This window comes from Aotus nancymaae, unplaced genomic scaffold (genome assembly GCF_030222135.1).
Source record: "Aotus nancymaae isolate 86718 unplaced genomic scaffold, 86718_ANA_hifiasm-v0.15.2.pri h1tg000029l, whole genome shotgun sequence".
NCBI classification, from domain to species: Eukaryota; Metazoa; Chordata; class Mammalia; order Primates; family Aotidae; genus Aotus; species Aotus nancymaae.
The window spans coordinates 13,315,824-13,556,910 of record NW_026988442.1 but is presented as its reverse complement, the minus strand read 5'-3'; the positions used below and the strand labels follow the sequence as shown (position 1 = coordinate 13,556,910).

Here is a 241,087-nt window from a genome sequence, read left to right as displayed (position 1 = left end):
ATTCTTTGTTGGTTTGTTTACAACACCAAAGCCTGCAAAGTATGCCTAGTCTTTGTTTCTGTTTTATTTATTGATTTATTATTTATTGTTTTTTGAGACAGAGTCATGCTGTGTCACCAGGCTGGAGTACAATGGCCCATCTCTGCTCACTGCAACCTCCGCCTCCCAGGTTCAAGAGATTTTTGCGCCCACCACCACACCTGGCTAATTTTTGTATTTTTAGTAGAGACAGGATTTCACCATGTTGGCCAGGCCAGTCTCAAACTCCTGAGCTCAAACAATCTGCCTATCTCAGGTTCCCAGAGTACTGAGATTACAGGCATGAGCCACCATGCCTGGCCTGATTTTGTTTCATTATTCAAATAAGAAATGAATACATTCACATATATTTGATTACTTTCAAAATATTTGTTGAGCACCTACTGTGTGCTAGACACCGTTCTAGATGCTGGGGATGTAGGTATGAACCAAAAGACAAAAATCCTTGCCTTCATGGAGTCTCAGTCTAGCTAGGTGAGATGGGCTGTAAACAAGGATAAAAGAGAGAGAGAGAAGGAGAGAAATTTTCTATGATTTTAAATACCTTTTTTCTGGAATGAGGGGTAGCTACTTTAGACAGAGTGGTCGGGGGAGCCTGTCTGAGGAGGTGGACCTAAGAAAAGAGCTGGAGTTAGCGATGTGGAAAGAGAACACAAAAGGCAGAGAGATCAGCAAGTGCAAAGGCCCTGAGGCCAAAATGAAAGGAAACCAAGAACCATAAAGGGGCAGCCGAGGGTCATAAGTGATGTATGGGTAGAGGGAGATGAGGATGGACAGAGGGACTGGACCACAGGAGGGTGGAGGTTTTATTCTGAGGTGATGAGAGGCTCTGGACAGTAAAAGATTAACCAACACAAGCCTTGGCAGCTTTCCATATATTTCCATATCACCACGTGCATATGCACTCGAGTAGACTTTCATCTGCTCTGCGGCCTTTGCACATGCTGTTCTCTGCTGCTGAAATGCCTGGAACAACAGGAGCCTGGCCAGGCGTGGTGGCTCAAGTCTGTAATCCCAGCACTTTGGGAGGCCAAGGTGGGTGGATAACCTGAGGTCAGGAGTTGGAGACCAGCCTGGCCAACATGGTGAAACCCGTCTCTACTAAAAATACAAAAATTAGCCAGGCGTGGTGGTGCATGCCTATAATTCCAGCTACTCAGGAGGCTGAGACAGGAGAATCGCTTGAACCCAGGAGGCAGAGGTTGCAGCGAGCTGAGATATGGACTACATATGCCTGTAGCCTTCCTGTAGTCCCAGCTACTTGTAGCTGAGCTCTGGGCTACAGAGCAAGACTTGGTCTCAAAACAACAACAACAACACACACACACACACACACACATTGGACCCCCAGGACTTGGCACAGAGGCAACCTGGGAGATGCTTGACTGAAGGCTTGGCCTATGGAACAACTATGAATGAGTTTCAGGGAGGTAGCGCCCACCTCCAGCAGGATCCCCAGTCGGGCTGTCCCTGCTACAAACTTCCCCCTCCTTACTGCCACCTCTTCATCCACCAAACACTTACCAGTCCCATGTCCCATTCCCTTGGGGCTACCTAGTTGGCACCAAACAGAATCCAATCACAGCGTAGAGACTCCTGGGGGTAATGTAGCAATTCCAGGCAAAGAGTCAAGCAGGGAAGAGGGAGAGTGGGAACTGTCCAATGTTCCCCTCCACAGTGAGTGTTCGAGCCACCCCGGAAAAGTTAACTTCTCTATGGGGAGGGGATAATCTCATGCTTCAGTCAGACTCCCAGCTGCAAGCAGAAGAACGTGCCAACACACAAGGCAATGCTGGCTCCTGACGTCTTGTTGGGTTGGTTGGTTGGTGTTGGTAGAAAGCAGAAAGGATGCAGTTGTCATGGATTGAATTGTGTCTCCCCTACTAAATTCATATGTTGACGTCCTAGCCCCTAGTACCTCAGAATGTAACTGTCTTCAGAGATAGGGTCTTTAAAGAGCTGATTAAGGGGTTGGGCGCGGTGGCTCGTGCCTGTAATCCCAGCACTTTGGGAGGCTAAGGTGGGCAGATCACCTAAGGTCAGGAGTTCAAGACTACCCTGGCCAACATGGCAAAACCTCATCTCTACTAAAAATACAAAAATTAGCCAGGCGTGGTGATGGGTGCCTGTAATCCCAGTTACTTAGGAGGCTGAGGCAGGAGAATGGCTTGAACCTGGGAGGGGGAGGTTGCAGTGAGCCAAGATCATGCCACACTGCACCTCCATCCTGGGAAACAGAGCAAGACTCCATCTCAAAAAAAAAAAAAAAAGCACTCAGGAAACAATCCCTGGCACACAGGCAGTGCTCAGTACCCTACTCTCTGTAAGTGCTCGCTGGGCAAAGGTAAACAAACAGGCTCTGGCCTGAGGAGCTCAGAGTTACCTAAAATTAAAAAGGCCGCCAGGTGTCTCCATTTTCGCAACTGCTTACCCTTAGCATGCTGTTCTTGAGGGCAGAGATTTATTTATCTGTGTGAGAAAGGGCTTAGCAAAAGAGAGCACCCAGGAAGAAGGCGCCAAACCAAATAGTTTCCCAACACCTGCTCCTGATGCTGGCCACGTGTCAGGACTTACTGACTGACTCTTCATGGGAGCAGTAGTAATAGTTCTAGAAGTTCTGTTTGGTTCCTTTTCAAATCTGCCATTAAATAGTTTTCTGCTCCCAATAGTGACGTTTTAAGTTTTCTTTTTTTTTTTTGATGTTTTAAGTTTTAAATTTTGGGGGTAGAATTTTTAAAAAGAATTCACTTCTGTGAATTACAGTACCTGAAATCTGCATTCATCTTGATTTTTTTTTTTTTTTTTTTGAGATGGAGTCTCGCAGTCTCGCTCTGTGGCCCAGGCTGGAGTGCAGTGGCATGATCTTGGTTTACTTGGTGGTTTCCTGAAGCCGAAGATATATGTGCCTTTCTCAAGAGAGGTTTTTGTTTTGTTTGGGTTTGGAAGCTTTTTATTTTTTTTTTGAGACTAAGTCTCTCTCTGTCACCCAGGCTGGAGTGCAATGTCATAATCTTGGCTCACCACAACCTCCACCTCCCGGGTTCAAGTGATTCTCCTGCCTCAGCCTCCTGAGTAGCTAGAATTACAGGCACACGTCACCATGCCCAGCTAATTTTTGTATTTTAGTAGAGATGAAGTTTCACCATGTTGGCCAGGATGGTCTCAATCTCCTGACCTCGTGATCTGCCCACCTCAACCTGCCAAAGGGTGGGGATTACAGGCGTGAGCCACTTTGCCCAGCCTGAGCTTTCTTGATCTATTATACCATGCTCTATTCCCTAGGGTACAAAAACACTCATCAATAATCACGACTTCCTAAGGAAGAGCTTTAAAAAAGAAATCCTCTTTCCTGCTCCTTCAACTGTTCTGCTCAGTACTAAGGCAGCTTTTTCCGTAGTTCCATGGGGCCAATGGTGTGGGTTGCAAAGTGGATTCATTTCACTTTAGACTTGAGGGCGACACCCCTTAGGGGCTCAGCCTACTGTGAGGAGATCTGGTATATGGCTCACCACCTTGGGAGGCCCTGGATTTTCACTTGTGTTCTTGCTCTGTGTGGTTGACAAACTGAAACTCACAGGTTTAATATTGGTAAATACCCTCATGTCACATGTGGCCTTGGTGTGCCAATATCCTAATCCTGTTAACCACCTGGTTACCAGCTTTCTCTCCATAATTGGCCTGAGCATTCCTTATACTTTTAAGCACTTCAGTTTATTTGTTTGTTTGATACAGGGTCTCACTCTAGCCCAGGCTGGAGTGCAGTGGCGTGATCACTGCTTACCACAGACTTGACCTCCCCAGGCTCAGGTGATCCTCCCAGACTTGTAGTTGGGACTACAAATGTGTGCCACCATGCCTGACTAATTTTTGTATTTTTAGTAGAGACAGGTTTTCACCATGTTTCTCAGGCTTGTCTCGAACTCCTGGGCTCAAGAGATGCATCTACCTTGGCTTCCCAAAGTGCAGGGATTACAGACATGAGCCACTGCACCTGGCAGAACTTCAGTGTTTTGTTTTGTTTTTTATAATTTTTTAGAGACAGGGTTTCATCGGCCGGGCGCGGTGGCTCACGCCTATAATCCCAGCACTTTGGGAGGCTGAGGCGGGTGGATCTCGAGGTCAAGAGATCGAGACCATTCTGGTCAACATGGTGAAACTCTGTCTCTACTAAAAATACCAAAAAAATTAGCTGGGCATGGTGGCGCAGCCTGTAGTCCCAGCTACTCGGGAGGCTGAGGTCGGAGAATTGCTTGAACCCAGGAGGCGGAGGTTGCGGTGAGCCGATATTGCGCCATTGCACTCCAGCCTGGGTAACAAGAGCGAAACTCTGTCGTCTCAAAAAAAAAAAAAAAAAAAAAAGAGACAGGGTTTCATCATGCTAGCCAGGCTGGTCTCGAACTCCTGGCCTCAAGTGATCCGCCTGCCTTCGCCTCTCAAAGTGCTGGGATTACAGGTGTGAGCCCCCACGCCCGGCCAGAACTTCAGTGTTTTTAAGAGGATATTTTAATATATTGTCTAACATAGTCATTATCTTCAAGGAAGGATTAACCGAAGAAAGTAGTCTATCATTGCAAAAGAAGAACCCAGAAAACCCAGTTTCAGAGATAAAATAGGCCCAGCACAACTCCCTCCTTCATTGACCTCTGAAATTGTCCCCTGACACCAAGGCAATAATATCACAGGTAAATATCATATGGCCCAAGTACCAGGGGACACCCTCACAAGTCACAGCCACCCCTCAACGTGTAGCTGTTATTCAGTGACAACTCCACACAGTGACATCATGCTAATGTTACCCATCAATGCTCTGGAAGATGACAACTCAAAACTGTATATTGTTTCGACAAGCAAGTGTTGAGTACCCAGCCTGTGCCCAGTGCTGGGGTTACAGCAGAAAACAAGACAAACAAGATTTCTTCCTTCATAGAATTTATAGTTCAGCAAGAGCAATGGACAATTAACACATACCAAACAAATAAGTCCAAAGGGTAAAAAGTACTATGAAAGAAAAAACGCTTAAGAACATGGTGGTCAAGTGTGGTGGCTCACACCTGTAATCTCAGCACTTTGGAAGGCCAAGATGGGCAGATCACGAGGTCAGGAGTTCAAGACCAGCCTGGCCAATATGGTGAAACCCTGTCTCTACTAAAAATACAAAAATTAGCTGAGTGTGGTGGCATGCGACTGTAGTCCCAGCTACTCAGGTGGCTGAGGCAGAAGAATTGCTTGAACCCAGGAGGGGGAGGTCGCAGTGAGCTGAGATCATGCCACTGCACTCCAGCCTGGGCAACAGAGTGAGACTCTGTCTCAAAAAAATAGTAATAATAAAGAACCAGGGTAATGAGTCAGAGTGGATAGTGCTACTTCAGATTGGATGCCTTGGAAAGCCTCTCTGATGAGGTGGCATTTGAGCTGAAACCTGAAGGATGAGAAGAAGCCTGTCACGTGAAGAACCCAGGATGGTGAATACCAGGAAGGGAAAAAGCAAGTGCAAAGACCCTGAGATAGAAGGGTTCTTGGCCCAAGGAACAGAAAGGAAGCCGTTTTGGCTGGGGCAGAGTGAGGTGGCAAGTGGTGAAACATGGGGTCAGAGAGGGAGACGGGACCAGATTACAGGAGGTCTTCTCTCTTGGGCCTTGGGGAGGAGTTTGGATTCTAATAAATTGAAGCCAGCTGCCAGCACTTTGGGAGGCCGAGGCGGGTGGATCACCTGAGGTCAGGAGTTCGAGACTAGCCTGGCCAACATGGTGAAACCCCATCTCTACTAAAACAAAAATTAGCCGGGCATAGTGGTGGAGGCCTGTAGTCCCAGCTACTTGGGAGGCTGAAGCAGGAGAATCACTTGAACCCGGGGGGCGGAGGTTGCACTTAGCCGAGATCATGCCACTGCACTCCAGTCTCGGGGACAGAGTGAGGCTGTGTCTCAAAACATACATACATACATACATACATGGAAGCCATTGAGGGACCATGTGACTGACACTCTGAGAAGATCGCTGTGGTCAAGGCTACCCCAGTCAGAACTGTCTCGCGTAAAGATGGGGCCCTGCTCCTCCCTGTATCACCACCTGTCGCTCATCCCAGATCTAAGCAGGGCGACTCCTCCTTCAGGAGTCCGCCTTCCAAGTACACGTCTCCTTTCAAACCTACTCGGGAACCGAACAGGGCCCAAGAGAAAATGCCTTCTGATTCGACAAATAGTGTGAGTGACCTTCTCGGAATCGGGCGGAGCCCACTGTGATTGGTTATAAGCTTTTGTTCTCGTCCAGTCAGACAACTATTTCGATGAGTGCTATTGTCCCCTGAGACGCGCACACTCTCTGATTGGCTCTCCGTGCATGAGTGACGGCAGGCACAGCCTGTAGACACCAGGACGCGGCGGCGCAGCCGGGGGCTGTGGGCGCTGCAGCTGGAACCCCGGGCTGTCAGCGAACCTCCAGCTCCGCACCCTGACACCGCGCGCAGCCCGCGCTATGGCAGCCCCGCCGCAGCTGCGGGCTCTACTCGTGGCCGTTAACGCACTGCTGCGCAAGCGCCGCTACCACGCTGCATTGGCCATGCTTAAGGGCTTCCGGAACGGGGCCGTGTGAGTGGGGCCGTCGGGCAGGGCTGGGGCTGAGGGAATGTCCTGGCTGGGGTCGAAGGCGCGAGTTCGAAGTCTGACGACGCGGTGCTGTGTGCCTCTGAGTCTCGGAGGTCACTATCTGTGCAACGGGGGCTGGATTTTGGGTTCCGCGCGCCTTCCCAGCTCTGACTGGGGCTCCCACTGCACATTTTCTGGGTCTTCCATGCTTTGCAACCTGGCCCTCTTGCTTTGACCTCCTCCCATGCCAGCTCCTGTATCTCCTCTTTTGGTTCCAGCTCACCTCGCCTCGCTGTGTGCCTTTGGGCCTGTCTGGCCTCAGCGGCCCCATCTGCACAATGGGTAACTGGACCCTGGCCTCTAGCCGGCAGGTGGATGCCTCCTGTCTATGCTGTCCCCAGGAAGCTGCCCATGGGCTCGCATCCTGCTTCTCACTCCTCAACTGTAGGACTCCATTGCTAAGTCCCATTTGGCTCAGGGGGCTCCGGGCGTGACAATGAATGTAAAAGAAGTTGCAACTATCCTGGCATCTTACCTGCAAGAGAGGAGGTCTTGGGGTCATTGCCCTGGCTGGTGCCTGGAGGGGAACTCAGCCTCCTTTAAACCTACTGCATAACAGCCACCATTTATTGAGGGCCTGTAGTGCCAAAACCAGGGACAAAGCAAAGAACAAGCCAGAGAAAGTGGTTTGTGTCCCCCTGGAACTGGCATCCTAGTGGCAACATGGCATGGTGGGGAGGATGTGGATGCCTTGGTTTGAACCCTGGTCCCACCTACCTGTGTGATCTTGAGGAAGTCATTTAGCCTCCCTAAGCCTCAATTTCTGTAAAATGGGCATGGTAGTAGTACTCATAGTATCAAGATTGAGTCAATAGATGTGAAATGCTTAGCACAGGCCAAGCATGGTGGCTCCTGCCTGTAATCCCAGCACTTTAGGAGGCCAAGGTGGGTGCATCACCTGAGGTCAGAAGTTCGAGACCAGTCTGGCCAACATGGCTAAACCCTATCTCTACTAAAAATAAAAAAATTAGCCGGGCATAGTGGCCTGTGCCTGTTGTCCCAACTACATGGGAAGCTGAGGCAGGAGATTTGCTTGAACCCAGGAGTGGAGGTTGCAGTGAGCTGAGATTGCGCCACTGCACTCTAGCCTGGGTGACAGAGTGAAATTCTGTCTCAAAAAAAAAAAAAAAGAAAGAAAAAGAAAGTAAGCTTCATGAGGCCAGAACTTTATCTATTTTGTTCCTTGGTGTATTACTAGCACCTAGTATGTAGTAGTTTTTCAAATGTTGAATGAATGAATAAGTGTGCAAGATAAGAATTGCCATTGTCCCCATTTTCCAGATGAAAAGGCTGTAGCTCAGAGGTAGACACATTGCTCATGGTCACAGCACTTTGTCAGCGTTGGAGCCAGGATTCAAACTCAAGGATGCCTGGCCCCAGTGCCAGGCTCTTGACTTCCAAGGGCACTCAGAGTCAGGTAGAAGGTGGTTCCCACTGGGCCTGGCCAGATGATATCAGCTACTTCTTGATGTGCCCTGAGATAGCATCAGTGGCCCTTTTGCCAAGCTTTTTACAGGCAAAGCAAGAATAAAGAGGAGTGACACAGGCTGTGGTGCTAGCAGGCATTGCCCAATGCTAGCTTTGTATACCTGCCCCAACTCTAACCCTCCCTGTGACCTCCAGGGACCTTCCCAACCAGGGCAGGTACTTTTTGGGATTGTGCTGTAATTGTAGTTCCTTTATTTTATTTTATTTATTATTATTATTTTTTAAGATGGAGTCTCATTCTGTCACCCAGGCTGGAGTGCAGTGGCACCATCTGGGCTCACTGCAACCTCCACCTTCTGGGTTCAAGTGATTCTCCTGCCTCAGCCTCCCAAGTAGCTGGGATTACAGGCACCCACCACCACGCCTGGCTAACTTTTATATTTTTAGTAGAGTCAGGGTTTCACCATGTTGTCCAGGCTGCTCTCAAACTCCTGACTCAGTTGATCCACCCGCCTGGGTCTCCCAAAGTGCTAGGATTATAGGAGTGAGCCACCATGCTTAGCCTAGTTCCTTCATTTTAAAAGTTGAGTAACCCTTCATCTTTTCTGGTCTCAGCTGAGAAATGAAATGGAAGCAATAAACTCACCCATATAGGAGTGCTCTAAGGCAATGATTCCATTAATGCTTAGTGCTAAGATACTGGGTCTGTCTGTAAGGAACTTGAGTCCAAGGGGGAACTGACAGTTACACCTCCACTGCTGTACCAGATGATCAGGAATGCTTTACAGAAGAGGTGATGGTGATATTTTGGAAGTTGAGTTGGGGTTTGTCAGGGAGAGAAGGGCATCCAGGCAGAGGGAATGTCTTCAACAATGGCCTGGAGGTGAAAAAGAATATTCTGTTTGTGAAGAGAGCCATCAATTAAGGGGTACCAACTTAGATGACCAACATATTTGAACTATGTAAAATTTATCTCACTTTAATGTTCTGCCCCTAAATATTTTTCAGTGTGCATCTCTAAAAATAAGGGCATGTCCCATATGGCTAAATTATCATGATTACACTGATTTTATTAATTTATTTGTTTTTAAGACAGAGCCTTGCTCTGTTGCTCAGGCTGGAGTGCAGTGGCGCAATCTCAGCTCACTGCAACCTCTATCTCCCAGGTTCAAGCGATTCTCCTGCCTCAGCCTCCCCAGTAGCTGGGATTACAAGCACCTACCACCACACTCAGCTAATTTTTTGTATTTTCAGTAGAGACGGGATTTTGCCATGTTGGCCAGGCTGTTCTCAAACTCCTAACCTCAAGTGTATTGCCCACCTCAGCCTCCCAAAGTGCTGGGATTACAGGCATGAGCCACCTCACCCGGCCTCATGATTATATTTTCTTTTTTTATTTTTTATTTTTATTTTTTTTATAGACAGAGTTTCACCATGTTGGTCAGGCTGGTCTTGAACTCCCCACCTCAGGTGATCCGCCTGCCTTGGCCTCCAAAGTGCTTGGATTACAGGCGTGAGCCACCGCACCCGGCCGATTATATTTTCTTTTAAGAGATGGGTTTCATCTTGTTGGTCAGGCTCGTCTCGAACTCCTGACCTCTAGTGATCCACCCACCTCAGCCTCCCAAAGTGCTGGGATTACAGGCATGAGCCACCATGCCCAGCCTCATGATTACATTTAATAAACTAATAACAATTCTATAATATTGATTATTAGCCAGTTAACAGTCCCATTGTCCCAGTCGTCCTGCAAATGTCCTCCATAGCTAGTTTGTCCAGGCCAGAACTCTCCAGGAGATCACATTGTACCGGTCGTTTAAGTCCTTTAAGTCCTTTTTATTTCAGGGTAGTAATCAACTCCTATCTGAGTTCGAGCACTTTGAGAGGGAGCTTGACAGATGCAGGGAGTTGGGGGCACTGTGTCTGGAGTATAAGAAAGGACTCTTTAGCCATGGCTAGCCAGAGGAGGCTGAGGGCCTCTTCAGGAGAAAGAGCCGTGTCTTTGGAGGGAGCTGGGGGAGGAGAGCTTGCTGGGGCTAGGATGGGGGCCCTGGCCCTCCTGCCCACTTCTAGGCAGGGGAGAAGAGGAGGGAGTCAGCATGGCCTCTACAACAATAACACTGGCTTTAAATTAACATTTTTTTGCTTTTATTTTTTGAGACAGAGTCTCGCTCTGTCACCTAGGCTTGAGTGCAGTGGCGTAATCTCAGCTAACTGCAACCTCTGCCTCTGGGGATCTAAGCGATTCTCCTGCCTCAGCCTCCCAAGTAGCTTGGATTACAGGCATGCACTGCCATGCCGGGCTAATTTTTGTATTTTTAGTAGAGGGGGGTTTCACCATGTTGGGCAAGCTGGTCTTGAACTCGTCGCTTCAGGTGATCTGCACACCTTGGCCTCCCAAAGTGCTGGGATTACAGGCATGAGCCATCACGCCCAGCCTGGCCAACATAGTGAAACCCTGTCTCTACTAAAAATACAAAAATTAGCTGGTGTGGTACCTGTAATCCCAACTATGGTGGGTTGGGGGGGCCTGGGGGGGAGGGCTGAGGCAGGAGAATTGCTTGAACCCAGGAGGTGGAGATTACAGTGAGCCGAGATTGAATCTGGCCTGGGCTACAGAGCAAGACTCCATCTCAATAAAATATATAAAATAAAAATAAATTAATTAATTAATTTTATAAAAAATTAGGTAACACATGCACAAAAGGCATAAAAAGTTAGATGCTACCATCCCACCCACATTATCCTTCTGTCACCCAGTCCCCCTCCCTGGAGGCAACCCCTGTGTCCAGTCTTACATCTTCCTCCAGAAATATTGTATGCCTATGCAAACACAGACTCGTGTTCTCCCCATACACCTTTTTAAAAAGTTTTATGTTGAAATAATCTTAGATTTATAATTTCCTCATTTTATACAATTATTGCTGTGCTACACACACATCTGTACACCTTGTTCTAATCGTACCTCCATATCAGTGTGCATAAAGCTGGCTCTTTTTTTTTTTTTTTTTTTCAAAATTTAAAGATGAGATCTTGCTCTGTTGCCCAGGCTAGAGTGCAGTAGTGCAATCATAGTTCACTGTAGCCTGGAACTCCTGGGATCAAGCAGTCCTTGCACCTGAGCCTCCCAAGTAGCTAGGACTACAGGCACACAACACCACACCTGGATAATTTTTCATACTTTTTGTAGAGACAGGGTATCACCATGTTGCCCAGGCTCTCAAACTCCTGGTCTCAAGCGATCCACCCACCTCAGCCTCTCAAAGTGTTGGGATTACAGGCATGAGCCATTGAACCTGGCCAGATTTTTTATTTTTTGTAGAGATGGGATCTTACCATGTTGCCCAGGCTGGTCTTGAACTCCTGGCCTTAAGCAGTCCTTCCACCTTGGTCTCCCAGAGCACTAGAATTACAGGCATGAGCCACTGCACCCTGTCTTGGACACAAGTTTGATTCCAGTCTTTTGTTTCAAGCAAGCCTGCAGTGAACGTTCATGTGTATTTGGGAGAAAACAGCATATGGCTCATGACCGTTGTCCCAAGAAGACTTTTTCAGCATTTTTAGACCTTGTAGCCTGGTAAGACCAGGGTCAGGTACCTAGAGAACTTAGGCATAAGGGTAAGGGTGGAGGTGTTCAATAAAGAAGAATAAGAAAAGAAGAGACACTAATATTGATTGAGCTAGGAACTTTTACATGTGCGTAACTGCCAAAAGCCACTCTGAAATGGAGATTGGGAAAAGGGAGGCTCAGAGAGATTAAATGATTTATCCAAGTTTACACAGCAAAATGTGGCAGGGCTTTGGCACTAAATACTGCTGTCTTTCTACTATTCATTTAAGTATAGTTAAAACAGCGAAAGTAAGCATGGTCTTATTCATATCATCCCCAGATCCCTAAATGAGGAAGGGAAAGGAGGGATGGGGGAAGAGGTGTGAATCTTGAAAAGAGGGAATTATGTAACATTTGAAATATTTAGGGGCCGGGCGCGGTGGCTCAAGCCTGTAATCCCAGCACTTTGGGAGGCCGAGGCGGGTGGATCACGAGGTCGAGAGATCGAGACCATCCTGGTCAACATTGTGAAACCCCGTCTCTACTCATACAAAAAAATTAGCTGGGCATGGTGGCGCGTGCCTGTAATCCCAGCTACTCAGGAGGCTGAGGCAGGAGAATTGCCTGAACCCAGGAGGCGGAGGTTGCGGTGAACCGAGATCGCGCCATTGCACTCCAGCCTGGGTAACAAGAGCGAGACTCCGTCTCAAAAAAAAAAAAAAAAAAAAAAAAAAAAAGAAATATTTAATAATTGTGGGCCAAGCGCAGTGGCTCATGCCTGTAACTCAGCACTTTGGGAGGCCGAGGAGGGTGGATCACCTGAGGTCAGGAGTTCAAGACCAGTCTGGCCAACATGGTGAAACCCCGTTTCTACTAAAAACAAAAAATGAACAGGGCCTGGTGGCGCATGCCTGTAATCCCAGCTACTCGGGAGGCTGAGACAGGAGAATTGCTCGAACCCAGGAGGTGGAGGTTGTAGTGAACCGAGATTGTGCCACTGCACTCCAGCCTGGGTGACACAGCAAGACTCCATCTCAAAAAAAAAAAAAATTTAATAATTGCTAAAGCAGGGGGCGGGACCTAAAAAAAATAATAATTGTTAAAGCAATGCTTAATCATTACAGATAATTCTGGAAGTCTAGAAAAGTTTAAAAAGCAAGCAGAAATAAATTTTATATTCCTCCAGTGCAGTGGACATTGCTAATAACATAGTAACATATTTCCTTCCAACTTTTTTTCCTTTTCTTTTTTTTTTTTTGAGACAGAATCTCGTTCTGTTGCCCAGGCTGGAGTGCAGTGGCACGATCTGCAACCTCTGCCTCCCAGGTACAAGTGATTCTCCTGCCTCAACCTCCCAAGTAGCTGGGACTATAGGCTCAAACCACCACACCCAGCTAATTTTTCTATTTTTAGTAGAGTTGGGATTTTACCATGTTAGCCAGGATGATCTCGATCTGTTGGCCTCTTGATCTGCCCACCTTGGCCTCCCAAAGTGCTGAGATTACAGGTGTGAGCCACCATGCCCGGCCTACCTTCCAGCTTTTTAAATTTAATTTTATTTATTTTATTTTTTTATGATACCGAGTCTTGCTCTGTAGCCAGGCTGGAGTGCAATGGTGCAATCTCAGCTCACTGCAACCTCCGCCTCCTGGGTTGAAGCGATTCTTCCACCTCAACCTCCCGAGTAGCTGGGACCACAGGCACATGCCACCACTCCCGGCTAGTTTTTGTATTTTTAGTAGAGACGGGGTTTCACCATGTTGGCCAGGATGGTCTCGATCTCTTGACCTCGCCTACCTCGGCCTCCCAAAGTGCTGGGATTACAGGCGTGAGCCACTGCGCCCAACCTAAATTTTATTTTTATTTTTGTTTTGAGAGAGTCTTAATCTGTTGTCCTGAAGTGTGGTGGCGGGATCTTGACTCCCTGCAGCCTTCACCTCCCAGGTTTAAGAGATTCTCCTTCCTCAGCTTCCCGAGTAGCTGGGATTACAGGTGCTCACCACCATGCCCAGCTAATTTTTATAGTATTTTTAGTAGAGACGGGGTTTCACCATGTTGTCTAGGCTGATCTCAAGCTCTTGATCTCAAGTGATCCGCATGCTTCAGCCTCCCAAAGTGCCAGCCTTTTTATCAATGCATTTTTACAAAGTTGAGATCCTCCTTTGTATAACAGTTAGAAAGAAGTACATTTTGAATAGGTACAGTGTTACCTAACAACTGTTTTAGGAAATTTGTTAACTTTAAGATGAACCAGGCTAAATATAGAACCTTCTAGAAATGACATTGTCATGGGTAAGGGCTGTTCTAACATCAGTCAGTCAACAGTTATTTATCAAGCACATATTATATGTCAGGTGCCATGCGGGGTGCTAGGGACTATGCGGATGACAAGCCAGATGCATTCCCTGTCTTCACGGAGTCCACAGTCTAGCACAGGAACGAGATCATTATCATAGAATAAATACTTAATAACTGAGTCATTAAATTGGGAAGAAGAAGTGCTGGAGAGATGTTTTGGGATCTGTGGGAATGAAAAATTGCTCAAACCTAGGCTGGAGCATCTGAGGCCTTTGCCCAGCTGAGACTGGAAGGCTGAGGGAAGGTGGCTGGGGAGCACACCAGGCAGTGGGAACCACCAGGACAAAGCCTGGAGCAGAGAAAAACCTGATGTGTCAGAAGCAGTCCAGGAAGGACAGTGTGGCTGGAGCAGCGGAGGAGGGCCCTGGGATGAGGTGTGAGAAATAAGCAGGGCCCTGGCTGCAGCACTTTCAAGGCTGCAGGGAGGAGCCTGGAACGTGTTACGTGAGTAGTGGAAAGATGTTAGAGGATTTTAAGCTGGGAGTGATGTGATGAGATTTATGTGTTTTTGTTGTTGTTTGTTACTTTTGACAGAGTCTCTCTCTGTTGCCCAGGCTGGAATGCATTGGTGTGATCTCAGCTCACTGCAACCTCCGCCTCCTGGGTTTAAGCAATTCTCCTGCCTCAGTAGCTGGGACTACAGGTGCATGCAACCACGGCCAGCTAATTTTTTGTATTTTTAGTAGAGACGGGGTTTCACCATGTTAGCCAGGATGGTCTCAATTTCTTGACCTTGTGATCCACCCGTCTTGGCCTTCCAAAGTGCTGGAATTACAGGTGTGAGGTGTGACCCACCACGCCCAGCCAAGATTGATGTTTTTAAAAGATGAGAGTGTCTGCAACGAGAACGCCAGGATGGAGCAGAGGGAGCAATTCCACAAAGCCAGTTGAGCAAGGATGGTGAACATTTTACATGCACCGTCTCCTTCATTAAAATTATAGGGCCAGGCACAGTGGCTCACACCTGTAACACACCTGTAATCCTGGCACTTTGGGAGGCCAAGGTGGGCAGGGCAGATCATCAGAGGTCAGGAGTTTGAGACCAGCCTGGCCAACATGGAGGAACCTTGTCTCTACTAAAAATACAAAAATTAGGCAGGCATGGTGGCATGTGCCTGTAATTCCAGCTACTTAGGAGGCTGAGGCAGGAGAATCACTTGAACCCAGGAGGTAGAGGTTGCAGTGAGCTGAGATCGCACCACTGCACTCCTGCCTGGGCAACAAAGTGAGACTCTATTTCAAAAAAAAAGAAAGAAATTATAACCAGCTCTCTGAGATTTAACATCCCTTTTTATGCTGAGCATGATTGATGGCGCACACCTGTAGTCTCAGCTACTCAGGGGGCTGAGGCTGGAGGATCGCTAGAGCCCAGGATTTCAAGTCTGCAGTGAGCTATGATTGCACTCACTGGGTTACACTGTGAGGCTCTGTCTCTAAATAATTAAAAATAAACATCCCTTTTATGGGGAAACTGAGGCTCAGAGAAGTTAAAGGACATGCCTGAGGCCATACTACCAGGAAGTGTCAGAGCCAGGATTTGCATCCAGCATGATTTCCCCTCCCAAAGTGATGTTAGAATTTGGAATGGGGAGAGAGAACAAGGAGTCAAAAGGAGAGCCCAAAAAGAAAGTGTGACACAGTGACATTGCAGTAACTGTTTTCTTCTGTTTCTACAGCTATGGAGCCAAAATCCGGGCCCCTCACGCACTGGTCATGACCTTTCTCTTCCGGAATGGCAGGTACACATCCCTCAAAATGGAAGAGAATGTGGTCAGCCCTCAGTGCCAGGACAGACGTAATAGCTTCCTAGCTGGGTCTACCCTGCCCCCCAATCACACCTCCTAAAGTCCAACTCTTTTGTTGTTGTTGTTGAGATGGAGTCTCGCTCTGTCATCCAGGCTGGAGTGCAGTGGTGATCTTGGTTCACTGCAACCTCCACCTCCCGGGTTCAAGTGATTCTCCTGCTTCAGTCTCCTGAGTAGCAGGGATGACAGGCACCCACCACCACGCCCCGCTAATTTTTGTATTTTTAGTAGAAATGGAGTTTCACCATATTGGCCAGGCTGGTCTTGAACTCCTGACCTCAGGTAATCACCTGCCTGGGGCTCCCAAAGTGCTGGGATTACAGGTGTGAAACACTGTGCCCGGCCCTGAAGTCCAACTCTGATCCCCTTATCCCTGCTTGAAAATTCCCTGTGCCCTCCAAAGTAGCCCAGCTTCTTGGCCTGGCCTTCAGGTCTTTCTGTAGTCCGACCTCACCTGACCCCCCCCGTTGTGTCTACCCTGGGGTGCCCTTGGCACACAGAACTCACTGCCATTTTATGGAAATGCCATGTGTAGCTCCACCTGCAGACATCTACTCATGCAACATCCCCTGCCAGGAGTGCCTTGCCTGTCATTCCATCTTTACTTCCCTCCTGGCAATCCAGACCAGTTCTCTGAGGATCACTTCTGCTGCAAAGCTCCATGATCTCTTGTCTCTCGCTCAAGTGTCTTCACCTTATTCTCATCTCCCATAGCTTTTCCCTTGAGGCACTCCTTAGAAAATGGGTTTCAGATGGGCGCGGTGGCTCACGCCTGTAATCCCAGCATTTTGGGAGGCCGAGGCGGGCAGATCACGAGGTCAAGAGATCGAGACCATCCTGGCCAACATGATGAAACCCCATCTCTACTAAAATACAAAAATTAGCTGGGCGTGGTGGCGCACACCTGTAGTCCCAGCTACTCAGGAGGCTGAGGCAGGAGAACTGCTTGAACCCAGGAGGCGGATGTTGCAGTGAGCCGAGATTGCGCCCCTGCACTCCAGCCTGGCACCTGGTGATAAAGCAAGACTCTGTCTCAAAAAAAAAAAAAAGAATAAAAATGGGTTTCGGTCTAGTGTTTAATGCATATAGGTTCATGTGAATGTATAGGAATCATGCACTGGCAGCCTCCAGTAGTCTCAGCTACCTATAAGATGTGCTCATTTTGTATTTTTATTGATTTATTTATGTTTGTTTTTGTTGTTGCTGTTGTCCTCCAAGTCTTTTTTTTTTTTTTTTTTTTTTTTTGAGATGAAGTCTTGTTCTGTCACCCATGCTAGAGTGCAATGGCAAGATTTCGGCTCACTGCAACCTCCACTTCCCAGGTTGAAGCGATTCTTCTGCCTTAGCCTCCCAGAGTAGCTGGGACTACAGGTGCGTGCCACCACGTCTGGCTAATTTTTGTATTTTTAGTAGAGATGGGGTTTCACCATGTTGGCCAGGCTGGTCTCAAACTCCTGACCTCGTGATGCACCCGCCTCGGCCTCCCAAAGTGCTGGGATTATAGGCATGAGCCACCCCGCCCGGCCTCCAAGTCATTTTTTAAAAACTGAATTCATTTGTTTGTTCAGCAGATATTTATTGAGCATCTGCTATGTGCCAGACACTGTTCTAGGTACTAGGGATACAACAGTGAACAAAACAGACAATGACTCCTGCTGACATTCTAGCAGGGTGTGGCAGAAAATAAACAGGATAAGGAAAGTCTACGGTATGTTAGAAGGTGATATGGTTATGGAAAAGCAAAATTAGAGCAGGGAAAAAGGGAAAGGGGATCAGAAGGGCTGAGGGGACAGGCAGAATTAACTAGGGGAGGCCTCTATAAGACCACGGGCATAGCCAGTGTAAAGGTCTTGAGGAAGGAGCATGCCTGATAAGTGTGAGAAGGCTGGAGCAGAAGAACTGAAGGGGAGAGAGGATGGAGAGGCAGGTCACAGTTTGACCTTGGTTGGTCCTCTCCAGCTTTTGGTCATAGAGAGGAATTTGGCTTTTTCTTTAAGTCCAATGGGAAATTGTTGTAAGATTTTGAGCAGGGCTGTACCATTATCCGACTTACATGTTAACAGTGTGAGGGTTAAGAATTTGCTACCAGGACAGGTACGGTGGCCCAGCACTTTGGGATGCCGAGGTGAGTGGTACACTTGAGGTCAGGATTTCGAGACCAGCCTGGGCAACATGTTGAAACCGTGCCTCTACTAAAAATACAAAGATTAGGTCAGGTACAGTGGCTCATGCCTGTAATCCCAGCACTTTGGGAGGCCGAGGGACAGTGAGAGCAGCTGGCTCTCACCCCATGTAAACACAGGCCCCAGTGTTGCCAGTTCTAAGGCAGGAAAACTGGATTTCCATGTTGTTCCCAACTAATCTTTTTTTTTTTTTTTTTTTTATGATACAGAGTCTGGCTCTGTCACTCAGGCTGGAGTGCAGTGGTGCGATCTCGGCTCACTGCAACCTTCATCTTCCAGTTCAAGCAGTTCTCCTGCCTCAGATTTCTGAGTAGCTGGGATTACAGGCACACGCCTCCATGCCCAGCTAATTTTTTGTATTTTTAGTAGAGATGGGGTTTTACCATGTTAGCCAGGATGGTCTTGATCTCCTGACCTCATGATCCGCCTGCCTCAGCCTCCCAAAGTGCTGGGATTACAGGCGTGAGCCACCACACTCGGGGATTTTTTTTTTTTTTTTTTTTTTTTGAGACAGAGCTTTGCTCTGTTGCCAGGCGCCAGGCTGGAGTGCAGTGGTGCGATCTCGGCTCACTGCAACCTTCGCCTCCCGGGTTCAAGCAATTCTCCTGCCTTAGCCTCCTGAGTATCAGGGACTACAGGCACACGCCACCACACCCAGCTAATTTTTGTATTTTTTAGTAGAGACAGGCTTTCACCATGTTGGCCAAGATGGTCTCGAGCTCTTGACCTCATGATCCGCCCACCTTGGATTTCCAAAGTGTTGGAATTACAGGCGTGACCCACTGCTCCCGGCTTATTTTTTATTTTATTTATTTTTTTAAGGCAGAGTCTCTCTCTGTTGCTCAAGCTGGAGTGCAGTGGCACGATCTTGGCTCAGCCTCCCAAAGTGTTGGGGTTACAGGTCTGAGTCACTGCATTCAGCCTCTAGTGATTTTTTTTTTTCATTCAGAGTCTGGCTCTTTTGCTCAGGCTGGAGTGCAATAGCAGGATCTTGACTCATTGGAATCCACCTCCCAGATTCAAGCAATTCTGCTGCCTCAGCCTCCCAAGTAGCTGGGACTACAGATGCCCACCATCATGCCCAGCTAATTTTTGTATTTTTAGTAGGGACAAGGTTTCACGGTGTTAGCCAGGATGGTCTTTATGTGCTGACTTCGTGATCTGCCTGCCTTGGCTCCCAAAGTGCTGGGATCACAGGCATGAGCCACCGTGCCCAGATGAGGCAATTATTTTTATCTCTTAAAAATTAGCCGGGTGTGGTGGCGGGTACCTGTAGTCCCATTTACTCAGGAGACTGAGGCAGAAGAATTGCTTGAAGCTGGGATGCGGAGGTTGCCGTGAGCCGAGATTGTACCACTGCACTCCAGCCTGGGTGACAAGAGTGAGAAAAAAAAAAAAATGACCTCTTCCACTTAAATGTTCACTTCTCACGATAAAGACCAAGTTCAGCAGGGCCCCACTGCCTCTGCCCTGCACCCTCCCTACAAGTTCTCTGGTTTTCTGCCCATGGCTACAGTGGCTTCTCTCTGCTCCTTTCCTCATACTCCCTGCCCCCCCTCAGGGCCTGGCATGGGCTGAGCCCTCTGCCTGGGATGCAGCTCTCCTCCCCTCTTGACCTCCTTGACTCTTTCTCATCAGGAAGATCCCAGCACCATCTCTTGTCAAGGTCAATGTTCTTTTTGTGATTATTTATTTCACATTTTCCTCTCCCAGTAGATCATAAGCCCCCTGAGGGCAGTGAGCAGATCTGTTTCTTCTCAGAATCATATTCCCAGATCCAGCACATGGCAGACACTCATTCCTTCACGTTTACTCAAGAAAACATTTATTGAGCAACTACTATGTCCCAGGCCCTGCAGATGAACAAGCCAGATCCAGACACCACCCTCCTGTAGCTGCTACTGGGGTGGGGGAAGGTAATAAACAAGCATATAAATATCAGGTGGTGACCACAGCTAGGAAGGAAAAGAAAATTTGGATCAGGACAGGATGTGATGGGTATTCTGTTATGTAGGGTGATCAGGGAAGGTCTCCTTGGGGAGGTGGCACTGAGTTAAGGCCTGAATCAAGGATGAGAACAGCCCCAAAGACTTGAAGGGTGGAGGCCAGGGACTGAATAAGCATTACCCCCGACCTCCTTGGCTGGTTGTTTTGCATGGCCAGTGCGTAAAGGCCCTTGGGGCTACTGTGTTTGTGCAGCCTCCGGGAGAAGCTTCGGGCCATCCTGCAGGCCACGTACATCCACTCCCGGAACCTGGCGTACTTTGTGTTCACCTACAAGGGTCTCTGTGCCCTGCAGTCCCGCATCCAAGGCAAGACCTACCAGGTGCACTCATTCCTGGCCGCCTTCCTTGGGGGTTTCCTGGTGTTTGGAGAAAACAATAACATCAACAGCCAGGTAAAGATCTTTCCAAGGTGAAGGTAGTGAGGGGGTGTGGTTCAGTAGATAGGTGGGGGTGACTAAACTGGGTGTGGTTCTATATAGAGGTGGGAGTTGGGAAAGGGGGCATGATTCTATATAGCGGTGGGGGTGGGGGAAGGGGCATGGTTCAGTGTAGAGGTGGGAGTAGGGGAAGAAGGCGTGGGTTCTGTATAGAGGTGGGATGGGGGAAGGGGCATGGTTCTGTATAGAGGTAGGGATGGGGGAAGGGCTGTGGTTCAGTGTAGAGGTAGGGGTGGGGGTGGGGGTGGGGGAAGAGGCATGGTTCAGTGTAGAGGCAGGAGTGGGGGTAGGGGTGTGGTTCAGTGTAGAGGTAAGAGTGGGGAAAGGGGATGTTGTCCAGTATAGAGGCAGGGCAAGGGGGCATGGTTCTGTATAGAGTTGGGGCTAGAGGAGGGGGCCCTGGTTCAGTTTAGAGGTTGGGGTGTAGGTGATGAAGATGGTAAGCTCTTGGCTTTTTTTTTTTGAAACGGAGTTTTTCTCTAGTTGCCTAGGCTGGAGCTGGAGTGTAATGGCCCGATCTTGGCCCATTGCAACCTGCACTTTCCAGGTTCAAGCGATTCTCCTGTCTCAGCCTCCCAAGTAGCTGGGATTACAGGCATGCACCACCATGCTGGGCTAATTTTGTATTTTTAGTAGAGATGAGGTTTCTCCCTGTTTGTCAGACTGGTCTCAAACTCCCAACCTCAGATGATCCTCCCACGTTGTCCTCCCAAAGTGCTGGGATTACAGGCATGAGCCACTGCGTCCTGCCTTTTTTTTTTTTGAGACAGAGTCTAGCTCTGTCGCTTAGGGTGGAGTGCAGTGGTGCTATCTTGGCTCACTGCAATCTTCGCCTACCAGGTTCAAGCGATTCTCCTGCTTCAGCTTTCTGTATTTACAGGCACCTGCCACCATGACCAGCTAATTTTTGTATTTTTGGCTGGTCTCGAACTCCTGACTTCGAGATCTGCCCACCTCGGCCACCCAAAGTGCTGGGATTACCAGCATGAGTCACTGCGCCCGGCAGCTCTTGGCTCTTTTACACGTCTGAGGTCTGTGACTCAATAATCCCTGTGTGACCTCAGGAAGGTCACTTCCCTCTCAGTTTTTCCATCTGTAATTTCATGGTTCCCAAAATCAATGTATCTACTGCTCTCTGGGGCAAAGATTGTTTTTAAAAACCACTCTGTAGTGAAATTAGGGGAAAAAAATGACCCCGAAGTAAGGTTTTCATAAAACAAAACAATACACTCTAAAAAGTGTCTCTCATTCTGTGACTTGTCATTTTTCTGGGTTAAAATTCCCTTTTGTTATGAAATGATGATGAATAAGAGACTAAATGCTAGTTGTTGGGGTTTTCTTTTCTTTTTTTTTTTTTTTGAGTTGGAGGCTCGCTCTGTTGCCCAGGCTGGAGTGCAGTGGTGTGATCTTGGCTCACTACAACCTCCACTTCCTGGGTTCAAGCAATTCTCCTATTTGAGGCTCCCGAGTAGCTGGGACTACAGGCGCATGCCACCACATCTGGCTAATTTTTGTATTTTTAGTAGAGATGGGGTTTCACCATATTGGTCAGGCTGGTCTCAAACTCCTGACTTCAGATGATGCACCTGCCTCGGCATCCCAAAGTGCTGGGATTACAGGCGTGAGCGACCTCGACTGGTGGAATGCTAGTTGTTTTTTAATGTTCTTTGGCATCATGAAAAGTTGGCACCCTCTCCACTTGCCTCCCTCAAATTTCTTAAATATTTTTAAATTGTAAAAATAATTTTTAGGTCAGGCATAGTGGCCCATCTCCATTAAAAATGCAAAAAAAAAAAAAAAAAATGAGGCATGATGGTGCAAGCCTGTGGTCGCAGCTGCTTGGGAGGCTGAGGCAGGAGAATCTCTTGAACATGGGAGGTGGAGGTTGCAGTGAACCAAGGTAGTGCTGCTGCACCCCAACCTGGGTGACAGAGCGAGACTCCATCTCAAAAAAAAGAAAATAATTTTTAACCATTTTTTAGCGGCTCACATATAATCCCAGCACTTTGGGAGGCTGAGGGAGGAAGATTGCTTGAGGCCAGGAGTTTGGGCAACACAGCAAGACCCCATGATTTTTTAAATTTTATACACACACACACACACACACACACACACACGCATATATTTTTAAATAGAGATGGGGTTTCTCCGTGTTGGTCAGGCTGGTCTCCAACTTCAGACCTCAGGTGATCCACCCGCCTTGGCCTCCCAAAGTGCTGGGATTACAGGCATGAGCCACCATGCCTGGCCTATTTTTTTTTTAAGCTAAATCCAAAGTAAGCTGAAGAAAAGAAGTAATAAAAATTAGTGCAGAAATCAATGAAATTGAAAAACAAACTCAATAGAAAAAAGGAACTAAACGAAAAGTTGATTCTTTGAAGAGATGAATAAAATAAACTCCTAGCCAGGCTCCCTAAGAAAAAAAGAAAGGAAACAAATATTAATATCAAAAACAAACGAGGGGGCATCACTACTGATCTCACTGACCTTAAAACACTGTGAACAATTCTGTGGTCACAAATTTGTTAACCAAGCTAAAATGAACCAATTCCTTGAAAGACACAATCTGCCAAAATAACACAAGAAGAACTAGACTATATGGATAGGACTATATCTATTTAAAATGCAGACAAGGCAGCCTTATGTGCCTGACACATGTGCTTGGAGGACATCATGATAAAATCAGAAAATAAGTTGAGTGCTGGGTCCAGTGACTTATGCCTGTAATCTCAGCACTTTGCGAGGCTGAGGCCCGTGGATCATTTGAGGTTAGGAGATCAAGACCAGCCTGGCCAACATGGTAAAACCCCTACCTCTATATTGAACCACACGCCTTCCCCCACTCCTACCTATACACTGAACCCCGCCCCTTCCCCCACTCCTACCTCTACATGGAACCACGCCCCTTCCCCCGCTCCTACTTCTACACAGCACGTCCCTTCCCCCCACTCCTATGCTGAACCACGTCCCTTACCCCACTACTACTACACTGAACCCCGCCCCTTCCCCCACTCCTATTTCTACACTGAACCCGGCCCCTTCCCCCACTGCCCCTTCCCCCACTGCCCCTTCCCCCACTCCTACCTCTACATGGAACCCCGCCCCTTCCCCCACTCCTATTTCTACACTGAACCCACCCCTTCACCCGCTCCTACTTCTACGCAGCACGTCCCTTCCCCCCACTCCTATACTGAACCACGTCCCTTACCCAACTACTACTACACTGAACCCCGCCCCTTCCCCCACTCCTATTTCTACACTGAACCCTGCCCCTTCCCCCACTCCTATTTCTACACTGAACCCCGCCCCTTCCCCCACTCCTATTTCTACATTGAACCGCGCCCCTTCCCCCACACCTACCTCTACACTGAACCGCGCCCCTTCCTCCACTCCTACTTCTACACTGAACCATGCCCCTTCCCCCACTCCTACCTACCTCTATACCGAACCCATCCCTTCCCCCACTCCTACCTCTACTTTGAACCGCGCCCCTTCCCCCACTCCTACCTCTACACCGAACCCACCCCTTCCCCCACTCCTACCTCTACACCGAACCGCGCCCCTTCCCCCACTCCTACCTCTACACCGAACCCACCCCTTCCCCCACTCCTACCTCTACACCGAACCCACCCCTTCCCCCACTCCTACCTCTACACCGAACCCACCCCTTCCCCCACTCCTACCTCTACACCGAACCCACCCCTTCCCCAACTCCTACCTCTACACTGAACCCACCCCTTCCCCCATTCCTACCTCTACACTGAACCCTCCCCTTCCCCCACTCCTACCTCTACACTGAACCACCCCCCTTCCCCCACTCCTACCTCTACACTGAACCGCGCCCCTTCCCCCACTCCTACCTCTACACTGAACCACGCCCCTTCCCCCACTCCTACCTCTACACTGAACCGCCCCCCTTTCCCCACTCCTACCTCTACACTGAACCGCCCCCCTTTCCCCACTCCTACCTCTATACCGAACCCACCCCTTCCCCCACTCCTACCTCTACACCGAACCCACCCCTTCCCCCACTCCTACCTCTACACTGAACAGCGCCCCTTCCCCCACTCCTACCTCTATACCGAACCCACCCCTTCCCCCACCCCTTCCCCCACTCCTACCTCTACACCGAACCCACCCCTTCCCCCCCTCCTACCTCTACACTGAACCACCCCCTTCCCCCACTCCTACCTCTACACTGAACCCACCCCTTCCCCCACTCCTACCTCTACACTGAACCACCCCCCTTCCCCCACTCCTACCTCTACACTGAAACGCGCCCCTTCCCCCACTCCTACCTCTACACTGAACCGCGCCCCTTCCCCCACTCCTACCTCTATACTGAACCCACCCCTTCCCCCACTCCTACCTCTACACTGAACCGCGCCCCTTCCCCCACTCCTACCTCTATACTGAACCCACCCCTTCCCCCACTCCTACCTCTACACTGAACCGCGCCCCTTCCCCTACTCCTACCTCTACATTGAACCACCCCCCTTTCCCCACTCCTACCTCTATACCGAACCTGCCCCTCCCCTACTCCTACCTCTACATTGAACCACCCCCCTTCCCCCACTCCTACCTCTACACTGAACCCACCTCTTTCCCCACTCCTACGTCTACACTGAACCCACCCCTTCCCCCACTCCTACCTCTACACTGAACCACCCCCCTTTCCCCACTCCTACCTCTACACTGAACCCACCCCTTCCCCCACTCCTACCTCTACACTGAACCCACCTCTTCCCCACTCCTACCTCTACACTGAACCATGCCCCTTCCCCCACTCCTACCTCTACACTGAACCCACCTCTTCCCCCACTCCTACCTCTACACTGAACCCACCTCTTCCCCACTCCTACCTCTACACTGAACCATGCCCCTTCCCCCACTCCTACCTCTACACTGAACCCACCCCTTCCCCCATTCCTACCTCTACACTGAACCCACCCCTTCCCCCACTCCTACCTCTACACTGAACCCACCCCTTCCCCCACGCCTACCTCTACTTTGAACCATGCCCCTTCCCCCACTCCTACTTCTATACTGAACCCGCCCCTTCCCCCACTCCTACCTCTATGCTGAACCCACCCCTTCCCCCACTCCTACCTTTATGCTGAACCCACCCCTTCCCCCACCCCTACCTCTACTTTGAACCATGCCTCTTCCCCCACTCCTACTTCTATACTGAACCACCCCTTCCCCAACTCTACCTGTACATTGAACCACCCCTCTTCCCTCACTCCTACCTCTACAGTGAACCACACCCCTTCCCCCACTCCTACCTCTACACTGAACCACACCCCTTCCCCCACCTCTACCTCTAAAAAGAACCACATCTCCTTTCCCCACCCCTACCTCTACACAGAACCACACTCCCTTCGCCCATTCCCACCTCTACACCGAACCACGCACCGTCTCCCACCCTTACCTCTATAGAGAATCATGCCCCCTTCCCCCACCTCTATATAGAGCCATGCTCTCTTCCCCCCACCTCTACGCTGAACCATGCCCCCTTCCCTCACTTCCACCTTTATTCAGAACCATATCCCCTTTAGCCACCTCTGTACTGAACCACACCCCTGCTGCATTTTTTTTTTTTTTTGAGATGCAGTTTTGCTCTCGTCACCCAGGCTGGAATTCGAAGGCAAGATTTTGGCTCCCTGCAACCTCTGCCTCCCCGGTTCAAGCGATTCTCCTGCCTTAGCCTCCTGAGTAGCTGAGATTACAGGCACACGCCACCATGCCCAGCTAATTTTTGTATTTTTAGTAAAGACGGGGTTTCACCATGTTGGCCAGGCTGGTCTCAAACGCCTCAGGTCATCTGGCCTCCTCAACCTCTCAAAGTGTTGAGATTACAGGCATTTTTAATTTTAGCCATTTTGATTGGTATATAATATTATTTCATTGTGCTTTTAATTTGCTTTTTCCTAGTGGCTAACGATGTTGAACATCTTTTCATGTGCATACTTGCCATCTGTATAATCTCTCTGGTGAAATATCTGTTTATTATGTCTTTTGCCCGTTTTCTGTTTTTTTTTTTTTTTTTTTTTTAACTGTTGAGTTTTAAGTATTTTAAAAATATATTCCAGGCTAGGCTAATGCTTATAATCCCAGCACTTTGGGAGGCCAGGACAGAAGAATTGCTTGAGCCCAGGAGTTTTAGACCACCCTGGCCAACATAGTGGGACCCCAATCACCATAAAAATTAAAAATTAGCTGAGTGTGGTGGTGAATGCCTGTAGTCCAGCTATTAGGGAGCCTGAGGTGAGACGATGAAAGTGTGCCCAGGAAGTGTGGTTGCGGTGAGCCGTGATTGTGCCACTGTACTCTAGCCTGGGCAATATAGTGAGACTCTGTCTCAAAAGGAAACAAACAAATCAAAAAAACCCCAAATAGGGCCGGGTGCGGTGGCTCACACCTGTAATCCCAGCACTTTGGGAGGCCGAGGCAGGCGGATCACAAGGTCAGGAGTTCGAGACCAGCCTGGCCTATATGGTGAAACCCAGTCTCCACTAAAAATACAAAAAATTAGCCAGGTGTGGTGGTGCGTAGTCCCAGCTACTCGGGAGGCTGAGGCAGAAGAATCGCTTGAACCCCGGAGGCGGAGGTTGCAGTGAGCTGAGATTGCACCACTCTCCAGCCTGGGCAACAGAGTGAGATTCTGTCTTAAAAAAAATATATATATATATATATATATATATATATATATATACACACACATCTTGAATATATATACATATTTAGGCACTTTGTCACATACATGTTTATAAATATCTTCTCCTAGTCTTGTAGCTTTTCTTTTCATTCTCTTCTCAAGGGTTTTCAAAAGAAAAAGTTTAAGTTTTGATGTGATCTGATTTATCAATTTTTCCTTTTATGGATCATGTTTTTGGTGTCAAGTTACCTTTTGGTCTTGAACCATGTAAATGTATTTCATTTTCTAATAAAAAAGCATAATAAATAAAAGACACAGATCGCAGTATTAAAATGTCTACTGCATGCCACCTCAAATCCTCTGGCACATCAACTTTGAAAAAAACTGATTCAGTGCCCAGAAGGCTCCCCAGTGCATGGGGGTGGGCAGGAAGAAGGCTCCCAGCAGCTGCACTCACCAGTAATTCCCACCATTGGCTCTTTGCAGATAAACATGTACGTGTTGTCACGTGTCCTGTTTGCCCTGAGCCGCCTGGCCGTGGAGAAGGGCTACATCCCTGAACCCAGGTGGGACCCGTTCCCAGTGTTCACTGCGGTATTGTGGGGGCTGGTGCTGTGGCTCTTTGAGTATCACCGGCCCACGCTGCAGCCCTCGCTTCAGTCCTCCATGACCTACCTCTATGAGGACAGCAATGTGTGGCACGACATCTCAGACTTCCTCATCTATAACAAGAGCCGCCCCTCCAAGTAATTCGGCCCTGAGGCTTCCGGCTGTGGCTCAAGATTTGTCTCCTCGCAAACCCTCCCAAAGGATCCTGCCTTCTCAAGATCATGGGCCTCAGACTCCAGCTGGTGTTATCCCAGGGTTCCATTTGCCAAAGTAAAAGCACCAATTTTCAATCCCAGTGGGTACTCTTAAATGGTGGCACAAGTGGCCGAATCAGGCCAAGGAATCTAGGGCTTGGTTCCAGCTATAAAGCTGACTTCTGTGAGACTGGGGCCAGCCATACCCGTCTCTAGGCCTCAGAGGTCATGGAGCTCAGAGGAGGTCCCTGAGGTCTCTTTCTGGTGGGTATGTTCATTCTTCAACTGTTCTTATGTCACAGAGGGCTCCCTGCTGGTGGGCAGTGGATTGTAAATACTTTAAAAAAAAACACTAAGTTCCTCATCTCAGATGTTCTATTGGAGAAGTTCTAGAGTCCCACTGTCCAGTAGAAACAGTTGAGCCATAGATGTAATTAAAATGTTTCTAGTAGCCACATTACAAAAAAGTAGAAGGCTGGGCGTTGTGGCTCATTCCTGTAATCCCAGCACTTTGGGAGGCTGAGGCTGGTGGATCACTTGAGCTCAGGAGCTTGAGACCAGCCTGGGCAACATGGTGAAACCCAGTCTCCACAAAAAATTAGCTGGGTGTGGTAGCACGCACCTGTGGTCCCAGCTGAGGTGGGAGGATCGCTTGAGCCTGGGAGGTCGAGGCTGCAGTGAGCTGAGATCACGCCACTGCACTCCAGCCTGGGTGACAGTGAGACCCTGTCTCACCAAAAAAAAAAAAAAAAAAAAGGTGACATTAATCTTAATTATAGAATTGAACACAAATTTCTAAAAGTTATTTCAACGTATAATTAACATAATTAATTATATATTTTGCACTCTTTTTTAGTATTAAGTCTTCAAAAATTGGGTATATGTTTTGACACCCATATTTTCAGGGCTCAGTAGCCATTTGTGGCTAGTGGCTGCTGTGACAGGCAACACAGATATAGAAAAACACTTGTATCCTCACCGAAGATTTTAGTGGACAGTGCAGATCTAGAGCTAGAGGACATGGGTTTGGCTCTCCACTCTCCTCTCCCACTGTGTAACCTTGGGGAAGGTTCTGGACCTCTCAGAGCCTCAGTTTATCATAAAATGAGGATAATTAGACTCCCCTGGTCCTCATTGGACTTATGCAACTACCACTGCTGCACTCATTCATTTAGTGCCTTCATCCTCCCTCTTTGGTGGTGGTATTATTATTAATTATTATTATTATTATTATTATTATTTGAGACGGAGTCTCACTCCATCACCCAGGCTGGAGTGCAGTATCTCGGCTCACTGCAACCTCCGCCTCCCGGGTTCAAGGGATTCTCCTGTTTCAGCTTCCCGAGTAGTTGGGATTCCACGCACATGCCACCTTGCCTGGCTAATTTTTTGTATTTTTAGTAGACACAGGGTTTCACCGTGTTCCCCAGGCTGATTGCGAACTCCTGAGTTCAGGTGATCCACTTGCCTTGGCCTCCCAAAGTGCTAGGATTACAGGCGTGAGCAGCCGCGCCCAGCCTTATTATTATTATTATTTTAAATAGCAGCAGAGTCTCACTCTGTCACTAGGGCTAGTCTCAACTTCCTGGCTTCAAGCTGTCTTCCTGCTTCAGCCTCCCAAAGTGCTATGATTACAGGCATGAGCCACTGTGCGCAGCCTGCACATATTATTTTTAAACCATACAATGGCGTTGCAAAGATGCGTTTTGATCCCCATTTTACAGATTTAGAAACTGAGGGTCAGGCCAGGCACAGTGGCTCACACTATAATCCCAGTACTTTGGGAGGCCAAGGCAGGCAGATCACCTGAGGTCAGGAGTTCTTGACCAGCCTGGCCAATGTAGCGAAACCCCATCTATACTAAAAATATAAAAATTAGCTGGGCATGGTGGCACACCCCTGTAATCCCAGCTACTAGGGAGGCTGAGGCAAGATAATTGCTTGAACCCAGGAAGTGGAAGTTGCAGTGAGCCGAGATCGAACCACTGCACTCCAGCCTGGGCCACAGAGCGAGACTATGTCTCAAAAAAAAAAAAAAAGAAAGAAGCTGAGGATCAGAGAGGGGAGTAACTTGCCCAAGGTAATACAAATAGTGTAATAGCCAAATCAGGATTTGAACTCAGATCTTTCTGATTTCAAAGCCCATGTTTTCTTCAGTGCCTTGCTTCAAATTTAGAAACTTAAGCCATGCTATGCAAACATTAGCTCATTATAGGATATGGACTAGAAAGGGGTACAAATTAAATGCCCACAGGAGCCTACAATGACATAAATTGAAACATTCAGGGTGCTATGCAGTGGGGAGGGATGGGTACATGGGGAACTGAAGACTTGTGTGCCAGTCTGATTTTTGCAAAACCACGATCCGGGACCGGGCGCACTGGCTGACACTTGTAATCCCAGCACTTTGGGGAGGCCCAGGCGGGCAGATCACCTGAGGTCAGGAGTTTGAGACCAGCCTGGCCAACAAGGTGATGCCCTGTCTCTACTAAAAATGCAAAAATTAGCTGGATGTGGTGGTGGGCACCTGTAATTGCAGCTACTTGGGAGCCTGAGGTGGGAGAATCTCTTGAACCTAGGAGGCTGCAGGGAGCTGAGATTGTGTCATTGCACTCCAGCCTGAGTGACAGAGCAAGACTCAGTCTCGGCCAGGCGCTGTGGCTCACACCTTGGGAGGCCAAGGCGGGCAGATCAAAAAAGACTCAGTCTCAAAAAAAAAAAAAAAAAAAATACAATCTTGGACAAATCAAACAAGTCTCCAGGAAAATTTGGTCCATGGGCTACCAATTTGAAAGCATTGGTCTGGTAGATATGCTTTCATTAATATACTTACTCCATCAGTCTCTATTTTTTAGACATTACTAGTAGAAATGTACACATGAGTCACTGGAGATCTTATTAAAATGCAGTTTCTGATCCAGTGAACTGGGGTGGGGCCTGAGAGTCTGCATTTCTCCCAGGTTCCCAGGTGCTGCCAGTCATGCTGGTCTGAGTAACAAGGGGGTGGGGAATGATATGGAGCCATCCATTGTTATCCCATCTGACAGATGAGTCACAGAGCCTTAGGTGACTGAGGTGGGATCACTCTGATTCTGTAAGCTGTGTTTTTAGCCACAGTATTTACTGCAAACTTGGAGTAGGTGATGTTGAAGCTCTTTTAACTTGCTGTGGAGGCTGAATGAGCTCTAGGGCAAGGGGTCTGCAACCCCAGTGTCCATCCATGGCCTGTTAGGGACGGGGCTGCACAGCAGGAGTTAAAAGGCATGAGCCAGGGAAGCTTCATCTGTATTTACAGCCACTCCGCATTGCTCACATTCCCACCTGAGCTCTGTCTCCTGTCAGATCAGCAGCGGAGTTAGATGCTCATAGGAGTGCAAACCCTATTGTGAACTGCACATGTGAGGGATCTGGGTTGCGTGCGTCTTATAAGAGTCTAATGCCTGATGATCTGTCACTGTCTCCCATCGCCCCCAGATGGGACCATCTAGTTGCTGGAAAACACACTCAGGGCTCCCATTGATTCTCCATTATGGTGAGTTGTATAATTATTTCATTATATATTACAAAGTAATAATAATTGAAATAAATTTCACAGTAAATGTAATGTGCTTGAATCATCCTGAAACCATGCCCCCTCCCCACCGGTCCGTGAAAAAAGTGTCTTCCATGAAACTGGTTCCTGGTGCCAGAAAGGTTGGAGACCGCTGCTCTAGAGGTTGGGGAGGGCAGAGGGCTTCGGCCATCAACAAGCAGGTTTTATAGCAGATGGTGGGGGTGCCCTGCCTATAGCCCCTCTAACTAATCACTCTCGTGCACACGAGCCAGCTTTGCCAGTGGCCGCCCCTCTGTCTCTCTGCCCAAGGACTCTAGCTTGTCACTGGTGCCTCCTCTGCCAGCCTGTGGCAGGCCTGAAGGGCTGGGGAATGAACACATCCCTGGAGCAACCCTCAACCAATGACTGATAAATACCCCCACTACCACAGCCCGCAGCCCTCACCCCTCGGGTGGGATAACTCAGAGGTACATGCTCCACACTGACTCCCAGAGCTCCCCAGTAGGGCTGAACCTCAAATACCCTCCCCGTCTCCCTTCCTCATGCCCCTAGCAGTGCTTCCTGGGACCACTTCCCATATGAACCACTTGCACTCAAATCCGTGTCTTAAAGTCTGCTATTGGGGAAACCCAAACTAAAATTGGCCTCTGTACAGCAGGTTGAGAGGCAGTATAGCACGATGGTCAGGGACGTAGGCTTTGGAGCCAGAGCACCTGGGCTCAAGCCCTGGCTCTACAATTTCCCTGGGCAAGTGACTGAGTAACAGCACACACCTCGAGTGGTCTGGAGGGTTGAAGAATATGACATTGTTAAAGTGAGCCCTCAATAAATGCTGTTATTTCTAATAGAGCATCCAAATGTAGAGGAAGTATGGGTCCTGGGGACTGAGCACACCCTGCTTTTAGCCTGTCCTGCCTTCAGCTGAAGGTGAAACCTTGGCCACCTGCCCTCCTGAAGTCCCCCCACTGCTGCTGGGGGTTGGTCAGCTCTGCTACTGACTGTCTCTGCTCTCTAAGAATAGGTTTCCCTCACAGATGGCATCTCTCTGGATGCTGCTAGAGCATCTGGTGCCTCCAACTGCAAACTCCAGGGAGGAAGGCAGTGTGGTCCTCGCCGGGGAGCAGGGCTCTGGCTTCCAGCAGATCTAAGAGGAGCTCCTTCTTAGCTGTATCCTCTAAGACCTGAAAAACAGGGATGGCCGGGGGCTCTTGTTGCACAGTAAGCACCATGCTTCCTAAGTGCAAGTTCCGGAAATAGCAGAATGGTTTAACCTGTACTTATTAGGCATCTGCTACAATCCTGTTAATTCTTTTGACATGTAAGATTAAAAAATTTTTTTAAATCTATACTATACATAGTACAAAACTCAAAGTTATAAATAGTCTATAGCCAGGCGTAGTGGCTCACACTTGTAATCCTAACACTTTGGGAGCCTGAAGTGGGTGGATTGCTAGAGCCCAGGAGTTAGAGACCAGCCTGGGCAACACAGGGAGACCTGTCTCTATAATAATTACAAATATTAGCCTGGTGTGGTGGCATACGCTTATAGTCCCAGCTACTGGGGAGGCTAGGGTGGGAGGATCACCTGAACCTGGGAGGTTGAGGCTGTAGTGAGCTGTGATCGTGCCAGTGCACTCCAGCCTGGGTGACAGAGCAAGACCCTATGCTCCCCCTCCCTCCCGCAAAACAAAAGTCTGGGCATGGTGGCTTTCGCCTGTAATGCCAGCATTTGGGAGGCCAAGGCTGGAGGATCTCTTGAGGTCAAGAGTTCAAGACCAGCCTGACCAACATGGTGAAACCCTGTGTCCACTAAAAATACAAAGATTAACTGGGTATGGTGACATGCGCCTGTAATCCCAGCTACTTAGGAAGCTGAGGCGGGAGGATTGCTTGAACCCAGGAGGTGGAGGTTGTCATGAGCCTAGACCACACCACTGCACTGCAGTGGGTGACAGAGAGAGACTGTCTCAAAAAAAAAAAAAAAGTATAAAAGGGAAAAGTCAGGTTCCTTCCTACACCTGTGCTGCACCCCCAGGTCCTTCCTTTGCTGGGGCACTCACTGTTAGCATTTTCTCATACAGCCTTCCTGGAATAGTCTATGCACAGCCACCTATCTTTGTCTTAAAAGGAACTTTTACGTTGCAATATCATCTCAACTCTGACACGTCTTCCTTGTCCTCTGTGCGTCTGGTTTCTCTTTGATCAATAATCCCATACAAAAGTGAGTCTTTTCTTTGAGGCTGTTTTCTCCCCACATCCCTGACAGCTTCCCCCTCCCTCCCCCCAATATCTTGGGCAGATCCTTGCTGTGATCGGTGCAAAGATGATGACCCCAGGTATCCTGAGCCTTACAGTAGAGGACACCAAGCATTCAGGCCCAGGGAACTCCCACTGAAAGGGGAAGGACAAAACCCAAGTTAATTTGGGCCTCTTCTGCTGCTCCGCTCCCAAATTAGAGATGTTAAGTGAACCCATGTGAGCGCGGTGACTCACAGGCCCAGACGCCAAGAAGCTGCCTTGTTTGATGCTGGCCGCTGCAGCTTCCACATTGAGGCTCCAGAAGAGATTCTGGTGACAGTGTTTCCTTTCACATTGTTCACTTTTACCTCCCGATGAGTGCATTTGGGGTGTATAAGAATCATGCTTTGAACCTGGCTCTCTCCTAAACCAGAACACCATGCTGTGCTCTACCTCTCAAAACGAAGCCCACATCACCATAATCTGTGACTTCAGATGGGTTGCTTTCTATGACAAATTTGAGGATCTTTATAAAAAGAAATTTTTTTTCCCTCCCCTTGTCTTGTTCCAGATTCACAGGGTGAGAGTTTGTCTTAGTTCAGCCTCGAAGGGCATTTGGGGTGAGCAGTTTTGATTTTCAGCAGAGGGTGCCCTGTAGAGTGGGACCCACTCTTGTGAGCTGGAGGGCTTGGCTGCCCAGGTAGAAGACAGAGAGAGATGATGATCATGTAGTCCTTCAGGTAAAAAAAAAAAAATTAATTAATTAATTAAAAAATAGATGACAGAGAGAGAGAGCTGAGCTCTCATCTGAGTGTTGTTCTGAGAAAGGGCTTCTGAACGGAGGGCCCCTGTTTTCTGTGCCGGGACTCTGCTCAAAGCTGCTGCAGATGTCTTGATTTAATAAACAAGACAGAAACCAGGCAGAATGGAAGTGTGGGTCCCAGTGTCTGTGTCATAAACCTCATTCTCATTGCTCTTCCGGCCTCTCCCTCCAGCTTCTCCTCATGGGCTGGATATCAGCCGGTAGAAGGATCAGAGCCAGACCACATCACTCCTTTAGGACACTCCTTTTAATTTTATTTTATTTTTAAGACGGAGTCTCACTCTTTTGCCAGGCTGGAGTGCAGTGGCGCAGTCTTGGCTCACTGAAACCTCCACCTCCTGGGTTCAAGTGATTCTCCTGCCTCAGCCTCCCAAGTAGCTGGGATTACAGGTGTGTGCCACCATGCCCAGCTACTTTTTGTATTTTTAGTAGAGATGGGGTTTCACCATATTGCCCAGGATGGTCTCAATCTCTTGACCTGTGATCCACCCGCCTCAGCCTCCCAAAGTGCTGGGATTATAGGCATGACCCACTGCGCCCGACCGAAGCTGGCATGGTTTACTGAGTTCTGAGCACAGGAATCATACAAATACTAGCTAATGTTGGTTGAGTTTTTAGAAAGTGCCAGGTGATGGTGGTGGCCAGGATTCACTGATGAAAGAAGCCAGTTCCTGCCCACGTGGGCTCACAGCCTAGGGAGGGAAGTCCAACCAATGATGACCACATTCGAGAACTTCGGAGAGTGGTGGGTGCCATGAAGTCATACAGAGCCGTGTGATAGAAGGGCATGGGAGGAGAGAACGGAATGCTGTTTTCCGGGGCAGGCCTCTCTGAGGAGGTCATGTTTGCTCTGAGCCCTGAGTACTGAGGAGGGAGCGCTGCAAGGCTGGAGGAAGGACGTTTGTTCCAGTCAAGGGTTCTGCAAGTGCACAGGCCCGGAGGCGGGAGCACCCCAAGGCATTCCAAGACCTGGAAAGAGCCAGTCTGGCTGAACCAGTGCATGGGTGGGGCTCACAGATGAAGCTGGGAGACCAGCTGGCTCCACCAGGCAGCTTTCATGGGCCAGGGCAAGGGGTCTGGGTTTTCATCAAAGTGTGGCCGGCAGCCTGTGGCAGGTTTAGGCAGGGGAGTGATGTGGTATGGGTTACATTTGGGGAAGATCCTTTTAGCTGCTTGTATAGAACAGAGTGTAGGGGCCAGGCTGGCTGCATACATCCCAGTGAGGAAGACACACAGTAGTCCTGGAGGGAGACCAGGATGGGTGATGACAAAGGTAGAGAAGAGTGGGTACATCTGGGGTGCACTTTGGAGAGAAACACAGTCGCCCAGGGCTTTAGGGGTTGAGGAAGAGGGGTATAGTGAAGGACGCCCATGTTTCCCCTTGCCTCCCAGCTCAGAAACAGACCCTGACCTTCCTTCCCCCATACCCCGCCTCCTCAGTCCCCGCAATGCCCTCCATGGCCCCTCGGGGGCCTGCCTCCTGCCCACTGGGCCCCTGGCATGCCAGGGCTTCCCAGCTGGCCCAATTGTTGTTACTCCCCAGGGAGTCATGGGAACACACTCCCCCTGCCCCCGCCACCCCCCCTCTTCCCAGACAGGGCCAGGCCCTAACAATACCCCTCCGCCAGCCAGTGGCCTGGACACAATACCCCTGTTTCTGTTCGCTGCCAGCTCCAGGAGGCCTGCTGGGTTTCCTGGCCTGTGTGGCATATATATAACTCTGGCTTCCAGTGGGGACTTTTTTGTTTGTTTGTTTTTTTTTAAAAAAAGAATCTCTGGATCCTCCTCTTTGAATATCTTAATATACTATAAAAAGTCTTTCTCTTCCCATCCTGAGCCCTCCCCACACGCCTCCCTGGCTGTATTTGCCATGTGCCTGTCAAGCTGGGGACCAAATGCAGGTCAGCAGGTGTCAGCGAGAAAATGACAAAAAAAAAGAAAAGCTGATCACTCCACTGTGGCCAGCCTCGAATGTGCTGGGGATGCTGAAGGTCATGAGGACAACCTGAGGGCCTGTGATGTGGTGGGCCCTGAGCCTGGCACTTTTTGTCCACCACAGCTTGTCGCTTCTAAGATGCCATCCAAGATGAGATTTGCCATTTTGAGCCCCTAAGAAAAAGAGTTACTGACTACAAATGGATATTCCACTGATCTCAGGATGTACCTCAATTTCAGAGAGGTTAAAATATGAAAGAAAAGGTCTCCGAATCTATGGAATATGGAATTATTTCATCTACATGCTTCATTGCCCTCCAAACATAGTTTTTTTTTTCTTCCTTGTGGCTAGTAGAATGTGGGAGGCAGTGCAGGGATTGCTTCATGAAAACTCTCCTATTCTGTAGGCTAACAATAAGTTTTTATTTTTCTTTCTTTTTTTTTTTTGAAACAGAGTCTTGTTCTGTTGCTCAGGCTGGAGTGCAGTGGCGTGATCTTGGCTCACTACAACCTCCACTTCTTGGGTTCAAGCAACTCTCCTGCCTCAGCCTCCCAAGTAGCTGGGATTACAGGTGTGTGCCACCATGCCCAGCTAATTTTTTTGTTGTTTTGGGTTTGTTTTTTGAGACAGAGTCTTGCTCTGTCCCCCAGGCTGGAGTGCAATGGTGTGATTTCAGCTCACTGCGACCTCCGCCTCCCAGGCTCAAGCGATTCTCCTGCTTCAGTCTCCCAAGTAGCTGTGATTACTGACATACCACCATGCCCAGCTAATTTTTTTTTTTTTTTGAGACAGAGTCTCCCTCTTGTTACCCAGGCTGGAGTGCAGTGGCGCGATCCTGGCTCACTGCAACCTCCGCCTCCCGGGTTCAAGCTATTCTCCTGCCTCAGCCTCCTGAGTAGCTGGGATTACAGGCACCCACCACCATTCCCTGCTAATTTTTGTACTTTTAGTAGAGATGAGGTTTTGCCATGTTGGTGAGGCTGATCTCAAACTCTTGACCTCAGGTGTTCTGCCCGCCTCGACCCCCCCAATAAGTTGTGTATTTTTAATAGAGATGGGGTTTCACTGTGTTGGCCAGGCTGGTCTTGAACTCCTGATCACAGATGATCTGCCTGCCTCGACCTCCAGAAGTGCTGGAATTACAGGTGTGAGCCACTGTGCCCAGCAAGAAGCATTTCTTCTGAGGAAAAACCAAGAGTGGATTTTAGGCAAGCCGCTTCAGGGAGTCATTCTGCACTCTTCACAACAGCTGACATTTACTGAGCACTCCTTATATACCAGGCATGTTAATAACTCAATGTCCCAACAACTATGGGTAAACACTATGATTATTATCACCATTTTACAGATGAAAAAACTCAGTCCCTCAACTGTAAGGGACTCCTACTCCCACCCTCGCTGTGGCCCCGGTCAGGGGAGGCATAGTCATATGTCTGGTTTTGCCCCTCTCCTTGGAAAAGCATGACCCCTCCTGAGAGCCTTGGGTGACACAGAGAAAGGAAGTTGCGCTGGGTGAGGCTTGGAGAGAAGAGAGGTCCTCAGAGCATGCACTCAGGGAGGGACCAGGGCTGGGGGGAGACTTGAGAATCCACCTGAGACCTATGCAGTCACCTTGGACCTCAGACGCTTGGCCCAAACCCATGGAACATATGGACCAACTGATGGTCAAGGACTTGGCCAAGACCACACAGTCAGGCTGTAGGCTGGCACCAAGCCCCTGTCTCCTGTTTGATATTGAATATCCATTTTCCCTCTCTTTTTTTTTTTTCTTTTTTTTTTTTTGAGACAGAGTCTCGCCCTGTCACCCAGGCTGGAGTGCAGTGGCACAATCTCGGCTCACTGCAACCTCCACCTCCCAGGTTCAAGCGATTCTTCTGCCTCAGCCTCCCGAGTAACTGGGACTACAGGTGCATGCCACCATGCCTGGCTAATTTTTGTATTTTTAGTAGAGCTAGGGTTTCACCATGCTGGCCAGGGTGATCTTGAACTCCTGACCTTGTGATCTGCTTGCCTCGGCCTCCCAAAGTGCTAGGATTACAGGCGTGAGCCACTGAGCCTGGCCTTTTCCCTCTCTTCTATGTTAATTTTTTTTTTTTTAATTTTTTTGAGGCAGAGTTTTGCCCTTGCCCAGGCTGGAGTGCAACGGCACAGTCTTGGCTCACTGCAGCCTCCTAGGTTCAAGTGATTTCTCCTGCCTCAGCCTCCTATGTTGCTGGGATTACAGGTGCATGCTACCACGCCCGGCTAGTTTTTGTATTTTTAGTAGAGATGGTGTTTCACCATGTTGGCCAGGCTGGTCTTGAACTCCTGACGTCAGGTGATCCACCTACCCCCGCCTCCCAAAGTGCTGGGATTACAGGCATGAGCCACCACCCTGGCCTGTCCATATTTTATCTTCAGTTACTTGCAAGGCAGAGAAGCTCTACTGGTACCAGTCAGTTCCTTGGCAGTAGTAAGACTCATAGCAGCTCACATTTTTTTTGGGTGCTGCTCACTTTGTGCCAGGCGCTGTACATGAGGGGTGGCTGCTCATCCCTGGAATGGCAGGGCAAGGACTGAGTGAGGCATGCCAGGGAAGGACTCGACCTGAAGGGTCAAGGCTCTGGCCAACCCAGCGTCCTCAACCCTCCAGGCCAGAGCCTTGACCAGAGCAGTTGCTGGAGAACAACAACTCCTTAGCACCGTGATGGCCTGGCCAGTATTGCCAGATACTGCTGTTTGAAAAGAAAGCTAGAGGCTGAGTGTGGTGGCTCATGCTTGTAATTCCAACACTTTGGGAGGCCGAGGAGGGTGGATCACCTCCTCGGTCAGGAGTTCGAGACTAGCCTGGCCAGCATGGTGAAACCCCGTCTCTACTAAAAATACAAAGATTAGTTGGGTGTGGTGTCACGTGCCTGTAATCCCAGCTACTTGGGAGGCTGAGGCAGAAGAATTGCTTGAACGTGGGAGACGGAGGTCGCAGTGAGCAGAGATGGTCCCACTGCACTCCAGCCTGGGTGATAGAGCAAGGCTCCATTTCAAAGAAAACCAGATAATTTTATTTTTATGTGGCATTTTCAATTTCCTCAAATCTTAAAACAAATTTGTAATTTAAGAAAGATCTGTTGGACGTGGTGGCTTATGCCTGTAATCCCAGCACGTTGGGAGGCTGAGGTGGGCAGATCACCTGAGGTCAGGAGTTCAAGACCAGCCTGGCTAACATGGAGAAACCCTGTCTCTACTAAAGTTACAAAAAAATTAGCCAGGTGTGGTGGTGCATGCCTGTAATCCCAACTACTCGGGAAGCTGAGGCAGGAGAATTGCTTTAACTTGGGAGGCAGAGGTTATAGTGAGCCTAGATCACGCCATTGCACTCCAGCCTGGGCAACAAGAGCAAAACTCCATCTCAAAAAAGAAAGAAAGAAAGAAAGAAAGATCTTCTATGGGCAAATTGAGTTAAATCTGGGGGCCAGTTTGCAAACTCTGCTTGTTTTGTTTTCTTAAACTTTGACATGCATCTTGTAAAGAAGCTGCTACCCGTTGTTCTGCAGATGAGACAAACGAAGCTCTTCAAGAGGGTGAATCACTTCCCAAAGATCACACAGGCGGGAAGCCATAGGGTTGGGGGCCACCCGACTCCAAAGGCTTGCTTCTATGTTAGACCGCCTTTTGGATGGGCCAGAGGTCTGTTCAGACACAGCCAGAACTGGCACAGTGACAGAACATCTCCAGGGACAGTAAACTGTCAGTCAGGGTAGCTACGAGGGATCGTTACAGATGCAAAACTCCCCACCTCCCTCTGCCAGAATTCAACAATGGACATCTCTGTGCCCCTTCATAACATTAAGTCATCACAGAATCATTTCTCCCAATTATGCCCTCCTTATCATGATTGGATATTCATGTTTGGAGACTTTTTTTCTTTTCTTTTTCTTTTTTTTTGGTAAGCTAAGAATGTATGCTTACCATTCTTAAGGGGGAGGTGCTGTTGGTGGAATAAATAGGTTTAAATTATTTGTGTCACTTGTCAAACTTCTTAACAAGCATATTGTACAGGGTCATAGGAATAATTCCTAACTTTCTCACTGGACTGTGAGCTCCAGGGGTCTGTTTTGCTTATAGCTGTCACCTGAGCACATAGCACAATGTCTGACACATAATAGTTGCTCAGTAAATATCTGTGGATTGAATGAAGTGAATTGACTTGTCCAAGGTCATGTTGACCAAGATTTTTGATTACATCCACCTGATTTAGAAGCCCATGCTATCACCTCTACACCACTGTGCCTCTTGGAAAGAACCAAGGGAAAGATGTCTCCAGGCGCAGGATTGTGGGCCCAGGAGATTGCATCCCCTTGAACGCCTCTAGTTTGGTTGGTGGAGGTGGTGACAAGGATAAGTACCTATGAACCAAGCCACTATCCACCATAATACCCTTTGGAAACTACACATTATAATCTTGACAGCTCTGAGCCTGGCTTTTGGGATATTTACAGAGGGTGGCAAGGGGAGGCCCTGGGTTTTGCTGTGGGACAGTTGAAGTTCCCATCTCCGTTCTACTGTGTGACCTTGAGCTATGAGTGCCCCTCTCTGAGCCTCCTCCTTCCTGCACCATGTAGATAAACAAGCTTACTTATGGGATTATGGGGTTGAGAGGAGATCATCAATGGAAGTGGCTGCCCAGTGACTGTGGATTTTTTGGAAGCCTACAAGCCTGAGAACTGTTGGCATTGAGAACAGCCTTATCGTGAGCTGCCAGGATGAGGGCCAAGGGGCCTCATCTATCAGGCTGTTTTGCTTTCAAGTAGGTATTAATAGATACAGAAGGCCTTTATCTCTTCCTCAGTTTCATTCTGGGAATGCTGGTCTTCACTCCTTTCTGCTACAGGGGGACCTGAGGGATTGTGGGAAGGAGGGCACCTGCTTCTACCTGGATGTGTACTTGAATACTTTTTAGGAGGGCAGGGCTTTGGAAAACCCCCAGCCTCAGCCTCACCAAGCCTAAAAAATAACCTTTTCATCTACTTGGTAAACTCAGGCCCTTCAGGCCTCAATTTCCTCATTATAAAGTAGAGCAATAATAATAGACATCTCTCTTTGCTAGCCATCACAGTTATACCAGCACAATGCTTGTTATATAACAGGTACCAAATAAGTGTTTGTTGAATGACTTGGGTTTGAGAGGGCTTAACACAAATGAATGTTAGTGTTACTGGGACCCTGTGGAAAGGTGTGGGGAAAGGACGTTCCATCTGGAATAGGAATGTGCTGGTTTCTCTCGCCCTCTGCCAGTGCCTGTCTTGGTTGTTTAGAATGAGACCTACCCCTCAGCTTCTTTATGAAGAGGGGAGGGAGAAGGGGGACAGGCAGACCTCAGGGCTGGGGATGCACTGTAGGCTGAATTTGGTCACTGATCGGCTTCACAGATACCTTCTCTTGAAAAGGCCTCAGCCGGGCGCGGTGGCTCAAGCCTGTAATCCCAGCACTTTGGGAGGCCGAGGCGGGTGGATCACGAGGTCAAGAGATCGAGACCATCCTGGTCAACACGGTGAAACCCCGTCTCTACTAATACAAAAAATTAGCTGGGCATGGTGGCGCGTGCCTGTAATCCCAGCTACTCAGGAGGCTGAGGCAGGAGAATTGCCTGAACCCAGGAGGCGGAGGTTGCGGTGAGCCGAGATCGCACCATTGCACTCCAGCCTGGGTAACGAGCAAAACTCCGTCTCAAAAAAAAAAAAAAGAAAAGGCCTCAGTTTTCCCATCTGTACAGCAAGAGGCTTATGTGGTTTCTGTGGTCTCTTCTAGTTATGGTACATGCTAGGATTTGCAATGAGTAATTTCAGAAACTACTCACTGGAGGGGGAAAACAACTCCTGATTTCCTAAACCACCTCGTAGTTTGTAAAACACTTTCCAATCCCTTATGCTTTTCATTCTACTGGCAACCCTGGAAGGAGCCACGGCAAGGTCTAAGTGCCCATTTTACAGATGAGGAAACAGGCTGAGAAGCATCCTCAGGAGCTGTGATTTGAGGCTGGACCACTCATTTTGATTATACTGGTACACCAATTTGTTTTCAAATGTGAGTATGCATAAAAATAACCTGGAAGCTGGGAGAGGTGGCACACACCTGGAGTACCAGCTATGCTGAAGGCTGAGGCGGGAGGATCTCTTGAGCCCAGGGGTTTCAGACTAGCCTGGGAAAGATAGTGAGATCTCATCCCTATAAAATAAATAGAAAAAAAAATAAGATATTGGCTTTTCTAATTCCATAAGTGTCAAAAAAAAAAAAAAAAGTCATTCACTATGACTCATAAAAAAAAAAAAGAAAAAGTAAAAGAAAAACAAACATCACCTGGAATGAGGACAGGGCATTGTTAAATTGCAGACTCCTGGCTCCTGGGCACTTAGAGATTCTAAATTGGCAAGGCTGGGATGGGCCCAAAATTAACAAGTGACCACATGGTTCTGAAGCCAGCAGCCTAAAGACTACCCTTGCAGAACCGTGGTCTCCTTGTTGCAGTCTAGGCAGGCTCTGGTTCTTTTTTTTTAATTTGAGACAGCGTTTCCCTCTTGTTGCCCAGGCTGGAGTGTAATGGCACGATCTTGGCTCACCGCAACCTCTGCCTCCTGGGTTCAAGCAATTCTCCTGCCTCAGCCTCCCAAGTTGCTGGGATTACAGGCATGTGCCACCATGAGGGGCTAATTTTGTATTTTTAGTAGAGATAGGGTTTCTCCATGTTGGTTAGGCTGGTCTTGAACTCCCGACCTCAGGTGATCCGCCCTCCTCGGCCTCCCAAAGTGCTGGGATTACAGGCGTGAGTCACCGTGCCCGGCTGTGCTTCTGGTTCTTTTATAACCTTTCTCAGTGCCTGCTCTGGGCCAGGCCAGTGTTGGGAAGAGGCGCTACTGAGCTCCTAGATTGGCAGGGGAGGCAGAGGGAGAAATGTGTGGTCAGCGTTGGAACAGAGGCAGCATTGGGCAATAGAGGAAGTGAGTAAATCCTTGGGAGGGGTCCCTAGAAGAAGTGATGTGTTTTGTTTTTGTTTTGTTTTAGAGATAGGATCTTGCTCTGTTGCCCAGGCTGGAGTGCAGTGGCATGATCATAGCTCACTGCAGCCTCCATTTCTCGGACTCAAGCAATCCTCTCACCTCAGCCTCCCAAGTAGCTGGAACTACAGGTGGGCGCCACCGCGCCTGGCTAATTTTTCTATTTTTTGTAGAGAAGGGTTTCACCATGTTGCTCAGGCTGGTCTCAAACTCCTGGGCTCAAGAGATCCACCCTGCCCGTTGATTATAGTGATTCCAGGCATGAGCCACCTTGCTGGGCCAATGCTTCATCCTATTGTAAACGTCTGTTACCTCTCTGTTACCCTATCCAGTAGACTGTGAGCTCCTTAGGGCCACGAATTAAGGATGGGGCACAGAGTTAAGGATGGGGCACAGAGCAGGCTCTCCAAACGTTTGTTGAATGAGTGAGGGAGTGAATTAGTTCAAGCAGACACTTTACTTGGCCATTGGAGATTTTGGCTAAAATGGGACTTGCAGGAAAGCTCCAGGCTAATATCTGGCCGGACGTCCCTCCTCATTTCCTGGTATCGCTCTTCAGCTTGGGCTTTGGGTGAGTGGGATAGGGCTGGGTGCAGGGTTAGGATAATGTCATGGGTGTGGTAAGTTGAGGATAGGAGAGTTGGCTGATGGCTGGGCTGTGGAACTGATGATCCCGAAAAGAAGAGGGGGCAGTTTCTGGAGATGTCAGCTGAGGCTGTGGGAGCTACAGGTTGAGGGTCACGTGCAGAACAGAGGCTCTGTCCTGAACCTGCACTATAGAAAGGTCAGTGGGATGCGAGAGCATCGGGGCGGGGCCCATGTTCCCGTGTCCCCACGCCTCCGGCAGGGGACGCCCGAGCTGGGGGCGGGGAGTCCCACCGCGCCTGGCACCGTCTGGACAAAGCCTGCGCGCGCCCCGCCCCACCATTGGCCGTGCCGCCCCGCGCCGCCGCCCCATCCCGCCCCTCGCCGCCGGTCCGGCGCGCTACAGCCAATGGGAGTCGCCGCCGTCGACTTCGTCACGGCCCGGGCCGCCAATCGTGGCGGCGCTCGGCGGCTCGTGGCTCTTTCGCGGCAAAAAGGATTTGGCGCGTAAAAGTGGCCGGGACTTTGCAGGCAGCGGCGGCCGGGGGCGGAGCGGGATCGAGCCCTTGCCGGGGCCTGCCGCCATGGGCCCGCGCCGCCGCCGCCGCCTGTCACCCGGGCCGGGCGGGCCGTGAGCGCCATGGCCTTGGCCGGGGCCCCTGCGGGCGGCCCATGCGCGCCGGCGCTGGAGGCCCTGCTCGGGGCCGGCGCGCTGCGGCTGCTCGACTCCTCGCAGATCGTCATCATCTCCGCCGCACAGGACGCCAGCGCCCAGCCGGCCCAAGCTGGCCCCGCGGCGCCCGCCGCCGGCCCGTGCGACCCCGACCTGCTGCTCTTCGCCACTCCACAGGCGCCCCGGCCCACACCCAGCGCGCCGCGCCCCGCGCTCGGCCGCCCGCCGGTACGGACCCCAGGGACGCCGCGCTGACAGCGCTGCCTGTGCCCCTTGAGCAGACCCAGGCGGGTGCTGTGTTTGGCCTGGAGGCGGCAGGGGGCGGGGGAGGGGTGGACTGAGGCGCCCAGGCTGGGCGGTGCAGAGCCTGGGTTGTGCTTCCAGGCTCCGCCCTGGGGTGCGGGGTGACCTCGGGCCGGTCCCTGTTTTGCTCCTCTGCTCTTAGCCTCAGCTTCCTCACTGGAGCCTCCCCAGCGTCGGACTCAATGATAATAATGGCCCACGTGTATTCAACTGGCGTTTATTGCACGCCAGGCCTTTGGCCGACTTCAAGCCAGCTAAAACTCACAACCCCGCTGTGAGCCGTGTTGTCACTGTGCCCATCTGACGGAGGAGGACTGAGGCCCAGAGAGGGAAAGTGACTTGCCCCTGGTCACACAGCTGCAGGTGGCGGGGCTGGGATTTGAACTGCGGCCTGCTGGCTTCAGATCAGAATTTGCATCTCGGTAGTGAGCACAGCTGCTAGGGGAAGTGAAGGCGGGGCAGAGGAAGGTCCTGGGGCTTAACCGTTGGTGAGCCACTCAGGAGACCCTCCTTCCTGCCTCGATGCTGACTGCCAGGTGCAGGACTGGCCGGCCAGGCCTCTGGGGACAGCCCTCCTGGCTGGGAGGCCTTCTCTGCAGGGGCGGGGCAGCTGGACCAGCTGCTGATCTCCTCCTTCTGCCTGTCCTTCCATCTGCCACCCTCCACCCTCCCAGGCCCTGGTTGCCATGGAACCTCATTAATCAGGCAGGCAGACCCCTGAGTCTCTGTAGAAGGACTGGGTGGGCTGGGCCTCTGGGAGCTGGAGAGGAGGCCCCCAGTGCCAGGAGAGAAAATGTCCCAGGGAGATCCTTTTATAAAGCCGTCCCTGAGTGCTGAGCTCAAGACCAGTTCAGACTGGGGGTGCCCAGAAGAGGTGGCTGAATTACAGTGGGAGAAGGGATTGGAGGCGTAGAAGCCTGGAGCTGGGACCTGTGAGCTGCAGGACAGGGTGTGGAGACCAGTTTGACTGGTGCAGCCTATGGGTGAAGGTGGGGCTCTGATGTGCAGGCGGGGGCTGGCCAAGCAGGATGGGGTCTCAGCAGGGAGCTTGGAGCAAGTGGGAGGGGTGAGGCAGGGCTTAGGACAAGGAGGTGGAAGCTGCCTAACTGCTGATGGGGGTGTGAGTGGCAGCTGGTCCCTGAGGCATCTAAAGGGGCTCCCCCAACCTCCTTGGCCTCATGCCCAGTGCTGCCTTCCGGAATCACCACGATGCTAATAATAATAACAATAGCAGCCACCATTGTTTTGAGGATGTCTTATGTGTCAGGCTCTGCCAAGGGCTTTACCTAATTAACTCATTTAACCCCGTCAGCCGCAATCCCTTTTTACAGATTGGGAAGCTGAGGCCTAGAAATACTAGTATCTTCCCATGTCATTCTGCTATTCAGTGGGGAGTCGAGTCTGCATTCCTGTGAGGTTGACCTCTGGGATGCATTGCTTTCTAGGGATGCTGATAGAGGCTGAAGAAAGGGCAGGAAGGGCTTTTGGGGGCCCTTCCTCTTAATGAGTGGGTGGGAGGGGCTATACCAGGGGTGGGCCAGGTGGCTTGTCTCCTGTACTCTGGGGGCTTGTCCCTGTGGGTAGTGCTTGGGACCTGGGCAAGCATCCTCCGTTCAGCTGTGTGACAAGCATATAGCAGGCTTGGGTCTGTGGAAACCTAACAGAACCTGAGGGTCTTGTCCTCAAGGAACTAAACAGGATTATGGGTTCTAGGATCAGAAGGAGAGACGGGGCAAAGAAGAATGCCCTCCGCTCCACCTGTCAGGGGCAGGTTCATTGGCCTGGGCATTCCATTCATTCAACGGTTGTTGAGTTAGTGAATGCCCAGGAGGCACTAGGGTCAGAGACAAGGGGCCCCGCCCTCAGAGTCCTTCAGGGCCAGGAGGTGTTTTCTGTACTTGAGGGGCAGGAGGCTGGCCATTCTGGAGCTGAAGTCCAGAAGGTCCACAGGTTTGGCTTTTGGCCTCTCTGCACTGGCATTTGCCTGGCACAGTCCTTGAAATAAGCTACAGGCTTAGCTTCTGTACCAGCAGGCATTTGTTGAACACTGTCTGTATACAAGGCTCTGTGCAGTTCAGCCATTTCTCTTGGTCCTGCCTGTCCACTTCCACAAACTCAAATATTTTAAACATAATACATGTTTACTGTAGAAAACTTAACTGGTTTTTTTTTTTTTTTGGAGACAGAGTCTCATTCTGTTATGCAGGCTGGAGTACAGTGGTGTGATCGGGGCTCACTGCAGCCTCCACCTCTGGGGTTCAAGATATTCTGTGCCTTAGCCTCCCAAGTAGGTGGGATTGCAGGCACGTACCACCACGCCTAGCTAATTTTTCTGTTTTTAGTAGAGACAGGGTCTTGCCATGTTGCCTAGGCTGGTCTTGAACTCTTGAGCTCAGGCAATCTGACTGTCTCAGCCCCTCAGAGTGCTGGGATTACAGGTGTGTGCCATCACGCCCAACTGAAAACTTAACTTTTTTTGTTTTGTTTTGTTGCAGCAGGGTCTTGCTCTGTCGCCCAGGCTGGAGTGCAGTGGCATGATCTCCGCTCATTGCAACCTACCAGGTTCAAGCGATTCTCCTGCCTCAGCCTCCCCAGTAGCTGGGATTACAGGTGCATGCCACCATGCGGCTAATTTTTGTATTTTTGGTAGAGACAGGGTTTCACCATGTTGCCAGGTTGGTCTTGAAGTCTTGACCTCAAGTGATTGGCCAGCCTTGGCCTCCCAAAGTGTTGGGGTTTCAGGTGTGAGCCACTGCACCAGGCCTAAAATTTAACTCTTAAGAAACTAGAAAGTTGATGGCAGTATCCCAGCCCTATTCATTTTTTTTTCCTCCTAAGGCTATTTTTGTTTGTGGTGGTTGTGACAGTTTTTGTTTTTTAAAGGTTTAAAAATTGTAGTTTTTCCTGTCTCATTCACACCGTTCAGATATGGCACCAGTCTCCCACCGTCTTTCCAGAGGCTGCCCCAAAATGTATTCTATAATCATAGAAACTGAATCAGAGAAAAGTTTCATGAGCTTTTTAATCCAAAAGGGATCATATAAGTATATTGCCCTAGGCTGGGCACGGTGGCTCATGCCTGTAATCCCAGCACTTTGGGAGGCCGAGGCGGGTGGATCACGAGGTCAAGAGATCGAGACCATCCTGGTCAACATGGTGAAACCCCGTCTCTACTAAAAATACAAAAAATTAGCTGGGCATGGTGGCACACGCCTGTAGTCCCAGCTACTCGGGAGGCTGAGGCAGGAGAATTGCTTGAACCCAGGAGGCGGAGGTTGCGGTGAGCCGAGATCGCGCCATTGCACTCCAGCCTGGGTAACAAGAGCGAAACTCCGTCTCAAAAAAAAAAAAATAAATAAGTATATTGCCCTATAACACTGTTTTGCTTGTCTGTATGTGTGATGGGATTCTTGTTAACCTGCCTCGGTCCTTGACAGCTGCATGGTGTTCTAGGGGCTAAACAACCTGCAGCTTTCATGACCCCCTTCGTGGATGCGTATCCGAGTCATCCACTAAGATTTTTTCACCAGTGAATGTCTTCATCCCCCAGTGCCAGTGTTTATCTAGGGAGAAGTGGCAGAAATGGCATCCACTTCAGCCTTTGTTTTAGGGCGTGGCACTGACCTGCCTTCAGGGGTGGACAAGGGCAGGGATCCCAGGGAGAAGGCAAGGAGCAGATGGCAGGAGCTTGCTAGGGTTCGGGCCCCAGGGGCGTCCATGGAGAGGGGGTACATTCTGGCTGGGCTCTGGGGAGGGCGGCCCATGGTGGTTATGAGTGTGGGCTCTGTACCAGCCCGCTAGAGTACAAGTCCTGGCTCCACCTCTCACTGTGTGGCCTCTCTGAGGTGGAGGCCATCATAGCCCCTGCCAAAAGGTGGCTGGAGGGTTGCAGGGGAAGCGGTTGAGTGTGCAGTGCCCAGAGCACAGTCACTCTTCTTTCCCCTTGGCGCCTTCGAAAGTCAGTGAATGTGCGCAAGAGGGAGTGGTTCATCAGCATGGGAGGGTTTCATTCAGTAAACATTTGTTAATACCAGGCTCCATGGCAGATGCTGTGGATGCAGTGATTGTTTAGACCCATTACCTGCCTCTGAGGGTGAGACAAATACATCTACAGAAATGTGTAGGGAGTGACAATGTGGCAAAAGGTCGGGTTTGAGGCAGTTCAGAGGGAGAAGAGGTAACATCATCTAGCTGATGGGGAAGGTTTCTGCCCACAGAGGTGGAGGCAGCAGGTGTGAAGTGGGGAGGGTTGGAGGGATGCAAGGGTAGTATAGATGTCTGGAAAAACATGACTCAAGTTCCCCTGGAGAAGCAGTGGCAGATGAGAGTCTGAAGGCCATGGGGAGCTGGAGGAAGGCCTTAAGCAGGGGCGGCAACATAAGATTTGGAGGAGGCAGGGAGACCAGCGTGGAGACTGCTCAACAGCCCACAGGGGAGGTGGCAGTCGCCGTGGTGATGAGATGTTCTTGGCAGCTGCATGTGAAGAGGGCGACAGGTGGGGCTGGAATATGACTCTAGCTCAGGAAACCTGTGGATGGTGGAGGGGAAGGTCAGTCTGGTTTTGGTCTGGGTGCTTCTGAGCAGCCTGTGGGACCTCCAAGACAGTCTTGATCCTGGAGTGTCTGAACTAAGCCAGAGTGCTTAGAGCTTGGGTTCTTCCTCAAACTGTCTTAGGTACAAATCCTGACTCTACCACTTCCCGGGCCTCCCTGGGCTTTAGTTGTCTTATCTGGAAAAGGGCCATTATTATACTGCCAGTCTATTGAATGGAATGAACTAATGTATGCAAGGAACCTGATGAGTACCAGCTGCTACCATGTGTATAAATTAGTCAAAAACTAGAGGGAAGGTGATTTGCCCAAGGGACTTACGTAGTCAGTGGCTTAGCTGGGCACAGTGGCTCATGCCTATAGTCCTAGCACTGACTATGGTGAAGGCGGAGGTGGGAGAATTGCTCAAGCCCAGTAGTTTGAGGCCAGTCTGGGCAACATAGGAAGACCCCATCTCTACAAAAAATATAAACATTAGCTGGTCATGGCAGCGTGCGCCTGTGGTCCCAGCTACTGGGAAGGCTGAGGTGGGAGGATTGCTTGAGCTCAGGATGTTTGGCTGCAGTGGGTCATGATCGCACCACTGCACTCCAGCATAGGCAACAAACTGAGACCCTGTCTAAAAAAGAAAAAAGTAGTGGCATAAAACAAAAATCTTTTATTATATAGTTTTTGTGGGTCAGGAATTAAGGGAAGACTTAGCTAGATGCTCTGGCTTGGGGTCCCTTTGGAGATTCAGCCAGTGTTTGGGTCCTGGCTGCTAACAGAAGGCGTGACTCTGTTGCTGTTGGGAGGAGCCGCCGTTTCTTGCCCATCATTAGGGCTACTTGAGTGTTCATATGACATGGCAGAGTCAGTGACCCAATACAGAGCAAGGAGGAAGCTCCAGTTCCTCTGACTCAGTCTCAAAAGTGACATGCCATCTCTGTCTCATAAGGGGAGGATTATTAGGCTTCATCTTTTGAAGGAGAAGGATCAAAAAGTTTGCAGATGTGTTTTAAATCCACCATGAGACCCCAGAGAAGTAGTGATGAAGCTGGGACTTGAGCTCAGGTCTTCTGCCTTCTGCGGTTGAGTGTCCTATGTGGAAGGACTGTGACTCTCAGGCTGTGTCCCCTCTGATCTCCCTCAGTCACACAGTCAGGCATCCTGCTAGAGAAACTGAGGTAGGGGTAACCCAGAGGCGCCCAGCCCTCAGCCAGGTCTCTTCTGGTGTCACTCCTGGTTACTGGGCATCCTCCCATTGTTTTCACTACAGGTGAAGCGGAGGCTGGACCTGGAAACTGACCATCAGTACCTGGCTGAAAGCAGTGGGCCAGCTCGGGGCAGAGGCCGCCATCAAGGAAAAGGTACCCATAGAGCTTGGGCTGGGCAGGCCCCCTGTGACCAGGCCCAGGTTGGGGGTGTGAACAAACAAATATGCTTTCAGGCTAACGTCTGGCTCGTTGGGCTTGAGCCAGGCCTCTGGGGACCCTGATGGGCAGCTGGAGTGGCTGCCTGGCTTGGTTTACCCCAGCCCTGAGGGGTGAGGAGTTCCCCAGTCAGAATAAGAATGCTGTGGTTGGCCTCGCCAATGGGAAGGGGCTGGCTGTCCCCCGGCCCCCATCATCCTGCCGCCCTGCACTCCCACAGAGGCAGGCCTGGTTGGAGGTGGGGTGGATGCTGGAGGGCCCTATCTTGCTTGACCACACCCTTACAGGTGTGAAATCCCCGGGGGAGAAGTCACGCTATGAGACTTCACTGAATCTGACCACCAAGCGCTTCCTGGAGCTGCTGAGCCACTCTGCTGACGGTGTTGTCGACCTGAACTGGGCTGCCGAGGTGCTCAAAGTGCAGAAGCGGCGCATCTATGACATCACCAATGTCCTCGAGGGCATCCAGCTCATTGCCAAGAAGTCCAAGAACCACATCCAGTGGCTGTAGGTACCGGCCACACAGGAGGGCAGAGACACCTGCCCATGCCAGCCTGGAGGAGCTGTAGCAGTACCCACTGTGGGCTGCCTGCATCCACATGTTACAGCCGGGGAAACGGGCTCAGGGAGGAGAGGTAGCTTCCCTGAGATGATAGATGCTAAAAAGCACACAAATCTTACATATCCAGCTCAGTTACAGCTTTATTTATTTATTTAATTTTTTAAGATGGAGTTTCACTCTGTCGCCCAGGCTGGAGTGCAGTGGCATCATCTCAGCTCACTACAACCACCACTTCCCAGGTTCAAGTGATTCTCCTGCCTCAGCCTCCCAAGTAGCTGAGGTTATAGGTGCCTACCACTACACCCGGCTAATTTTTGTATTTTTAGTAGAGACGGGGTTTCACCATGTTGGCCAGGCTGGTCTCGAACTCCTGATCTCAGGTAATCTGCCTGCCTCGGCCTTCCAAAGTGCTGGGATTACAGGTGTGAGCCACTGTGCCCGGCACAGCTTTACATATTTATTCATCCGGGTTACCACCATTCAGATCAAGATAGAAGCATTTCCAACACCCCAGAAGGTTCTCTTGTGCCCCTTTCCAGTCACTGCCAACCCCTCACACCACCAGGTGACCACTCTTCTGGTGTCTCATGCCCTTGGTGAGATTTGTCTGGCACAGATGTTTTCTTTTTGTACTCGTTTTATTTTCCCTTTCTCGCCTTCGCCCCAGTCATCCTGCTACCCTCTCTTTGATACACCTGCCTTTTCATTTTTTGGTAGATAGTTCCATTCTACATCTTTTGTGTGTTTTTGGGGGGATGAGGGGGCAGTTTGAGACAGGGTATTGCTCTGTCACCCAAGCTGGAGTCTGGAGGCACAAATATAGCTCACTGCAGCCTCAACCTCCTGGGCTCAAGCCTTGTACCTGTAGCTAGGACTACAAGTACTTGCCACTACGCCTGGCTAATTTCTTTAATTTTGTGTAGGTGTGGGGTCTCACAGTATTGCCCAGGCTGGTTTAAACTCCTGAGGCTCAAAACAGTCCATCCTCTGACCTCAGCTTCCCAAAGTGCTGGGATTATAGGTGTGAGCCACCAAGCCCAGCCCATTTTTTTTTTTTTTAATTTGACAGCATGTCTTGGAAATGCTTGTATGTATGTGTCTAAAGCATGCTCATCCTTTTATACAACTGTAATGTTCCATGGCATGTTGGTGCCGTCATTTATCCTGCCCTGGTTAAGAGACATGTAGGTGTTTATAAATATTCAGGCCAGACTTCAAGCCCATGACACACTGATTTGGATCCCAGCTGAGAAGCCAGACCCAGAGAGAAGCAAGGGCTTGCCTCGGCCTCGCAGAACAGAGGCAGCAGCAGACTGGGTCCTGAGGGCCAGAGGGGCCAGACGATGCTAACCCCACCCTCCCTGGTGCCTCCCCACAGGGGCAGCCACACCACAGTGGGTGTCGGTGGGCGGCTTGAGGGGCTGACCCAGGACCTCCGGCAGCTGCAGGAGAGCGAGCAGCAACTGGACCACCTGATGAATATCTGTACTACGCAGCTGCGCCTGCTCTCTGAGGACACTGACAGCCAGCGATATCCTTGGACTGGCCAGAGGGTGTGGAAAGCAGGCTTAGCAGGCAGGGGTCCCACCCAAGTGGGACTAGAGAGGCTACCCTGGGCCCTGGATTCAGGAGAGGACGCTGGTTTTGGTTGCAAGTCCTGGCTCAGCATTTTCTTACTGTGTGACACTGGATAAATTGCTTAACCTCTCTGGGCCTCAGTTTTATCTATAAAAGGGGGATAATAATATCCAATTCTGAAACTGTACAGATTAAAGCAGAAAAGTGGCTAGGTGCGGTGGCTCATGCCTGTAATCCTAGTGCTTCGGGAGGCTGAGGTGGGAGGATCACTTGAGCCCAGGAGTTTGAGGCTGCAGTGAGCTCTGGTTGAGCTACATAGCACTCCATCCTGGGTGACATAGTGAGACCCTGCTTCTAAAAACTAAATAATGAATTCCCAGCACCAGGCCTGGAGTTGTGTTGAACATTTTACATGGAATCTTTCCTGGTAGCCATCATCATTACTTTGGGATTCAGTGGGTAGAATGGTTCCATTGTATAGATGTGGAACTTGAAACTTGGGAATGAGGTGGGTTTTGAGCGGGTGGGGGGTTGATAGGACAGGAGTGACTAGGGAAGTGTGAGCCCTGCCTTGTGAAGGTCCTTTGTGAGTTGTTGGAGTGAGTGACCCCCAGAAGTCAAAGTTCCTGTGGTCCTTGACTCTGCCAACCCTGGCCTATGTGACGTGTCAGGATCTTCGTAGCATTGCAGACCCTGCAGAGCAGATGGTTATGGTGATCAAGGCTCCTCCTGAGACCCAGCTCCAAGCAGTGGACTCTTCGGAGGTGAGATCTGGAAACTCTAGGCCCAACTGGGCTGGGCTGGGCTGGGCTGGTCTGGGGGTCACCTGGGCCTCAGTTTACCCTGCCTGCTGCTTCCACCCAGACATTTCAGATCTCTCTTAAGAGCGAACAAGGCCCCATCGATGTTTTCCTGTGCCCTGAGGAGACTGTGGGTGGGATCAGCCCTGGGAAGACCCCGTCCCCGTCCCAGGAGGCTACTTCTGTGGAGGAGAACAGGGCCACTGACTCTGCCACCATAGTGCCGCCACCATCATCATCTCCCCCCTCATCCTTCGCCACAGATCCCAGCCAGTCTCTACTCAGCCTGGAGCAAGGTGGGTGATGGGTAGGTGGGTAGGGTGGGGCAGGGCCACTCTTCTGGGGGGCGGGCAGGCACGACAGCCCCTGCCTTCCTCCCTGCTGGGGCATCCCTGGCCTGTGATGCTCCCCGTCTCCCCAGAACCGCTGTTGTCCCGGATGGGCAGCCTCCGGGCTCCCATGGACGAGGACCGCCTGTCCCCGCTGGTGGCAGCCGACTCGCTCCTGGAGCATGTGCGGGAGGACTTCTCCGGCCTCCTCCCTGAGGAGTTCATCAGCCTTTCCCCACCCCACGAGGGCCTCGACTACCACTTCGGCCTCGAGGAGGGCGAGGGCATCAGAGACCTCTTCGACTGTGACTTTGGGGACTTAACCCCCCTCGATTTCTGATGGGGCTTGGAGGGACCAGGGTTTCCAGAGATGCTCACTGTATCTCTGCAGCCCTGGAGCCCCCTGTCCCTGGCCATCCTCCCAGCCTGATTGGAAACATTTAATTTATACCCCTCTCTCCTGTCTCCAGTAGCTTCTAGCTCTGGGGTCTGGCTACCGCTAGGAGGCTGAGCAAGCCAGGAAGGGAAGGAGTCTGTTTGTGGTGTGTATGTGCATGCAGCCTACACCCACACGTGTGTACCTGGGGTGAATGTGGTGTGTGAGCATGTGTGTGTGCATGTACCGGGGAATGAAGGTGAATATACACCTCTGTGTGTGCACTGCAGACACGCCCCAGTGTGTCCACATGTGTGTGCATGAGTCCATGTGTGCGCGTGGGGGGCTCTAACTGCACTTTCGGCCCTTTTGCTCTGGGGGTCCCACAAGGCCCAGCATAGTGCCTACTCCCAGAATCCGGTGCTCTGACCAGGCCAGGTGGGGAGGCTTTGGCTGGCTGGGCTTGTAGGACGGCGAGAGCACTTCTGTCTTAAAGGTTTTTTCTGATTGAAGCTTTAATGGAGCGTTATTTATTTATCGAGGCCTCTTTGGCGAGCCTGGGGAATCAGCAAAGGGGAGGAGGGGTGTGGGGTTGATACCCCGACTCCCTCTACCCTTGAGCAAGGGCAGGGGTCCCTGAGCTGTTCTGCCCCACACTGAAGGAGCTGAGGCCTGGGTGATTTATTTATTGGGAAAGTGAGGGAGGGAGACAGACTGACTGACAGCCATGGGTGGACGGATGGTGGGGCGGGCCCTCTCCAGGGGGCCAGTTCAGGGCCCCAGCTGCCCCCCAGGATGGATTTGAGATGGGAGAGGTGAGTGGGGGACCTTCACTGATGTAGTGGGCAGGAGGGGTGGTGATGGCCTCCCGCAGCCCAGACCTGTGGTTCCTCCTGTGGTGTCTGAAGCGCCTGCCTCCCCACTGCTCTGCCCCACCCTCCAATCTGCACTTTGATTTGCTTCCTAACAGCTGTTCCCTCCTGCTTTGGTTTTAATAAATATTTTGATGACGTTTGGGCTGGGTTTTGGGACTCTGTTGGGAACAGTTCGGGGCGGGAAAGGCCAAGGTTGCTGGGGAAATGCTCATTCTCCACTGCCCTTCTCCCGGATTTGATTTGAGCCTCATAATTCTAAGAAAGGTCAGCTTTATCGCTATTTTGGTCCTAACTCAAAAGCCAATCAGTAAAGGTTTTTGTTGTAGAAAGCCAAGAATGCTACTCAGTGCTGCCCGAAGTGCAGAGTAATGAGTGACCTCTCCTCCCCAGCCCCAGAGGCCACTGTGCTGTTTGCTGTCTTCCTTCCAGACGTTTCTGGGCATTAGTAAACATGCAACAAATACCATGGACTGGTTTTGTGTCAGGTATTTAACATTTCTGGGGACATAGGTGTTACCTCCCTTCATGGTGCTCTCAGGGTCCAAAGGAGATTTGCACAAATGAGAAAATCAGGATAGGCTTCCTGGAAAGGGTGGTGCTTGAGCTGAGCGCTGTAGAATAAGGAGTTAGAGTAAGAAAACACCAAGCACGCCCAGCAGAGAACACGATGGGCAAAGGCCCTGAGCAGGAGGGAGCGGGACAAGACGGAGAGAAAACAGAGTGGCTGCAGTCCTGAGGTAAGGGTCAAAGTGGCGCTGGAGCTGGGCGTTCAGTCTTGAGCTTTATTCAGGGGCGAAGGAGTCACTAGTGACACCTCCTCTCTCGCATCTTAAAAGCTCCCCCTGGCTGCTGTGTGGAGAATGAGTTGAAGGGAGGGCCAGAGTCGCCAAGGAGAGGGGAAAGGACCGCGCTGAGTGCCAGAGGGGGCGGGCGTCTGGATGCCTGGGAGTTGGCCACACGGATCTGTGGGCTTCCTCTGAGCCAGCCTCCGTTGTAAACACTTGACATTGAATGAGTCCCAACAATCCCATAGGGTGACTGCCAGAACCATTTTTGCAGATGAGGATACAGACGCCCTGAGAGGTGAAGTCCTGGTGGGTTTTACCCACTCGTGTCACCCTGACTCCGGCACTGACTTGGTCACTCTTCCCCTCCGGGTGGGCGCATAGCCCCTTGGTTCTGCTCCCGGCAGGTCGCCGCGGGACCCGAGCCCTCGGGCACCTCCTCTTCGCCGTGGCCGCTGTAGCGCGGAGGCCCGCGGGGCTGGAGTTGGACCTTGTGGTGAGGGAACCCGGCGTCCGCGGGGGCGGGGCGGGGCGGGGGCGGGGCCTGAGCCCGCGCGTCGGCGCCGGCGCCAAGGGGCGGCCCCCATCCCCACCGAGTCCGCGGCGGCGTCCAGGGCCGGGAGCGACCGCAGCCGAGCCCCAGCGAGAGGGCGGCGGCGGCATGGCGTGCGCGGGGCTGCTCACCGTGTGCCTGCTCCGACCGCCCGCGCCCCAGCCCCAGCCCCTGCGGCGCCCCCAGCTCGCGCCCGACGCGGAGCCCGCCGGACACGCGCTCTTCCAGGACGTGAGTGGGCGCGGGCTCTGCTCGCGGTGTCTCCAGCCCAAGGCTCTGTCAGTCTCCCCCTCCGGGGCTGTTCGGGCCCCTCTGCTGTCTTTGGGTCTCTGCGTCTCTGCCCCTGATGTCTCTGTCTCCGGACCCCTCTGCCTTTGTGTCCCCTGTTGTCTCTCTCTGTCTCTCCATGTCTCCCCTTGTCCCTGCTCCAGTGTCGCTGCCCCTGCTGCCCCCCACACCCCGCAGCCCACCCCATCTGTGTATCTGGTGTTGTGGGGGCGCTGTCGGCAGTCACAGCAGCGGTCACCCCACTCTGTGGCAGCCCTAGGCTGGGCTGACTGGGGAAGGGGAGGCTGGAAGCACGAGGGGCCCCTCACTCCTGACTCTAGTGCCGCCTCTCCTCCCCGAGTCCCTCAGACCCCACTCCAGGACAGCTGAGTTCTACAGTTGGTAAGGGCTGCTCAGAGTCACCCTCCCATGAAGTCATGGGTGGACTCGTAGCCCTCATGGGCACCAGTCAGGGCCCTGAGCCCTTTCTCCACCATTTACCCCTGTGCTGGCTCTGTCCTGGCCCCCTCATGCCTCAACTCCAGAGGGGGGCAAGGCTGTCTCCCGCCCCCTCCCCATTTCCCCTAGTGACTCAGCACCTTGACCACAGCCCTGGCTGGAAGGGACTGGACCCTCCCTCTTCCCCGGTAGAAAAACCAAGGCCTGAGGGGGTATGTCCCAGGTCAGTCATGGAGGCAGGAGTGCAATGAGGTGACCTCAGTTGTCTCCATTCCCAGCCTAGCACCCCTTCCTGCTCCCAGTATCTCCATCTACCCCACCCGGGCCTCCCTGGCTTGCTGTGTGCCCCTCAGCCAGGGACAGACCTTCTCTGAGTTAGACTAGAGGTTAGAGTCTTTCCTGAGCCCTGCTGACCCTGAGAAAACAGGACCGTGGAGGGGGTTGGCATTCAGGACCCGGAGTTCATGGGGGCTCTCGGTCCAGGCTTGGCCCACCCTGCTTGCCAGGCCTGCCAGTCTCCCCTTTGCTGGGCTGCTTGGGGTGACCAAGCAGTTCACTGAGAGGGGTGGGGACCTGTCATGACTCTGCTCCTCTCTGCCTCTGTTGCTCTTCTTCTCCACTTCTAAGTGAAATCTGACGACCTCATCTTTTGCCACCCCCACTCCCACTTGCACGTGTGTGTACACAACACGCCTGCCGAAGGTCCTCACAGTCAGCCCCATAGGAGGCCCCAGCCCTGAAAGGGTTAACCCCAGCTGCCAGTGAAAACTCAGGCACCTGCAGAGACAGAGTAGCTACTGTCTGCTGTGGGTCTTCAACAGCATGCAAGGAAACAGCTCAGAGAGGGCAACTGGGATAGACCATGGCCACACAGCAGAGCTCGGGGCTTAGTTCTAGAATGGCTGTGCAGGATTCCTGGGCTGCAACCTGGCCCATCCCCTCAACCTTCCTCAAGCTGGGACTGTGCCAGGGCTGATGCATCAGATAGAGCTTGGGCTGCACTGGGTGTGGGAGGTGGGGATGCAGGGAGCTGGCCAGGAGCACCCCCCACAAGGCCAGGCCCTGCAGGAGAAGTGAGCGGGGGTGGCACCCACTGTGTGCTCTTCCTGTGCCCTGCTTGCAGGAAAAGCTCCTGCAGGGCTGAGCTGGGCAGGGGTTTGGGACCAGGCTGAGCAGGAGGAAAGGTGAGGCAGGGGGTAGGCCGGCCAGCTGGGCCCCTGTCGGGTTAGGTGGGGGCCTCTGGCTTCCCAGATGGCACTCACAGCTCCCCCCATGTCCCTTTACCTCTAGGTTTTCCGCAGAGCAGACAAGAATGGTGAGTGTGGCTCCCCTTGGGTCCCATGGTGGGGGGCAGGGTGGGAGGCATCCAGGAGGCCCGGGGAGAGTTGGGAAATCTAGAGTCGCAACAAATCTTGGGGGCCCAAAACAGGAGAATCAATCAAGGCATCCTTCCCAGAGGAAGTGCTGTTCTCAGCCAAGTTTGGCAGGATGGAGAGTGGAGGGAATGTGGTTTGGCCAGAGGCTGGAGGTAGAGGCTGACTTTCACACAGCACCCTGGCACGGTGGTGCACATTTCCCATACATGGCCTCGTGTTGCCCTCCCAACCACCAACTAGATTGGAATTCACCCTATTTTACAAAGGAGCAGAGGCCCAGAGAGATGAAGCAGGTTGCCTACGGTCACACAGCCTTTAACTGATAGGCTCGAACTTGGGTCTCTGCAGTGTTTAGTCCCAGGCTCTTTTGTGAGGCACTTGGAAGAGTGAAGTAATGGAGATGAGGTCTTTTTGGAGATTATACTCAGGTTTTTAGAGGGCTTAGTAACTTGTCATGTGACCAATCGTCTGGACCAGGGAAGTCGTGGAGGACCAACTGAACCCACGCCTTGGGCAAGGATAAAGCTGGGTCCAGGAGTCAGCTCCTCCTGCCTTGGGTCCTGGTCAGGAAGCTATAGCAGGAGCCCTACGTGACCCAGCCAGCAGCAGCCTGCTCTCCCAAGTGACTTGGAGCAGCCCACTGTGCCCTGTGTGGCCAGTGGAGGGTCTGAGCTTCACAGTCAGCCTGGGACTCCTTTCATCTGGGTCTTCACGTCTTCTTGTGTTTCATCCTCCTAGGGACGGGGTCCTGTCCCCACTCCTTGCCCCTTCTCCTTGGGTTTCTTCAAATTGATGGGATTTGTTTGTCCCACCCCATTGATCAGGACACTTGCTGTCACTTGGACCAGGTCATTCTGTCTGGGGAGATTCAGACCGTCCCCTGGCTTAGCTCCTCCCACCCATCTGCCCAGAGACCTCACACATCATTCAGGCCAAATCCCATGTCTCTCTGTCCCACATAAATGCTCCCAGCCTCTGCTCACATGCCCCTGTGATGGGGAGCTCATTCCCTTCTAAGCCAGCCTGCTGCTGCCTGCAGAGCCTCCAACTAGTAGGAAGATTCCATCTGCCTCCCCCTGGCTTCTCTGCGAAGGTCCTGGGTCCAAAGCATGGAGGTTCCTTGTGTCTTGCAGCGAGGCTGGTCCCTAAGTCCTTTCAGGTGACATCTAGGCCCTGCCACACTCTGGCCAGGTCCTAGCCTGTTGCTTGTTTTTTCATTTGGCAACCATTTACTGAGTTCTTACCCAGTGCTGTGCACATACTGCCCTGTTCCTTGGGTGCCTGCAAAGTAGATTCTGTTGCCTTCAGCGGTCACCTTTGAGGACCCTAGTCCTTTTGTCCTCAACAGTCAGGTCCCCCACGGAGCTCAGATTCCCATCCCATCTGGCTAGGTGGCAGTCAGATGCTACGAGGCCCTCGGGGCCCTGGACCTGGTGCCAGGGTGCAGTCAGGGTCAGGGATACCTCTGCTCCTTGTCCTCCCCTTGCCACCAGATGATGGGAAGCTCTCATTTGAGGAATTCCAGAATTACTTTGCCGATGGGGTTCTTAGCCCGGGGGAGCTGCGGGAACTGTTCAGCGGCATTGATGGGCATCTCACCGAGTGAGTACAAGAGGGGGCTGTGGGTAGATGTGAGGTCAGGTTGTCTTTACCCCACTGTGTCCTCTGCTGCCTTGGTTCCTTTTGTAGGATGAGGAAGAGGGGGCAGGGAGAAAGGTACCAGGGCTCGGTTCCAACTTTCCCCACTCGCCTACCCCTCTCCAGCTCCAGTCTTGCCCACTGCACTGCTTCCAGCTGGGACCCCAAAATAGCCAAGCCTGAGTCACCACCCATGGCTCAGCTCCCCATTCCCGCTTCCCGCAGGGACCAGAGGATGCCTGGGGACAGCTGGGCCCCGCCTGCTTCCACCCGAGAATGCAGTGCATGAACACACACACCTCCCCTTGTATGCTCCCACATCTACACGTCTCAACAGGAGTGTGCACGCGCTTCTCCGTGCATGCTCCCAGGGGTGTGCAAGCATGAACCGCTGTTCCTCCCTCCACTTCCCTTCTCCCATTTCCTGAGGGTCCGTCTTAGGCTCCCAAGACTTGGGCTGGAACCTTCATCTGCACTGCTCCCCCTCCCCTACTGGCCAGACACCCCAGACAGTTCCTTGTCCTTCAGGGCCTCACTTAGGCAGCTCCTCCTCTAGGAAGCCCTCCCTGACCTACCAACTAAATACCCCGTGCCATCCCTGGACTTCCCTGCACCTGGCTTCCCCTCTGCAGCTGTGACCACTTCTCACTGGCCTGTGTCCATATCTGTCTTCCCCTGGCCTGAGATCCTCTTGGAGGCCAAGAATGGGTCTGAATCTTTGCCCTTAGAGTGTTTGGTGGGGGCAGTAGAACCCATTCTCCCACCCTGCCAGGACCGTCCACAGGAGCAACTTAATCTGGGGCAGAGCAGAAGCGGCCTCCTTGTTAGGCTGAGCTGGGAGTTGGTGGGGTGGGAGGTGGAGCATTGGCCCCATCAGTCCCAGTTTACCAGGCCCAAGTCTAAAGGTCTGAAGGGCGCCTTCTCTTTTCCCTGCAGCAATTTAGAAACGGAAAAACTGTGTGGTAAGTAGGCCCACGGGAGCTCTTGTCTTCCAGGGCCCCTGGGTCCCAGGGTAGGTGTGGCAAGGGGCCATTGCTGGTCTCCTGATGGGACAGGTTGGGCTGGGCTCAGTATACAAGACCTGCTTGACTGCTGAGGATTTCCAGGGGGCCAGAATCCCAGGTAGATGGGTGGGGGTCCAGGAACCCTTGAGTACCTCTTCTGTCCACAGACTACTTCTCAGAGCACCTGGGTGTCTACCGGCCGGTGCTGGCTGCATTGGAATCGCTGAACCGTGCAGTGCTCGCTGCCATGGACGCCACCAAGCTGGTGAGTGGGGTGGCTGATAGTGGGGGGCCACCGTGAGGCAGCAGATGTCTGCTATGCTGTGGGATCCTCCACAGTCTTGACTCAGGGTTATGGAGCTAGGGACTTGGGTTCAAATCCTGGGTCTCCCACATTGTAGCTGTGCCCCTTGACCTCTCTGGGCCTGTTTTTTCATCTATAAGCTATCATAACAATAGAGCTGCCCTCCATACATCATTGTGACGAGTGAGAATGAAGGCAGGGGCTTTTGTCTGTGTTGTTCTGTTTCCAGCACCCAGAATAATGTCTGGCACACAGTAGGTGCTTCATACTATGGGCTGCTGTTGCTTTTGTTACTGGCCCGTCACAGCTGTGATGGGTATCATGCAGGGCTGGGCTAGGCGTGGGAGACTGTGCTCACATGTTCACAGGGCAGTGCCTGGCTGAGGACATACGTGAGTAGGCAGGTATGTGACGTGTTTGTATGCACACGTGGACATGTGTCTGCACAAGCACAAACAGTGCTGACATCCGAGGCTTGAGCCCCTTAAGTGGTGACTTCAGAAAATAAGCCGCCCTTCCCTTTGTGTGTTCAAGAAATATCACCACCTCCCTTTGCTCCATAGCTCTTGTAAGGGGGAGGGAGCAGACTGGGTATGGTGGCTCACGCCTGTAATCCCAGCACTTTGGGAAGATGAAGCAGGCGAATCACAAGGTCAGGAGTTCAAGAACAGCCTGGCCAACGTGCCAAAACCCCATCTCTACTAAAAATACAAAAAAATTAGCCAGGCATGGTGGTGTGCGTCTGTAATCTCAGCTACTTGAGAGGCTGAGGCAGGACAATCACTTGAACCTGGGAGGTGGAGGCTGCAGTAGCTGAGATTGCACCACTGTACTGCATGCAGCCTGGGTGACAGAGTGAGACTCCATCTCAAAAAATAGGGGGGTGAGGAAGGAACAGTGAGCAGGCCCGGGATTGTGCCTCACCCCACTTTTTACACAAGGGGAAACCGAGGCACTCATAGTCAACAATCACCTGAGCACACAGCCAGGCACAGGGCCCCTCCTGGTGACTTTCACGAGATTTAGTAGCTTTTCAAAGGATTGCCCCTTGGGGCCTGGCATGGGATATGTGTCCAAATGGTACATGACGACAGGTTGGAGGAACTCCCATATCTGTCATGGAGACAGGTGGGGGCATCACCTTTATTGCCATGAAGTAGGGCTTGGGGGTAGGCAGCTGGCCTGGCATTCTCTGAACTGGCAGTGGTTGGGGAAGATTCAAACTGCAGTTCAAAATGAGGGTCCCAAGGGTCCCAAACACCACCTCCTGGCCCGGAAAGGGTATGGGGGTGACCCGTCCAGTCAGCGCCAACCTTCAGGAGGACCCTGCAAGCTTCAAACACTTGAAACTCTTTAGATAGAGAGCTGTCCTCCACCGCAGTGCCCCCCCTCCCCGCCCCCAGTCCAGCCTGACTCAGTTGAACACATCGTACAGCAGCCTGGAGCCACACTCCTGGTACGTGGCCCGGGTTATCCAGCGGCGCTGGAAGGAGTGCAGCGAGGCCACCATGGAGCCGCCGGTCCACGCAGCCATGCCAGGCCCATGCTTGGCCACCAGGTGGGGCCGCAGGGCCGCGTAGCCGTGTCGCCGGCACTGCGCCTCCAGCTCCTTGTCCAGGCGTTCGGCGAAGCCAGGAAATAGCGTGGAGCCACCGGCCAGCACCACGGTGTCTGCCAGCCGTGTCCGCAGCATTTTGGGCATTTTCTGCAGCGCCCGGAAGGCCAGCTCAGGCAGCCCCGTCTCATCCTGGCCCAGCAGGCCCGGCTGGAAGATGGGTTCGGGGCAGCGGAAGCGCTCACTGCTGAGGCAGACGCAGCACCCGTTACCCATGCTGAAACTGGCCGGATAGTGGCGGGCGGGGTCGTGGAGGTCGCCCTCGAAGTCCAGGGATACATAGCAGCTGCGCTTCTTGAGATGTGTGATGGCCTTGCGGGGCAGGGCCTGCTGCGAGAGGTCAGGGTCCGCCGCCACCAGCAGGTCCCGTAGATAGCGTGACAGGGTGCTGCCCGCCACGTTCAACCGGAAAGTGGCCTGGTGCCACGAGTGACCTGCGTAGATGGGCGTGGCATGGCACACGCCCGCGCCCGCCTCCACAGCCAGCCCACTGAACGTGCCAGTGGAGCAGAGCGCCAGCAACGCGGTGCTGGCCATGTGGCACGCGGGCACTGCCAGGGTCTCGAACAGCAGCTCCGCTACCCTTTCGCGGCCCGCGGGCGGTGCCGACGGCGAGTCGCTCACCAGCACGGGCCACTGCTCCGGGCACACCCGCAGGCCGCCCACCAGCAGGCGCTCCCACAGCCCTTCCAGCGCCTCCCAGTCCACCACCACACCGTGCTTGATGGGGTGCGCCCACGCCACGCCGCCCGCCAGCTCGCAGCCCGGCGCGCCGGGCAGCACCGGCCGATCCAACCTGGGCACAAGGCTGGAGCTCTTCAGCACTATGCGCGGCTGGTTCTCGCCCGCAAAGCCCGCCTTGGTGAAGCCTGAGCCCTGGTCCACCACCACCGCGACACGACCCATTGGGGACAGCCGGTGCACACGAAGGCCCCCAGACACAGACGACACCTTCGGGCTCAGCCTCACCCTTCCATGCCACTCGGCTTGGTCGGCCGGAGACCTCCCGGACTCTGTGCTAGAGAGTGGTCCCCTTCAGCCCCTGGCTCTGCCTCGGGGCCTAAGTTCCTCCTCTCCTGGGTCAGATCACTACCCCTCTCAGCTCTTGGCTCCGCCCTCTGGTCGGAAAGCCCCCGCCTCTTCTGTCCTTGCCGTCGGCCTCCTTTTCAGCTCGTGGCACTTGCCTACGCCTGAGGCCCTGCCACTAGTTCAGGCCTCAGTCTTGGCTCTGGCTGGGCTCCAGCTGCATGTCTCCATCTTCGTCTTCCTCTGGCGCCGGGCTCCAGGCTCCACACCTGGCACTGGGCCCCACACTCTTAGGACTCGCCTCTGCTTTGCTGTTCCACCCAGTCAGCCCTTGCTGAGATGGCTGACAAGATGGCTAGGACTGATCTTTTAGAGTCTAAGAAGCCTCCAGGAGGAGCAGAGCTTTGAGGGTAAAGAGTCCTTGTGGCAAGGCCATTTGGACATATATCCCCGTTGGGGACCCAGGCAGCCTCCTGACACCTCTCACCTGGGCTTGACGGAAGTTCCTGGTTGTGGAGTGGGTAGGGCAGGTCAGAAGGCTGAAAGGAACTTGGATTGTGCTCATTGTGACCTCACTCCTCAGCAGCCCCCTACCCCATGACAACTCCCTGGACCCATCTTCTCTCCTGGGCAGGGCCAGGGGCAGTGATTTTGGCATCCAGGGGCCTGGCTTCAGCAGCCCAGTACAATAAGTCTGATTCCTTTCCCACGCCACTTAGAATTATCTGATGTACTCTGGCCAGATGTGTGGCCCCTACCCTCCCAGCACCAAAGAAAAAGCTTTTAGTCACAGATCTACAGCCGCTCTGAAAAGCCGGAAGAGACTCTGGCCCTACCATTAGGGGCTTCCGCAGATGGAGTCATGTGGACCTGAGTTTGAGACTCAGTTCTTTTTTTTTCTTTTGAGACGGAGTCCGCCCAGGCTGGGAATGCAGTGGTGCAAACTTGGCTCAGTGCAACCCCTGCCTCCCGGGTTCAAGTGATTCTCCTGCCTCAGCCTCCTAAGTAGCTGGGATTACAGGCGTGAGCCACCTAGATGGGGTTTCACCATGTTGGCCAGGCTGATGACGAACTTAGGACCTCAGGTGACCCACCTGCCTCAGCCTCCCAAAGTGCTGGGATTACAGGTGTGAGCCACTGCACTCAGTGAGACTCGGTTCTGAGGCTGACTCACTATGCAGTCCTAAGCAAGTCTTGATATTTCTCTGGGCTTGGTTTTCTCCTCCAAAAGGTAGTAATAATCCCCACACACAGGAAAGAGGCCACGTCTTGTTTCTGCAAAGTGTCATTATTCTCTTCACGACCAATTTGTTTGCAAGTAGAAGACTCAGGTGAATGTAAGCCAAAATAGGGACTTTATTACAAGGATCTTGTATGTTTTGGATACCAAGGGCAACAGGAAGTCAGGTTTCAGAAATAGGCTTTGACCTCAGGGCTGTTGGAAACTCAGGATGTTGTGCACTGTCTTTGTATTGTGTTTTTATTCTGAAGATTGGCTTTATTCTGTGCATGTTCAAGTAGAGAACACAGTCTCTTACAGCTCCTGAATGACAGTCCTAGGGGGAGGGGCTGACAGGGCCAGCTTGGGCCAATTACTGTATGGGCAGGAGATGCGGCTCCATGGAAGAATATGGTTACCCTGATTGTAACCATGTGGGTGGTAGGGAAGAGTCGGTTCTCACAATTGGCAGGAGTGATGCTATAGTCTTCAGCCTAGTGCAGGCAAGGTGGAGATGTTCATCAAAGTGACGGTGACAGCAGAAACTGGGCTGGTGGCTCTAGTGAGCTGGGACCTCCAGTCCTGCTGCATCTGCCCCCACAAGAAGGCATCCTGAGGTTGGTTGCCAGTGTGTGGCAGGAAGGCAGGCTGCAAGTTCGGCAGGCTGGGGATGGCACTGAGGTGTGAAGCTGGATTTGGGACCCAGAGGAGTGAGAAGTAGCAGGATCCAGCCCACAGAAAGTGGCAGGGCCTCTTCTAAGTGATTTGGGGTGTGAGGCTGAGGCTGGGGGCTTTTTCCCTATAGGTAATAGAGACCTGTTGAAAGCTGATGAGCAGGGGAGTGGGCTGCCCTAGACAGATAAGTGGTTTGGAAGAAGGCTTTGTCATGTGGGGAAAGAGATGGGACAGGGTAGGTTGGGAGACAGAGGTGTCTTAGGAAAGACTAGGGGGCTGAGTGTTTTGGGGTTACCAAACACAATGTGTAGGCATGAGGGGCCAGAGGCCCAGGGTTTCCAGCCTCCCCTGGGTGCGTCCACAGCAGAATCCACGTCTCAGGCCTTGCCCCAGCTGACTGGTGTCCTGGCTAGCCTTCCTAGGATGGTGCCTGTTGGTCTGGGACCCTCCCTCTGCCTAAGAGGGATTTCTGGATGCTGGGGGAGATGGCAGGCTTTGCTGGAAGCAGGTCCCCCTCACTAGCGTGGCCACGCCTGGGTTTGCCCAAACCCACCTCGAGCCTGCAGACTGGGCGAGATGTGACTGGGTTTGGAGTATTGGGGGAAGGAAACAGCCTCTTACCACTGTAGCAAGGTGTGGGGTTCTGTTCTGACTCTTGGCACAAGGAAGGAGAAAGCAAAAGACAGCCTTGGCTCCAGACCGTGGCGGTGGCTCTGCCCTCAATAAGCCTGCCTCGTTCACCCCGTGCAACTCGGCGCCCGGACTCCTCCAACAGGGGTCACAGGCGCCAGGGTTGCCACAAGCTCTTTATTGGAGGACCAGGCGCTTAGAGCAGTGAGCGAGTGCAGTGTTACCGTTTGCGCGCCTGCTCTTGGGCGGGGCCGGCCTTGCAGGGTGCCTTGCCCGGGGACCGCAGGCGCGGGAGCAGCCGCGGCCAGCTCAGCGCGGCCCGGCCCCTGGCCCCACCCCCGCCTGACGGCAGGCCACGCCCTCTTCCGGCCGCCGCGCCCCCCGCCGTAGCAGCAGCAGCAGCACTGGCATCTTCAGTTCGCCCTCGCCGCCTTCTCCCGCTCCGCGCAGCCTGGCCGCCGCCGGGAAGCCCAGCCCGCTGCCTGATGCGTCGTCACCCAGTCGCCCAGCCTCGGCCAGCGGCTGCCGCTTGTCTAAGGGGAGAAGCAGCACGAGCCTGGTCTGGGGGTGAAGCAGGGGTGTGAGGAGGGAGAGCGCACCGGGGCTGCCCCGCCCTCCTCCTGAGACCCTCATCCACTCGGGTGCTGTTATCCTCCCATGCACAGGGCTGGAGGGGAAACCCTGTCCAATTCAGGTCCCGGGGAAGCCCGCCTTTCCCTGCTAGGCACCCCGGACTCCGCCTCCCTCTGGAAACCATCATCCATCCCAGGCTGACTTCCTGAGGCCAGGTTTATGAGATTCCTTCTAAGCTCTATGTCAGGGGCTCTCAGCACCCACTACCCGCGCCTGGTCCAGGGTCTCTGCTAATTTGAGAGGGAGGACTGATTCTCCTTGTTGGGACCTCCGCCTGTTTGTCCAGGGTTGGGAGGGAATCCCACTCACACCCTCTTGGGCTCTCAAGTCTCATCCACCTTCTAGTTCTGGCATCTCTGCCCTCCTTTTTTTAAAAGACTGAGTCAAACAGGGTCTTGCTGTGTTCTCCAGGCTGGAGTGCAGTGGTGGTGTCATGGCTCACTGCATCCCCGACCTCCTGGGCTCAAGCAGTCTACCTCAATCTTCTAAGTTGCTGGGACTGTGGGCATTCGCTACCACACCCAGCTAATTTTTTAATTTGTGTAGAGATGGGGCCTCCCTATGTCACCTAGGCTAGTCTCAAACTCCTGGGCTCAAGTGATTCACCCACCTTGCCCTCCCAAAGTGTCGAGATAACAGGCGTGAGCCACCTTTAAAGGACTCCTATCTAAACCTATGTGGGCTCCTGGGATCCTCATCCTTGGGAGAGATTTTACAGTTTCTCTCTCACCCCCTAGAACTTCACACAAGGCCTAGACTCTCAGCATCCCTTCCCACCCACTTTTCCAGCTTCCCCTGACTCCCATGGGCCTCCCTGGCCCTGCTCCCCATCCCCCACACTCAGAGCTGGCTTCTTCCGAGTGAGGTGGCTGAGGAACTGTCTCCACCAGGCCTTGTCCACGTCACTTGGCTTCTCCTTGTGGGCCTGCTTGGGTGCTTTGGTCCTTTTGTGGGATCTGTTGTTTCCCATGGTGGGGCTGGTCACCACTGGGGTCCATGGCCCACACTCCATCTGCTCTGCCCCCTGAGTCTTGGCCACATTGTGACCTCATGGGTCGACCTCACCAATTGCAGGCTCTGAGCACAGCTTCCCAGGGCCCACAGGTGGATCTGGTCTCTATTCACTCTGTTACTTCTAGCCTTGGTGTCTCAGCTTTAAAAAGGCTAATGATCGTAAATGAGGCAATGCATGTAAGGTGCTGAGTGGCGAGTAGAGGGGGATTTCTGTGGTTTAGGTATGAATTTTGGCCCTGCCACTAAGTTGCTGTGTGACCTTAGCCCAGGTAATCAACCTGTCTGGGCCTTAGTTTTCTCATCTGCAAAATGGGGTCAATTATGGTTCCTGTAAATTGTTACAAAGGTTAAATGAGGACCAGCATGGTGGCTCACGCCTGTAGTCCCAGCACATTAGGAGGCCAAAGCAGGTGGATCACCTGAGGTCAGGAGTTCAAGACCAGGCTGGACAACATAGTGAAATCCCGTCTCTACTGAAAATACAAACATTAGCCAGGTGTGGTGGCACAGGCCTGTAATCTCAGCTACTCGAGAGGCTGAGGCAGGAGAATTGCTTGAACCTGGGAGGCAGAGGTTGTAGTGAGCCAAGATCACGCCACTGTACTCCAGCCTGGGTGACAGTGAGACTCTGTCTCAAAAAAACAAAAGACTAGGCTGGGCATGGTGGCTCATGCCTATAATCTCAGCACTTTGGGAGGCTGAGGCAGAAGGATCACCTGAGGTCAGGAGTTTGAGACCAGCCTGACCAACATGGAGAAACCCCATCTCTACTGAAAATACAAAATTAGCCGGGTGTGGTGGTGCACGCCTGTAGTCCCAGCTACTTGGGAGGTTGAGGCAGGAGAATCGCTTGCACCCAGGAGGAGGAGGTTGCGGTGAGCCGAGATGGTGCCATTGCACTCCAGTCTGGGCAACAAGAGTGAAATTCCATCTCAAAAAACAAAAAAGACTAAGTGAAATTCTTAGAATAATACCTGGCTCTGAGTGGGTGCTTCTGTCAGTTCTCTGGTTGCAAGCAACAGAAACTAATCATTTCAAATACTTGAAAGGGATCTTTTTTTTTTGAAGGATTTCATGGAGATAGAAACCTTGGCCTGAGAATGAAAAGGCCCAGCCTCTTCTCTGTCCCTGTCTCCCAGCTCATAAGCCTGGCCTGGGAGGTCCCATCTGACAGCTGAGCTGAGGCAGATCGTGACAGATGAAGTCTCTGATGGATAGGCCTGTGGAGTCCCCTTGGAGAGGGCAAGCACCTGGACCACAGCTCCCCAGGACTCCCACCCTGGCCTCATGCATGTGCATGGGGAGGAGGGGGTTAGGCAGTTCTTAGGTGTCTGTGACTCCTGGCTGTACAAGTGGGCAGGCTCCTTAGTGTATTACACTTGACCGTAGATGGCTGGCAGGTCTGGCATCGAGAGCTTGCGGGCCAGACCCTGGGCTGAGTTCTGTGCAGGAATTCACTCCTGGGAGCTTCTTGCAGCTCCATGTGCTGAGTTTCATCCTTCCTGTTTGATAGATGAGGAATTGTAAGCTCCAGCAAGTGCAGGTAGTGGAGGAGCCTTGGAATCCCATGATGGGCCATGCAGGGCCTAGCATGTGGGCAGCCTCCCTGCCTCTGTGTCACCCTGGGAGGGGCTGGGAGGAGGCTGACGTTGTTGGTTGGGGTCAGTGCTGGTGTGTGTGTGTGTGTGTGTGTGTGTGTGTGAGTGAGGATGGCGACCTGATTGTCTTTTATCGGCAGCTCCTAGTAGAGCGCTCAGTGTTTGTTGTGTGCATGAGTGAATTAATGAATGAGTGAATACATAGATTATGAGTCTGGGGCTGTACCAGGCCATCATTTTGCCTCATGTGTCAAAATTGGCCCTTGGATACCCTGTGACAACCCCCACCCAGCCTAGCTGTGGAACTTCACTGGCTATGACAGTGCTAAAGTTGGTAGCCCTGACAGAGAAGGGGCCATAAGCCAGGCATGCCGGCGGGCAGATGCCTCCTGTGTTGGCCTCACACCCCCCTGGAGGAGGCTAGGCCCGGACGAGGAGGGATCTAGGCCTCCCTACCCATCGGGTCTCAGAGCCCTCCTCTTGCCTGTGCTGGGTTTGCATGCCCCTGGTCTGATGGGCAAGAGGCAGAGGACCCACTCAGAAATCAATGCCCGGGCTGGGAGATGCTGACCGTGCCCCCTTGGCCCGCAGGAGTATGAGCAGGCCTCCAAGGTGGACCAGTTTGTGACGCGATTCCTGCTTCGGGAGACAGTGAGCCAGCTGCAAGCCCTGCAGAGCTCGCTGGAGGGGGCGTCAGATACCCTGGAGGCCCAGGCCTGTGGCTGGCGGTATGTAAGGGCCCTGCTGACCCATGGGGCCAGTGCACAAGTGCCCACTGTGACCCCCATTCCAAATCCCCAGTCCTGGCATCCTGGCAGGGAAGCCGTAACGGGATGAGATGAGACTGGTTTTGGGGCTGGGCCTTGGAGTCCCAGGAGGCCTGTCTACCCCACCCAGGCCCAGCCCGTCCTGGGGCCCCAGTCCTCAGCCCTGTGAGCCTTACTTCCTCTAGGTCAGATGCAGAGAGTGTGGAGGCACAGAGCTGGCCCCACAGCAGCCGGCGGGCGGGGCGCCGGGCCCTGAAGAGCGTCAGCCGGTCATCCACCTGGTCCCCCGGCTCTTCTGACACAGGTGCACCTGGGTTGGGGTGGGAGGCCTGGGCGAGGCAAGTACCACATCCCTGACTCCACCAGGGTCTGCTCCTCTGCTGCCCCTCACTTCATCCCAAGAACATCCTGGGCCTGAGAGGCCCCTGCCTGACCCTGCATGGGTCCCACCCACAGGGCTCAGCTCAGAGGCCGAGATGCAGTGGCAGCTCCAGGTGAACCGCCTCCAGGAGCTCATTGACCAGCTCGAATGCAAGGTGAGAGCTGCGGGGCCAGGGCCCCACGAGGGAGGACCCTCCTGGCATCTGCCTGAGCCAGGGCCACTCTGGAGGCCTGGCCCACACTCTGTGCCCTCACAGGCCCCCCGGCTGGAACCGCTGCATGAAGAGGACCTGGCCAAGGGACCTGACTCGGTGAGCCCAGGAGAGGGGCCGGCAGCTGAATGGCAGGGTCTCGGGGTGCTCATGAAGTGGGGGTTCATGGAGCCATCTGCCCGCCCACCCTCTGCAGTGCGCACATGCCCCTCCCCCACACCTGGCAGGCAGGTGCCAGGTTCTGAGATCCTGCAGAAACTGCTGCCCATCTCTGGGCTTTGGTTCCCCATCAGCATTTCTGAAAGCCAGGTCTGTGGCCGTGAAGCTGGAGGGCGGAAGGAAGTGGTAGCATACTGCAGGAGGGAGGGACGGCGACTGGGTCAAGCAGCACCCTTGGAGACAGAGGAGGATGGAGTCAGGGAGGCTGGGGGGCAGGTTGGTGGCTCATGCCTGTAATTCCAGCACCTTGGGAGGCCAAGGTGGGAGGACTGCTTGAGCCTGGGAGGTAGAGTCTGCAGTGAGCCATGATCCCACACACCACTGCACTCCAGCCTGGGTGACAGCTGCAGGGGACCTCCTGGAGGCCACAGTCAGTCCCTCCCCTGCACCCGGCCCTGCCCCAGCCCCAGCTGACCGGCTGCCTCTCCCACCAGCACATCCTTGTGGCCCAGAGGCAGGTCCAGGTGGCAGAGGAAGCCCTGCAGGACTTCCACCGAGCCCTGTGCTGCTATGTGGACTTCACAGGGTCCCAGAGCCATTGTCTGCAGTGAGTGCCCAGCTGGAGGTGGGAGGGGGTGAGGAGAGGGGTGCTGGGGCTGGCCGTCTTGGGCCAGGGCTCCCATGAGACCCCTGGTGGGGGAGGCAGAGGTGGTGGCAGCCCTGCCCTGGCCATCTCTTTGGCCCCACAGTGTGTCCGCCCAGAGGATGCCAGACGGTGCCTCCTTCACCCTGTATGAGTTCTGGCAGGATGAGGCCTCCTGGAGAAGGTATGAGTGCCGGTCTGGCCAGTAACACTGTGGAGTGTGACCCTGGAGTGAGTCAGGCCAGGGTTCCAATTCTGCTCACCTGCTCACTGGCTCTGTGACCTCAGATGAATGACCCTACCTGCCCGAGCCCCCAAGTCCTTTCCAAAATGGAGGTGGTAACAGTTCCACCTCCTGTGGGCTAAAGGAGGTGACTGGGAAGACCTGAATACAGTACAGGTACTCAGTGAGTACACAGTTGTCACCATGGGCCACATCCTATGCCAAGCACCTTGTGCAGTGTCCTTCATTCCACCCACACAGTGTCCCCATGTAACAGAGGAGAGGACTGAGGCTACAGAGGCAGCGTGAGGAGGGCCGGGGTCTGATCCTGGCAGCAGGGCAGGGTGGGAGTGGGGAGACCGAGGTCGAGGCAGCCTGGGTCCCTCCACAGGCACCAGCAGTCGCCCTGCAGCAAGGCCTTCCAGCGCGTCCTCATTGACCACCTGCGGGCCCCAGACACCCTCACCACTGTGTTCTTCCCAGGTGTGCGGTGGCCCCCCACTCCCTGTGGCCGGGAGGGGCAGTGGGCTCCTGAGGCCTCCTGACCCCCGCCTCTGTCCCCCAGCCTCCTGGTGGATAATGAATAACTGAGCCAGACCCGCACACGCTGAGGACCCCCGGGCCCTGCCTGCCTCCCTCTGGAGTCTTCTGGACTGGCCAGCCCAGCGCAAGGACCAGGCCTGCCTCCTCCTGGACCTGAGCCTGGTGGAGGGGCTCAGCCCAGGGATCAGGGACTGGGCTGCTTGCTTTTTATTTATCAATTTATTTATCCGTATATTTTATTGTTTGTCACTTCAGCCTCCAAACTGCTTGGGCTTCCACCTGGCTCAGGAGGCCTGGATTCTGGTCCCTGCTGTCCCTGCCTGGCCGAGCGACCCAGGGTGGGTCCCATCCCTCTCTGGGTGGGCCTTGGGCCATCTGGCTGCCTAGTGAGGATCCTGCTTTCCTCCTGCTGTCTTGGGGCCAGGCTTCTGCTCCTCCCCAGGCAGGAGCAGAAGCAAGGCTGATGCTCAGGGACTCCTCAACCCCTCAAACCTTGCCTCCTGAGGCTGGACCAGACCTGGTGCCCCATCACCCTCCCAGGCCACCAGGCTCTTGACTCTTCCAGCACCCATGGATATGCCAGAGGCCTCTGGGTTGATTTGCATGCTATTTGCATATCATTTGCATGCCCTCACCCACCCATTCTCAGGGCACTATGGGAAGCCCGAAGGTGACCTTGCCAAGTAGCAATAATTTGGGCCCAGGGTCACCTATTGCCCCCAGAGGCCTCTGAACCCTAGGCTGGGAGCCCTGCACGGAGGCAATAAAGGCATTAGTCCCTTCCAGCGTCGCCTCCTGTCTCTCACAGGGCTGGGCCGTAGGACTGTGCGCCTCCCAGGCCAGAAGCTCCAGGTGAGACACCTCTCTCTCTGGAAGTCCCCGGTTCCCACTTCCTGCCCTCACGCTCGCAGAGTGGATGCTCACAGGAGCTGACGCAGGTTTCTCACTTGAGTCCCCAGCCCCGACACATCTGGTGGTGGGTCCTGCCTGAGTGACATGGGCCCTGCGGGGTTTGCAGGGGTTCTAGCTTCACCCAGAGCTGCCTCTGGGCCCAGATCGCTTGGCCACACTCCTATGGGAACACCTGTCCTTCTACCAAGCTGGACTTGTCACTGCCACTTACATAGAGTGGTTCTGGGCGGACAGTGGCCGAGTCAGTCCTACCAGCCCCTGAGGGTATCCTCCTGCCCCTCTCCATTACTGGGGGCATGGAAGGGAGGTGACTGACAGGGACATCTAACCAGCTGCTCTGAAGAGAAGACTTGGCACCGCAGGAGCACAGGATGGCATTTGACCTGGCCTGGGAGCGTTGGTGTCAGTTTTCCAGACAGAAGAGATGGCACATGGGCCCCGAGGAGGAGAGCTTGCCTGGGTGATTTTTTTGTATTTTTACACTGGGCTAATTTTTTTGTATTTTTAGTAGAGATGGCGTTTCACCGTATTGGTTAGGCTGGTCTTGAACTCCTCCTACCCTCAAATGATCTCCCCACCTTGGCTTCCCAAATTACTGGGATTACAGGCATGAGCCTCCACACCCAGCCCACTGCCTTCTTTAAACAGATGCCCAAGCCCTCAGGCTCTCCTTTGCAGTGGGTGCCTCCTTATTTTTTTGTGCCCTGGGCACCCTGCCTGCCTCCTGTAGTGAAGTTCTGAAGGTTGACACCTCTTTATTAGGATTTTTAGTAAGAAAGCCTTTGTTCTTCCTCCTTCCTGAAGGCTGGAGCTGCAGGGGAGGGCACTGCGGGCGGGGATATCCAGCAGGGTCAGGGGCCTCTTAGGGACAGTGTTTGGTTTGAGCTGTGAAAGGTGAGCAGAGGTCCCAGGGCAAGTGCAAGGGCAGAAGGGAACCTTGGAGTGTGAGGGCTAGGGTGAGCTGAGGAGGCCAGGTGCGTGGGAGTGGAATGTCGTCTTGCAGGTGACAGGAAGACAGGAGGGTGCCAGACAGTGGTGATGGACATGGTTGGGGGTGGAGCTGAGCGTGGACAGGGCTAGAGCTGCAGCCACAGAACAGATGTCTCATCTGGGCTGGGGCTGTGGGGACCGGAGGAAACCCTCAAGCCTCTACGTGGTCTGTCAAGCTCACAAACCCACCTCATCTGCAGCCTGTCATCCCCACCGCTGCGCCTTGCCACACACACTCCAGGTCAGGGCCACTGTCCTCTCAGGCCTGGAAGACTGCAGCAACTTCTTCACCTGGCTCCCATCCACTATCCATTCCCTGTAGACACAGCCAGAGGGGGCTTTCAGAACTTTGCCATTTTGAAAAACGCACCTCTCTGGCCAAGACCCTTCAATGGCCAGAGAGGTGCATTCAGCATCAAGGTCATAATTTCATGTCCTGGCATTTGAGGCCCTTAGCAATAGAACCCACTCCCAATTTGTGCAGCCTCCTCTCTCCAAATTACACTCCAGCTGCACTGGGCCATTTGCAATCCAGTCACCCTGTCTGTGGCCTTTGTCCCAAGCCACCCCTGTCCACTGTAGAAATGCTTCTGCTGTGAGGAGCAGGTGTGTGCCATTGCACTGGGGTGCCTTTCCCAATCCTGCTCTTGGTGGCTCTTCCGCTCCTTTCAACAGCCACTGGGCACCTGATGATCAAATGTCCGGGGCTGGTGATAGCACCCAGTCAAAGGCAGGCAGATCCCTGAAGCCAGGAGAGTTCTGGGCTCCTGGGCCAGCTGCCGCCCCCTATCCTTCCACCCACTCCCTGCACCTGCCTTCTCCCCTCCCTCACACCTGCACCTGTGACTCACCTGTACATATTGAAACCTGTCCCAGGGACTGGCCCAGTGCCAGGCCAGGCTGGAGACAGCAACAGTCTAGATGGTGGCCAGTGCCCTGCGGCTCTCCTAACAAGTCCCCTTAACACAGCCTCTGATGGGCTGAAAGGAAGGGATTGAGAATTAGGTGGTCTTAAAAAGTTTTTCTTGAAACATATGACTTGAGCAGGACACCAGGCTCCACACAGAGTGCTGGGTACAATGTAGTTTCAAGGAAACCACATTGCACATTGGTGAGGAGAGAAACAGGTTATGGCAGCAACCAGTTTACAGGCACGCCATGGGTGTTTACAGGCCCCGTGCTAGGGGCTACACCCATGTTGTTGATTGCATTTTACGCTCGCAACACCCCAGAGGTACAGGCATCGTTTGCATCCCCAGCTTACAGAAGAACAAGCTCGGTGAGTAGGTGCCTTGCTCTGGGTCACACAGGAGGGATCCACTCCCTGGCACCAACCGCTGCTAGCCGTTGCTGGGAGTGAACGGTGCTGGGAGAGGGCAACTTCTGGGAGCAGAAGCCAGCCCCGGCTGGAGGAGGCAGAGGCAGCTACACCATTAAGAAGGAATGATAGATGCCAGGCCTCGGGGCCTGCAAAACGGCAGACGGGGCAGCAAGGATGAGCCCGGTGTGAGGGACTGGGTGAGCCAGCCCTCGGAAGGCGGGGAGGCTGAGCCCTGATCACTTCTGGATTTCCCTAGGAGGAACCCAGAGAATGTTAACTCGTGGGGTGGAAAAGCAGCCTGAGAAAAGGCTAATGCGAAGGGGAAGGAAAAGCAGCTGGTGTGTAGTCTGGAAAGGAATCTGGCTCAGGGATGGAGGCAGCCCGGGGGAAAGTCCAGCTCTGTCCACAAGAGGGCTCCTGGCAGCAGGCAGTAAAGCCCAACTGAGGAGTGGAGTGGGGCTGGTCGCTGGTTCCCCCAAGCCTCTTGGGAGGAAGGCTAAGAAGGGAACATGCCTAATCATGACTCTGACCGTGGAATACCAGCAGTCAGAAGCAGAGATGGGCAAGAGGTACGTTTGCTTCCCAAGATCCTATTCCCACCTCAGGACAGTCCCCTTTCTGCTGAGAAATGCCAGTCAGCAGGCTCCTGGAGGCTGCCCTTGGTAACATGAAAAGGTTTTTCCCAATTAACCTTCCAGAGGGATGGCTCCTTCACAGGTCCCAATTCTTTGTCTCTTTCTGACAAAGGTAACTCGACAGTAATTTTTTTCTTCAGATTGATGTACTCTATTGTTGAGTAATGCACTACTTCAATGATTGTCATTTCCAGAATTCTGTTTTCAAATCTGCCTAGTCATTTTCAGACTTTTTGCTCATTGTTTTCCAGTGCCACCTTTAGAGGTTTCATATTTTATATTCTGTATCTGGTAATTCCAGTATCTGAAGCCCCAGGGGTCTCAATCAATTATTGTTTCTGATGACTTCGCTCACGATGGCTTATGTCCTTGGAGGTTCAGTAGTGTTTTTGGACAGCTTATAATTTGTTGACACACGGTATTGATCCTGAAGGTCCTTAGATAATTATCTTAATTTCTCAGCTCCAGGATTCCTTGACCTTCCTTCAGTATAAATCTGAACCCCAGCCCCAAGAGAGAGAAGACCTAAAATTACAGCCTCTGGTGAGATTTTTTTTTTTTTTTTTTTTTGAGACTGGGTCTTGCTCTGTTGTCCAGGCTGGAGTACAGTGGCACAATCATGGCTCACTGCAGCCTCAACTTTCTGGGCTCAGGTGGCCCTCCCACCTCAACCTCCCAAGTAGCTGGGACACAGATGCGTGACACCATGCCCAGCTTTTTAATTTTTGTAGAGATGGGGGTCTCACTATGTTGACCAGGTTAGTCTCAAATTCCTGGGCTTCAGCGATTTCAGCCTCCCAAAGTGCTGGGATTACAGGTGTGAGCCACTATACGCAGCCCAATTCTTTTTTTTCTCAAGCAGGGACAGAGATGTTTCTAATTCAGTCTCCATTGTAGATGGGCAGATTTTCCCTGCCGCGTTTTCATGGTGCCAAAGGTGCTGAGCTACCTGCCTTCGTAGAAAGGCGCCGATTTTGTTTCTGCACGTTGTATGCTCAAAACCAAGTCTCACGTTGCCCCTGGAGGCAGTCAATCCCTCTAGCTCTTGAGTTCGTGGAATGTCCTATCTACGACCTCAGCAATGCAGTTGAAAAAGTACATTCATGGCCGGGCGCAGTGGCTCACGCCTGTAATCCCAGTACTTTGGGAGGCTGAGGTGGGTGGATCACAAGGTCAGGAGTTCGAGACCAGCCTGACCAGCATGGTGAAACCTCATCTCTACTAAAAATACAAAAAAAGCCGGGTGTGGTGGCACGCACCTGTAATCCCAGCTACTTGGGAGGCTGAGGCAGAAGAATCATCTGAACCTGGGAGGCAAAGGTTGCAGTGAGTGGAGATCACATCACTGCACTCCAGCCTGGGCGACAGAGTGAGACTCCATCTCAAAAAAAAAAAGTACATTCATTATAACTTATCTAGCATCTGGGTGTTTTGCAGTCATGAAAAGATTTTCAGTCTTTTTTTTGTTTGAGACAGTCTCACTCTGTCGCCCAGTCTGGAGTGCAGTGTTGTGATAGCTCACTGCAACCACCGCCTCCCGGGTTCAAGAGGTTCTCCTGCCTCAGCCTCCCGAGTAGCTGGAACTACAGGTGTGTGCCACCACCCCTGGCTAATTTTTTGTATTTTTAGTAGAGACAAGGTTTCACCGTTTTAGCCAGGCTGGTCTTGATCTTCTGACCTCCTGATCCGCCTGCCTCGGCCTCCCAGTGCTGGGATTACAGGTGTAAGCCACTGTGCCCGGCACCCGCCTGCCATGTCTATGGCACATAGCTTTCCACCAACTTAGTGCAGGGCTGACAGTCCCATGACTGAGATCTTGTCATTGTTCTAGGTGGGCAGATTGTAGTGCGGCCCAGAAAGGTTTGCAGTTGGCACCACCTGCATCAAAGATCATAGAGCCAAGCCCCAGGCCACAGGCCAGCCCCTCTCCCTTTGCATTCGAGAGGACTGCCAAGCTGGTGCTGCCAATCAGCCTCTTGGGCAAGGCTGCTCAGGAGAGGTGGGCCTCAGGCAGGGAGCACAGATGGGTATTGGAGTGACAGAAGTGAGGCCTCAGCTCACCAGCTGGTAAACTGGCCTGGCAGCCTGAGATTCCACACACAGGTGTGCCTGTACCAGCCTTAGGGCCATGGAAAGTACCACCCAAGGGCTGCTGGAAGTAACGGTGGGCTTTTAGGGAGAGTAATTTGAACACTTCAAGGATCCAAGAAATGTTCAGTATCAAAAATTCCACTTTGGGAAATTATCCTAAGGAAATAAATCATGCAAAGGAAGAGTATGCATAGGAGATGTATGTTGTACTGGAAAACTCGAACGCAATCCAATTGCCCAACAGGAGGTGAAGAGTTAAAAAATCGTACCACTGCACTCCAGGCTGGGCAGTAGACACCGTCCCCTCCACCAAAAAAAATCACTTGAGGAGTAACGAGGAGTGTCTGGAAGTTGTTGGCCCTAACCACAGGCCCACTGGTGGGCTCCAACATCCAGCCTGGTTGGGCCTGGTCCCCACAGGGCAGTGATGAGCTGCTGCAGCTGGCTTCCCAGAGAGGACAGCTCCAGGCCCGTGGGGTGCAGGGACCTCCTGCTTCATTTCCTTGGGTGCTCTTCAGGCCACGACTAGAACCAGTTGGGGCCGCTCTCTCCCACTTCCTCAAGAATTTGGGAATTAGGGCAAGGGGTCATATCCCAGTGTAGGGACCACCTTCCCTCCCAGTTCCATTCCATCTTGAGGCAGGAAAGGAATATAGCCTTTTTATTGACTACTTTAAGTAGAACAAACTAAATACATATTTAACAGTTTTGGTTCGTTTATACAGTACATTAAATAAGTTATGCACAGAGTTAAGTAACAAAAGTTCCTATCAGAGTAAAATGACAAAGCACAGAAAAACCAGACTCTAACGCATTCTGTGGGTGGTTTCACATTCATCATCCCCCTTTAAAAACCACGCGTGGAGGCTTCGTTTTCCATTTATTTACATTGACTTTCTTTTATGAGTGGAGCCTTTGTAGCCTCGTCAGGAACTTGGAAAGCCACGTACGGGTACTGAAGGCCTCTCAGCCCAGCAGCCCTTTCAATCATTTGCCTAATACTTATTGCTGCTTCTCTGCCGACTCCAAGGTAGGGACAGGCTGTCTCTGACAGACACCAGCGCACATGCCCTATTTGGTATAAGCATCACTGAGTGTACACTGGGCAGCCATAGGCCCTACCAGATGGGGTCTGTGAGGGAAGTTCCACATCGGGGGCTGTGGAGGGGGAGGAGGGGACCTAAGGCCCACCCCTCAGGCCTCCTAACCTTCTCCTGGCTCAAGATGGAAAAGGTCACCTGCACCATCATCTTTGGAAATGAGCATGTCAATGCCCGAGGGCGAAGAGGCAGGTAGTCAATGTTTTGGTTTCACAAGAACTACAGACACTCCAGAGTTGGAAGGGCCCTGTGAAGCCGCTGGCGCAGCCCCTGCCAGAATCTGGGCAGGGCTGCTCTCGACAGCTGGCCATCTGGCCTGTGCTCAAAAGTCCATGCTCCGCTCGCTCTTTTTCCATTTGGTTCAGACTTGCTACCACCCAGTTCTCTGCAAACAAACAGCTTAAAAAAAAAAAAAGAATCTAAGGAGGTTGGTTTGGTCTTCTGACCTGGGAGCCTGGAAACCTTGTTTCTAATTCAGTTCTGAAGAAAGCCTCCATGAAGTGTTCTATTTTCAGTGATTTATTCAATTCATAATCCCTTCTATGATTTCCAGGACAGATGGCCGTCCGGTCTTTCTGAAAAGCTCACTGCCATACGATTCCAGCTGTGTTGAACCTTCAAACGCATTTGCTAAGATATCCTCTAGAACTACCCAGAATGTCTATACCCTTTGCAAGCAGGTGATGAGGCTGAGGCTCGCTAAGTCTGGGACAGGGCTGTACAAAGCAGAGTGGATTTTCTGTCTGGAAGCTGGAGCTGTCAAGTTGACACCAGTAAGAACTCCTGATGACCTTCTGGTCCAAATGGGCAAAGGAAGTCCACGCTGCAGAGAGCGGGCAGCAGCTGAGGCCAGGTGTGGACTTGTGGTGGGAAGATGTGTCCCGTTTCCAGACTCAGACCCACTGACAGACTAACCCAGTACCGCCCTAGAAATAATCCACCCGATCTGTGACCACATGGTCACCCAACTGGGCCTGAGCGGATCTGCTAGAGCACCAGCCCCGGAGCTGCAGGGCCCAACGTGGAGTGTCCCCACCTCCTGAGGTGGACTGCCTAGGCCTGGGCTTAAACAACTTCTTGAGTCACCTTTACCACCGGATAGTCAGACATGATGCAGGCAAGTGGGGATCAAAAAAAAAAAAAAAAAAAAAACAAAGATGTGAAACCCGGCCCTCAAAAAACTTGGGACATTTGGCATCTTTGGTCTTCTCTGGTTCTTGCAGTCATTCCTCACTTGGCAGGAGACCACGATGTCCCAGAACACATCAGTGCCGTTGGCGGGAGGCGCTGTGCACTGGTCTTATCCTAGACATGTCTGGCTGATGGCCATTCACATGTTGCATTTGCTTTTTGGTTTCTAGGTTTCTGTACCACCATGCCAGCCCCTCTCTGCCTTTTGTCACTGCAAATATTAACCATGGAGGTCAGTTCTCTAAGCAGCCTGAACTTCCACTCCCAACCTGGTAGCTGAGGTGCTGTCAGCAGAGGTTGGAAACCATGCAAGGAACCTGGACTCGCTCCTGCACCACTCCACTGGTGCTCCTCCTCCTGACCAGAGTTGAAGAATTTCAGAAAGGGATTCCTAAAATGTGAACAGGGAGTCCTGGACAGAGGCCCTCATGACTTCTGTGTGAAACTGACCAGAATTAACACAGCTAAAGGTTAATCAATGGAGCTTCAGTGTTGAATACTGCCCAGGGTTGCAGATCAGCCTCTGGGCAGCACAGGAGCAAGGTGGAAAACCAAACTGTCACAGGAACCACAGCCCACTAAAGTAGGCCAGGCTCTGTACACCAAACCTAAGCCTTAGCTGTAGAAATGGGCACTGGGGTTGCTAAATATTATTTTGTTGGCTTTTGGCTTCTTATTCCAACCAGTAAAAGCATGAGCTACCCTGAGTGGGTTTACGGCCACTGGAAATTTTTAAAACCTGCTTAAGGTGTTCAGCCAATGAATCCATGAAAAACCAGTAAGCTGGTGTAGAGGCCCTGCGACCTCCTTGTCAGACAGCCAAGTCTTATGGAAATATAGCCCTGTCCAGGGTACTGACTCCATTCTCTAGTCAGGGTTCCCCACCAAGGGCTTGAGGCTTAATGAGGAAGGTGGGGATGGGAGAATACCAGTGTATTAGGACTGGAAAACTGTGGGTCCTATGTGTTCCACAGCAAAGTAACATGATCCTCTGCTGTTCTTTCCCTGGTCATACCTCACTTTAGGCAATGGAAATCTAGGCATTTTAAAGGTGTCATGTACTAGGTTTCTTTGTAAGACTGAAAATGCTTGGTTACGGTAAATTAGGGACTTGACATTCTTAAAGTAAGATGTAGCTGTATGCAACAAGACTGTGTGGATCCCTTGTCCTCTATGGTACTGACAGTTTTTATTTTAGACTCTGGTCAGTGCATAGAAAGTGGAGATTCAACCTGTGTTTCAAAGGCCAGCTGGAAAAGGGCCAATCAAACTTAATCCAACTGATTCTTGGGTGTGAGAGGATGCTGGAGGCTTGAAGGTGGAGAGCAGGAGGGTCAGGGTCCTCAAGACTCCCATCAAAACCCCAAAAGACAGGCCAGGAGACCAGCCTGGCCAACATGATGAAACCCTGTCTCTACTAAAAATACAAAAATTAGCTGGGCGTGGTGGCGGGCACCTGTAATCCCAGCTACTCGGGAGGCTGAGGCAGGAGAATGGCTTGAACCTGGGAGGTGGAGGTTGCAGTTAGCCAAGGTCGTGCCACTGCACTGTGACAGAGCGAGACTTGGTCGGAAAACAACAACAACAACAACAACAAAAAGCAAAAGAGAAGAAATGTGGGAGGCAGTTCCAAACATTCTGAAAAGGGTATAGGTGATGTCCCGTTTGAAAAATTGGTGAGCTTTTCCCAAAATGGTTCTCCTATTTCATGAAACCTTTCTGATGAGCTGTCGGATAATACAAGAGAAGGAAACAGAAATTGTGTGCCTGATAATAAATCCACTTAGTAGGTGTAATGACCTGAAATGATGAGGTTTGAAGAATTCTTTCAGGTCCAGAAGGGCTGCTTAGATGAGACCAGGCCTTGACAGCAGGGGCAAGTCCTACCAACCTGCCACAGCACGTCCGGCAGGACAACTGTGTCTCAGCAGTTGCCAAATAGAGCCCATGGGCAGAAGATGCCCACAGCAATCCAGATGTGTGTGGTCTGAGATAAAAGGACACAGAACAAGATGACTGTGCAAACAGCCAAGTGGTGGGAGAAGGTCTGTATTTCCATGAGATGATCCACTCAGTAATTTGACGATACTAGTTTGGCCAACATGCTCAGAGAGAACAGACTATCCACAACTGAGTCTCATTCTCTCTCAGACCAATCCATGCGTTGGAAACTATTTTCTGCACAAGCAAAATCAAGAGAAAAAAACAGGTCCCAAACTAAAGTAGCCAGCAAGGTTGGAAGATCTTGTCCAAAATCATGTGATGTGCGGGAAGTTTTATTTGTTTATGTTTTTGCTACTATGGGTGCTTTTATTGCAACAGTGACTTCTTTCCTGTGGACTCTGAGATCTGAACAAGTCTGAACAGCAGGGTTGAGAAGGGAGTCCTGAGTGCCGCCTGTTGCTTACCCAAGTCCCCATGAGGCCAACCAGTGTCATCTGCTGAGGGTGGAGATAGGGCCGAAGGAGCTGTTCAGGGTGAGGGGGCTGCTCCTTATCCGAGGGGCTTCCTCCACCAGCCTGCTGCCTGCCACCTCCAGCCTAGCCGGGCACATTCAAAAGTCTGCTGACTCAAGGAGATGGGGAGGGGAGCTGGTGGTCTACACTGAGAAGGAACTGGCTAAGCCAGCTTCAATGGGGAGAGGAACAACTAGGAAAGCCATGGAGGTGGCAGTGGGGCCGGGCCGGCTGCCCATGTGTAGAGACTGGCACACTGGCTCCACAGACGGCAAGTGCCCAGAGAGGCTGTGGGTGCTATTATTCAGGCTTGGACTCTTCCTGACTCCAATTCTTGCTGATGACCCAGCAGCTACATGTATGGGTTCCTACAGCCAGTCCCTTGGTCCAAACGTTCTGTGGTACTGAGCGGCCATCAGGGTAACTAGAGTCTGGGGCTCAGAGGCCGTTGGTGTCGATGGCTGTCACGGAGGCAGGTGTTGAGGAACGCGAGGTGGTTGCAGAGGTCTTGTCCAGGGCTGGGCTGGGCACGCTGCAGTCGGCGGACCTGGCAGAGGAGCCCCTGCCTACAGGAAGCAGCGGCCGGCCCTGGCCGTGGGGGCTCTGGCCATGCAGGTTCTGACCACAGAGACGGTGGTGCCGCTCCCAGTCCTTGTGCTGGCAGAAAGAGCCGCAGTATCGTGCGATATTACAGCCACTGCATGTCTCGCTGGCTTTGCGGCCACAGTTCCAGCAGTTCTGCAAGACACAGGCACCAGTTAGTGGTTGCTGGGATTGAGGGGCAGGCTTGGCATTCATCCCCTGCACAGTAAAGCAAGGGGCTGCAGGTAGAGAACCCCAGCTTTGGAGCTACATACAGCTGTGGTCAAGTCCTCCCTCTACTGCTGTTTATGAGAAATACACACCACCTTTCTGAGTTTCCTTCATTTGTAAAACAAGAAAACTATTTACCTGCAGGATGACAGGAACAATGAAACGAAGGATGCCTAGGACAGGTAGTCCATCTCTTCTGCTTAAGGCATAGACTCATCTTTTGACTCAGATTTTAATAGTCAGAAACCAAACAAAACTCTGTGCCAGGGTCTCCCCCAATAGCCATCTATCCTAAGACCACGTGTTAAGACGAACATTTATCCTGCTCCTTTCTGCATGTGCCACCACGCCTGGCTAATTTTTGTATTTATATATATATAAAATATATATTCACTAGAGACGGGGTTTTGCCATGTTGGCCATGCTGGTCTTGAACTCCTGGGCCTAAGTATCTGCCCGTCTGCCCGTCTCAGCCTCCCAAAGTACTGGGATTATAGGCACCTGGCTGATACTGCACCTCTCACTAGAGAAATAATCTTATTTTTACTGATAATCTTAACCAAAGCTACTGCTGTTGTTTTTTTTTTTTTTTCCTTTCTTTTGGAGAAACGGTCTTGCTATTGTTGCCCGGGCTGGACTTGACTTCCTGGGCTCTAGAGGTCCTCCCACACTCCCACCTTAGCCTCCTGAGTAGCTGGGACTATAGGCGTGTGCCACCATGCCTACCTAATTGTTTAATTTTTTGTAGAGACAGGGACTCCTTATGTTGCCCAGGCTGGTCTTGAACTCCTGGCCTCCAAGGACCCTCCCACTTTGGCCTCTTAAAGAGCTGAAATTACAGGCAAGGGCTACTGTGCCTGTTCCTAGTAATTATCAGACCAATAGGATGGCAGCGGCTATACTCATTAAACAGAGATGGAGACTGACTCTTTTAAGAGTGTACTGCCAGTGTGAGAGGGAAGTGGGACCAGAAGTCAGGGCTCCTAACCTCCAGTCCTGGCCTCCTCCTTCCCCCATACCAAACCATCTTTCACAAGATGAACAAGAAACTCCAGGGATACCTGCTAAATTTCAACTAGAATATTCTGGATGAATATTCTTGATGGACGAGAATCAGCCCTTTTAGTCCAATGCAAACTCATCCAAAGGACAGGCTCTCTGTCTCTTCCCTGCTTTGAAAAGTGATTTTGCAGGGATAGGTGCTGGTGTGCACCTCACCTGGAGGCCATTTTGAGGCTTGTTTAAAAGCACAATTCTGAAAATGGAGAGCTGGGATTTAAACCTACGCAGTCCAGATCCAGGATGTATGCTCTTGGCCAAAAGCTGTACTTTTCCTTTGGAGACAGATATAGTTAAACACAGAGATAAAAGTAGATAAATACAGACAAATACAGATACTGATATGGATGGCTATAGATACATAATTAAACATGCAGAACAGATATATCACTCTCAAAAACGATTCACTTTTTTTATCTGAGGCAGTTTCATTCTTGTTGCCCATGATGGAATGCAATGGTGTGATCTTGGCTCACTGCAACCTCCACCTCCTGGGTTCAAATGGTTGTCCTACCTCAGCCTCCCGAGTAGCTGGGATTATAGGCACGTGCCACTACACATGGCTAATTTTTTACTTTTAGTAGAGATGGGGGACTAGGCTGGTCTCAAACTCCTGACCTCAGGTGGTCCGGCCGCCTCAGCCTCTCAAAGTGCTGGGATTACAGGCGTGAGCCACCGTGCCTGGCACAATTCTCTTTTCTTTTCCCCTCATCTTGCCATCGTCATCATTTTTTTTTTCTTTTTAAGGAGATAGAGTCTTGCTCTCTCACCCAGGCTGGAGTGCAGTGTTACGATCATGGTAGCCTTGAGCCTCTTGGGCTCAAGCAATCCTCCTGTCTCAGCCTCCAAAGTAGCTCTACTATAGATGTGTGACACCATGCCTGGCCAACTGCAGAAATGGAGTCTCGCCATCTAGCCCAGGCTGGTCTTTAACTCCTGAGCTCAAGTGTTCCTACTACCTTGGCTTCCCAAAGTGCTGGGATTACAGGTATCGGCCACTGCACCCAGCCTCAAAAACAATTCTAAAGAAAAAGGAGGAGGAGAGAAGGAAAAGGGAGGGGGGTTAAATAGACTGTTTTCTCTCTTTTTTTTAATTCATATTTTCTATAAGCAAGAGACTGTTTTCTCACAACCCACAGTATCTATATTGAAGAGCTATACTAAGTTATTTCACCACATCCTTGGTGATCCCCACATGGTATTTAGGCATTTTCATCTGCACACTGCTATGCCTGACAGTATGATACTGAAATGGACAATATAAATGACAAGAAAATAACATTTCTATGGTTTAAAAGAAAAAGTGCTTCTATAATCCCAGCACTTTGGGAGTCCAAGGTGGGTGGATCACTTCAGGGCAGGAGTTCGAGACCAGCCTGGCCAACATGGCAAAAACCTGTCTCTACTAAAAATATGAAAATGAGCTGGGCATGGTGGCACACACCTGTAGTCCCAGCTACTCAGGAGGCTGAGGTGGGAAAATCACTTGAACCCAGAGGTGGAGGCTGCAGTGAGCTGAGACTGCACCATAGCACTCCACCCTGGGTAAGAGTGAGTTCTTTTTTTTTTTTGAGATGGAGTTTCGCTCTTCTTACCCAGGCTGGAGTGCAATGGCGCGATTTCGGCTCACCGCAACCTCCGCCTCCTGGGTTCAGGCAATTCTCCTGCCTCAGTCTCCTGAGTAGCTGGGATTACAGGCACGCACCACCATGCCCAGCTAATTTTTTTGTATTAGTAGAGACGGGGTTTCACCATGTTGACCAGGATGGTCTCGATCTCTTGACCTCGTGATCCACCCGCCTTGGCCTCCCAAAGTGCTGGGATTATAGGCTTGAGCCACCGCGCCTAGCCCAAGAGTGAGTTCTTAACTTCAAGAGAATGTCCCAAAGACAGCCGGTCTCCCATCCAGTAGATAAGATCTACTTACTTACAGAAAGAAACTTGTTTCTCGTTTTAAAGCTAAAAAATGACTAAAATGAAAGTTACAGAAAAACGGCATTGAATTTGAAAGGGCTGCTCGAATGCTTTGGTACAGGTTGTTTTCGTTTCAGTTTGTGCATTTTTCTCCTCACTGTAGTATCCAAGTGTCCTGTACAGAACCATCACCAAGTCCTGGGCCCTGAGTCCTGGGCAATCAGGCAGATATACCCAACCTGTTACTTCAGTCCACAAGCCAGCTATCCTATTTCTAAAAATTCTAGATGCTAAAGGACCCTGCACTTTCTTACTCCTCTACCCTGACTTCAGCACTGAGGGAGTATATCAGTTACATTCCCTGAGCCACAGTCTCCTCATCTGTGAATCAGAGATTCAACATAGTATCTACCTCATAGGGCCAATGTGAGACTCAAAAAGAAAATATGCAACTTCGCTGTGTGTCTGGCACACAGTAAGCTAACTTTGTCAATGCTGGTCATCATCATCATCATGCAATTACACAAACTCTGTCTTTAGGGTGAATTCCCAAAATTTTAACCAATACACTGAGCCTCTCTCTCTCTATATATGTGTATGTGTGTAAAAATACGATGTAATAATTTATTATCTTGGCATGTAAAATAGTCTTAGTGTGAGAACCAAAACTCTTCTGGTACTGGATAAAAATTATCATCGTCGAGCTCAAGAGCAGACTGCCTGTGTCTTCCTGCTCAGCGTACAGGGCAGCGGGCATGGTCACTCCAGCTGCCTGCCCCGGCCCCTAGGGCTAACAGAGCTCTGACCTCTGTGGACTCCTCTTGCTCGTTGATGACGAGGAAAGCGTCCTCCGCGGCCTGCCGCTTGACGTCTGCTATGGTTTGCTCCATTCGTGCTCTCTCTGTTGCAATCACTTCAAAGGCTTTCTGCTCTGCTTCAGCAACAGCCTTCTGTACTTCTGACATGGCCTGAATTTTCACCTTATTCACAGCTTCTTCTAGAAGAAAGTGACAGTAAAATTAACTGGCCGAGAAATCTTTTCCCTCCCACCCCATAGCATTTCTAAGAAAGGACAGAGCTGACATAAAATGATCTTTTCTAAAACTACACAGGGAGGAATACATGATATTCATACTCATGCATCCATCCATGTAGGTGCTGGCTGGGTACTTAGATGGAGGTGGCCACTGAGCTAGGACTGTGGACATGGGTCACTAGACACAGGCCACACTCTCATGACATGTTATGTCACTATAAGAGAATAGAGTTCCAAGGAGAAAAGTGATCAGCTCTTCAGTGGGCAGGGGAGAATCAAGACAATGTGTTTTGGTTGAGATGGTGGATGGAAATGAGTTTGCAAAGTCTTGCGTGCCAGACTAAGAAATTTGACTTTTGTTTTTCTTTTATCTTTTTTTTTTTTGAAAACAGGGCCTTGCTCTGTTGCCCAGGCTGGAGTGCACTGCCGTGATCACAGCAAACTACAGCCTTAACCTCTGAATCATGATCCTCCCACCTCAGCCTTCTGAGTAGCTAGGGCTACAGGTATGTCCCACCATACTCCGCTAATTTTTAAATTTTTTGTAGAGATGAGGTCTCACTATGTTGCTCAGGCTGGTCTAGAACTCCTGGGCTCAAGTGATCCTCCTACTTGAGCCTCCCAAAGTGCTGGTGTTAAAAGTGTTATAGGAGTGAGGCACCCTGCCCAGCTTGACCTTATTTTCTAAAGGAAACTTCACAAAGGATTCTATGCAAGGGAAGATTAAAGACAGAGATAGCAACTGGGAGGCTAGTGCAATGATTAAGCTGATAGAAAAGGCTGCATTTAGGCAGGAGTCAGTGGCACTGAGGAAGGGATGAGGCAGAAAAAGGTTGGGAGTACTGAAGAGCCTGGATGCGGAGGTGAAAGAGAATGGCAGTGCTAGGCAAATGAACTGGACAGTCCACACAAAGCTAGTGTGGAGGCAAGTGAGAAGGCAGAGGTGCCTCCAGGGCATCTAGGTGAAAATGGCTGGGAGGAAATTAAATAAATAAGGCTAAGAGGCCCCCAGCCACCACTCCACGATCCCTGCCAAAAAATAAAAAGGAAAAGACTAGGTGGAGAAACAAGGGCTAAAACATAGATTTGAGCAGACTGCCAGGAGCCCTGGACTTTTAAATCCTGTCCACTTAACCATCATCCTACCTGGTTCCTGATCACTTCCTTCCATCACCAATGCCCTGCTTGATTTCTCTAGTGTAGATACTGCAAATAACACATTCATGTGTTTGAGTCTCAGCCCAGTGAGAATGTGAATGTTTAGTCCTAATATAATAGCTCCCGACATGAGTCCACAAGACCAGACTATAAAGAAGCCTAAGGAAACTCCCTCACGGTTTACCTCTTGCACATGGCACAGGCTCAATGGAGGTTCAAACACAGAATTCTAGGCTGCCATGAAACAACTTTCCATCTGATGGCTCTGGCCTTAAGAAAAGAAGTCTTCACCCCAAAGGCCAAGAAACTTCCTCAGGTCTCTTATTAGATCCCTCTTATTGAGCCAGCATTAACAGTGCTCTCAGGTACATTTTAACTCCTCAGCTTAAGCATGAATTAGTAATCATCTCAGTTTGGCTAGCTATCATGCTGGAGGTCATCTAAGGTCATAGATGGCACTGAAGCAGAGCAAGGACTCAAATTTAGCTGGCCAGCACCAAAGTTGGGCTCTTAACCATAGTTAACCAAAGGTATCTCCCAATTAATCAAAGTCACTAGTTTTTTTTTTTTTTTTTTTTCCCCCCAGTGCTTTTCCAACATGAATAAAGTCACTAGTTTTAAAGAGATCTTGTGGCTGGGCACGGTGGCTCATGCCTGTAATCCTAGCACTTTGGGAGGCCAAGGCAGGTGGATCATCTGAGGTTAGGAGTTCGAAATTAGCCTAACATGGTGAAACCCCATCTCTACTAAAAATACAAAAATCAGCTGGGCATAGTGGTGGGTGCCTATAATCCCAGCTACTTGGGAGGCTAAGGCAGGGCAGTCACTTGAACCTGGGATATTGTGAAACTGTACTCCCGCCTGGGTGGTGAAGCAGAACTACATCTCAAAAAAAAAAAAAATAATAAAGAGAGAGAGAGATTTTGTGTATAGTAATTGTTCTCTTCACCTTATGATGATCTTCATTTCCCAAAATTTTATTCCACTTCTTGTTAACATAATATACATTTTCCCATTTTCAACTGCAAGGATTTTTACAAGTTACATGCAGTTTTCCAAATTGTTTTAAATGGTGAAATAATACTTTGTTGTGCAGCAACACAGGGGCTCATTGCAGCCTTGACTTCCTGTGCTCAAGCGATCCTTCTGCCTCAGCCCCCCAAGTAGCTAGGTCTGCCAACCTTGGCCTCCCACAGTGCTGGGATTACAAGTGTGAGCCACCACACCCCACCGACACTGTTGCTTCTTTAATACTTTGTGTTTAAGTCTGCTCCATTTTTGAAAGGGAACATTCAAAGGCATGAAAGTGAGGAAAGATTCCAAGAATTTGCATGTACTCCGTTAATTTCTTACATAAGCCTCTGACCAATTATTGAGTGTCATCAACAAGGTCTTCTAAAATTGTCAATAACTGAGGGCTAATTTATCAGAGATGCTTTATCTTACATTATCTTGACTACTAGTAAGGAAAAATAATTTGCAATGTTTATTTGTATTTCTCATAATGTGTCTGTTCATATCTTTATTTACTACTGTCTTGATGCTATTAAAACAGTCTTTATGAATGTAGGTATTACATTTTTATAGAAATAAATTTTATCTTAGTAAAAAAACCAAAAATTGTATTGGACTTAAAAAATGAAATTAGGATGGGGAGGCAAGAAGGAAAAGAATCCTAGTATTTGGTCTTGAACTTCCGATCTCAGGTGATCCACACACCTTGGCCTCCAAAGTGCTTGGATTACAAGCGTGAGCCACCACGCCCAGCCAAGAATCCTAGTATTTGGATAAGGTTGACGTTAGAGATATGACGTTCATCCCTGAACTTACAGAATAGGCTGTCCTCACCCTTCTTATTCTTGTAAAAAGGAGGCCTACCAAGAACAGCTGTGACTATAGTGGCATGGTGAAGGTGAAAGAAAGCACAGGGGGGTTACAGAGCTGTGCCCAGAGCAGAATTTGGGCACAAATGTGGTAGCAGTGTGAACACAGTGTATTATAGATGCCAGTGAAGAGATCAGGCAAAATGAACTCTGCCACTGGCCCCGAAACAGGGCATGTCGACAGGTACTTATTACCTCAGCATGACCCAGTGGAAGAGTGTGAAAGGGACTAGAGGGAGCTATTCCAAACTCCTGACCTGCAAAGTAACAAGACAGGAAGTCGGGGAGACATGCAGGACAAGCCAGGGTGGGACAGGCAGGAGCCTAGAGCCCTGAGGAGCAGGTTATTACACAACCAAAAGACTCAGTTACCAACCATCCGCCCAGTTATCTGTTCCCTGCTCCCACAAATTAGTGAGTACACATGACCTACGAGCAGTAAGACACATACCTGTTTTTTTCCAAAACTCCACAGGTACGTATCCTGTACCTGGCCTGCTGTTGAATTCTCTCTGAGAATCTGCAGAAGAGACATAAAAAGCATAGGGTCAGAAGCTGTCTATGATCAGTAGTTTTATTTTTGATCAGATTTCTCATTAACCACTTAGATTCAAACATATATTTCATTTATTATTAAAAAAACTCTCATATAAGGGCTAAAAATTAGATTATAGCATAGTACAGTAAATATTTAGTTTTAAAACACAACCCCCCATCAAATTAACAGCATTTCAAAGTGGTGAGATTAAAAGTGATCTTCATTTTCTTCTTTTTATTTACCTATTATGTCCTAATTTTCCCCCCATAAAACATGTATGTGTTTTTAAGGTACAGTATTTCCTAAAATATAAATGTATAAACATTAAGTGCACACGGATTTTTTGTTTTGTTTTTTGAGACAGAGTCTTGCTCTGTTGCCCAAGCTGGAGTGCAGTGGTGCGATCTCGGCTCACTGCAACTTTTGCCTCCTGGGTTCAAGTGATTCTCCTGCCTCAGTCTCCCAGGTAGCTGGGACTACAGGTGCACACCACCATGCCTGGCTAATTTTTGTACTTTTAGTACTTTTAGTAGAGATGTGGTTTCATCATGTTGGCCAGGCTGGTCTTGACCTCTTGACTCTTGACCTCAAGTGATCCACTGTGCCTGGCCTGTGCACACAGATATTTATATGCATGTGTGTGTATGTCCATATCTAATTCAATAGTCCCCACCATGCACAGGTTTCTGGCACTGCCCTGTATATGTGTCAGGGAATATAGCTTTTGTTTTTGGCAATTCTGAATCCTTACATGTGATTTAAGGAAGTTTCTATTAAAGTGTCTTAGCTTATGAACTGAATTAAGAAGAAAAAAAAAAGTAGTTAAAAAAAAAAAAAAAAACCAACAGCCTGGGCGTGGTGACTCACGCCTGTAATCCCAGCACTTTGGGAGGTGGGTGGATTGATTGCCTGAGCTCAGAAGTTCAAGACCACCCAGGGAACATGGTGAAACCCCATCTCTACTAAAAATACAATACAAAAAAATTAACTGGTGTGGTAGCACATGCCTCTAGTCCCAGCTACTTGGGAGGCTGAGACAAGAGAATCGCTTGATCCCCGGTGGCGAAGGCTGCAGTGAGCCAAAACTGTACCACTACACTCCAGCTTGGGCTATGGAGTAAGGCTCTATCTCAAATAAATAAATAAATAATAAATTTTAAAAACTCCAACACAACTATGATCTGAAATGCTGCATTCAAAATATGTGTTTTTCCCCAAAGAAACATATCAGTGGTTTGCTGGGAAGGACACGGGGTGGAGAGTGACTTGTCATGTATGCTTACTGTGATTTTGAAATACAATTAAAAAACCCTATGGGGTATTACTGCCTGTCACCCAGGCTGGAGTGCAGTGGTGCAATCATAGCTCACTACTGTAGCCTTGAACTCTTGGGTTCCAGCAGTTCTCTCACTTCAGTGTCAAGAATAACTGGGATTATATGAGCCACCGTGCCTGGTGTTATACAACATATTTTATGGAAAATGGTTCTATTCCTTATGAAGTGTGAAAACTGAAGTAATTTAATGTTGTCAGTATCTGGGTACTACTTTCTTTGAGCTTTAAAAAAAAAACTGTAAAACACATAAAATTTACCATTTTAAACTGTATAATTCAGTGACATTTAGTACATTCACAATGTTGTGCAGCCATAACTACTATCTAATCCAGAAGATCTTCATTGCCCCAAAAGGGTACCTCGTACAGGCTAGTAAACTTAAAATTTTGATAGTATTAATACTTCCTGTGAGACAGGGCTCTCTGGAGTGCCATCACCATGGCTAATAAAAGGAAAACAAAAGAGCTCTCTCTAACATATAGATCAGGTTCCTGATTCATGTCATTTGTGAAACACCTAGAAACTGAGATCCATGAAATAAACACAGGGAGAAGTCTACGACAGAAACAGCCACACAAACATAAGTGAAGGAACAAGTAGTACATCGCTATCAACTTAAATAAGAAAAACTGGTAGGAGAAAGGGTCTGAATGTAGATAACACTTATAAAATAAGAAAACAACGTAAGAAACACTTATTTACTTGTGGGGCCTTGGGGAAACCTGACAACCAAGGAAAAGCCACCTTGCTTCAGTTATCAGTATGACCTTGGTCATATCCTGTGCATCTGCCTAGTCCTCAGCATTTTATTTCTCTGACAAAAGTAAAAGGTGAGAAGCACTTGACACTAAAGGAATCTCTCAGTTTACTCAGGACAGCCTGGAAGCTAGGGATATTTTCACTCTATGTTCAGAAGCCAGAGCAATGGTTCTTATATCTCTAAACCTGAAAGAGACAAAAGTTATGATCTTCAATTGGTTCACTAAGAAAACTAGAGTCTCAGCTGGAAGCGGTGGGTCACATCATAATCCCAGCACTTTGGGAGGCCGAGGCAGATGGGTGGATCACCATAGCTCATGAGTTCAAGACGACCAGCCTGGCCAACATGGTGAAACCCTGTTTCTACTAAAAATACAAAAACTTAGCCAGGTGTGGTGGTGGGCGCCTGTAATCCCAGCTACTCGGGAGGATGAGGCAGAAGAATTGCTTGAATCTGGGAGGTGGAGGTTGCAGTGAGCAGAGATTGCACCACTGCATGCCAGCCTGGGCAACAAGAGTGAAACTGTCCAAAAAAAAACAAAAGAAAAAAAAAAAAGAAAAAAAAAAAAAGAAAAGGAAACTAGAGTCTCAGAAGCTTTTTCTCCTGAGAACTGATCCTTCTCCTTCATAACCACATCCCATTAATATCCACAGTGATCTCGGCTCACTGCAACCTCTGCCTTCTGGGTTCAAGTGATTGTCCTGCCTCAGCCTCCTGGGTGGTAGCTGGGACTACAGGTGTGTGCCACCATGCCTGGCTATTATTTTTGTATTTTTAGTAGAGATGAGGTTTCACTATGTTAGCCAGGCTGGTCTCTTTCAGTATTTCTATGTGTTTCAAAAATTTCAAAATAAAACATTAGAAAACGTTATCTTGCTTTCTCCGCTACGAGCTTCCAAAATGACAAAGAAAAGAAGGAACAACGGTCGTGCCAAAAAGGGCCGCGGCCATGTTCAGCTGCACGAACTGTGCCCAATGCGTACCCAAGGACAAGGCCATTAAGAAATTCGTCATTCAAAACATAGCGGAGGCCGCAGCTGTCAGGGATATTTCTGAAGCGAGCGTCTTTGATGCCTATGTACTTCCCAAGCTCTATGTGAAGCTACGTTACTGTGTGAGTTGTGCAATTCACAGCAAAGTAGTCAGGAATCGATCTCGTGAAGCCCGCAAGGACCGAACACCCCCACTCCGATTTAGACCTGCGGGAGCTGCCCCACGACCCCCACCAAAACCCATGTAAGGAGCTGAGTAAAAGATTGAAGACAACTATTCTCTGGAGAAAAATAAAATGGAAATTGTACTTGAAAAAAAAAAAAAAAAAGAAAATGTTATCTTTAAATATGTATATAGAAAATTCTACAAGAATACATTGTTAACCGTTAAGCCTATGGAAAAATGTGGGGGGAGGAGAGGCAGCATTTTTACAAATTACTTTGTGTGTGACAGGGTCTTCTTCTGTCACCCAGAGTGCAGTGATGCAAATGATCATAGCTCACTGCAGCCTCCTGGGCTCAGGTCATCCTGCCTCAGCCTCTCGAGTAGCTAGGACTTTAGGCATGTACGACCATGACCACCTAATTTCCTTTCTAAATTTTTTGCACAGACAGGGTTTCACTGTCTAAGGCTTTCCAGGCAAGTCTTGGATTCCTGGCCTCAAACAATTTTCCTGTCTCAGTCTCCCCAAGGGCTAGGATTATAGGTGTAAGCCATTGTTCCAGGCCGCTATATAATTACCTCTGTAAGAATCTACTTCTATGAGAATTAGAATCTTAAATTCTCCTCCTGTGTGAAAACATTTTATACATTTCATTTCTTAAGGAAATCTCCAGCAAGCTTCTGGGCTGTTCCAGTTTGAACTGGGTGCTTTCTAGGCTTGCATTGCCACTAATGCTCAGGGCTCTCCCTCACCGGCCTAGGGAATCCTTTCCTTCCTTTCTTGTGTTGTATCCTGTTTGAGCAATTCAGTGTCTCCCGTTTTCTGATTTACTTTCAAAGAGTGAAAGTATCCTATAGTAGATACTGTGAGAAAGGGCAGGCAGGAGGTGCATTTTTTAAAAATTATAGGCTATTGGCCAGGCCCAGTGGCTCATGTCTGTAATCTCAGCACTTTGGGAGTCCGAGGCAGGCGGATCACGAGGTTGGGAGATCGAGACCATCCTGGCTAATGCCATCTCTACTAAAAATACAAAAAAATATTAGCCGGGCGTGGTGGCACGCGCCAGTGGTCCTAGCTACTAGGAACACTGAGGCAGGAAAATTGTTTGGATCCAGGAGGCGGAAGTTGTGGTGAGCTGAGATCGTGCCACTGCACTCTAGCCTGGGCGACAGTGAGACTTCATCTCAAAATACAAAAATTAAAAAAAAAAATTGCCAGATGCAGTGGCTCATGCCTGTAATCCTAGCACTTTGGGAGGCCGAGGTGGGTGGATCACCTGAGGTCAAGAGTTCGACACCAGCCTGGCCAACATGGTGAAACCTTATCTCTTAAAAAAAATAAAATAAAAATTTAAAAATTGTAGGCTATTAATCTAACAATTGTTTTGGTTAGGTATAGAATTCTAAATTAAAATAATTCTCCTTCAGAATCATCTTATTTCAATGATGCTAAATGACTAAGTCTATTTTCCTGTGTTGTCTACTTGTGATTCAACCTGGAACTGTCTTGCAGGTCTTGGTAATTTTTTGGAATTATTTCAATATTCCATCCTCTCTACTTGTTCTGTTCACTCTTTTTGAAATTCATGATTTGGATATATGAGTTGGGTAGATTTCTAATGTTCTCTTTTTCTTGCCAGAGGTATTAACAATGCTACATTTTTGGTAGTTTTCTTTGCCCTGAAAAGCTACTATTAATTCCGATTTCTGTTTATTTCAGTCTCCAATAGTAGAGACCTACCTCCAGAGAGTGGTCACCCTTAATCGTGCACACACGCCACTAAAAAGTTTCCTGGAAGCCCTGTGACAGTGGATGAGGTCCATCTGCTGTGGGCTTAACTAGATGCAGTTTTCCCAAACTTGCTTGCTTACTGAACTCGTTCAACATATATATTCAGATTCTTTTTTTTTTTTAAGATAGGGTCTTGCTCTATTGCCCAGGCTGGAATGCAGTGGCATAATATCAGCTCACTGCAAGTTCTGCCTCCTGCGCTCAAGCTATCCTCCCAACTCAGTCTCCCATGTAGCTGGGACTAGAGGCACATACCACCACACTCAGCATATTTTCCTATTTTTTGTAGAGATGGGGTTTTACTAAATTGCCCAGGCTGTTCTCGAACTCCTGAATTTAAGCAATCTGCCAGCCTCTGCCTCTCAAAGTGCTGGGATAACAGGCGTCAGCCACCACAGCCGGACTATATTCAGATTTTGAGCCTCAGAATTATGATGTCCAGAGAATGGCCCAGAATGTGAGGTCAACTCTCATTCTGAGAAAAAATTGATAGCCGAGTAAGCATTTTTTCCCTATTTAAAAATTTTCGGCTGGGTATGGCGGCTCATGCCTATAATCCCAGAACTTTGGGAAGCAGAAGTGGGTGGATCACTTGAAGTCAGGAGTTTGAGACCAGCCTGGGCAACACAGCAAAACCCTGTCTCTACAAATAATACAAAAATTAGCAAGGCATGGTAGCTTGCATGCCTGTAATCCCAACTACTCATGAGCATGAGGTATGAGAATTGTTTGAACCCAGGAGGCGAAGGCTGCAGTGAGGCGAGACCATGCCACTGCACTCCAGCCTGGACGACAGAGTGAAGCCTCGTATCAGAAAGAAAAAAAAAGGAATATGGAAATTAGCTGGGCATGGTGGCATGGGCCTGTAATCCTAGCTTCTCAGGAGACTGAGGCAGGAGAACTGCTTGAACCCGGGAGGTAGAGGTTACAGTGAGCTGAGATTGTACCACTGTACTCTAGTCTAGGTGACAGAGCATGACTCGGTCTCAAAATAAATAAATAAATAAATAAATAAATTTTTTTACTTGAAAAATATTACATGGCTGACAAGTTCATAAAATATTAACATGCAATTTAATGAAAATATTAATATACAATTTAATATCATAAGCCCCAGTTCAGGAAAGAGAACAGTACCAGCAACCACAAATCCCTAAGAGGTAAGTAATGGCAAACCATAGTAATATTTAAATAATGCTAGCCAGACTGACAATACTGTCCTAAGAACAGTCCAAAGACATAGCCAGAACTCACTAACTCTGCACCTTCTGCCCACACAGCCAGAGGAAACTCTTCTCCTGATCTCTGTGATAAGCATTTTCTTCTTTTCCTTATGGTTTTTGCACTTATTTATGCATCCTTTAATAAACACTTAAATACATGCCTTGCTGTCTGAGCAAAATCTGTTCATGAAAACACTGTGAATCATAAATTTTCAGGTAGAGGAACCTACATTGCATTAATTTAAATGGGAAAAGTAATAATGCCATACAAAGCCTCTCATCGATTTCTCTCTAAAACACCAAACCACTTTACTTAAATAACTATCCACACCATGGATTTCTGCATAACCCAAGACTTTCATTTATTTATATAATTTTTTTTTTTTTTTTTTGGCAACAGAGTCTCGCTCTGTTGCCTGGGCTTGAGTGCAGTGGCGTGATCTCGGCTCACTGCAACCTCTACCTCCCAGGTTTGAGCAATTCTTGTGCCTGCCTCAGCCTCCCGAGTAGTTTGGAGTACAGGCATGTGCTACCATGTATTTTGTATTTTTAGCAGAGACAGGGTTTTGCCATGTAGGGTTTTGCCATGTTGGCCAGGCTGGTCTTGAACTCCTGGCCTCAAGTGGTCCACCTGCCTCGGCCTCCCAAAGTGCTGGGATTACAGGCATGAGACACTGCGCCCAGCGAACACAAGACTTTTTTTTTTTTTGAGACGGAGTCTTGCTGTTGCCCAGGCTGGAGTTCAGTGGTGCAATTTTGGCTCACTGCAGCTGCCACCCCCCCGGGTTCCAGTGATTCTCCTGCCTCAGCCTCCCGGGTAGCTAGGATTACAGGTGCCTGCCATCATGCCCGGCTAATTTTTGTATTTTTAGTAGATATGGGGTTTCGCCATGTTGGCCAGGCTGGTCTCAAACTCCTGACCTCAGGTGATCCGCCCACCTTGGCCTCCCAAAGTGCTGAGTTTTCCTTAACAGTTTTTGAGACACTAATAGCTGCCTTTAAGGGAACATGCTAGGTCTGTCATAAGAGACTTATTCTCTGTGGTGAACATTTGGGAACTCAGAGTAGGTGGGAAAAGAGTCTGATCACAGATGGCCTGTCACTCAGCTGTGCCTTTGGATAGGGTACCTACTCAGTTATTGGGTGAGTGTGCTGGAACATTTTGAGAGGAGTAACTGAGGCTTGCTAGATGTACTCTGGATTGCTTCTGCTTCAGACTCGGAAAGGCAAGAGGGGACAACCCAGCGTAGTACAGTAAACACTTTTGTAGGAGGCCACCAGGCCATGGTAGACTGAGTGGTATTTTCCTGGACAGTGGGCCGGGGACAGGAGGAGGGAAGGTATGTAAACACTTTTAGGGCTACTGTGAGAAATAAAAGTGATGACAGAAGAGTGCCTAGTATATCTGATACCCAGGCTGAATTTGACAACCAAACATTCTTTGACCAATACCTAGCACACATATATGTAGAGAGAGTTAAAGACAGAACAAAATCACAAATACTCTCCATGAAGAAGAATTACCATTTTTTGAACATGCCAGGTACCAGGCTGGGCATAGTGGCTCAGGCCTATAATCCTGACACTCTGGGAGGCTGAGGCAGGAGGATCATTTGAGGCCAGGAGTCCAAGGCCAGCCTGGGCAACACAGCAAGACCCTGTCTCTACAAAACAAACACCCCCCACCCCAACCACCACACACCAAAACATGCCAGGGGCTTCATATATTTTCTCATTTACTCTTCATAATTACCTGAGTCTCCCTAAATTCACAATTGAGTACCACTCTCCTTTAAAGTAGAAAAAGCCTTCCGTGACATATTGGTGGGCTCTAAAGGCTGACATTTATTCTGGGTTCCCCGCAGACTCTCCCCTTACCATTGTTCAGAGAATCTGCACTCCCAGGGCTGTGTTGCCTGGAGACCAACTCAGTCCCCGTTTTCCTCAGCTCTGTGTTTTCATTGTACCGTCTTTTCCAGTAGTTGAGTTCTTCACGATCTGATTCCTGACAGCGCCGCAGAACTGCCATGGAGCGCCTTGTTTTCTCTACCATTTCCATAATGCAATTCAGTGCCTGAGTCAGAAAGGAGGGCAGGCAGAGATGAGATGAAAGCATTCAAACAACCAACAGTGAAAATCAAGGACAGGCCAACCCAATATAAGGAATTCAGGTTCCTGATAGGTTTAGGAATATCAAGTTTACATTTGAAACCCTTTATTACGTCTGTTTCTCCATCAGCAGGAAGGACACTGGTGTTGAGGCTGACATACCTATCGAGGACAATAACTGCCAGGGCTTCCAGTGTTTGGACAAAACCTGAGATGCATGGCCTTCTGACCAACTGTCTATGATTTCATGTTGTTGCAGCATTTGTTGTATCCCTGGGGGTTGCCGCTCTCTGTAAGTTTGCTGTGGCTGAACCATAAAATAAGGCATACACAGATATCTATAGAAATTATAAATTTTGATGAGATGAGGAAGGCTGGTATCTTTCAGAGTACAAAATAATTTTGGAATATAAACAATTTTAGGGGGTTGAATTACCTAGATGTTTGTTACTAACCTGTGTTACAAAACTAGGAAACATGAATATGTGGGCTAAAAAACAATTCTCTTTACTGCAGAAGGAGCAGAATTGAAAAAATTAGAAAGAAAGTTTCTTTTGATAAACAATTAACAAATGCAAAATAAATCCCATCTTGCTATGTTGCCTAGACTAGACTTGAAGTCTTGGCTACTGGGCTTAAGAGATCCTCCTGCCTTAGCTTCCCAAGTAGCTGGGACTACAGGCATGTGCCAATATGCCTGGCTACAGACCTTTGTTTTTAACCCTTATATATTACATAACTTTATTTGTTTTCTGACCTGACGTGATCATCCCATCATAAAGATGTGGGAGTGACTTTGTAATTCCTTAGCTGGGGGAGTACTAGCTAAACCAGCTTTTATTAAAAGCAAAGGATGTCATGGCTATGGTTATGTTCACTTCAAGCATACATGTTACATTAATTATTGGTAGGATTAAGAATCAAAAGTAGGCTGGATGCGGTTACTCAGACCTATAATCCCAGCACTTTGGGAGGCGAGGGTGGGCAGATCGTTTGAGGTCAGGAGTTTGAGACCAGCCTGGCTAACATGGTTAAAACCCCATCTTTACTAAAAATACAAAAATTAGCTGGGCATGGTGGCATACACCTGTAATCTCAACTACTCTGGAGACTGAGGCAGGAGACTTGCTCGAACCTGGGAGGTGGAGGTTGCAGTGAGCCGAGATCGTACCACTGCACTCCATCCTGGGTGACAGAGAGAGACTCCATCTAAAAAAAAAAAAAAAAAAAAAAAAAAAAAAAAAAAAGTAATAAAGAGTTAGGGAAATTAAACACTATAAGATTCTTACATGGTCAAGATGTTTCCATTCATCAGCCCATTCCCTTTCTGTTAAACGATGATCTACCAACTCATCTTGGTAGCCTCCATTCAGACCTATAAGAAATCAGAGATTAAATTAGAAGATAGCAGGGAAAGCACAGTAGAATCAAATTCTACCAAGTAAATACACACACATTCATAATAACTTTAAACGCACTACTAAGGCAACGATTCACAATAGGGTGGGGGGGGGCCCACAAAATGACATTATAACCAACAAAGGATCACTATTCAGATTATATAAATAACTCCAACAAATCAATTGTAAAACACAAAATAGCCCTGCAGAAAAACAGGTAAAAGAAATAAACAGGTATGTCATACATGGCATTTCATATCTAATATATTGAAAAAATGAAAATGTCACATACTACTAAGTATTGGCAAGGATGTGGTGCAATGTGAATAATTAACCACCCAAACTAGAGTGTGTACTGGTACAACCACTTGGAAACAGCTTAATATTATCAATAGTTCAAAAAACTTATTTTTAGGGGGGAAGGTTTTGATATATACTGAAATTTCTAGGAATGGAACAACTGTGTGAATTAAGCGTATACCAATAGAATTGTCTATTATTTTGAATAACTCATGTCACATACAGCAACAGTGCTCAGTCCTTGAGTCATTAACACAACACACTTATTACCAGTCTGAATTTATAGGTGACTAGAATTCATAGTGACTACGTATTAGTGTTAGAATCTGTTAATTTCAGTATACACTGAGTTCTTTGTGATCCTTACAATCTGTCAAAACATGTAGTAATAAAAGCCAGGTGCAGTGGGGCATGCCTATAGTCCCAGCCACTGAGGAGGCTGATGCAGGTGGATAATCTTGAGCCCAGGAGTCCAGCTTGGGCAATATAGTGAGACCCCCATCTCTAAAAAACCCACAAATTTGAAAAAATGCAGTTTTTAGCATACTTCTTTCTCAAGTCAAACTGGCAAAAAAAAATGTACAGAAGAAACCATTAGCAAGCCAGTTTTCCCCCCCCACTGTGTTGTTTTCAACCAAAGCAAGCCAGTTTTTAATAGATAAGAGAGAGGCATAAGAGTGACAGGGGTTAAACACTAGGATAGGTATCGTAAGATACTGCCAGTGCATCCTAGCCTTGGGCATAAGACAACTGAGGTATGAATTTTGTCTCTGCCAATTATTAGCTATTGATTTTGGCCACATTTCCTTCATCTTACATCTGTAAAAAGGGACAACAATTGCCTGGGACTCCTGTGAGGATAAAATCAGACAATGTAAGTACAACACAATCTAAGTGGTAGCTACGACTCAGTAAACATTGGTGCTGAGAACACCATGGGCTACGGCCTTCCCTATTCAGCTACCACCCCACTATGTGACACCAGGGGTCCCACTGTGGCCAAGTGTCTGAAAGATGCTAGTGAGCCTAAGTCAGAGGAAGTGAGGGCAAATATGTTACAATTTCTTACTCCACAAGGTACCCCATAAATGGAAATGTAGGGAAACCCTGGAAGCTGGTAGCCCTTTGGTTCTCTGCCCTGACAGATGCTCAGCAGTTATATTCCAAAGAGCCTTATGCAGAAAATGTGTATGAGTACATGACAAAACACTGTCCAAAACCAGAAGAGGTTTGTTAAGGTTTCTTTTGTTTCTTCCTAAATTTAATGGTTTCTGAGGGCCCATGTGCCAGGTATTCCAAATGGAACAACAACCCAGCCCAAGGGGTAGTGTTATCTCCATTTAGAATACTCTTCAGAGGCTCAGAGAGCCCAAGCAACTTGCATGAGATCACATAGCTAGTTAGGATGCAGAGCCAAGATTTTATGCTCACCTCCTAACCTAAACGCCCATGGACTTTCACCTACAAGGTAAAATCTTACATCTTTCTTGCCTAATTTTAAAACCTTTTGAAAAATTTTTTTGAGGCAGGGTCTCACTCTGTCACCCAGGAGGGAGTGCAGTGGCACCATCATGGCTTATTGCAGTCTTGACCTCTTGGGCTCAAGCAACTCTCCTGGCCTTTTTTTTTTTGAGATGGAGTCTCGCTCTGTTGCCAGACTGGAGGGCAGTGGCGTGATTTCAGCTCACTACAACCCTTGCATCTTGGGTTGAAGCACTTCTCTTGCCTCAGCCTCCCAAGTAGCTGAGATACAGGTGCGTGCTACCACACCCGGCTAATTTTTGTATTTTGAGTAGAGAAGGGGTTTCACCACGTTGGCCAGGATAGTCTCGAACTCCTGACCTCAAGTGATCCACCCTCTTCAGCCTCCCAAAGTTTTTTTTATTTTTTGAGACAGTCTTGCTCTGTTGTCCAGACTGGAGTGCAGTGGCTCAATCTCTGCTCACTGCAACCTCCACCTCCCAGGTTCAAGTGATTCTCCTGCCTCAGCCTCCCGAGTAGCTAGGACTGCAGGTACATGCCACCATGACTGGCTAATTTCTTGCATTTTTAGTAGAGATGAAGTTTCACTGTGTTAGCCAAGATGGTCTTGATCTCTTGACCTCGTGATCCGCCCGCCTCGGCCTCCCAAAGTGCTGGAATTACAGGTGTGAGCCACTGCGCCCAGCCAGCCTCCCAAAGTTTTTATCCAATCAGTGGAAAAAAGCAATCATGGTATTATTTGACTTTATCACTGAGTTGGTAAGAAATCCAATAATCCAATCTGAATTTACCATGCTGCTTAGAGAGAGCTTACCAAGACTGTGGTGTCTATCACGAACTTCTCGGTGCTCTAGCATCTTGTTGGGTTCCCGATACAGGTGAGAAGTTGCAATATCCTCTAAGGTGTAATGCTGAAGAGGCGGAGGGGTAGGATGGAACTGTCCCCCAGGATTCATGAGGGGCACAGTGAGGGCAGGACTGTGCCGAGGAGCAGGGCTGATGGTACATACTCTCTTGGCAGGAGGCTCAGGAGCAATTGTATCTCTATCAAAATTATTTTCTTCTCTCCTGTAGAAGAAGCAGAAGTGCATTATCTGAGCCTGTCAACAAGTGTTCATGCAGACATTTCCAGAGCACCTACTACGCATTAGGTATTGTGATATGCACTGGGATAAACAGGAAGACTCTAAGGAAGGTATGACATGAGGCATGAACTGAATTGTCTTCAGGGGCCAGGGATATCATGTAAACTGCCGACTGATACCAGCCTGAAAAGAGAGGTCAAATCCATCTATAACCAGACAGAAACACTAACCCTCATGAAGCAAAGGAATGACTAAGGAGATGACAGCATTTTCCTGAGTTATGGGTTCAACCATACTTAGGAAAGTATTAAGGTCAAACTTGTTACTATGAAGATGAGTTACTGGAAAGAAACTACATGGGAGGAAAAAGGCTCATATAACAAATCCAATTGGGTCTTTTATTTTTTTAAAGCCAGTCAAATTAACAGTGGGTCCAATTGTGTACTGGCAGGGTTTTTAGTCACTCAGATTCAACTGTAATAAATTTTCTACTATTCTTTTTTAAACTTTCTAAAAAGTATCATTAAAGCCTATCTACTATTGTTAAATTATTGCCACCTTTGATAACTCATAGAATACTTTGATAGCCACTCATAGGGGGCTTTCTAAAATAAATTCATATTAATTTTAGTCTCAGTAAAAATGAGTCACTGGCAAGTATTAATAATTGCTATACTTTTTCAAGACTTCTCACATCAGAAAAAAATGAGTTTGTCATAAAAATAATAATTCTCTCAAAAAAAAATTTTTTTCAAAAAGAGAAAAATGCATTTGGCAGATTGTATTTCTTTCTTTTTTTATTTTTTAATTCTTTCTATGAACAGCATCCAAGAAAAGGTAGAACTGTATTTCTGAGGCTTCTCGAACCAGAGACCCATAAATTCTCTAAAGTAGAGTTTCTCACTGGGTATGCAGGCATCTGAAGAGTTTCTGGAAAATGCTCATGCCTGGAAGCTACTCCCATAGATTTTAGATGTATCCTGCAGCTTGGTATTGGAAAAAAGCAAAAATAACCATAGAAAGCCTGAGACATTGGGCTGGGTATGGTAGCTCACACCTGTAATCCCAGCACTTTGGGAGGTCAAGGCAGGTGGATCTCTTAAGCTCGCAAGTTCGAGACCAGGCTGGGCAACACGGTAAAAGCTCATCTCCCCAACAACAACAACTACAACAAAACCAATAGAAAAACCCCACAAATATTAGCTGGGCATGGTGGCACGTGCCTGCAGTCCCAGATACTCAGGAGGCTGAGGTGGGAAGAACACTTGTGCCCAGGAGGCAGAGGCTGCAGTGAGCAAAGATTGTGCCACTGTGCTCCAGTCAGGGCGATAGAGCCAGACCTTGTCTCAATAGAAGTCTGAGACATTATAACCACAGCAATCAGATTCTCTTTATTTTATAAGCAAAAGGAAAGGACATTGTGGTTCCAGAAAGGAAAGGACAGCAAATCTCATGTGCTCACCTCTCCGGACTGGGCCTCTTCCCGTTTCCGTGTACTTCCATGAGCAGCTCTGAAGAGTCAGCAGGCGATGCAATGCTTGTATTGAGCAGAAGGTGTTCGTGCTGAGCCAGGTACTGGGATGGGGTCTGCTTGGCTGCCCGAGCGCAGTGCAGCAGTTCTCGCTGCAGCAGGGGCAGATTGGCCTTGAAAGGAAGAGGCAGTTTTCCCAGTGTTGGGCCCTATACAATAGGGCTCAGCACCTCAAACGCTTTCACAAAGTAGATGATACAAGATAAAAGCCCTCTTTTCCTTGGCAGTCTGATTTTCACATGCTTCTGTGAGTATGACATCTCTTATACTACACTTGAATTACTGTTTCAGTTATTTTTCGCCCCAACCAGATGTAAATCTGCTTAAGGAAGACACTGTACCTTATTTACCTTTACAGCCTAGTATAGAGTCAAAGTTCAATAAAGGGTTGTTGAACATAATAATTTTAAAACATACACTTCTGAGACTTCAGTGAGTGATAGAAATACTACTGCCTATGTGGGTGTCATTCCAAGCCCTGGTTTCTCTCTTCTGAATCCCAACCCATCTCTGATAGCACTACTCAGCCTTCCTTCATGTTCTGCATGAGAGCTGCCATGGAATTCTGGAAACTGTGATTATTATGAAACATGAGAGTTTGAAAAGGAGCATGGGAGTGATGTAAAATGTAAAAAGATAATTCATTAGATATTTTTCTGTCTCTCATATTTAGAAAACCTATTATAGGAACAAATCACATTTTAAAACCCATACATCTTTTAAATTTTAAAGCTCAGAACTTGACTTCCTTCATATACAGAATTTACTTTTCCCATATATCTTTTATTAAAAAAACCATAAAGTAGAAATTATATTTTTCTCACCAAATTTAAAAGCAATGCAGGTTGAGCTCATAAGCAAAGGCTTAAACCCAAGGGACAAATGAATAAGTGAAAGGAGAGTTTTAATACATGCAAGTAGCTATCCCTTCACTGAGGGTTAATTTAGCAGGCACCATAATTAGTGACTGTTTTAAAGCAGAAATAAATTGACAAAACCCCAAATGCTAGCCAAAAAGCTGCCATAACAACCTACCTCATGCTGTTTTCCAAAATAACAGAGTTAAGAATAGGGAATTTGACTATATAAAATTCTTTTAAAGTCTGTTCTATAACCTCAATCTTGTTGCAACTGTAAAAACTTAATTAAAAAAAAACACCACCATGTCAGATCTTTACACTTGTGACATGTCCCATGATGAATAAAAAACATGCTATTTATTTCCTATTTACACAAATTTCACAAATCTTTCTTAATTCTAGTCTTGGGGAAATAATTGTCTACCAGATCTGACATACAGAAAGGAGACCAAGATAGAACCAGTACAGCTGTTTCAGGGCTCAGGAAGGCGCCACAGACTTCTCAGAGTAGCCAGGGCTTCAATGCCATGAGAACAGAGCCGTGATACAGGCTGTGCACCTTAGACCTATGCATCTTGTTGTGTATCTGCTGTGCTCCAATATAAAGGTTTTAAAACCTGGTATTAGTACTTTAGTAAGATGACCTATCTGTCTGATGCTATTACATTTTCTTAGGAAATGAAAGTAAGGTAAAATAAAGTAAAAGGGGCATATTTATTTGGCCAGACTAAATTTTTTAGGCTTTGTTAAGAGGTAAAATTAAAGATATTATACAGATACTCATAAAAGAGAGAAAACAAATTTCCATAAATATTGATAAAATTCAACTATACTACAGTAACAACTGAGTATAGTTTTTTTGTTTTGTTTTGTTTGTTTTGTTTTTGAGATGGAGTCTCGCTCTGTCACCCAGGCTAAAGTGCAGTGGTGCAACCTCGGCTTACTCTAACCTCTGCCTCCCGGGTTCAAGCGATTCTCCTGCTTCAGCCTCCTGAGTAGCTGGGACTACAAGTGGTGCATGCCACCATGCCCGGCTAATTTTTAGTAGAGATGGGGTTTCACCATATTGGTCAGGCTGGTCTCTTGATGATCCGCCCACCTTGGCCTCTCAAAGTGCTGGGATTATAGGTGTGAGTCACTGAGCCCAGCCGAGTACAGTTTTTTGGAAAATGATTCTGATCATATTAACACATCAGAGAAAACCAAATCCAGGTAACTATACTGTATTCTGTAAAAATGTCAAGATCACAAACAGCTGAGTGAGTGTGCCAGACTAAAGTGAACTAAAGACACATGACAAATAATGCAACGAGTGGTCCTGAATTAGATCTAGAACTAAGCTCCCTCCCAAGTTTTCTTTGTGGTAAAAGACATTAGTGGCACACGTGGTGAAGTACAAATACAGTCTATAGATACGATAACAGTGCTGTATGAATGTTACTTTCCTGATTTGATAACTGTATTCAAGTATTTAAAAGCATGTCTGCAGCTTACTTTTCTTTGTTTAGACAGTTTTGTTCTGTCACCCAGGCTGGAGTGCTGTGACATGATTTTGGCTCACTGCAACCTCTGCCTCCCAGGTTCAAGCAATTCTCCTGTCTCAACCTTACAAGTAGCTAGGACTACAGGCAAGTGCTAATTTTTTTGTATTTTTAGTAAAGACAGGGTTTCACCATATTTGTCAGGCTGTTCTCTTAACTCCTGACCTCAAGTGATCTGGCTGCCTTGCCTTCCCAAAGTGCTGGGATTATGGGCACTAGCCACCATACCTGGTCTTGCAGCTTACTCTTAAATAATTTTTTTTTTTAAAGAGAGTCTCGCTCTGTCACCCAGGCTGGGGTGCAGTGGCACAATGCAGCTCACTGCATCCTCCACCTCCCAGGTTCAAGTAATTCTCCTGCCTCAGACTCCCAAGTAGCTGGGACTATAGGTGTGTGCCACTGCCCGGCTAATTTTTCTTGTATTTTTTGGTAGAGACGGGGTTTTGCCATGTTGGACAGGTGGTCTCAAACTCCTGAGCTCAAGCAATCCACCTGCGTTGGCCTCCCAAAGTGCTGGAATTACAGGTGTGGGCCACCTGCACCCGGCCAAAAGCTTTTTAAAAGGATTATATTCCATGTAAAGAAAACACTGCCTCATTTCATTTATCATTTAAGCATGATAATGCAGAATAATCTCTCCAAAAGCTATGGTCCAGAAAACATTATTGCAGAAGACATCTTTAGAAACTACAGTAACTGGGTTTGGGGAGACACAAACACTGTCTTCCTACATCTTCTCCTGACCTTAGAGTAAGTCTAAACTGCAAAGGCCTTGCCTTTTGTTTGACAGCCCTCTTCTCAGATACCACACTCTTCACACTCTGACTATACCCAAAAGATTAGTGTGCAGTTATTTCTTCTGTTAGGAGCTCTACCTCCCTTCTACCCTCACACTTCCAGCCCAAGCACCTCCTATTCTCTCCTATGCTAGCTACTTCTGTGTGTTACCAGCAGTGTCTGCACACAGACCACAACATAAGACTTCTGCAATTCTCATTTCATGAAACCTGAGGTTTATCTGTTGACTGCACTCAGACCTCTCTAGCAGCCCAAAATAAAGATCTAAAAATGTGGCAAACTGCTCTGATTTAAATCACGTAACAGGGATTAGCAGAACACTGAGGAAATACTGAAGATAAAATATATTCGGTAATTATTTTATTGAATTACCTTGAGAAATGGAATCACAAAAGGACGAAGGGGGAAGTTTGTGGCTTCTTGGAGCTTACAGTGGAACTCCTCAATTGTCACTGTTGAGTTCTGAAAAGATAAATAATCTGGTTCAACTTCCAAAACTTACAACGCCAAGCTTTTTATTTTTTTAACTTATTTCTTTTTTCTGAGACAAAGTCTCACTCTGTTGCCCAGGATGGAGTGCAGTGACACAGTCTCAGCTCACTGGAACCTCTGCCTCCCAGGTTCAAGTGATTCTCCTGCCTCAGCCTTCTGAGCAGCTGGGATTACAGGTGCCTGACACCACGCCTGGTTAATTTTTTGTATTTTTAGTAGAGACAGGGTTTCACCACGTTGGCCAGGCTGGTCTCAAACTCCTGATCTCATGATCTGCCTGCCTCGGTCTCCCAAAGTGCTGGGATTACAAGGGTGAGCCAACACACATGGCCTTTTTATTTTTTAAATTTTTAGTAGAGATGAAGTCTTGCTAAGTTATGCAGGCTGGTCTTGAGCTCCTGAGATCAAGTTATCCTCCTGCCTCAGCCTCCCAGGTCGGTATTACAGGTGTCCACTCTTTTAAATCATAAGGAAAAGGATAATTGCAGGAACATTATCATGAACTCTGAGCCTGGCAAAGGTAAACCATACTGGTTTCTTATGACAGAAATTCACACTCCTTGATTCCCTTCACCAACACCTCAAATCCAAATTCTCCCCTTTGCCCAGCAGCCTAGGCTGCAGAATAGGGCACTGACTTTATTATTACTCATGAAGAGAGACACTCAGGTCCCCTGATATTGAGCAGTTCATTGCAAGTCACTTCAGGCACAGGGAATCAAGTGTACAACATTTCCTGTTACAGAGATCCTGACTCAACCTTGGATGTCAACTTCAAGACATTTTGGACTCAATAACCCAGAGTCACATTTTTTCAAAAGCTCATTTCTTTTTCAAGTTCTGCCCCCCACCTCCTGGCATAATGTTCCCAAATCTTCCAAATAGGGAGTCCAAAAAAAAAAAAAAAGCAAAAGAACAAAGAACAATAGTTTGCCTTCTACCTTCGAGTGGTCAGTATGCATTTTACGTATTAGAGTAGCCCCCAACAGGCAAACCCCTAGCTTTTACTGTTCTCTGGAAGGGTGCACGTCGTCTGTGTTTTCTCAAAAGTCTAGGCCTTAAACTAGGAATGGGACTCAGCAACTCTGCTAAAGGGAATGAACAAATAAAAATATTTTCTTCAAAGTTCTTAAAACTATGTAGGATAACCAATTAAAACAAACAAAACAAAACAAAATGTGGGGATTATTCTGAATCCCTAAATGCTCCCCTGAAAGAGCAATTACCATTTCTAGAAATTTACTTTCAGAAACTTTCCAAGCGTTCAAAAACATAGCATGTAACATGCAACTTACAATTACAATATATTTTCCTAACCAAAAAAAAAAAAGGGAGGGGATTATGTAGATCTACCAACAGGAAACTACATTAAAATTACAAGAGTCATGTATCTGTTCTGATACATGGGGGGAGGTGGTAGAGTAGATTTGTATGCATTAATGTGGAAAAGGTATCTACAATACCGTAAAGTGGAAAACCAGAAACAGAAGATTATATTTTCTAAGAATCCACTTATAAAAATAACACACGTGCATATCATGTCATATATTTAATGCCTGGAAGAATAATCATAATAACAGTTATTTCTGAGTATGCAATTATGTTGGATTTTCCAAATGTATCATATTTATTATTCAGTAAACGTTAAGATATTTTCCTTCAGGGAAAAGGGGTATGTCCCATGTAACCACGTTAGAGGAAAATGTTTAAACACTTTTCCACATTTCATACCAAAAAAATTATTTTAAAGTGAACTGTGTATCTGTTCTAAGTATATGACATTTGCACAATACAGCCAAAGAAACCTGTAATTCTGGCAATCAGGAATAAAAACTAAGTGTAAGAGAATGATACTCTTTTATACCTACTGCAAGGGAAGCAATCAAGTCTCATAAAGCAAACACAAATAGATTAAATGTATGGAAAGACTACTTCCTGGGTATCTGGGACTACAGGCACACTCCACTGTGCCAGTTAAGGAAAGTTTATTTATTTACCTATGTTTTTACGCTTACTCTTAACATTTTCATTTTCTGCACATCCTGGTCTGGGATATATCAGGAAAACACAAAACCTAGGGAACTCACTGCTTATGTAGTCCCGTGGGTCCCACGAGTGAATCTGCCCTTTTCTCTCTACCTTTAAGAGTGGTCATCGCCGTCTTCTTTTTCTTTTTAAAGAGATGGGGTCTTGCTCTGTCCCCCAGGCTCACAATCCACCTGCCTCAGCCTCCTAAGTAGCTGGGACTACAGGCGCACTCCACCATGCCTGGCAAAGGGTCTAATTATTTTTATTTTATATGTAATGTCCAAGGGTTTTTACTATTTATCAAGAGGAATAGGGAGAAGTATGCCTTTCTATCTTGCCGCTGAACCAGAATGAGACTTGATTTTTAACAACATCATATTCCAAAACAGATATATTATACTTTACTCAGGGTTTTATAGACTTTTTAGTTAGTTTCAATGAGGGAGGGGGTACTTAATGTTGAACTGGTTATCTTGGTGCACACTGTTTATCATTTTCTTAGGACGAATGGTACCAGAAACATTGCCAAACATTCTCCAAATAAGAAAGTGAAGCACAAAACATTTACCGTTACCTTAAAGTGGAAAATGCCCATGCTTGCCCTTCCGGGTATAGTTAGGGACTCTCAGTACCTTACTTCTTATACATCACAGACACAGAATGCAGACAGGTGAAGTCCACCTACTAAATTATGTGGCCATTATTTTTAGAGACGGGGGTCTGGCTATGTTACCCAGGCTGGCCTCAAACTTTTGGGCCCAAATAATCCTCCTGCCTCAGACTTCTGAGTAGCTGTGACTACAGGCACATACTACCACACCAACTACGTGGCCTTTCTTTGACTTGGCTAAATAAAGTTTCTGACACCTGAAAGACTGTTCCACTTACGTATGCCCACCAAAATCTTGGCCATACTTTTCATAATAAAGGACTAGACATGATGAAGATGCTTTCTTGAATAGGCAAATTTAATGCTATAAACATGTTAACTCTCCTTGAAATAGCAGTTTCATTTATGTCTCTCCAATCTTTATATCTTATTTCCTAGGTTAGAACTTTCAGAATTACACTGAATAGAAGACAGATATCCTTAGGTGCTTCCTAATCTCACAGGAAAAGCTTTCAAAATTTCACCATTAAACATGAGGCTTGCTGGGCGCGGTGGCTCATGCCTGTAATCCCAGCACTTCGGGAGGCTGAGGCGGGTGGATCACGAGGTCAACAGATCGAGACCATCCTGGTCAACATGGTGAAACCCCGTCTCTACTAAAAATACAAAAAATTAGCTGGGCATGGTGGCACGTGCCTGCAATCCCAGCTACTCAGGAGACTGAGGCAGGAGAATTGCCTGAACCCAGGAGGCGGAGGTTGCGGTGAGCCGAGATTGCGCCATTGCACTCCAGCCTGAGTAACAAGAGCGAAACTCCATCTCCCCAAAAGAAAAAAACAACAACAACAACAAAAAAAAACCATGAGGCTTGCTGTAGAGTTTTGGTTACATGTAAAGCCATCATCAGATGAAGGTAGTGCCTGCTAAGTTTTAAATTTGCTAAGTTTTAAATTTTTCTTGCAATAATAAGCACTGTATTTAACAAACACATTTTCTCCCTCAATCCTCGCCCAAATCTATATATACTTTTAATATCAATCTTAAAGAAAACATCAGCAGGCTAGAGGCATAACACTTGGGAACACTATATGGCACTCAACACTAAATTTGCATATATGTACAACATATGAAACCACAATTCCACTGTGTGTGTGATGCTTCCACACATGTATAAGAATGTTCACAGGGTCTACGGCCATATCACCCTGAACACACCCGATCGTGTCAGATCTCAGAAGCAAAGCAGGGTCGGGCCTGGTTAGTACTTGGATAGGAGACCGCCTGGGAATACCGGGTGCCGTAGGCTTTTTAAAAATAAAAAATAATAATAATAAAAAAAGAATGTTCACAGGAGCATTATTTGTAATGGCCCTGTGCAAAAAAGAGTTAACATAGTAGGCCTAAAACTGCTAGCCTTAGAAAGGCCTGCTTGTAAGGCTGGGCCATTGGCTGGCATCTAGGACGCTGGATGATAAAGTTTCCTACAGTGTTAAAACGTTTCTTAACTGAAAAGGTGGCAGCACCCACGTGTCCACTGAGGGATTAACAGATCAATAAATGTGATACAGACATCATAAAATGAAATATTATTCAGCCTTAAAAAGGAAAGAAATTCTGACATATGCTACAACATGGATAAACCCTGAGGACATTGAGCTAAGGAAAATAGTCTAGTCACAATATGATTCTACTTATATAAGGTACCTAGAGTAGTAAAAAGAGACAGAAAGTAGAATGGTTAATTGCCAGGGTCTAGGGAGAGTGGGGGAATGGGGTGTTATTGTTTAATTGGTAAAATTTTGCAAGATGAAAAGAGTTTTGGAGATGGATGGTGATGATGGCTGTATGATAATGTGAATATATTTATCATCACTAAACTGTAAACCTAAAAATAGTTAACACAGTAAATTTCATCATAATTCAAAAAAAGCAACTGCATAAACTCTGTAACCCTGTGATGCTCATAGGCTCTAGGTATACAATGGTTGAACAGGGACACAACGGTGAACAGGACAAACAATATGAATGTATTTCAGACCACTGAACTGTATACTTAAAATACAGTTAAAATGTTATTTTCTGTAATGTATATTTTACTACGGGAAAAAAAAGTCAACCCAAGTGTGGCCATTTAAAAGAAATAATTGAACATACCTACATATACTTTTCATAACTAAAAAAAGATTCACATTTTTTGCAAATGAATTTTTGACATTTTTACTTTTAATCTTGAAATTATCTTTAAGAATAGATAATACTTGAAGTAATTTGCTGCTGGAATCATCGTAACGTTTTGATGCCTGCTTTGTTTCCAATTATGTTCAAGCTCATTTTGACATTTAAGGCCAATGACCTTACTCTAGATCCAGTAAGATTTTTCTATAGTAGTCTAAAATTTGAGGAATAAACAGGTTTAAAATAAAAAAGAACTATACTTTCCCTAACCGATAAGGGTGACTGTGTGTAGAGTGATTCTGTGAACAAGATGGTTCATGCTAGACACAGGTTTTCCTGCTAAGAGGGTAAAATTTGGCAGGTGCTAGGCAAAGAGTGCCTATGTGACCAGGTTCCAACAAAAACTTTGGGCACTGAGTCTTTAATAGGCTTCCTTGACAGAAGCATATACGTTGTTGTGTTTTTGTTGCTGGGGAAAGGGCACTTTGTGTTACCATTCAGACGAGGGAGAGAGCATAAGGACTCCACCTGTGTCTCTCTCTCTTTTATGATCTAACTATGTCTCTTCATTATGCCTCTGTAATCTTTCTTAGCTGTGAGCACAACTGTATGTCGAGTCCTGTGACTCCTTCTGGCAAACCTCAAAACATAGGGGTGATGCTGGAGATGCCAAAACTGTCCCAAATTGCAAATGACTTAAATGTCACATAGTCCAAAAGTATAAACTGTAGTGTATTCCTACAATAAAACACTATAGCAATGAAAACAAACAACCTATACTCATAGGCAATAAGGATGAAACCTCACAAATGATAAAGTCATTTATTGCATTTTGCCTTGTATGCAAGTTCTTTCATGATAGACTGAAAGATTTTTTAAATTTATGTTTTGAGATAAGGTCTCACTCTGTCACCTAGCCTGGAAGTACAGTGGTGCAAACACAGCTTTCCCAGGCCCAAGGAATCCTCCCACCTCAGCCTCCTGAGTAGCGAGGACCACAGGCATGTGCCACCACACTCAGCTAACTTTTGAAAAATTGTTTTGTAGAGACAGAGTCTCACTATATAGCCAGGCTGATCTTGAATTCCTGCATTCAAGCAATCCTCTCACCTTGGCTTCCCAAAGTGCTAGAATTACAGGCGTGAGACACCACACCTGGACTTACAGATTGAGAAATTTTTTAAGGCTGTTTTGTCTCAGAATTCCTCTAATTTATATGGATTGCATTTATTTACATTACCATATCAGAAATTAAAGCTGAGAATTTAAATAAAATATAAAATAACTGTATTGGTTCAGACTGAGGTGTGATTTTTAAAATCTGTATTTTCTAAAAGTAAGAAGAGTGGCACTGTTTTATAATTTATAAGTCTCTTTAATATCTAGCATAATAGAAACCAGTTGGATTCTATCTACGTTTGCCTTTAATCTACTGCTATCTCCAGAAAGGATCCTGGGGAATCTTTGGGGTCCCTGGATCACACTTGGAGAACTGCAACTTTAAGGATTAGTGCCATGATTCATCTTTCTATCCCACACAAAGGGGTTAACATACACAAAGGAGCACAGAATGCTTTCACTGGAGGTAAATCTTAAAGAATTCAATTAGAAACATTGGGAACTGGTAGTACTTCCCTTATAAACACTGAGAATAAAACCCCACCCCGTTGTCAATGTCAGAAAATTACTCCTTTATACCACAGGTTCACCAAGCACAGTATAGAAAGAAAAATTATGTGTCTCTTGCAAATTCTTAAGCAAGTTTATATGCACAAGGAGCTGAACAATTCAATCCGTTTGATACTATTTATTTATTCCATGAAACTTGTAATTTTACAAATTATTGTTTTAAAAATTAAACTTGCTACTTCCCTACTCTCCTTGGTTTGGAAACAATGCACTAGGCACTGAATATATGAAATTGCAAAATCTTGCATTAACTTGGTTGGACACCAGTGGGCCTGTTGAGACCAGTTTTAAGAAAAATCCAAAGTTGCTTATGGGAATTAAGAAAATATCATTGACTGTTTTTTTGATAAGCATTGATATGAAATCTACAATTAAACATCATGCCTGTAATCCCAGCACTTTGAGAAGCTGGGGCAGGCAGATTGCTTGAAGCTAGGAGTTTGAGACCAGCCTAAACAAGATAAGGAGATCCCGTCTCTACAAAAACAAAAAAATTAGCTGGGCATGGTGGCACGCCCATGTAGTCCCAACTACTCGGGAGGCTAAGCAAGAGAACTGCTTAAACCTGGAAGATCAAGGTTGAAGTGAGCTGTGTTTGCACCACTGTACTCCAGCCTGGGCGACAGAGTGAGATCCTGTCTCAAAAGAAAAATCCTACAATTAAACAGTTTTATACAAGTTATTCAATAACTAGTCTAGTCTGTAGCATCTGCCATATTACTATGGGTTTGAAAATGAGCAGAAATATCTAGAACTTCTCTGCTGGCTTTGGATCTAAGCCACATACTCAGGTAGCTGACAACAGTGAGGCTGTACTTACCACCAGTGCAAGAACAAGAGTCCGCACCTTCTCCCCAATCTCAGGGGAGATGTCATTGCCAAACTGTTGCAGAGTGGTAAGAAAGCGTTTCAACTTGCTGAGCTGTCGAGCACCACAAGTGGCTGGCAACTGCTGATTTGTGAGTGCAGATGATGTGGAAGAGGCAGGACCATTGCTGAATCTCTGTGGTGGTGATGGGGCGCCATTGAGGGTAGGAGGAGAATGGTTGATTCCATTGCTTACTAAAAGAAAGCCAAAATGAAAAACTCAGGTTACGTGCAAAACAACAGGACCTTTGTTCATTTTTTGTTTGTGTTCTCCTTCATTTGTTCATTTGAATTTTGTAAAGCACATGTCTTATAAAAGTATGCAAAACTTGTTCTGTCCTTAATGAGATTGCTGTCAGATAAAAGTGATAACAGAGTAACACTGGAGTTTTAAAAAGAAAGCAGAGTGCTCCAAGAGCAATAAGGGACATCTAACTCTACAGGTGCCATGGACAGGGGTGCACAGTTTTAAGAAAGACTTCCTGCAACAGGTAGTACTTGAGATGGGTCTGGTCCAATAGCTCTTTCCAGTGATGGGATACTCATATCCATCTTTTACATCACATCTTCTTCCCAATTTCAAGATCCCAAAAACACCAGGCAGTTAATCAGAAGGTAGCATGTGAGCAAGACACCAGAAAAAGTAGTTATGATAATGTGAGGGATATTTTTTAGGCCTACTGATTTAATGATTTATTCCTACAATAAGATACCCATCTCTTTGGCCATCCAGAATACTCATGTCCATTAAAGCAAGTAACTCTCTAACTTAACGGTGCTAGATTAATACGTCAAATCCTTGGTCATTCAATAAGGCATCTTCCTGATTCCATGCAGGACACTCCCATCCTACATTTTTGCTCGAATTATAATACATTGATTAATTAGTTTTCCTATTTTTATTCTTAATAGTCATTTCCTGATAATCTTAATTTGGAAAACAACCCTAGAGCTATGGTTTTGTTTTTTGAGGTAGGGTCTCATTCTGTCATCCAGGCTGGAGTGCAACAGCACCATCTTGGCACATGGTAGCCTCGACCTCCTGCACTCAAGCGTCCCTCCATCTCAGTCTCCTGAGTAGCTGGGACTACAAGAATGTGCCACCATGTCTGGCTAATTTTTTTTTTTTTTTGTAGATAAAGGGGTCTGACTATACTGCCCAGGCTGGTCTCGAACTCCTGGGCTCAAGCAATCCTCATGCCTTGGCCTCCCAAAGGCTGTGATTACAGGCATGAGCCACTGTGCCTGGCACTGAGCTGTTCTTGTTGGCACTGAGTAAAAACCTAATTGATCTAGTACCTAAGTGTCATTCTGTTATCACTTAATCATATTCAGCTTTTAAAAACTAAGAAAGTGATGCCGGGCGCGGTAGCTCACACCTATAATCCCAGCACTTTGGGAGCCGAGGCGGGTGGATCACAAGGTCAAGAGATCGAGACCATCCTGGTCAACATGGTGAAACCCCGTCTCTACTAAAAATACAAAAAATTAGCTGGGCATGGTGGCACGTGCCTGTAATCCCAGCTACTCAGGAGGCTGAGGCAGGAGAATTGCCTGAACCCAGGAGGCGGAGGTTGTGGTGAGCCGAGATCGCGCCATTGCACTCCAGCCTGGGTAACAAGAGCGAAACTCCGTCTCAAAAAAACAAAACAAAACAAAAAACAAAAAAAACTAAGAAAGTGAAACTGGGCCGGGCGCGGTGGCTCAAGCCTGTAATCCCAGCACTTTGGGAGGCCGAGGCGGGTGGATCACGAGGTCAAGAGATCGAGACCATCCTGGTCAACATGGTGAAACCCCGTCTCTACTAATACAAAAAATTAGCTGGGCATGGTGGCGCGTGCCTGTAATCCCAGCTACTCAGGAGGCTGAGGCAGGAGAATTGCCTGAACCCAGGAGGCGGAGGTTGCGGTGAGCCGAGATCGCGCCATTGCACTCCAGCCTGGGTAACGAGCGAAACTCCGTCTCAAAAAAAAAAAAAAAAAAAAAGAAAGTGAAACTGCATCTAAAAACATAAGAAACAATATAGGACTTAAGCAATATTTAAAGAGTCAATCATTTAATCTTTACCTAGCTTAGAAAAATGACATTTAATCATATTTTGCCAAAAACAAACTTACTAATCATAAAAATTCGTCTACTTCCTTTCTACTTCCTCTAAGCCAGTCACAGTTAACCATCTCTGTTCCCTTTTCTTGCACTGAACCTTATTCACATTTGACCTGGCAAGCTCTTTTTCATTCCATATAGTTCAGGTATCATCTCTATTAAGGAGCATTCTTTGACACATGCTGCTGCTGCTCCACTTGAAGGTCAGCCTTAGTGGATTCACTATATCCCTGTCCTGCCTATGTGCACGCTTCCACCATTTTACTTCCCAAATTATGCTTGTTTCTTTCCTTTTTTTTTTTTTTTTTGAGATAAGAGTCTTGCTCTGTTGCCCAGGCTGGAGTGCAGTGGTGTGATCTCGGCTCACCGTAACCTCCGCCTCCAGGGTTCAAGTGATTCTCCTGCCTCAACCTCCCAAGCAGGTGGGATTACAAGCTCGCACCACCACACCCAGCTAATTTTTTGTACTTTTAGTAGACATAGAGTTTCACCATGTTGGCCAGGCTGGTCTCAAACTCCTGACCTCAAGTGATCTGCTCTTCTCAGCCTACCGGAGTGCTGGGATTACAGGCATGAGCCACCACGCCCAACCTATGCTTATTTCTATATTTTTGTTGCCTTATTGACTAATACACTACACAACACACATGTGCATACTGTAATTAAGTTTTATAAACTGTGTATACTGTGTATATTTTTGCTTTGTTCATTTTCTAGCAAAGGGTAAGTGTTCAGGAAAATGCTGCTCAATGATTCACTGTATAAAAGGCTAACAGGCTGAGAAAAGGGGTGAATTTTTTTCTGTGTCTTCCATTAAAGGAAATTACTAAAGGTACTAAAAGGAAGGTTCAACACTCAATCTCAGCAATCCCAAAAATTAGTTGCAATGGTCTGCCATTTCTTTGTTTTTACAGAAAGGTCAATTGTTATTGGCAAGTTGTTCCCTTTTGAAGGAACCCATAAAAATAACACATTACCATGCTTTTAGCTACTCTGATGCACAGGAAGGCTTTTTCATAGTCTCTTTAGTAAAAACTGTATGATCACATTTTCTGAAATGAAACATCCACCTCCAAGCAGCCAAATATGGAAGTGAAAAGGGCTGCATTTATATATACATGTACCTATGTGTGTATCTTGAAATCTGATTGATGGCCAAGATTTAAATCTGTTTCTTTTCAAGATAGTATATATGTCTAGGTCTGTTTAACTTTGAGACAGAAATTAGAATTTAAAAAAAGGGATATTGTACTTCTTTTCATTCACTCTGGCTCAAACTGAATGCTGCAGTTGCCAGCTACTCAATTTCAAATGTTTTGGGAAAATAATAAACTTCCAATTAACGCAGTACATCTTACATTCTCTTACACACAAAACACAAAGTTTTGAGCAAGGACAGTGTGCAAGCTTGTGTAATAACATTTAAATAAAACAATACACATAGCATCTAGCTCAGTCCTCTGACACTTTTTGGGCATTCCACAAATAGCAGTACATTCTGGTTTAGAGGCAAAAGCTCTGCAGAGTGTCAACGTGAACTGGGGGCGGCAGCATGTGTATGGAAAGGCATAACTCAAATGAAGATCAAGACACGTATGTGCGGCTGGGTGTGGTGGCTCATGCCTGTAATCCCAGCACTTTGGGAGGCCAAGGTGGGTGGATCACGAGGTCAGTAGTTCAAGACCAGCCTGGCCAAGATGGTGAAACCCTGTCTCTACTAAAAATACAAAATTTAGCCGATGCCTGTAATCCCAGCTACTCAGGAGGCTGAGGCGGAAGAATTGCTTGAACCTGGGAGGCTAAGGTTGCAGTGAGCCAAGATTGCGCCATTGCACTCCAGTCTGGGTGACAGAGCAAGACTTCATCTCAAAAAGAAGAAAAGACAAGACAAGACAAGACAAGACAAGACAAGACAAGACAAGACATATATGTGCCTATATGTATACCAGATTTTAAGGTGAAGTTTATTTGGGGTTATTTTGGTGATTATCGATATATAGGACTGAAATTGTTCAGTTACAGGGTTCATGGAAATTCAGCATTAGTGCACACTGCCAAACAATTTCCAAAAGTGGATGTACTAAATTACACTCCAATCAGCATTGTATGAGTGTTCAAGTTGCTCCATACATCACTGACATCATTTTGTACATCCTGGTGCATGTATAATAGTATTGTATTGGGTGTTAGTTTGCATTTCCTTGATGGTTAGTGAAGTTGAATATCTTGTTACATATATTATTAGCTAACATAATAGTTATGGACTGAATTCTGCCCGAGTCTTGGCCAAATTCACACACTGAAGTCTTAACTCCTTGTACATCAGAATATGACTATATTTGGAGATAGGGACTTTGAAGAGTTTATTAAGTTTAAAAGAGGTATTATGAGTAGTCCCTAATCCAATACGATTATTGTCCTTATAAGCAGGGGAAGAGACACCAGGGACGCATGCAAATGGAAGAAAGGCCATGTGGGGATATGGTGAGAAGGTAACCTCTGCAAGGCCAAGGTAAAACCAAATCTGCCAATACCTTGATCATTACATTCTTCCTCCAGAACTGTGAGAAAATTAATAAAAATAAATTGTTTAAACCACCAGTCTGTGGTATTTCATTATGGTAGCCCTAGTAAACTAATACAACAATATCCTCTTTTGTAAAGAGCCTTACCATGACAGCACTAGAACGTTTTTAGAATTAATTCTGTAATTCTGGAAAACTTACTTTGAATCCCAGAAGTCAATATAATAATTTAAATTCATTATTGTTAGAGTCAAGGAAATAAAAATAGTTACCAGTCAAAGAGCATGAAAACAAAATATTTAAACAACTAAATATCCAAATAACTAAGCTAAGTATTATTTGCAGAGGGTGTAATTTATAAAAGAAACAACCAGAAATAATATATGTGTCTATGTTTTCTATAGCACTTTGAAAATACTGAATAATATATACGAAAGGCTTCATGCAAGTCAATCACTTAGATCCAAATGTCACTCTGAACTACAAACACCAGTAACTAAGAGGTCTCACATGCTGTAGGAGTGAAGGACACTGGCCTCGGTCCTCCAGGATTTATTGGTGGAAGGGGTGGCATAGTGGGAGGTGAGGATCTGGACTGTATCTTCACTTCTACAGGCGATCCAGGCATTGCTGGCACCCTTTTCTCAGGACCAACTGCAAAGAATCAGAGAAATTGAGGTTAGAGTTTTCTATAAGGTTGCAAAAACAGTCAACAATTTGAAATATCAACTTATTTTCCTAGAGGACTGTGAATACACTTAGTGTAATGGGCTGAATAGTGACTCCCTAAAAGATATGTCCAAGTCCTAACATCTGAAACTGTGAATGTTACCTGATTTGGCAAAAGGGTCTCTGAAGATGTCATTAAGTTAAAAATCTTGAGAGGAGGAGATCATCCTAGATTATGTGGGTGGGCTCTAAATCCAATCTGAATGGTGTCCTTAAAGAAGAGACGAAACACAGACACAGACACATATACAGAGGGAAGCCGATGTGAGGACAGTCACACTAAGTGGTCACAGAGGCAGGGACTGGAGTGATGCATCTACATGCTGTGAAGTACCAAGGAGTGCCAGCAACCAGCAAGCCAGGAGGGTGCAAGGGACACATTGGTCCTCTGAAGTCCTGGGAAGGAATCAACCTTGCTGATGACTCAATTTTGGGCTTCTGGCTTTCTGAACTGTGAGAGAATAAATTCCTATTGTCTTAAGCCACTCAGTTTGTGGTACTTTGTTACTTCAACCCTGGCAACTAAAATGAGCAAACAGGGTCAAGGGGTGGCGTGAACTGAAAGTTAGTAGTCTCTAGATAGTGGCTGAGAAAGGAAGAAACCAGGTTACAAACGTAGCTTACCTCAAATGCATTTTTTTTTTTTTTACTTCTCCTTATAAATGAATTAAATTAGTAAGGGGAAAAACTAACATGGGAACTATCTAGACATAGGCCTCAACTGCATGACACGAAAATAAAATCATAATCAGCTGTATATAAATCACCATTAATAGGCTGGGCGCAGTGGCTAACTCCTGTAATCCCAGCACTTTCAGAGGCCGTGGTGGGTGGATCACCTAAGGTCAGGAGTTTGAGATCAGCCTGGCCAACATGGTGAAACCCAGCCTCTACTAAAAATACAATAATTAGCCAGGCGTAGTGGTGGGCCCCTGTAATACCAGTTACTTGGGAGGCTGAGGCAGGAGAATTGCTTGAACCTAGGAGGCGGAGGTCATAGTGAGCCGAGATGCGCCACTGCACTCCAGCCTGGACAACAGAACAAAACTCCATCTTAAAAAAAAAAACAAAAAAAACTCACCATTATGTGTGTGTGTGTGTGTGTGTGTGTGTGTGTGTGCGCGCGTGTATATATATACACACACACACACACACACACACATACACATATCAACTACATCAAGTAGGAAAAAAGAGGTGGAGCCAACCTCTGACCTCAAGCATGTAAATGTCATTCATGCTATATATTGTTCAAAAAGATGAAAAGTAGAGCTGATTCTACATTAAGCAGATGCTACTTCATCCATGGGAACAATTAATAATAGGCAGCTGTTGGATAACACTAAATGTCAACAAAATTCCAGAAAGATAAATTAGATAAACTTCATGATGTTACAATTTGGTAGGTCTGAGCCAACAGGAATCAGACTTGATACCAACGAGTAATATTCTAATATATCTAAGAAGTTATTTTTCCCTATCAAAGAGAATTCTTTACATACTTGGTTAATAATAGGACAAGGGCTACCATAATCACTTTTAAATTGTGCTATCCTCCTCACAGTTAATTCTAAGCTTTTCACTTAAGTACCCGACATTCATTCTCCAAAAACTACTGAATTCAAATTAAAGTGCAAAAAATGGGCAGCAAAGGCTCAAATGAGAATGTTAAGTCCCGTTTTCTTTCTGTGAGAACACAGCTATAAAGACAACACATAGAAGAGTATTCACAATCCTGGCAACAATCTTTGTGCATTGATAAGATGCTTTTTAATAAAAAAAGTATTTCCAAATACTATTTTTCTGTTTCAGTTTGCAGTGGCCATACTTTGTAAAGGGATATAATAAATAAAGTCAATCAAGAAAGCAATGCCTCCAAGTTACAAATCCACTGACAAAAATGTGCAGTTCTCAGAACCATGTGGGCAACACTCTGCCAGCCCTTCCCATCTCTCTGTTGAGGACATTTTCTTTGTGAAATTGATGGTCGTCCTGTCTGATTAGTGGACTAATGAGCTGTTGCGCTTGCCTTTTCTTCCTGGCAGTATTTTCTCAATGTCCTTCAGAGAACAGTTGACACATTTCCAGCTCTTCCATCTGGGGCTCAGCTTTCTGGAGGGGTTGGGGAGAAGGAAAGGAACTGATGGTTGTCTCGCACTGTAATGTGTTGTGTACAGTGTGCAACAACCTAGAGGGAGCCTTTCTTCAGACCACCTGGCTCTACAGCAAGGGTGCCAAAGGCTTGAGGAGGTCTTAGCAGTGAGATGAGTTTTAACATTCAGCACTTGGGAGAATAAAAAAGTTGGAACAGCCCAACTGCAGAACACTGAATTCTATGCTCTTAACAACCAAAAGCTTTGATAGTGGGCAAAATCCACCAGCTAGAGAACTGTTTACACCCTGATACTTTTCGTTTCACCACCCAAAACCTACAACAGTAGTGTTTTCTTTATGTTTCAAGCAAATAAAGCAGAAAAAGCACAGGTATGAAGACTGAGAGATTTGGTGTGAATTCTCGTTCTGTTATAATGCATGTGAATTTTACCAATTCATTTCACCTTTCCAGGCCTCATTTTCAATGTATGTAAAATGAGTGACAGTACAATCTACCTGTTAGGAAACATGTAATGATTAAAGATGATGCCTAAATCAGTGCAAGGCATAAAGAAGGTGCTTAATAAACAGGAATGATGATTAGAATACAAAATTCCTGGTGTCAAATTCTGGACATACTATTAACTAGGTATGTGACCACGACCAAGTTAATAGTAACATCTGTTTACTGTGTAAAATGGGTATACTATCAACAATGTATCCATGTAACCTCAGAGATATTGTATGGAACGACCCAAGAATTAATTGCTGCAAAATCACCAAGTACAATGTAAAGTCGTATTTTTGTTGGAGACTAGGTGCCATGAATGCCCTTCATGGAGTGAGATCTAGCCAAGTGGTCTCTAAGATGATATATTCAGCAGCTGCTCAGATGATGGGAAAAGGATATGTTCCAAAGTAGGCATTTTAACGCTCTGCTTGGGGTCACAGTAGGATTACAGTAAGTCCCCACAGGAAGAAAGCTATGACATGTCTTTATGTCATCCTAGTCACGGTGACTTCCTTTCTGAATTTTTATGAAACTGATAGTTATGTGTTATATTCTAGCTGGATCCCATGAAAGAACCAATCATATATTGAAGTCTTTTCAATCTCAGAGAAGAAGAAATTCCTTTCCTTCAATTGCGGCTTGAGTCCATAAACACTACTGCTTAGGATATCAAACAGCCATAAAGATTTAGTCCCTGCTTTGAAAGGGTTTTATAATTTGACCAAAAAAAAAAAAAAGCTTTAGTCCCAGGAAGCCAAAATAACCCTTAGTTTTGTCATAAGTGTCCAATTCATATCTAAATTCAAAGTAACTGACAATGTAGTCACCCCATGATTTTGTGTTTTGATTATTCTGAATATATTTGTGTATGTGTATTACAAATACATGTGTGCATATATGTGTATATATTAAAAAATAAAACACAGATATGACCACATGTATTACCAAAATCACTGACAGTTCAACACCTAAACCATGGGAAGCCAAAGAACTTGAGTCAAAATGGAAAAGTATGTCTGAATCATTTCTTCACTGTGTGCAATTTGCTAAGGATGTCATGAAAAAGAAAACAGATGAAAGAATAAAGTAATAAACAGTTCTCTGTGTGACAGCAGTGATATTTTTTCCTACATAGGAATTTAAAGAATCAAAGATGAAACTAAAGAGAACTATTTTGTAGCTTCACAGGAAAGTTACATTGAACAACCAGCAGTCTCCCTCTCATCTGCAGTTTCAGTTACCTACTGTCACCCAAGGTCCAAAAATATTAAATGGAAAATTTCAGAAATAAACAATTCATAAGTTTTATATTGAGCACCATACTGAATAGTGTGATGAAATCTCATGCCATCCCACCTAGGATGTGAATCATCCCTTTGTCTGGAGTATACACCATCCGCCTATAAGTCACTTAGTAGCTGTCTTGGTTACCATCAGATGAACTGTCATGGTGTTGCAGTGCTTGTGGTCAAGTAACCCTGATATTACTTAATAATGGCCCCAAAGTAAAACAGCAGTGATGCTAGCAATACGGACACACCAAAGTGAAGCTGTAAAGTACTAAGTAAAAAGGTGGAAGTTCTGGACTTCATAAGGAAAGAGGAAAAAAAAAATCGTATGCTGCAGTTGCTGACATCTAAGAAGGAAAAAGAAATTTGTGCTTGTTTGCTGTTGCATCTCAAACAGCAAATGTTACAGCCATAGTGCGTGATATGGGCTCAGTTATGGTGCAAAAGGAATGTATGTAGGGTTTGATACTTCCCATGGTTTCAGTGATCCACTGGGGGTCTTGAGACATATTCCTTGGGGCTAAGGGGGAACCACTGTATTAGACATCCCAGAAACATGCTACTTGAGAAGAATCATCTATGATAAACTGCCCACAAACAAGGGCATTTACAAATCATTACAAATTGCTTTTGAGGGTTTTTTAAAAATTAGAGACTGGCAAAGAGCAGAGGTGTAAATACATGATAAAAAATAATGCCGTTATCTGAAGGGAAAGGCTACTCCTAAGCAACTGGAAAGAAGAAAAACTTATAGGTCTCAAGGAGAAAGCATGTTGAGGCAAAAGGTGAGCCTGGCCGGGCACGGTAGCTCACGCCTGTAATCCCAGCACTTTGGGAGGCCGAGGCGGGTGGATCACGAGGTCAAGAGATCCAGACTATCCTGGTCAACATGGTGAAACCCTGTCTCTACTAAAAAATACAAAAATTAGCTGGGCATGGTGGCGCATGCCTGTAGTCCCAGCTACTCAGGAGGCTGAGGCAGGAGAATTGCCTGAACCCAGGAGGCGGAGGTTGCGGTGAGCCGAGATCGCGCCATTGCACTCCAGCCTGGGTAACAAGAGCGAAACTCCATCTCAAAAAACAAAACAAAACAAAACAACAAAAAAAAGGTGAGCCTAATGTGAAGAATGCTCCATCACTCAGTAGTTGTGTGACAGTGGTTTTCTTTATCTGTCCCTGGGGATAATTCAACACAGGGTTATATGAAGGGTACCATAATGGATATAACAATGGCATGTATTCTCCCATGTTTTACTTGAATCAGATTTAAAAATATATTAGAACTATGGCTGGGAACGGTGGCTCATGCCTGTAATCCCAAGCACCTTGAGACAGGAGGATTGCTAGACATGAGAATTGCTTGAGCCCAGGAGTTTGAGAAGAGGCTGGGCAACACAGGGAAACTCCATCTCTACAAAAAAGAAAATTAGCTGGATGTGGTATCACATGCCTGTGGTCCCAGCTACTCATGAGGCTGTAGTGGGAGGATCACCTGAGTCCAGGAGGTTGAGGCTGCAGTGAGCTGTGATCACACCACTGCACTCCAGCCCAGTTGACAGGGCAAGACCCTAACGCCAAAAAAAGAAAGAAAAAAAAAATTAGAATAACAGTTTACCCCACTTTTGAGATGTTTATGCTGTGTGGGGTAGAAGGAGATTTGGCCAAGTGTTCCTGTTTATCATCACTGAGAAAATGTGCAGAATATAGATCTTTCTATATTAGAGCTATCTATAAAGATCCATATTAGAGATCTTTCCTGTAATGACAGGAACACTGATCATTCCAAAAAGGTTGGCCAAGGAAGCCATTAAATCCATTTCTTTACAAAAAATCAGACTTCCAGGCCAGGTGTGGTAGCTCGCACCTGTAATCCCAACACTTTGGGATGCTGAGGTGGGCTGATGAGACTAATAGAAGGTAAGGGGAGGCTTATCATTTTAGGCCATGAAGTTTTGACATGGTTTGTTATGCAGGAATAGATAACTGATCTATACCACATACAAATTATCATGTTCCTTATTTTTTTGATTCTTTATTTGTGTTTTCTAATATCACAATATGTCCTGGAATTCTTAATTCCACAATTTTAAAAAACAAAGTATGATATTACATTTTGAAGTGGTACCACAGTTCATTTAAATAATCCCTTATCAATGAACAACTGGATTATTTCCAATAATTTGGTCTTGAATTTTGAGGTTCTCCAGATTCCAATCTACTTGAGCATCCTGGATTTTCCAGGCCTTAGGGAAGTTCAGAGATAAAGGTAGGGAGGGACCCACTTATGGGAAAGATAGACATATACTATTAGGAAAATAAAGAAACAAAAACATTACCATGTATGACAGCCAGGCAAGTCACACTGTTAAGGTGTTAGCTGGAAAAGCTACATGGGCTTTCCAGGTAGCAAATGGGATATAGTTTGAATAGTGCCCCCAAAGGTGGTATCACAGCTGGACCACAGGCTGTCTTCAACCACTGCCGAGGATATATAAATGTTTTGAATATGTAATTGTCATATGATAAGAATTTCCAGTCCAGGTATTGTGGCTCACACCTGTAATCCCAGCATACTGGGAGGCCGAGGCAGGCAGATCACCTGAGGTCAGGAGTTTGAGACCAACATGGCCAACACAGTGAAACCTCATCTCTACTAAACAAAAATTAGGCTGGGCACAGTGGTTCATGCCTGTAATCCCAGCACTTTGGGAGGCCAAGGTGGGCGGATGATGAGGTCAGGAGATCAAGACCATCCTGGCCAACATGGTGAAATCCCATCTCTACTAAAAATACAAAAATTAGCTGGGCATGGCGGCACACGCCTGTAGTCCTAGCTACTTGGGAGGTTGAGGGTGCAGTGAGCCAATATCGCGCCACTGCACTCCAGCCTGGCAACAGAGCAAGACTCTGCCCCCCCAAAAAAAAAAATTAGCTGGGCATGGTGGTTGGCACCTGTAATCCAGCTACTTGGGAGGCTGAGGCAAAATAATGGCTTGAACACAGGAGGTAGAGGTTGCAGTGAGCCGAGATTGTGCTACTGCACTCCAGCCTGAGCAACAGCAAGACTCTATCACAAAAAAAAAAAAAAAAAAAAAAAAAAAAAAAAATCCATAACTGGTAATTCTAACCTGCTAAAGATAGAGGAAAATTACTGTTGCATTTATAGCCTTATAAAGTTGGCCAAAGTGATTATAGACATAGTACATGCTTAAGGATGAGCATTTACTCTTTGTAACTCTGCCACAAAACTGACAACACATCCAACTTCCTAATAACATGCAGGCTTTATATGCCAAGATGGCCAGGAACAACTGTTTATAATGACAAACAATTTTCATTCAAAAAAATGGAGACATAAGGACTCAAGTAAAGAAATTACCAAGGCTGGGCGCGGTGGCTCAAGCCTGTAATCCCAGCACTTTGGGAGGCCAAGGTGGGTGGATCACGAGGTCAAGAGATCGAGACCATCCTGGCCAACAAGGTGAAACCCCGACTCTACTAAAAATACAAAAAATTAGCTGGGCATGGTGGCGCATGCCTGTAATCCCAGCTACTCAGGAGGCTGAGGCAGGAGAATTGCCTGAACCCAGGAGGCAGAGGTTGCGGTGAGCCGAGATCGCGCCATTGCACTCCAGCCTGGGTAACAAGAGCGAAACTCCATCTCAAAACAACAACAACAAAAAAAAAACAACAAAAAAAACAAATTACCAGCCAGGTGCAGTGGCTCACATCTGTAATCCCAGCACTTTGGGAGAATGAGGCAGACAGATCATGAAGTCAGGAGTTTGAGACCAGCCTGGCCAACATGGCGAAACCCCATCTCTACTAAAATACAATAAAACTAGCTGGGTGTGGTGGTGTGTGCCTGTAGTCCCAGCTACTTGGGAGGCTGAGGCAGGAGAATCTCTTGAACCCAGGAGGTAGAGGTTGCAGTGAGCTGAAATCGTGCCATTGTACTCCAGCCTGGGTGATAAAGACTCCATCTCCCCCACCAAAAAAAAAGAAATTACCAGAGGCCAGGTGTGGTGGTTTATGTCTGTAATCCCAGCACTTTGGGAAGCTGAGGTGGGTGAATCACCTGAGGTCAGGAGTTCGAGACTAGCTTGGCCAAGATGGTGAAACCCTGTCTCTAGTAAAAAAAAAAGAAAAAAATTAGCCGGGCATGGTGGTGGGCACCTGTAATCTCAGGAGGCTGTGGCAGGAGAATCACTTGAACCTGGGAGGCAGAGGTTGCAGTGAGCCAAGATTGCGCCATTTCACTCCAGCCTGGGCAGCAAAGCGAAACTCCATCTCAAAAAAAAAAAAAAAACAAAAGAAAAGAAAACAAAACAAAACAAAAGCAAAGCCAAGCCAGAAAGTGTAAGGGCCTTTGAAGATATCACACAATTGAAATAAAATTAATACTTTAACACGTACTAACACTAATGATAGAAAAAATTTTTTGCATTCCATGTTTATACATATACTAGAAAAACAATTTATAATTCTTATAGCTCAGGAATCAGGAAACTTTTTCTGCCTAGGGCAAGACAGTAAGTATGTTTTTGCTCTGTTGTAGCACACTATAGACAATACACAAATAAATGGGCTTGCCTGTGTTCTGATCGGTCTTTATTTACAAAAAATGGACAGTGGGCCACAGTTTACTGACTTCTGCTATAACCGATTTAAAAAGCTAGAAAACCAGTCTGGGCAATGGAGCGAGACCATGTCTTTACAAAAAAATTAATTAGCTGGGTATAGTGGCATGCACCTGTGGTCCCAGCTACTTGGGAGTCTAAGTACCTACTGAAGAACTATAAAAAGAGGTTGCAGTAAGCTGCGATCATGCCATTGTACTCCAGCCTGGGAGACAAAAGTGAAACTCCATCTCAAAACAAACAAAATAAAACAAAAAACTGACATCTATGACTTTCACCATGTCCTTCGCTTTTCCAACAGTCTCAACTCTTGGTTAGTCTTATTTTCATCCAATCCAGTTCAGTAAAATTAAAGTAGGGTCCCAATTACATAAAGGAACTATAGAATAACCACACACACACACACACACACACACACACACACACACACACACGTAGAAGCTAGAAAGGATATACGACAAATTGGCAGAAGTACTTGTCTTGGGAGGCAGGACTAAGAGTTGCAGGCTTGTTTAGTTTCTAATTAAAATTACTTCTATATTGATCAGGGTGCTTTTTTTCCCTTCCTTTTACAACAACAAAAAAAGCTATCTTCATATTTTTTGAGGGGAAAGCATATAACACTTGTAAAAGTCAGGAAGAGTACCTAAACCAAATTAGGGACATGCTGATTACAGAAACAAAATAAATATCAGAACGAAACGAAGAATAGAGAGAGAGAATACTGTAATTCTACCTTCATTTAAAAAGGGGCAGATAATTAAGTGTCTGGAGAAGAAAGGATTCTTTTACTCAGCTTTCTAAACGTAAAATCAATCTCTCTCTCCCAATGTCGTAACTAGTGATCTCATCTATACAAGCATAAAACTCCTGGAAACCTACAAAGCTTGTGGCACATCTCTTAGGTCTACCTGGTTTTTGGAAGAACCTCAAAGATGACTAACATATCTACGAAGGATCACTTGGTTTATGAATATACTAACAGAACCTCAAAGATGACTAACATAGGATCACTTGGTTTATGAATATACTAACTTCCTCCCTATGACCTCTCTCTCTGTCTTCTATCACTGCCATGAGACTTCAGACACAGAAAATACACAGTATAAACATCTCTTACAACTTGATAATAACAAACAACCGAATTTTAAGAATGAGCAAAAAAAAAGACTTGAAGAGATAATTCCCAAAACATTATTTACAAATGGCTAATAGCACATAAGATGATCAATGTACTAGTCATCAACAAACCACAAATTAAAACACATCAACAAATGAACAGACTACTGATAGATAAACCAGACAACACAGATAAAATGACAAAAGTATTAGGGTAAATAAAAGATGCCAGATCAAAAAAGAAAAAACAAAACTACATACTGTATTATTCCATGCATGTGAAACTTTAGACATGAAAAAACTAGTTACAGAAAGCAGATCAGTGGTTATCTCGAACTGATGGGAAAAAAACTGAATATAAAAAGGCAGGGATGTTAGACGGCATGGTTACCTTCCTTTTTTTCCCTTGGGACCAGGTCTCATCCTGTTGCCCAGGATGGAGTGCAGTGATGCAATCATGGCTCACTATAACCTTGAGTTCCTGGTCTCAAATGATCCTCCATCTTAGCCTCTCAAGTAGCTGGGACTACAGGCATGTACCATCACACCCAGCAAATTTTCTTTTAAATTTTTTTCTTTTTTTGGTAGAGACAAGGTCTTACCATGTTGCCCAAATCACATTTTTTATAGTGATAGAAATGTTCTATATACTGGAACCAACCCAAATGCCCACCGATGATAGACTGGACAGGGAAAATGTGGCATGTATACACCATGGAATATTATGCAGTCATCAAAAACGATGAGTTTGCATCCTTTGTAGGGACTGACACAAGAACACAAAATCAAACACTGCATGTTCTCACTCATAGGTGGATGTTGAACAATGAGAACATATGGACACAGGGAAGGGAGCACTACACACTGGGGTCTGTTGGGGGGAAATAGGGAAGGGACAGCCGGGGTTGGGGAGTTGGGGAGAGACAGCATGGGGAGAAATGCCAGATATAGGTGAAGGGGAGGAAGGCAGCAAATCACACTGCCATGTATGCACCTATGCAACAATCTTGCATGTTCTTCACATGTACCCCAAAACCTAAAATTCAATAAAAATTTAAAAAAAAAAGAAATGTTCTATATATAATGATTCTAATGTTGTTGAAATACAACAGCGAAAACTCAAACTATATACACTGAAATGGGTAGATTTTATTGTACATAAATTATACCACAATGAAGCTGAGAAGAAATAAGGAAATCAAATCCAGCTATGTATTCCTTAGAAAATCACAATCAATCAAGTTTATAAAAAAAAAAAAACAGAAAACAAGGATAATTTAATATCAGAAAATCTCATACAGGCTGGGCATACTGGCTCATACCTGCAATCCCAGCATTCTCTGAAGCCAAGGCGGGAGGATTTCTTGAGCTTGGCATTTTTTTTTTCCCAGACGGTCTCACTTTGTCACTCAGGTTGGAGCGCAGTGGCACAATCTTGGCTCGCTGCAACCTCTGCCTCCCAGGTTCAAGTGATTCTCCTGCCTCCCAAGTAGCTGAGATTACAGGCATGTGCCACCACGCCTGGCTAATTTGTGTATTCTTGGTAGAGACCCTCCACCTCCCAGGTTCAAGCGATTCTCCTGCCTCCCAAGTAGCTGAGATTACAGGCATGTGCCACCACGGCTAGCTAATTTGTGTATTCTTAGTAGAGACCCTTAGTGAAACCCTGTTTCACCATGTTGGACAGGCTGCTCTCGAACCCCTGACCTCAGGTGATCTCAGCCTCTCAAAGTGCTACGATACAGGCGTGAGCCACCTCGCCTGGCTCCAAAAAATTTTTTTTAATTAGCTGGGCATGATTTCAGAATTACCTTTGAAATGCCCAGTAGATGGTCTAATAGAAATGCTGGATAAGTAGCTGGATATAAAAGTGTGGCACTGAGGCCTGGGTGTGAAACTCTTGAGTTTGTGATTAAATGTGTTCAAATAATGGCATATAGATTCTACATGAAGCCTGAGAACAGGTATCTTAGAGGAAGTGGGTACAGCTCTCCAGGTATTCCAATTCTTAGAAATCATGAAAGACAAGACACTAAACAAGGAGAGAGAAAAAGAAAAGTCAAAGAAATAAGGGGAAAAACCAGAGGCCAAGTAAAGAGTATAACCTGCTGGGCTGTAAGCACTGTGAATTTCATTTTTTTTTAATTTATTTTTTAAGCCCATACTGGCTAAAGCATTGTGAATTTCAAGACTAAATATACAAATAATATAGGAATACAAGCTAGCTGTTTAGGTTATTATGCTGATTAGATTCATGATTAATAAAATGCCATTTTAAACCTACTATTTGAAAACTTGTTTTTATCGAATTATCAGAAAGAATACAGGAACAAAGAAGGTAAGAACAAGTATATTATTTGTAACAAAGGATTTATTAACATTTAAGCGACTGCACACAGATCTTGCAGCAGAACTTAATTGGGACAAATACAGTGGCTATAGTACCTTAAGCCAGGAAAGAGTTAATACAGAATTTTCCTTACTCCCTAGATTTAAGACCATCTCTTAGCTGAAACAGAAAAAACAGTAAATATAAAAAGCTTGTATGCAGCAAAAGATGAGATGAAAAGGTTAGTTTGGCAAAAGAGCTAAATTTCAGACCAGCCAGAGATTTATATTCTTGCATACTCAAAGGTAGGCTATTGTGGAAGAAAGAAAACTGGGCATGAAACTGTAACTGTGAATCCTGATTTTTCTGCCAATTTATCAACTACTGTGGAACCGTAGACAAGTCACGCCAGAGCCTTGGTTTCTTCTGTAAAATGGAGGAAAGGAGGTGTTAAAAAGCAAATAAAGTAACAGATTAAAAAGTGCTGTAGGCCAGAAATGGTTGCTCACGCCTGTAATCCCAGCACTTTGGGAGGCTGAAGTGGGTGGATCAAGTGAGCTCAGGAGTACGAGATCCGCCTGGTCAACATGGTGAAAGCTGGTCTCTACAAAAAAAAAATACAAAAATTTAGCTGGGTGTGGTGGTGTATGCCTATAGTCCCAGCTCCTTGAGAAGACTGCCTGAGCCTGGGAGGCAGAGGCTGTACTGAGTCAAGATTGTGCCATTGCATTCAAGCCTGGGCAACAGAGCAAGACCCCCTCTCTCTCAAAAAAAAAAAAAAAAAAGTTCTGTATAAGATTTTTCAAGTATAAGATATTATTAGACAACTATCTACCAGGAATGCATTAAGAATCATTACACCACTATATGCTGAGGGTCTCTTCCAATGCTAATGATTTTAACATTTAAAGATATATTGTAATTGCCTGCCAACATCAAAACTGTTGATAACCTTAATGCAAGTTAAAAGCAGTAGCAACACAGCTGACTGATACTGTAAATAGGAAAAAGTAAAATATGGATTGTTGCTTCCCAGCTCCAGCAAATGTTTACTTAGAATAATATATCTACTCCAACTGCACACCATCTGTTTCAGGTCTCCACCAACTTATTATTTCTCACACAAACAGTAAAGACTTATATTAAATTTGATTAGGATCTTGCCTTTGTATGGAAGCTACCCCTACCACAATAGAAATCAACTGAATCCCAATCTCTTGACACTATGTCACATTACTGCCCTGGCCACATATAAGCAGCCCAAGTCAGAGATCTCAAGAATCAGCTAACTTTAGTCTTCTTGGCCAAATATAACCCTCACATGTTTTTCTGGAGACAGGGAAAAACACTATCAATTTCTCACACAGCTAGTTAATGGCTTTCCTAGGATTCAAAAAGCCAGGTCTCTCGGGTTCCAACATTTGATACCTCTTGTGATAAATGTCTCTGGAACACAGAACCTTCTAGAATAAATATAGCAGTAAATCCTGACAGTCCAGCTCTTAAATATATCACAATATTTCATGTCTCCCATCTCTACTGCTAAACTTTTGCCACTGTCATCTCTCACCTTGACTGCTGCATCTGCCTCCTATTCTTTCTGCTTCTGCCTTTAACTCCTTCAGTCCATTCTTCATTTATTATCCAAAATGCTGATTTAAAAGCCTAAAACAGATCACGCCACAGACCTATTTAAACTCTTCTAATGGCTTCCTATTGCTCTTACAATAAAACATAAAATCTTGGCTTGAATGCCATGATCTACTCAGCAGTTCTCTAAATATAGTCTTGAGACTGTTGGGGGTCCCGGAGATTCTTTGGGATATGTGTGAGGAGGAGAAGAGGAAAGGTCAAAACAATTTTCATAATTGTGGTAACATGAGGTCATGCATACTTTTTACTCTCACTCTTTGAGTGAATAGTAGCTTTTTACAGAGATTACACGATCAATGCAGAAGCAGATAAAAGAATCCAGCTATCCTGTTTTAAAAACCAGTCAGAAGGCCAGGCGCAGTGGCTCACACCTGTAATTCTAGTACTTTGGGAGGCCAAGGCAGGTGGATCACCTGAGGTCAGGAGTTTGAGACCAGTATGGCCAACACGGTGAAACACCATCTCTACTAAAAATACAAAAATCAGCTGGACATCGTGGTGGGTGCCTATAATCCCAGCTACTTGATAGGCTGAGGCTAGAGAATCACTTGAATCTGGAAGGCGAAGGTTATAGTGAGGTGAGATTGTGCTACTGTACTCCAGGCTCAAAAACAAAGTGAGACTCCATCTCCAAGGGAAAACAAAAAAAAACAAAAAACAACTAGTCAGAAAACTGAAAAACAGTGTCACTCCTATTAAATGTTTGCTTTGGAAAATATTTATCATAAAAGTGTTATATTTATCAGTTTATTATGTAATAGATTTATTTTATTTTATTTTTTAAAGACAGATTCCTGCTCTATCACCCAGGCTGGATGATAGTAGCACGATCTCAGCTCACTGCAACCTTCATCTCCTGGGTTCAAGAGAGTCTCCTGCCTCAGCCTCCTGAGTAGCTGAACTACAGCCGTGTGCCACCAAGCTTGGCTACTTTTTGTATTTTTAGTAGAGTCGGAGTTTCCCCTTGTTGGCCAGGCTGGTCTCAAATTCCTGGTCTCAAGTAATCTGCCTGCCTGGCCTCCCAAAGTGTTGGGATTACAGGCATGAGCCAGTGTGCCTGGCCATATTTTTCAATTTGAAAGACTAACAGCTCTGTGTGTATGTGGGGAGTGGGTGGATCTGGATAAATATAGCATCTTTACAATGGAAAAGCCTACATAGAGAGTTAATATGAACAAATGATATAATATCTGCATTAGTATACAATTAAAAAATGTAGATATTCAGCTTCTTTATAGTTAGCACAGTTAATGGAGTCATGATGTATATGACATTATTCTGTCTTCCTTATATGCATAATAATGCATTAATAGTACATGTATTTTTGAGGGTTTTAAGTAGCAGTGACCTATTCATATAACTCCATCTTCATACTTACTTTGTCTCCCTAGTGTCAAGTAATGTTGCATAATTTTTCCCCCCTCAAAGATACAAGGTCTGGCTTTGTTACCCAGGCTGACAAACTCCTGGGCTCAAGTGATCCTCAGCCTCCCAAGTAACTAGGATTACAAGCATGTGTTACAGTGCCTGGCTATGTTGGATGACTGAATAGTCTGTGGCCTAGAATTAGAGTAAATATAACCTTTTTACAACTGTGCTTTTATAACATCATGCATTAACAGAACTACACAGCATAATTCTACATATATGTATATATATGTAATGTATTTTTTTTTCTGAGATGGAGTTTCACTCTTGTTGCCCAGGCTCGGAATGTAGTTGCGTGATCTTGGTTCACTGCAACCTCGACCTCCCGGGTTCAAGCAATTCTCCTGCCTCAGTCTCCAGAGTAGCTGGGATTACAGGCATGCGCCACCACACCCAGCTAATTTTGTATTTTTAATAGAGATGGGTTTCATCATGTTGGTCAGGCTGGTCTCAAACTCCTGCCGTCAGGTGATCTGCCTGCTGCCTGCCTCGGCCTCCCAAAGTGCTGGGGCTGCAGATGTGAGCAACTGTGTCCAGCCTATGTCACTTTTTTTCATGTTCATCAACCAACACTTGTTATCAATCCACTACTTGCTGTGCCCTAGGCATGGTGACAATGAAAACAGAAGCAACATCTTGGACCAAGTGTGTTGGGGAAGATTTAAATGTATCTAGAGATTTTGGGGAGCTTTTGGAAATGGAGATACTATAAGCACAGAATTAACATGACTTACAAGAAGACTCTCCCCTAATTGAAATGTAGAAATGTTTGTGAGAATGGATGTGGGAGAGTATCAGATTGTAGCAACCTGAAGATCATGAAGACCAGTTTGAGAAGCAAAAGAAAGCAGAGTGTCTCTGTCTCAAAGAAAACTATTACATTTTAAAATGCTGTTAATGTTTGCATTTTAATTATATTCTATTGAGTAAAAATAAGTTTGTCCAATGCAAAGGTATACGTGCCCAGTCCCGTAAGGTAACCACAACGCTAACTGTGACTTCAAAAAATTGTTTTTAATCATATTACCATCCTCAGTTAACTTGGATGAGATAAATATTTTTCTTTTCTGTCAGTACATATTTAATCATCAATTTTTGTGTGTGTGTTAGACTTATCAGTCACCCAGGCTAGAGTGCAGCAGTGGAATCTCAGCTCACTTCAGCCTCCACCTCCCCGGTTCAAGCAATTCAGCCTCCCCAGCAGCTGGGACTACAGGCATGCGTCAAAACACCCGGCTAACTTTTTTGTATTTTTAGTAGAGATGGGTTTTCACCATGTTGGCCAGGCTGGTCTTGAACTCCTGGCCTCAAGTGATCCACCTGTCTAGGCCTCCCAAAGTGCTGGAATTATAGGTGTGAGCCACTGTGCCCAACTATTCATCAATTTTTTTTTTAAAGAAAGAGTTTTACTCATTTCCCAGGCTGGAGTGCAATGGTGTGATCTCGGCTCACTGCAATCTCTGCCTCCTGTGTTCAAGCGATTCTCCTGCCTCAGCCTCCCAAGTAGCTGGGATTAACAGGTGCCTGCCACCACGCCTGGCTAATTTTTAATTATTATTTAGTTTTAGTAGAGACGGGGTTTCACCATGTTGGCCAGGCTGGTCTTGAACTCGTGGCCTCAAGTGATCCACCTGCCTCAGTCTCCCAAAGTGCTGGGATTACAAGCATGAGCCACTACACCCGGCCTCATCAATCTTTAAAAGAGCCTGGGGTCCAGTTGGCTCCAAGTACCTTAATATTTGAAAAACTGAGTTCTTATGTTCCCCTAGCCTAAAGAACAGCCCACTCAGCCCATCAGCTTCTGCTTTGAGATGGAGAACCACAAAAACCAAAACTTCATGCTCAGAAGTAGTAGGAACCAAAGATCTAGCTTTCTTCCATTATGAGAAGCCACAGGACAACATCCGTGGCTGGCTGACACCTAGGTTCTGTGAAGGAACTTCTGGTACCCGGGGCTTTGCCTTGCTGCAGATATGGAACACACCATTGCCAGGTAACTAAGAAGATCTTGGCAATGGCCATCAACTGGAAAGAGTTCTTCTAGGGTCCTACCACTGTCAAATATTTAAAGAAAATTACTGTGCCTAATTAAAGGACAAGTACATTCCTGGGACATGCACATAGCCTTTGGGGGGCTAAGTAAAAAACAAAGCTAGATGTGTTTAACTCAATCTGGTTTCTAAGAGTTAAGCCCTGTGTTTGGGCCAAACGGTACTTAAAACAAATTACCTTAGGGTTTGATTTTTTTTTTTTAAACTACTTTCTGGAAGCTTTTTGTGTACAGGAAAAAAGGATTACAGACTTTTTTTTTTTATTTAAACCTCCTGGGTTCAAGCAATCCTCCCACCTCAGCCTACCAAGTAGCTGGAACTACAGGTGCACGCCACTATGTCCAGCTAATTTTTTTTTCTTTTTTTTTTTTTCTCCTCTGTCTTGCTCTGTCACCCAGGTTGGAGTGCAGTGGCACGATCTTGGATCACTGCAACCTCTGCCTCCCAGGTTCAAGCAATTCTCCTGCCTAAGCCTCTGAGTAGCTGGGATTACAGGTGCCCACCACCACGCCTGGCTAATTTTTTGTTTTAGTAGAGATGGGGTTTCACTGTGTTAGCCAGGATGGTCTCGATCTCCGGACCTTGTGATCCGCCCACCTCGGCCTCCTAAAGTGCTGGGATTACAGGTGTGAGCCACCGCGCCTGGCCCTCTTTCCTTTTTTGAGATGAAGTTTTGCTCTTGTTGCTCAAGCTGGAGTGCAGTGGCGCGATCTCAGCTCACTGCAACCTTGGCCTCCCGGGTTCAAGCAATTCTCCTGCCTCAGCCTCCTGAGTAGCTGGGATTACAGGTGCCCACCACCAAGCCTGGCTAATTCTGTATTTTTAGTAGAGATGGATAGGGTTTTTCCATGTTGGTCAGGATGGTCTCAAACTCTTGACCTCAGGTGATCTGCCCACCTCGGCTTCCCAAAGTGCTGGGATTATAGGTATGAGCCACAGTGACGGGCCAATTTTTCTAATTTTTGATAGAGATAGGGTCTCACTATGTTGCCCAGGCTGGTCTTGAACTCCTGGATTCAAGTGATCCTCCCACCTCGGCCTTCCAAAGCACTGAGATTACAGGCATGAGCCACCATGCCAGACGCCAAGTTTCAACAACTTAACACTTTAAAAAAAAAAAAAGTAAACTATCTCATTAATAATTTTATGATGATTATATATTGAAATTTCTTAGATATATTAAACATAACATCAAGGAAATTTCACCTGTTTCTTTTTTTAAAAAAATAAGGTTACAAGAATATTTAAAATTACATATGTGGCCTCTATTTGTTGCTTACAATATATGGGTATAATGCAATAGTAGAAAAAACATGGGCTCTGGATTCACACAGATCAGGATTCAAATTGAGGCTCTGTTAGCTCTTTGATAGTGGGGATACTTCCTCCTCAAAGTCTGCTTCCTTGTTTACAACAATCATTCAATATTGTCCAGCTGCCAGGGTTGTTGTTTACAATCACGTGAAATAAAAACAGAACAACCTATAGCACAGGCCCATGACAAAGAAACAAATTCATCTTTACTTGTTTCCATAGAAATCTGGTCAACTATGACCTTACACTGTTCAGGCTGAGAAATCAAGAATCAAGTTTGGGATTATTCTTCCTTTCTTGAAAGTAAACAAAATAAAGGTAATTTGCTTAACTGATGATTTTTTTGGGCCTAAATCATTGAGGACTATAAGATGCATATAAAGTGTTTTATTACAATACACTGGGGGTGTGGGACTGTCAAACATCTCCACAACAGATAAAGACAAAGAGAGATGTTCCCTCAGTAACTGGCTGCTCTTTGTGCCTGGCTGGGCTTCTAGTGTTTGATTTCCAACCCTGAAGCTCCATGCTAGAGGTATGCATTTGTGCATTTCCCACAATTCCAACTGTCCTCTGCTGTTCATCACTACCTTTATGTTGCAGCTCTAGTTTAAGCCACATTTTGCATGTATAACCTTGAAGTTTCTACTTACTACAAACTTGTTTTTCACTTGTTTTTATTAGAAATAGGTCTTCAGCTTAATCAAATGCTTTTTTTTTTTGAGGGGAAGGGATGTATTAATGGAAATGGGGTGGGGTTTTTTTTTTTCCCCTCCTTTCAGTTTCTTGGTTTTTTGGGTTTTTTTTGAGACGGAGTCTCACTGTGTCCTCCAGGCTGGAGAGCAATGGCACAATCTCGGCTCACTGCAACGTCTGCCTCCTGGGTTCAAGTGATTCTCCTGCCTCAGCCTCCTGAGTAGCTGGGATTTCAGGTGTGCGCCACCATGCCTGGCTAATTTTTGCATTTTATGCAAAATTTATGGGGTTTTGCCATATTAGCCAGGTTGGTCTCAAACTCCTGACCTCAAGTGATCCACTCAGCTCAGCCTCCCAAAGTTCTGGGATTACAGGCATGAGCCACCACGCCGGCCCTTTCCAGCTTTTTAATGTTGAACTATCCTTGTGTTGTGTGATCAACCTTACTTGGTTAGCCTGTACTAATCTTAAGTATAGTGGTGGTGTTCTTTACAGTAATTTAAGGAATAAAGGAAAATATAATGTAGCATACATCTTTCAAAAAAGCCAAAAATGAATGTAAAATAAAGAAATATTATGAACTGGTCATGTTACTTTTTTGGTTGACATATATATGATATTAATATATGTTACATTAACATATGTATTTGCTCATTATTCATTTGCTTATCTATATATATTTTCTCTCTCTATATATATTTGTTCATCTGCACTTAAGTTTCTACTCTATTTATAAAAAATACTTTAAAATGTTCACTTTTTCTTCAGCAAGTTTATCACTTTAATGAACACTTGAGCAAAGTTAAAACAAAGACTAACAAGGCATACTTTAAAACAGCAAGATACCATACACAAAAAATAATGATAATAATAATAAAGGGGTCAAGAGGAAACTTTGGTGGTGATGGTTTCACAGGGGTGTACTTATTCCCAAGTGCATGGAATTGTGTATGTTACATATGTAAGCTTTTTAACATGTCAGTCATACTTTGGTAATGTTGTTCAAGAAAAATCAACAAAAAATAATAGTTCTCTCAGTCTATAGTTCTACATTAAGTTGGAGGTTTTGATCTTCCCTTTCAATGAGAGCATTCAACAATTCACTCTAAATTCTTTACTTCATCAATATCAAAATTTTCTAATGCAATTTCAACTATTTGAATGAAACAATGTTTGGAACAAATGGTCCAGATGTGAACATCTGACTCTCATTTTCCTTGGGACAGAAATCATGAGTTGAGATTAATGGCTTTAAATGGCAAAACAGTCCAGACATAATGTTAAAATGAAATGCATGTAAAATAATTCAATTTTTGTCTTGGACACAAACAACCTATTTTCCACCCAGGTCCAGTTAAGAAAATGTAATTAAAGCTGGGTGCAGGGCCATGTGTGGTGGCTCATGCCTATAATCCCAGCACTTTGGGAGGCCAAAGTGGGTGGATCACGAGGTCAGGAGGCTAAGACCATCCTGGCCAACATGGTGAAACCCCTTATCTACTAAAAGTACAAAAATTAGCAGGGCGTGGTGGTGTGCGCCTGTAGTCCCAGCTACTTGGGAGACTGAGGCAGGAGAATCGCTTGAACCAGAGAGGCACAGGTTGTGGTGAGCTGAGGTCGCTCCACTGCACTCAAGCCTGGCAACAGAGCAAGACTCCATCTCAAAAAAAACAGAACAAAACAAAACAAAAAAACTTGGTTGCAGTAGCTCATGCCTGTAATCCCAGCACTTTCAGAGGCCAAGGCAGGAGGATCGCGTGAGCTCAGAAGTTTGAGACCAGCCTGGACAACACAGGGAGATTCCATCTCTATAAAAGATACCAACAAATAAGCCAGGCCTGGTGGTGCGTGCCTGTAGTCCCAGCTACTCGGGAAGCTGAGGTGGCAGAATCACAGGAGCTTGGGTGGTTGAGGCTGCAGTGAGCCATGACTGTACCACTGCACTCCAGCCTGGGAGACAGAGTAAGATCCCGTCTCAAAAATAAAATAAAATAAATAGTGAGCTTCAAAGTTAGGTAGAGACAATTCTATAAAACTCTCCAATATACTTTGAGAAAGCTATCATTCAAGTTCATAGCTTCCAAACTGATAATTCTGAATTTCTTTGGCCTAATTATGAACCTTCAAGGAAAAGAGAAATTAAGGGTCAAAATACATACCTCTGTAGAATTACAGGACTTTTTCCTAATTCAGAGCCTTCTATCTATACTTTCCAAACACGTCACCTTGGCCCTTTATGCTTTAATCAAAAAGCATTTTTGATTATTTAGAATCTCTTGACTTTGAAGAGATCTTAAAATTTTTATTTATTTTGAACTCATAGCCAATGCAAAAATCTGCTATAGAATATAAATGGTTCATTATATATCCAGGTTCTGCTTAAAACCTCAGAGAAACATAGAATGAGATCAAGAGCAGGTTCCACTGTTTTGGTAGAATAATATCAACGGGAACCTCAGTTTTCCTATGTCTCTGTTAGAGATAATTATAATAATCACAATGTTGATTAGATCACATGAGCATATACTGGCAGTCCTTTCACAAACTGTAAATTACCATAACTCATTAATTAGCTACCTTTTTAGAGAGAGATATGCAAAGAAGGACAAAAGAATAAACCTATAATTTAGCAACAACCATATGAAATAATCATATTTTTCTTCTACAGTTAAGCTTTGCTTCAAAAGTTAACTTTCAATCTACCACGGCTAAGGTTTTAATATCAATTTCCCCACATTTCCTCAACCATCACTCTGCCACAGTTCTAGATTGCTCTGCGAAAGCATAACAAAATGGGACGGTGACTTTCAAGAGAAAATAATTATGTATTTCCAGTTAAGACTATAAGGCTTTCTAGATTATCTATATGCTTGTTCACTTCCATTAGTTCCAGTATCCAATTACTAATGTACTAGGGACAAAAAAAGCACAGAAATAAATGTATTTCAAAGTACCAACATTCAATTAATGAGGTTAAAAAATCATTTCTCTGCTAGAAAAATGTTTATAATGTTTGACTGTGTGACCTCACTCCAAGAAATTTGTTCTTTAGAAAATAACTCAAGGGGAAAACAATTTATACCACAGGGGAATGGTTAATTAAATGGTGGAACAGCATGTCAATGTGAACTGTGAAGGCATTAAAAATTATAATTATGAAGGATCAGTCAACACTTGGAGAAATGCATATAATACAACGCTATATGGGGGAACTTCCTACATATATGCAGTATGATTACAATTATTTATAAAAAAATAGACACATATGCTCACAGTATTCAAAGAACATGAAAATAGAACTGATGACATGGTGGGGATTCAATTTCCTTGAATCATTTTGAAACACTGATTATAAAATATTTTCATTTGCTTTTTGACTAAATTTGCTTTTCTCCAGAATTATTAGACACCTACTGGATTGCCAAGCATTCCTAACCTGTTATAGTCTTTCTTCATACATAGGCAATATGATCTAGCTATAGTGACCTCATTTTCAAAACCAAAATTTTGACAGGTAGTTTGGGTTGAGGGAACAATGGGACCAGGTATTTAAAATACCCTGCAAGTGTGACAGAAAAAAAAACAAGGTTTGAGGTCAGAAGCCCTAGACCCCAGTCCTCCATCTGAGCAGCACAAGCAGAAACATGCTCTCAAATTAGACCAAATGCCCTGGGCTATAATCCCAGCAACTTGGTAGTATGATTAAAGGCATCTCAGTTACCCTGTCAAAATCCCACTGGAAGTTTAAAGGATATCATGTTTTAGTATATAGTAAACATTTAAACAAACCCACCAAAACAGTGGCTCAATCTCTATAAAATAAGCAATTAAGTCTGCCTCTCTCTCCAACCTGTTCTGTCATCAGGAAATGATGCTAGTAACCCTGTTCTAAACTGCACACCATTTTACAAAATATTTTATTATAATCGTCATCACCACCATCATCATCTATATTATTGTTTTATTACTTCTATTACTTCTACTAAGAAGCCAGCTAAAGAAGCTGATTAGAATTTATAGTGGCTCACACCTATAATCCCAGCACTTTTTTGAGACCAGCCTGCCCAACATAGCAAAACCCTGTCTCTACTAAAAATACAAAAAAATTAGCTGGGCATGGTGGTAGGTGCCTGTAATCCCAGCTACTTGGGAAACTGAGGCAGGAGAACTGCTTGAACCCAGGAGAACCCAGGAGATGGAGGTTTGCAGTGAGCCAAGATCATGCCACTGTACTCCAGCCATGTAAAGGGAAAAAAGCCCCTAAACATCACATATTATATTAAAATTACTGGTTCATAAAAAACATTTCATCTCCCCAAGTAAGGTTAACAACTAGTTGAAGAACTTTAAACTAGAAAGCCATATACTCAGTCTACCCAGATAAAGAAAATGAAACCCAGACAAGGTTATGGCTTGGGACTTGGCCTTTGACCCTAGGGGAAAGGTCAATTATTATGTACCTACAACTTTCTAGTAATGACTAAACTAAAACAACTAATTTTTCAAATTAATACAATAGTGTTCTTGTATAAAGGATAGTTAGACGGTAACACAATCTAATGAAAACAATGGTCTGTAATATTAATGAAAATAATGCATATTCTGGGTCTACTTCTCCACTGAAATGACGACAGATAAATGCACAGAAAACACAGAATAGCAACACAGAAAAGGCCTTGATATGATGCAAAAGAGCCAGATATAATGGATATTCACGAAAATAAAATGAAAAGAGTATGCATATGTATAAGCAAAAACTAGAAGGTAGTATGGGGAAAGTAAGACATTGGCCTTAATAAAAAGTAATGCTGTCTTTCCTGCTTTTTGTTTTTTTAAAGACAGTCTTGCTCTGTCATCTACACTGGAGTACAGTGGTGCAATCTTGGTTCACTGCAATATCTGCCTCCTGGATTCAAGCGATTCTCCTGTCTTAGCCTCCCAAGTAACTGGTATTACAGGCGTGCAATACCATGCCTGGCTAATGTTTGTATTTTTAGTAGAGACAGGGTTTTGCAATGTTGGCTAGGCTGGTCTCGAACTCCTGACCTCAAGTGATCTGCCTGCCTTGCCTTCCACAGTGCTGGTATTACAGGCATTAGCCACCCTGCCCAGTCTGTGCTGTCACTCCTAATGCAAGAAGTTACCGTGCTGATTCATTTTCTCAGCATCATCGAAAGGCTAACATGACCCAAGCACTGTACTAAGTGTTTGGGATACAAACATGAAGCTGATATTCCAACCTGCAAGGAGTTCATGATGTAGCTGGTTGACAAGAGTTCAAGGAGGGTATACCTCAAGCAGACTCGGACAAAAAAGGGAAAATTTAGCTGAATCATCTCAGATTCTGTTTGGGGTCATGTCCACCACTGAAAATCAGCTGAAAACTAAGATTTCTTTCCACTAATGAAGAGTATATCCACATAAACTTATGTTTCTGCCATCAGTGCCCACATACAGGTCCTAACCTACCCCCAGAGACTTCAGTCAACCCATCTTCCTATTAAAACACACTCTTAGTTCACTGACTTGCAAATTCTAGGGCTAACTTTTCATTCTGGGTTTGAGAATAGGGAACAGATGGCCTACACAGCACACAATCTCACAAGAACTAATTTTTACCAATCAAATGTGGTTAAAATCCAGATTTATACCTACAGATTAGTGAGCAACAGAAACCCTTATAATGACATGACAATTATTCAGTGTGACAGCTGTTGATACCACTACCAAATGTGAGTTTTAAAACATAGGCTAACACCTCTGGTTTCCCAGGATTCAAACAAAATAAAACAACCAAGACGACCAAAAAAAAAAGGAAAAAGAAAAAAAAAACCCTTGAGTTACAGTAAAAATCACAGGTATCAAACAAGTTGTTGCAAAGAATATTTTAAAAGATGAGTAATCTTTAGAAATTAGGTAACAAAGAAAATGACAGACATGCACGATGGCTCACGCCGGTAATCCTAGCACTTTGGGAGGCTGAGGTGGGCGAATCACAAGGTTAGGAGCTTGAGACCAGTCTGAGCAACATGGTGAAACCCCGTCTCTACTAAAAATACAAAAATTAGCCAGGCATGGTGGTGCACACCTGTAAACCCCACTACTCAGGAGGCTGAGGCAGGAGAATCGCTTGAACCCTGGAGGCAGAGTTTGCAGTGAACTGAAATCTCAATGAACTGAGATCGTGCCACTGTACTGCAGCCCGGGCAACAGAGCAAGACTCTTATCTCCCCACTGCTCCCGAAAAAAAAAGAAAGAAAATGACAGACTTAGATACTCATTCCAATATTCATGCTCTTTGCTATGGCTTCAGGAAACATTTTCATTAAAAAAACAAAAAACAGCAATGTTATCTTTATACTGCACATACATCCTACCCAAATGGAATCTATCACTTTTTTTTTTTTAAGACAGGGACTGGTTCCATTACCCAGGCTGGAATACAGTGGTGTGATCTTGGCTCACTGCAGCCTCAACCTCTTGGGCTCACGGTGATTCTCCCACTTTGGTCTCCTAGGTAGCTTGGAACTACAGGCGCATACCACCATGCCTGGCTAATTTTTTGTGTATTTTGTAGAGATAGGGTTGTGCCACAATGCCCAGGCTGGTCTCGAACTGCTGGGTCCAAGTGATCTGCCCACCTTGGCCTCCCAAAGTGCTGGGATTACAGGCGTGAGCCACCGTGCCTAGCCTCTATCAAACTTTGATGCTGCTATCAGCTGCTGCATAATGAAGAATATTAAAAAATTTCTGTTCACATCACAAGGCCTGAAATGCATCATTTGTCCATTTTTGTTTCTAAACAGGCCAACCTTGGCCTCTTTAGTTGTAACCCTTTTGAGAGTTGGGGCCATGTTCATCTTGATCACTGCCATATTCCAAGTGCCAAGTCCAGCGGTCAGAACATAGTACATACTGGCTTATTTGTTTATTAAGTAAAACCAACCATTAGATATTTCTTACTGAGTTACATAGAATGCCCACATTTTCATAATAATAGGCTGCCAAAGTTAAAATATAATTAGGACTTAAAATTTAAAAATTTATATGCCTAAAATGTGTAAGATAAGGAGTTCGAGACCAGCCTCATCAACATGGTGAAACCCCATCTCTACTAAAAACACAAAAATTAGTTGGTTGTGGTGGCACACGCCTGTAATTCCAACTACTCGTGAGGCTAAGGCAGGAGAATCACTTGAACTCGGGAGGCGGAGGTTGCAGTGAGATTGTGCCACTGCATTTCAGCCTGGGCGACAGAGCAAGACTCCATCTAAAGGGGAAAAAAAAAACCCAGAATAGAAGAATATCCCTATGACCTGGTGGGTAAGCAAAAAAGCACAAACCATAACCTTTTTAAGACTGCTAAGTTAGAGCTTTATGAAAATTAAAGTTTTTGCTCATCAAAAGACACCATTAAGGAAATGAACATGCTGGGTGCAGTGGCTTATTCCCAATGCTTTGGGAGGTTGACATGGGAGGACTGCTTGAGGAGAGGAGTTTCAGACCAGCCTGGGCAATACAGTGAGACCTTGTCTCTTAAAAAAAAAATTTAATTAAAAAAAAAAGTTAACAGACCTGGCATGGTGGTTTATGCCTGTAATCATAGCACTCCAGCCTGGGCGACAGAGGGAGACTCTGTCTCAAAAACTAAACAAAACAACACTCATTGGGTTAACAGTATCTGTGCATGTTTATTATATATTTTAAAAATCATTGCAAAAGGATTCCACCACCCATTCCACTACTTCCCTCTAAGAATAGATCCTACATGTAGATGTTATGGTATCTTCTTAACATGCAGACATCACTCAGGCTATTTCTACACACCAGGTCTTTGTACAATAGCTTATGAAAGAGTCTTTTAAAAGACTTTGTGTAGAGCCAGTTTATGCCATCCTTCAGATTTCCTACAGTATTTCACCCTGAAGGCTGAGCTTGATAACTGGACCAGCACTCTTGCATCCTGACTGACCAGCATTCACTTCTAATCAATAACAGATGTGGGAATGGTGCCAGAGTGGGCCTTATGCCAAAGTAACAGTTTTTCTCCTATTCAAGAGAAAATACCCTTCTTAAGCTCCCAAGTCATCCAAACAGAGAGAATAACATCTGGAAATACACTGCAATGTCATGTGGTTATCCCCTTTGGATGATAGCTGTAGGCACCACAAGCAGAGGGCTATTGTGCTAGCTTTGTGGGACATCGCAGAGTATCCCAACTCCACAACCTTACGACAGGGAGAAAGCACTAAAAGCTCTAAGAGAAAAATAGTAGCGAATGCATACAAGCAGAAGTTTACTTAAGAAAATTTCCTTGATTATGGTTCTTTCTACAAATAAATCAAAATAATTTTCTCATTTCCATATTAAACTTTAGGCCCAAATTCTCTATTTGCTCACAGCTTTGACTGCTCAACTCCTTACCATTTTGGGGGATCTATTTTTAAAAACTTATTAGTTTCCCAAGGAAACTAATACTCAATGTAAATTAATCTAATCATATATAAATTGCCCCAGAAAAAATTTTAGAAGTGGAAAAATTTTAATTAGGTATACAAATAGTAAAGTAGCCAGCTGTAAAGGAAAAAAAGAAATACTATTGATATTTTGATGTTATTTGTGACCAACTGACCATAAAGGAAAACTGATTTAAAAGCCTTTCTTCAGCTGCCCATGAACCCAATATATATGTTCTCAATCCACATTGATAATGAAGCAAGTTTCATATTTACCCAAGATTTGAATAGGACAAAACTTTCTTGCTGGGAAGGATAATAGAAGTCAGGAAAGAGCTATAACAGTAATAGCTACCATTATTCTCCATCTTCATGTATTCATTTAGAAATAACAAAGTATTTATTACATGCAAAGAATGGTGCTAAAATATTTTCTTATTTAAATGACACTAAGACAATGGAAGGTACCTTCCCCACTACAACTTTACTCAACCAGAAGCTAAGGCTCAGTGAAGTCAAAAATTACGTCCCAAGTCATATGTGGCTAAGAAATGGCAGCTCTGCTGAGCTCCAGAGACGATACTATATATAGCAAAATAAATAATGCCAAAAGAATAAATTATTGTAGGACTCAATGAAGTTTGCATATTGTGACCAAGAATTTAATAAGACACACTGATTACAGTTCAAAGGGACTTCACATTCTACTATATTGTTCCTGTCTTTCTTCACAAACATATAAACATAAATACAAAGTCTGTAGCTGAAGCACACCATGGAGAAGTTAGAAAACTGAAACATAGAAGCTGTTATGTAGGAGCCCATTTATGTCCCCAATCGACAATCACAGAGGATTCTGACAAAAAGCCCCACTGTCAAATGAATGGGCTTAAGGAGTGGCAATGGGGTACCTTAAGGAGTAAGAACAAGCCACAATTTCAGAAACGTTAGCTCCACACCAAGATCACCCTTCTCTTCTTGGTATACCTCCTCACAATCACCAATCCAGAAAGTTTATTCCATTGCTATTTCAAAAAATCCAGTTATATTAGAAAATCGGATAAATACTTAGTATAGGCACAAGTATAAAATGGTCAACAGCCGTTCATGCTTACTGAAATGATTATGACACTCTAAAACATAACCAGGTACTCTGTGTTTTCCAAATAGACTGAAAGATAGAGGCAGAACAAAATCAGCTAGAAAAACAATGTTTTGGGTAAACATTTCAGTGACACAATTAGCACCCACTCAAGTCATCTATTATGGAGTACTCCAACTTTTTTTGGCATTAGATTAAAATTGGGATAGGGAAGATGGACTAAACATGGCAAAGTAAACAGAGAAAAGTAGAAGCTATAAGATCTCACAGCCACTCCACCTAGTACAGAATAAAACTCCCAGAGATGGAGCACACTTATACGCTTGGAACGGTTTAACTCATATTCTTCCAAACTCTGTGATTCTTCACAAGTGTGAGCAGAAATACGGATGTGCTGTAGCAAAAATCTACAGCTGCAGCCTGCAGATGTCAAGCTGTTAGCTCTGTGATCAGCAGCCATGATGTCTGCCTTGCCGGCGCCCTCCTGGTGGCTGCCTCAGTCAGCACTCTGGGCTGTGCCCAGAAAATTGGGGGAGGTTCTTCCTGTTGGACAGCACCCTTTGCAATCAGGAGATGAAAAAAAAAACCTTCTTATCTGGTAACTGAAATGCTGATATGATGGTGATGTCTCAGTTTTCTCCTCTATAAAAATAAAAATACTACCAGCTGGCTTCTATTTCCTATCCCTGAGGGGCTGTTATTTGGATAAAAAGCTTTGAAAATTAAAGGCACTATGCAAGTATCAGGTTATAGTATAGTGGAGACTGAATCCAAACAACATAAATGGAAGGTAGATAGGCACTTTGGCAGGGCAAGTAACCATGTCTGCCATCAGAGCAAACTCCTAAGTTCCAATACCTACTTTTATATTAAGAAGAGACCTCTGCTAGACATTAAGCAGGCAGAAAGCCTATAAAACAGGCTGTGCTCTCCACCTGCAATGCCCTGCTTTCCCTGTCTCTGGCATTTAGAAACTCCTAGTTTAAGGTCTAACTCCAACTCCTCCCTGATACTCCTCAAGTACACCTTGACAGAATTAAATCCTCCCACATTTGGACTCTTCAGGCTCCTACACCTCTGTGATGTCATTTGTCATATTGTGCCACAGGTGATTTGTTTCTGTGTCTATCTCTGTATGAATTCCTTGAGCTCTTAACTCATAACTATAGCTCCCAGTATAACACCTGGTAATTTAGTGAGATTTAGGGCCAGACACGGTGGCTCATGCCTGTAATCTCAGCACTTTGGGAGGCTGAGGCAGGTGGATCACCTGAGGTTGGGAGTTCGAGACCAGCCTGACCAACATGGAGAAACCACCGTCTCTACTAAAAATACAAAAAATTAGCTGGGCGTGGTGGTGCATGCCTGTCATCCCAGCTACTTGAGAGGCTGAGGTAGGAGAATTGCTTGAACCTGGGAGGCAGAGGTTGTGGTGAGCCAAGATCACACCATTGCAATCCAGCCTGAGCAACAAGAGTCAAACTCCGTCTCAAAAGAAAAAAAAAATTTTTTTTTAGTGAGATTTAGGCTTTTAGTGAAAAAGAAAGAAACAAAGAAAAAAAAAACAACCCTGGTAAGACTCTATAACTCTTTCCTAATTCCACTTAACTAACTACAATACAGTATAGAACTTCCCAAACTGTGTGCCAGGGACCAACACCAGAGAGTTGTGAAGAACGATTATGAGTTTACTCAGATACTGATTTCCTCAGACTGGGACAGCCAATTAGAACTTACCACTTTCTATGTATGCTATGATGTGAAAAGAGGTTAGGAAGCGTTAAACAAATGTGAAGATTTAATCTTTTAACATATTAAACTAATTTTAAAAAGGAGGGTAAAGCACTTCACAAATTGTGACATTAATTAAGGCATCAAGAAAAAAACATAAAGACTAGAAATAATTGCTTCACCTACTGCTGACTAGAAAATAAGTGTTTTAGAACATTGGCATCAGGTAAAACAGCATATCCTGAAAGAGAAAAATAACACGGCTACCTCACATAGCAATGAGTCTGTGCAAACACCATATGGTCTGCTAATTTAATCAACAATCCCAAAATTTACTTTTCTATCCTGCAGATAAAATGAAACAAAGTTGCTAAAAATATTTTAGAAATTACTTTGCCACTTCAAATGTCTAATAAAATATATACAGTACCCAAGCTTATTCATCCAGGCTCCCTTTGAAAGCACAAAAACACACTATCAGCCACATTTGTTAAAAGCCCAAAAAACATTGATCAGTTTAATCTTTTCATTTTAAATCTGTATTTTAAGACCAATCATTCTTCACATCACACAACCCAAATTCAAACCCTTTGTCTCTTTCCATTTCACCTACAAGAGACAAAGCTTAGACCTTCCCCATCTCTTGACTAGACTGATCATAATCATCTCAAAACAGTCTTCCTGACTCTAAGATTACCCCCCATGAAATCCTTTTGCCCAGAAGCCTCCATCTCAAAATGCCAATGAAGTCACACTTCCCTGCTTAAAAAGAAAACAACTCTATATAAGAGTTTTAACCTACAGGATAAAGTCTATGCTTCTGTACATAGGCGGAGAAGGCATCTATAACCTAGACATCAGTTACCTCTCCCGTCTTACTTTCCTCCGCTTTTGACCTCATACTTTACTTAGACTTTTCTCTTTCCAGGCTAACTTTCATTCATACACGAACTGACCCAGGTATCATCTCTTTAGGGGACACCTTTCCTGATTCACGATGACAGATGAAAGCCTCTCCTAGGTAGGTGTTTTTTAACCAGATAACAGGAACGAGGTAACCGGTTTGTTTCAGTTGAAAAGAAAGTAGGTTAGTGCAAGCTTGAACAGCAACAGCTTCATTCCACCTCTCAAATTTGTTACCTCTTGATCCTCCACTGGGTTTAAGGACTGTTTTTAATGTCTTTTATTGTATCTACCTCAAAACCTCTGCATACAGATGAATGTGAAAGCAAATTGTTTCTATGGAAGAGTATATTTCTCTGTTATTAAATTAGTCCTCTATTAGAAATGAATGTTTCACATGCATCTTTCCATTGCCTTGCCAGGACCTGTATTTCTTTCAACCTTATTCCATATTCTTTAGACATTCACCTGGTGATCTGCTTATGCTCCAAAAGATGAATGCAACATCACGGGCAGAGTCAGGATTGTGCTCCACAAAAACTATCATCCTCAATCTTCATCATAATATCTAGACAGGGCCCAGCATGGTGACTCTGGCCTGGAATCCCAGCACTTTGGGTGGCCAACGCAGGAGTTTGAGACCAGCCTGGGCAACATGGCAAAACCCCATCTCTACAAAAAAATGAGAAAAAGTAGCCAGGTAGGGTGGCAAACGCCTCTAGTTCCAGCTATTTGGGAGGCTGAGATGGGACAATCACCTGAGCCCATGAAGTCGAGGCTGCAGTAAGCCATGATGGCGCCACTGCACTCCAGCCTGGGTGACAGAGTAAGACCCTGTCTCAAAATAATAACAAGTACTCAAAAAGTGAGAAATAATGTGTCACATACAGTGCTGAATGCTTATATCCATCATCTCTTTGCATTCTTAAAATAATCACCTTTCAGTGAGGACCCTCCTTACCCTCCTCAAACTAACCTGGATCTCCTTAAACCCTTTCTCTTTCTCTTTAGCACTTTCATTTTTTTGTAACTATATTATAAAACATCTTAAATATACATAAACATACATTTTAGGCTACATACATATTACTTATTAATCATCTTTACTGCCTGTCTCTTCTACTAGAATTTAATCTCCACAAGGGGAGAGGCTTTGCTTTACTCACTGATGTAACTCCAGTACCTAGAATAATGATTGGCACACTGTAGGCACCTAAATATTTAAATGAATGGATGAATAACAAGGAGGACAGATTTGCCAATTATTTGAAAACACTCCTCCCCCTCTCAACAGTCAATCCATCAACAAGTTCAGAAAACTCAACTTCCTCTAAAATACACCAAATCATCTATCCTCTACTATCTTCCCTGCCATAAAGCTGGTCCAAACTTGCCATTTTTCACTTCTGGTCTTGCTGTTTCCAACCATGCCCTATAAAATTCTTTCTCCATACCACACAGGAAGAATGATCTTTATAAAATGTAAATCAGATCACATTACTACCCCAACCATTCAATTGTTACCCACCACTCAGAATGAAATCTAAATTCATTGGATTACAAAGCTCTACATGAGTTTCTGTCTCCTGTCTCTCTACCCTCTTCTCTTCATTCACTACATTATACCTACCTTGGCCATTTTTCTATTCTTTGAACATATTGAGTTCATTCCCATCATTGAGCCTTTGCACTGGAATATTCTTATCTCTGATATCTACTAAGCTACTTCATTATTGTTTTTTAGCACACAGCTCAATTTACTTCTTCAGACAGTCCTAAATTAACCACTTAACTTCATACCCATTTTTTTTTTTTGTTAATGGGCTTCTATGGCTCAGTACTTTCTTTTATTTGAATTTAGAAAATTTTTACTTTGAAATAATCTCAATCTTGCAAGAATAATTCAAATAATTCTCTTAATATCATTTGGCTAAATTCACCAATTAATTCATCCATTTGTAAAAATCACTCTTTTTCTCCATCTACCTGTATTTTTATCTAAACCACTTGAGAGTAAGCTGAAAATACTACACTCCTTATGCTTAAATATTTCAGTGTGTAATTGCCAAGAGTTAGGATATTTACTTACATAGGCATAGTACAATTATCAAAACAATTAACATTAATACCCTATCACTACCTAATTTATAGATATTATTCTAAAATTATGAGATGTTTCCTCATATAAACTTTTTTTTTTTTTTTTAAGACAGGGTCTCACTCTGTCACCTAGGCTGGAGTACAGTGGCACAATCTTGGCTCACTGCATCCTCTGCCTCTTGGGTTCAGGCAAATTTCTTTTGTCTTAGCATCTGAGTAGCTGGGATTATAAATGTGCACCACCATGCCCTGCTAATTTTTATATTTTTAGTAGAGACAACTTTCGCCATGTTGGCCAGGCTCAAGTGATCCATCCGTCTCAAGCCTCCCAAAGTGCTGGGATTACAGACATGAGCCACTGTGAGCCACCATGACCAGCTCCTCATATAAGCTTTTTTTGTTGTTGCTATTGTTTTTAAGACGGGGTCTCGCTCTGTTGTCCAAGTTAGAGTGCAGTGGCGTGATCGCAGCTCACTGCATCCCTGACCTTCCAGGCTCAAGTGGTCCTTCTACCTCAGCCTCCCAAGTACCTAGGAGCACAGGTGCATGCCACCATGCCCAGCTAATTTTTATATTTTTTGTAGAGACAGGGTTTTGTCATGTTATCCAGGCTGGTCTCCAAAACCTGTGCTCAAGGGATCCACTCACCTTGGCCTCCCAAAGTGTGGAGATTACAGGCATGAGCCACTGTGCCCGGCCTCTTATATAATTTTAACTGAGGGGTTAAAATTTAGCTAAGGGCTTCCTAGGACCAGGGAATACTACTCAGTCATAAGAAGGAACAAACTACTGATCAACACAACAACATGGATGAATCTCAAACGTGTTATGCTAAGTGAAAGGAGCCAGACACAAAAGACTACATACTGTATGAGTCCACAGGAAAATAACTGAAAAAGGAACAAAAAACAACTTCAAATCTCCAAAACAACAGAAATCACCACTCCTGGCCAGGCACTGTGGCTCACATCTGTAATCCCAGCACTTTGGGAGGCTGAGGTGGGCAGATCACCTGAGGTCAGGAGTTTGAGACCAGCCTGGCCAACATGGCAAAACCCCGTCTCTACTAAAAACGCAAAAATTAGCCAGGTGTGGTGGTGGGTGCCTGTAGTCCCAGCTACTCTGGAGGCTGAAGCGGGAGAATCACTTGAATCTGGGAGGCGCAGTTTGCAGTAAGCAGAGATTATGCCACTGCACTCCAGCCTGGGCCACAAAGTAAGACTCCAACTCAAAAACAAAGAAAAGAATATGATGTTTGTTGCAGGCTTGTAAAAACAAACAAACAACAACAACAAAAAACACAAAAGAAAAGAAATCACCACTCCCAAGTGCTGCTGGAAAATAACTGTCAACCTTTATACTCTAACCTCATTTAACTATCATTCAAGTAAAGGTGAAATAAAGATATCTTCAGATCAACAAAAAATGTACTACTTACAGATTCTCCAAGAATTATTAACAGATACATTTGGTAGAAAGGAAAATTAACCTAGAAGGAAAAATTGTGATAAATATACAATGTGAACAGATAAATATATTGGTAAACCTAAATTAATATCAACTTTAAAAATAATAGCAATTATTATTTTGGCTTGGAGTGTAACACATAAAATGGAAACAAAATCTTCGACAGTAGTAATATGTTGAAAAAGGAAGTAGCTGAATTTGAAGTATTCTAAGACCTCTGTACTTAAAGAAAAAGATGGATATATGAATTGACATTTTAGACTTTATGTCAAGTACATATTAAAAATTTAAAAGTTATCATCAAAATAAGAAAAATGAAACACCTGTCTTTAAACTTACCCACTATTTTCACTTATCCAATTAAGAGTATATATTCTTTTGTGCATACAAAATGTGAGAAAACAGAATATAGTAGTGCATTAAAATGAAACAAACCAAAAAAGTCAAAGGGCCTTAAACATTTTTACTGAAGTGTTTGAAACTGACTCCAAAAAAACAACAAAATTCCCAAGACAAATCACCAATTCTCTGTCCCTCCTCCAGACCCACTTTAAAAGATTTGTTGTTAGGCTAAATGGTTCCCTTGGATGGAAAGGCAGGGAAACACTTTAATTCATTCTCCAAGATAAAGATGGAAATGAACATGTCTAGGTCAATCACAAACCAAGTCTGTTGTCTTCCCCTACCTTAAACATCAACAACAAACAGCCAGTACTAGGGAAAGACAAGTGAGGAGCCTAGGGCCCAGACAAAGCACATGTGGCTATTTGCCATGCTTCTGTACTTAGGGAGACAGAAGTACGATTTGCTTATGAAAACCTAAGTTCACATTCACGGGCAAGAAAATTTACTGCCACTTTCACTGTGGCATCAGCCCTAGGAATGATAGAGGACAACTCAGTAAAATTAAAAGAGATGAAAACAAAATGAGTCTCACATTAGACCACAAACTCCTTTTACTATTCAACTATGTTTCCCAGTGTGTACAATAACAGAATGAAAGAATCAGTAAGTCCAGTGAAGAAAACCCCCACTCTTCCTAAGTACCAAAAAGAAGGCCAACAGCATATGTACTCACCTCAAGACAATAATATCTATAGCAATTCTGATCAACAGTCCCAACTTGTACTAGCTCCAAACTTCAAATCAAAGTACACTTTATTTGGAGTCAAAGAAGGCTGTTGCAAATCTCAACTCTTCACCTTTACTGACTTCTCTACCTTTCCATTTCTCCACTGCTTAAAATGAAGGAGCAGATTACAAACCTCTGAAAAAAACTTGTCAAATACTACAAATCCTAACCTATTCTAAATATAATCACATTGCTCTACCTGGAGGCTTGCCTTCATAGGAGCTGTAAGGTAAAATGCTGGCTGCCAGAGGCTTTTTAAATCTAGTACCTTTTTTTGTTTGTTTTTGAGATGGAGTCTCCCTCTTGTTGCCCAGGCTGCAGTGCAGTGGCACAATCTCAGCTCACTGTAACCTCTACCTCCTGGATTCAAGCGATTCTCCTGCCTCAGCCTTCCCAGTAGCTGAGACTACAGATGTGCACCACCACATCTGGCTAAATTTTTTGTATTTTTAGTGGCTCATACCTAGAGGCATGGCTTCACCATTTTGGCCAGGCTAGTCTTGAACTAGTGGCTCATGCCTAGAGGCACGGTTTCACCATTTTGGCCAGGCTACTTTCGAACTCCTGACCTCAGGTGATCCACCTGCTGTGGCTGGGATTACAGGTGTGAGCCACTGTGCCCGGCCGTTTGTTTGTTTTTGAGATGAGATTTGGCCATGTTGCCCAGGCTTGTCTTGAATGACTGGGCTCAAGTAATTCTCTTGCCTCACCCTTCTGAGTACCTCAGCTGACAGGCACACACCACAGGGCCAGGCTCTAGTACCTTCTTAAACTACAAAAGAAATAGAACATAAAGAAAGAAAAAAGAAAAGAAAGAAGAAAGCCAAAAAAAGACATTTATTTATTCCAACAGAAATGGCCCTATATTTCAGAGTCATGAGAAAAGCTCTATGCAGCTAAGTTTAAAACATTGAAATTGTTACTTTAAATGTCCTAAATATCAAATAATTTAATTTAAAATGCTGTAAACTCAAGATTTTACTTTAAAACTGGGTTATACTGCTGAACTGTCAGCAGGCAAACATCAATGACCTCCCTCTTGACTTCCTGGGCTATTGACTTGTGAAGGCTATCAGAATACCCTTCACTGATGGGGTAGTGACTTTGTTACGGTCACAACACGAGTCATCCAAGTCAGTAACAACTTTGGATTGTCCTTAAACTTCTATCTAGGGTTTTAAGACAGTAATATCTATAGCAATACCAATCAACATTCCAAACTTGTACTAGCTCCAAACTTCCAATCAAAGTACACTTCATTTGGAGTCAGAGAAGGCTGTTGCAAATCTCAACTCTTCCCCTTTACTTACTTCTCTACCTTTCCATTTCTCCACTGCTTAAAACGAAGAAGCATTTATTACCTGTGAATAACCAAAATGGAACACTTAAATTTGTTTACTGATGAAGGAAGAAAGAAGTCTAAAACATCGATCTTCTCATTGTGGTAGTTATTCTAATGACTAAACTAGAACAACTATTTGTGTAAATACAGAGGACAAGCAACAAAATCATGCAAAATTAAAGCATTTAATAATGACTGCATATTGTTTTCTCCCAAAAAACATATTATCCTTTTAAACTAGGTCCCTTTCCTAACATACTGCCCACTGGGTTAAATTTAATAAACCAAAAAGCAAGTGATGAAAATTTGTGTGCCCTACCCCCACCCTAGGGGCCTACTGAGACACAATTTGCTTGAATATTATGGGTGTGGCATGAAATATTAAAGCAGTGACTAAAATTTTCCATAAAATCCCATCCAAAGTCTAAAAGCTTTACTACTCAGAAACAGATTCATTTCCAGACATTTAAAAGATTTACTATTTGACTTTTGACACTCTGGTGTTTCTACATTTAGTATTTAGGGAGGAGGTGATGGGGGTGGGGAAAAGGGTGTAATTAGTTTTGCTTGTAAAACGTTCATCACAGTTGTAGCGCCAACTGAGCTATACAGCCTATTGGAGGTCTAATAGATTTCAGGGTATTATAGTTTGAGTAATAGAGGTTGGGGTTGTGGTGGAAATCAATAAATGGCTACTACTTCTTTGCATAGACCCATATGGAAGTAATCAAGCGCAAGGGTGGCAGCTGGGGCCAATAACAGTCACCTGCAGTTGAGGGACATGGGGGTTTCAGATGGGTTTTTAATGCTAATTTCCTACAGAAACAATGAGCTAGAAAGAGCAGAGTAACAGACGAGGCCGGATGAAGAGAGACCAGCCAGAACAATGGCTGCACCTGGTGCTGGGAGCAGAGGGACAGAGCCGGCACGCGCCCGCCAACAGCAGAGGACACATCTGTCACCCTCAAAGCAGCCCATCCCCCAGCTCTTCCAGCAGGGTAAGTGATGCAAGGTCCCTAAACGTTAACAGCTTGCCACACGGCAACAGGTTTGAGTTTTTAAGGCTGCTGTATTCTCTACACGCACCCTTCTCCCATGACTAAGAATTAGTTAAGGAAGTGGGTTCTCTGTCAGTCTCAAGTGAGACAGTAAAAATATCCAAGACACCCATTTTAAGTTAAGTCTTTTAGTTATTGTGATTCCAATGTCTTAGGGGGACTAGGAAAAATCACATGGAAAGAGAAATCTTCATGCTAGCTTCTAATTAAATCCATAGAACTCATTTTTATTCCCATTTTACAGTTGAGAAAATGGAAGGTTAGAGTTGAAGGTTAAATTAGCTACGGTTACACAGCCTAATGTCAAAGCCCACACACAATCTTTCACCATCTTCTCTCCATCTATCCTAACTACCACAATCAATTGAAAATACAGTAGTCCCCACCTTGTCTGCAGGGGATGTGTTCTAAGACCCCCAATAGATGCCTGAAACCCTAGACAGTACCAAACCCTATATATACTATGTTTTTTCCTATACATACATTCCTATGATAAAGTTTAATTTACAAATTAGGCACAGTAAGAGATTAACAGCAATTTTAAAAATTATAACAATATACTGCAATAAAAGTTATGTGAATGTGGTCTCTTTCTCTCAGAATGTCTTACTGCATTGTACCACAGGTAACTGAAACCCTGGATGGTGAAACTTCGACTAAGGGGAGACTACTGTACATACTCAATTTGCTGCAGAGCTCCAGCTATGAGAGACAACTGTAGATAATATGTATACACATACACAGAATTGTATCCCACCTTGCCAGGCATCTCTAACAAGCTGCTGAGGATTGAATGATAACAGGATTTCCACTAGCTGTTGCTTTAAACAAAACACAAAGCGTTGCTTTTGCAGGTTTTGGCATGCTTTAGGAAAATTAAATCCATATGCATTTTAAATTTCCCAGAATCAGTCTGTGTCATCATATAGTTCTCAAAAGTCTGTTTGGAAAGTCCAACAGCCAGTGAAAATACAACCACCAGTTATAAGAGGTTGTTTTTCTGCAAGATATAACCATCACTTATTCCTTTATTCGCTGACTTAAACTTGGAGGGAAAATTGAACAATCCAGAGTCCATCAAGGTAGAAATCTTTTAAATCACAGCTTCCTGGTATATAAACCACACATATAAAAGAGAAGATGGCTATGTATGCATAAAGATAAGTATCTCATAAGTAAACAACTGATCTTGGATTTGGAAAGACAGCAACAGCTAGACATACTTCAAAACATGGTAGAAATGAATACTATGTAACTATGCATTTAATAAATAATTTAAGGCACTGAGCTCCAGAAGAAAGGGAACTTTTCCATCCTGCCACTATGCTCCTTCCACACATAAGAAGTCCAAATCCTTCCCGTCCTTTTTAAAATCTGACCAAATGCTACCTCCTTTAGGAAAGTTCTCTGATTCCCTCAGTTGGTACTAATTTTCAAGACTCACTACGTTTTGCACTTTTTTCTTTTTTTTGAAAGAGTCTCACTCTTTCACCCAAGCTGGAGTGCAATGGCACGATCTTGGCTCACCGCAACCTCCAATTCCCAGGTTCAAGTGATTCTCTTGCCTCGGCCCCCAAGGTAGCTGGGATTACAGGTGCATGTCACCACAGCCGGCTAATTTTTGTATTTTTTAGTAGAGACTAGGTTTCAACATGTTGGCCAGGTTGGTCTCTAACTCCTGACTTGATCCTTCCGCCTTGGCCTCCCAAAGTGTTGGGATTACAGCTATGAGCCACTGCGCCCAGCCACTTTTTGTACATTTTATCTCCTCTATGAGATACCATCTTTTTAAAAAATCCCTTACCATATTATCACATATAACAGGCAAATGTTAAGAATGTTTCAAAGAAACATTCTTAAAATGAGTGTCCTGGGCCGGGCGCAGTGGCTTACACCCGTAGTTCCAGCACTTTGAGAGGCCGAGGCGGGTGGATAGCAAGGTCAGGAGATCGAAACCACTTTGGCCAACATAGTGAAACCCCGTCTCTACTAAAAATACAAAAAAAAAAAAAAAAGCTGGGCGTGGTGGCGTATGCTTCAGGTTTCATTCAGCTACTCGGGAGGCTGAGGTAGGAGAATCACTTAAACCTGGGAGGTGGAAGTTGCAGTGAGCTGAGATTGTGCCACTGCACTCCAGCCTGGTGACAGAGGGAGACTCTGTCCCCCACCCTCCACCCCCTGCCAAAAAAAAAAAAAAAAAAAGGTGCCCTAGAAACTCAACAAAATTCTAGTCTAAGCTCAGCCAGTAACCAGGGTATTGAACTCTGGGCCAGGGAGACTATTTTCCATTCCATTATCCTTCCTCAACTTTCCTTATCTATAAAATACTGTGTTTGACTAGGTTATTCTAAGGATCATTTCCAATCCTAATACTGTCCATAAGTCATCTCTGGGGACTTATGAGTACTTCTAACATTGAGTACCCTTAAAACAACCATTAATGAACCAACCTTTCAGATCTACTTGAATTTTTCCAGTTGTGTATTGAATAGATTTCTTCACTCGGAAGTCTTTTTTGATGTTCCAGCAAAGCCACTTAAACGTCATTATCCCCATCTCCAGTTGATTGGCATTATTGCATTATGTGCCTCCAGTCCAACAAGGACCCTCACTATGAAAATATCCTTGGGTCACTACTGGAAGCCAATTTAGGAGAATTTCCTCATTTCATAGCAGTAAGCTTCTCAGGATGCTTTCATGATCTTCAGAAAGAACCATTATTTTCTCCAGTATTCAACTCAAAAATATCTTGGTTATAACCTGTGTAGCAAGCAGTACTCTCCTGAACTGTCTGGTCCTGGCAGGACTTTTAATCACCCAACTTTATTTACAGTGAGTGAATCTTCACATATTAAAATGCATATTATTTCTTATTTGTTTCTTGAAACTCTAGCACCAGAAATATTCCTGGCATGGACACACAGTCATATGAAATCCCCTTTAGGCCCTCTGTAGTAGAGCCGACCCTACAATACACTAGCATTAAGTCCTTTTCTTCCCACTCAGGTCTCCTGGGCTACAATGGAAAGTGCTTTCTCACTGAAGGAGTCTCATGTGAATTCAGTATAAACACTATGTCCTCTCAAGTATACAGAAAAGTCCCAAAGATGCTTGCTGAACAATGCACCTACCAAAAGAGATGCCCCCAAATTTTTATGAAATCATTTTAGTCAATTTGGTATAAAAGAAAACTTGGGAAAAGTTCCATTTTAAAAGTCTCCTCTGGCCGGGTGAAGTGACTCACACCTGTAATCCTAGCACTTTGGGAGGCCAAGGTGGGTAGATCACCTAAGGTCAAGAGTTCAAGACCAGCCTGGCCATCATGATGAAACCCTATCTTAAAAAAAAAAAAAAGTATCCTCCAAGTCGGGTGTGGTGGCTCACGCCTATAATCCCATCACTTGGGAGGTTGAGGAGCCTAGGAGTTTGAAACAAGCCTGCTTGAGCCCAGGAGTTTGAAACAAGCCTGAGAAACATGGCAAAACCCCAGCTGTATAAAAAAATACCAAAATTAGCTGGGCGTGATGGTGCATGCTGTGGTCCCAGCTACTCAGGAGGCTGAGGTGGGAGGATCACCGGATCTTGAAAGGGTCAAAGCTGCAGTGAGCCATGATCATGCTTCTGCATGCCAGCATGAGCAACAGAGTGAGACACTGTCTCCAGAAAAAAAAAGAAAAGAGGCCGGGCGTGGTGGCTCACGCCTGTAATCCCAGCACTTTGGGAGGCCGAAGCGGGTGGATCACGAGGTCAAGAGATCGAGACCATCCTGGTCAACATGGTAAAACCCCGTCTCTACTAAAAATACAAAAAATTAGCTGGGCATGGTGGCGCGTGCCTGTAATCCCAGCTGCTCAGGAGGCTGAGGCAGGAGAATTGCCTGAACCCAGGAGGCGGAGGTTGCGGTGAGCCGAGATAGCGCCATTGTACTCCACCCTGGGTAACAAGCGTGAAACTCCGTCTCAAAAAAAAAAAAAAAAAAAAAAAGAAAGAGGAAAAGAGGGCCAGGCACAGTGATTCACGCCTGTAATCCCAGCACTTTGGGAGGCTGAGGTGGGTGGATCACGAGGTCAGGAGTTCAAGACCAGCCTGACCAACATGGTGAAACCCTGTTTCTACTAAAAATACAAAAACTTAGCCAGACGTGGTGGCACGCGCCTGTAACCCCAGCTCCTCAGGAGGCTGAGCCAGAATAATCGCTTGAACTCGGGAGGCGGAGGTTGCAGTGAGCTGAGTTCACACCACTGCACTCCAGCCTGGGCAACAGAGCAAGACTCTGTCTCAAAAAAAAAAAAAAAAAAAAGTAAAAGAAAAAGAAAAAAGTCCCCTCCACCTCAAGAAATCTAAATATAAAACTGAAGGTAGAAATTGAATACTACTATACTGCCCACTTAATTACCCAATTAACATAAATAAAGGCTGAAGAACTTTAAGGAATAAAAATATTTTTTAAAGTTCCTATTTCAGAAATGGTAAAATTTTTGCATGACTTGTAATATAGGGGGGAAAAACACAGAATTTTCCAGCAGGGGGTCATGGGGTGGGGGGAACAATTTAAACAGTGTTGTCACAAAGCAGTACAATTCAATACCTCACTCCTGCTTGTTGACTTTTTCAAAATTCTTCTGTTCTGGTATAGTTTGGTGAAGATAACACAGAACATTTAGAATAGATGCAGACAATCTGGGAGAAGAGTACAGCAAGAGGAAGGGTGCCTTGAAAACTAGAACCACAGACCAGACCCATTCTTGACCAAGAGTTGAAGTTAAAAATGCAAGGGGATTAGGAACCCATCACAGCAAAAAGAGTGAACATCTAGAACTCTTGAAACTAACTTGTATGCTATGTGCCAGACAAATTTCCCCAATAACAACATGAATCAGGAATTAGATAAAATAGAGATTCAAAGAGAATAGTGGCTTGCTTGAGATGAAGAATGAGTGAATAATGGTTATACAGTTTGTGTAACTCCCAACCTTACGTTCTTGCCATAGAACATGAAAAGGAGGCCTGGATTCAGAGGCAAAACATGAGTATGATGTATGGAAAAGGCAAAAAGTGGCTAGGCACAGTGGCTCATGCCTTTAATTCCAACACTTTGGGAGGCTGAGGCAGAAGGATCACCTGAGTCTAGGAGTTTGAGAGACTAGTCTCGGCAACACAGTGAGACCCATCTCTAAAATATATAAATATTAAAGAAATAACAAAAATCTAAAATAGGCATCACAAACTAACATGGACTACAGAACACAGTACATAGTGATATGCACATGAACTTACTAAATCACAAGATTACCCCAAACTCACAAATCAAGTCAGATTTGTTCATGTTATTTATTTTATACGTAGGAAGTAAACAGAAGAAAACAGCATAGGAGCAAAACATAAATTACAAAGAGATATATCTAAAATGAAGAGATGCTGTTAGTTTTGCTTCAATCTCTTTTAGTTGTAATTTGCCTGCATATAGTGAAATGAAATCTGACAATAGAGTGTTTTATGAGCCATCTTTTTAACACGGCCTATTTGTATTATGCATACTAAAGGGAAAAAAAATTCCCTCTAAACAACACAGAACAATCCAACATGGAAAGCCTTACAGAAATATTTGTGGGACTACTTTTCTAGCTGTAGAATTCATAGATTACATCTGATTATTAGCTAAATCTTTTTCAAAAAAGCATGACATTCAAATATAAAGGTGGTAACAGAAAAATGAGATAGAAACACAAATAAAATGAAGTATTAAAATAAAACTGAGAAAGGCTGAACTTGTATCAAATATCAAGAAACATTCATATCATCGTAATTTGAAAGAAGTAAAAAGCTTTGAAAGGCAGAGAATTGTGCACTTTAACCCCCAAAACTAAATTAAAATGTACTTACCCCAAATGCCCAGATTATAAACAATCCAGATTCTTAAATATACCAAATTTATTTGAAATAGATATTTAAAAGCTCCCTTTTCTCCTCCTAATCTTCAAAGCTCAATCGGAGACCAGCCTTCCTCCTCCTTTCATTAGCTGGACATGTGTCAGCTCTCTCACATCTGCGATTTCTCACTGACTAGAGCTGCCTGTCCCATTCCAGGGAAACACAGATGGATCCCAGATGGGAAGGTCCTGCCAAACAGACCAGCTCTTCACCTTGCCAGAATCCCCAGATACAGTCAGTCTCTCTCTGTCTCTCTCTTTTTCTTCCTCCCTCTTGCTTCCTCTCTCTTCACTACCCTTCCAACCCTCCCTGTTACCAGGGCTCTTTGCCAGCTGATGTCACTAAGTACACACCTCCCAGTGGCTCCTGGCCAATCTGACATTAACTTGTTAAATACGCGTAATTTGTTTATGGCTGACAATAACAGCAAGGATATTGTGCAAAACCTATCTGTGCAAGTCCCTAGTGGAACAACATGTAGAGACACACACAGACACACAGACTCACATTTTTGGGAACATTCAAATGTTTAGCAATTACCATTTAAAGTCCTATATACTGTTTGATTTCTGCTATTGTTTAATAGCTTCTGCTTTTTGAGCCAGTTTTTAAATCCTACATACGACAAATTCCTTCTTAAATTATTAAAAATCTGTTTTGAACAGGTAATTGGAAGAAAAATATAAAGTTGCAAATTAATTTGGGGAATATAAACAGAAATGCATGTAAATGATTCACACAAGCTGCCTCTCAGACCCAGACTTGGTAGCACTGCAAAACTGGCACGTGATTAAAATAAGACAATGCAGGCAACATGGTTCTGATACTGTGAAGATTATAAATGGAAGATGGGAACACAATGAAAAATTGTTTTAAAACAGAGCAAATATAAATGTGAGAAATAATATAATGTTTGACATTAAAATAACTGCTTATATAAGTGTCAACGATAAGTAGCCAAAACAAAACATATTTTTAGAACAATAACAGTGAAAATCCAGAGAGATGACAGAAACCCATAAGGTCAGAGTTTAATCCTTTATACCTTAAAGAGCTAGCATATAATAGCTGCTCAGTCAATTTCTGCTAAATGAAAATCGATGGTTGACAACTGATATCATACTATAGTTACAGAAAATGTTCCCACTGGGGCAAACTGGGTGAAGGGTCCAATGGACCACCCTGTACATTTCTCATTATAACTTCCTGTAAATCTATATTTTAAAATAAAAAGTTAAAAGATTGGGGGTGGTGGCAGTCAGGTGCAGTGACTCACACCTGTAATCCTAACACTTTGGGAGGTCAAGGCAGGCAGATCGCTTGAGCTTAGGAGTTTAAGACCAGCCTGGGCAACATAGTGAGACCCCATCATTAAAAAATAAAAGAAAAAGAAAGGCTGGGCACCGTGGCTTATGCCTGTAATCCCAACAATTTGAGAGACCAAGGCAGGCAAATCATGAGGTCAAGAGATCCAGACCATCCTGGCCAAAATGGTGAAACTCTGCCTCTACTAAAAATACAAAAATTAGCTGGGCATGGTGGTGCACACCTGTAATCCTAACTACTCGGGAGGCTGAGGCAGAAGAATCGCTTGAACCTGGAAGGCACAGGTTGCAGCGAGCCGATCACGCCACTGCACTCCAGCCTGGTGACAGAGCGAGACGTCTCAAAACAAAAACAAAAACAAAAAAAAAGCAAAAGCAGAAAAAAGATGGCGGCAAGGGGGTGGTGGTGTCTTGGCTTCTTCCAGGGTTATATTACATGACACATACACTAACTAAAACCTACATGAACACAGATTCGGCATGAAAGATCCTCTTCATATATATATATATATATATATATATATATATATATATAATATCAAACAGATGTGGTTGTAATTCTCTAACCTTCAACCTTCTACCATACTTGGGATATATCTGCAATCTGTGACCAATTTTTCTGTCATGGCAATTTTTGGCAAATAAGAAGGAAGACTATTTCTGTCAAGGGCAACTTAATGGCTAGGTTTTAGGGCTTCAGTTCATACCAGGGATGGTGATAATAATAGTAACAGCAGCAGGTTCAGTGTTTGCCATGTGTACTCACTAAGAGTAAGACTATTCTAATTCCCTGCATTGCCACAAAGGTCTTATATTAAAGGACCTATAAGGTAGGTATTATTATCTCAAAGTTATACCTAAGGAAAGTAATGTTCAAACAAGTTAATGCCACATAGCTAGTGTCAGCATCAGGTTGTTTGGATCCACAGCCAGAGCACTATAACCCACCGTTGATGAGAAAATGAATCCAAAGATATTGCTGGCTGTCTTGGATCACTTGTTTTCAAGGAAGCCAGCTACCATGTCATGAAGACACTTAAGCAGTCCTAAGAGCCTTCCACATGGAAGACCTCTTGCCAACAGCCAATATCAAATTGCCTGCAATGTAAGTAAGCCATCTTGACAGCAGACACCAAGTCACTACCATCCAGCTAAGGCATCTCAGAGTTACGACCCACAGAAACCACAAGAAGATAAATATTTATTGTTATTTTATTTTATTTTTTAGGTGAGAGTCGAGGCTCAAATTTATTGTTACTTTAAAAGAAAAAGATGGCCGGGCGCGGTGGCTCACGCCTATAATTCCAGCACTTTGGGAGGCCAAGGCGGGTGGATCACGAGATCGAGACCATCCTGGTCAATATGGTGAAACCCCGTCTCTATTTAAAAATACAAAAAAATTAGCTGGGCAGGGTGGCGCGTGCCTGTAATCCCAGCTACTCAGGAGGCTGAGGCAAGAGAATTGCCTGAACCCAGGAGGCGGAGGTTGCGGTGAGCCGAGATCGCGCCATTGCACTCCAGCCTGCATAACAAGAGCGAAACTCCGTCTCAAAAAAAAAAAAAAAAGAAAAGAAAAAGATGGGTCTTTCACATCTAGCACCCGGACTATGGATCCTAAATAGCATTTCCCAATAATAGGAAGTAGGGTTCTTCGGGAAAACAGTCGACTCCAGGTACATGGGTAAAAATGTACAAAACTTGTCATAACAGAAAGCAACTAGACTATCAAGCACTTCAGGACTTATGCCCCAAGGACACAGAGAGAGTCAATGTGAAGAGGCTCCCACTAAAAAAGATGGGATAATTTCAGGAGCAATAAAAAATAACTGCAATTGGGATAGGCATGGTGGGTCACACCTGTAATCCCAGCACTTTGTGAGGCTGAGGTGGGCAGATCACCTCAGGTCAGGAGTTCAAGACCAGCCTGGCCAACATGGTGAAACTCTATCTCTACTAAAAATGCAAAAATTAGCCAGCTATGGTGGCACGTGCCTGTGGTTCCAGCTACTCAGGCAACTGAGGCAGGAGAATCACTTGAATCTGGGAGGCGAAGGCTGGAGTGAGCCAAAATCACACCATTACACTCCAGTCTGGGTGACAGAGTGAGACTCCATCTCAAAAAAAAAAAAGAAAACAAAGAACTGAAATTGATTGAAATACAACAAAATGTTTAAATCACAAGTTCAGAATAGCACCTATAAAAAAAACTGATTGATTACTTATCTTTTGGAGAATACTTGAGAACCAAACTCATTATTCTAAAATCTGGTAAATCAAGCATTTCATCTGTCTTTCCTATATGAACTGTACCTCCAGTTAAGTTGAAGAAAATTGTTGGGTACAATGTTAGTTATTTGGATGATGGGCTCACTAGGAGCACAAACCTCACCATTATGAAACACAACCATGTAACAAAGATGCACATGTACCCCTGAATCTAAAATAAAAGATGCAAGAATTCTCCCCAAAAGAGCTGGTGAAAACTAATCTCTATTGAGATAATCCAACTAATAAATGACAAAATAATATACCTGGAATATCATCATTTTGCATATCCCTAATGAAAAAAACGAATCTAGCTAATCATCATCAGTTGCCACTATTATAAAATGAGAGACATCTGGAAATTAATATGCCTCCTAATGAAGCATTCTTGACCCAAAAAACAAGGAAAACTGAATCTGACTGAGTCAATTTATAAAACATTGAGGGGATGTAGGAACATGTTAATGGCAAGATGACGATGCAATTAGCAAAGTCTAGAATGTGGAAAACTTTATAGTCCAAGCAACCCAGATTCTTAGGAAAAGAAAGGGAGATGGAAGGAGTTAGAGGAGAACCTACATTAAAAGAGAAATAACTGCCTGGTGCAGTGGCTCAAATCTGCAATCCCAGCACTTTGGGAGATTGAGGAAGGTTTCTCACTTGAGGCCAGGAGTTTGAGACCAGCCTGGCCAACATGACGAAACCCTGACTACTAAAACCACAAAAATTAGCTAGGCAAAATGGCACACACCTGTAATCCCAGCTACTCAGGTGGCTGAGGCAGGAGAATCACTTCAATTCAGGAGGCAGAGGTTGCAGTGAGCTGTGATCATGCCACTGCACTCCAGCCTGAGTGACAGAGTGAGACAGAGTCTCAAATTAAAAAAAAGAGAGGGGTGGCTCAAGCCTGTAATCCCAGCACTTTGGGAGGCCGAGGCGGGTGGATCACGAGGTCGAGAGATCGAGACCATCCTGGTCAACATTGTGAAACCCCGTCTCTATTAATACAAAAAAATTAGCTGGGCACGGTGGTGCGTGCCTGTAATCCCAGCTACTCAGGAGGCTGAGGCAGGAGAATTGCCTGAACCCAGGAGGCGGAGGTTGCGGTGAGCCGAGATCGCGCCATTGCACTCCAGCCTGGGTAACAAGAGCGAGACTCCGTCTCAAAAAAAAAAAAAAGAGAGGGAAATAAAAGACCTAAATGCGGCAGGGCACAGTGTTTCATGCCCGTAATCCCAACACTTTGAGAGACCAACACTTGAGGGCAGGAGTTTGAGACCAGCTTGGGCTGCATACCAAGATCCCATCTCTACAAAAAAATTACAACATTAGCCAGTTGTGTTGGGGCATGCCTGCAGTCCTAACTACCTGAGAGGCTAAGGTGGGAGTATTGCTTGAGACCAGGAGTTTGAGGCTGCAGTGAACTATCCCACCACTGCACTTCAGCCTGGGTTACAGGGTGAGACCCTGTCTCTCAAAAAATATAGACATAGAAATACACATGCACATACACTTTCATATACACACTTCCTAGCTGTTTGCTGAGAGGTTCTAGAAGAAATGACCCCTTGTAAAAATGAACATCCACAGCTTGATTTCCAAACTACATTTTCTACTAAAACCAAGGATCCTTGGAGAAATTGCTGTTCTCGAGTAGGGCAGGGAAAGCAAAACAAGCATGCAACACCTTGTGCAAGAAAGTAACAGACTGCTCAAAAATGACAGAGATATGTCAAAAGAACACTAAAGCCAGTTAGAAAGCACTACCACTGGAATTGTGCAACAATTTAAGGATCAAAATAAATAATGATAGCAACTGATTAGAGCATAATCCAAAATTTTTCTGATCAATCAACAAGGACGAAAGGAAAACATTCCTTCATTAGAATGCAACATGTAAATATAGAAAGAATGATGGAATTAGAAAATGACCACTAGTTGGGTGCAGTTGCTCATGCCTACAATGCCAGCACTTTGGGAGGCCAAGGTGGAAGAATCACCTGAGACCAGGAGTTCAAAATCTGTTTCGGCAATATAGTGAGACCTTGTCTCCAGAAAAAAAAATTAAAAATTAAAAACAAGAAAAATCACCACTTGGATGCTGAGACTACTAGTAAACAGGAAATTAATTAAAAAAAAAAAGTCAACATCATCTCAAAATACATCCAACAAATTACGAATTAATCACAAAGAGAAAATCAGTAATTTTGCACTGTAGTAACCTGGCAGACATGACCTTTAAATGACTAACCAATCACTAATATTGAGACACACTGATAATGTGCCTCCCTAAATGAAGCATTAAGGAGAATACATCCCTTCTATAGTATTCCAGCCCAAAATTCATAACATTAATATAATCAAAATGAAACAGCAATGAAACCCAAATTAAGTACAAAACAAATGGCCTGTATTGAAAATTGTGATGGTCAAGGAAAGGCAAGTAGGAGGAGGGGAGGGTCAGGCAGGCTGAGGAACTGTTTTAGAATAAGAAAGATTAAAGAGCCACGGTGGCTCACACTTGTAATCCCAAAACTTTGGGAGACCGAGGATGGTGGCTTGAGCTAAGGAGTTAGAGACTAGCCAGAGCAGCATAGTGAGACTCCATCTCTACCAAAAGTAAAAAGATTAGCCAGGTATGGTGGCATGTACCTATAGTCCCAGCTATTTAGGAGACTGAGGTGGGGGGATCACCTGAGGCCAGGAGGTCAAGGCTGCAGTGAACCATTATCGTACAACTGCACTCTAGCCTCAGAAACAGAGTGAGACCCTGTCTCTAAGAGACAAGAAAAAAGAAAGGGGAAAGACAAGGAATAAAGAGACATGCCAGTTAAATTCAGTGCGTGATCACAGATCGAATTGGATTAAAGTATAAAGGCGATAAAAGACATTATTGAAATACTTTATAAAATCTAAATATAGGCCGGGCGCGGTGGCTCAAGCCTGTAATCCCAGCACTTTGGGAGGCCGAGGCAGGTGGATCACGAGGTCAAGAGATCGAGACCATCCTGGTCAACATGGTGAAACCCCGTCTCTACTAATACAAAAAAATTAGCTGGGCATGGTGGCGCGTGCCTGTAATCCCAGCTACTCAGGAGGCTGAGGCAGGAGAATTGCCTGAACCCAGGAGGCGGAGGTTGCGGTGAGCCGAGATAGCGCCATTGCACTCCAGCCTGGGTAACAAGAGCGAAACTCCGTCTCAAAAAAAAAAAAAAAAAAAAAAAACTAAATATAATCTGTGAATTAGGTTAATAGTATGGTATTATTATATTTTCTGATTTTGATAATTGTACTGTGGTTATGTAAGAGAATGCCTTTCATTTCAGTATTTACATATTTCAGTATTTATGAATAGAAGAGCGTATTTCCATTTTCAGAGTGGTTCAGGAAAAAAGGTATACATACAAAATACACACAATGACAAAGCAATTGGAGCAAAATGTAAACAACTTATAAAAAGTTGCAAGAACCCATCAGTATTTTACTGTATCCCCCCCAAAAAAAAAAAATCAGAAAGAAAAATAGTCCCCATCCATGACAAAAAGTATGAAGACACTCAGACACTCTTGTGGGTATTAAGTGGGTATTAAGTGAACATGTGTGTTAGTTCATGATCTAATGATCACATTCACAACAGTCTCTTCTTTGGTTTCTTACTCTAATAATGACAACTATATGCCATTATAATTTTTTTTTTTAATTTAATTGGGCAGCCATTAGTCTTAGATAGCTGGCTCCAGTGCCTAGTAAGCAAACTGAAGCCCAAGGTAAATATAAAACAAAACTTAAGCTTAACCAATCAGAAACAAACCTCTAAGTAGGGACTTTCCACTGGATCACATCCAAATAAGGCAAATCCCTAGCGGTAGCCAATCAAGTAATTCCTTTACTTTGCTGCGTTCAGTCTATAAAAGCCTGCTGCTAAAGCACAGCTCTCTGAACTTCTTCCAGTTTTGAATGCTGCCTGAATCCTTTAATGCTCACCTAAATTCTGCTAATTTTCTGTCTAAAGTTTTTATTTAAGCAATTCTGAACATTAAGTTATTTTTCTTATTCATTTAAGAACCTATAATGGGTCACTGCTTAAAGATAAATATTATTTTAAGTTATTTTTTTATTCATTTCATACCCATAATGGGTTACTGCTTCAAGATAAATATAAAAAACTCTGACATTCAATCTAAATAGAAAACATAAAAATAATTCTATAAATACACTTGAGATGAAGACATTTGAGTTTGATTCATCACATCAAATTTCTCATCTAGCATATAAAAAGGATTCTAGACTTTCAAACAACATTATTAAAAAAGAAAAACAGTCAGGTGGGGTAGCTGATGCCTGTAATCCCAACACTTTGGGAGGCCTAAGTGGGCAGATCACCTGAGGTCAGGAGTTCAAGACCAGCCTGACCAACATGGAAAAACCCTGTCTCTACTAAAAATACAAAATTAGCCATGTATGGTGGCGCATGCCTATAATCCCAGCTACTCGGGAGGCTAAGGCAGGAGAATCACTTGAACGTGGAAGGCAGAGGTTGCAGTAATCCAGGATAGCACCATTACACTCCAGCCTGGGCAACAAGAGCAAAACTCCACCTCAAAAAAAAAAAAAGAAAGAAAGAAAAAAAGAAAAACAGGCTGGACGTGGTGGCTCACCCCTGTAACCCCAGCAATTTGGGAGGCCAATGTGGGCAGATCACTTGAGGTCAGGGGTTTGAGACCAGCCTGGTCAACATGATGAAACCCTGTCTCTACTAAAAATACAAAACCTAGCTGGGCCAGGTAGTACAAGCCTGTAATCTTACTAAGGAGGCTGAGGCAGGAGAATCACTTGAACCCAGGAGGCGGAGGTTGCAGTGAGCTGAGATCGTGCCACTGTACTCCAGCTTGGGTGACAGAGCAAGACTCTGTCTCAAAAGAAAGAAAAACAACCACTGATGCTCATGGTGAATTTGCTTTTCATTGTAATAACTCCTTACTTGCACAGAAGTCCTGCAAAGAGCAACTGGAATGTTTCTTAATTTGTCACTTAAGAACAAAATAATAATATATGGTATTTTAAGCATCAGGTTACAAAAACAGGTCTTTTTTGAAAATGAAACACATTGTAAAATTGCAATCTACATTTTAATCTATTCTAAAACCAAATCAATCTTTTTATTTTAAAATCAGTATCAAGAATCATGTTTTACTTAAATAGAAATGTAAAGTTAACAAAAGTATATGACTAGTTAACTGAAGAAAGTAAAAATATACAATTATTATATTTAAGATTATATTTTAAATTACTTCAAGATTAGACTTTTCAAAAATCACCTCTTTAACATCTACCATACAAATATAAAATCATCTTTCAAAAAACCCTTAGGGAGGATCTGCAAGACTGCATAACAAAGGCTTTCAAGTCCAACAAAATTAAGGGATGATAATTTCTAGGAAAAGTCAGCAAACTATAGCCTGCTTACCGTTTTGGTGAACAAAGTTTCACTGGAAAAGGACCATGCCCATTGCTTTACATATTATCTATCTATGGCTGTTTTCCTGCTGCAATAGCAGGACTGGGACAAAGATCGTGTGGCCCACAAAGCCAAAAATGGTTATTACATGACCCTTTACAAAAAAACTAAACTCTGGCTGGGTGTGGTGGCTCAGCACTTTGAGAGGCTGAGGCTGGTGGATCACTTGAGGTCAGGCGTTGGAGACCAACCTTATCAATATGGTGAAACCCCATCTCTACTAAACACACACACACACACACACACACACACACACACACAATTAGCTGGGTGTGATGGCAGATGCCTATAGTCCCAGCTACTCGGGAGGCTGAGACAGAATTTCCTGAACCCAGGAGGTGGAGGTTGCAGTGAGCCAAGATTATGCCACTGCACTCCTGCCTGGGTGACAGAGTGAGACTTCCTCTAACAAAAAAGAAGGAAAGGAAAGGAAAGGAAAAAAGAAAGGAAAAAGGAAAGGAAAGGAAAGGAAAGGACCAAAAAACTAAACTCTGAATAGCAACAAAGTAGCTTTACAAAGGAAAAGTTCTAATACTCAAACACCTACTGAGGTTACACTAAGTGCAGCAGACATAGTAAAGAAAAATAGTCTCTGCTCCCAGGGAGCTTGCAGTCAATTGAGAAAAGTAATGTAATTATCATACAAATAAATATAGTAATATATAATAAGTGCTATAAATAAAAAAACCCCACAACTATGGGCTCCACAGCAGGGGCTAGAGTAAGGGCTGTGTTACACCGACATAATCTCTGATGAAATGAAATTTAAAAGAGGAGAAGTAGATCAGGTTTAAAAAGGAGGTAGGGTGGAGATGAAGAGTCATTTAAAAGTATTTCAGGCAGAGGGAACAGAATAATATAGGAACCATGAGATGGGAAAAGGTATGACTAGCATAAAGAACCAGGAGGAAGTCAGCATGTCTAGACAGTATTAAACCTGCAAAAGGAAGATGAAATGGAGTGACAAGCAAGGGGACATTTCACACAGAACTTTGCTGGGGTGCAGGGGACAGCATGAGCCCATTTGTCTCACTTCCTAAATGTTAGATAATCTTGCAAACTCCTATGACAACAAAGGCTTTCTTATTGACTGTTCTGTCTTATTCACTTTCACATCCACAGGGCTTGACAGTGTTTAACACTGTTGGAAAAAATGTTTAGAATCTGAAATGTTGTTTCTCTTCTATCTAGCACATGTTTAAACAGCTCAAGATCCAGTTATTCTTCCATGTAGTCTCATAACATCAAGCCAAATTCAACTGAAAATAAAAGTTTTGGGACTCTCCACAAACAAGATATTCTAATTTTCCAATTTATATAATATACAGATTCCTATTTTATTACTTATTAAATACTTCATAAATGCCTGAGTATTTGTTTTATACACTGAGCATTACGAAGCTTAGAAAAAAATTTGTCAACTTAAAAAACAAACAGGGAAGCAATCAAACTCAAAAGTGATCTTGAAAACTGAAAACTGAACAATTCTGATGTTTGAGTCATTAGCCCTCATGGGACACAAGTCAGGATACAGCAGCTGTGGACCATCATTTAAATGAATTTTACGTAAGCAGAAAAAAAAGGGTGGGGAGGGCAAGAAGAGAAAAAGAAAAAGGACAATCAAGAATTCAACTTAATTGTAACAGAAGATTTTAAAAAGTTGATGGAACAGACCAGGCGAGGTGTCCCACCTGTAATCCCAGCACTTTGGGAGGCCAAGGTGGGTGGGTTTCTTGAGGCCAGGAATTTAAGACCAGCCTGGCCAACATAGCAAAACCGTCTCTACTAAAAATACAAAGATTGGCAGGGCGTGGTGGCACATGCCTGTAATCCCAGCTACGACGAGAGACTGAGGCACAAGAATTGCTTGAATCCTGGAGACAGAGGTTGTAATGAGCTGAGATCACACCACTGCACTCCTACCTGGGCGGCAGAGCGAGACTTCAGTCAACAACAACAACAAAACTGATGAAACAAAAGTACAGAAAAGAAATGGAAGTCAAAATTTTCACTTGCTGGAATGAACCAATGGTTAATCCTAAGTAAGGGATGTGCCATTATTCTACTCAAATCAGACCACCAACTGATTTCCTTCTTTCACTGTGAACACTTCTGTCACATGAGCTCTTCACCTGAAAAACTAATCATACTTGAAGAATTATTGTTCCCCTTCGGGAGCAATGATTCCTCACAGAGTTGACAACTCTCCACCTCAACCCATGTAGCTTCCAACCCATGTAGCTTGACAGCAGATAAGAAGACCACATTAAAGCGGAGTGTGGTGGCTCATTCCTGTAATGCCAGCCCTTTGGCAGGCCAAGAGGGAGCGGATCACCTGAAGTCAGGAGTTCAAGACCAGCCTGGCCAACATGGTGAAACCCTGTCTCTACTAAAAATACAAATATTAGCCAGGCATGATGGCATGAACCTATAATCCCAGCTACTAGAGAGGTTGAGGCAGGAGAACTGCTTGAATCCGGGGGGCGAGAGGTTGCAGTGAGCCGAGATCTTGCCACTTCACTCCAGCCTGGGCAAAGGAGCAAAACTCCGTCTCACATACATATACGCACGCATGCATGCATACACATACATACATACATACACACACACACACACACACACACACACACACTAGTACTTAAGGCTTTCAGTTTTTTGTTAACCAAATATACCCATTACTGTTCTCTGAGGACAGGTAGTATGTCTTGATTAACATATTTAATGTTTAGTTGTTGGGTAAATAAATTAAAATATGGTGTTTGTTTAAAAAATAAATATAACAGGATCAAACCACAAAGCATTAGCTTAGAAAGTATTTAGGCCAGGTGCAGTGGCTCATGCCTATAATCCCAGCACTTTCACAGGCCAAGGGTGGGGATCATGAGGTCAGCTTGGACAAGATGGTGAAACCGCGTCTCTACTAACAACACAAAAATAGCGAGGCATGGTGGTGCACGGCTGTAGTTTCAGCTACCCGGGAGGCTGGGGCAGGAGAATCACTTAAATTCTGAAGACAGAGGTTGCAGTGAGCTGAGACTGTGCCACTGCACTCCAGCCTGGGCGACGGAGCAAGTCTCCAAAAAAAAAAAAACAAACAAAAAACAAAACACATACACACACACACATACACACACACACACAGAAAGAATCTAAGCCAATCCCCCCATTTAATTAAAATAGGGGGAGGAAAGTTAAGGTCTGAAAGGCTGAATTAAATTCCTATTAAATGTGATGTATTCAAATCAAATTACGCTTTCTTCAATAATTTTTTAATGGGAGGATTTTGGCAAAAAAAATAATAATTTCAAGACTACTTTGCTAATAAGTATGAAAAATTACTGCCCCAGAACTGGTTTTCCCAAACATTGTGGCCATTTTCACTATCCTGTCCCATCCGAAATAAAGTATCATTCATACTTGGGGTATATACCTGTTTGCAAGAACAATGTAGAACATTATTGCATTTGTTATTAAAATCTATAGCTCTTAACATACTCCAGAAGGCTTTATGTGCAAAACAAAACTGACTGTCCAAAATCTTGTAAAATAAGACAGGTATTCATTGAACCCTATTTTATAAATTTACAAACAAAGAAGGACATTGTCTTTGATGTGCCTGAAATCCTAACATAAACCCCAACTTCCAGTGTTCTAAATCCCCCTGTTGGCCCCAATCTCTCAGGATACCTGAAAACAAAACAAAACAAAACAAAACAAAACAACCCCAAAGCAGCAGTCATCTATTATACATAAGTGCCATCTGCAGGCATGTGCCGTACTTGGACTACTCCTTTGCAGCAGGGGAAAAATCCTGTTGTCCCCCTGGCCCCTACAAACATTTAAATAAGTTTTATTGAGGTATAATATACAGATAATAAAATCTGCTATTTTCAATGTATAAGACAAAGAGTTTTAGTAAATTTATAGAGTTGTACAATCATCACAAATCCATTTCAGAACATTTTCATCACCCCCAAAAGATCCCTCATGTCCCTTTACAGCCCTAGATAACAACTAATGTTGTTTTCCCTGTCCCTATAAATTTGCTATTCCTGGACATTTCACATAAATGAAGGGATATGTCATCTTTTGTGAATTCTTTAATTTAGCAAAATATTTCTGAGCTTCATGCTATAGCATGTATCAAGATTCATTCCTTTTTACTGCTGAGTAGTATTCTACTGATGAATATACCACATTATGTTTACCTATCCACCAATTACAGGGCATTTGGATTGTTTCCAATTTTTGGCTATTGAGTAATGCTGCTGCGAACAATGCTATACAAGTTCAAAATGGTTGGTTTTTTTTTGTTTTTTTTTTTACAAATTTGTCCAGTTTTATCTGCTTTATGGAGGGAGGATGTCCAAGCACCTTAATCCACCATTGCAGAAATTCTGCCCTAACCAAATAGTTTTTAATGATTTCTTGATTATTCTGACATTATGCTCTCATCATTACTTTGTCAACTAATATTAATGTCAGGTTTAGAAAGATTTTCCCTGTCCCAGATTATAAGACTATACACCTGTATGTTCTTCTAGAGAATATACACTCTCGTGGTTTCACTTTTATATAGTTCATTCTTTTTTTAAAATTAATTAATTAATTAATTAATTTTTAAGGCAAGTCACATGAAGCAGTGGGAGTGGAGAAGGAACAAAGAAATATGTAACTGGTTGTGATCAATTAGTTGTCAACACCACTGCACTTGGACCAGCCATGTAGTTCATTCTTAAGTAGAATGAATGAATATGGATGGATGGATGGATGGACAAGGTCTTGCTCTGTCACCAAGCATGGGGCTGAAGTGCAATGGAGGAAATCATAGCTCACTGAGGTCTCAAACTAATGGGCTGAAGTGATCTTCCTGCTTCAGCCTCCTGAGTGGCAGCAACTAAGATGAGTGCCACCATGCCTGGCTTTTTGAGGGGGAAGGGTAGATAGACACAGGGTCTCACTATGTTGCCAACACTGGTCTTGAACTCCTGGCCTCAAGCAATCTTCCCATTCTGGCCCAGGCACAGTGGCTCACATCTGTAATCCCAGGACTTTGGAAGGCCAAAGCAGGCAGATCACCTGAGGTCAAGAGTTCGAGACCAGCCTGGCCAACGTGGTGAAACCCTGTCTCTAATAAAAATACAACAATTAGCCAGGTGTGGTGGTTGGCACCTGTACTCCTAGCTACTTGGGAGGCTGAGGCAGGAGAATCGCTTGAATCTGCGAGGTAGAGGTTGTAGTGAGCCAAGATTATGCAACTGCACTCTAGCCTGGGTGACAGAGCAAGGCTCCCTATCAAACAACAACAACAAAAAAATCAAATCTTACAGTACTCAAAATAAAAAGAAACCGACAGGTGCATACTAAAACTCATGAGAGGCCCAGCACGTAAAAGACAAGCAGAATAATCCAGAGATCCTGCCTTCTTTGTACAATTTCCAACTTTATATACCGCGATGAAATATTCTTCCTATACCTCAGGCCACATACAGTCAGTGGCTCACGCCTGTAATCCCAGCACTTAAACAGGCAGAGGTGGATCACTTGAGCCCAGGAGTTCGAAACCTGCATTATAGCAAGACCCCATTCTCCACAAAAAGAAAAAAAGACAAAAAAACAAAACACAACAAAAAACAAGTGTAACTCTCCTACACCTCAGTAAAGTATTTCTGGTTTTATACATAAAAATTAGTCAAAAAAAATAATGATCACTTCACAGAGAGGTTTTTACAACTAGTTTTGTTGACATGCCTTCATTCAAAATAATGGGAATGCCTGGCACACACACACACGTTTTTTGAAGCAGGATCTCGCTCTGTTGCCCAGGCTGGAGTACAGTGGTGCAGTCATGGCTCACTACAGCCTTGACCTCCTCAGCTCAAGTGATCGTCCCACCTCAGCCACCTGAGTAGGAGGAACTACAGGTGCATGCCACCATGCCTGGTTAACTTTCTGTATAGACGAGGTCTCAAACTCCAAGACTCAAGCTATCTGCCTGCCTCAGACTCCCAAAGTGCTGGGATTATAGGCAAGAGCAACAGCACCTGGCTATTTTATTATATTTTTACTTTTAAATTTTTTTATTTCTTAGAGATATATCACTCAGGCGGGAGTGCAGTGACATCATTATAGTTCACTGCAGCCTTGAATTCCTGAGCTCAAGTCATCCTCCTGCCTCAGCTTCAAAGGTATAGATGGGATTACAGGCATAATCTATGATGCCTGGCCCCAAACAGATTCTTTATTTCCAGTTTTGTTTTGTTTTGTTTTTTGAGACACAGTCTCACCCTGTTGCCTAGGCTGGAGTGCAATGGCATGATCTCAGCTCACTACAACCTCCGCCTCCGGGGTTCAAGTGATTCTCCTGCCTCAGCCTCCTGGGTAGTTGGGATTACAGGCAACCACCACCACGCTCAACTAATTTTTGGTATCTTTAGTAGAGATGGAGTTTTACCATGTTGGCCAGGCTGGTCTCGAACTCGTGACCTCAGGTGATCCACCCCCTCTTGGCCTCCCAAAGTGCTGAGATTATAGGTGTGAGCCACCACACCTGGCCTTTATTTCCAGTCTTTCAACAAAATAAGAAATACAGGAAGTAACAAAAATTAAACCATTCAGTACTCCAAGAACAGTCAACATCTCTGTTGGAAACACAAGATATTAAGGTTAATAACGGGTCTTCCACTTTTCTAAAACAACTATAGAATCTATAGATAAATGTATCTTTAATATATCCTGTTGGAAAATCCTATGAATTCTTCAATTAATTATAATTATTCTTCTGTATTTTAACAGAAAATTTTACTTTTACCATATTCCCTTAATAAGGACTGCTTTTTCAGACTTTTTTTTTTTGAGATGGAGTTTCGCTCTTGTTGCCCAGGCTGGAGTGCAATGGCACCATCTTGGCTTACTGTAACCTCCGCCTCCTGGGTTCAAGCAATTCTCCTGCCTCAGCCTCCTAAGTAGCTGGGACTACAGGCGTACACCACCATGCCTGGCTAATCTTTGTATTTTTAGTAGAGATGGGTTTTCACCATGTTGGTGAGGCTGGGCTCAAACTCCTGACCTGAGATGATCCACCCACTTTTACATCCCAAGGTGCTGAGATTACAGGCGTGAGCCACTACGTCCAGCACAATATTTCACACTTTTAATAAACTCTGGCTCTGAAATGAAACTAAACAGAGAGGTAATGTGTAGTTATTTTTCTTTGCTGCTACAAATGGTAAACTTTTAATTGCAAACAAAACATATCCAGGCCAGGTACAGTGACTCACACCTGTAATCTCAACACTTTAGGAGGCTGAGACAGGAGGATCACTTGAGCCCAGGAGCTCAAGACCAGCCTGGGCAACAAAGGGAGACCTCTACAAGAAATACAAAAAAATAAAAAATAAAAATAAAAATAAAAATTTTATTCACTATAAAAAAATTTAAAAATTAGCCAGACATGGTGGCAGGTACCTGTGAAGCATATGCCTACGGAGTACTTGAGAGGCTGAGGTGGGAGGATTGCTCGAGCCAAGGAGGTAAAGGCTGCAGTGAGCCAAGATCCTGGCTGCCACTACACTCCCTCCTGGGTGACAGAATGAGATGATCTCCAAACCAAAAAAAGAAAGAAAAGAAAATATATCCAGATAGGCCATGCTGAACTAAATTAATTTTTCAGACCGAAAAAAGAATTTACACCAAACGAACAAACTTTACACCAACTGAAAATTTCTTTTTCTTTAGTCTTTAGAATGTGGCTGCTAAAGCCTGGCTTTATAAGCTTCATTAAATATCTTATGTAAAAACAATCACAAAAATGTTGATTCTATTATGAAATAATTGCAAATCTTCAGAAAAAAGTAAAGAAAAACATCAGTTACTAACAGATAAATTAGCCATTTATTATCTGCTAATAAGTTTTTACTTATTAAGTACCTCTTCACTCAGATAAACAAACTTAAGAGGCAGATAATTCAGCATTATTATTATCAACTATTATTGCCTACCACGTGGTAGGCTTGCACAGAAAGCTACAGGCCTTGTAAGACATTTAAAACATCCTCCTACAGTAATGCTTTCATTATTTAAACTGGCACATGACAGATTATGTTAACAGCTTTATTTATTGACTAAGTCTAATCATATTTCCTCAGTTGGCATCAATGTAATATCTACTATTTACATTTGCTTCAACGCTGTATATTTGTTCAAAGGTCTTCCATATTTGATTTTCTATCACAGAATTTTAAATGAACGGAAATGAAATTCTGTGTTTTTCTATGGTAGATTGCAAAAAGATAAAGTCTGGGTTCATTGGTTCATGCCTGTAATCTCAGCACTTTGGGAGGCTGAGAGGGGTTGGATCACCTCAGGTCAGGAGTTCAAGACCAGAATGGCCAACATGGTGAAACCCCATCTCTACTAAAATACAAAAAATTAGCTGGGCATGGTAGCATGTGCCTGTAATCCCAACTGGGGAGATTGAGGCAGGAGAATACCTTTAACCCGGGAGGTGGAGGTTGCAGTGAGCCGAGATCGTGTCACTGTACTCTGGCCTAGGCAACAGAGCAAAACTGTCTCAAAAAAAAAAAACCCTTAATGAAAGCTAAAATTCATTTCATTTGGGAACCCACTAACAGGCCAAATAATTTGCTTTTTATTTCAAGGAAATAGAACATATTGTAATTAAGTGTTCTACAGGAATGATTAAGATCCAAAATGATCTAGCGGCATTTTTCAAAAACTGATCAAGCTATCACCTTTCCTGGCGTGCAGCTTTTCTATTTAATGTTTCATAGTTTTCACTTGATTCAAAACATACCCCAAGATCACATTCTTTTTAAGAAACACTGCTTTCCAAAGTTTCAATGCTTGTTATTTCACAAAGGTTTTGAATTACATATACCAAAAAAATGTGAAAAACAGGTTAACTTCATTTGAAGAAAAGAAACCACCAACTGTAAGCTTTGTGAGAGTCAGGACTACTTGTCTACCTTGTTTACTATTCTATTCTATTCATCCATGCATGCAACGAACATTTATTATGCATCTACCAGATGTCTGACCATGTTTGAGGCAATGGAGATACATCAATAATAAACCAAACAGACGAAACTCTGTCTTCTCTGGAACTAGCAAGGGGAGACAAATGAACAAAATTAGTAAGTAACATATACAGTGTATCAGAAGGTAGTAAGCTAGTAAAGTGGGATGGGGCATGCAGGGCACAATTTTAAATAAGGTAGCCTGGTTGGCCTTACAGAGAAGAGAAGAAATGAGCTGTAGGACAGATGAAAAAAGTAATTGTCTAGATAAAGGTCCGGAGGCAAGACTAGGCCTACAGTAGTCAAGGAACTGCAAAAAGTTAAGTGTGGCGAAAGCTGAAATGTAGTAGGATATGAGTTGAGAGGTTAAGTGGCAGGCAGGGAGACGGAAACAGATCACAGATAGCTTCTAGCCACTGAAAAAACTTTGGTCTCACTTTCAGGAAAATGGAAGTCATTAACAGGGTTCTGGGCAGAGAACTGACATGACCTGACTAAACTGAATCACTCTGGCTGCTATGTTGAAAACAGATGGTGGAGCAAGCATGGAAACAGGGAAAACAACTAGCAAGCAACTCCAAAATTCCAGGCCAGAGATGCTGGTGGTTTGTTACCAGAAGGGAAGGAGTAAAGGTAAGATGTTATTTGGATTCTGTGTTCTGGATATATTCTCAAGGCAGAGCGTACATGATTGCACTCTAGCCTGGGAGACAAAGTGAAACTCCATCTCAAAATAAATAAATAAATAAATAAATAAATAAATAAATAAATAAATAAATAATCAGTGCTTTGAAATATGGCTATCATAAAGTTGCCTGTCTTCTACTTGGCAACAATTAAAAACCTCCAAATACTGCACAAAGCAGAGCAGTGGTCAGGAGACTAGGACCTCATCACACACTAACTTTCCCTTTCTAAGCCTCCATTTTTTTCAACTGTAAAATGAATCTTTGTAGTTCTTCCCTCTAAAAATGCTCTTTTCCTCTGCCTGAAAGCTAAAACACCTTCAAGTTCAGCTCCTGTTGACTTCTCCTTGGAGGTTTTCCAGGTGCTCTAGTTCGTGTTCACCTCCCCGGCTTCTTTGAACTCTAATAACTACTTATTGATGCAGGGTATTCATTTGGTCCTATGTTGCATACTGCCTAAGTGTTCTCTTAACCATTTTATATGTTTGTCTTCAGCACTCCATTGTACCAGAAAAATTTTAAGTATATACTTATTCTGGTTTTCCCTACAATATCTAATACAAAAATGTATCACTATAAAATAATAATTTTTCACGGGGCGCAGTGGCTCACGCCTGTAATCCCAGCACTTTGGGAGGCCGAGGCAAGCAGATCACAAGGTCAGGAGTTAAGACCAGCCTGACCAACATGGAAAAACCTGGTCTCTACTAAAAATACAAAAATTAGCTGTGTGTGGTGGCAGGCGCCTGTAACCCCAGCTACTCAGGAGGCTGAGGCAAGAGAACTGCTTGAACCTGGGAGGTAGAGGTTGCAGTGAGCCAAGACCACACCACTGCACTTCAGCCTGGGCAATAGAGCGAGACTGTCTCAAAAAACAAAATAATAATTTTTCTTACTAATTCTTCTTACTAATACTTAGAACAAATAAAGTATCAGTAAGAAATAGGTGGGCATGGTGGCTCAGGTCTGTAATCCCAGCCACTTTGGGAGGCCGAGGCGGGCAGACTACTTGAGTTTGAGACCAGCCTGAGCAACATGGGAAGACCCCTGTCTCTACCAAAACTATATAAAATTAGCCAGGTGTGGCCACGTACCCCTGTAGTCCCAGCTACCCAGGAGGTTGAGGTGGGAAGATCACTTGAACCTGGGAGGAGGAGGTTGCAGTGAGCCAAGATTGCATCACCACACTCCAGCCTGGATGGCAGAGCGAGACCCTGTACCTTAGACCACCGAAAAAAAGACTTAAAAGAAAGATCTCTTCTGTTAGTTCCTATGAAGACTGAAGATAGCAATTTCTGTAGAGTTTATTTTAATAAGACATATAGGTTTAAAGCAAAAAAAAAAAAACCAACAAAACTCAAATGTGTATATGCACAATATGTATAGATTGATAATTGAGAAAGTATTCAGAAGCTTTAAAATTAAAATCATCCTAAAATGGAAGAGGCTTAATAAAAAAGAATTATAGTAATAAAAAATAAAAACTAAAATCAAAGGGCATCTTAAACCTAGGGTACAAAAAGTTCACGTAAACACAAAAACCTATAGAGAACTAGGTAACCAGGACCAAAATAAATCTAGTTCTTGACAGGTGTTAAGATTGCTTCTTCTAGCAGACTTACTAAAGATTATTGGTTTTAAATGATCACTGACTTAATCACTCAGGCAACAGAAAGAAGATGCAGTAAACTACACATTCCTCTAGCCCACATACTTAAGCTCATCTCAGGAGCTTGTTAAAATATAGGTTCCCAGGCCTGTATCAGAACCAAGTAATAAGAATGGGGGTTCCAGGAATCCAAACTTTAATAAGTTCTTCAGGTGACTCCTCTATACACTGAAATTTGAGAAAATTGCTAGGTGTGGTGGCTTATGCCTATTTTCCCAGCACTTTGGGAGGCTCAGGTGGGAGGATCACTTGAGTCTAGGAGATACAGGCTGCAGTGAGCTATGATCATGCCACTGCACTCTAGCCTGGGCAACAGAGTGAGACCCTAACTCAAATTTAAAAAACAAGAATAAACAAAACTGTAGCACTAAAACAAAGTCTATGCTTTCAGTAATATAGTAGGGGATAAATGTACACATGGCACAAGATATAATAAAGAGTACCAAAAATTATAGAAAAAGTCTCTTCTAGCTAGGCAAAGAAGAATAAAGGCGTCATAGAAAAGTCAGGAGAGTTTTGAGTTCGGGAAAGTGCACCTGTAACTGACAGAAATAAAAAGAACTTTAAAAAAACAAACAAACAAACCAGGAACATAACTGTGGTGAGGCATTAACCTAGGCTAAAATATATAGGTCTTAACTGTCTACCACAATCAAGCCACTGCCTGAGCAACAGGGCAGGAATAAGAACTCATCTTAAGCACTAGGAAGGCCTAGACATAACGGAAGAACAGAGCCCTGCTTCTCCTTCCTTACTCAGTTATGTGACTTCTCAATTTCAAATCCCTTCCATACACCCATATACAATTTTTTTTTTGAGACGTAGTTTTGCTTTTGTTGCCCACTCTGGAGTGCAATAGCATGATCTTGGCTCACCCCAACCTCTGCTGCCTCCTGGGTTCAAGTAATTCTCCTACCTCAGCCTACCAAGTACCTGGAATTACAGGCATGTGCCACCATGCCTGGCTAATTTTGTATTTTTAGTAGAGACAGGGTTTCTCCATGTTGGTCAGGCTAGTCTTGAACTCTTGACCTCAGGTGATCCACCTGCCTTGGCTTCCCAAAGTGCTGGTATTACAGGCGTGAGCACCTTACCTGGCCATATCCATATACAATTTAAGAAAGATGACCAGATAGTCTCCAACCAATGGAGATGGGCAGGTATATGGATTTCCATTCACATTCCTTGCTAAAATCATGAGTCTAACTTTGGTTTAACCTGCTTCTAATCACTTGACCTCTGAACAAACTGCTTCTAATCACTTGACCCTTGACCTCTGGACTACATGACAACCACCTTTCACTACGCTCAACGCTAGATTTAGTCCTTGACTTCAATCCATCACCCAAATGCAAAATATTAGCAATAGAAGAAACATCTAATCAAAGTTTCCCTGGTACCAAGGGGAAAGTGAGGTGCCAGTTGACTGGTTCCAGAACCCAGATTTCCTGGCTGCCTGCAAATTACTTTCTAGAGTTCCACAGTGTATCTTAGACGTTACCTCTCCAGCAATGTTCAAATTACTTTATTAACTTAATAGAGCCAAAAGCATTAAGCAAATACCTTCTACTTGCACAACTCTAGGGTTACCTTACACATTATAATCTATATGAATAGCACCACTGTAGAGCACAACTCCAGCATACAATGAGAATGGTGATTCATGAGTTATAGGCCATATGACAGTTAGGGTTTCAACAACTACCCTAGATATCAGATTTACTAACATACTTTATACACAAAGTACTTCAGGAAAGGTCCAACAGCTTAGAATGATTACTACGGCTTCTACTATGGCTTTTTAACAGAACGAATAAAAGTGACCTTGCATCATCTTCAGGTTTCCATTTCCTTTACTTCAAAATGTTAGGCCAGGTGCAGTGGCTCCTGCCTGTAATCCAACACTTCGTGGGAGGCCGAGGCCAGCAGATCACCTGAGGTCTGGAATTCGAGACTAGCCTGGCCAACATGGTGAAACCCCGTCTCTATGAAAAATATAAGAATTAGCTGGACGTGGTGGCGTGCACCTGAAATCCCAGCTACTCAGGAGGCTGAGGCAAAAGAATCGCTTGAACCTGGGAGGTGGAGGTTTCAGTGAGCCAAGATCACACACACCATTGCACTCCAGCCTGGGCAAAAAGAGTGAAACTCAAAAAAAAAGACATTAACTAGCCCAATAAATCATTCTCTAGTCAGCATGATGTTACCATATTAACGTTTTAATGAAATCTGAAAAGTCTTAAGCTGTTTTTGAAAAAGCAGGTTATGAGGGCTGTACTGGATACTAATCAGATTAATCATCTTTAGTTGACATTTCAGTCAATAAAGGTGGTATCCTAAGACTCTATTACTGGCCAGGCTCACTGGCTCACATCTGCAATTCCAGCACTTTGGGAGGGAGAGGTGGGCGGATCACATGAAATTGGGAGTTAGAGACCAGCCTGACCAACATGGAAAAACCCCTTCTCTATTGAAAATACAAAAATTAGCCAGGCATGGTGGCACTTGCCTGTAATCCCAGCTACTTGGGAGACTGAGGCAGGAGAATACTTAAACCCGGGAGGGAGAGGTTGTGGTGAGCCGAGATCATGCTATTGCACTCCAGCCTGGACAACAAGACCAAAACTCCGTCTCAAAAGAAAAAAAAAAGAAAAAAAAAAGATTCTATTACTGTATTTTCACTGTACCGTTTCTATGTTTAGATATATAAACACCATTGTTACAACTGCCTACAGTATTCAGTACAGTAGTATGCTGTTAGCTATTATAGCTTTATGTATATCCTAGGAGAGTAGTAGGCTATACTATGTAGGTTTGTGTAAGTACATGCTATAATGTTAGTAATCACCTAATGATGCATTTCTCAGAACATATTCCTGTTGTTAAAAGACATATGACTATACATGCAACCCTAAAGGGAATATTGAATGTTCTACCACAGCTGAAACAATGTGATTTTTAAAAAACTTTTAAGAAATGGTTTAGTTACCAAACTCCCTTTCTGTTGCATAAGTGACCCTCCCTGTTTGATGGCCAAAATTAAAATTAAAAAGTTAATTACCATTCTCAGACAAAATTATTTCTGCCACTTCTCTTGTAGCATATAAAATTCAACTTATTTGACCCCTAAAACCTAAATCTGACCAAAACACAAACAGGCCAGACAATTATATGGATCACACCAATTCCAGTACTTACTTGGGGAGACCTTTGGGAAACCAGCCCGGGCAACATAGCAAGACTGCATCTCTACAATAAATAAAAATAAAATAAAATAATTATCCGGGCATGGTGGTACACATGTATAGTCCCAGCTACTCAGGAGGCTGAGGTGGGAGGATTGCTTGAGCCCAAGAGTTTGAGGATGCAATAAGCTGTGATCATGTCACTGCACTCTAGCCTGAGTGACAGACTAAGACTGTCCTCTCCCAAAAAAAAACCTTATTTGGCTGTCACCCTACAAAGTATTTTGATGCACTACTTCCAATTTAACTGTACAGTAAACCAATTATTTTAGGGACCTATGATACATCTATGCTAGGCATTTTGAGGAATACAAATATTTTCAAAAGATATACTCCCAGTCCCTAAGTTTAGTAAGATATCAACTCAACAGGCATGTAAACAATCATAGGAAATGAGTAATAAAGACGGGCTTCATTGATCTTGAAACATGAGGAAGATGCAGAGGGCCTGAAAAGAGATGGGAGAATAGCATAAGCAACAGTACAGAAATAGGATGCAAACAAGCATTCACTTCTTCATTCCCAGACTAAATATTTACAGACTACCCACAGTGTTGCAGGCACATGCCTATGATTCCTATGTTCTCTCTTTCAATTCACATGATATATTGTAAAGATCTTCTTGCATTACTCTCTTCCTACAGATGAGTAAACAGGTCTAACAGTTAAGAAACTTGCCCAAGATTATACAGACACTAAGCAGCAAAATGGGAATTCAAACCAATTTCCCAACCTCAACTATGATGCTCTCTCCCTTTTTTTTCTGAAAGGTCTCACATATTTATTACTGAACCCAGCCAACCAATACCTTCGTAACAGATCCAGAGAGGAAACTCTGTTCAAAATTCTCCAGATAGCGGTGACATTTTCAACTTGATTTGGTAACATGATTGTGACCTTCAGACAGCATAAATATGTGTGCCATCTCATGTGTAATTTCTTATAGACCCAGCTTGGTTCTGCTCCAATGCCTCCTTTTGGAGTTGTACCTGATTTTATTACCAGTTTTCATCCGAATCCACTGGGGAATGGGACAATTTTGCTTTTGTTTCTTGGCCAGGAATCGCTTAACCCTGAAAGTCTTGTGAGAAGACATGGCAAGAAATGGAGTAAAGCACACATCACGATGGCAGAGAAAGCAAGAGAGGAGCCTCCTCATCTATTATTTTAAGCGAACCTAGGCTAGAGTAAGTTGCACTGGTGAACAGAGATGCCAATTATTAACAGGATGTGGAGGAATAAATAAGTTCAAACTTCAGGTAACTGGTAGCTGGGAATTATGATATAGCCATAAACAAAATGAAGACAGTGTTTGCTGAAGACAGCATAGACAGAGAGAAGAATACCTCATAGAAAGCCATTAACTAATTGAAAAACAAAACAAAACAAAAAGCAATATGATAACCTCTAAGACCAAGAAGATAACAAAAGAAAATTGAAAAGGACAGAATCTCTGAAGCAGTGACAACACAGAAAATACTGATAATAATTAAATATGTAAAATAAGTGATAATAGGAAAGAAGTAAAATTGTCCTTATTTGCAAATAATGTGTAAAAAAATCCAATGGAGGCCAGGCACAGGTTCGTACCTGTAATCCCAGCACTTTGGGAGGCCAAGGTGGGGTAGATCACCTGAGGTCAGGAGTTCAAGACTAGCCTGGGCAATACGGTGAAACATCGTCTTTAGTAAAAATACAAAATCAGCCGGGCCTGGGGGCAGGCACTTGTAATCCCAGCTACTTGGGAGGCTGAGGCAGGAGACTCGCTTGAACCCAGGAGGTGGAGATTGCAGTGAGCCGATATTGTGCCATTGCACTCCAGCCTGGGTGACAGAGCGAGACTGTCTCAAAAAAAAAAAAAAAGAAAAGAAAAAGAAAGAAAGAAAATCCAATGGAATCTCTCCAAAAAGCTATTAAAATGAGTGAATTTAGCCAAACTGCAGGATACAAGATCAAAATTTAAAAATCAACTGCATGTCTACATAGTAGCAATGACCAAATATTTCAATTTTGAAACAGTATCAAAAATTGTGAAATACTAAGAGATAAATTTGACAAAAGACATAAAAGCTGTACAGGAAAAACACAAAAATACTATTGAGAAAAATTAATTAAAACCATGGCCAGACATGGTGGCTCACGCTTGTATTTCCAGCACTTTGGGATGCTGAGGTGGGTGGATGACTGGAGGTTGGGAGTTTGAGACCAGCGACCAGCCTGACCAACAGGGAGAAACCCCATCTCTACTAAAAATACAAAAAAATTAGCTGAGTATGGTGGTGGGCACCTGTAATCTCATCTACTCAGGAGGCTGAGGCAGGAGAATCACTTGAACCCAGCAGGCGGAGTTGTGGTGAGCTGAGATTGTGCCACTGTACTCCAGCCTGGACAAAAAAAGCAAAACTCCATCTCAAATAAATAAATAAATTCACTAAATTAATTTGTTAATTTGCATCTTTCCTCAATAAACTGTTAAGATGTCAGCTCTTCTCCAAACAGATTCAATGTAGTCCCAATCAAAATCCCAACATGCTATTTTTTTTCTTTAAGAAACTGAGGCCCAGCGCAGTGGCTCACGCCTGTAATACCAGCACTTTGGGAGGCTGAGGCAGGCAGATCACGAGGTCAGGAGTTCAAAATCAGCCTGACCAATACGGTGAAACCCTGTCTCTACTAAAAAAAAAAATACAAAAATTAGATGGGTGTGGTGGTATGCACCTGTAATCCCAGCTACTCAGGAAGCTGAGGCAGAATTGCTTTAACCTGGGAGGCGGAGGTTGCAGTGAGCCAAGATCGCACCACTGCACTCCAGCCTGGGCGACAGAATGAGACTCCATCTCAAAAAAAAAAACCTGAGAAGCTAATTCTATAATTTATTCGGAAATGCAAAGAACCTAGATTACCCAAAATAACTGAAAACGAATATAGTTGGAGGACTAACACTACCTCGTTTCAAGTTACAGTAAAACAGTATGGTATAGGCATAAAGATAAGGTAAACATATCAATGGAACAAGTCCAGAAACAGACCCACAGATATACAAGCAACTGATTTTTGACAAAGGTACAAGGGCAATCCAGTAGAGAAAGGACAGTCCTTTCAACAACTGGTACTAAAACAGCTGGATATTCCTATGCAAAAAAATGAACTTTGATCCTTAATATCTTATACCATGTATTAAAATATTAGATCTACACGTAAAGCTAAAAACTATAGAAATCCCAGAAAAGCCGGGAGAGGTGGTGCATGCCTGTAGTCCCAGCTACTTGGAAGGCCCAGGAGTTCTGGGCTGTAGCGCACTATGCCTATTGGGTGTCCACACTAAGTTCAGCATCAATATGGAGACCTCCCAGGGCGGGGGACCACCGGGTTGCCTAAGGAGGGGTGAATCAGCCCAGGTCAGAAATGGAGCAGGTCAAAACTCCTGTCCTGATCAGTAGTGGGATCGCACCTGTGAATAGCCACTGCACTCCAGCCTGGGTGACATAGCAAGACCTTGTCTCAAAAAAAAAAAAAAGAAATTCCAGAAAAAAGCATACAAGTAAATCTTTGTAAACTTGGGTTAGGCAAAGATTCCTTAGATACAACAAAAGCATAGCACAGTCCATAAAAGAAAAAACTGATAAACTGTACTTCAAAAAAATCTTAACTCTATTCTTTGAAAGACACTGTTAAGAAAATAGAAAGACAACACACTGAGAGAATATATTTGCAAAGCATATACCTAATTAAAAAAAAAAAACCTCAAAGGGCCACGTGGGGTGGCTCACGCCTATAATCTCAGCACTTTGGGAGGCCGAAGTGATCGCTTGAGGCCAAGAATTTAAGACCAGCCTGTCCAACATGGTGAAACCCCATCTCTACTAAAAATACAAAAATTAGCTAGGTGTGGTGGTGCATGCCTGTAGTCCTAGCTACTCAGGAAGCTGAAAATCACTTGAACCCAGGAGGCGGAGGTTGCAGTGAGCCGGGATTGCACAACTGTACTCTAGCCTGGGCAAGAGTAAGACTGTCTCAAAAAGAAAAAAAAAAAAAGTCTGGGCGCGGTGGCTCACACCTGTAATCCTTGCACTTTGGGAGGCTGAGGTGGGTGGATCACCTGAGGTCAGGAGTTCAAGACGAGCCTGGCCATGATGGTGAAACCCCATCTTTAAAAAAATAAAAATCAAAAAAACCTCAACAGCAAGAAAATAATCTAATTTTTTTAATGGGTAAAAGATTTAAACAGACATTTTGCCAAAGAAGATGTATAGATAAGTACTTGAAAATATTTTAGAAAAAGTTTGGCAATAGTTAAAACATACGATGCAACCACACCATGCCTATGTATTTATAAAGAAAAAAGAGGCTGGGTACAGTGGTTTATACCTGTAATCCCAACACTTTGGAAGGCCAAAGTGGGAAGATCACTCGAGCCCAGGAGCTCAGAGTTCGAGACCAGCCTGGGCTCAGACTCCATCTCTATGTGTTGTTGTTGTTATTGTTGAGAAGGAGTCTCACTCTGTTGCCCAGGCTGGAGTGCAGTGACGTGATCTTGGCTCAGTGCAACCTTAGCTCAATGCAACCTCTGCCTCCAGGGTTCAAGCGATCCTCCAGCCTCAGCCTCACAAGTAGCTGGGATTACAGGCATGTACTACCACATCTGGCTAATTTTTGTATTTTTAGTAGAGATGAGGTTTCATCATGTTGGACAGGGTGGTCTTGAACTCCTGACATGCAGGTGACCCGCCTGCCTTGGCCTCTCAAAGTGCTGGGATTATAGGCATGAGCCACCGCACCTGGCCCCCATCTCTATTTTTTTTAAAAAAGAAAAGACAAAAGCAAGCATATGTCTATGTAAACGAAGACTGGAAACAACTCAAACATCTATTTACAGGCAAATAAACAAATGTGATATATCCATACAACAGAATGCTACTCAACAATAAAATGGAATAAACTACTGATACATACATCTTAAAATAATTATGCTGGATGAAAGAAATCAGACCAAAAAAGGAAGAAAGGATGGAAGGAAAGGAGTGTATACTGTATTATTTCATCTACATGAAATATATATATATGTAAAATTCTATAAAATGCACACTAATTTATAGTGGCTGAAAGCAGATCAGTGTTTGCTTAGAGACAGCGCCGGGAGAGCATGGGAGGGAGAGATTGCCAAGGGGCATTAGGATACTTTATGGAGTGAATGATGCGTTGACTATCTTGATTGTAGTGATCATTTCACAGGTATACCTGCCAAAACTGAGCAAACTGTACACTTTACATACGTGTAGTTTATTGCAAGTCAATCAAACCTCTTTTTTTTTTTTAAGTGAAAGAGCAAAACAAAAGTATATGTAAGGGGGGAAATGTGACAAAAGTTTAAGAAGAAAATGCAGGAAGAAGGGCTGTTTGTTCAGGAAGGGGAGTGTAGTTCTCTGAGGATTCCATGCAGTTTGAAACAGCTGTGTATGAGCTGACAGTGAAATAAGCCAAATGGACATCATCTGTAGGCAGTGAGAAACATGGTTCTAAAACACAAAGAGGAATCACTCCTTGAGAAACAGCAGAAGAAAGCACAAGGCAGAAGACGGTGCCAGGCAGCACAATAGCTCATTAATCTGTAACACCATGCCATATACAAAATATACTATTTTGTGGAGCATTCCCCTTGGCCTGTCAGCTTTTTAAACTGCAAAGTCAGACTACTCCCCTGGCTTGTTTCACTGATAAATACAAGTGAAACACAAGATGCAGACAAGATACATCCTCTCACAATGTTAAACCAGATAATCCAACTTGGTTTAGGTTGCTCTGAAATGTTATTTTTCAAAAGGATCTAACACACCTTGTATAATTTATCTTGATAATGAACATTCAAAGAGACACACAGTTTAGCAGAAAATTTCTGAAATTGACTTACATGTCTCAGTTGCTTAAAGCAAAAAGGAAAACCACACTGAAAATATACCTTGTTATAAAAATAACATAAATGTCAAGTTCTAAATAGCCTGGTGAAAAAGAGCTAGTAGATTGCTTATGCTGCTATCTCAGAGATCACTCCCTACCCCTTGCCCATCCTTCCCGCTGTAAACTGAAATGCCAACTTCTCAACAATGCCTTCCTAAGTCTCCTCTTCATTGTACACTTTTGACAGAATTAATTACACTTTTCTGCTCTCAAAACCAAAGTTGAACAGTAACATTTATTTCCTTAATCTATTAGCAGTTAAGTACTGCCATACTCATCACAAAGCCTAAATGCAGTATTCTACACACACTAGGTGCTAAAAATAGGGAAAAGAGGTGTTTGATGGCATAAGGCCAAAGGTGACAAGGGCTAGCAAGGTCTGGAAACCAAACCTAAGCTTCACCAGAGTTCTGGTTTCCCTTTATTAAGTCTAGTTACCACAGCTTATTGGGACTGGGGGGATAGGTTCATGGGAGGTCACTACATTATCCCATCTAACTTTGTGTATGTTCAGAATTCCCCACAATAAACTGTTAAAAACTAAATAAAGCGTAGGTGAAGATATGATTAAACCCTTCTTGTTCTTATTTTCCTACCTTTGAACTTTTCTTTTTCCTTTTAACTTGATCTTTGTCAGCTCTCCCACCTTTGTTGTCAACATGTCCACTGGGTCATTAGCCAGTTAACAAATGGTGGTTTGGAGGATAAAAGACAGACCCTTTGCACAGGCAGTGGAATTCCAAATGCTAGACTCTTGGCTCCACAATGTCTGATTCAAAAGAACTGCTGGGAGCTATTAGTTTAGCTCGCCCACCCAGGCATATTAAGGCTCTTCAAGTTCCTTTTACACCACTCCCATATGCCTCTCATTTATGCTTACACAGTTTTGTGATTGTGTGCTTTCGTTTAGCACAGGAACAGATCAGGCCCAGTGTGACCACAGAAATTATTAGGAAGGTCCAAGGATAAGGACTCCAGAATGAAAGTAGTTTCAAATGTGAAATTGCAACAGATCTGAACTGTTTTTTCCAGTGGGGCAATAATCCAACAAAAACGCATTTCAAAATCCTACACTCAGATGAAGAGGATATACAGTAACAGTGTGTGAGACAGATTCTGGCCTAAATGACAGCACTTGCCATTTTTTAAGCACCCTGTGCTATCCCCACTCTGAGCTGTAGTTAACGCTCCCCTCTATACCTGAAACTGTGGTCTAGATCAATCTCATTTCAGTTTCCTTCATTCTTTCACCTTGCGCTGAAAAAGCATACTCCTCCCCTTCAACAAATATTTCCGAGCACTGCATACTAACACTGTACTTAACCCTGCCATTTAGCCCTTAAACCCTTGCTCTCAATTTGTCCCTGCTAATGCAACTAGAAGCCATCTTTATTTTCATGGAACACTCACCACACTTTGTTCATGTGCTTTTACAGTGCTTCCCACAAGTAGGTCAAGAATGGGCATGTGGCTGGGCACAGTGGCTCACGCTTGTAATCTTAGCACTTTGGGAGGCCGAGGCAGGTGGATCACTTGAGGTCAGGAGTTTGAGACCAGCCTCACCAACATGGTGAAACCTGTCTTCACTAAAAATACAAAAATTGGGCCGGGTGCAGTGGCTCACACATGTAATCCCACCACTTTAGGAGGCCAAGGTGGGTGGAGATCAAGAGGTCAAAAGATCAAGACCATCCTGGCCAACATGGTGAAACCCTGTCTCTACTAAAAATACAAAAATTAGCCGGGTGTGGTGGTGCGCACCTGTAGTCCCAACTACCCAGGAGGCTGAGGAAGGAGAATCAGTTGAACCCAGGAAGCGGAGGCTGCAGTGAGCTCAGATTATGCCACTGCACTCCAGCCTGGTGACAGAGCAAGACTCCGTCTCAAAAAAATAAAAAACACAAAAAACAAAAATTACCTGGCATGGTTGCGCGTGTCTGTAATCCCAGCTACTCAGGGAATTGAGACAGAAGAATTGCTTGAACCCGGGAGGCAGAGGTTACAGTGAGCAGAGATCACACCACTGCACTCCAGCCTGGATGACAGACCAAGACTTCGTATGCAAAAAAAAAAAAAAAAAAAAAAAAATTAACTTATCATACTGAATTTGGGTCTTTGACAAACTTTTAGTTTTGCCATAAAATAAATGTATTCATCAAACCGATGTTTTGGTGTCTTTAAAAGCTATCTCCATGGCAAATAACTTGAATAGACATTTCCCCAAAGATACACAAATGGCCAATAAGCACATGGAAAGATGTTCAACGACATTAGCCATTAGGCAAATACAAACCAAAATTACCACGAGATACCACTTCACACTTACTAGATGGCAATAATCAAAAGACAGAGCTGGCAGGGCTATCTCAGCCCTTTGGGAGGCTGAGGTGGGTGGATCTCTTGAGCTGAGGAGTTCAAGACCAGCCTCTACTAAAAACCAAAAGCATTAGCTGGGTGTGGTAGTATGCGCCTGTAGTCCCAGCTACTCAGGAAGCTTGCCTGCAGTGAGCTGAGATCCCTCCTGCACTCCACCCTGGGTGACAGAGTGAGACCTTGTCTCAAAAAGAATAAAAAGGATTGGCAGAGGGTGTGAAAAAACTGGAACTCTTATACAATGCTGGTGAGAATATAAAATGGTGTGATCACTATGAGAAACAGTCTAGCCATTACTCAAAAGGTTAAATTTAGAATTACCATTTGACCTAACCAATTCCACTCCCAGGTATATACCCAGAGAAATGAAAACATGTGTCCACATAAAAACTACTAAACAAATGTTTATAGTAGCTTTATTTATAATAACCAAAAGTGAAAACAGGACACAAATCCATCAACTGATGAATGAATAAACAAAAGGTGGTACAGTAGATTCTTTTTATTGCTACAAACGTTGAATTAGCAAATCCTGAACCTTTGCTCCCAGAGGAAAACACAGGGTTAGGTTCCTGGGAGCTTTTAGTCACATTCTTGTCAATCGATCGGTACATACCTTCTCTTCTGTGTATTTCTGATTAAAGACACCTTATGTATTTATTTTTAATTTCAATAGCCTTAGGGATACAACAGTTTTGGGTTACACAGATGAATTATATAGTGTAACACCTTATTTAATAAATATTTAAGGCCAGTACAATGGCTAACGCCTGTAATCCCAACACTTTGGGAGGCTTAAGTAGGCAGATCACCTGAGGTCAGGAGTTCGAGACCAGTCTGATCAACATGGAGAAACCCTGTCTCTACTAAACATACAAAATTAGCTGGGCATGGTAGCGCATGCCTGTAATCCCAGCTACTCGGGAAGTGGAGGTTTTAGTGAGCCGAGATTATGCCATTGCACTTCCAGCCTGGGCAACAAAAGTGAAAGTCTATCTATCGAAATGAATTAGCTTATTCATTAACATGTCAAACAGCCTAAACAAAGCTTATTTAATGTATTTTTCTTTAAAATACAGAACAGATTTCTAGCTCTTGGAAATGAAGACAGCACTTCAGCATTATAGTTGGAGGCCAATCACCAATAAAAATCACCAATAAAAAATACAAAGGCAAACCCATAGACAGAAAGTACATTACGGGGCTGGGTGCAGTGACTCACACCTGTAATCCCAAGACTTTGGGAGGCCAAGGCAGGAGGATCGCTTGAGCCCAGGAGCTCGAGCCCAGTCTGGGCAACAAAGTGAGACTTCATCTCTACAAATAATTTAAAAAACTGGCCACAGGCATGGTGGCATGTGCTGGTGTCCCAACTACTTGGGAGGTTGTGGTGGGAGAACTGCTTGAGCCCAGGTGGTAGAGGCTGCAATGAGCTATGACTGTATCACTGTGCTCCAGTCTGGGTAACAAAGTAAGACTCCATCTCAAGGAAAAAAATAAAAAGTAGATTAGGGATTTGGAAAAGGAAAAATAGGCAGTAATTGTTAATGGGTATAGGGTTTCTTTTCAGAGCAATATAAATATTCTGGTATTGTGTGTAGTGATGGTTATAAAACCTTGTCAACATACTAAAAACTATTAAATTGTATACCTTAAAGAAGTAGGGTATGTGAATTATATCTCAACAAAGCCATTTACAAAAAAAGCGTTCTGTAATCCCAGCACTTTGAGAGGCCAAGACAGGTGGATCACTTGAGGTCTGGAGTTCAAGACCAGCCTGGACAACATGGTGAAATTCCTTCTCTACTAAAAAATGTAAAAATTAGGCCAGGAAAGGTGGCTCACACCTATAATCCCAGCACTTTGGGAGGCCGAGGTGGGTGGATCACAAGGTCAAGAGATCAAGACCATCCTGATCAACAAGGTGAAACCCCATCTCTATTAAAAATACAAAAATTAGCTGGGCATGGTGGTGCGCACCTGTAGTCCTAGCTACTCGGGAGGCTGAGGCAGCAGAATTGCTTGAACCCAGGAGGCGGAGGTTGCAGTGAGCCAAGATCGTGCCATTGCATTCCAGTCTGGGTGACAACAGTGAAACTCCGTCTCAAAAAAAAAAAAAAAATATATATATATATATATATATATATAAATTAGCCAGGTGTGGTGACACACACCTGTAATCCCAGCTACCTGGGAGGCTGAGGCAGGAGAATTGCTTGAACTCAGCAGGCAGGGGGTTGCAGTGAGCTGAGACAGCATCACTGTTCTCCAGCCTGGTTGACAGAGCAAGACTCCGTATCAAAAAAAAAAAAAAAAAAAAGTATCTGTCACATTTTCTGACATGTATGGCAGTAATACATATACACATTTACTTTCTTTTCCAATTTACCAAAAAATGTACCTTACACATACTATTACCTGAGTGTGACTCAACCAGTTCATTTCTAGCATAGCAAGCATAACGCTAACTCCCCTCTACATGTATACCTCTCTCCTATTAAGATTGATCCTGGTTTTTCTTCTTTTTTTTTTTAGACAAGAGTTTCGCTCTTGTTACCCAGGCTGGAGTACAATGGCGTGATCTCGGCTCACCGCAACCTCCACCTCCTGGGTTCAGGCAATTCTCCTGCCTCAGCCTCCTGAGTAGCTGGGATTACAGGCACGCGCCACTATGCCCAGCTAATTTTTTGTATTTTTAGTAGAGACAGGGTTTCACCACGTTGACCAGGATGGTCTCGATCTCTTGACCTTGTGATCCACCTGCCTTGGCCTCCCAAAATGCTGGGATTACAGGCTTGAGCCACCGCGCCCGGCCTGGTTTTTCTTCTTATGCATGTAAGTGAACATCTGGATTTTAAAAAAGCCCTAAAAATAAACTGCAACAAAATTATTTTATTTGAAAATGAGAATGTGGCCAGGCGCAGCGACTCATGCCTGTAATCCCAGCACTTTGGGAGGCCGAGGCAGGTGGATCACGAGGTCAAGAGATTGAGACTATCCTGGTCAACATGGTGAAACCCTGTCTCTACTAAAAATACAAAAAATATTAGCTGGGCATAGTGGCGTGCGCCTGTAGTCCCAGCTACTCAGGAGGCTGAGGCAGGAGAATTGCTTGAACCCAGGAGGCGGAGGTTGCAGTGAGCTGAGATCGTGCCATTGCACTCTAGCCTGGGTAACAAGAGTGAAACTCCGACTCAAAAAAAAAAAAGAAAGAAAAGAAAATGAGAATGTTTGCCAGTTTATGGCATATATCTAGGCAAGTTCCAAGAAAAACAACTACAAAGGGGAGAAATGTTATAAATCACTCAAGAACCCACAGTCTGAAAGCCCCTTCATTATTCCAAAACCATACCCACCTGGTATGCAACCAAGTGTGGAAACCACTTCTCTCTTCAAACTTTCAGATTCTGGAATCCACAGAATCCAAAAATCATAATAATATGAAAAAGAGAACAAAAGAATGAACTTTAAGTTCCACATCTTTCTTTCCTGCCTAGCCAGAAATCTCAGCCCACGTGACTTGTGACAGGTAACAATCAGTACTGATTTTCTTAAGATCTTACTTAAGATTATTAGGAAACATTCCTAGTTAAATTTCAACTATGTACCAGGCACCGAGTTACAGGTAATTCTTTTAATAATAATTGTAAAACCTGTACATATTTTTGTCCTGAAAATTGAAGTCCAAAAACAAAAAAGAAGAAAAAAAAAAAAGTCTGCTCTAAAACCTACCTATGACAAGTGATAAGTATTAAAAACACACACACACACACCACATAGGGAATAAATTAGCTCTTAAACTGAAAGACTCTCCAATCTTAGCTTGTTTTAGTTTTCTTCAAAGTATCCCCACCTGGGGTTTTAGTACACATTTGTTTGCTTACTGGCTACCTGCTCACTAGGATTGTGATCCCTATTGAGTAAAACCTCTCTCACCCAGATAAGAACCCCATTTTAAAAAATGCTTTTGGGGGCCGGGCGTGGTGGCTCACACCTGTAATCCCAGCACTTTGGGAGGTCGAAGCGGGTGGATCACGAGGTCAAGAGATTGAGACCATCCCGGTCAATATGGTGAAACCCCGTCTCTACTAAAAATACAAAAAATTAGCTGGGCATAGTGGCACGTGCCCGTAATCCCAGCTACTCAGGAGGCTGAGGCAGGAGAATTGCCTGAACCCAGGAGGCGGAGGTTGCGGTGAGCCGAGATCGTGCCATTGTACTCCAGCCTGGGTAACAAGAGCGAAACTCCATCTCCAAAAAAAAAGGTTTTGAAAAATCAGAATGATCTTAATTATTACTTAAGATAGACTTTATGATTAAATCATAATTTAGGAAAGCTGCAAATATATATAGAAGGCTGAGGCAGCTAAATCACTTGAACCTGGGAGGCAGAGGTTGCAGTGAGCTGAGAAGGCACCACTGCACTCCAGCCTGGGCAATAGAGCAAGACTCTGTCTCAAAAAATAAAAAATAAAGTCTACGGTTTACCCAATAGATCTCAAATTTTAATGTTCATATGAATCACCTAGGAAATCTTACTAAAATGCAAATTCAGTAGGTCTGGGCCAGATCCCAGATTCTGCATTTTTAACAAGTTCCCAGGTGGCACTGCTGCTACTCATACACAAAATCTACAATGTGTATCTCTATTCCCCATGGCTATTCCTTCCTGTCTAGTTCTAAAGGGAGAAGTATACAACTAGCCAACTGCTACAAAACAATCCTTAAAGGCTTATCAAATCTCTGTGTTTTCTCCATCAGACAGTTTTTTGAACCTTTCCATTGGATTTTTTTTTTTTAGGGATCTTTTAAATCCTCTCAAAAGCTGCCCTTTTACATAACTCCTAAGCTGAAGAAGTTCAACCTTAAGTATGATAGGCAAAACTAACTAGCTCTCTTCACACATTCCAATGGTATTCTGTTTCTGAAATAACACTGTAATACAGGTTCTGTTTTACCTATTTACTTATATATTAGTTCTGTGAGACAGGGTCTCACTCAGTTGCCTAGGCTGGAGTACAGTGGTGCAATCATGGCTCACTGCAGCCTTGAACTTCTGGGCTCAAATGATCCTCCCGCCTCAACCTCCCAAGTAGGTTGGGACTATGGGCACGTCACCAAGCTTGGCAAAATTTTTATTTAAAAAAATTTTTTTAACAAACAGGGTCTCGCTTTGTTGACCAGGATGTTATCAAATTCCTTGCCTCAAACTATCCTCCTGCCTTGGCCTCCCAAAGTGCTGAGAGTACAGGCCTAAGCCACTGTGCCTGGCTCAGGTTCATTTTTACTTCGTAGTACCAGTTGAGCTGAGATCATGTACACTAGTGGTTGCTCCCTATATTAAATTAGCCTACTTACCTATGCTGCTGTTTCTCTGTTAACTATCACTGAATTTGATCCACTGGCTTTCACTACTTGTTTCTGAAAGAATTTCTGAGGAGGTTATTTTGAATTTTAACCCAATTCTCCCAGGAACCAGGCCCTGGAACTGAGGAAATAACTTATTTTCTCTAGCTCTTGGTTTTCTTGCCTGTGAAGTACTTAAGGATAAGTGAGGGTCATAAATGCACTCTAGTCTTCCTTCCAAGAGTCTAAGACTCTGGAGTCTCTATTTTCATTCCATTCTTCAGTGCATGGAAACTGTGACCTTTATTTTGCTCTATGTTGCCTAATTAAAGGCTCTTTTTGCTTACTTCCCAGATCTGCAGAGAGAAGAGATATAGATAGATAGACAGATAGATAGATAGACAGACAGACAGACAGACAGACACTACCATTTATAAGTAGCCTTACAAGGAACTCTCTCAGAGAAGTTAATGAGCTGGAACTATCCTCAAGGAACTCAAAACAAAATAAATTTAAAAACCCTTAATTATCTTTCTCAATGCCAACCAAGAAAACACATATACATAAGCAGCCAAATTTACATCTTTTTTTGCTCAATTTTGCTGTTTTTATCCAGACCAAAGGCAACACCTGTGCCAAGGTAAACGGCTATGCTTAGGTATATATGACTGGAGAGAACTAGAAAAGCAATCAATTAGCTCCTCTCCTTAGTCTCACCAGCTGTGTTTTCCTGATGACACAGAATCTGTCCACCTGCTCCCATAGATGGTACAGCTGCAGTTAAAGTAAAACACCTGGTTCCGTACATCCACTCCACGCAGTTTATCAGAAGAATGCTAGCTGTAGATCAGGCAAGCCCAGGTCAGCATTTCCATCTTATCACCCACACTAAATAAAACCAAAGTCATTTTAAACTATAGGACGTGAAAATATGCCTTTTAACCCCAAAATACATATACCACAATTTGAAGTTACAATAATAAAGCTGAAGACTTATTATATCAAGTTAAATGTCAGGAAGAAATTTAAAAAGAATTGTTATTAAAGTGTAATAATCCTAGATTACAAATTTGGTTGTCATTAACCACTTCCCCACCTACTTGATTTAGAACATTTATAGGAAGATAACACTAGCAAAATAATCTCATACTCCCTAGCTGTCACACTTCATAAGCATGACGGTGTCAACATCACTAAATGTGCTAAATGAATGGCTAATGCTAAATAAACAGAATGAGAAATAAGAATTTCTTCCTAGTTGTATACTTTGTAATTAAAAAATGTTTTCTTCTCCCCGTAGATCCTTAAATCGACTTAACCTATAAGCTTAAATTGACTTAACCTATATATACATAAATCTTCAGAGAAATTTCTTCCCATTAATAAAGACTCTACTATTGTACTGACCTAGTAGCAGAGAGGAAAAAAACAAAACAAAAAAAGAAAGACTCATCAATAAACCATCTGGGATAGAGAGATGAAAGTGTGTGTGTGTGTGTGTGTGTGTGTGTGTGTGTGTGTGTGTGTAAAGTAAAAACAGCGATTATTTCCTGAACAAGTAAACAAAAACACTCATGAGATAATAAATGATTTTATGCCACAGTCCACAAGTTAGTTTCAATGTTGAAAAGTTATTTAGGATATTTCTTTTTCTTTTTTTTTTCTTGAGATGGAGTCTTGCTTTGTGGCCAAGCCTGGAGTACAGTGGCACAATCTCAGCTCACTGCAAACTCTGCCTCCCAGGTTCAAGCAATTCTTCTGGCTCAGCCTCCCAAGTAGCTTGGAATACAGGTGCATGCTACCACTCCTAGGTATTTTTTGTATTTTTAGTAGAGACTGGGTTTCACCATGTTGGCCAGGCTGGTTTTGAACTCCTGACCTCAAGTGATTCACTTGGCCTCCCAAAGTGCTGGGATTACAGGTGTGAACATACAACCCGGCCTATTTAGTATAGTTCAATGGCTTATCAAAAAAGTAGTATGTGCTTCTGCACCTGGTTCCTAGAGAAGAAAGAAAAAAAAAAAAAAAAAGTAGGATGATATGTCGGAAATAAGAGATGTTCCAGGACTGCAGTAAATATACAGATATGAGAGCTTTGTTACCAAGACAATACAGCATTATCAGGTACATAAAACTAAGGGCAGGCCGGGTGCGGTGGCTCAAGCCTGTAATCCCAGCACTTTGGGAAGCCGAGGCGGGTGGATCATGAGGTCAAGAGATCGAGACCATCCTGGTCAACATGGTGAAACCCCATCTCTACTAATACAAAAAATTAGCTGGGCATGGTGGCGCGTGCCTGTAATCCCAGTTACTCAGGAGGCTGAGGCAGGACAATTGCCTGAACCCAGGAGGCGGAGGTTGCGGTGAGCTGTGATCGCGCCATTGCACTCCTGCTTGGGTAATGAGCGAAACTCCGCCTCAAAAAAAAAAAAAAAAAAAAAATAAGGGCAAATGAAAGATATATTCCTCAAGTTTAAAATAAAATCAGACATCTGCCTCTCCTCCCTAACTCAGTCAGCATTAACTAATCTCTTTCCTTAATACTTTTGCATATGGGCCGAGCAACGTGGCTCATGCCTGTAATTCCAGCACTTTGGAAGGCTGAGGTGGGCGGATCACCTCAGGTCAGCAGTTCAGGATCAGCCTGATCAACATGGAGAAACCCCATCTCTACTAAAAATAAAACATTAGCCAGGCATGGTGGCATATGCCTGTAATCCCAGCTACTCGGGAGGCTGAGGCAGGAAAACGGCTTGAAGCCAGGAGGCGGAGGTTGCAGTGAACCAACATCATGCCATTGCACTCTAGCATGGGCAACAAGAGCGAAACTCCGTCTCAAAAAAAAAAAAAAAAAAAAAAAAACCACACAAAAAAATACTGACTCAGATATCTCCATTTATCACTTTTATCACAAACTGCCCTATATAAAAATAGTTTTTCCTCCCCATAACTCTTCAGCCTACTAGATTTAGATGATCTTTGTCAAGTTTAGACACCCTTTGAGACACCAATGCTCCTCAAAGGAGTCTTCAGGTTACAGCTAAGAGAATTATTTAGAAACCCTGCTGCTGAAAATGAAGATTCCTGGACCCTACCCCAGACCATCCAGGATGTACATCTCCAGGGGTTGAAGCTGCATTTCACAAGCTTCTCAGATGATTTGAATATACACCAAAGTGTATTCCGTACAAAGAGTTGTCCCTGAGTATCCATGATGGGTTGGTGCAAGGAATCCATATGGATACCAAAATCCACCAATGCTCAAGTCTCTTACATAAAATGGTATACTATTTGCCTATAACCTACCCATATCCTCTCATATGCTTTTAATTTATTTATATATTTTCGGAGACAGAGTCTTGTTCTGTCACCCAGACTGGAGTGCAATGGAGCAATCTTGGCTCATTGCAACCTCTGTCTCCCGGGTTCAAGTGATTCTCCTGCCTCAGCCTCCTGAGTAGCTGGGATTACAGGGTGCACCACCACGCACGGCTAATTTTTGCATTCTTAGTAGAAATGGAGTTTCACCATGTTAGCCAGGCTGGTCTTGAACTCCTGACCTCAGGTGATCCACTCACCTTGACCTCCCAAAGTTCTGGGATTACAGGCATGAGCCACCACACCTGGCCTTCTCATATGCTTTAAATCGTCTATAGATTACTTGTAATTCCTAACAGACTGTAAATGTTATTTAGACAGTTGGTATACTACAGGGAATAATGACATGAAAAAACGTCTCCCCATATAAATACAACCATCTTTTTTTTGAGACAGGGTCTTGCTCTGTTGCCCAGACTAGAATGCAAAATCACTATCTCGGCTCACTACAACCTCTGCCTCCACTGCTCAAGTGATCCTCCCACCTCAGCCTCCCGAGTAGCTGGAACCACAGGCACATGCCACAATGACCTGCTAATTTTCTGTATTTTTAGTAGAGAAGGGGTTTCGCTACATTGGCCAGGCTGGTCTCCACCTCCCGGTCTCACTCAAGTGATCCACCCTCCTCAACCTCCCAAAGTGCTGGGATTACAAGCATGAATCACAGTGCCTGGCCACGATCTATATATATTTTTTCCTGAATATTTTCAATCCATGGTTGGCTAAATTCATGGATGCAAAACCCATTGAAACAGAGACAAAAGTTAGTTTTTCTTCCTTAATCATTATTTCATATAAACCTATACTTATCAGTTGAGTTCACCTTCATTACTTGAAAACTGAGTCACAGACAAATTCATTTTGTTTGGTCTGTTTTGTCTCCCAACAAGAGCCTACTTCATTATCTCCCTAACGTATCGACCTAGTCCAGAGACTGGCTCAGAGCAGGCCTTTTGACAATATTCAATTTCATCCCACACTGGCATTTTAATTCCTTTGTCATTCTGAGAAAAATACTGACAGCATGGGAATTTCGTGCATGGATCATTAAACAGTAAGACATTAAAAGCAAAATGTAGCAACCTAGCCAACATGGAGAAACCTCATCTCTACTAAAAATACAAAAACTAGCTGGGCATAGTGGCACGCACCTATAGTCCCAGCTACTTGAGAATCACTTGAGCCCAGAAGCCGGAGGTTGCAGTGAGCCAAGATCATGCAACTGCATGTCAGCCTGAACAACAGAGAGAGAAGCTATCTCCAGAAAAAAAAAAATGCAAAATGTAAAACTCTTGTCTTATGAATTCATTTACAATAACAGAAATAATCACCAAAATACCTTGATGGCAGTGATGAGCTGAAAAATGGCAAGGCTTCTATGGATTTAGGCCTGGAGAGCTGGATCTACCTGGAAGCTTTACTTCCTGTATGTCATGAAACAACAGAAAGGACTTAGGCCGGGCGCGATGGCTCACGCCTATAATCCCAGCACTTTGGGAGGCTGAGGCAGGTGGATCACGAGGTCAAGAGATCGAGACCATCCTGGTCAACATGGTGAAACCACGTCTCTACTAAAAATACAAAAATTAGCTGGGCATGGTGGCGTGTGCCTGTAGTCCCAGCTACTCGGGAGGCTAAGGCAGGAGAATTGCTTGAACCCAAGAGGCGGAGGTTGCGGTGAGCCGAGATCGCGCCATCGCACTCCAGCCTAGGTTACAAGAGCGAAACTCCATCTCAAAAAAAGAAAAAAAAAAAAAAAAAAAAAAAAGGACTTAATTTCATTTCCAGCACAGCTCTGTTTAGTTACAGAAATTCACAGGTTCATTAATCCCTTTTTCCACTGCCAGACAGAAAGAGAGACATCATCTCCTATAATCACAGGTAATGGTAGATCTGCAAGAACTAATTGCTCCAAAAATTTTGCACTTTCTGAGAAAAGGAAAAGAATTTGAATGGTGCCTGGCAACATCATGAAGCAGTAAATCACATACCTGCTTTTTTTTTTTTTTTTTAAGAGTATTTAGAAAGTTCTCTGAAAGGTGTGATCTCACTACTGAAGGCATCTCAATACTAACACTGAGCAAATCAATACTGAATGTTGCTGTTGTTCATAAAATCTGTTCCAAGGCATTTAAAACAATGGAAGAGATAAATAACGTCTTTACTATTGTTTAAAGCAAAGATCTTCTAAAATAGTTTTGTGAGATTCCCATCTGATTGGAAATTATAAGAACTGCAAAGTATTATGTACAATATTGTTTCATTTATGAAAAATACTATGCATCTGAGTATTATAGGTGTATATAAAGGTTTACCAAAAAGCCTAAAAATATACACAAACTTTCAGTGATCAGGTGAAAGAGAATTTTTACCTTTTACTCTATTTGCTAGGTAGTTTTAAGAATGTCTTGGCCAGGTGCGGGGGCTCACGCCTGTAATCCCACTGTTTAGGGAGGCTGAGGCGGGTGGGTCAGAGACCTCAAGTTCCAGACCACCCTGACGAGCATGGCGAAACCCTGTCCTACTAAAAATACAAAATTAGGCTGGTGTCGTGGCACCCACCTGTAATCCCAGCTATCTGGGAAGCTGAGGCAGGAGAACTGCTTAAACACGGAAGGCGGACATTGCAGTGAGTCGAGATCACGCCATTACACTCCAACCTGGGCAACAAGAGCGAAACTCCATCTCAAAAAAAAAAATGTATATATAATTACTTTTTTTTTTTTTAAGATGGGGTTTCACCATGTTGATCAGGCTGGTCTTGAACTCCCGACCTCAATCCGCCTGCCTTGGCCTCCAAAGTGCTTGGGTTACAGGCGTGAGCCACCACGCCCGGCCTATATAATTACTTTTCTAAAATATCTTGCAGAAACTATAGTGTCGAGATGGCTCATGACTATAATCCCAGTCCTTTAGGAGGGCAACACAGGAGGTTACTTTGAGACCATCCTGGGCAAAACAGCAAGACTGCATCTCTACAAAACATAAAAAATGTTAGCCCATAGCTCACCTATAGTCCCAGCTACTCAGGAGGCTGGGACAGGAGGCCGAGCCCAGGAGGTTGAGGCTACAGTGACCTGTGATCATGGCACTGCACTCCAGCCTGGGAGAGACAGCAAGATCCAGCCTCAAAAATATAAGAATAAATTCAAAAAATGAACAACAATTTAAAAAGTACAGTGTCAGATGGGCAAGCTGGCTCACACTTATAATCCTAGCAATTTGGGAGGCCAAGGCAGGCAGATCACCTGAGGTCAGGAGTTTGAGACCAGCCTGGCCAACATGATGAAACTCCATCTCTAATAAAAATACAAAAATTAGCTGGGAATAGTGGCATGTGCCTGTAATTCCAGCTACTTAGGAGGCTGAGGCAAACCTAAAAGGAGGAGGTTACAGTGAGCTGAGAGCACGCCACTGCACTCCAGCCTGAGCGACCAAGTGAGACTCCATCTCAAAATATAAAAACAAAAAACTAAAGCCAGGCGAGGAGGTGGCTCATGCCTGTAATCCCAGCACTTTGGGAGGCTGAGGTGTGCGGATCACAAGGTCAGGAGATCGAGACCATCCTGGCCAACATGGTGAAACTCTGTCTCTACTAAAAATACAAAAATTAGCTGGGCATGGTAGCATGTGCCTATAGTCCCAGCTACTCGGGATGCTGAGGCAGGAGAATCGCTTGAACCTGGGAGACGGAGGTTACAGTTAGCCAAGATTGCACCATTGCACTCCAGCCTGGGCAACAGAGCGAGACTCGTCTCAAACAAACAAACAAACAAACAAAAAACAAATTAGCCAGGCGTGGTAGCATGTGCCTGTAATCCCAGCTACTCAGGAGGCAGAGGCAGGAGAATTGCTTGAACTCGAGAGGTGGAGGTTGCAGTGAGCTAGGATCACACCACTGCACTCCAGCCTGGGCTGGAGTGAGACTCATAAAAAGTAAATAAATAAAAAACAAAAAATTGTAGTTTCAATGCAGAACACTACAGAATAAGTAATAGATAAATATTACGGCATAAATAACATTATCCTTCATTCAGCAGGATACCACTATTAGGCCAAAGACACATGGTTTCCATCACCCAGACTGGTGTGCAGAGGCATGATCTCCTTTAATTGCAAGCCCCACCTCCCAGGTTCAAGTGATTCTCCTGTCTCAGCCTCCAGAGTACCTGGGACTACAGAACTGCACCACCATGCCTGGCTAATTTTTGTATTTTCTGTAAGACGGGATTTCACCATGTTGGCCAGACTGGTCTCAAACTCCCGACCTCAGGTAATCCGCCTGACTCAGTCTCCCAAAGTGCTCTGAGCCACAGCGCCTGACCCCTTTATCAATTCTTGATTCTTCACCCCATCCCAAAACTACCTGGGGCTCCTACCCACCTCTACCCCAATCTTCCCAAAACTTAATAAACAACCTAACCCAATAATCTTAAGGTCATCCTGACTTCCTCCCCTACACCCATCCCAGCTCCTCTATACTCAATCCACTGTCAAATCATATTGCTTCTATCTTAAAAATATTCTGAATCCAACTATTTCTCCCTACCATCCATTAACAGTCTAGTCCACACCATCAACCTCCTTCTCTTGGCCTATAACATTTTTTTTTTTTTTTTTTTTTTTTAAGACAGATACTCATCATTCTGTTGCCCAGGCTGGAGTACAATGGCACGATCTTGGCTCACTGCAATCTTCACCTCCCAAGTTCAAACTATTCTCCTGCCTCAGCCTCCTGAGTAGCTGGGACTACAGGTGCCCACCACCACGTCCAGCTAATTTTTTTTGTATTTTTAGTAGAGAAGGGGTTTCACCATGTTGCCCAGGATGGTCTCGAACTCCTGACCTCAGGAAGGCCTCCTGAAGTACTGGGATTGTACAGGTGTGAGGCACTGTGCCTGGCCAGCAATAACTTCTTCATTCACATTCTTACCTTCTCCCTTGATTCACTAGAGTGTTTCTCTAAAAGCAATCTCGTAGGCCAGGTGAGGTGGCTCACGTCTGTAATCCCAGCACTTTGGGAGGCTGAGGCAGGTGGATCACGAGGTTAGGGGTTCAAGACCAGCCTGGCCAACATGGTGAAACCCCATCTCTACTAAATATACAAAAATTAGTCAGTGTGGTGGCAGATGACTATAGTCCCAGCCACTCAGGAGGCTGAGGCAGGAGAATCGCTTGAACTTGGGAGGCAGAAGCCGCAGTGAGCTGAGATCCCACCACTGCACTCCAGCCTGGGCAACAGAGCAAGACTCTGTCTTAAAAAATAATAAATAAATAAATAATAAAAGCAATCTCTTGAAAAGGTAAAGGGGATGTGACTTTCCTGCTCAAAATTCTGATCTCATTCAGAAAATCCAAAATCCTTATCATGATCCCTAATGCTCTGTGTGCTCTGGCCCCCATCTACCTCCCTGACATCAGCTTCTAGCTCTATCCCCTGCTCCAGCCATGCTAGCTTCCTTGATGCTCTGCAAACATATCAAGCATGTTCCTGCCTCAGGGCATTGATACCTGCTATTCCCCTGGCCTGGACTGCTCCACTTCAGATGTGTACCTGGCTAGCTTACTTTCTTCAGATCACTGCTCAAATGTCACTTGAACAGAATGCATCTAATAGCATTCCTGGCCAGGTGCAGTGGCTCACACCCATAATCCCAGCACTTAGGCAGGAGGACTGCTTGAAGCTAGGAGTTCAAGACAAGTCTGTGCAGCATAGTGAGACCCCTGTCTCTACAAAATAAAAATAAAAGTTTCAGCCAGGCAAGGTAACACACGCCTGTAATCCTAGCTACTGGGAGAGAGGGAGTACGTAGTAGGAGAAGCACTTGATCTTGGGAAGTCGAAGCTGTAGTAAGCTCTGATCACGCCACTGCACTCCAATCTGGGCGACAAAGTGAGACAGTCTCAAAAATAAAAACAAATTTTAAAAATTAAAAAAAAACATGGCTGGGCACTGTGGCTCATGTCTGTAATCCCAGCACTTTGGGAGGCAGAGGTAAGGGGATCACCTGAGGTAAGGGGTTCAAGACCCACCTGGCCAACATGGCGAAACCCCGTCTCTACTAAAATTACAAAAATTAGCTCAGCGTGGTGGCACACACCTGTAATCCCAGCTACTGGGGAGGCAGAGGCAGGAGAATTGCTTGAACCGAAGAGGTGGAGGTTGCAGTGATTCAAGATTGAGCAACTGTACTCTAGCCTGGGAGACAGAGTAAGACCACGTCTCAACAACAACAGGCCGGGTACAGTGGCTCACGCCTGTATCCTAGCACTTTGGGAGGCTGAGGCAGGCGGATCACCTGAGGTCAGGAGTTCGAGACCCGTCTGACCAATATGGTGAAACCCTGTCTCTACTAAAAATACAAAAAAAGTAGCTGGGTGTGCTGGCTGGTGTGCCTGTAATCCCAGCTACTCGGGAGGCTGAGGCGGGAGAATTGCTGGAACCCAGGAGGCAGAGGCTGCAGTGAGCCAAGATTGTACCACTGCACTACAGCCTAGGCCACAGACCCCTTATAACAGCAGCAGCAGCAGCAGCAACAACAAAACGGCATTTCCTCCTCACCCTCTTCTCTTTATCCAAACAACAACAACAACAAAAAAAAAACAGCATTTCCCCATCACCCTCTTCTCTTTATCCAAAATACTTCCTTAGTACTTATCAATACCTGAATATATTAAACAGGTAAAAACATTCATTTTTAATCACATTAAAATTCAAGGTCCAAGAAAGCAGCACTATTTTATGACTGTATCCCTTATACCTATCTCACAAAGCAGAGCCTCTGCAAAAAGGTTAAATACTAACAACAACAAGTTGTCAGTCTGGAGAGGATGTGTAATAAATGGAACTCTCACAGACTACTAATGCAAGCACTGACTGATAACAACAACTCTGGAAAACTTTTTGACAACAGCAGCATCTACTAAAGCTGAACATATCCATACTGTATGTCCCTCCAATCCCACTCCAGGGCATACACCCAACAAAAAGACATACATACATGCACCCAAATACATAGAAGAATGTTCCTTGCAGCATTATTCCTATTAGTCAAAAACTAGGAACAACCAGAATATCCATCAACAATAGAATGGACCAATTGTGGTATATTATTGTGGCCAAACTCTATACAGCAGTGAAAATAGCCTGTTATTGCTAAACACAAAAACATGTATCATTACTGTTGAGTAAAAGAAGCCAGATATGGAAGAATACACATTATATAACTCTTTGAAACCCTGTCTCTACAAAAAAAAAAAAAAAAAAAGTTGAAAAAGCATAAAGCAAAACTAATGAATGGCGATAGAAGTCAGGATAGTGGTTACCCCTGGGAGAAGGAGGGAGACTGACTGGCGAGTAAGGAGGTGGCGTTCTGAAGTGGTTGCTGTTAATATTTTTTCTTTTTCTTTCTTTGTTTTTTTTGAGTGGGAGTCTTGCTGTCACCCAGGCTGGAGTGCAGTGGCATGATCTTGGCACACTGCAACATCTACCACCCAGGTCCAAGCAGTTCTCCTGCCTCAGCCTCCCAAGAAGCCTGGGATTACAGGTGCACACCACCACACTCGGCTATTTTTTTTTTTTTTTTTTTTTGAGACAGAGTCTTGCTCCGTCGCCAGGCTGGAGTGCAGTGACAAGATCTCGGCTCACTGCAACTTCTACCTCCTGGGTTCAAGTGATTCTCCTGCCTTAGTCTCCCGAGTAGCTGGGACTACAGGTGCGTGCCAAGACTCCCAGCTAACTTTTTTTTTTTTTTTGAGATGGAGTCTGCCTCTGTTGCCCAGGCTGGAGTGCAATGGCATTTTCTCCACTCACTGCAACCTCTGTCTCGGCCTCCCAAAGTGCTGAGATTATAGGCATGATCTACCACACATAGCCTTCTTTTTTTTTATTGAGACAGGGTCTTGCCCTGCAGCCCAGGCTGGAGGGCAGTGGCATGCATGATCACAGCTCACTGCAACCTCAGAACTCCTGGGATCAAGTGACCCCCAAGTGGCCTCAGCCTCCTGAGTGGCTGGGACTACAGGCATGTGCCACCATGCACTAATGTTTTATATCTTGATCTACATAGTAGCTACATGGATATGATCACTCTGTGAAAATTCACTGAGCTGTACATTTATGATTTATGCATTTTATCTGTTTAATAAAAAGTTTATGGCGGGCATGATGGCTCACACCTGTAATTCCAGCACTTTGGGAGGCCAATGCCAGTGGATTACTTGAGGACAGGAGTTTGAGACCAGCCCAACATGGTGAAACCCCAAAAGTACAAAAATTAGCTGAGCATGGTGGCAGGTACCTGTAATCCCAGCTACTCAGGGGCTGGAGCAAGAGAATACCTTTAACCCGGGAGGCGGAGTTTGCAGTGAGCTGAGATTGTACCACTGCGCTCCAGCCTGGGTGATAGAGTGAAATTCTGTCTCAAAACAAAAAAGTTTATGTAAAGAGAAAAATAACAGAAAAAAGGCTATCTTCCAAAAAGCTATTATGGCTAATGTTTCGTTTTATAAACATGCTTGCATTTTTAGCCATAAGCAAAAATTGCTTTTAGTGAATTCAAGATTAAGTAACTGACTACAGACAAAACTTCAGTCATTTATACACAGATTCCAAGTGTTGAAAAAAACCAACCCAAAACTCCTTTTGCATTAAGCCATACTGTCTACCTAAATATAAGGACCTTTTTACTATGTATTTATTTATTTATTTATTTATATTTTTTGAGATCGAGTTTCACTCTTGTTGCCCAGGCTGAAGTGCAATAGTGCGGTCTCAGCTCACTGTAACCTCCACCTCCCAGGTTCAAGCGATTCTCCTGCCTCAGCCTCCCGATTAGCTGGGATTACAGGCACCTGCCAATTTTAGGATTACACACCCGGCTAATTCTGTATTTTTAGTAGAGACAAGGTTTTACCATGTTGGTCAGGCTGGTCACAAACTCCTGACTTCAAATGATCCACTCACCTTGGCCTCCCAAAGTGCTGAAATTACAGGTGTGAGCCACCACGCCCAGCCAGGACCTTTTTAAATAAGGAAAAATTTAGACATCTGTAACTGACAGATATTTCCCCAAAGGTTTCCTTTTAAAAACATCACTATTTAGGGTAAGTTTAATAAAATCTGAAGCCTTGTTTTCCCCCTTCATCTTGGGATCTGAATCAGTCTATCATGTTCTTTTTCTTTTTCTTTTTTTTTTTTGAGAGGGCGTCTCACTCTGTCTCCCAGACTGGAGTGCAGTAGTTTGATCTTGGGTCACTGCAACCTCCACCTCCTAGGTTCAAGAGATTCTCCTACATCAGCCTCAGAAGTAGCTGGGACTACAGGCACGCACCACCACACCCAGCTAATTTTTGTCTTTTTTGTAGCGACAGGGTTTCACCATGTTGGCCAGGCTGGTCTCAAACTCCTGACCTCCAGTGATCCATCCTGAGGCCTCCCAAAGTGCTGAGATTACAGGTGTGAGCCACCACGCCCAGCCAGGTCTGACATGTTCTAATATTTAATTGGCATGAATTATCTGCCTGCTTTCCCTATAATCATGAAAAGGGTTCACATGAAATGACTTATCCAGCCAATGAAAAATGTACAAAGAGATCCTTTCCCTAAAACAAGTAAGTCTGTGCTCCACACATGGCCAAACTCTCATACAATAAATTAACTCTTCAGCAGACTTCAAGCTAAAAAGCTGAAGTCAACCAATTAGTTAAGCCCTAATGGGATCCCAATTCCTACTTCTGATAGCAGAAGTTTAATTAAATAAACCCCTCGGCCAGGTGCAGTGGCTCACACCTATAATCCTACTACTTTGGGGAGGTTGAGACAGGTGGACCGCCAGAGGTCAGGAGTTCGAGACCAGTCTGGCCAACATAGTGAAACTCCGTTTCTACTAAAAATACAAAAAATTAACCAGGCATAGTGGCAGCAGGTACCTGTAACCCCAACTACCAGGGAGGCTGAGGCAGGAGAATTGCTTGAACCCAGGAGGCAGAGATTGCAGTGAGCTGAGAGCTCAACATTGCACTTCAGCCTAGGTGACAGAGCAAGACTCTGTCTCAAAAACTAAGTAAATAAATAAATCCCTCTTGTCGTATAAATGCAGCCATAAAAAAAGAACAAGATCACGTCCTTTTCAGCAACACAGATGGAGTTGGACGCCATTATCCTTAGCAAACTAACAAAGGAACAGAAAAGCAAATACCACATTTTCACTTACAACTGGGAGCTAAATAATGAGAACACATAGACATGTAAGGGAGAACAGGGCCAGGCAGGTGGCTCACGCCTGTAATCCCAAGCACTTTGGGAGGTCAGGGCAGGCAGATCACAAGGTCAAGAGACCCAGTCTTTACTAAAATACAAAAGTTAGCTGGGCATGGTGGCACGCGTCTGTAGTCCCAGCTACTTAGGAGGCTGAGGCATAAGAATCTCCTGAACCAGGGAGGGGGCAGTTGCAGTGAGCCGAGATCATGCCACTGCACTCCAGTTTGGTGACAGAGAGAAACTCTGTCTCCAAAAAAAAAAAAAAAAAAAAAAGAGGAGAATGAAACACACTGGAGCCTATTAGAAGGTGGAGGGTGGGAGGAGGGAGAGGATGAAGAAAAATAACTAACAGGTACTAGGCTAATTTAATTCCTGGGTAAGGAAATAATATGTATAACAAACCCGCGTGTACAAGTTTACCTACATAACAAATCCGCACATGTACCCCTGAACTTAAAAGTTAAAAAAAAAAAAATCCAAGTATAAAAACAAAGTCATGCTGGGCACAGTGGCTCATGCCTATAGTCCCAGCACTCTGGGAGGCCGAGGTGGGCGGATCACTTGAGCCCAGGAGTTCAACCCCAGCTTGAGCAACATGGCGAAACCCTGTCTCTACCAAAAATACAAAAAATTAGCTGGGTGTGGTGGTGCGCGCCTGTAATCCCAGCTCCCAGCGGGGGCTGAAGCAGGAGAATTGCTTGAACCAGGGAGACAGAGGTTGCAGTGAGCCAAGATCATGCCACTGCACTCCAGGCTGGGCAACAGAGCGAGTCCCTGTCAAACAAACAAAAACAACACAAACGCAAAAGGGACCTGGCCCCTGCCTACTTTCGTCACCTGGCACTCTTTACCTAGCACTTTACACTCCAATAATACCTAACTACTTTTAGTCCCCCTCACGCTCATAAACTGACCCAGCCTCAACTTCACCCATCTCCTACCCATTCTTCACTTGGCTGATACCTCTCCAGAGGGTATTCTGGCAATATCTACCAAAATTACACAAATATGCAAACCTCTTGCCCCAGCAATTCTACTTCTAGGAATTTATACTACAGATCTATGAAAAGACAATTTCTACAAGGTAATGCAGCACTATTTGCAACAGTAAAGGATTGAGAAAGGTAAATGTCCATCAGTAGTGGGAAAAAAGCATGGTGCATTCATACAACGAAATACAATGCAAAATGAGGAAGTTCTTTATGTACTGACATTATATGGCCTACAGGCATGTATCAAAAGGATCCAGACGAAACTGTAATGCTAGCTGCTTCCAGGAAGGAGAAAAGACTAGCTGGAGCAGAGGTGAGAGAAACTTCACTAAATATTCTTTGTCCATTTCAAATGTTAAATTAGGTGAATACGTAGCTAATCCGGAAATTATTTTACTAAGTTGGTAGGAAAAACAGATTGGCTCAAAACAAGTATTTTCCCTAAGAAGCCTTTTCTGAAACACACTCACACATGCATACTTACACATTAGGTCAGATGTCTATCCTTAGTGGGACGTTATGTGCCATTAACACTGCTTAGCACTTGGTACTGAAGCTATCAATCTATCTCCCTTACTGGACTACATAAGCTCCTCCAGGACCTTAGAACTCTCTTTATATCCCCCAGGATCTGATAAGAGGAATTCAATATATGTTTGTCAAAGTAAATGAGTATCTGAAATCAAGAATATCCTAGAAAATCAATAACTTTTAGTCACTGTAATGAGAATTCATTATAGTCCACCTTCTAGTATAATTAGCTGTTTGTCCTTCTAATAGAATACAAATATCAGGCCCTTAAATAAATGACTTATTGAATTTAAGTATCAGAGTAACACCAAGAAACTGAACTGGCAAGTAAGCTAAAATAGTACACAAAAAAGGGACATTCACATAATCAGAAATTGATTTTAGTATTTCAAATGGCTACTTAGTAGTTACAGTTTTTATGGACATTCTCCCCACTGACTACATCATTCCTCAGAGTCCAACATCCACAAAATTAGCATGAACTATTTACAGACCTACAGAAAACTCAGCTAGCCAAGTACTGATATCCACAGCTGCAGCTAAGTGCCCAGTGGCTCTAAGGCATGGATGGCATCCCATCTCCTTCCTGAGAAATTCCCTGCCTCCATTGATTGAACCAGAATCCTTGTTTCACTATTTCCCAAAACAACTTTCACTCAATGGCATCAATTACAAGGGGAAAAGATGGCTAATCACTATCTAAACTTAACACCTTTGTTTAAAAGTTTTTATTGGTACTCTCTTGACGAAATAGCTAAGGAGGGTACACTTAAAAAAAAAAAAAAAAAAGTAGCCGGGCGTGGTGGCTCAAGCCTGTAATCCCAGCACTTTGGGGGGCTGAGGCGGGTGGATCACAAGGTCAAGAGATCGAGACCATCCTGGTCAACATGGTGAAACCCCGTCTCTATTTAAAAATACAAAAATTAGCTGGGCATGGTGGCACATGCCTGTAGTCCCAGCTACTCAGGAGGCTGAGGCAGGAGAATAGCTTGAACCCAGGAGGCGGAGGTTGCGGTGAGGCGAGATCAAGCCACTGCACTCCAGCCTGGGTAACAAGAGTGAAACTCCATCTCAAAAAAAAAAAAAAAAAGTTTTTATTACAAGAGCTACCAATAAAGTGTTAGGGCACACAGAAGGAAAAACAAACTGGAAAATCATTGAGGACAGGGACTGAATCTTACGTACTCTGGCCGCCCTATGGCACTTAGTGCAATCCCTGCATCTGACAGCTCCACAATACAGTTGTTAATGAATGGTTTCACTTAGCGTAAAAAGGGGATTTTTATTTTATCTGTATTGCTTAAATTTTTCAATGTATTCATGTGTTACTCATATAAAACAAAGTAAATATGAAAAAAGAGGGGTCCTGTGTCTCTGTGTGTATTTTTTTTTTTTTTTGAGACAGTCTTGCTTTGTCACCAGGCACCAGGCTGGAGTGCAGTGGCTCAATCTTGGCTCACTGCAACCGCCATCTCCTGGGTTCAAGCAATTCTCCTGCCTCAGCCTCCTGAGTAGCTGGGACTACAGGCACACACCACCACGCCCAGGTAAATTTTGTATTTTAGTAGAGATGGGGTTTCTTTTGATCTCTTGACATTGTTATCTGTCCACCTTGGCTGGACAGATTCCAAAAGTGCAATTCCCAAAGTGCTGGAATTACAGGCGTGAGCCACTGCGCCCGGCCTGTGTACTGCAGTAGTACTGGCCATTTTGCTATTCAGCTCCCGCATTAAATTGCTTCTCCTCTGTTTTGTTTTAATTTATATTATTATTATCTTGTAGAGACAGGGTCTTACTATGTTGCCCAGAGTGGTCTCAAACTCCTGGACTCAAGCAATTTTCCCACCTTGGCCTCTCAAAATGCTGGGATTATAGGCTTGAGCCACCACATCCAGCCCCTTTTATTTCTTTCTTTCCTTTTTTGAGACAGAGTCTCGCTCTGTCTCCCAGGGTGGTGTGCAGTGGCACGATTTCAGTTCACTGCAACCTCTGCTTCCAGGGTTCAAGCTATTCTCCCGCCTTAGCTTCCTGAGTAGCTGGGACCACAGGTGCGTACCACCACGCCCGGCTAATTTTTTTTTTTTTTTTTTTTTTGTATTTTTAGTAGAGATGGGATTTCACCATGTTGGCCAGGATGGTCTCAAACTCCTGACCTTGTGATCCACCCCCGCCTTGGCCTCCCAAAGTGTTGGGATTACAGTCATGAGCCACTGCATTCAGCTTCTTTCCTTCTTTGTTTTTTTTTGAGACAGTCTCATTCTGTCTCCCATTTTGGTGGAAATGTAAAATGGTTTGGTATAGGCATTTTGGAAAACATTTTGGCAGTTTCTAAAAAGTTAAGTATAGGCCAGGTGTGGTGGCTCACATCTGTAATCCCAGCACTTTAGGAAGCCAAGGTGGGTGGGTCATTTGAGATCAGAAGATTGAGACCAGTCTGGCCAATATGGTGAAACACCATCTCTACTAAAGAAGTGTTGGAATTACAAGCATAAGCCACTATGCCTGGCCCTCTTCTATTTCTATACGACCATTTTTTTCTGCAAACTTGTTCCCTTAAACAACTATGGAAACCACTACAAATGGAGAGTACTACAAAATTACTCATGAGGTAACATATCGTGTTCAAAACATCCTTTAACAGTGCCTCAACTGATTCTCACCTTTTCAGGTATACAGGGGAGTTATAGCTGCCCATTTCACAAAAGATGAAATTAACTCAAAATCCAAATATCAATTGTGCAAGACTGCCCTGCTTATGAACTGGAGGTAAAAGAAAGGACTGGGATGACATCCATATCTTCCTTTTTTTTTTTTTGAGATAGAGTCTTGCTGTCACCCAGGCTGGAGTGTAGTGGTGCAATCTTGACTCCCTGCAATCTCTGCCTCTCGGATTCAAGCAATTCTCCTGTCTCAGCCTCTCGAGTAGTTGGGACTACAGGCACCCACCACCATGCCCAGCTAATTTTTGTATTTTTAGTAGAGACGGGTTTCACCATATTGGTCAGGTTGGTCTCAAACTCCCGACCTCAGGTGATCCGCCTGCCTTGGCCTCCCAAAGTGCTGGGATTACAGGCGTGAGCCACCTCACCTGGCTATATCTTCCTCTTACACCTCTACTTAAAAGAGAGACAGAATGTCCCCTCACAACTTCAAATCCAAAAATTAGACGTGAAAATTGTCCTGATACACAAATGGTAGTTACTGTTATTTCTGCAAATGATGGGTAAATAAGAACTGCACTAACTCCAACAGAAGATAACTAGCAAGGGACCCTACATTCTAAAACAGGTAACAGAGATCATGCCTTTCATTGTAGAAATGGGACGACCAAAATTCATTTCACCCAGTACAGTGCTTCCTTGACAATTCTAAAACAAAACAAAATAAAAACATCAACAAGCAAGTGAAACTGTCATATATTACCAGTGGAAATGCAAAATGGTATAGTATAGGCATTTTGGAAAACACTTTGGCAGTTTCTAAAAAGTTAGGCCAGGCGCAGTGGCTCACACCTGTACTCCCAGCACTTTCAGAGGCCAAGGTAGGTGGATCATCTGCGGTCAGAAGATTGAGACCAGTCTGGCCAATATGGTGAAACACCATCTCTACCAAAAATGTAACAATTAGCCAGGCATGGTGGTGCATGCCTGTAATCCCAGCAACTTGGAAGGCTGAGGCAGGACAATTGCTTGAACCCAGGAGGCGGAGGTTACAGTGAGACAAGATCAAGCCATTGCACTTCAGACTGGGCAACAAGAGCGAAACTCCATCTCAAAAAAAAAAAGAAATAAAATGCTCTGCAGGAGAATGTTAATAAGCAAAGAAAGACTGATAGAAACAACAACAAAAATCAGCCGATGTGTGCCTATTATCCCAGCTACTGCCACGCAAGGTGGCTCACACCTGTGATCCCAGCACTTTGGGAGCTTGAGGCAGGAGGACCAGTTGAGCCCAGGAGTTTGAGAGCAGCCTGGGCAATAAAGCGAGACCCCATCTCTATAAAATAAAAAACTAAATAAAGTTTTATAATTAGTAGAGCATGGTGACACATACCTTGGGAGGCTGAGGCAGGAGGATCCTTGAATATGTTTGTGTTTTTCTAAAGCACCTTGTAGTATCTTATTTATAGATATCATATATTTAAGAAGGGCTAAGAATATAGTTTCAACTACTTAGCCAGACCAATTTATAAGGGAAAATTAAGGGGGAGCTTAATTTAAGCAGTTGGCTGGGGAATGCAGTAGGAACTAAAACCATCACCTCTCGCACTTCTCTCTTACCATTCTGAATTTCCCTATCTCAACTACTTCTACCTTTAGTCCCAGCCATAAAGTTAGTATAGCTCTAGGGATATAAGGCCAAAATGAATAAATCTTTGTTGCTTAAATGTCTGTTCTCATGTGGCTTTGAAAAATTAAAAGCAGACAGGAACTCTGTTGCATGGAGATGGCTAAATTAACAAAAAAATAAGGGAAACATTTGTAAGAGAGGGAAAAGGTCAAAGTAGTGTGTCAAGGGAGCTGTGCTATGCCTGATATTAACATTTCACTGGAGCTGCTAGAGAGGTCAAATTACGTATTTGTCACCATCGGCTAATTTGATTGAAAGGTCTAGCTAACTCCAAAGCTATAAATTCACAGAGAAGGATAACAAGCTCTGGATTATTCTGAGTTTGTAGTTCAATTTCTGCATTTAATTACAACACAAAATAGAAGGGTAGACTCAAACCTTAAAGAGCTACATTGCAAAGTAAAGGTTCATTGCATATACTATATTTGATGATCCATATTTGACAGCGCCTCATAGAGCCATGCAAAATTAGCATGGACACTTCTTGGGCTTTTGATGTTCATTGCCATCATCTGCTTCACTGCTAAGATCAGGAAACACATGGGATGAATTGTTAAAGACTGCCGAGTTTCTATTGCCTTTTTATTTTTTAATTCATCTCTAAGGCCAACTTAGGATACCCCTGAACAAGACCTCATTTATCTGTCTTTAAATCACATCCCAATTCTCTGGACTTCTATTTATTTATTTACTTTTTATTTTTTATTTTTTCTGAGACAGAGTCTTGCTCTGTCACCCAGGCTGGAGTGCAATTGCGCGATCTCGGCTCACCGCAACCTCCAACCTCCACCTCCCAGGTTCAAGCGAGTCTCCTGCCTGCCAAGTAGCTGAGATTACAGGCATGCGCCACCACACCTGCCTAATTTTGTATTTTTAGTAGAGACAGGGTTTCTCCATGTTGGTCAGGCTGGTCTTGAAATCCTGACCTCAGGTGATCTGATCCACCCACCTCGCCCTCCCAAGATACTAGGATTGCAGATGTGAGCAACTGTGCCCGGTCTTTTTTTTTTTTTTTTTTTGAGGCACAGTCTCACTCTGTCTGCCTAGGCTGGAGTGCAGTGGCGTGATCTTGGCTCACTGCAACCTCCACCTCCTGGGTTAAAGCAACTCTCCTATCTCAGCGTCCTGAGTAGCTAGGACTACAGGCATGCGCCACCATGGCTGGCTAATTTTTCTGTATTTTTAGCAGAGACGGGATTTCACCTTGTTTGCCAGGCTGTTCTGGAATTCCTAACCTCAAGTAATCCACCGACCTCGGCCTCCCAAAGTGATGGGATTACTGGCATGAGCCACTGCACCCGGCCTATCTTGTTTTACACATAAATAAAAATCCAATATTGTAACTACTTCTATTAGGTAGAAATTATACCCATTGGCCAGGCATGGTGGCTCACCCCTGTAATCCCAACACTTTGGGAGGCCAAGGGAGGCGGATCACTTGAGGCCAAGAGTTCAAGACCAGCCTGGCCAACACGGTGAAACCCCATCTCTACTAAGAATACAAAAATTAGTCGAGCAAGGTGTTGCGTGACTGTAATCCCAGCTACTTGGGAGGTTGAGGTGGGAGAATCGCTTGACCCCAGGAAGGTGGAGGTTGCTTGCAGTGAGCCAAGATCAAGCCACTGCACTCCAGCTTGGGCAACAGAATGAGACCTTGTCTGAAAAAAAAAAAAGAAAGAAAAGAAAAGAAATTATATCGATTTACAAATTAAAGGAACTGTGTTTTAGCAGCAGTTAAATAACTGCCCGGGAGAACTGGGCCTCAAAGTAAAGTCTGCCTCCAAGTTCTGCTTTTTCCATTATGCCTAACAACCTGCATCATGTATATCTCTGCCTACTAACTGCAGTTTAATTGTCTTGATGGTGTGGCCATTAAGAACACTGCCTGCGGGGAGGCCAAGGCAGCCAACCCCTTGAGCCCAGGAGACCATCCTGGGCAACAGAGTGAGACCTCTTCTCTGTTAAAAACAAACAAACAGGTTGGGTGCAGTGGCTCACGCCTGTAATCCCAACACTTTGGGACAGGCATGACAGCGCGTGCCTGTAATCCCAGCTACTGGGGAGGCTGAGGCGGGAGAATCGCTTGAACCCGGAAGGTGGAGGTTGCAGTGAGCCAAGATGGAGCCACTGCACTCCAGCCTGGGCAACAAGAATGAAACTCCATCAAAAAAAAAAAAAAAAAAAAAAAAGTCAAGCTGGGCTCGGTGGCTCACGTCTGTAATCCCAGTACTTTGGGAGGCCGAGGCGAGTGGATCACCTGAGGTCAGGAGTTCGAGACCAGCCTGCCCAGCATGGTGAAACCCTGCTTTTAAAAAAAAAAAAAAAAAAAAAAGTCAATCAAGGGCAGGTGTGGAGGCTCACTCTTGTAATCCCAGAACTTTGGAAGACTGAGGCTGGCGTTGGGAGCCTGGCCAACATGGTGAAACCCTGTCTCCACAAAAAATACAGAAAAAATCAACCGAGCATGGTGGTGGACACCTGTAATCCCAGCTACTCAGGAGGCTGAAGCAGGAGAATTGCTTGAACCTGGGAAGGGGAGGTTACAGTGAGCTGAGATCACACCACTGCACTCCAGCCTGGGCAACAGAGCAAAACTCCGTCTCAAAAAAGAAACAAAAAAAATTAGTCAATCAAGACTAGAGGTAACTTCCGGAAGCAAAAGTCTTCTTATTCATCCTCATAGACTTTATTGTAGAATAGGGCCTAGTGCTTAGCAGATGGTCAGTGTTGAACCTAACTGTATCATGAGACCCTCACTGAAAAAGTCCTCTCAATACTTCATTTTAAAGCAACTTACTATATGCTACCAGATGAAAAAGTACACCAAGTGTACTATCTAGGAATGTAATATACAATTATTTTACAAACACAAAAAAAGGCCAGGCGAGATGGCTCATGACTGTAATCCCAGCAATTTGGACAGCTAAGGAAGGAGGATTACTCAAGACCAGGACTTCCAGACAAGTCTGGGCAACAAAGCAAGACCCCATCTCTACAAAAAAAAAAATTAGGCCGGGCATGGTGGCTCACACCTGTAATCCTAGCACTTTGGGAGGCCGAGGTGGGTGGATCACCTGAAGTCAGGAGTTCAAGACCAGCCTGGCCATCATGGTGAAATCCCATCCTTTTATTAAAAAAAAAAAAAAAAAAAAATTAGCTGGGTGTGATGGCACCTGTAGTCCCAGCTACTCAAGAGGCTGAGGTCGGAGGATTGCTTGAACCTAGGAGGCTGAGGCTGCAGTGAGGCATGATGGTGTCACTGCACTCCAGTGTGGGTGACAGAGTGAGACACTGTCTCAAAAAAAGAAAAAAACAAAAACTTAGTTACATAACATAAACAAAAGTACTTTTGGTCATATTTTAAACTAAAAACTACATATAAGAAATGTGGGGCCGGGCATGGTGGCTCACGCCTGTAATCCCAGCACTTTGGGAGGCCGAGGCGGGTGGATCACGAGGTCAAGAGATCGAGACCATCCTGGTCAACATGGTGAAACCCCGTCTCCACTAAAAGTACAAAAATTCGCTGGGCATGGTGGCACGCGCCTGTAGTCCCAGCTACTCTGGAGGCTGAGGCAGGAGAATTGCTGAACCCAGGAGGCGGAGGTTGTAGTGAGCCGAGATCGCGCCATTGCACTCCAGTCTGGGTAACAACAGCAAAACTCCGTCTCAAAAAAGAAAAAAAAAAAAAAGAAATGTGGACACAATCTTTTTTAAGTGAAAGCAAGTTTATTAGAGAAATAAAGAAACAACGGAATGGCTACTTCATAGGCAGAGCAGCCCCCCAATTTTTTCAGATAAAAAGTCCTTTCAGGCTGGGCTAGGTGGCTCAAGCTTGTAATCCCAGCACTTTGAGAGGCCAAGGTGGGTGGATCACCTTAGGTCAGGTGTTCAAGATCAGCCTGACCAATATGGTGAAACCCTGTCTCTACTAAAAATACAGAAATTAGGCCGCATATGGTGGCTCACACCTGTAATCCCAGCACTTTGGGAGTCCGAAGAGGGTGGATCACCTGGGATCATCAATTTGCCACCAGCCTGGCCACCAAGGTGAAACCCCATCTCTACTAAAAATACAAAAAATTGGCTGGGTATGGTGGCTCACACCTGTAATCCCAGCACTTTGGGAGGCTGAGGCAGGTGAGTCACTTGAGGTCAGGAGTTCAAGACCAGACTGACCAACACGGTGAAAACCCATCTCTTCTAAATAAATAAACAAATAAATAAATAAACAAAAGCTTAGCCAGGCATGGTGACCGGCGCCTGTAGTGTCTCAGGGAGGCTGAGACAGGAGAACAGCTTGAACCTGGGAGGTGGAGGTTGGACTGAGCTGAAATCATGCCACTGCACTCCAGCCTGGGCTACAGAGCCAGATTCCGTCTCAAAAAAAAAAAAAAAAAAAAAAATTCCTTTCATTTTACTGAGATATTACACCTTTGCAAGCCCAAAAGGGTAACCACTATCTGCCTCTTTAGCTGGAAATTTCAATAACGATGGATCAAACCATCAAAAGCAGTAACTGGAACCTGGGTATATCTACTTTTTGTATCTTCAACCCAACATTTAATGGGTGCCAAACAAAAAAAAGAGGCGTAAAGCCTCCCTTTCATGTGTTTAATAACATCAGCTCTGAGACGAGCACTCAGAGTACCTTCTGTTACTCACCCTCTGCAAAATGGGCATCCTCAAATAATGTCTCACTTAGAATGTCAACAAGATTAAACAAGAAAAAAACATGCAAAACGTGTATCTGTTTCCGCATTTACTGTGTCTCTCCCCTTTCCCAACTAACCTCAAAACCCTCATTCGATCTATCTTGTTTATTGTTGTATTCCCAGGGCCTGGAATGGTATTTTAAAACTTACTGTAATAGATGATTTAATAAATATTAAGTGAACTGAATGCAAAACGGTTCTCAAAAAAATGTTGGCTATTATAACTACAGTAATGGAAAACAATTAAATTTTTACTGTCTTATTAAGAGAAGCCACCCCTCCCGCAAGGATCTCACACATCGAGGAGGAACACTAGATAAACGTTGGAATGGCGAAATGGAAGTGAGATTAACAATTGGATCACGGAGCAGGTCTAACCACAACAAAATAAAATATTAAACACACGGCTAGAGCCTAATTTCGGACTTGCCGAGTGCGGTGCACACTGGATGAGATTACTAATGCATCATTACAATAATGACAGTTTTCACAATTTTCTGTGTGCCAAGGTCTGTGTCAAGCGTTTTACTGGCCTCACTAAACCCGAGAAACCTGGGGGAGGAAGGGAACCCACTCCACACCCCCATTTTTCAGATGGGGGAACTGAGGCCCCGGGAGAGCCAAGGTCATAACCTGTAAATGGGCAAGCCGGGATGTGAGCCAGGCAGCCAACCCCTGAGCCTGCTCTCAGGCCCTCGGAGGAGCCATTCTCCTCTCCTCCAACTCTCAAAATCGGGCGGGTGTAGTATTTCCCCAGGAGCCGGACTTCGTGGCCCCAGCGCCGGGAGAACAAAATAATTCTCGTTCGCGGGCAAGTCCCACGGACGCCGGCACGGCCTGGGTTCCGAGGCCGCGGGCCCCACAGTTTCCCTCACACCGTGAGCCTCGAGCCCTTCGGGCGGCGCAGGAAGCGACGGGGTGGCCTCGGGAGCCCGGGAAGGCCCGCCCCGCCGCGTGACCTTGGATCCGCCGCCTCGCTCCGGGCCTCAGTTTCCACTCCCGGCCCCGCGCCCGGGGCACCCGGGAGCCCGCGCCTGTGGAACCGCAGGCCCTCACACGCCCCCTCGACCGCCCGCCTTCACGCCCCGCTTACGCTGGAAGGCGGCCGCTCCAGGGACGCCCACCATCGCAGAGCGCCGCCGCCGCCGCCGCCGCCGCCGCCGCCGCGCGCCGCCCGCCTCGACCCGCGACACGGGTCCCTCGCAGGCGCCGCCCGCCTCAACCGGCGGACCGGGCCCCTCGCAGGCGTCGCCGCGAGATCTGCAGCGGCCCAGTTAGCAGACACCGCCACCGCTGCTGTCGCCGCCGCCGCCGCTGTTAGGCCGCCGCCGCCCCGCCCCCGGCTGGCCCCGCCCCGCCCGTCGGGCACGCCCCCGCCGCACGCTCCCGCCGCCAGACCAACGCACGCGGAAGCCCGGCCCCAAGACCAGCTCCCACTAAGCCCCGCCCCCTAACCTGACCCGCCCCTTCCGCGGGAACCGACCGCCGTATGCCGGCGCAGCCTGCTTCTCAGACGGGTCCCCTCGGCGTCACGCTCGCCAGTCACGCGCACGGCCCACTTTCTAGCTCTGGGCTTCCCAATGTGGCCAGGGCAGCGGCCCAGGCACGGGGGCGGAGTCCTAGGGGGGCGGGATTACAATGAGTGGCAACGTCTCACCTGAGTTCTCCAGGTGCAGGCCTGATGGCTTTTGCGGATGTCTACAAGCGAGCCCCCCCACCCCCGTTTTTGGCCTAAAGTGCTCTAAGTGCCCAAAATTTCATAATCATAATATTATGTTGTTGTATATAACCATAACATCATAATATTAACTGTTGGTCGGGCGTGGTGGCCCACGCCTGTAATCCTAGCACTTTGGGAGGCCAAAGAAGAATCACTTCAGCTCAGGAGTTTGAGACTACCATCTCTATTTAAAAAGAATAAAAATATGCCGGGCTTGGTGGCTCACGCCTATAATCCTAGCACTTTGGGAGAATGAGGCTGGTGGATTACCTGAGATCAGGAGTTCAACACTAGGCCTGGCCAATGTGGCGAAACGCTGTCTCTACTAAAAATACAAAAAATAGAGCCGAGCGCGGTGGCTCACGCCTATGCTCCCAGCAGTTTGGGAGGCCAAGGCGGGAGGATCACGTGGTCAAGAGTTTGAGACCAGCCTGGCCAGTATGGTGAAACCCCATCTCTACATCTCTACCAAAAAAAAAAAAAAAAAAAGTACAAAAATTAGGCCGGACGTGGCAGCACTTTGGGAGGCCAAGGCAGGCGGATTACCTGAGGTCGAGAGTACTAGACTAGCCTTACTAACATGGAGAAACCCCGTCTCTACTAAAAATACAAAACCAGCTGGGCGTGGTGGCCACATGCCTGTAATTCCAGCTACTTGAGAGGCTGAGGCAGGAGAATCACTTGAACTGGGGTGAGGAGGTAGGTTTTAGTGAGCTGAGATCGCATTTGTATTTTTTGTAGAGACAGGGTTTCGCCATTTTGCCTAGGCTAGTCTTGAACTCAAGCGATCCACCTGCCTTGGCCTCCCAAAGTGCTGGAATTACAGGCATAAACCACCGTACCTGGCCTAAATTCTGTCTTTTAAAATTTGTTTTAAAAAAAAAAAATTTGTTTTCAATACGCTAGTAAAATACAGATGCATTCTGTATTCTAGGTGTGAGATATCTAAAATAATACTGAGAAACAAGTCTTTATTCTATTTCTTTTTTTTTTTTTTTTAGACAGAGTTTTGCTCTGTCACCCAGGCTGGAGTGCAGTGTAATCCCAGCACTTTGGGAGGCCGAGGCGGGCGGATCACGAGGTCAAGAGATCGAGACCATCCTGGCCAACATGGTGAAACCCCGTCTCTATTAAAAATACAAAAATTAGCTGGGCGTGGTGGCGCATGCCTGTAATCCCAGCTACTCAGGAGGCTGAGGCAAGAGAATTGCCCCAACCCGGAGGTTGCAGTGAGCCGAGATTGTGCCACTGCACTCCAGCTTGGCACCTGGCTACAGAGTGAGACTCTGTTTCAAAAAAAAAAGAAAGAAAAAAAAAAGAAAAAGAAGAAGAAAAAAAAAACATATGTGGCTGGGTGCAGTGGCTCACGCCTGAAATCCCAGCACTTTGGGAGGCTGAGGTGAGCAGGTCACCTGAGGTCAGGAGTTTGAGACCAGCCTGACCAACATGGAGGAACCCCGTCTCTACTAAAAATACAAAATTAGCTGGGCGTGGTGGCACATTCCTGTAATCCCAGCTACTCGGGAGGCTGAGGCAGGAGAATCACTTGAACCCAGGAGGCGGAGATTTCAGTGAGCCAAGATCGCACCTGGGCAACAAGAACGAAACTCCATCTCAAAAAAAAAAACCATATATTCATACATAGACTCTTTAAAGTGCCATGAGCACTCATGAAGAAAGTTCTCTCTAGAACGTTTTTGGAAAACACAACAGAAGGCCCAATCTACTCAGAGTCCCAGGAAGGGTCTCTAAACCACAACTAAAAGGCTAAAAGGAATTCTGATGGGGGAAAACGTCCAACTAAAATTTCACTTCCTTTGTGAAAATCTCTCCAATGCTCTTATCAAAAAATAATTTTCAAGGCTTGACAACAAAGCGAGACCTCTTTTCTACAAAAAATGAAAAGACTAGCCAGGCGCAGTGGTGCATACCTGTAGTCCCAGCTACTCAGGAGGTTGAGGCAGGAGGATTGGCTTGAGCCCAGGAGGTTAGGGCTGCAGTGAGCTGTAATCCAGCCACTGCACTCCAGCCAGGGTGACAGAGCAAGACCCTCCCTCAAAAAAAGTAATGATAGGCCGGGCGCGGTGGCTCAAGCCTGTAATCCCAGCACTTTGGGAGGCCGAGGCGGGTGGATCATGAGGTCAAGAGATCGAGACCATCCTGGTCAACATGGTGAAACCCCGTCTCTACTAAAAATACAAAAATTAGCCAGGCATGGTGGCGCACTCCTGTAGTCCTAACTACTCAGGAGGCTGAGGCAGGAGAATTGCCTGAACCCAGGAGGCGGAGGTTGTGATGAGCCGAGATCTTGCCATTGCACTCCAGCCTGGGTAACAAGAGCGAAACTCCGTCTCAAAAAAAAAAAAAAAAGTAATGATAATTTCTCTGAGTGCAGTGGCTCATGCCTGTAATCCCAGCACTTTGGAAGGCTGAGGTGGGCAGATCACTTAAGGTCAGTAGTTCGAGATCAGCCTGGCCAACATGGTGAAACCCTATCTCTACTAAAAATACAAAAAAATTAACCAGGCGTGGTCGAGTGTGCCTGTAATCCCAGCTACTTGGGAGGCTGAGGCAAGAGGCAAGAGAATTGCTTGAACCTGGGAGGTGGAGGTTGCAGTGAACTGGGATTGCGCCACTGCATTCCAGCCCGGGTGACAGAGCGAGACTCCATCTGAAAAACAAAAAACAAAAAAACACAGGGTTCTTATACAAAGTAGAATAAGCACATATCAAAGATTTTACTTACCTTATTAGTTAACAAGGGAACCAATGAGACAAAAAGACTGGTTCAAAGGAGAACTTGAAGAAGGGGATTTATATAAAATAATCAGTCTGTAAATCATGTACCTTCTCTCTCTCTCTCTTTTTTTTTTTTTCACATGGAGTCTTGCTCTGTCACCAGGCTGCAGTGCAGTGGTGCGATCTCACCTCATTGCAACCTGACCTCCCAGGGTAAGCCATTCTCCTGCCTCAGCCTCCAGGGTAGCTAGAACTACTACTTAATAGGCTGAGGTGGGAGCATCACTTGAACCTGGGAGGTCAAGGCTGCAGTGAGCCAAAATCACATCACTGCACTCTAGCCTAGGCAACACAGCAAGACTCTGTCTCAAAAAAAAAAAAAATTCCATGTATGATTAGGCCAAGCAGCATGGCAGCTCACACCTGTAATCCCAGCACTTTGGGAGGCCTAGGCAGGTGGATTTCTTGAGCCCGGGACTTCAAGACCAGCCTGGCCAACATGGCAAAACTCCAGCTCTACAAAAAATAGAAACATTTGCCATGCATAGTGCTGCATCCCTGTAGTCCCAGTTACTCGGGAGGCTGAGGTGGGAGGATCACTGGAGCCCAAGAAGATGAGACTGCAGTGAGCTGTGATCATGCTACTACACTCCAGTCTGGGTGACAGAGTGAGACCCTGTCTCAAAAAAATTGTAGTTGGGCCGGGCACAGTGGTTCACTCCTGTAATCTCAGCACTTTGGGAGGCCGAGGCGGGTGGATCACGAGGTCAAGAGATCGAGACCATGCTGGTCAACATGGTGAAAGCCCGTCTCTACTAAAAATACAAAAAATTAGCTGGGCATGGTGGCGCATGCCTGTAATCCCAGCTACTCAGGAGGCTGAGGCAGGAGAATTGCCTGAACCCAGGAGGCGGAGGTTGCAGTGAGCCAAGATTGCACCATTGCACTCCAGCCTGGGTAACAAGAGCGAAACTCCGTCTCAAAAAAAAAAAAACAAAAATTGTAGTTAAAAATCTTCCGGGTGTGGTAGCTCACTCCCGTAATCCAAGCACTTTGGAGGCCAAGGTGGGTGGATCACCTGAGGTTGGGAGTTCAAGACCAGCCTGACCAATGTGGTGAAACCCCGTCTTTTTTTTTCTTTTTCTTTTTTTTCTTTTTTTGAGACGGAGTTTCGCTCTTGTTACCCAGGCTGGAGTGCAATGGCGCAATCTGGGCTCACCGCAACCTCTGCCTCCTGGGTTCAAGCAATTCTGCCTCAGCCTCCCGAGTAGCTGGGACTACAGGCATGCAGCACCATGCCCAACTAATTTTTGTATTTTTAGTAGAGACGGGGTTTCACCATGTTGACCAGATGGTCTTGATCTGAAACCCCGTCTTAAAAAAAAAAAAAAAAAACTTCCAAAACCTGACTCAAGACCCAGAAGGCCTTAGTTGCTAATTTTATCAAATATTTCAGAAGACATAATACCAATTCTACATAATCTCTTCCAGAAAATAGAGAAGAAACACTTTTGTTAGGTCAGTATTAGCCTAATACCAAGAAACATACAAGAAAATACTACAGAAGATACTACAAGAAAACTACATGCCAGACATGGTGGCTCATGCCTGTAATCCCAACACGTTGGGTGGCTGAGGCAGGAGGATCACTTGAGGTCAGGAGTTCGAGACCAGCCTGGACAGCATGGTGAAACCCTGTCTCTACTAAAAATACAAAAATTAGTCAGGCGTGGTGGCACGTGCCTGTAATCCCAGCTACTGGGTAGTCTGAGGCAAAAGAATTGCTTGAACCCAGGAGGTGAAGGTTGCAGTGAGCCAAAATTGTACCATTGCACTCCAGCCTGGGAGAAGAAGCAAGACTCTGTTTCAAAAAAAAAAAAATGGCTGGACGTGGTGGCTCACGCCTGTAATCCAAACACTTTGGGAGGCCAAGAAAGCAGGCAGATCATGAGATCAAGAGATCAAGACCATCCTGGCCAACATGGTGAAACCCTGTCTCTACTAAAAACATAAAAATTAGTTCAAGACCAGCCTGACCAACATGGTGAAACCTCGTCTTTAAAAAAAAATACAAAAATTAGCTGGGCCTGGTGGGGTGCGCCTGTAGGCCCAGCTACTCAGGAGGCTGAGGCAGGAAAATTACTTGAACCTGGGCGGCAGAGATTGCAGTGAGTCTACATCGCGCCACCTCACTCTAGCCTGACAACAGAGCAAGACTCTATCTCAAAAAAAAAAAGACAAGACAAGAAAAAAACTATTGGCTGGGAGCAGTGGCTCATGTTTGTAATCCCAGCACTCTGGAAGGCCAAGGTGGGTGGATCACGAGTTCAGGAGTTCAAGACCAGCCTGATCAACATGGAGAAACCCTGTCTTTACTAAAAATACAAAATTAGCCAGGGGTGGTGTCTCATGCCTGAAATCCCAGCTACTCAGGAGGCGGAGGCAGGAGAATCACTTGAACTCAGGAAACGGAAGTTGAGGTAAGCCAAGATCGTGCCATTGCACTCCAGCCTGGGTGACAGGCGAGACTCTGTCTCGAAAAACAAAAAAGAAAAGAAAACTACAGACCAATATTTTTCTTTCTTTTTTTTTTTTAAAGATGGGGTTTCACCATGATGGCTAGGCTGGTCTTGAACTCCTGACCTCGGGTGATCCACCCACCTCGGCCTCCCAAAGTGCTAGGATTACAGGCGTGAGCCACCAAGCCCAGCCAGACCAATATTTTTCATGAAGAGGGAGGTAAATCCTCAAGAAAATATTAGGAAATTTAATCCAACAACATATAAAAAGAATAGACCAGGTGTGATGGCTCATGCCTGTAATTCCAGCACTTTGGGAGACCAAGGAGGGCAGATCACAAGGTCAAGAGTTCCAGACCAGCCTGGCCAATATGTCTTTACTAAAAATACAAAAATTAGCCGGGCGTGGTGGCCCGTGCCAGTAGTCCCAGCTACTTGGGAGGCTGAGGCAAAAGAATTGCTTAAACCCTGGAGGCGAAGGTTGCAGTGAGCTGAGATAGTGCCATTGCACTCCAGCCTGGGCAACAGAGGGAGACTCTGTCTCAAGAAAAAAAAAAAAGGATAGGCCAGGCCTGGTGGCTCACGCCTGTAATCCCAGCACTTTGGGAGGCCAAGGCGGGTGGATCACGAGGTCAACAGATCGAGATCACCTTCCTGGTCAACATGGTGAAAGCCCGTCTCTACTAAAAATACAAAAAATTAGCTGGGCATGGTGGCGCATGCCTGTAATTCCAGCTACTCGGGAGGCTGAGGCAGGAGAATTGCCTGAACCCAGGAGGCGGAGGTTGCGGTGAGCCGAGATCGCGCCATTGCACTCCAGCCTGGGTAACAAGAGCGAAACTCCATCTCAAAAAAAAAAAAAAAAGGATAATATATTATGAACATATAACTCAATCAAGACATTTACAGGGAAAAAAAAGAAAAAAAAAATTATGAACAAATTAGGGTTATCCAGGGAATACAAGGCTGGTTCAAAAACTTTTTTTTGTTGTTTCTGTAACTATGTATGAATTTGTATTCATTTTTCTGTAACTATGCATGAGTTTGCATTTTCTGGGATTCCATGTATATTGACTCAAATAGCATATCCTGTCATGTCTGCTTTCTTCTGCCCAGCATGATTTTGAGATTCATTGATGGTATGCATGTGAGTAGTTTACCTCCTTCTTATTGCTGGGTAATATTCCATTGTATAGATACAAACCATTCTACTGTTTTTTTGTTTTGTTTCGTTTGTTAATTTGAGATGGAGTCTCACTGTGTTGCCAAGACTGGAGTGCAGTAGCACCATCTTGGGTCATTGCAACCTCTGCCTCCTGGGTTCAAGTGATTCTGCTGCTTCAGCCTCCCGAGCAGCTGGGATTATAGGCGCGCATGACCACGTTTAGCTTATTTTTGTATTTCAGTAGAGATGGGGTTTCAACATGTTGGCCAGGCTGGTCTTGAACTCCTGACCCCAGGTGATCCACCCGCCTTGACCTCCCAAAGTGCTGGGATTACAGGCAACAGCCACTGTGCCCGGCCAGCCTCATTCTACTGTTTTTGAAGATAAAACTTTGTTGCTTAAGGGCCTGATCAAGGCCTGATTTCAAAGATACAGATTTCTCAAATTCTGTGCGGTTTCAAATATAGAGTTGAATTTGACTTCAACTTTGCAATAACTCCATTTTCTGGCCAAAGAAACTGAGGTCAGGGAGGTTAAGAGATATTATAAGGTCAGACTGAGTCTGAAGTTTACTCAGGTGATATAATTTGATTCTGACATTCTTTTCACAGCCTTCTGGAAGCCTTGTAGACTTTGATAGACCTAAGGAAACTGCTTGAGGCCATGGCTTCTTCTGGTCCAAACCCAGTGACTGTTTTTCTTTAACTAGTGATGAGAAGGATGAAGATGGGCGTTAGGAAGAAGTATGTGCTGCCTGCCATCTGCCCTGGCCATGCCCATTCTGCTAATGAAGGATAAACACAAGGCCAGGCCAGATGACAGTCAGCGAGAGGAAGCGACTTAGAGGTGTGTAGTCCTTGTGGGTAAACAGGAGCCTGAAATACCCATGGCACTTTAACAAACCTCTTTGTGTGCCAGAGAAATATTTGACAGGGCTGGGGCTTTTCTAATAAGCAAGGCTTTTTCTCCAAAGAAGGCTGAAGAGCCCAAAACTCTCAGAGGGAGAGATGAACGGGTTCCTTGGTCACTGGTTATAAGATTAAAATTTCTTACTGTTCATGCTTATGAGAGGAATGTGAGCATAGTCATGGTAAGGAGTTTGTACACTACATAAGAAGATTGTGACAAAAATGAAAAACACTGAATTCATTTTTTTCCCCGTAACTCTAATCTCATGACGGATTATCTTAATTCTTAACATTACAAAATAGGCGAGGGCGGCGGTGGCTCATGCCAGAATCTTAGCACTTTTCGAGGTCAAAGAGGGAGGATCACCTGAACCCAGGAAGTCAAGACCAGCCTGGATAACACAGCAAGACCCCATCTTCACAAAAAACTAAAAACTGTGTTCTGTGAGAAAAGGGGAAAAAAGAAAAAAAACCCAGCCAGGCTAGTGATGCATACACGTAGTCTCATCTACTCAGGAGGCTGAGGCTGGAGGATCACTGAGTGCAGGAATTCAAGGCTGCAGTGAGCAGTGATTGTGCCACTACACCTTAGCCCGGACAACAGAGCAAGACCCTGTCTCAAAAAATAAAAAGGAAACAGAAATAAATTGTCACCATTTTACTGTATAGTATTCCCAACTTTTTTCTATTCATGGATCTATTTACATGAATGAGAACATACTGTTAGCACATTTCTGCATCCTGCCTTTTATTTTTTTATACTTTATTTTTTTTGAGACAGAGTCTCGCTCTGTCACCCAGGCTGGAGTGCAGTGGCGCGATCTCAGCTCACCGCAACCTTCGTCTCTGGGTTCAAGCAATTCTTCTGCCTCAGCCTCCCAAGTAGCTGGGATTATAGGCGCATGCCAGCACATCTGGCTAATTTTTGTATTTTTAGTAGAGACAAGGTTTCACTATATTGGCCAGACTGGTCTCCAACTCCTTATCTCAAGTGATCACCCACGTCAGCCTCCCAAAGTGTTAGCTGGGAGTAGCCACAGCTACTCGGGAGGATGAGGCAGGAGAGTTGCTTGAACCTGGGAGGCGGAGGTTGCGGTGAGCCAAGATTGCAACACTGCACTTCAGCCTGGAACTCTGTCTCAAAAAAAAAAAAAAAAAAAAAAAAAGGCCAGGCTTGGTGGCTCACACATGCAATCCCAGCATTTTGGGAGGCAGAGGCAAGTGGATCATCTGAGGTCAGGAGCTGGAGACCAGCCTGGCCCAATGCAGTGAAACCCCATCTCTACTAAAAATGCAAAATTAGCCAGATGTGGTGGTGCACTCCTGTAATCCTGGCGAACTCCTATAATGCCAGCTACTGAAGAGGCTGAGGAAGAAGAATCACTTGAACCCAGGAGGCAGAGGTTGCGGTGAGCCAAGATTGCACCATTGCACTCCAGCATGGGCAAAAAGAGTGAACTTCCATCTCCAAAACAACAACAACAAAAAAAAGCAGTTGGGCGCGGTGGCTCAGGCCTGTAATCCTAGCACTATTAGGAAGCTCAGGTGGGTGGATCACCTGAGGTCAGGAGTTCAAAACCAGCCTGGCCATCATGGTGAAACCCCATCTTTAAAAAAACACACAAACAAAAAAGGGCCGGGCGCGGTGGCTCACGCCTGTAATCCCAGCACTTTGGGAGGCCGAGGTGGGTGGATCATGAGGTCAAGAGATCGAGACCATCCTGGTCAACATGGTGAAACCCCGTCTCTACTAAAAATACAAAAAATTAGCTGGGCATGGTGGTGCATGCCTGTAATCCCAGCTACTCAGGAGGCTGAGGCAGGAGAATTGCCTGAACCCAGGAGGCGGAGGTTGCGGTGAGCCGAGATCGTGCCATTGTACTCCAGCCTGGGTAACAAGAGCGAAACTCCGTCTCAAAAAAAAAAGCAAAAACTATTCTATACATCAGCATTTTTCCATGTCACTAAAAATTATTCATAAACATTACTAATCCTATAATACTTATCAAGACTGCATCTTTTTTTTTCTTTTACTATTATAAATTGTGCCTTATTGAATAGCACAGTGCAATAGTCTTTCCTTTTTTTCTGATTCTTTCTTTGGAGTTTGGTGTGGTCTCAGCAAACTGCAACCTCTGCCTCTGGGTTCAAGCCATTCTCCTGCCTCAGCCTCCTGAGTAGCTGGGATTACAGGCATGGGCCACCACACCTGGCTAGTTTTTGTATTTTTAGTAGAGATGGGGTTTCACATGTTGGCCAGGCTGGTCTCAAACTCCTAACATCATGATTGGCCTGCTTTGGCCTCCCAAAGTGCTGGGATTACAGGCATCAGCCACAGCACCCAGCCTTTTCTGATTCTTTCATTTCATTTTATTTTATTTGTATTTTGTAGAGATGGAGTCTCACGGCCAGGCGTGGTGGCTCATGCTTGTAATTCAAGCACTTTGGAGGCCAAGGCGGGCGGATCACCTGAGGTCGGGAGTTCAAGACCAGCCTGACCAACATGGTGAAATCCTGTCTTAAAGAAAAAAAAAAAGAGAGAGAGAGAGAGAGAGAGATGGAGTCTCACTATGTTGCCCAGGCTGGTCTCAAACTGCTGTGCTCAAATAATCCTCCTGCCTCAGCCTCCCAAAGTTGTGGAATTACAAGCCTGAGCTACTACTCTTAGCCGAAATATACCGTATTTCTAACGGCTAATATTCCTCCATGGGTAAGTAAATTCACAAGACTCAGAAAACATAAGCCTGGGCACAGTGGCTCATGCCTGTAGTCCCAGCACTTTGGGAGGCTGAGGCAGGCAGATCAGGAGGTCAAGAGATACAGACCATCCTGGTCAAGATGGTGAAACCCCATCTCTACTAAAAATACAAAAATTAAATACATTCATTTCACCTTTTTTATTTTATTATTTTTATATATATATTTAATTTTTTTTTAATAAATAGATACAGGGTTTCACCATGTTGGCCGGGCTGGTCTTGAACTCCTGACCTCAGGTGATCCACCTGCCTCGGCCTCCCAACAAGCTGGGATTATAGGCGTGAGCCACCACGCCCGGCTCATTTCATCTCAATAGTACCAAAAAAAAAAAAAAATAC

The 241,087-nt window shown here is 45.3% G+C and overlaps 7 protein-coding genes and 2 pseudogenes across 13 annotated transcripts; 5 read left to right on the top strand and 4 right to left on the bottom strand.

The window, feature by feature from the left end:
- The first annotated feature begins 6,505 nt into the window (after positions 1 to 6,505).
- PXMP4 (peroxisomal membrane protein 4) lies at positions 6,506 to 31,514 on the top strand. The gene is made up of 4 exons (XM_012455175.3): positions 6,506 to 6,625; positions 15,695 to 15,757; positions 20,206 to 20,404; positions 27,594 to 31,514. Exons 1-4 carry the CDS (start codon positions 6,513 to 6,515, stop codon positions 27,855 to 27,857), a joined length of 639 nt encoding a protein of 212 aa, XP_012310598.1. The 5' UTR covers positions 6,506 to 6,512; the 3' UTR covers positions 27,858 to 31,514.
- Positions 31,515 to 44,281: 12,767 nt separating this feature from the next.
- E2F1 (E2F transcription factor 1) lies at positions 44,282 to 55,670 on the top strand. Its single transcript, XM_064382894.1, has 8 exons — positions 44,282 to 44,548; positions 44,588 to 44,974; positions 50,858 to 50,948; positions 51,299 to 51,518; positions 52,952 to 53,104; positions 53,801 to 53,915; positions 54,016 to 54,247; positions 54,373 to 55,670. The coding sequence occupies exons 1-8, from the start codon at positions 44,282 to 44,284 to the stop codon at positions 54,618 to 54,620; spliced, it is 1,713 nt and encodes a 570-aa protein (XP_064238964.1). The 3' UTR covers positions 54,621 to 55,670.
- Positions 55,671 to 56,903: 1,233 nt separating this feature from the next.
- NECAB3 (N-terminal EF-hand calcium binding protein 3) lies at positions 56,904 to 74,040 on the top strand. Of its 2 annotated transcripts, XM_021665819.2 has the most exons (13): positions 56,904 to 57,100; positions 58,886 to 58,910; positions 60,465 to 60,573; positions 61,546 to 61,571; positions 61,781 to 61,878; positions 70,919 to 71,055; positions 71,280 to 71,398; positions 71,551 to 71,630; positions 71,733 to 71,786; positions 72,341 to 72,453; positions 72,596 to 72,673; positions 73,104 to 73,195; positions 73,278 to 74,040. In XM_021665819.2, the coding sequence occupies exons 1-13, from the start codon at positions 56,978 to 56,980 to the stop codon at positions 73,301 to 73,303; spliced, it is 1,080 nt and encodes a 359-aa protein (XP_021521494.1). In that variant the 5' UTR covers positions 56,904 to 56,977; the 3' UTR covers positions 73,304 to 74,040. The 2 variants fall into 2 exon arrangements, with proteins under 2 accessions (XP_021521494.1, XP_021521492.1); XM_021665817.2 differs by having other exon boundaries at positions 71,551 to 71,786.
- Positions 63,032 to 64,603, bottom strand: ACTL10 (actin like 10). Its single transcript, XM_012455177.2, has one exon. The coding sequence runs from the start codon at positions 64,436 to 64,438 to the stop codon at positions 63,332 to 63,334; it is 1,107 nt and encodes a 368-aa protein (XP_012310600.1). The 5' UTR covers positions 64,439 to 64,603; the 3' UTR covers positions 63,032 to 63,331.
- Positions 67,303 to 68,685, bottom strand: CUNH20orf144 (chromosome unknown C20orf144 homolog). The gene is given in 3 exon segments (XM_012455178.2): positions 67,303 to 67,431; positions 67,434 to 67,643; positions 68,554 to 68,685. Coding segments are annotated over 3 exon segments (471 nt in total).
- Positions 74,041 to 79,850: 5,810 nt separating the features above from the next.
- Positions 79,851 to 230,079, bottom strand: CBFA2T2 (CBFA2/RUNX1 partner transcriptional co-repressor 2). Of its 6 annotated transcripts, none has more exons than XM_012455182.3 (11): positions 230,032 to 230,079; positions 122,727 to 122,870; positions 117,539 to 117,780; positions 110,097 to 110,186; positions 106,457 to 106,638; positions 104,724 to 104,977; positions 102,017 to 102,102; positions 100,497 to 100,692; positions 92,266 to 92,334; positions 88,544 to 88,734; positions 79,851 to 84,689 (listed from the first exon to the last, which is right to left on the bottom strand). In XM_012455182.3, exons 1-11 carry the CDS (start codon positions 230,063 to 230,065, stop codon positions 84,390 to 84,392), a joined length of 1,788 nt encoding a protein of 595 aa, XP_012310605.1. In that variant the 5' UTR covers positions 230,066 to 230,079; the 3' UTR covers positions 79,851 to 84,389. The 6 variants fall into 6 exon arrangements, with proteins under 6 accessions (XP_012310605.1, XP_012310604.1, XP_012310606.1 ...); XM_012455181.3 differs by lacking the exon at positions 230,032 to 230,079 and adding an exon at positions 190,991 to 191,017; XM_012455183.3 differs by lacking the exon at positions 230,032 to 230,079 and adding an exon at positions 167,244 to 167,895.
- LOC110567177 (small ribosomal subunit protein eS26-like) lies at positions 95,224 to 95,788 on the top strand (annotated as a pseudogene).
- Positions 114,042 to 114,160, top strand: LOC135277026 (5S ribosomal RNA; annotated as a pseudogene).
- LOC105719230 (large ribosomal subunit protein eL39-like) lies at positions 191,058 to 192,570 on the bottom strand. The gene has a single exon (XM_064382327.1). The coding sequence runs from the start codon at positions 192,194 to 192,196 to the stop codon at positions 191,978 to 191,980; it is 219 nt and encodes a 72-aa protein (XP_064238397.1). The 5' UTR covers positions 192,197 to 192,570; the 3' UTR covers positions 191,058 to 191,977.
- Positions 230,080 to 241,087: the final 11,008 nt, after the last annotated feature.

What these genes read in the sequence shown, in the direction of transcription:
- E2F1 (XM_064382894.1), top strand. Translation starts at nt 44,282, where the DNA reads ATGCGAGAGCATCGGGGCGGGGCCCATGTTCCCGTGTCCCCACGCCTC. An exon ending in GAGGACACTGACAGCCAGCG is followed by an intron (nt 53,105 to 53,800) that starts ATATCCTTGGAC and finishes GACTCTGCCAAC; the next exon opens with CCTGGCCTATGTGACGTGTC. An exon ending in AAGCAGTGGACTCTTCGGAG is followed by an intron (nt 53,916 to 54,015) that starts GTGAGATCTGGA and finishes GCTTCCACCCAG; the next exon opens with ACATTTCAGATCTCTCTTAA.
- NECAB3 (XM_021665817.2), top strand. Translation starts at nt 56,978, where the DNA reads ATGGCGTGCGCGGGGCTGCTCACCGTGTGCCTGCTCCGACCGCCCGCG. An exon ending in CCGCAGAGCAGACAAGAATG is followed by an intron (nt 58,911 to 60,464) that starts GTGAGTGTGGCT and finishes CCTTGCCACCAG; the next exon opens with ATGATGGGAAGCTCTCATTT. An exon ending in GATGAGGCCTCCTGGAGAAG is followed by an intron (nt 72,674 to 73,103) that starts GTATGAGTGCCG and finishes GTCCCTCCACAG; the next exon opens with GCACCAGCAGTCGCCCTGCA.
- LOC105719230 (XM_064382327.1), bottom strand. Translation starts at nt 192,196, where the DNA reads ATGAGGAGGCTCCTCTCTTGCTTTCTCTGCCATCGTGATGTGTGCTTT.
- CBFA2T2 (XM_064382325.1), bottom strand. Translation starts at nt 133,975, where the DNA reads ATGCCAAGCTCAAGAAATCCTCCCGCCTTGGCTTCAGAGAATGCTGGG. An exon ending in AAGAGGCCCAGTCCGGAGAG is followed by an intron (nt 104,978 to 106,456) that starts GTGAGCACATGA and finishes CTTCTTCTACAG; the next exon opens with GAGAGAAGAAAATAATTTTG. An exon ending in GGAGTTTTGGAAAAAAACAG is followed by an intron (nt 88,735 to 92,265) that starts GTATGTGTCTTA and finishes ACTTTCTTCTAG; the next exon opens with AAGAAGCTGTGAATAAGGTG.
- ACTL10 (XM_012455177.2), bottom strand. Translation starts at nt 64,438, where the DNA reads ATGGGTCGTGTCGCGGTGGTGGTGGACCAGGGCTCAGGCTTCACCAAG.
- PXMP4 (XM_012455175.3), top strand. Translation starts at nt 6,513, where the DNA reads ATGGCAGCCCCGCCGCAGCTGCGGGCTCTACTCGTGGCCGTTAACGCA. An exon ending in GGCTTCCGGAACGGGGCCGT is followed by an intron (nt 6,626 to 15,694) that starts GTGAGTGGGGCC and finishes CTGTTTCTACAG; the next exon opens with CTATGGAGCCAAAATCCGGG. An exon ending in ACAATAACATCAACAGCCAG is followed by an intron (nt 20,405 to 27,593) that starts GTAAAGATCTTT and finishes GGCTCTTTGCAG; the next exon opens with ATAAACATGTACGTGTTGTC.